The sequence below is a fragment of the Acanthopagrus latus genome, chromosome 12 (genome assembly GCF_904848185.1).
Source record: "Acanthopagrus latus isolate v.2019 chromosome 12, fAcaLat1.1, whole genome shotgun sequence".
NCBI lineage: Eukaryota > Metazoa > Chordata > Actinopteri > Spariformes > Sparidae > Acanthopagrus > Acanthopagrus latus.
Genome location: NC_051050.1, coordinates 24,481,849 through 24,714,179, shown reverse-complemented (window position 1 = coordinate 24,714,179; position 232,331 = coordinate 24,481,849). Strand labels below are relative to the sequence as shown.

The 232,331-nt window shown below is 43.2% G+C and overlaps 19 protein-coding genes and 1 long non-coding RNA gene across 36 annotated transcripts; 13 read left to right on the top strand and 7 right to left on the bottom strand.

Annotated features, from left to right (window-relative positions):
• Positions 1-1,378: 1,378 nt before the first annotated feature.
• Positions 1,379-7,630, bottom strand: LOC119029397. The gene is made up of 7 exons (XM_037116178.1): positions 7,353-7,630; positions 5,966-6,379; positions 2,513-2,790; positions 2,331-2,392; positions 2,141-2,238; positions 1,921-2,039; positions 1,379-1,795 (listed from the first exon to the last, which is right to left on the bottom strand). The coding sequence occupies exons 1-7, from the start codon at positions 7,522-7,524 to the stop codon at positions 1,487-1,489; spliced, it is 1,452 nt and encodes a 483-aa protein (XP_036972073.1). The 5' UTR covers positions 7,525-7,630; the 3' UTR covers positions 1,379-1,486.
• Positions 7,631-8,120: 490 nt separating this feature from the next.
• Positions 8,121-11,579, bottom strand: LOC119029392 (gastrula zinc finger protein XlCGF57.1-like). Its single transcript, XM_037116167.1, has 2 exons — positions 11,309-11,579; positions 8,121-10,058 (listed from the first exon to the last, which is right to left on the bottom strand). The coding sequence occupies exons 1-2, from the start codon at positions 11,478-11,480 to the stop codon at positions 8,437-8,439; spliced, it is 1,794 nt and encodes a 597-aa protein (XP_036972062.1). The 5' UTR covers positions 11,481-11,579; the 3' UTR covers positions 8,121-8,436.
• A 1,007-nt stretch (positions 11,580-12,586) lies between these two features.
• LOC119029396 (gastrula zinc finger protein XlCGF57.1-like) lies at positions 12,587-16,701 on the top strand. The gene is made up of 3 exons (XM_037116177.1): positions 12,587-12,890; positions 13,157-13,387; positions 15,186-16,701. Exons 1-3 carry the CDS (start codon positions 12,719-12,721, stop codon positions 16,358-16,360), a joined length of 1,578 nt encoding a protein of 525 aa, XP_036972072.1. The 5' UTR covers positions 12,587-12,718; the 3' UTR covers positions 16,361-16,701.
• A 1,130-nt stretch (positions 16,702-17,831) lies between these two features.
• LOC119029398 (oocyte zinc finger protein XlCOF6.1-like) lies at positions 17,832-20,528 on the top strand. The gene is made up of 2 exons (XM_037116179.1): positions 17,832-18,132; positions 19,127-20,528. The coding sequence occupies exons 1-2, from the start codon at positions 17,961-17,963 to the stop codon at positions 20,224-20,226; spliced, it is 1,272 nt and encodes a 423-aa protein (XP_036972074.1). The 5' UTR covers positions 17,832-17,960; the 3' UTR covers positions 20,227-20,528.
• A 1,931-nt stretch (positions 20,529-22,459) lies between these two features.
• trim23 (tripartite motif containing 23) lies at positions 22,460-28,811 on the top strand. Of its 3 annotated transcripts, none has more exons than XM_037116170.1 (11): positions 22,460-22,608; positions 23,297-23,459; positions 24,467-24,588; positions 24,675-24,956; positions 25,030-25,212; positions 25,354-25,569; positions 25,658-25,792; positions 25,877-26,006; positions 26,103-26,213; positions 26,432-26,556; positions 26,643-28,811. In XM_037116170.1, exons 1-11 carry the CDS (start codon positions 22,516-22,518, stop codon positions 26,820-26,822), a joined length of 1,740 nt encoding a protein of 579 aa, XP_036972065.1. In that variant the 5' UTR covers positions 22,460-22,515; the 3' UTR covers positions 26,823-28,811. The 3 variants fall into 3 exon arrangements, with proteins under 3 accessions (XP_036972065.1, XP_036972063.1, XP_036972064.1); XM_037116168.1 differs by having other exon boundaries at positions 22,461-22,614; XM_037116169.1 differs by having other exon boundaries at positions 22,471-22,614; positions 24,675-24,953.
• A 345-nt stretch (positions 28,812-29,156) lies between these two features.
• Positions 29,157-33,109, bottom strand: ppwd1 (peptidylprolyl isomerase domain and WD repeat containing 1). Its single transcript, XM_037117482.1, has 11 exons — positions 32,581-33,109; positions 32,339-32,441; positions 31,816-31,919; positions 31,577-31,697; positions 31,033-31,480; positions 30,759-30,949; positions 30,305-30,494; positions 30,028-30,209; positions 29,858-29,939; positions 29,592-29,774; positions 29,157-29,374 (listed from the first exon to the last, which is right to left on the bottom strand). Exons 1-11 carry the CDS (start codon positions 32,711-32,713, stop codon positions 29,231-29,233), a joined length of 1,881 nt encoding a protein of 626 aa, XP_036973377.1. The 5' UTR covers positions 32,714-33,109; the 3' UTR covers positions 29,157-29,230.
• Positions 33,110-33,343: 234 nt separating this feature from the next.
• Positions 33,344-59,737, top strand: cwc27 (CWC27 spliceosome associated cyclophilin). 2 transcript variants are annotated; one of them, XR_005078170.1, is made up of 15 exons: positions 33,344-33,554; positions 33,825-33,921; positions 35,173-35,285; positions 35,398-35,541; positions 35,888-35,986; positions 36,060-36,163; positions 36,669-36,738; positions 36,848-36,927; positions 37,029-37,065; positions 37,154-37,332; positions 47,858-47,961; positions 55,037-55,146; positions 55,243-55,346; positions 56,267-57,249; positions 59,236-59,371. XR_005078170.1 is itself a non-coding variant. In XM_037117483.1 (14 exons), exons 1-14 carry the CDS (start codon positions 33,513-33,515, stop codon positions 59,396-59,398), a joined length of 1,446 nt encoding a protein of 481 aa, XP_036973378.1. In that variant the 5' UTR covers positions 33,345-33,512; the 3' UTR covers positions 59,399-59,737. The 2 variants fall into 2 exon arrangements, 1 of the variants encoding a protein (XP_036973378.1); XM_037117483.1 differs by lacking the exon at positions 56,267-57,249 and having other exon boundaries at positions 33,345-33,554; positions 59,236-59,737.
• Positions 59,738-70,003: 10,266 nt separating this feature from the next.
• adamts6 (ADAM metallopeptidase with thrombospondin type 1 motif, 6) lies at positions 70,004-125,079 on the bottom strand. The gene is made up of 25 exons (XM_037118322.1): positions 124,587-125,079; positions 122,589-123,006; positions 121,738-122,120; positions 119,427-119,601; positions 118,562-118,785; positions 118,336-118,419; positions 115,845-115,990; positions 112,640-112,683; positions 110,403-110,508; positions 108,195-108,341; positions 103,267-103,408; positions 98,329-98,436; positions 95,999-96,144; positions 94,365-94,428; positions 90,639-90,741; positions 89,558-89,691; positions 85,594-85,717; positions 84,836-84,916; positions 82,868-83,031; positions 81,644-81,782; positions 79,204-79,333; positions 77,182-77,386; positions 76,923-77,099; positions 73,920-74,076; positions 70,004-72,931 (listed from the first exon to the last, which is right to left on the bottom strand). Exons 2-25 carry the CDS (start codon positions 122,686-122,688, stop codon positions 72,822-72,824), a joined length of 3,393 nt encoding a protein of 1,130 aa, XP_036974217.1. The 5' UTR covers positions 122,689-123,006; positions 124,587-125,079; the 3' UTR covers positions 70,004-72,821.
• On the top strand, positions 89,235-109,210 carry LOC119030594. Its single transcript, XR_005078340.1, has 3 exons — positions 89,235-89,332; positions 89,418-89,538; positions 108,866-109,210. It is a non-coding gene; the product is annotated as an uncharacterized LOC119030594 (long non-coding RNA).
• A 4,108-nt stretch (positions 125,080-129,187) lies between the features above and the next one.
• On the top strand, positions 129,188-130,865 carry LOC119029404 (placenta-specific gene 8 protein-like). Its single transcript, XM_037116187.1, has 4 exons — positions 129,188-129,335; positions 129,522-129,619; positions 129,712-129,836; positions 130,241-130,865. Exons 2-4 carry the CDS (start codon positions 129,535-129,537, stop codon positions 130,343-130,345), a joined length of 315 nt encoding a protein of 104 aa, XP_036972082.1. The 5' UTR covers positions 129,188-129,335; positions 129,522-129,534; the 3' UTR covers positions 130,346-130,865.
• Positions 130,866-133,709: 2,844 nt separating this feature from the next.
• Positions 133,710-137,965, bottom strand: cops4 (COP9 constitutive photomorphogenic homolog subunit 4 (Arabidopsis)). Its single transcript, XM_037118207.1, has 10 exons — positions 137,811-137,965; positions 137,130-137,209; positions 136,886-137,037; positions 136,676-136,779; positions 136,432-136,585; positions 135,841-135,991; positions 135,566-135,736; positions 135,292-135,407; positions 135,029-135,113; positions 133,710-134,347 (listed from the first exon to the last, which is right to left on the bottom strand). Exons 1-10 carry the CDS (start codon positions 137,882-137,884, stop codon positions 134,214-134,216), a joined length of 1,221 nt encoding a protein of 406 aa, XP_036974102.1. The 5' UTR covers positions 137,885-137,965; the 3' UTR covers positions 133,710-134,213.
• Positions 137,966-139,597: 1,632 nt separating this feature from the next.
• On the top strand, positions 139,598-149,328 carry lin54 (lin-54 DREAM MuvB core complex component). 3 transcript variants are annotated; one of them, XM_037117843.1, is made up of 14 exons: positions 139,598-139,742; positions 142,551-143,350; positions 144,456-144,561; positions 144,662-144,792; positions 145,401-145,556; positions 145,694-145,895; positions 146,032-146,105; positions 146,180-146,374; positions 146,467-146,558; positions 147,013-147,084; positions 147,226-147,328; positions 147,414-147,551; positions 147,642-147,844; positions 148,273-149,328. In XM_037117843.1, the coding sequence occupies exons 2-14, from the start codon at positions 142,601-142,603 to the stop codon at positions 148,472-148,474; spliced, it is 2,424 nt and encodes an 807-aa protein (XP_036973738.1). In that variant the 5' UTR covers positions 139,598-139,742; positions 142,551-142,600; the 3' UTR covers positions 148,475-149,328. The 3 variants fall into 3 exon arrangements, with proteins under 3 accessions (XP_036973738.1, XP_036973736.1, XP_036973737.1); XM_037117841.1 differs by having other exon boundaries at positions 145,658-145,895; XM_037117842.1 differs by lacking the exon at positions 139,598-139,742 and adding an exon at positions 139,843-140,448 and having other exon boundaries at positions 145,658-145,895.
• Positions 149,329-152,255: 2,927 nt separating this feature from the next.
• sec31a (SEC31 homolog A, COPII coat complex component) lies at positions 152,256-169,567 on the top strand. Of its 6 annotated transcripts, XM_037117398.1 has the most exons (29): positions 152,256-152,467; positions 154,497-154,576; positions 154,800-154,923; positions 155,002-155,200; positions 155,433-155,528; positions 155,666-155,806; positions 155,925-156,067; positions 156,163-156,262; positions 156,357-156,518; positions 156,601-156,753; positions 156,840-157,061; positions 157,157-157,231; positions 157,372-157,413; positions 157,527-157,604; positions 157,677-157,931; positions 158,087-158,285; positions 158,378-158,556; positions 158,643-158,769; positions 159,379-159,524; positions 160,031-160,204; positions 160,377-160,619; positions 162,024-162,110; positions 162,479-162,581; positions 163,182-163,586; positions 165,374-165,429; positions 165,520-165,780; positions 166,308-166,427; positions 166,521-166,592; positions 166,990-169,567. In XM_037117398.1, exons 2-29 carry the CDS (start codon positions 154,498-154,500, stop codon positions 167,167-167,169), a joined length of 4,221 nt encoding a protein of 1,406 aa, XP_036973293.1. In that variant the 5' UTR covers positions 152,256-152,467; position 154,497; the 3' UTR covers positions 167,170-169,567. The 6 variants fall into 6 exon arrangements, with proteins under 6 accessions (XP_036973293.1, XP_036973292.1, XP_036973291.1 ...); XM_037117397.1 differs by having other exon boundaries at positions 157,527-157,931; positions 163,182-163,535; XM_037117396.1 differs by having other exon boundaries at positions 157,527-157,931.
• Positions 169,568-170,772: 1,205 nt separating this feature from the next.
• Positions 170,773-174,969, top strand: tmem150c (transmembrane protein 150C). Of its 2 annotated transcripts, none has more exons than XM_037116340.1 (8): positions 170,773-170,907; positions 171,105-171,186; positions 172,710-172,760; positions 172,835-172,870; positions 172,964-173,031; positions 173,125-173,252; positions 173,330-173,507; positions 174,489-174,969. In XM_037116340.1, the coding sequence occupies exons 2-8, from the start codon at positions 171,113-171,115 to the stop codon at positions 174,689-174,691; spliced, it is 738 nt and encodes a 245-aa protein (XP_036972235.1). In that variant the 5' UTR covers positions 170,773-170,907; positions 171,105-171,112; the 3' UTR covers positions 174,692-174,969. The 2 variants fall into 2 exon arrangements, with proteins under 2 accessions (XP_036972235.1, XP_036972234.1); XM_037116339.1 differs by having other exon boundaries at positions 170,789-171,019.
• Positions 174,970-175,377: 408 nt separating this feature from the next.
• enoph1 (enolase-phosphatase 1) lies at positions 175,378-179,150 on the bottom strand. The gene is made up of 6 exons (XM_037116338.1): positions 179,010-179,150; positions 178,037-178,138; positions 177,576-177,778; positions 176,889-177,021; positions 176,636-176,759; positions 175,378-176,382 (listed from the first exon to the last, which is right to left on the bottom strand). Exons 1-6 carry the CDS (start codon positions 179,091-179,093, stop codon positions 176,243-176,245), a joined length of 786 nt encoding a protein of 261 aa, XP_036972233.1. The 5' UTR covers positions 179,094-179,150; the 3' UTR covers positions 175,378-176,242.
• Positions 179,151-179,696: 546 nt separating this feature from the next.
• LOC119029503 (heterogeneous nuclear ribonucleoprotein D0-like) lies at positions 179,697-185,141 on the top strand. Of its 3 annotated transcripts, XR_005078008.1 has the most exons (9): positions 179,735-179,901; positions 180,042-180,210; positions 181,023-181,184; positions 181,280-181,411; positions 181,484-181,583; positions 182,439-182,594; positions 183,222-183,315; positions 183,676-183,777; positions 184,603-185,141. XR_005078008.1 is itself a non-coding variant. In XM_037116337.1 (8 exons), the coding sequence occupies exons 1-7, from the start codon at positions 179,735-179,737 to the stop codon at positions 183,287-183,289; spliced, it is 954 nt and encodes a 317-aa protein (XP_036972232.1). In that variant the 5' UTR covers positions 179,697-179,734; the 3' UTR covers positions 183,290-183,315; positions 184,603-185,141. The 3 variants fall into 3 exon arrangements, 2 of the variants coding, with proteins under 2 accessions (XP_036972232.1, XP_036972231.1); XM_037116337.1 differs by lacking the exon at positions 183,676-183,777 and having other exon boundaries at positions 179,697-179,901; XM_037116336.1 differs by having other exon boundaries at positions 183,676-185,141.
• On the bottom strand, positions 184,961-188,222 carry si:ch73-234b20.5 (uncharacterized protein LOC449923 homolog). Of its 2 annotated transcripts, none has more exons than XM_037116342.1 (3): positions 188,068-188,222; positions 186,779-186,949; positions 184,961-185,577 (listed from the first exon to the last, which is right to left on the bottom strand). In XM_037116342.1, the coding sequence occupies exons 1-3, from the start codon at positions 188,068-188,070 to the stop codon at positions 185,440-185,442; spliced, it is 312 nt and encodes a 103-aa protein (XP_036972237.1). In that variant the 5' UTR covers positions 188,071-188,222; the 3' UTR covers positions 184,961-185,439. The 2 variants fall into 2 exon arrangements, with proteins under 2 accessions (XP_036972237.1, XP_036972236.1); XM_037116341.1 differs by lacking the exon at positions 188,068-188,222 and adding an exon at positions 187,691-187,848.
• A 1,081-nt stretch (positions 188,223-189,303) lies between these two features.
• mat2al (methionine adenosyltransferase II, alpha-like) lies at positions 189,304-194,120 on the top strand. Of its 2 annotated transcripts, none has more exons than XM_037116334.1 (9): positions 189,304-189,512; positions 191,154-191,231; positions 191,788-191,910; positions 191,991-192,103; positions 192,345-192,488; positions 192,614-192,832; positions 192,910-193,092; positions 193,404-193,537; positions 193,631-194,120. In XM_037116334.1, exons 2-9 carry the CDS (start codon positions 191,159-191,161, stop codon positions 193,731-193,733), a joined length of 1,092 nt encoding a protein of 363 aa, XP_036972229.1. In that variant the 5' UTR covers positions 189,304-189,512; positions 191,154-191,158; the 3' UTR covers positions 193,734-194,120. The 2 variants fall into 2 exon arrangements, with proteins under 2 accessions (XP_036972229.1, XP_036972228.1); XM_037116333.1 differs by having other exon boundaries at positions 189,304-189,867.
• Positions 194,121-194,920: 800 nt separating this feature from the next.
• LOC119030015 (aryl hydrocarbon receptor-like) lies at positions 194,921-211,206 on the top strand. Of its 2 annotated transcripts, none has more exons than XM_037117310.1 (11): positions 194,921-195,336; positions 197,988-198,166; positions 203,717-203,823; positions 203,905-203,994; positions 204,085-204,199; positions 204,301-204,440; positions 205,777-205,979; positions 206,093-206,202; positions 206,288-206,429; positions 206,687-208,104; positions 208,869-208,964. In XM_037117310.1, exons 1-10 carry the CDS (start codon positions 195,278-195,280, stop codon positions 208,095-208,097), a joined length of 2,556 nt encoding a protein of 851 aa, XP_036973205.1. In that variant the 5' UTR covers positions 194,921-195,277; the 3' UTR covers positions 208,098-208,104; positions 208,869-208,964. The 2 variants fall into 2 exon arrangements, with proteins under 2 accessions (XP_036973205.1, XP_036973204.1); XM_037117309.1 differs by having other exon boundaries at positions 194,924-195,336; positions 206,687-208,076; positions 208,869-211,206.
• A 2,915-nt stretch (positions 211,207-214,121) lies between these two features.
• LOC119030260 lies at positions 214,122-223,393 on the top strand. Its single transcript, XM_037117694.1, has 7 exons — positions 214,122-215,910; positions 218,469-218,673; positions 218,856-219,055; positions 219,176-219,422; positions 219,984-220,207; positions 220,286-220,523; positions 221,546-223,393. The coding sequence occupies exons 1-7, from the start codon at positions 214,235-214,237 to the stop codon at positions 223,391-223,393; spliced, it is 4,638 nt and encodes a 1,545-aa protein (XP_036973589.1). The 5' UTR covers positions 214,122-214,234.
• Positions 223,394-232,331: the final 8,938 nt, after the last annotated feature.

Here is a 232,331-nt window from a genome sequence, read left to right as displayed (position 1 = left end):
CCTCCTGACTGGTGCAGAGTTCCTCCTGTTCCTCTTTAATCTCTGGAGGCTCTGGGTCCTCTTGGTCCAGACTGGAGTTCCTCTCCTGGTTACAGAGCTGCTGGTCAGCCAGAACCTCCTCCTCCTTACAGACATGTTGCTGTGGGAGCTCTGGAGGGACAAACAACAAGAGACAGAGAATGAATAAAATCTATGGTTTCCTCCACCATCAAAATCATGTACATTAGGTTGATTCTCCAGTCCGTGTCTTTGACCAAGGCACTGGTTAACATCTGGACCTGGGCACATCACCGTTAAAGAAGAGGTCGGCAGTAAGGACATCAAACTTTTAGCGGTCAGCATGAGGCTGTACTACCTCCTGAGGGAGTTCACACAGGTGATTGTGTTTGCTGTTTATATCACCACTTTGCTAATGCTGATGCATCTTGTGATGTCCTCCACTCAGTCACAAGCTCACTGCAGGCCTTCTTCCTCATCTCTGGGGACTTCAATCATGCCTCTCTGTCCTCCACCCTGCCCACATTCACACAATACATCACCTGCCAAACCAGAGACAATAAAACACTGGACCTATTGTATGCCAACAGCAAGGAGGCATACAACTCATCCCTCCTCCCTTCCCTGGGAAGACCTGACCCCAAACAGGTCCAACCAGTGGAAACCTGCACAGTTACAACATGGACTGAGGAGTCTGAGGAGGCTCTGAGGAACTGCTTTGACTCAACTGTGTGGGAAGAACTGTGTGTTTCTCATGGGGAGGACATCAACAGCTCAACAGGCTGCATAAGATGACACTGTACCCACCCGGACTGTACAGTGTTTTTCTAACAGCAAACCCTGGATTAATGCTGACATAAAGGCCCTACTTAGGGAGAAAAAGAGGGCCATTAGGTCAGGCGAGAGGGATGAGCTGCAGAACACTGCATGAAATGTGGGATTTTCATCCCCTAAGTGCCCGGAAAGCTCCCTAATTTTCAGCAGTTAACGTCAATTTACAGCCTATGAACTTCGTGTTTGTTAGTGCCACATATTGACGGAAACGAATCATGACCTATGTGGAGCTTGCTGAGGTGCAAATGGCTCTAATTAACATATGAATAGCAGCGAAACTTTGCCTGGCCACAGAATGTCTGGCCTGGCTTGAATTTTCTCACTCAGTATACATTTAAACAAGAAAAATTACTTGTGATTGGTTGGCAGATCTGTCACTATTGGTCACCCTGGGTCATTATAAATGTAAACTCCAATAATAAATATAAATATAAATATGCAATTATGTTATATATTCATGTCATTGTTATCCTATGGACTAAACAATTATTACCATCAAGGACATGAATGAATTTATTGAGCAAAGGAAAAATTGACAGGAATGTGCTGTTTATTCAAAGAAGGAGCTTTATTAGCACAAATGCAAACACACAATTATTTTCAAAGCATAATCTGCCCACACAACAAATGGGAAGCTCACGAGAAGCCCAAAATCCTACAGCACCGTGGCGTGTCTGTTTTCCGCCTCGTAGCCGTGGGTAACTGGTGGCGTTCTGTCTGAATTCGGTCCATTTTGCAGACGTCTGTGGTGCGTTGCCCTGTACTTTGGAATCGCCTCTAATCTCGACTGCAGCGTGGCACAGAGCTTGGTGAGCTCCCGGCTGCGAAAGGACGGAGGTCTCACAATCCATCCAGACACCCCGTCAACGACTCCGTCTTCCTCATCAGACATCAGGTCTATGGTGGCGGACTTCCAAAGCTCCACCTCATCCTCAGCTAGCACACTCTGTCTCGCTTCCAGCAGCTGTAAAAACAACCAAAGACAATCAGTACTGCACGATGAACTGCGTATGGACACAACACATCTATTAATGCACCTGAAAAATTGTCACATCAACCAGAAATTGATCTAATCTAATAAAATTTTACCCTCTTTCTTCTCGATCGACTCCGAGCTGAACTCTTCACAGCTTCCGCCTGCGATGCAAGATCTGGTTGTTTGTACCTGAAGCTCCTGCGTACTGTCTCATAATATGTCTTACAGGCAGCTGGAAAACAATTACATGAGAGTGGTATGAATAAAAAAAAAAAAAAACATAAGTCACAGTGAAATTAAACAAGGAAGGAGAAAACAGTAAAAGTTACTTACACACAATGGCGTCATTACCAACATCACGTAAATCTGGACTTGCAGACAAAGCTCTGAGTAAATAGGAGGTCACGGCCTCATTATGAGGCGAAGTTAGTCTGTAAAAACAAAATGTACAGTTAAGGTCGGTATCTATTAATGTATCCATTTCCTTATACAGCAGAATGAGGGCATATTCTTTAAATCTTACCCTTGATCCGGTTCGTAGCGCCTACAATTTGTCTCCGAGTTGTGATGACGTCGTACTGCTTCCTGTAAATTACAAGACCAAAAAAATACATTTTTATAAAAGCACCTTACACTGATTCTGTTCACTTGTTCTTTTACAAGGCTACTTTTAGCTTAGCTAGCAGTCACAGAACACATTCTTACCGCAATCTTGGGATTGTGCACGCGTCTTCTCTTCTTAGAGTTAGTCTCTTTCACACAGTTTTTCGACTCCAAAGCAGCCAGCCTATCCTCGATGGACAGCAACCTGGAGTTTACTACGGTGACCTGCTCATTCACATCGGCAGCAAACAGAGTAAGCTGATGAGACAACCCACTGATAGCATTCAGCAGTTTCTTCTCGCCTGTCTGCGGACTGGCTGAAAGGGGTTGATCGCGTCCATGCAGAGGAGTTGAAGGGGAGTTGAATGTGAGATGCCGTCCTGCCATTGTAGATCACGAAACAGCAAAAACACAGGAAATGGGGAAAAAGGTCTGAGTACAGGAATAAAAACATGTCTGTTTATATGCTCATCTTACACGTACTACTGTATGAGTCATGATCATGACCTCGCGGGCTAGAGAGCTCATCGGGCACATGAAGCTCTGTGATATAAACACGGCGTGATGTCATTTGAAAGATGGAAGTCCCAAGACTGAAGAAAAGACCTCGGCGCTTCTGTGAACATTGCAACACTGAACTATTGTGACCACAGAAAGTGCCATTTCAAAAATGGAGTTTGGGAGAAAAAATCCACAAGGGCTCGGCAAGATAACGTACAGAGCCTGCTGCTATCCAGTCATGAACCAACAGGCAGGAGTTATGTACCGTCGATGCATAAAGACCTCGAAGATAACTTGGAGAGATTGTGAAATGCACTCAGACGACCCAGAAAAAGAAGTGATGGAAGAATCTAAAAATGCACCCAGCGACTGACAGTTCAGCCAGCAGTGAGCACCACAACTTAACTGATACAGCTGTGAGCTACAGATATTGTAACTGTACTCAGTCTCCCCTTTAAGTTGTCTAGTTAAAATGTGGTTGCTTTTCACCGGTGTGGTTATTGTAGTAACAATAAATAATTAAATACGAACATTGCATTATAATCCATAACTGTATCTTCTGCACAGGTGTTTTCCAGACGAAACAGCAGATGACCAAAGCATTCATCTTTTCCGGGCCTCCAGTGATTCAGAGCCAGTGCAAGATGATCATGTCATCTCCTGTTATGTGGTAAGCATGAAATTACCTCGAATATACTTGTATAAAGTTTCATACATGCTAATCCAGAGCTCAAACAGGAAAACCCAAAATGTTTCACCCACGTTATTGTTTTCCACTCTCAGCACTACTACCGTTACTCTCAGTGTACTGTTTAGATTTCTGTTAGGGAACTACGAAGTTCCCACAGAGTACTTTTAACAGGTTCATTGTACTAAAACTAGCTGCTTGAGATGCACATGATCTTTTCAAACTACGATTTTAAAATCTTTTCATACTCAAATGGACATGTTAATGATGGTCTTTTCACTCTCAAATGGACATATTCATGTGCTGAGTATGGTCGTTTGAGGTGCCGAGTACGGGCACTGCATGCGTTTTAAATGTGTACTTTACATTTGCATAGGATGAGTATGTGACCTTTTGAGGTTGGAAGAATTCCCTTACGGATTTCATCTGGCTTGACAGGATTTACAGCAGATCAGTGGAAAAACTGGGCAACCATTTACTCACCGTTTTGTATAAAGGGGCTTATCAAGAACAGACACTATGACAAGTGGCTTGACTTTGTGCAGGTTTGTATCATACTCTGCTCCAGAGTCATATCCATCAATAGACTGGAAGTGGCAGGTGAATACCTGCAGACATTTCTCTCAAAATTTGTCAAACTGTTTGGCCCATTGCACTGCACCCCCAACATGCATCTACATCTTCAGCTGAAAGAGTGCATGTTGGATTGTGGACCGGTTTATTCTTATTGGTGTTTTTCATTTGAGCGTTTTACAGGACAATTGAAGTCCAGATTGTGAGGCAATTTTAGCAGAGCCAACAGCTTCATATGCCATGGACGTGTGAATATGGTGCTGAATCTGACAGTATTTTAGGAAGACGAATGGTTGGGACTATGTCATGCAATGCAACAGCTGATATGCTGCAAGTGAAGCACAGTGTTCTGGTATCAGCAGAAAGACTTCTCTTTAGAAACTGTGCAGTGGTGCCACTGTCTCCATTCCAGTGCTGACAATGTATCATCAGATGAACCCTTGTGTCACTAACATTGACTGTTTTGCGATGAGATGCAAACGGGTAACATATCTGATGTAACTTACTCAGTTGATGGATATAGAGCAGAAAGGTCAGCTTGCTAAGTGGTGTGGAAACATTAACAGTTTTGAGGAACCCATCCATGACCCTCCAGCAGAACTACGACCAGCCATTATAAAAGCAGTTTATAGACGTTAATGTTGTGTCAAAAGGTACTGCATTCAAACATGTTACTGCGCAAGTTTCCTGGCTTCATCCCCATCCTGACAGACATTTTTATGGAAAGTCAATAGAAGCTTGGAGCTTGCAGGGAACAGACGCGTCATACCCAGAATCAGTTCTGCCTGTTGAGCGCATTGCTGGGAGACGTGTGGTTAACACATCCACTGTCACACAAAGAAAAGGATGCACATTTTACCTTTGTGGCAAAGCCTGATTAAAACTAACTGTTGAAATAAATTGTTTTGTGTTTCTTTGTTACATAACATTGGGCATTCCTATCCCCTTTCTACCCTGATTTGCATTTGTATAGCTCACAGCATTTTCATTTACATGTTAAAGCCCCCACTTGAATTTAGGGGACGGGGGTCATGGGGGGACAACTGCCAAGCAAGGCCCACGTCAAGTTCCAACAATTCAGGGCAGTTTTCGTTGTTGCCTGCAAATTGCCGTGTGCAGTCGTAAACCTGAACTTCCATGACAATCTACAATGCCTCTTACTAACTAAAATCCCACTTTTCGTGCAATGAAGGTGGAGAACCAGCTGCAGCAGAGAAACAGCAGTGGAGTCTGTAAAAGCCTTGAAACCACCTCAAGGCAGAGAAAACCAGACTCCCAGGCTGAGGGCGGAGCAGACGTGGGTGAACAGCATGAACCTATTCTTCAATAGGTTTGTCCAGTCACCCACCCCTGACTCTGATTCTGATCAGACGGACTTTGCCCAGGCAAAATGATGGTTTCTCACCTGTGGGGTCTCATGTGAACTGGCTTGGTTAAAAGTCTTCCCACATGGTTTGCAAGAATACGGCCTCTCACGTGTGTGGGTTGCTATGTGTGCATGTTGGCTGAATATTTTTCATATTGTGTTGCAAATAAAAGGCTTCTCACCCGTTTGGGTTCTCACGTGAACTTTTCAAGTACTGTTTAGTGTGAAAGTCTTCACACATGCTTTGCAAGAATACGGTTTCTCGCCTGTGTGGACTTTCATGTGGACTGTCAACTGACTACGAGAAATCATTCCCACATGTTTCAAGAATATAGTTTCTCACCTGTGTGGGTTCTCAGGTGTGAATTCAATAGGGACTTGAACTTACGAGCCTCTCTACATGTGTCACATTTGAAAGAATTCTCACCTGGGTGAGTGTTATGTTGAATGTCTGATGAGGTAGAGTCTTTATTTTTTCCATGACGTCTTTTCTTTTTCTTCGGCTCTCCATCTCCAGCTGATCCTGAGTCTCCATGTTTTCCTCCTTTCTGGTCTCGGCTCTCAGCTACATGAGAGTTGTTAGAGAGGAGCTGGTGGTCACTTGTTGGTTCTGCTTCACTGTGGTCACTTTCCTCATGAGCTGGAGTCAACATGACGGTATCCGTCTCCACCTTCACTACAAGCTGCTCTCCCTCCTGACTGGTGCAGAGTTCCTCCTGTTCCTCTTTAATCTCTGGAGGCTCTGGGTCCTCTTGGTCCAGACTGGAGTTCCTCTCCTGGTTACAGAGCTGCTGGTCAGCCAGAACCTCCTCCTCCTTACAGACATGTTGCTGTGGGAGCTCTGGAGGGACAAACAACAAGAGACAGAGAATTAATAAGAACACTGGTTTCCTCCAGGTTCTCCCCGACCACCACCACAAACATGTACATTAGGTTAATTCTCCAGTCCGTGTCCTTGACCGAGGCACTGGCTAACATCTGGAGTTGGTTCTCTGGCCTGACTGCTGCCTCAGGATGGGTTGAATGCAAAGTACCAACTTCACCTTGTGGTGATCAAATAAATACTGAGAAAGTAAAAGGAGTCTTACAATGGCCTGGTAACAAAAAAACATGACATTAAAACTAGTTGGGTAATTTGATTTAAAAAATAAATAAATAAAAGTTGAAGTTAAAGTTAAATAACTTTTAGTTTCATATAACAAAACCAATAACACTGAACACACTGAAGCCAGTTGATTTCATGAATAAAATTAAAACCTCGACACAAAAATGAAATACACCACGTGTTGGCAGTAAAAGGAAACACAAGAGTTTCACTTAGGAACCATCAATAAATTACTGAGTCAAACAAAAACAATTATGATTTAACCCACAGACTCCAAACCGATACCAAGTTGTGTTAATACACTGGGTGATTAGGACACACCTTGTTAAATGGACTTTGGTGCTCCTCCATTGTGTTATTAAGGTTTTCAAATACTCTAAATCAATGCCGAAATATCTTCCTAACATGTTGAATGAGACACACCTCTTTCTGTTGAGTTTTAGTGCTCCTCACATCTTTCGGAACGTTTTGTGTGTAAAATGATCATTTTCTGAGCGGAGTTTCGCCGCGGTCTTCTATAGAACGGAGCCCAGCCGTGCAGCGGACACTCACAACCTCCGGAGTCCCGGAGTGGAATGAACCAAAACGAGGGAAACACTCGTATGTTCGCTCCAGGTAGTGAAACGTGGCTGCGATGCATATGTCCCCCTCTGTGGCCGCTCCAGGGCTCTGAACATTAGTCTTATTAAAATAAGAAACTTTTACTCACCTATCCTGTGTAACTTTACTTGGGGTTTCCAGCAGATATCCAGCATGACGCGCTGCCGATCGATCTCTTCCTCGTACTGGACGATAGTTGTTTTAAAAACTCTGAATATTTCTTCAGCAGCAGCAGTTAGTCGCTCGTTGACAAACTCTCTCAAACTCTCAACTGAACTCATTCTTCTTTAATTACTCGTTCAATAATGAGCTGCGCTGTGACTCAGTACCGTCTTCACTTCATTCATTACACACAGCCAGCTAATGCTGCTAGCTACTACTGTTTACTTCCGCTGGGTGTCACGCTATAAAGCTCCGACAGCGGAAGTGCAGAGGCTTTAAGTTCCGCTTGAGACTGAAGACATTCTTCTTCTTCTTGTACGATTCCAGCAGTTTAGACGCTGTTTGACTGAAGACATTTTATTCAGAACTTTTGAACTAAAAGAAAGTAATTGGTCTAAAAAGTACTTTTTTCCATTTCTTAAATGTTATTTAAATTCATTTAATTAACTATATTACTATACTATAAAACCATTTTCATACTCTTTTCACACAGTGTGTTTACACTATATTTGCGTACTCCTTGTATTAAGTTGTAGATCTACTCTGTTTAATTCCTCAAAGAAATGCGGGACTCTTTTCTAAACTGTGACTTTGAACTAACAGCTAACTTTTTGGTTTCATACATGGAAGCTACTGTAAAAACTACAAGTATTTAACATATAACTGTTTATATAAAAGCAGGACACGAGGAGCGATAATAAGTGGGACACATGAGAGCGATTAACTCGACTTTTTAATCATCACATTAACAAATATGGACAAATCAGCATGAAGATGCACAAACATAATTTTGACATCTTCTCAAGGGGAAATTGTTCACATTGAGCATCAGCTCATCATTTCTTCTGTGCATATTGATCCTCTGAGGATTCTTCAAGTTTGTCATTTAAAGTTCTTCGATTATGCATGAAACACTAGAACTGAACCACCTTCAACATATTTTGCAAATACAAGGCTACACGCCTGTACGTGTCATCAAATGTCTCGTTACAGCAGACTGATCAGACCATCTTTCCCCAGGTCATACAAGCTTATGACTTCTCACCTGTGTGACTTCTCATGTGAACTGTTAAGTTTGAATGTTGGCTGAAAGCTTTCCCACATTTTTTGCAAGTAAACGGCTTGTCACCTGTGTGGACTCTCATGTGAACTGTTAAGTTTGTACGTTGGCTGAACGCTTTCCCACATGTTTTGCAAGTAAATGGCTTCTCACCTCTGTGAATTCCCATGTGACGTCTTAAGGAAGTATAATATCTGAAAGCTTTCCCACATGTTTTGCAGGTAAACGGTTTCTCATCTGTGTGGGTTCTCATGTGGACTGCTATGCTTGCACGTTGGCTGAAAGCTTTCCCACATGTTTTGCAGGTAAACGGTTTCTCACCTGTGTGGGTTCTCATGTGTTGATTCAATTGACCATGAGACTTGAAATCTTTCCCACATGTTTGGCAAGAATATGGCCTCTCACCTGTGTGGGTTCTCTTGTGAGCTTTTAAGGTGCTTATTAGCGTGAAAGATTTTCCACATGTTTTGCAAGTAAACGGTTTCTCACCTGTGTGGACTCTCTTGTGATCAGTTAATTGAGGACGACTCCTGAAACACTTCCCACAAATTTCACAGGTAAACGGTTTCTCATCTGTGTGGGTTGTCATGTGAACTTTTAAGGTATTGTTTAGGGTGAAAGTTTTTCCACATGTTTTGCAAGTAAATGGTTTCTCACCTGTGTGAATTCTCATGTGGACTGCGATGCGTGAACGTTGGCTGAAAGCTTTCCCACATGTTTTGCAAGTAAACGGTTTCTCACCTGTGTGGGTTCTCATGTGGTGAATCAACTGACCCTGAGACCTGAAATCTTTCCCACATGTTTGGCAAGAATATGGCTTGTCACCTGTGTGGGTTCTCATGTGAACTGTTAAGTTACTGTTTGTCGTGAAAGCTTTCCCACATGTTTTGCAAGTAAACGGTTTCTCACCTGTGTGGACGCTCATGTGAACAGTTACGCTTGAATGATGGCTGAAAGCTTTCCCACAAATTTCACAGTTAAAAGGCTTCTCACCTGTGTGAGTTCTCATGTGAACTGTTAAGGTTGAAACTTGGCTGAAAGCTTTCCCACATTTTTTGCAAGTAAACGGTTTCTCACCTCTGTGGGTTCTTAGGTGTGTATTCAATTGGGACTTGAACTTAAAAGTTTTTCCACATGTGTCACAGTTGAAGGACTTTTCACCTGGGTGAGTGTTGTGTTGAATGTCTGATGAGGTAGAGCTTTTTGCATTATCGCTGTGACTTTTGCTTCCATGATGTCTTTTCTTTTTCTTCAGCTCTCCATCTCCAGCTGATCCAGAGTCTCCATGTTTTCCTCCTTTCTGGTCTCGGCTCTCAGCTCCATGAGAGTTGTTAGAGAGGAGCTGGTGGTCACTTGTTGGTTCTGCTTCACTGTGGTCACTTTCCTCATGAGCTGGAGTCAACATGACGGTATCCGTCTCCACCTTCAGTACAAGCTGCTCTCCCTCCTGACTGGTGCAGAGTTCCTCCTGTTCCTCTTTAATCTCTGGAGGCTCTGGGTCCTCTTGGTCCAGACTGGAGTTCCTCTCCTGGTTACAGAGCTGCTGGTCAGCCAGAACCTCCTCCTCCTTACAGACATGTTGCTGTGGGAGCTCTGGAGGGACAAACAACAAGAGACAGAGAATGAATAATATCTCTGGTTTCCAGGTTCTCTGGTTTCCCCCAACCATCAATAACACAGTAGCGCCAAGATTGAAAAGTGGCTGAATATATTCTAGTAAAATCCTGTAAATCACCTTAGATGTTAGCATCTGAGGATAACCTGAAAGCGATTCAAGACGCTAAGAGGGACGTGCAGGACTTCTCTGAGCACATCAGCAGTGTAGAGGACACCGTTAACTCAGAGAAAGGCAATACTGATGTGCGAGCTAAACAAGTGACTCTCCACACAAACAAACTCGATGAGCTCGAAAACCACTCTCATCGGTCCAAAGAGTGACTAGTTAATGTGCCTGAGAAGATGGAAGGAAATGATGCGGTGGCTATTTTAGAGATGTGGCTCACTGTTGTGGTTAAAGACTGGCCTCCCGGTTTTATAACATGTTGGTTGAAAACCATGAGGAAAACTCTGATAGTAAGAGGCAGAAGTGGATACGAGACTTACAAGAAGATATTTCACGCATTGAATAGAGTACAATATGTTTAAAGACACACACTCAAACCATCAACACCCGACTAAGAATGATACAATTTAACTGGATAATGGGAACATATATCTCTCCTGTACAACTAAATAAATGCGATCCCAATATACTTGATTTATGTTATAAGTGTAACAATTACCAGGGTACATTCAAGGGTACACCATCAATAAATTACTGTCTGACTCAAACAAAAACAATTATGGTTTAACCCATTGACTCCAAGTCGATGTCGACTTGTATTAATACACTGGGTGATTAAGACACACCTGGTTATATGGACTTGAGCGCTTCTCACACTTGTTATTAATGTTTTTAATGTAAAACGTACTTTTTTCCAATAGTTTCCATCTCATCAGATCCACTGACTCAAACTCAATGCCGAAATATCTTCCTAACATGTTGAATGAGACACACCTCTTTCTGTTGAGTTTTAGTGCTCCTCACATCTCTCGGAACGTTTTGTGTGTAAAATGATCATTTTCTGAGCGGAGTTTCGCCGCGGTCTTCTATAGAACGGAGCCCAGCCGTGCAGCGGACACTCACAACCTCCGGAGTCCCGGAGTGGAATGAACCAAAACGAGGGAAACACTCGTATGTTCGCTCCATGTAGTGAAACGTGGCTGCGATGCATATGTCCCCCTCTGTGGCCGCTCCAGGGCTCTGAACATTAGTCTTATTAAAATAAGAAACTTTTACTCACCTATCCTGTGTAACTTTACTTGGGGTTTCCAGCAGATATCCAGCATGACGCGCTGCCGATCGATCTCTTCCTCGTACTGGACGATAGTTGTTTTAAAAACTCTGAATATTTCTTCAGCAGCAGCAGTTAGTCGCTCGTTGACAAACTCTCTCAAACTCTCAACTGAACTCATTCTTCTTTAATTACTCGTTCAATAATGAGCTGCGCTGTGACTCAGTACCGTCTTCACTTCATTCATTACATCACAGCCAGCTAATGCTGCTAGCTGCTACTGTTTACTTCCGCTGGGTGTCACGCTATAAAGCTCCGACAGCGGAGGCTTTAAGTTCCGCTTTTTGATGTGCCGAATTCAAATATTCAGAAACAGTCAACTGCTTCATGTTGTTTTGTTATTCTTTTTTAGCTCACTCTGAAGTGTCTTTAGAATTGTCTGTTTTGATTACAGTCTTATGAAGTTTATATCATGATGGGCAGTGTTTCATTAATCAGTACTGTAATATATGTATGAAGGACTGAGGGTTAAAAGCTCTGAATTTAGGAAGTTCCCTGTTCAGCAGTGTGACTGGACTCATACAAAGGACAATAAAAGATGGGAATTTTACTTTTGACACTGATTGTTTGATTCTTGTGTGCTTTTTTTCCCCTTTTTTCCCCCCCCTTTTTTTTTTTTTTTTTTTTTACAATTTCTTATTGTACTATATGTGTCATTAAAGGTTTAAAGTTACACTTTGGATTTAATAATTTCATTTTATAGTTGTCTAAGTTACACATAACTGCATACTGCAGGGAAAAGTGACATCTGTAACCAATGTATAATCAACACACATTATTTGGATTGTAAACCCATAGAGGGAATCTGACCTGTACTGACCTTTGAATATGAATGTAATGTGGATATCCTGGTTACTAGGACAAACAGAACATAAGGAAATAGTAATGAGATCATATCAAACAAGCACACACACACTTCAATATGTATGCTCAGAGGATCAATATACACAGGAGAAATGATGAGCTGACACTGAATGTGAACAATTTCCCCTTGAGAAGATTTCAAAATATGTTTATGTCTTTCTTCATGCTGATTTGTCCATATTTGTTAACGTGATGATTAAAAATTTTAGTGAATCGGTCTCATGTGTCCCACTTATTCCCACTCCTCATGTCATAATCAGTTCTATATTGAATACAGCGTCTAAACTGCCGGAATCGTACAAGAAGAAGAAGAATGTCTTCAGTCTCAAGCGGAACTTAAAGCCTCCGCACTTCCCTGTCGGAGCTTTAGAGCGTGACACCCAGCGGAAGTAAACAGTAGCAGCTAGCAGCATTAGCTGGCTGTGTGTAATGAATGAAGTGAAGACGGTACTGAGTCACAGCGCAGCTCATTATTGAACGAGTAATTAAAGAAGAATGAGTTCAGTTGAGAGTTTGAGAGAGTTTGTCAACGAGCGACTAACTGCTGCTGCTGAAGAAATATTCAGAGTTTTTAAAACAACTATCGTCCAGTACGAGGAAGAGATCGATCGGCAGCGCGTCATGCTGGATATCTGCTGGAAACCCCAAGTAAAGTTACACAGGATAGGTGAGTAAAAGTTTCTTATTTTAATAAGACTAATGTTCAGAGCCCTGGAGTGGGGTGTGGTGTGTCTCATTCAACCTCTTAGGAAGACGTTTGATTTTAAGTATATATATATATATATATATATATATATATATATATATATATACATATATACACACACACACATATATATGAATCACAGCAGAGGGTGGCTATTTTGAAGAATATGTATGTTGCGTGTGTGGGTTTTTATTATTAATTCTGTGTTTTGTCCTCTGTCCCTCCAGAGCTCCCACAGCAACATGTCTGTAAGGAGGAGGAGGTTCTGGCTGACCAGCAGCTCTGTAACCAGGAGAGGAACTCCAGTCTGGACCAAGAGGACCCAGAGCCTCCAGAGATTAAAGAGGAACAGGAGGAACTCTGCACCAGTCAGGAGGGAGAGCAGCTTGTAGTGAAGGTGGAGACGGATACCGTCATGTTGACTTCCAGTGAAGCAGAACCAACAAGTGACCACACAGGTGAGAGGCAGTAGTCTTGCAAAACATGTGGGAAGACTTTTAATCAAACCAGTGCGTTAACAGTTCGTGTGAGAAACCAAAAGTTTGTCAGGTCAGAATCAGACTCAGAAATCCTTTTGTGGCCCGCAGGAGGTGAAATTTGTTTGTCCCAGCAGCAAAACGACAGAATATTTTAAAAGACAAAACCAATAGCAAAAATAAACAATATAATTAAAGAGATAAGAAATACAATAGAGGTATGTACATATAAACATGATGTAGTACAAAATTAACAGCACATCTCCCACCACCTGCACTGGGTCAAGAGGGCATCCCAGGTTGGAGCTGGCCTTCAGTTTTTCAAGTCTCCTCCTGTCTGCTGCTGAGATGCTGCTGCTCCAGCAGACTACTCCATAGAAAATGGCTGATGCCACCACAGGGTCATAGAAAGAGGTCAGGCGTGTCCTCTGAGCTTCCTCAGCACGTACAGTCTTCATCACTTTCTAGGATGTTTGGTAGGTCAGGGTCTCAATCACAACACATAATAACAGCATCCATATGATTATAAACTGTCCGCGCGTTTAGATTGACAGGAGGATGCTGGGGAAACACCAATGTCATCAACGTGACGTGTACCGTCATGACTCTTTAGGAGCCGCAGCGCCATCTTTCTGTGTGAACTACACGGCGGTAAGGCGGAGATGCTTTGCTCTGTGTGAATCACCATTGGTGGAGAACTGGCGAACCAATGCTCCGGAGATAACGTGGAGAGGCTGTGTAAAAAGGGCTAATGATTCATTGGGAACAGTTGTTTTATTCAACTCAACAGGTGAAAAACAGCAGCTCTCTTCAGTTAGTCTGTGGACAGTCATGGCTAAGACAAAGGAGCTCACTAAGGACCTGCGGCTGCGCACTGTGGCTGCCCACAAGTCAGGAAATGGCTATAAAGCCATATCCAAATGTTTTCAAGTTACAGTGGCTACAGTGCAAAGCATTATTAAAAAATACAAGATGTTCCGCACTGTGGAAAATCTCAGAGGACGTGGATGGAAGCCAAAAGTGACACCTGTGCTGGCCAGGAGGATGGTGAAAGAGGTGAAAAAGAATCCAAGGATCACCACCAAGGCCATCCTGGTGAATCTGGGCTCTTCTGGTGGCAACGTCTCAAGGCAGACAGTCCAAGGTACACTGCACACTGCTGGGTTCCACGGACACAGACCAAGAAGGATGCCACTTCTCCAGATCAGGCACACAAAAGCCTGCATGGTCTTTGCAAATGCTCACCTGGACATAGAAGTAGACTTCTGGTCTTCTGGTGTATGGTCAGATGAAACAAAAATTGAATTGTTTGGCCACAATGATGTATCCTTCATTTGGCGTAAAAAAGGCGATGCCTTCAACCCTAAGAACACCATCCCCACTGTCAAACATGGTGGTGGGAACCTAAGGCTTTGGGGATGTTTTTCATCCAATGGACCAGGGAATCTGTTCACAGTAAACGGGCACCATGAATAAAGAGCAATACATCAAGATTCTCAGCAACTTCAGGCAGTCTTCAGAGAAACTTTGCCTTAGGCACCAGTGGACATTTCAGCATGACGATGACCCAAAACACACAGCAGAGGCAGTGAAGAAATGGTTAGTGGACAAAAACATTAAACGTTTTGCAGTGGCTCAGCCAGACTTCTGACTTGAACCCAACTGAGAATCTATGGAGGGAGCGAAATTTGCCAGTGTGTGAATAATTTTGGCTTGACTGTATATCGCGTCTGTGGGTTTATATTATTAATTCTCTGTCTCTTGTTGTGTGTCCCTCCAGAGCTCCCACAGCAACATGTCTGTAAGGAGGAGGAGGTTCTGGCTGACCAGCAGCTCTGTAACCAGGAGAGGAACTCCAGTCTGGACCAAGAGGACCCAGAGCCTCCAGAGATTAAAGAGGAACAGGAGGAACTCTGCACCAGTCAGGAGGGAGAGCAGCTTGTACTGAAGGTGGAGACGGATACCGTCATGTTGACTCCAGCTTATGAGGAAAGTGACCACAGTGAAGCAGAACCAACAAGTGACCACCAGCTCCTCTCTAACAACTCTCATGTAGCTGAGAGCCGAGACCAGAAAGGAGGAAAACATGGAGACTCTGGATCAACTGGAGATGGAGAGCTGAAGAAAAAGAAAAGACATCACAGAAACAATAAAAACTCTACTTCATCAGACATTCAACACAACACTCACCCAGGTGAAAAGTCCTTCATATGTGACACATGTGGAAAAACTTTTAAGTTTAAGTACCTATTGAATTCACACCTAAGAAACCACACAGGTGAGAAACCGTATTCTTGCAAAACATGTGGGAAGACTTTCAAGCTAAACAGTAACTTAACAGCTCACATGAGAGTCCACACAGGTGAGAAACCGTATTCTTGCAAAATGTGTGGGAAGACTTTCAGGCTAAACAGTACCTTATATGTTCACATGAGAATCCACACAGGTGAGAAACCGTTTACTTGCAACACATGTGGGAAAACATTCAGCCAACATGCAAGCATAGCAGCCCACATGATGACCCACACAGGTGAGAAACCTTTTACCTGTGAAATCTGTGGGATGGCTTTCAGGAGTCGCGCTCTATTAACTTATCACATGAGAATCCACACAGGTGAGAAACTGTTTACTTGCATAACATGTGGGAAAACATTACGTGATTCATATAGTATGAAAAGGCACATGAGAACTCACACAGGTGAGAAGCCGTTTACTTGCAACACATGTGGGAAAACATTCAGCCAACGTGCACACATAGCAATCCACATGAGAACCCACACAGGTGAGAAACCTTTTACCTGTGAAATCTGTGGGAAGGCTTTCAGGCGTTGTACTCGATTAACTTATCACATGAGAGTCCACACAGGTGAGAAACCATTTACCTGTGAAATTTGTGGGAAGGGTTTTGGGCGTCGTCCTCGATTAACTGATCACATGAGAGTCCACACAGGTTAGAGGCCGTATTCTTGCAAAACATGTAGGAAGACTTTTAATCAAACCAGTGCCTTAACAGTTCATATGAGAACCCACAGGTGAGAAACCATAATTTTTCCAGGGCAAAGTTTGTCTGATCAGAATCAGAAATCTTTTTATATCTGGCGGGGAAATTTGTTTGTCCCAGCTGCCAAACAACAGAATATTTCAAAAGACAAAACCAATAGCTAAAATTAACAATATAATTAAAAAGGTAAGAAACAATTTCTCCTTCAGAAGATGTCAAAATATGTTTGTGTCTATCTTCATGCTGATTTGTCCATATTTGTTAACGTGATGATTAAAAAGTCGAGTGAATCGCTCTCATGTGTCCCACTTATTATCGCTCCTCGTGTCCTGCTTTTATATAAACAGTTTTATGTTAAATACTTGTAGTTTTTACAGTGGCTTCCAAGTATGGAACCAAAAAGTTAACTGTTAGTTCAAAGTAGCAGTTTAGAAAAGAGTCCCGCATTTCTGTGTGGAATTAAGCAGAGTAGATCTACACCTTAATACAAGGAGTACACAAATATAGTGTAAACACACTGTGTGAAAAGAGTATGAAAATGGTGTTAAATATAGTTAATTAAATGATTTTAAATAGAATGTAAGAAATGGAAAAAAATAACCCAGCACCCAGAGGAAGTAAACAGTAGAGGTGAGACCTCTGAGAGTTGTAATACCCTCTGACTCCAGTTCTACATTTATCAGCTTGAAGAATAACAAGTCAGATGACAGACCAGATGTTTTTCATAGAGATGCAGCAAACATTATATAGAATTCAAATGATGGGACTAAATCTAATACTTGTATGGATACCAGCACATATTGGAATCAAAGGAAATGAATTTTCTGACAAATGTGCAAAAGAAGCTACAAAAATGAATCATACTGATGGAAATGAAAACGACAATCAAGTATAAATTTGAAGAAAGGTGGCAAAAGCAGTGGGAAGAAGAGAGAACAGGAAGGTGGTTATACAGAATTGAAAGAAAAGTAGGCATGATGAGAAGCACGGGGAGAACCCGGAGAGAGGAAACAGTAATATCCAGGTTACACTTTGGTCATACAAGATTAAGCCAAAGAAAAGGAAATAAGAAATTCAGGAAGAAGTGAATTTTATAAGCAAGAAGAAACTTCAGAGCATGTTATGATTTACTGTCAAAAATACAATGCTGAGAGAAAGGAACTGATACTGAATCTCAAAGAAATTAAGTTGAATTATGATTTACGGGATCTTTTACAAAGAAGTTCTGAAGAGAAGTGTCATCCATTTTTGTTTCAGTATCTAAGGCGAACAAATCTGATAGAAAGAATATAATTGTGTTTATTTTTATTTTGTTTTTGGTCTCTTTTATTTATTTCATTCATTAATATAATGTTTGAAGTCCCGATCCACACTCCAGACCAGTAGGTGGCGGTAATGCACCAAAAAGTTGTTTGTCAACTGTCATAAAACATCAAGAAGAAGAAGAAGTAAACAGTAGCAGCTAGCAGCATTAGCTGGCTGTGTGTAATGAATGAAGTGAAGACGGTACTGAGTCACAGCGCAGCTCATTATTGAACGAGTAATTAAAGAAGAATGAGTTCAGTTGAGAGTTTGAGAGAGTTTGTCAACGAGCGACTAACTGCTGCTGCTGAAGAAATATTCAGAGTTTTTAAAACAACTATCGTCCAGTACGAGGAAGAGATCGATCGGCAGCGCGTCATGCTGGATATCTGCTGGAAACCCCAAGTAAAGTTACACAGGATAGGTGAGTAAAAGTTTCTTATTTTAATAAGACTAATGTTCAGAGCCCTGGAGCGGCCACAGAGGGGGACATATGCATCGCAGCCACGTTTCACTACATGGAGCGAACATACGAGTGTTTCCCTCGTTTTGGTTCATTCCACTCCGGGACTCCGGAGGTTGTGAGTGTCCGCTGCACGGCTGGGCTCCGTTCTATAGAAGACCGCGGCGAAACTCCGCTCAGAAAATGATGATTTTACACACAAAACGTTCCGAGAGATGTGAGGAGCACTAAAACAAAACAGAAAGAGGTGTGTCTCATTCAACATGTTAGGCAGATATTTCGGCATTGATTTAGAGTATTTGAAAACCTTAATAACACAATGGAGGAGCACCAAAGTCCATATAACAAGGTGTGTCCTAATCACCCAGTGTATTAACACAACTTGGTATCGGTTTGGAGTCTGTGGGTTAAATCATAATTGTTTTTGTTTGACTCAGTAATTTATTGATGGTTCCTAAGTGAAACTCTTGTGTTTCCTTTTACTGCCAACACGTGGTGTATTTCATTTTTGTGTCGAGGTTTTAATTTTATTCATGAAATCAACTGGCTTCAGTGTGTTCAGTGTTATTGGTTTTGTTATATGAAACTGAATGTTATTTAACTTTAACTTTTATTTATTTATTTTTTAAATCAAATTACCCAACTAGTTTTAATGTCATGTTTTTTTGTTACCAGGCCATTGTAAGACTCCTTTTACTTTCTCAGTATTTATTTGATCACCACAAGGTGAAGTTGGTACTCTGTATTCAACCCATCCTGAGGCAGCAGTGGGCAGCGTGTGTCAGGCCTGAGAACCAACTCCAGATGTTAGCCAGTGCCTCGGTCAAGGACACGGACTGGAGTATCAACCTAATGTACATGTTTTTGGTGGTGGTGGTCGGGGGGGGGAACCAGAGAACCTGGAGGAAACCAGTGTTCTTATTAATTCTCTGTCTTTTGTTGTGTGTCCCTCCAGAGCTCCCACAGCAACATGTCTGTAAGGAGGAGGAGGTTCTGGCTGACCAGCAGCTCTGTAACCAGGAGAGGAACTCCAGTCTGGACCAAGAGGACCCAGAGCCTCCAGAGATTAAAGAGGAACAGGAGGAACTCTGCACCAGTCAGGAGGGAGAGCAGCTTGTAGTGAAGGTGGAGACGGATACCGTCATGTTGACTCCAGCTTATGAGGAAAGTGACCACAGTGAAGCAGAACCAACAAGTGACCACCAGCTCCTCTCTAACAACTCTCATGTAGCTGAGAGCCGAGACCAGAAAGGAGGAAAACATGGAGACTCTGGATCAACTGGAGATGGAGAGCTGAGGGAAAAGAAAAGACCTCACGGAAAAAGTAAAAACTCTACGTCATCAGACATTCAACATAACACTCACCCAGGTGAGAATTCTTTTAAATGTGACACATGTGGAAAGACTTTAAAGTATAAGTCCCAACTGAATATACACCTTAGAACCCACACAGGCGAGAAACCTTTTACCTGTGACATTTGTGGGAAAGGTTTCAGCCAAAGCTCACACATAGCAGTTCACATGAGAACCCACACAGGTGAGAAACCATATTCTTGCAGAACATGTGGGAAGACTTTCAAGTCTCATGCTGACTTGAAACAACACATGAGAATCCACACAGGTGAGAAACCATATTCTTGCAAGACATGTGGGAAAGCTTTCAGCCACCGCTCAACTCTAACACCTCACATGAGAACCCACACAGGTGAGAAACCGTATTCTTGCCAAACATGTGGGAAGGATTTCAAGTGTCGTAGTCAGTTGTATCGACACATGAGAATCCACACAGGTGAGAAGCCATTTTCTTGTGAAACATGTGGGAAAGCTTTCAGCCATCGTATAAGCTTAACATTTCACATGAGAACCCACACAGGTGAGAAGCTGTTTACTTGCAAAGAATGTGGGAAGACGTTCACACAAAACAGTACCTTAACAGCTCACATGAGAACCCACACAGGTGAGAAGCCTTTTACTTGCAAAACATGTGGGATAGATTTCAGATTTCGTACTTCCTTAACACAACACATGAGAACTCACACAGGTGAGAAGTCGTAATCTTGCAAGACCTGGGGAAAGATGTTCTGATCATTCTGCTCTGACGAGACATTTGATGAAACGTACAGGCGAATGTTGGAGGTGGTTCAGTTCTAATGTTTAATGCACAATTGCAGAATGTTATCTTTAAATGACATACTTGAAGAATGCTCAGAGAATCAGTACACACAGGAGAAATGATGAGCTGATGCTGAATGTGAACAATTCTCCCTTGAGAAGATGTCAAAATATGTTTGTGTCTATCTTCATGCTGATTTGCCCATATTTGTTAACGTGATGATTAAAACGTCAAGTGAATCAGTCTCATGTGTCCCACTTATTATCGCTCCTCGTGTCCTGCTTTTATATGAACAGTTATATAACAGTTGATACCAGACCCCGCGCTGCAGCTGGTAGGCTTCCAACTCTTCAGAGCGGATTGCAACACAGAGCTCTCAGGCAAAATTAAAGGTGGAAGTATCTGTTTTTACACTAACATTGACTGGTGTAATCGATGTGACTGTGATCCTGCAGCGCTGTTCACATCATCTGGAAACATTCCTCATGAACTGCAACCCCTTCTACTCCCCCCTGAGTTTGTTTGTTTCATTCAGTCTGTTTGGTGTTTACATCCCACGTGGGATGGGCCTCTTCGACCACGTCATGGTCCACCTGATTCCGTCATACAGGCAGAAACTAAAGCTCTGCAAACCTGTTGTGAGGACATCAAAGCAGTAGACTAGTGAAGCTGTGGGGAATGTGCAGGCGTGGTTTGACCAAACTGGGATGCTTTCAGGACTGCCACCAACAGTCTGGCTGTGATGTCATACATCGGTGTCTGTGAAGACTGCTGTATCCCATCATGCAGCAGGGTGAGTTATAACAATGACAAACCCGGGTTCACAGCCAAACTCGGACAGCTAAGGTTGCAAAAGGAGGTTGCGTTCAGTAGTGGGGACAGGGACAGGTTTAAGAAGTTGAAGTACAACTTTAGCAAGGCAGTGAGAGAAGAAACAACAGTACTCTGAGAAACTCCAACTGCTGTTCTCAGCTAGCGAGTGTGGTTCTGTCTGGAAGTGGCTCAGACAGATTACAAATTATAAACCTGAACCCCCCGCCCCCCCTACTCCATCAACGACCTGCGACTTGCAAATGAAATGAATGAGTTCTGCTGTTGCTTTTAGAGACAACAGGACAGTCCTGACACTGTCCCCCGCGACACTCTCTCCCATCTTACCAACGCCCCCACCCCCAGCTCAGCAGGACCCTGGGCCTCTCCACTTCACACCTCTGGTTCTCCCCTCCCATCCACTACCACAGAGACGACTCTCTGCCTGCAGGAGAGGGACGTCCATGAGCTCATCACGAGACAGAACCCCCACAAAGCAGCCTGACCAGACTCTGTCTCTCCATCCACCCTGAAGCATTGCGTTGACCAGCTGTCTCAGTGTTCACGGACATCTTCAACACCTCACTGGAGACATGTCATGTGCCAGCCTGCTTCAAAGTCTCCACCATCATCCCCATCCCCAAACAGCCAACGACCAGAGGACTGAATGACAACAGGCCCGTCGCCCTGACCTGTTTGGACGCAAATATTCTTGAAACGATGCCAAGGAAGATGGGGGGACCTGTGGACATGGTCTGAGGAGAACCTGGACATCAGTGACCCCAGTTTACATCCTGGGGCACAATGTGGACATCGGTGAACACTACATATATCTGGGGGTGTTCATCGAGAATAAACTGGATTGGACTAAGAACACTTAAGTCCTTTACAAGAAGGGACAGTTTTGACATGTAAATGTAACATCTGTAGGAATAAAAAGTGCCAATTTCGTTTTTTTTTATAAATACAGTGATTTTTGATCATCTAAGTACTAATAATAACAATCATGGAGACATAAAATTAACAAAGTATGCAGATCGAGATAAGCTGCAGCAGCAGTGAGCTCCATTCTTTTCTTTTAGCAGTGAATTGATATACTGTTTCTCTCTTAAGGCATTCTAGTTCAAACTTGCTTGGTGGCGCTGCGCACGCACTTCGAAGCAGGAAGTTGACATCACAGTGTTTCTGGCTCTCTGCGGGAGGCAGAGGATGTATGTCACTCTGTCATTATCCTATCAATAAACAACAGTTGACAACAGTGACACGGCGATGTCACCCGCTCATCGTATTCTTGGCGAATAAACAACCACAGAAGGCGACAGAACGGTACTGTATGCTAACAGGCCGTAAAGAGCGAAACCGGAAGTACGTGTGGGATTGTCCTCTCGCACCTGCGCAGTCCTCTGCGCTGACGTCCAAGAATGGCCGCTGCCGCAGCAGGAATAAACAAGCAGGGCGCCGTAGCGACGATGGAGCCCTGTATCCGACACGGGAGAGGAGCTCATGGAAACACGGTGAAGGTTGTTAGATTGTCACTTAAATCCACAGCTCAGATTCATCATGCTCGCAGTGGCCATGTTGTCTGGCTCGTGTGCACGGACTGTCGGCAGCAGCTAGCCTGCGTGGCTTCTGGTTTTGGGGCGAATGCTGCTGCTGCGTTGGCGTTGGTGACACTGGATGCCAGACGATCGTCTCCATTCTGAGGAGCTGCGTGTGAAAGTTGTGTCGGAGGAGGGTTGTTGCGCACTTACATATTTCATAATGAACGTAGCTACGTTTATGAAAAGACACACGGCAGATATCTGTGTCTGCAGCGTGCTAACAGCTCAGCTGGAGGGTTGTCGTCGCTGCGCTAGCTGTGAGGCTGCAGCTCCCGTTCTGCTGCTCAGCTCAGGTTTTAAAAGTAGCTGCGCTCAAGTTAAAACCTGCTTCGATTAACCTAACATAGATGTGATAATACATTTGTTTAAGGATCAAGAGATCACCTGAATACTGTGAGTCAAGGTGACTGCACCTCCCTCTGAGATATTCATGGACTCTTAATGTGATTGTCTGTCTGTGATCTCTGTGGCTCCCAGTGGAGCATCCATCTGCATGAAATCACACAAACTGTCAATCAGCTCCAGTTCTGTAAAAAAACCTCATCAGTGGCTGTGACAGACTGTGTGTCTCTGAGGTTCATCAGGTTGTGTGTGTCCCCAGGTGTTGGAGTGTGGTGTGTGTGAGGACGTCTTCTCCCTCCAAGGAGACAAGGTCCCTCGTCTCCTGCTCTGTGGTCACACAGTGTGCCATGACTGCCTGACCCGGCTGCCCCTCCACGGGCGAGCAGTCCGCTGCCCCTTCGACAGACAGGTCACCGAGCTGGGTGAGTCAGAGCACCACAGCAGGAACATCTCCTCATTCTCCTGTCTGCTTGTTCTGCATTTCTACGCTGCTGTACTTTAAAATGGGGTCAATCTTGGTGGATTGTATAAAAACTGTTGTTAATGTAATATAAGATAAGAGGGGGATTGTTGTGCAGCAGTTACAGTATGACACAGAAGAGAGAGCAAATTAATTTTTAAAGGTAAAGTCTGATTGTTCCAGTCTGACACGTGTGAGGTGACATGTGTCTCTGCCTCGAGACCGTGTGGAAGATCTGTGGTGCATCTTGCCTCGACTTGTCATCCTGTCAGGTTAAACCAGCAGAGAATCTGACAACGTCATCCAGGGACACTGAAAAATGAAATTGATGATAATTATGAAAATATAGTGTTGATAATAATCCAGCAAAGATATTCGACCTTGTGCATCTTTTGATTTTGAGTTCATCTAATTGATCTTTTTTATTTTATAAATCTTTTCTGGCTACAGACTCTATCACACAGTAAATAATGATGATCTAGGAGCAAATTAATTATGAAATTTAAATAATCCTGTCAGTGGTGAGGTCAATGGTTTGATTGTGTCAGAGATTGAGCTGCAGTTTACAATTGTATAATCAATTAGTTTTCAATTATAAAATCAATCATCAACTATTTTGATGATCTGTTTATTATTCCAATTTATCCTCTGATTGCAGCTTTATAAATGTGAATATTTCCTGTTTTTCTTTCGTCTTTTGGAAATACTGATCAATGTTTTTCACCTTTTTTGGACATATTATAGACAAAACAACTAATCGATTAATCCAGAAAATATTTGACATATTTTTCAACAGTTGCAGGCCTAATCAGAGGGTGATTCATTCAACCTGTGTGTATTTTGAAGCTGTAGTTTTTTGGTGACGTTGTGTTTGATTCCATTATCTACAGAAGTTAAATTATTTAGTCCTTCAGGATGTCGTGAACTCTGTATTGAATCTCACCTTCATTTTTCAACTCGTGTGTTCAGGGGACTCTGGAGTTTGGGGTCTAAAGAAGAACTTTGCTCTGTTGGAACTGTTGGAGCGACTCCAGAATGGAGCAACCAACCAGTCGGGGATGGCGGAGGACGCCCTGAAAGGCATGGGAGAAGTAAGACGCTCGTGATTTCACTCTTTTGTAAAGTCCCGCTCACTCCTGCTTCACCCTTTTAATTCACGTCTCTCCTCTTCAACCAGTGTATCATTCGCTGTGACGAGGACGAGAGCCACACGGCCTCCATGTACTGCACCGTGTGTGCCACCCACCTGTGTGCCGAGTGCTCCCAGCTCACCCACTCCACCCGCACGCTGGCCAAACACCGCCGGGTGCCGCTGGCTGACAAGCCTCACGAGAAGACCCTGTGCCCGCAGCATCAGGTCCACGCCATCGAGTTCGTCTGCCTGGAGGAGCCGTGTCAGTCCGGCCCGCTCATGTGCTGTGTGTGCAAGGAGTATGGCAAGCACCAGGGACATAAGGTAGTGACATTAGTTACAGTTAGCAGTATCCTTGTCCAAAGAGATTCACTCATGAATCCCCCAACTCTCTCTCCAGCACGCTGTTCTTGAGACTGAAGCCAATCAGATCCGTGCATCCATCCTGGACATGGCTCACTGCATCCGCAGCTTCACAGACGAAGTGTCCGAGTACTCGAGGAAGCTGGTGGGCATCGTGCAGCAGATCGAAGGAGGAGAGCAGATCGTAGAGGACGGAGTTGGCATGGCACACACTGAACATGTGAGTCAGTTCAGCTGAAACATGATCGACGGTGCTTTTGTTCTGGCATTACAGGAACAGTTGGCCCAGTGATGATCTCAGGGAGGAGATAATGCCTGAAGTTGAATCTCCTTTAACAATAATTCTCTGTGTCTTCATCAGGTTCCTGGCACAGCAGAGAGTGCACGATCCTGTGTCCGGGCTTACTTCGCAGACCTTCACGAGACTCTGTGCCGGCAGGAGGAGATGGCGCTGAGCGTGGTGGACGCCCACGTCAGGGAGAGGCTGATCTGGCTGAGGCAGCAGCAGGAGGACATGACAATCCTGCTGTCTCAGGTCTCCACTGCCTGCCTGCACTGTGAGAAAACCCTCCAACAGGTAGGAGACAGATACAGTCACAGAGAGGAAAGGTCCTCTAGCATCTACGCACACGCAGAAACTACATGTTGTTTCTTTCCTGCTGCAGGACGACTGCAGAGTCGTGCTGGCAAAGCAGGAGATCAACTGTTTGCTGGAGACGCTTCAGAAGCAGCAGCACCAGTTCACAGAGCTGGCAGATCACATTCAGCTGGACGCCGGCATCCCCGTCACCTTCACTAAGGTACACTCTGTCCTCACATTCAGCTGTGACTGCACCTGTCACTGATGGAGCAATCAGGTTTGCTGAATTGTGTTTTCATTTCAGGACAACCGGGTCCACATCGGTCCTAAGATGGAGATCCGCGTGGTCACTCTGGGGCTGGATGGAGCTGGAAAAACCACCATCCTCTTCAAACTGAAGCAGGATGAGTTCATGCAGCCCATCCCAACCATCGGTACAACATTTACAGAGTGATCCGCTCACACACAGAAACACATCTTAGCTTCTGTGTTCCGTTCAATTATGTTCAATCTTTTTTTTTTTCTTAAAGGTTTCAACGTGGAGACAGTCGAATATAAGAACTTGAAATTCACCATCTGGGATGTGGGAGGAAAACATAAACTCAGACCGCTCTGGAAACACTATTATCTCAACACTCAAGGTATCGACCAGCTCTGTGTACCTGGAATGTCTGTTTATACTGTCCAGATGTTACAGCATCAAATATTTAGCGTGAGATGAGTTTAGATGAACGTTGTGTCAATCATTTTTTTTTGTAATTTGACGATGTTGCAGCGTCGTGTTTGAGTTATACCGTCACATCTCTCCTCTAACTCTTTGTGTGTGTGTGTGTGTGTGTGTGTGTGTGTGTGTATACAGCGGTGGTGTTTGTGATTGACAGCTGCCACAGGGACAGACTGATGGAGGCTCACAGTGAACTGGCCAAACTACTGACGGAGAAGGAGTTGAGAGACGCCCTGCTGCTCATCTTTGCAAACAAACAGGTACAAGAAGAATAATAACGGCACACCTGAAAACCACCTGGAGCGACCTCATCTTAGCTCACACAGAGGTGATAATCTGTTTGCAGGATGTTCCCGGTGCCGTGTCTGTGGAGGAGATGACGGAGCTGCTGAGTCTACACAAGCTGTGCTGTGGGAGGAGCTGGCACATTCAGGGCTGCGACGCCCGCAGCGGGATGGGTCTCCACGAGGGGCTGGACTGGCTCTCCAGACAGCTGGTGGCTGCTGGCGTCCTGGATGTCGCTTAGATGTCACCTCCCTCTACATCCCTGTCCTGGTCTGACTTTCCCTCCATCACCACTTCCAAACACTAACTTTTACGATGAGACTGCGGCTTTAAGCCCGCCCCCTCCTCATCTTTCCTTCTTTGCACACCATTGTGAGCAAAGAAAACAAAGATGTAAATACTTCCTCTAAACCTTAAAGTCTGCCCTCGCTCACAGCCTCCCTCTGAAAGTCTGCAACCACAAAACCTGAGTTAGGACTACTACAGCTCCCATCCTGCTTTAATTCTGAGGTGCTGTTCAGACCTGGTATTAACATCCATCCTGAGAGATGTGATCACAGGTGAGATCATCGAGGGTGCGTTTGAGATCCGATCATTCAGACCACATCCAGAGGTGGTCTGGGCCACATGTGAAGGACTGACGTCCTCTGTGAAGCAAGAAGCCGACAACAGGCAGAATGGATTACGCTAAAGTTTTGATAGAAGACAACATTTACTTGATAGTAAATGTGTCAAATTTAGAAAAACTTCTCTGTCTCCTGCAGAGAAAATTCCCAGACTGCCCTTAAAAAATTGGGCAATTTTGTGAGTTGTAGAGTTCAGAGAAACGTTCTAAATGTTGTGAATCACTGTCTCTTGTAAATTTGGCAAATGTCATACATGAAGTTCTTTCTTTGAGTCAAAGAACGTTCTAACTATTTGACCCAGTAATCCAAACACAGGTTAATGTTAGCGACCTCACAGCAGTCCACTTGTGATCGGATCTCTCAGGAGGGACGATGATATCGGGTCTGATCAGCCTCTGAGGCAGCTCATCACGGTCTAACACATCACTTTCTCATGTTTTTCTTTTCAAGAGACGAGCTGTTTATCCAGCATCCACAGCTAGTTCACTTCAGTCTGATCCATTTTTTAAATGCTCCTTCTCCCTGCCAGAGTGGACCGAGTCTTCTATCTCACGTTATCCATCATAACCACCACTATATGTGACAGTAACCTTAACTGAATGCAGAGTAGTCTGTATTGTAACGGTAGAATCATTTACGTATCTTTTGTTGATTACACACGAGTTGATCCTGAGAAATGACTTCAGGAACCTTTCAGCTGAGCGGCAGGTGAGTGAGGTGAGACACGTCCACTCTGGTTGAACTTCCAGTGGCTTCAGACTGACGGTCAAACGTTCAGATTGTGGCCGTTTCCTCACTTGGCCTTCACATCTAATGTAAGCAATAGCAGTCGATGTTTCATGGGGTCTTTAAATTATGTGTTACGTTTTTTTTAAGTGTGCTACGAGCCTATTTAATGCCACAGCTGGTCTTGAAATGGTGCACCGGTTGGGTTTTGGTTTGAATGTAGTGTTTTCTGTTACAGAACAAACTGTTTACTGAACTTATTTATGAGCGGGAACACGGACGTTACTTTGATACGAGGCGTTCGGGGGGATTCAGAGTCTTCACGCGCCGATTCTGCCTCCGTTTTGTGGAGCGTCTTTGCATCGCAAAATGTGTGAAATGCACTTGTTTGCTGCCTCACGACCAGTTTTACTTTGGAAGCGAAATGAACTATCTGCTGTATTCTTAATAGACTCTGAATATTAATCTCAGTGCAAAACAACACGTCTGGTGAAAATCTTGGTATTTAAGCATCTCACAAGTCCAGTTTGTCTGTCGGAGTGCAGGTCCACTGTTAATCAGCAGCCTTCAGTCATAATGTGATGTGAAACTTAGTGAAGCATTAAACCTAACACTGACACTTGTCTTGTTATTCATTTGATTTGATCTTAATTCATTGCTATGTAATGTTTACTACTCGTATCTAATGTATAAAAGAATAAAACTAAATAAAAAATGCACGTTAACAGCCTTTCTACATCATTTGTGAGAACATTTCCATTTTGTTTTTGAAACGTAGAAGCACAACGCGCGTCAGAACCTTTGTTACCAGTGGACTTGATGATGGCTTTTGTAAATTATTCATAATGTGATGCTGTAAAATAAACATATTGACCTTACTTGTCTGACTGGGAGCTTTTTCTTTGAACTGTGCTGATCAACTCCTGGTGCTGCACGAGCAGAAGTCTCGTGCCTTTTTCTCTCATTCTCTTTCTCTCAACTTGAATTTTTTTCTCTGAACTTTAAACTATAAATACTCAATTCTGTGCTGTACTGTGGCCCATATCAAAGGGAAAAGTTGTAACAGCGAGACACACTTTGATCGTTCAATAGCGTCTGTTCTGCTGAAAACAACCCCAGACTAACCTGCCTCTGTAACTCAACATGTCAGAGGAGACAGGAGTACAGATAAAATTCAGTCCATCTCTCCTGTTTAACATCAACAGATCACCCGCTCACTCCAGTCATACTCAAAGCATTCTTTAATTAGTCATCTGGTTAAAAAAAAAACTGTACAGGACACGGTGAAGACAGAGGATCACTTTATGGTGATGTTGATGATGCTGATGTCTTCGTACGGTTTGTCGGTCTTGGGGTTGACTTTGACGTTGGAGATCCTCTGGACGACCTCCATGCCTTTCGTGCACCTTCCGAACACTGTGTGCTTGTTGTCGAGCCAAGGCTGCGCAGAGAAAAGGCAAAACATAAAACAGTTAATATCACAAATAACAAGTCTGTTTTCAGGCTTTGAATCAGTCACACACAGTGGGATTCATCTATGAAAGCTTCTCTTGTGTCAGTCACAGCTGTTCTCAGACGTCACAGGACCTGTGTAGAAATATTCTCATCTGGTGGAGCAGCTGGAGAATCCTAAAAAGTCAAAGTTTGAAGCCACTTACAGTCGGTACAACAGTGACGAAGAACTGTGAGCCGTTGGTGCCGGGGCCTCCGTTGGCCATGCTGAGCGTGTACGGGCGGTCGTGTCTCAGCGTGGCGTGGAACTCGTCCTCAAACTCTCCGCCCCAGATACTCTCTCCTCCCATGCCGGTGCCTGTGGGGTCTCCTGTCTGAATCATGAAGCCCTGCACACAGAACGATGTAGACTCAGAGCCAGACGGGTGATTACTGGCTGAACCTGTCTTACAAACCAGAACAGAAAACTCACCTTGATCACTCGGTGGAATATATGATTGTTGTAGTAGCCGTTCCTGCTGTGGACACAGAAGTTCTCCACAGTTTTGGGGCATCTGAGGACGACGGAGAAAAGAACTGGTCATATGTTGTTCAGTGTGAATGAGACTTTGGAACAAACACTTGATGTTCTGTAAAACTCACTCTACTGGGAACAGCTTGATGTGGATGTCTCCCATGGTGGTGTGGATGATGGCGCTGTCGGAAACTCTCTTGGGGCCCTCGGCCTGCGTGGCGGCCATCACTTCCTCCTTTGAGGGCTTCTCGTTAAAGATGTCTCTGTCTGAGTCAGCACTCTTTGTGTCCTCTGGTTCTCTCTTTGAGAACTGAAGTTAAATAGAATAACAATGTGTTAAAACAGAGAGCAGGAGGACAGAATCTTCAGCTGTAGCGTTTTGATATGGCTGTTGTGTTATCTCACCATGTAGAAGCGGTTCTTCTTGAACGCGGTGCAGAAGATGGTGGGGTCCGGCTCCATGTTGTCTAAAGCAGGGTTGTCAGAGGCCTTCATCTCTACAGTGGGCGCCACCTGCATGGCCTTTGCGATGCCCTGGAACAGACTCAGCTGCACCACACGGATGTTCTCCAGCTTTCCAAAGATCCGCACACATCTGGGAAATAAGACAGACACATTTAATTAGTGGTAAGGTCGAGAAAAACATTTTAATTAACCAAAAAATGTGGCTGATTTCCAACCAGCTTCGTATAACTACAGTTCTGTTAATAGATGAAAATGAACAATTTTACACTTCAATCCATTTTGCCTGCACCCAGAGCTCTTAACATGCATCTGGGAAACAGTGATAAGCATTGTTGGTGGTACCACAGGGAAACAGCTGAAGTGTTGTGTACCGTCTCCCTCCACGTGAACGTACCTGTTGGTCTCCACGTTGATGACCTTGATGCCCAGCATGGTGCCGTAGAGCACGAAGTGGCCGGTCTCATCAAAGATGATATTTGTCAGTCGGATCCCGTCCACCTTCTCCAGTTCTCTCTCCACAGCCATCCGCCTCCCGAACTCCATGTCGGGCAGCTGCTGCCTCATCTGCTGCAGCTCTGTGAACATCTGACATATAAAACAGCTGTCATGAGGATGTGAATCAGCCCCATGATTAACACGACTCCAGGCTGAAGGATGTGAGAACTTACCGTTAATGACTCATCAAACACTCTCATCAGTTTTCCTGTCAGGAAGCGGAAGATTCTGACTTTCCTGTCAGAAGCAATGGTGGCCATTTTCCTCCCGTCAGAAGAAAAGGTGAGACTCGTGGGATAGGTTTTGTGTTTTGCAAATTCATACAAGTCTGTGTCCGTTTTGTATTCCCAGTGCACATTCTTGGGGAACCTGAATTCACTTGGGAGACCAGTCCAGTATTCCAGCATTCCCGCTTTGTCGGCAGAGACAATGACTCTAAATGTTGGATTCAGGCTGATATGGGTCAGCGGTGAGGAGTGCATCTTGTCAAAGACGTGAAGAGGCTGGTTGCTTCCCCGTCCGTCATAGACGAAGATCTTCCCAGTGGATTTTTCCGAGCAGGCCACAGTGGAAATGGCGTCCCTCGGATTGTAGATCCACTCACACTGACCGGGATGAAAGCTGCACAGAGGAGAGAAAAAACATCAAGTTACATTTTCTGCTCCCCATGTGCATGAATCTCACAAGAATAATGATTACTTTGTCATTTTGACTCACCCTAACTTGAGCATATTGATCATGTCAAAGTTGACAACATCGAACACTTTCATGGCCTGATCGTCACCAACAGAACAGAAGAGAGCCCCTTCACAGCTCACTGCAATGCTCTCAATCACACCTGCAGGAAACGCAGGAGCAACGTCAGGACTCATCGCAGCAGCACTTGTTATAAATGAGTAAATGACACACTGCACATAGATAGATGACAAATGTCAGGCAATAAATTCAACGCATACCTAGATGACTTCGGAAGTGTTTGACAAACTCTATTCCCTGATCTTCCTTCTTCTTCCAAAACTTCACATGGCCGTCTTGGCTGGCTGTGATGATGAAGTCGGTCCTGAAATAAAATAAGCATTAACTTTCAGAAGAACAATATTAGTCACATCAAGTTGCTGAAGTACAACGTGATGTTGTCATCAATGTCATGGTCATCACAGATAACACTACTGATGATTTCTACTCATCACAGGTACATAAAAGCAATCACACCATCTAATAACATCCAGATTAAAGGTCTTGTCACCAGCACAGCCTGCCGACATGTGACCAGTTTATAGAGATCTTTTAACACATCGATTTGACAAAAGTAAGATGCTGACACTAGATCAGCAAAGAGGGAATGCAGGTCGACACTTTATGTGAGTGACTGAACGAGGCGGAATCTTTAAAAACAAAGGTGGTGGATAACTGTAAAACCTGTTGGTGTGTGCAAGCAGAGAGGCTGTTTGACGGACTGGATGTTGAAAAATCACTTACTTGGAACAAACTATGTGTGTGATGACGTCTCTGTGCATGTAGCTCCGCTCATACATCGCAGCTGAGGGGAGGTTGTCCAGGTACACTCGCTCAAATTCGAGTACTGAGAAAAAAACAAAACAAAACAAAACAGGATCATCCACAGCAGTTAGCGGGAGTTTGGTTAGCATGGTTAGCATTGATTAGCAGGAGTTGTAGAAGAACGCTAGCGTGGCTCAGTTTCTCTCTGCTGGGTTACGAACCTTTCCTCTTCTTGACCGTTGAGGCTTCGCTTGGCATGGGTCCGACCCATTCATCCTCCTCTCCATCCCCACCTTCACCCTGATCATCGTCGGCTTTTCGCTTGAGTTCCACATTGTTTTCAGATTCCGCCATTGCTGCAGATCTTCCGTGCGGTCCTTTCTGGATTACGGTACTTCCGTTCAACGCATGCACTTCTGAATTTTCTCCTCCTGGTTTAAACTCTAACTCCTTAATATCCAGCCAGATTTTCGTGAAATCAATAAATTACTTGCAACGTCAGTTTCTCTGAGGAGTTTGTTTCCGGCTGGTTATACATTAAGCGGTAAAAACGGGCTGTTTAGCCGTTATGAACACAAATAATGGAGCAACAACGTCAAACGCTTTAAATATTTGTCTACTGACCCAAACATGAATTAACTTCGATACAAAAGGAAAAAATGTGTTTAATCAAGATGTCTATATTCGATTTTTACCATTCAAATTTCACTATTTAAACCGGGTTAGCTGCAGTGGAACAGAATTACTGTGTTGTTTCCGAGGGCGTGTTGACACGGAGCACCTGGGTCAAACCAAAACTCAACAGTAGGGGGGTGTACAGTAACACTTGGTATTGTTCTGTCATCAGCACGTTTACAGGTTAATAATCATGAAATTAAATGACTTACTAATCAAACAAATGAGTTCAGTCAAATGTTACTAATGAGTTAAATACATAAATAAACAACGTTTTTATTGAGGGCTCCACCCCCCCGACCTGCTCGGAAGTAAACACGCTCACATGTATTGCCAAGATGGCTGCAGATACCGAAGTACGATTTTGTCAGTTGTAAAGCAAAAACAATTAAACACACGTTATCTACTGATTAATGTTTTTAATTCCCAGACGGTTTAAAACACAAATTTTTGTTTCTGCAACGAACGAAACGGCAGAATGAGTAACATTTACATTCAGGAGCCGCCAACAAATGGAAAGGTGAGCGAGACTTTCTGCATTTTTAACTTCCACTTCATCCTTCTTAAAATAAGTCTCCTCTGCTTTCAGAGTTTATAACCTTAATGAGTTAAAATGATGAAATTATGATAAAATCACTGATGACAGTCATTTTACGTCCTGTAGCTAACGCTGACTGCGTCAAACCAAATGTTTGGGTTGGAGAACACTGTGGTCTCCTTTCTGGATAGATGTGAAAATATGTTTCTAATTTATAGTTTAATGTTGTGCTTTCTGACCTTTTCTTCTCAGGTGCTGTTGAAGACCTCAGCAGGTGACATTGACATTGAGTTGTGGTCCAAGGAGGCTCCAAAAGCATGCAGGAACTTTGTGCAGCTGTGCATGGAAGGTAAAGACCTGATGAACACAAACCTCAGGTGTTGTACCAGAGCTGCAACAAAATCCACCAACTGTCAGCTGTTAAATTATTCTCTTACTGTTTTTGATAATCAAGAAATGGGTTTTGGTTAATTTTTTAAGAAAAGCAGAAAAAAATATTGTTTCCAGCTTGTTAACTGTGAATATTTTCTGGTTTCTTTCTCCTCTGTGCACATTTTTCATCATATTCTGACATTTTATAGACCAAACAAATTGATTGATTATTTGAGAAAATAATCAACAGTGAAAAAAGATCCTAGTTGAAGAACTATTTTGTACATCCATGTTGAGATTTATGTGGAAGTCTGCCTCTACTCACCACTTTGAAACACGACATGCTTAAAATAATCATAACAGATGTTGATTTAAATCAACCATAAGTTTTCTGGTTTTGCCCTTTAATTTTAATTATCAGATATTATTATTAGCAGTTTGAATTAATGCATTACCAAATTATCCTCTATATTATATTCTATCATTTACACTAAAATATGTATTTGTCACATAGATGTGAGGGTGCAACAGTTGGGACATCGTTAATTTTATTTAAACAACGCTTTGTTGTAAAATATGGATCAGTACTTAATGCTAAAATATTCTATTTCATTACACCACAGTTTTGGTTACACACTTGAGATGGCAAGCTAGCACATTTGTATTTTATTTCCTAATAATTCTCTGAACAAGCCCAAGATTGTAGCTGATCACATCCCTGGTTTGATTGTCCATCCATTAATCTCATTACATAAAAATGTAATATGGAAGAAATTAATGGATTCTCTTCTTTTTCCCAAACCAGCATTGGCTACTTCACTTTTGGCATTTATTGTCAGTAATTCTTTATTTTACGGATCCATGAATTTCCTGGAATTAACTGATAATTTTAGTAATATAATAACATGTAATTTGGTATTAATTATGGGGAAAATAATGTTGTTAAAAGAAATCCTACATTTGAAATTCAGTATTAATTAATCAATGAATTATTAGATGCTTTAATATCCTCTAATGTTGACTTTAATGCTCGCCTGCAGACAAATGAGCAGCTGCGCACCAACTGAAATACCAACAATGAATTGCAGTTAAATTGTTGGATGTCTACCAACTTAATACCGTCTCTGTTTTCTTTGTAATTACTCCCAATTTGCAGTTATTTCCAGGAAACTCCTTGGAAGTTGTTCAGCAGTCAATGAACTTATTGTCCAACATTTCTCTCCGCTAGGTTACTATGACGGCACCATATTTCACCGAGTGGTGCGTGAGTTCATTGTTCAGGGAGGAGATCCCACCGGGACGGGAACAGGTGGAGAATCCGTCTACGGCCGGCCATTCAAGGTCAGACTCCTTCTATGCTTCTTATTTAATCATTCTGCATATTAAATGTTAACACTAACAACATTTTTAAGCAGGAAGAATAAAGAGATCATCGTCTTTCTGTGTCTTTCAGGATGAGTTTCACTCCAGACTGCGCTTCAATCGGAGAGGTTTGGTTGCCATGGCAAACGCCGGGCCGCACGATAACGGCAGTCAGTTCTTCTTCACTTTGGGACGAGCAGATGAACTCAACAATAAACACACCATATTCGGGAAGGTGAATATTTCTTCTGTGTGTTCAGGTCTGTCCAGACCAGGAGATGCTGTCTGACATGAGACTTTACTATCTGGGAGATTCTTTTGATTCAGGGTGGAGGATGTCAGTATACTGGGATGAACTCACATTCACAGACAGAAACAGGAGTATTGACATATGATGCACATATATATATGTATTTTTAATATTTCTATTTGTCTTTCCCTCTGTGTATAAATCAACACACATATACCATGTCTGAGTCATCGCTGCACCTGAGAGCAGTGTGGAGTTGTCAGCCTGCATCAATGAACCCAAAGTGTTTCTGACTGTGTTTGTTTTGTTCTTTTCAACAATCTCATCGCAGGTGACAGGTGACACAGTTTACAACATGCTCAGATTGGCAGAAGTTGAATGTGACGATGATGAAAGACCTTTGAATGCCCACAAGATCAGAACAACTGAGGTACTTTCTCCTTCTACTTTCATTACTTGCTTTACAACTTGTGATGCGAAAGGAACATTTTTCGCTCCTTCAGGTGCTTCATTCTCCTTTCGATGACATCATACCGCGTGAACTCAAGAAAGCCAAAAAGGAAAAAGATAAAGAGGAGGGAAAGAAGTCCCAGTCGAAGGCCACGAAGTGAGTCCTCACACGTCTCCTTCATCTTTCTGACTGTAACTCTGGAAGGTTTTTGCAGGTCTTTTATTGCTCCATGTAAACTTTATAACATCATGTTCTATAACAAGCATTCTGACCCCAAAACTGAGGGGAAACTTTGTTGCAAATATCCATCAACATATTTCATGTGATTCTTTAAATCAGCTTCGCTAATCATCCAAGATTCTTCATATGATTCCCATTAAAAAGGTTTTAATTCAAGAAGCAGAGCAGAGGTTTCTGGCACAACTTCAATTTCTTCCAAGTGCATGGAAAGGGAAAAAAAGTCAACAGTTGCAGAATATAAAATGAGTTTCAACTCATGGCTTCATCAGGGTCGGTCATCCTGACTTTCGCTAAGAGTCATCTGCAGCCTCATTGGGTTGCTGAGATAAACTCATTTTTAATTGCTCCACAGCTTAATGTGTTTTCAGTGTGAGTGTCATTGTTTGATGATTTAATAACAACACTGTGCTGATTGTTGTAGGAACTTCAGTCTGTTGTCGTTTGGAGAGGAAGCTGAGGAGGAAGAGGAGATGATGAATCAAGTCAGCCAGGTACTGATGTCTCCGTCTATTCACTGTCAGACAAGACAACAAATAGGGAAATGGAAAATGTTGCAAAATGTGAATAAAACAAAAACAGTTTCATATTTCTGTTCTTTAGACATTTAAGGGAAAAAGCAAAAGCAGCCACGACCTTCTGAAAGATGATCCCAGACTGAGCTCCGTCCCCGCAGTTGATAAGTACGTAGAGTTTAATAAAAACAACACAATAATTCAACAATTCTCCACTGAACACGATCCTTCTCCCTGTCCAACATTAACCAGTATCCTACTTTTAAAAGGAAAAAGAAGAAGGGGGCATCAGGAGAAACAGCTGAGGTGAGTCAGACGTGCTGTGAAAATGAAAAACAGACGTCTGAATCAAAGCCGCTTTTCTCTGATTGTACGTTTTATTTGGTTCTTCCAGTCGGACGATGAGGTTGAGGGTGATGTCGACAACGACGACGCGGATACAGACGAAGAGCCCGACCCAGAGAAGAGAGAGAAGATGAGAGAGCTCATCAGTAAGAAGTTGCAGAAAGACAAAGGAGCAGAGAAAACGACGGATCTCGACGAAGACGAGCGAGGAAAGAAGTCGAGCCGCAGGTATGACTGAATGATTCCAACACAACCGTCAGTCTGAGACGCTCTCTAAATATGAGACATCTCCAACAGACGGCAGCTTTGTTTGATGAGTAGTCGGCTGGATTCTTGCCACATGCAGCTTCAGCAGGATCATGAAGTCGGTGTTTCTCTTGTAATATGAAGTAGCGACCTGGTGGGGGAGCTGTTGAACTGAGGAATACAAAGAAGTGACGAACCACTAAAGTCCGATGAGACTCGACCTCAACTTTTATTTTTCTGACAGAGCAGAGTGTATTAAAATCCCCAGAGAGAGGAGCAGTTTTAATTTAATGAGCATTACCAGCATGAAGAGTATATTAACATTAGTTACAGTAATAATCACATCAATAAATAATGGTAAGTTTAGCTTCCTGAACAAATACAAAGTTTATAAAAAGCGCGTTAGATTCAAATATGACAGAAATGATCAAACAAACCGACAGCAACAGTTGATTAAAGCACAGTTATTTAATTATTTATTCATATCACATCATCTTCTCAAATGTATTTTGTTTCACTAACAATCCAGAAATATCCCAAAATGTTCCGGACTCTGTCGTAATGACGCAGCTTGAATCTGGAAACGTTTGGTTTTCTCGCTTGAAAAATGACTTGAAGGATTAATCAATCATCAAAATCGTTACCAGTCGATCCGTTAATTGTTTCAGCTCCACACGGAGTCAATCTGGAAATATTACAACCACAAAAACAGATTTAGGAGAAATTAGTTTGATTCATGTCATATTCAGACCCTGTTAGGACTCAGACACACTAAGAACAATCATTGACGCGCTTTAATTACCGCCTCTCGGCAGTAAGTGAGTCTCTCCACAGCAGTTTTGTCTCTGATGAGCTCGCGGTTCGACCTCAGAAGCAGTTTGATGCGAAGATGTACAGACTGACGGTCATTTCAGCCTGTAATTCAAAACATGTGCATCACTCAAATATAGCACATTTTTCTGTTTACTAGCAGACAAGCATAAAAGTCAAAGGATGAAGAAACGTTCAGAAACAGCCGCCATTGCAGTGACATAGCTGGACACAAAAGTGATGCGTGAAAACAGCTGAATAATAATAATGTGTCCAGGTCTTTAGACGAGAGCATGACCTGCGTGTGTGTCTGGTACAACTGATGTAATTTAGCATTATCTCATTAATGGTGAAGTTGATAGTTTAACTGTAAAATATCCAGCGTCTGTTACATATCGTTTGAGTATATCAGCCGATATATCAATATTGGAATATTTACTCCTTAATATTGTATCTGTCTGGCTGAAGAAAGGCTTAAAGGTCTTTTAAAACAGTTCCTGGGAGTAAAACAACCTAACAATGAACAGCACTTTAGAAATCTTGACAGCATGATTTCATGCTCTTCACATCTTCGTCATCAACATCTCCTCCGGCTCTGTTTCTACACACAAAACACACACACGTCTCAGTTTGTAGCTCACTGGACCAACATCAGTGGACCTGCTATTTGAAAACAGGAATGTTGGCTCTCAAACCAAATTACTTACCGCGCCGCCGTCGAAGCAAACAGTGCGTCTGTCCGAGCCAACGTGAAGGTGAGAGTGGAAGGTGATGGTGCGTGAGACAACGTTATTGTGAAAACGAGCCGAGGAGAGCGGAGAGAGTGGTTTATCTTTCATCTCTCTCTCACGTCAGACAGTTATCTCTCCTCCATATCCTCCTAACAGGTAGCCCTCAACACACATAATCAACATACCCTTCTCTCATTAGTGCTAATGGGATAAGGAGTGTGGGCCCCAGTCAGTGTGTGTGTGTGTGTGTGTGTGTGTGTGTGTGTGTGTGTGTGTGTGTGTGTGTGTGTGTGTGTGTGTGTGTGTGTGTGTGCCCTGACTGACAGCCAGCCCAATGCAGGCAGACTGTAGTATATTAAACACAAGCGCAGATTGTTTTGCTACAAGAACTGTAACCCAACACAGTGGTTTGTCTTGGCAGGGAATCAAAGAGCAGGCTGGTAGGTACAGTGTTAGTCCGGGACAAAGGGGGCATTGTTGCAGGGTGAGCTCTGCTCTCCCACTGTTGCTTTGCTTTGAGCTTTGAGCTGCTCTGAGCGCGAGGACGAACACCAACTGGTATCTAGTCACCTGGGAAAAAAGGAGAGAGGATGTCAAAGCAGCCACTTTTCTCAGTTCTGTCTCATTGACTTTAACTAATGCAGGACTTTAGTTTGTTCTTTCAGATCAACACAGGGTTAGTACGAAGTCTTGAGAGTTTGAATGTACTTCTTGAAAAATGCTGGTGTTTCATCCACACGGCCATTTAAAGGAGACACATTATGCTTTTTTGTTCCTTCCTTTCTGTCATTGTGTTATGAATGTTCTCGTGCATATAAAAGGTCCTGAAAGTTAAAAAGATTAAAGTCCAAACCAACAGAAGCTCGTCTCTCCCACAGAAAACACTGCTCCTGAAACGCCTCGTCAGTAGTCCCGCCTTTAATTCCTTCACTTTGTGACATCACACTACATCACAGTGTCACACATTTGCATGATTTATGCCCAGCAGCTAGTTTGGCTCATAAGAATTAATTTAGCACAGTTGCTCTGTTGTTGCCGTGTGCGAGCTGACCAATGAGAGCAGACGAGATAATTGTCATGAAAACAAAAAGTTGTTTCATGATAAAACGATAATGAATTTGAAAATGAGAATAGTAGGCTAATTAGTAAGAATTATATATTATCATCAAAGTTAACAGCTGAAATAAACCTGATGTCTCATCTTGATAATTGTCTTGATGTAATTAACAAGTATTCCTCTGTAGTGTCTCCCACTGAAGGGTGTTCGAATAATTGTTCTATATTAAAAGTTATTTTGTTTTTAGTTCTCTTAAATGACATTTTATTGGCAATATTGCTCATTGCTTGTTGTCAGTTAAACTTAAGTTGATTTCTCTGGTTCAAACATTGTTGGAAACATTTGGGATAATGTAAGAACACAACTCCTTCTCATTCTTAGACATTTTAATGCAGAAATGTTTTCGTATTATATCTTTAAAAACCTGTAATCACCCTGTACAGTGTGTGATATGTGTGGAGGACAGTCCTCCGGTCTCTGCAGTGCACTCGGGCCTCGGTTGGGGGAGGATTTACAAAGCTGATTGTATCTTTTTTTTTCTTTTTTTTTCCTCAAAGTCAAGGCTGCTGAGACAACCTTGAAATTCGGAGTCTCCCTGAAACCAAAATAGTTTTTACATCAGGTCAGAAGTATCTTACGCTGCTCTCCAGCTGCCAGATGATATTCCACTGCAATATTCCATGATTGCAAAATGCTTGGACTTGTTCACATTCATGAGCAAGTTGCCAAATAATGGCGCACTGTACCTGAACCGAGAGAAGAGTCACGATCGATCAAAACAGATCCTGTTTATCCTGCGTTTGTCTCGACTTGCTGTGATGTTTTGATGGTAATGCTGGTTTGTGCTCACAGTTTGACACTTCTTTTATGTTGCTATTGATCAAGTCTGGTTTTTGCCGTGTCTGAAGTAGGCCTCTTTAAGGAGGGGTGCTGCTTTATAAAAAGACACCACTGAATGAAGTCCCAAAAGCAGTGTATGTGGTAGTCGCCACTTTTGTTAAACCCGACGGGGCATGACTGGGGAAGCAAAACGCTTCCATATGGCTGTGGGACACAGTGTGAGCTGCTTCTGCCAGCAGGGCCTGGCTCCCTCTGCTGTCTCTGCTAATCGCTTTTCAGTTAGTGCAGGCTCGAGATAATGACACCGCTGCACTTCCTGTTATTTATATCACTTGTTATCTCAGACTTATATACGCTGTGTTACACTATGAACCCAGAGAGGCTTTAAAAATCAAGGTGCTGTCAAGATGATCACATTCAGAGTATGTCAGTAAATTACTGGATTATTTTTCATTATTAGTTAATCTGCAGTTTCATCATCCGGTGTGGAAAAAAATCTGAAAAACGAACTTTAAAGCGAGGAATCTGTCTGTCTGTTACTTGTGTATCTTGAGAACCGTTTCTCTGATCTACTTCACACTCGGCAGGTTTGTTGTTGAGGACCTGAGGAAGTGCAGGGTTGAATTTGGTGCAGTTTGGAAACATAAACACATTTTTAGTAGATGGCAAACAGCTATGTGCAGCTGCAGGGGGCGTGTCCTCAACGCTCTGGCTTCGTGGTTCACCTGATCTCATGGGGAAGCAGACGTAAACAACTTGCTGGAGTAAAAGCAGAAGGTTAAACAAGTCTGGACCTAGTGAGGTGTTTAGTGAAAGCTGGAGGTGAGATTTTAAGTTTCTGTCAACATTAGTGTGCTAGCTAACGTTATAATGTTGCAGTGTTTGCCGTTGTTTAGCAGCACCGTCAGCTGCTCCAGGATTCCTCTCGCATTGGTTGTTGGGATCCTTCTCGGAAAGTATGGATGCAATCAACAGATTTTAAATCGGAAATACAAAAATATGTTTTATTTTTTTAGGGCGACCACGTTGGTTTCAAAGACCTGTAACACTCTCTGATCGTGCTCTGTGTCCTGATTATATTCATTATATATTTGAGCCTGCTGATTGTTTTCTCGTTTAATCATTTAAACTATATAATGAAACTGATGGGAAAGTGATTAAAACGGTGTATGAATCTTTTGTCAATCGATTTAAGTGAGTGATCGTTACAGTTCTTCATGCTATTTATTGTTTCTGAATTTTGTCTTTCTGCCGCGTTGCTGTTTAAGAAATAATCCTTCTCGCCTTGAGGACAGTGGAACCTAAATGGGACATCAGACACTAATTATCCTGCCCGAGTGGCCGTTCCCCCGGACGGTGCGTCACTCTCGATTAATTGGCTGCACCTGTCTCTTGTCATCGGTCATAACCCAACGCGTTCGCAGGGAAAGGTTGCAGAGATCAAGAAAGCATTCAGCGCTGCTTTTGTGCAGAAAACTGCTTGAGATAATCCAGTTCTTGGCAGCGGGATTGTGTATGTTTTGGAACTGCCAGGTTTACACATCTCTGGCCCACTGTAGCATGTCTACCCCATATGGGGCATTCGCTCGCTGGAAACAGTTCCAGACAGCGATGCATGTCTCGGACGAGGGGGTTAAGACTTTTTTTTTGAAAATGAATAAAAAAGCAGCAGAACACAACTTGGACTGTGATCAACGTCAACATTTGGAAATGTGCACGTTTGCTGTGTGTTTTTCTCCCAAACCCTTCTAGAGGAATCCAAAAATTCTTAACCAAAAGCGAGCGGTATAAATGATAACAGAAAACACTCTCTTCCATCACGGCTCACTAACAGAAGGACGGAGGATCGGGTCGATAATTGCGAGGCAGATAAGCCGCTCTAAAAGAGGAACCTTGGTCCACTGCGTGGGTAATGTGTTGGTCCAGATCGCTCTGCAAAGTCATGCAAATTCCTGTGTTGAGGTTGGATTCCTCCACTCCAGCTCACAGTTCTCCTTGGCTTTTGACCAAGCCATGGAGTGCCCCCTGAGGGGAGTTCACCCAGCCATCTTGTTATTCTAGCACATTCATCCACATCACTTGCTCAGTCGTTAGACTGGTTTGAGTCCACCGTAGCAGGGAGAAGCTGCTGCTGCCATCCCTGTGGTGTACTTACTCGAAATAAGACTTGGGTGTTAAATTTTTCTTTTAAATATACACTTGTGATCACGCTGCGGCTGTTTTCTAACTTTAAACAGTTTGACTTTATCAGTTATTACATTTCTTGACGGCTGGAAAAATGAGAATCCAGAGAAATCCAAAAAAGGCAAAGCACGCCTGCTTGTACATTTTGGAAAACGATTGAATTTTTGATGAACCATACAGTCATCGCCGTACTATTTTTAAGGTTGTCGAATTCCTGTGTCAGCCTCAGACTCCTGCCAGACACTGGAGTATTAAATGCAAGGTTCTGAATCATGAGAGAGCTTCTTGGTCTCCTGCCAATCACTTCATATGCTTTCTTTATGAAAAGTTAATCATCCACAGCTCTCTGGGTTTCACTGTTTCTGACTTTTCTGAAAGAGTGACAGTAGCTGGCAGACGCAGGCCACTAAGACGAGACGAGATTCACAGAAAGGATTCATTATGTGTCAGCGTTTCCCCTTTACGGCCTGTTTATCTGGCAGCTAATGACTAATGTGTTTGCTTGGACTGATGTTTGTTTTAAATGACCAGCCGAGTCTCCTTCTGGATGATAAACTTAAAGCTCTGGTTGCTGAGTGATTTAAGAAGCTTTTTTTTTGTTGTTGTTGTTTGTAGAAAATTCCTCAACATCCCAACAGCAACGAATAAAACAAACGCTATCACAACTAAAAGATAAAGATCCAGTATCTGTGGCTGATGCAGGCTCTAATTAGCTCATCTAACTTTTTCTTTCAGCCTGTTTGAAATTATTACACAGGCTGCCTCTCTGTCTACCTGTGTACCTGCAAAATTCAAATAGTTTATGCAATATGGTAACTCAGTACCAGCAAGTATCGTGTTATTACACACCTCGGTAAAATCAAGGTATTATCATCGTAGCATCAGTTAGCCTTTTCAGTCTGAGGAACATTCGTAATGGATATTATACTTGTGTTTATGTGATTGTAGCATTTAGTAGAGTAATTATTTGACAAAAAACGAACAAACTTGTGTTATTTGTCTGAGAACAGCAGTAAATAATGTGCAGTCTTGCTTTAAAAGTACGCAACAATCGATTAATTATCAATACGATGAACATACTTGAATTAGAGCCATAACTTAGTTTATCACACATATCAGTAAATGTATACATTTTGCCCCATACTTAAAAGTACAGTTCATTACAGTCCTGCTAAGTGTGTTCCTTATTATTAAAATGATTACTGGCCAATTTGTCGTTATAAGATTTCTTAAAATCTAAGATATTGATCATTTATCAGCCTCAAACAAAAGCTTAAAAAATTCTCTGAATATAATCCGACAGATTGTGATTTATGTTTTCTGGTAAGAGAAAGTTGGTTCTCACATTGTTCCTGAGTGTGCAGAAACAAAATAATTTGTAGTGCTGTGATGTCAGGGTCTCGGGAGGAATTTGCTGAGCCCCAAGGTGTGTCTTAACAGGTGTTGTCAGGGCTTTTCCTGTCCTCTCTGGCCTCTTTCTCTTTTATTGGCACCGCGGCTGTGGAGCCGATTGTTTGGCTGTTGCCTTGGATACGTCTCTTGTTTTCCGAATGGCGGCGTGTCAAGGCAGGCAGAAAAAATGATCACTGAGCGTTTGTCACTGTAGGATGTATGCATGAAGCTTCACCTCTCGGGAGAAGAGGCTGGACGCTGTGGAAGAAGAAGTCTTGCATCATGTTTGATCAGTGTGTTTTTCTCCAGGTTTGTGAAAGACTCAGGGGTCTAACTCCCAACATCATGTTTGATTTTTCCCAATGAATGAGGAGGAAATTTTGCAAAAGCTCAAGGAGATAAACCATAAAGATTCATTTTTAAAACTGAAAAACTCTGTTCTGGACTGACGACAAGCTATGGATCAGGAAATGGTCATAATGATTTAAGGGAAAACCCTGTTGACTCGATTAACTTTACTGAAACCCACCAAAGTCAACTGGACAAAATGATGCATCGAACAACAAAAACACGAGGTGATCCCTGATGACAGATGGAACTGTCATCAGCTATCAGGATAAACAGTTGTGGTAGTTTGTGCACAGTAATCCAGTTCGATATCTACTTCTGTCCAAAGTTCGTCTTTGTCTTTGCTCGCATGAATTTTGTCTCATTACATAATTTTGCAGCATTTTCCACGGACGCGACAGTAATTCAGACAGCAGGTTTCTGGCCCCGCTGCAGAGAGCTGACGTAGAGGGGCAGTTTTACACATACAGATCAGTTTACTAGTCATGAGGTGCGCTATAAAGCCTGTGAAAACAGTTGTATATTATCGCCTGTGGTTTATTCAGGTCTGAGAAAACAACCCTGGAGACTATGAGCTTTGGAAACTACAAATCTTTACCAAAAAGTTGCATGATGGGAAGTGTAGGATCCAGTGTTTTAGACACACACACTGTGGACTGGTGTTGTCAGAAAGGATGTGATGGAGCCACGTACGGATCCAGATTCACTGATTGACTCCTGATTCATTGATTGTGACCTCACACTTACACTTAATACCAGCAATATTCAAGAAGAAAGAGTTTTGGTATCAGGATCGATATGACATTTACAGTTTAGGACATTTATCAGACTCTTTTGTTCAAAGCAGCTTCCAGTAATTCGTACATACATTCATACACTGATGGTGCCGATCAGCGAATCAGGAGCAGTTTTGAGTTTGGTATCTTGCCCAAGGACACTTCAACATGCAGACCAGAGGAATCGAACCAGCGACCTTCCGATAACAAGGCGCTGGCTGTTATACACTTTAAAGACTAAAAAGTAACTCTTCCTACGTAGACAATCACTGACTTTACATACTTTATTTTAATAACTGTGGTAATTAAACATGTTAAGCCTCAGTTAAACCTCATATATTTACCTTTGATGTGTGTCAGTATGCCGTCTTACATCAAGGTGTTTTAGCCCAAAAAATTATGTGAATTCTACCAAATTTCGAAGGCGTTCACCTGTTATGTGACATTGTGAATGGCAGCTACAGTCCCTGAAGTGATACATTATGTTGCTCACCTCTGGTCTGACACATCTGAGGATCATTACCATACTGTTTATAAATGGTGTGTCTGAGAAAAGAGGTTTGTTGTCATTGCTCCGAGACAGAGCTGAGCAGGCGACTTCCTCACGCAGGCCAAGTCTGACTCTGCCAACCAGCTCTGGTCTTGGCAGCCCGGTCTGGATTCAGCTGCAACATTTTTTCTTCAGGAAAAAAAAAAACCGACTAACAACTGTATGTCTGACTGATTCCTCATGTGTATCCTCAGGAGCAGGAGCAGCGGGGAAGCTAACGAGGAAGAGGCATCACATCAAGTCAGCCGCAGTCATTAATATCTGCCAGGGCACTTAAAGTTAAAATATCACTCAGTTTGATGCCTCGATGCTTTGCCGCAGACGATGTCAGAGAATTAAACAAAGGTAGCACGAGTGTTGGAAAGTTAAAACAGGGGAATGCAAGTTCCAGATAAAAGGGAAGAAAAGGATATAAATGAATGTCAGTCGGGAGAAGCAGATGTAAGAAACAAAGGCAGCCATTGTTTGGTCTGGAGATGCCTCACATGTTTCTAGGCCAGGGGCCCAGACTGTGCAGCTTACCTGTGCTTTGTGGCTCCGCAAGAGAATGGGACAAAAACAGAGCTGTCAGGCAGTACTAAAATATTATCATTTCCTAACATAACATATCTGCTCCGCAACTGGCAGCAGTCTCAATCATGTGAAAGGGAACAATAATCAGCATTGGACTTCAAGCATGAGCTCGGCTTCGGGCCGCTTGCCAGAAAGGACGCTACCTCGAGTGGAGGAAGAAAAGATGTGTCTTGGCCTGCTGCTGTCGTCCAGTTAAAGGTTTTATAAGGGCTGTTGGACATGAGTTGTGCCTGTAACACTTAATATTGTGCCACTTGAGGAAGGAAATATAAAAGTTTTTCATTACTTGGGCAACAAGCAGCATTCGACGGTTGTGTATTTCATCTGTTGCAGGACGTTTTATGTGGTTTACCGAACACAACATGGAATAATGTCACCTGGCTGTCGCCCAGGATGTTGTGCTCTGATTTAAAATTCACATTCACTGTGTACACAAGCTTCATCATATAACTCAACTCAACTCAGACTGAAATAATGAATCTGATGGCTTCAGACCTGACGAGATGAGAAAGACCTGCGACTTTTGACTCCAACATCAGAGGCACTGAATTTTGTGAAGGACTTGCTGGTCTTGATTTAAGACTTGCTGGTCTTGACGTATGATTTGACTTGGAACTTGCTGGTCTCTACGAAGGACTTGATTCAGGTCTTGACTTAGGGATTGGTTTGAACTTGCTGGTCTTGATTTAGGACTTGACTTTGAACATACTGGTCTTGACTTGAAATGAAAACTAAACCGATTAAATGAAAGTCACTTCACAAGGACCACACTCACATGTTTCTCACCCGGGTCTGCTCAGACTCGACCCTCCTCCTGCTGCCGTCCAGGGGAGAACAATTACTTTATGAAGTCTCCATCAAATTTACTGGAGCAACAAAAGCTTTTAATGTACATTCTTCATCCTGACCTTTTCGGAGTGTTTAATGTTTGTCTTATATACCCACACCATTAGCCACGAGCTTTACATTCTGAGCGGATTAACGTCTCAGAACAATTGATGTTTGTTGGTGGAGAACATTCAGCGTATGATTTAATTTTTTTGTCGATGATGTATATGTTTATTCTGCAGCAGGAGCCAGCGGAGCCGAGCGTCTGCTTAAACTTTTCTCCACACATTCGTCATGACTGGCTTTTTGTCTGTGAACCTGTTGCTCTGCCATCGTTCTCGTCTGTTACAGGTGTAATCCTTTGTAACGGTTATATATGTTGAGTTTAAATTCTTCTACCTCGTTTCTCCCCTCGCAGTGATGAATTGCGGAAAGAGGCGCGGCAGCTGAAGAAGGAACTACAGGCCATAAAGCAAAGGAAAGAAGAGAGTTTAAAACCTGCTGTGGATGAAGTCAAGGAGGGTATGTGAGCATATTTCATTCCCCTGATGAATGTGTATTACTGTTATTATACTGTGAATTTATTGGTGGTACATAATCTATTGTCCATGGACCACAACGAGGTGCATTTTAAGGATGTTTGACGCAGGACTCTCTCACCACACAGCCCTAAGTGTGAACAAAGTCTCTTGGAGGGTGGTCCGTGCTACATTCTCTGCTAATGGACGCTAAGACAAGGCAACCCTCTGATTTTGTCAATTAGTTGCAGACGTCTATTTTTTTTTTTTTTTCTCCTCCCCAAGGGTCTGCATTTTTGTGTTAAAGCTCACAGAAAATTGCGTGGGTGCAAATTGTTGAGTGGCCGCCACAGTTGCACATCAAACCCTTTGTGTGTTTGTTAGTTTGCAGCTCTGGCCGAGGCGAGTCTGCCCCCCCAAGATCTCCTCGGGTCCTCACCGCACTGCAGTCTGTCATAATGCCGTCAATCTTTGGATTTTTTTTTTTTTTTTTTTTTTTTTTTGCTGAATGCTGAAACACATTTTGTGGAAATTACCAAAAACCGCTCCGGCGCAGAGGTTAGCCCGAGGTTGTGTTTATATTCTTGTGCAACCAAACAAAACAGTTCGCGGGGGGTTCTGCAGGGACCGGCCTAACCGTGGGATTATCACCAGCCAAAATTTACTAAAGAAAAAACCACGATGGGCTTTTGTTGCTCAAACATTGTTTTTGTCTCCACAAACACTGATGGTTTTGCTGTTTTAAACACTCAGCCCACTCCTGACTTGCAGCTGATTGGTTCAAGATTTTGGGTGAAAGAGCAAAAAATACAATCCTGACATTGTACTTTAATACGAGGATTAACTAAGATTCTGTTGGGTCTGATTTAATGTGTTGCTCTTAGAGATATCTGCATAGAGCTAAGCTGTTTCTATAAACATAAAAGGCAGAAAGGGGCCTTCTCTTAATAGATCCAGTTATAAACTCAAGTGTTGAGTCAGTAACAGCCTTGCATTGTTACACCGAGTGGCAGCTAGCCTAAGCTCCTCCATTATCTTACAAGGTATTTAAACTCTGCCAGGCAGGGACCTTTTGTTTTGTGCGTCTCGGGCAGCTTAGCCAGAGGCAGGAGTTTCTTTTAAGAGTTCCTCATTACATCTCTGTGTTGGAAGCAAAAGTTAATTCCATTAGATGGAATTCTTAGATGTCATGGGCCAACGGCCACTGCAGGGGAGACGGATGTCTGCTCAGATGCTGTAAATCTTGAGGCTCAGCTCGGCCACAGAGGAACACTGTGGTGAGGGCTCGTTTTATCTCATCCCACTGGAGAGGCAGCACACACACACACACACACACACACACACACACACACACACACACACACACACACTGACACTCACGTCCTTTAAAGCTTAAATCATTCCCCTGGTTCTGCTCTGACCTCTTTGTGGAGGTCGACCTCTGGTCTCATTCCACTCATAATCTTCTCAAACTGGTCAGTGGGGCTGCACGCAACGTAGGCTTGAGCTTAATGCAGATAACATTGATTCATCTCCAAACTGTGTGACCAACCGTCCAAAACCCCAAAAGATCCTGTGTTGACTATCACATAAAACAAAGCAAATCAGCAAATCTTAACAATGCAGAGGCTGGAGATGGGGAATAAACTTCTGTTTTTACCTTTTTTTGAAGTATCATCACTTCAGTTTTCATCACATAAATTATTCCTGTAGTCTGGTTTTCTCTTTCTTGGCATGACCGTCGCGCACCAGAGCCAAAAATAAGAGAGCCATTCTGAAACCACTGTCCATTCAACACCCGCCCAAAATGATGTGGCAGCGGTCTTTATCCCACGTAGATATTATACAGGTTATGTCTGTGTGCTCTCGGTGTTTCGTTACACTGGTGCCTGATGCAAACTGTTGACTTTGAAGAAACGTTGCAGCAGAGTGATATTTGAAACGCCAATTACCTGCGATCAAGATTAGCATGTTGTTTCGTCTGGTCAATAGTTTTGTTTTTTTTTCGACCGAGTTGATTAACTTCATCTTTGTTCTCTGCGTTGAAGATTGATGGTTGGCGTTGCCTCAGTTGGCCCACCATGAGGTTCAAACTAGGCCACTTGTTTTCTAGAAAAGAAGAATCTGATCACAGTGGGCATGAAACTAGAACTATTTCACATTTCACAGTACCAAACAGTAGGTGCTTTACCTCTGGCCCGTGGACTAACTTTTAGTTTAAGTTTTGACCCGACTGCTGATGAAGTTTGGGCATCCGTGCTGTAAAGGAACATTAACCTGCTCACCCAGAAGTAGCTGCAGACTGAAAAGATCCCAATTTGAAGTATTTGAATTTGAAATAATGTTATTTACACCAATTATTAATCGCAAATCTTCACTGTAGCTGCTGAGTTTAAAGCGTGAGAGGGTGCAAATAACGTCTTTCCCAATCAGTTTGTCTCGGACCTCAGGAGCCTTTGATTACATGGGAGAAACTGCAGGGAGCCGTATTATGTTTTTGTTTTCTCAGGTTTTAAAATCTCCGGATACTTCAGTTGTTCAGCAGAACTCTGTTTTACTGTGGCGACCAAAATATCACCACGTACGGAGATTGTGGTGGAGCGAAGGTGAGCGCGATGTGTTCGATGAAGTTTGAAGTTTGGAGGAGGAGGAGAGGTGGTGGAGTTTTATACAACTGAATCCTTTCAATTCATACGATAATCACAACAACTTAAATGTCTAACAGGATAGAATGATGACACGTTATATCCAAAAGGTCAAAGGTCGACCTCACCGTGACATCATCATCACGCTCTGCAAAAACACTTTTCTTGCCTTTATTCGAACGAGCAGAGCGATTGTGGTCGTATTTCATACTTTTGGTCGGTTCCTGACTCGGTGACTGTGCTGATTATAAAGATGTTCTGTGTGAAACTTCCAGGTTGTAGATTTTGCAGCTTCTTTGCAGCAGCGTCCATATGTGAGGCCTTGTAGTCGACCACCAGCTGATCAGTTCTGCTGTTTTTGAGCTTCATGTGATTAAAAAAAATAATAAAAATCTCTAAGTGAAGACGGCGTGTTTGTAACTGGAGATTATTCACTGGATTTATACACGCGAGTGCTTTCAATCCCTCCAAGTCTCCACTACATGAATGACTGTATATGAGTCTGGACGGACGAGGATGTAAACTGCGTCTTGGTGGAGGAAGACGACCACGAGGCGGTGATTCCAGGTGATTGATGATCAGCAGTAATGTTGCCTCACAGCTCGGCGCCGTGCTGCTTCGACTTCTTCTTCTTCTTTGATTGTTTAACAGAGGAGAGGAACCTTTTATCCTATAGAAGAAGGCGTTTGTCGTCCACAACAGCCTTCTCGGTTGCTACAACATCAGCGGCTTGATTTGTAGCCCTCCCGAGCCCAGGTGACAGGGAAGAGGGGAGGAATGTAGTTAGAAAGGCCATCAAACTCAAAGATAGTAGTTAGTGACAACAGCTGGAGAAGGTGATGTGTGTTCCTCATGTGGGAGGACCTCGGGGGCATCATCAGTCAGCATCCAGCATGTCACAGGCTGCAGCAGGGAGGCAGAGCAGGAGAGGTGACCGGGGGGAGCGATGGAAGGAGATCACTTGTTGGTCTCATAAATCAAGACAAAGAGGTTTCTGGCCCTGCAGCAGCGGAGCAGAGCTCCATGTGGGGAGACTGTGGCACTCGGATTTCCAGGGCTGTGTTTGTTTAGTATTCACAGCTGAAATAATTGCACCGCTCTCTTAAACGATAGACGTCCTGCGGGAGCAGCGTTACGTTCCTCCTGACGTGAACTATTTCATAAACGCAACACACAGAAAAAAAGTGACGTCCGCCTGTTACATAAGTGAAATATCTTCCAGTATGTGGAAGAGATAGAACTAACACTTGCATTTTATATTTCAACTTGACGAACAATCCTTGTCTTTATTATTCGAGCGGAAATCTACAACCCCTCTTTTTGTTTCTCACAACGTCCGGCTGCTCCTTTAATATCTGAGCTTTTGTACGTTTAAGGATATTTTTCAGCGAGAGCAGCTGAGTTTAAAAAGACTCGTCTTCATTTTGGAGACACTCGGGCTGAACTCTGACGGTAATTTCTTCACGGCAGCACTAAACTGTTTTATTAAGACGTACACAAGTGGACTTTGTATTTATAATAAAACCTGTGTTTGTTAGTGCTTCGAATCTTTATACGTATGCAAGCAGAATAACAGACGGCGTGTTTAAAATCTGGCCTGTCAAAGTTGTTTTTATGTGTTAATTATCTAAATTCATATATTTTGCCCTCGAGATGTTTTTTTTTGTGCCAGAATCTGTGCAGACGGATGAAACTCTGGCTCGTTCAGGTCTGCCGTGTCTTTCTTAAAGACTCTCTGGTGTCTTGAGTTTTATTATTCTCCCCGTCTATAAATTAGTGGATATTAGTAGATCTTTGTAAGCAGTTTATCTTTTCACAGTCAGGTCCTCAGAGACGTCACTCGCTCGTGATAAACAGCTGCACGAATAAAAAAAACGTATAAACAGAAACGCAGCTCTCTCCGAGACGAGACGAGCGCTGGACTTCAGTGTTTTCTCTGTTGCATCATTTATTTGCTGCAGCTGAATTTGTCACAGTTTGTCCGGCGAGGTGATGCTGTCTCGCCATGTGTGTGTGTGTGTGTGTGTGTGTGTGTGTGTGTGTGTGTGTGTGTGTGTGACATCACATTTTGTTGTGGAAAGACAGCGCAGCAGCAGCCAGCAGACTGCGCTCACTGTCTGCCACTCTGTGAGCTCAGTCTGCGCTCGGAGATTTACAGAAGCACGTTAACTGTGTGAGACGACGATGTCAGCACGCCGATTGTCTCTCCTCTCGTTCACGTCACACACACACACACACACACACACACACACACACACACACACCGCAGAGGTGGAAATTCTTCACCGCGTCGCCGTCAGCGCTGTGACTTCACTCTCTCTGTTTCATGACTCACACAGATCACACAGAGAGTCGAGTTTACAGTTTAGACGTTTGTGTTTTCCTCTCAGAGCTGCACCCGATCGTTATCTTTACTTTCATTGAATTGTTCAAGAGATAATATGAGAATTTATTTATTTACTGGAGAAATTCACTTGTTAGAGCAGTTCAGGAGATGAATGAACTGATAAAGATGAGAGCAAGAAAAAAAAGTGGCAAGTGAAATGAAACCCAGTTCAGGCTGAGATGTGCAGCCTAGAAATAATATCCTGACATCACGATATTACGACATATGACTCGATATTCTGTTCTCGAGCCGAGTGCTGCGTTAAGAAGAACTCAGAAATCCAGTTTTATAAACTTCCATGCGAGTTGTTCCCGACAAAAATCTGTGTCCAGTGTGAAAACTTTAAAAACTAAAACTCATCGATATCATCATGAAACTTTCCCAGTTAATTACTCACGTTTTACAAAAATATTATGTTATGCTTGGTTCTACAAATGAAGCTATTTAATTAAAAGAGGAACTGTGTAGTTTTGAAGAAGTGATTCAAACTCAGAATTTTTATATTTAAAATATGAATCAGGTCATAATACAAACCCAGAAATATGTATTTTTAATATAAACAAGCTGCTTTCAGAGGAAAAAAAGGTTCCCTGCTGGTTTAGCACCCAGCTAACTTAAAGATCTCAGGATTAAAAGATTTAATCTCGAGATCTTTAATCTTCTAGACTTTCCACATGTTACTGGGCTGAATGACTCAAATTCTGACATTGAAACGACGCTCGAAAGAGTTTCTCCACTGTTTCACAGACGCTTTTTTCACCATGTTGGCTTACGGAGGAAGCATCATGTGACGATGTAATCACACGTTTGACCGCTGCGAGAACAGGCCTAACCCTAAAGGTGGCAGGGTCCGCCACTTATAAACAAAGTAAAAAAACAGTTTAAACTGTGTTGTCAGATTGTTTACTTAGTTTAATGAGTCATGAAACCAAAGAGAGTTTGATTATTTGGTTTCTCTTCTCATTAACATTTGTTCACCAGAACTACAGACTGTTCTATTAAATATTGTCTAATGTGGGTAAAATGTCCAGAACAGACATCTGAACTACGATAAACAGCAAGACTTGGGTGTTTTTCCTGCTCTGCTCTGAAAGAAGAAGGGCCCGGTGATCAATCTCTGACACAAGAATTCGTCAAGTTCTGTCTTCTGTCATCTAAGAATCGCCCAAAATATTTTCTTTCACCTGTCGTGAAGATTTTTGTGTGAAAGTCCAGGTATGTTCGCGTGTCCCTGTCGAGGATTCTGAGGGTCTTTTCTTGCCCGGGATTGATCCATTATGTAAGGTTTGGGTCTAAGGTTGCTGCCGGAAGGGAAGGCCATCTGTAAGAAAGATGAAGCGAGGGGTTAGTAGGCCGGGGCTCGGCTTCACTATATCTCTGTATGGATTCATGCAGAGCTTGTCACTGTGAGATGAGAGGCGCTGCCCTGCGTTGCCTCATCTCTTCACCTCTCTTATTATCATGTTCTCAGATCGTGTACGGCAGAAACTGTCACAGCTTGACGAGCTTCACCGTCTTTTATCTTTTCTCTCTGATCGTGTTCTGCCCGATTTTTTAGCTCCTCATCCGTCAAAATCGCCGGGAAGCATGTGAAGCGCTCGTATTTCTTCCTCCCCCACCTGAATGTTGTCAACTCAGAACATCAGGGAACTTCTCAATGTCCCGATTCAGTTGTTTTTCAAGAGGAAGATTTAATTTCCTTGTGCTCGGGATGTTGATAACAAGAGGTAACTTTTACCTCCATTTTAATCCACAATCCTGAATGTATTAGTTATTATTTATCTTTGTTTAGGTTTTCTGTTTTTTATTTTTGTTTATTTTAACAAAGTCTGTCGTGTTATTTGGGACGCAGGATGTTGAAATAAAATGTTGTGAAATGTCAAAACAGCTGATAAATTTGTCGTCATCTGTTCTGCGACGACAGAATCTTTCAGTGGAGTGTGTTCAGTCTCAGACTCGGTTAAAATGTTGCCTGAGGAGCTAAAGAAGTATTTACTGACTTCAGGAGTAACTTCTGATCAGTAGCGACGTCTTTCTTGTCTCTGCAGAGGATAAAAAGCCGTCCAACGAGGCCGTGGCTGAATATCTGGAGGGACGGAAGAAGTACGAAGAGCTCCGGAAACAAAAACTGAAGAAGGGCTCGACCAGAGAAGCTCAGGTGAAACAGCTGCATGTGTGGTTCAAATCAATCCGGAGACCGACTGGAGAAAGTTTGTACTGGATACTATCTGAACTGTGTCTGTTCTCCTGGTAGACTCTGGCCCTCCTCAGTCAATTCAAGTCCAAGTTGTCTTCAGCCATCACCGAGGCCCCGGAGGAGGACGTGGAGGAGCTGGAGGAGGACGACGACAAAGGATGGTCAGTGAGCCTCAAACCATCAAAGACGTATACGCAGATTTTTTGTGTTTCCTCAGTTGTGTGCTCATCGATCATCATCATGCAATCAAAACATTATTTAAATCTTTCTGCCATGACTCCCTTCAGTCCATCCTGACTGTGCAGATTCATGGCTAGGGTTAGGTTGAGGTTGTTTTTGCAGCTCAGTAACTATTCTGTTGGGTTTTGATTATGCAAATGATGCGTTATCTAATTAGAAATGCACTGTTTCAGTTTTTTGACATATGAGTAAAAGGTTTCAGAAAAAAACAGTCAACAGCCTTAAAAAAAAAGACTTTTTTTCCGTGTTTTTAGGAATAAAATATTCTACAAATCAGCTGTGAATGAAACAAACTCTTCTATGAAAAGCTTCAGAACACTGAGAGAAACTGCAATGAGTTTCTATTACTTTACATTTACAGACACCAAAATGTATGTAAGTGCTGCTGATTTTTGCTTGTGTGTCTGTTGAAAAAAGGATTTTGAGGAAACAGCTTTAAAAAGCTTTAAAGATGGATTGTAAAAACATATAGATACATACATACATACATACATATATTTAACATATAGATATCACCATGAAACCTCCCCAGCTGAATACTTAAGTTATCACAATTATTTTTTGTATTGCAAGTTTTCAGAATTTTTTTATCTGTCAGTGCACAAATGATGTGATCTAATTAAATATGCGCGAATTTGTATGATGCACCGGAACAGAAATAGAAAGAGACGTAACATTAACTGCTCAAATGTTTCTCTTAATTTTTCTTTACCAGCTCAGATTCATTGCCACGTTTCTGTTAACGCTTTTTGTTCCACTCCACCATTTGTTCATTTTTCTGCATTATTTTAACGTCAAGAGAATATTTTTGTCAGGATCTTCTGACACACTTGTATTACAGAGAGGGAACACTGAGACAGATTGAAGTTCGGTGCCGTTGAAGCGCTCGCTCACTGACACCGTTCACGGTAGCGAACATCAGCAGCAGCAGTGAGCAGCATGTGAGCGCACCAGAGTCCAGAGTGTTCCTGGAGAGTTCAAGAAGCAGTTTGGCAAACGCTGTGTTTTGTGGACGGTGAAGTTGAAGCATGACAAGTTGGCACGAAAAGGCTTTTTTCATTAGCCTCCGCTGTGTTGTTCCTATTGATACCCTGGTGGTGAACACTGGACGGTAAGAGAAACCATTTATTGTAAAAGTAGGAGGCAGAAAATCATTCTTTGTTCCCCGAATGATTAAACTGACCGTTGTCAGATCCAAAGCTCGCTTCAGGTTCTGATGAATGTGTGTCAAAGTTCAAGTCGCATGCATGCATGTGTGTGTGTGTGTGTGTGTGTGTGTGTGTGTGTGTGTCTCTGTGTGTGTTTGTGTGTCAAGTTTTCGGATTTCAACCCGCAGCCACCAGATTGGCCATCAGGAAATCAGCCCTGACGCTGTGTTTTCCTCTCATATTCTGTTTTTCACCAAAGATCTCAAAGCCTAACTACACAGAGGAGGTTTGAAATGAATACCATGTGTTTGAATGTGAGCAGAAAGTGTCTGTGTGTGAGAGATTTAGAATAACAAAATCTGTAGTTGCTATTAGTCTCGAGAAGCCCCCTTGAAGTGCAGTCCGTGTGTGTGTTGTGTGTCGGTCTGTGTGTGTTTGTGTGTGTGTTCTCAGTGACTCTGAGAGAGGCCTTGGCGGGCTGTTGGAGCCTCTCCCGGCCTGTAGACACCTCACTGTGCCGCCCCCGCCAGGTATGGCGAGGAGGGAGGGACAGCGGCGGTAGCATAGCAGTCCTAGAAAAACACCAGTGGGAAGTCTGTGCCACTCTGGGAGCGCTGCGAACAGAATGTGGGTTACAACAGGTCAGACATTGGAAGTCAAGTCTGGGCCAGAGGAGGTAAACTATTCCATCTGTGTCTGTGTCTACAAATTCTGACTCTCCCTCCTCCTCCTCCTCCAACACACACACTCTCAATGCAAAGCTGCTCTCTCCTCCTGTGCTCCTCAGCTCCCACCCCCGACTTCTGCAACAACAAAAAAAAAAAGAAAGCAAGAAAAATAAATTGAGGAAAGGCTTCTGTAGCCTCGCATCACGGCAGCACAGAGTGGTTTTGATAAGTCCTGAACGCCGGGTTTCCACATCGCGTCCCGGAGCTGCAGGACTCTGAGGCCGTACGGCCGGCGGGCTGTCATCACCGAGACTGCTAGACAAATTATCAGAGGCGGCCCGCTCGCACTGCAGGAGTCCTCAGGGTCTGCCAGAGTCTAGCCATGACATTCTAGATGAGCTGTCACAACTCCTGCCGATTTCAAGTGAACACTGGAGAGAGTGCAGAGTGCACACACACACGTGCACACACACACGTGCACACACACACACACACACCGAGACACACGAACACATCGCGCCAGAGACACATACCACAAGCTACACACAGCAGACACGGCATCAAACACTGAATGTTTTAAAATATACAGCAGAGAATATGCAGTTTCTTTATTGAGTAGCTTGAAACACACACCGGTTGCACGTGAGCTCGATGTACACACACACACACACACACACACACACACACACACACACACCCAGACATAAACAGCACGAGGTCATGTAAATATTTCTTCACCAGCAGATAATAAAGACCTGCTGATCATCAGGGAGGCTTCAGAGAACCTGACGGGAGGCCGTTTGAGAGAACGAGGCGACCGAAGTTTAGATTCAGACCAGACATTTTAATTTGATCTCCTACGAAGTTTCACAATCCACAAAACACGGAGCGCGACTGTGACGCTCTGCCTCCACATCTCAACATCCAACATTTTCAGATATTCGATTCTCCTCTCAGACATCGTCAGCTGAAAACACAGCAGCCGCTAGCGTGGCTAAAAATGGACACCCGCGATGGATTACTCGCTCCTGCTCTGTTGTTTAGATTCTACCGATAGCGTTCACACAGCGTAGATAGATCCTGTCCTGTGAAGACGCTGATATCTCCTGTGAGGAATGTCCTCATTCTTCACTCTGTCTTTGCGGGAAGAGAAACTGACGCGGGAAATGAAAGACACATGAGCGTCTGATCTCGGGGGACCAGGAGTGTTGAAGAATGTGAAGCTTAAAACTGAACATGTACCACTTCTGTTTACTGAAACAGGTGAACACCAGTGTCACACCAGTGTGTATTGGAAATATTTTGAGGTTTATTCCAAATCGAAGCGTCTTTCAGCTCATTGATTTGGTTTCACTGCTAACAGCTTTTGGTCGAATCACAAACGCTCAGCAGCATCATTTCAGCCGTCACAGTCTGTCCTCCAGGAGAAGTTCAGATACTGGCGTGAAAACAGACTCTGGTGACAGTAGAAGTTCTGATCCAGCTTGTTTCCTCCAGCACAGTAACAGAGTTCAGGCTCTGACATGGACTCAGAGTATCAGAGTAAAAAGTCTCCCTCTGAAGGACATTTGTGCTCAAAGCTAACTGAAGCTCACGTCATATTAATAGAATTCAAAGACTATTAAAGTTAAAGGTAGAATCAGTAGGATTTGTTCCCAGCTGTTCCTGAACGCACCACAAAGACATTTGATTGTTGAGTCTTCTACAGTGTTTTATTTTTTATCTCTTTGTGTTTTTGTGAACTCGTTTCCGTTTGTTCATCTTCATCTGCCGGTTTTGTTTTCATCTGTTTTTGAAACTATAGATGAAGTTCAGCTGAAACAATCAGAATGAAAGAAATGTTCACGTAGATTTTTTTTGATAGTCGTATTGAAATCAAACTGCTCGCAGCAGAAGCAGACGACCCTCTGAGTAAAAGTCCTGCAGGGCTGTGATTTAGTGGATCCTGAGCTGCTGTTCTTTGAACTCTCCGCGCCTCTCTCCTTCTGATTTAGGATGGCCCACGTTCTGCAGTTTGATGAGCAAAGCAGAAAAGTCAAGGATGCCAACATGCACGACGAGGACACCTTCGAGATCTACGACCCGCGCAACCCCGTCAACAAGCGGAGGAGAGAAGAGAGCAAGAAGCTCTTGAAGGAGAAGAAGGCCAAGAGGTGAGGTCGCGAGGTCGGAGGTCAGGTCCTGAAGAACTGGTCAAACCGCATCCTGCCTGTCCACTTCAAAACCCACCTCAGACTTTGAACCGGCTCCTGGCTCCAAAACATCTGGAGCGAGGATGCTGACCCGAGCGCTCAGATCCCTGTAATCTGTGATGGACAGGCTTCTCCGTTTGAAACAGCTGCACCTGGACTCTCATCAGGTTCAGCGTGGTCGTGTTAATGAGTGAGGTCATGATTTAATTATGTGTAGTGTTGCTAGCTTTTCTACGCCTTTCTGTCAGTTTCTGTTCAGCTTAACTGTGAGCGGTAGAGAAATAAAGAACATTTGTTAACAGTCTGTATCGATTGGACTGATTTTACTTGAGATTCAACAACGCTGCAGTAACTTAAGAAACTCAGAACGCTCTGTTTTTTTTTTTTTGGTACCTTGAGTGGATTTAAACTATTATATGTTTATTTCTGAGGTCATAATCAAAAGTTGAGTTGAGACTAAAAGAAATTTGCAGAAAGTGGAGTGAAGTCGACGGTCTGTAAACGGACGGTGAGCTCAGACACAGCTGTGCTTTCATGGCCGAGACATCTGCTGCGTTGAGTTTTCCTGCACGTCCTTCATAAAACCCTAAATACTCTTAATACTGCGGCCAATCATCGGCTCAGATAGACGTGGTATTAAACTAATTACAGACAACAGGAGGTTCACAAATAACCAGATTCATCCTCTCGTCTCTGAAATGTTTTTTCTTATTCTCTGGTAGACGAGAAGATTAATATCTCAAGTCTGAATGTGAAGAAACAGTCTGGAGATGAAGAACTATTCATGTGGGTGACTGTCACTTTAACAGAAGTTATAATTTATAACATGAACTATTACTTAAGTTGTAACGCTAATATAGACGTAATATTCTGTTTGTTTAATCTGTAAAAGAAAAGGAACTATTTTGTATTTATCAGTGAGCTTTTGATTTGCCTTCGCGCTCGCTGTGTCCAGTCTTCCATGACTTTTTGCCAGAAGATTTGAAGGTTGTAAATAACATTTTTTCAAATCAGTTTGGGACGTCGGAGCTTCTGGTGACGTTGTTCACTGCAGACGAGCTGTTTGGAGACATTTTACGGTTTGTTTTGTTTGTTTTTTTTTAATTTACATTTTTAAATCACGTCTCAGCTGCTTCAGCTGTTTATCAGAACGCTGCAACTCTGTTTTACTGTGAAGCTCCAGAACTGTTCTGTGTCCCACGACATTTCACTTTACTTTATATCATCAGGAGGGAGGAGAGGATGGCTGAGGTTTAATTTGTTGGTGAACTGTTCCTTTACCTCTGAGGCAGACGCCGGTGATGGCCTCACCACCCTGCTGCATTTCTGTCAGTAATATCTGGCGCTGCGTCGCGCTCAGGTCACGGCTGGAGCAGTCAGAGCTTGTAAAAAGGAGCTGTTTAAACCAAAGACTTTACCTCACCGTGGTGGTTTCGTGGTAAATGATCTGCTGCTGCCATGTGTGTGACCAGGAGCTGCGTTTGGCCGGCACACTCTTTTTTTTTTTTTTCTTTTTTTTTTTACTGCACTTCTGGGATTATGCTTAAATTTTCATATGGAACAGGAAGGAGAGTTAATGTTACATTATGAGCCCGGCTCGGCCCGAAGCTGCCGCAAATCTAAAACAGGTGATCCGGTGATCTAAGTGGCTGTATGTGCTGCTGGGTGCAGGTCAGGTTGAGAGAAACACTGAAAAGAATCGTCGGATATTTCTTTTCTTGAAGATGCACTGAAACGCTCAGATGAAAAAGCTTTTTTTTTTTTTTTTATGAGGACACTGCTTGTCACATAAATCAGTAGTTTCTGTTTAAAGGGGTGGAGCAGAGAGGCGGACAGGACGGTGTAATTCCTCTCCAGCACCACCAGGAGAAAACACCACGCTGCCCGGTGTCACCGTGCCCGGCTCGGAGCAGGAAATACCACTCTTTGCTGCCGGTCATGTGACTGCCAGGGATGAGATGGAATGGTAATAGCATTATCAAGCGATTCTACAACCACTGTCTCCCTGTGCCCTTGTGGGTGAGAGCTAAATATAGCCAGATAATCCTCCTCATCGCTTAGAAATTCAGCCAACGCTCCTTTTGTGACGGGGATTGTTTTCTCCTCTCATCTTCTTGTTAAAGAACAGCGTAAAATATGGACATTTCATTTGACCTCTGCAGGTTTAAGTGGGTCTGTAGCTGGTACGTTCTGACCTCCTGAACCCGAGTCCTGCCTCCCCGGGGTGTGATGGACAGGAGGACGGAGCTCTGTGAGTTAGCGAGCGCTCACACGAGGGATATTGATGATTCGGTGGGATCAAAGAGAAGACGGTTTGGACGGGCTCAGCGGGTTCTCCTGGTTAATGGTTTGGCGACTCGCAGACGTCCAAGGACAGAGCAGAGAGATCGTTTGTCTCTGCTGCAGGTGTCCAGTCTGGAAGGATCGGTCCAGATTTCACATCACGTGTCCACATGAACACTGAAAGAGTCCCAGGTTGCAAACAGCTCAAAGACCCAACAGTCACAAATTTCATAGAAAAGCAACAAATCTGTACATTTAATGTGTCGACACCAGCAAAACTCTGATGTTTCTGCTTGAAAAATTACTCGAACAATCAATCGATTATCACAATAGTCGACAACTTATTTCTTTCAATCGATTAATCAACAAATCCATCACTTACTTTGGAAAGTGATTGATTGGTAGAAGAGAAAACCCAAATGAAAACGCAAAAAAAAACATATAAACCCACCGTGACATCACCATGAAGGTCCTAAAACCCAGACTTCAACTTCCCTCGTCTCATCAATAAGAAATACATCATGAAGTTCCCTACATTTAAACATAAAGCTCAGTCATGTGACCGTGATGTCGTCTGTTTGTAGCCTAACATTAGCTTCTTACTGCTACATAGTTAATTTAAACTGAGAAATTTACCAGAAGGGATGTTTAGACGAGGTTCTTAGAGTTGAACTCACAGAGACTTTTAAAACTAATTGGATAAAAGTCTTAATATCAGAGATCAGATCTGACCATGTTTCCTCTATGAACAATGTTCTCAAATATGCTTATTGTATAATTATGTTCTTTTGTTTGAGAGTCATTGTTGAGACGACTCAAACACACCCTGACTGATGAATGTGGGTGCAGAGGTGTGTGTGTGTGTCGGGACATTAACAATAACACATTCATTCCTCCACATCCTGCCAAACATGAGGTCCGAGCAACAAGGCCCGTCCATGACATTTCCAATACCACAGCTATTGGACAGGACCGATCAGGAATGAGTGCTATTTCTCAGAAACTGAACACACCAAAGGAAACTGGAGTAAACAATACGTTTAGCCCAGGACTACGACTAAGACCAAGGTTCAGCTCAGGAAGGCAAACCTCAGAAATACTTCACCTCAAACTCAAAGGATGTTTAGCATCGAGTTACATGGAAGGCAGTCGTTATCTGACCTCCTGGTTGGACTTTATGAAGTATTTCCATGTAAGTTCTGAGTGAATTTGTTCCTTATTGTGACAGATTTTCAGGGTAAGAGGAGAGAGAAGGAGCCACAATGGGATACGTAAATGCAAACCAGTCATAGCATTAATAAAACAATGTTTTAATTAGTATTTATGAACTGGATCCATCCAACCATCCAACCAATCAACCAACCGAACAGCCATCCAACTGTCAATCCATCCAATCATCAGTCCAAACAACCAATCAACCACCCATCCAACGATCCACCCGTTCATCCATCCATGCATTCAACCCTCCATCCATCCAACCACCTTCCAACCAATCAACCAACCAAAGAACCAACAATACAACCATCCATCCAAACAACCAACCAACCAACCAACCAGCCAAAGAACCAACAATACAACCATCCACCATCCAAACAACCAACCAACCAACCAACCAACCACCATCCAATCATCCAGCCATCCACCTGTTTGTCCATCCATCCATCCATCCAACCAACCATCCACCCTCAGTATGCTAATTATTAACCCTCCAGTTTTGATCTCGTTGTGTTCACAGTTATGTTGGAATGTGATAAACTTCTGGCTCCAATGGGAGTCGACTGAGACTTTAACCCTTGTGGTTCTGTGTGTGTTGTGGGTCTGCAGGTAGCTGGGTCACCTTTAAGGGACGTGGCTTTGCTCCTATACTGTCCTCTGTCAGCAGGAACGACGGCAGGTAAATGGATTAAGCGTATAAAGAATCAATAGCCAATCACTTAGGCCAATGGAGTAAAGCCAAGGGCTTCTGCCTGAATAATAATATTGTGTGTATGTGGGCGTCATCATTTGTATTCGTACTCTATGTACAGCTTACTTAAGGACATCCTCTCTCTCAAGAACATTATGAAATCCATCAGGAATGAATTATGTTGTGATTCAGCCTCTTCTGCTCCGGCTAATAAATGACAGGAAGCTAATGAGGACAAATGATAATGGGGCCGCCGGCACAGAACGGAAAGCTACGCGGCTCACGGTCATTACTCTGTTCGGTTTCATTGTGATGCTGCGTCCGTCTCCGTTTCATAGCCCACACGTCCTTCACTCCGGACGGAGAGAAGGTGAATCTCTGTTTAATACCGGGACGCACCGAGGACATCCGGCGGCGGCGCGTTGAAGGTTTGACAGCAGTCGCGATGGTCCGCTGTCATGTGACCCCTCTTTAAGATCTGCTCTTTTTAGTAGCTTGTAACTGTGGTAACAATATGTTTAATGGAGGAAGAAGTCATCCTGTTTCATAGTGTGTGTCAGTCGTCCTTAACGTGATCTCCCTGCGCTCTCATTACAGTGAAGAAGTGGCTGTAAAAACAAAATGATCTGCTTGCAAGTAATTTTATTAATTGACTGGAGTTTCATCAGGCGGTTGTACTCAACAGAGAGTCGTTCTTCAAGTGTAGGTCAGCTGAAAGAGCTCTCCGCGAAGTCTCCAGCTACTTCAGCTGTTTGGGAGAATGACATCCAACCAACCATCCAACCAACCAACCAACCACTCCTCCATCCATCCATTCATCCAACCAACCACGTCACTTTGTACTGTCACTTGATCAAAAAATATGGGATAGGATAAAGAAATATGTAATTTAGGGGGGAAATGTCAACTGAAAACAGCCAAATGTGAAGATGAAGTCTCACTTCAGCGAACATGATTAGGAAACAAACCCTGCAACCAAACAAACGTGACCTTAGTCTGTTTGTTTTCGGGACCCAATGGCGGCTTGCTGGCCACTTGTTTGCTGGCTGTGAGCCTCTTTCATCTTCTTCACCTGCGGCTGTGGACCGGACAGCAGCAGGAATAATGACTCCAGATTCACGACCTCTGCACTCAAAAAACACATTTGCATTTTGGGAGGAAGGTGTTGATCCACCAACACTGTGGAGGGTCACGGAGTGTATCAGCACACGTGGCTGCTGAGGATTTGTCTCTTTGTGTTGATGCTTAGACAACATGGCGACTTGAAGATGTGAGTTTTATCTTTCAGGAGAAGAGGATGGAACGATCTTGTGTCCGGTCCGAACAGCAGTTTGATCCGGTAATCTAGGATTTTGTGTTGTAGGTCAGAACCTGCATCCATCACTTACTGAACTCCGACACAGCTGAAGGTCGCTGTGTGCCTTTAGGTGGTGTCTTTGAAGGCCAATGTCAGGAGTTTGGATCCTGTCTGAACTGGTTAAAATGCCTCTGACTTTGCCCGAGGATCAGTTCAGAGCTTCGGTCACGACCTTGAGTGTCGTCCATTTCTAGAAAGCAGAATCTGTGGTCACTTGTTCAGGAACTCGCTGACATACTGAACTTAAACTGAAGAACAATCTTTACCTGTCTTTCGTCCGTTGTGGGACACAATCAATATCAATCAATATCACCTGTCACAAGAAAAACAAGCTGACCAGCCACTCAGAACCAGTCTCTCAATACATGTCTTTAAAGTTCCCATGAAACTAATTTGTGCTGTTTGCTTTTTGCATGTTTCCTATAAAAACCATCAGCTGGGGGGTCGGAACACTCAGCTCCTGTGGAGACTTTCTTTTACATTCACATGTTTAAATTAGCGTTTTGTAGACACAAAACTAGTCCACGCCTCAGAGTGAAGGAAATACAAACTCTAAAACACCTTGATATGATGTGCAGTTATTTGGGATTTACTGTAAATGTCACTCTGGATTTCACGTCATTGTTGTGTTGTCAGTGACGCAAAAGACACTGAAATCTTCTTGAAATCACCTTTCATCTGTTTCATCCTGTAGATGGTTTGTGTATCACTTCAGACACGCGTCGCTGTGAGCAGGGTTTGAACCTGCGTGGGGAAACCTCATTGGATTTAAAGTCCAACGCCTTAACCACTCGGCCATCACAGCTCAGGATCTACGGAGATCCGCTTCAGTACGTTATAATCTGAGTTCTCTCTTTGCTGTTGAGACTTCATAACTCAATCTAGATTTGCCAGGAAGCCAATCTGGGCCAGCAGGAGTCTGAACGAGGCCTGAGAGACATTATCCTGTTAAAATGCAGCAGATAATTTGCATCTGTGTGTGCAGTGGTGTGTTCGGCTCACAGCTGATAACGACAGCGCAGCTCCGGACACTGAAAGAAAACAGCTGAAGCGTTTCTCTTCACGTCTTTTGAAGGTGTGAAGGGAAAACACACATCCTCGCGGTGCATGTGAGGAGCTGCCTGTTGCCCTCTCCTCTGCAGCCGCTGCCCTTCGCGGGCTTTGATCTCGTCCATGACGGTTCAATCTGGGCCTCAGCTGTGGGAAAGAGTAGCAGGGCTTAACAGCACAGAGCCCAAACAGAGCCCAGTAGATAGCAGGTGCTGGAGGCGTGACCTTCACATCCCAGGCCAGCATTCCTGCCTGTCAGCCCCCCCCCAGGTCTGTGCATGCACCGTCTCCAGCCACACCATCTGGAGCTGTTTGTCCCGCTGCACTGTGTTCGAACGGGAGAGTGTCGGAAACGCTTCAAGCACTCGTCGACGACACCGCGCGACCACAGCAGCTTTGATTAGGAACGAGGAACCCTCAGAGAGCTATGTCGTTTGTGGCTACGCTAATCCTCACACCTCTCAGCTGCAGGATAAACACACCGGCAGCCTCCACCGTTAGGTCCAGAGCTGCGATACAGCCTCAGGACCCAGAACAGGGTAAAGCCTCGGGTCTGCTGGCAGATGATCAACCAACCAGGAGGCTCCGAGTCAAACGTGCTGAAGCGAAACCAGAGTGTGTTGTGTTGTGCATGTTTCTGTGCATCCTCTACGCTCGCTGCTGTACCGTGCACACATCCGTTCAGTCGTGCAGCTCGTGAGAGTTATTTAAACGCTGATAAGCAGCAGTGATGGCTTCCCTCACTGTCAGGAGTTTCCATTTGAAGTGCAGAATCCCAGAGAAGAGGAGGAATCTGCTCCCCGTCCTCTCCACACCTCTTATTATAAGCAGCCTGATGGACGAGGAATCATCTTGTCACTTTGTTCGGACACATGTGGGACGCATCAGGGAGACGAACATCGTCCCCTCGACAAGTAAAGTCAACATAGTGGAGCACGAGAGTTAAACACTCCTCTGACGTGCTGACAGTGCGTTAATGTGCAGCGGAGGCCACATTTACACCTGGAATCAAAGAATCATCCAAGTCTCACAGAAGTCCAGAGGGGAAGAACAGTCCATTCATTAAGTCTGATCTATAGTTTCTCTCCTGTGTTTATGACTGAAGAACTGGTGGAAAAAAGGGCTCCTCATTTTTTTTCCATCTGTGAAATTCCCAGGAGGAAAAAAAAAATAATGTAATGTGTGAAACTGAGTGAAAGAAAGCTTTAAAAAAAATGTAGAAAGATGATCCTGAAGTCATAAACATAGGAGAGAAAGAAATTTAAGAAAACAGATCACAAGTCGAGTCGAGCCAAAACCTTTTTCTGACTGGAGCAAAAAATATTTTCTGAAAATACAATTTTTTTTTGTCCCTCAATTTCACACACACAGAAAAGGATTTTTTCCCCCACAAATTAAAAAAAAAAAAAAATTTTAATTTGATTTTTTAAATTATTTTTTTCAAATGTGAGGAACCAAGTAAAAACATTTTCCCAGGAGAGAAAATGCTAAGTTTTATGAAACAAACTGAATAAATATTTTTTTCAGGAGAATTTTTGGTTTTCCATGTTAAAATCTGAGCAAAATAAATAAATAAAAAATTTGGACCAAAAAAAATTTAAATTGTGTGATATTTTTTTTTTAACTGAGTTTATTTTCCTTTATCCTTTTGTTTTACACATGGATATAAAAACCTCCAGAAAAAAAATATATATATTTAATTTGGTTTCACACAGAAAAACCTGACAAAAGAAGTTTAGAAAGATGATCCTCAGAAACATTTTCTCTATCTGCACATTCAACACAATCATGTCCGGATGGTTCAGGTGAAGTCGCCGCCTCGGTTCTGTCGGGTCGTCTGCAGGGACCGGTCCTCCGGGCCTGAACTCCATCACCCTCCTCTTTTTCCTCTCCTGGTCGCCCTCAGCGCTGCAGGTTAGGACTAATGTAATCACAGACCCCTGCAGACGGGCCAGCGCCGCAGACAGAAGCCCGGCCAGACGTACAGGTATTCTAAACTGGTTACATTAGACCAAACAGGCCATCTGTCTCCCTCTGTAATTGGACACTGAGGATTAGAAGGAGACGGCAGCGTTTCCCAGCCAAGTGGGCTAGTTACTGTTTATTTGGAATTAATTACCAAGGAGAGTGGAAACCTCACAGCTCCCACAGAGTGAATCCAGACACTCGAGGCCGGGATGAGAGGAAGGAAGGAGAGTGCCATACCAGAGCTATGGCAACAGAGATGGGTCAGCTCGGAATGGTGGAACGGCTGACGTTTATAATGTCAGAGCCTGCGAGACGACGACGACGATGACGATGCTGCAGCCGGCGTGTCAGAGTTAGGTTCGATAAGGACAAAAGCTTTTTAAAAAATTTTTTTTTTACAAACCCTCCTTCTCCGATTCGGTCACCCTAAACTGAGGCCGTGGATGAATGGATGTCTTCAGCGCTGGTAACGAGTATCCTGGTGTGATGCCATTAGCTTTTCTCATGCCGTGGGTGCTTTCCAAGAGTTGAGTGAAAGGACAAGAGTATATATCTCTGAGAGCCTGTGAGAACGGGGCATCCAGCCTGGCAGCGACACATTCGATCCTCGGTGTGCACGTCAGGTTTTTTCCCTCTCACAGGGATCATCGTGTCGACAGTTTACCCACAATCACACAGTCTCTATAAAAACTGCTCTTGTTGTTGTATCTTCTATCGTCTTGACTCGTTTAATCTCGTTAGTTTAATCCATACGAAGTGGAATGTTTTTTGCTCCAGGAACAAACCAACAAAGCTGCAGCAAAGTGAACCATCCCTGGACATCGATAACATTACGATCGATTTATTGAATCTCATTCATGTGTTGAGCCAACAGGAAGTCGGCCAGCTTGGAGACGGACTCGCGCTTTCAGAGGCTAAAATCCTTTTTGGCGCCTTTCAAGAAACTTCCATGGGGATGAATGTGGCGCCATCCAAGCGTGGGATCAACCCGAACCTGCAGTTCCTCTAACGGCCGCTTGAGACTCCAAAAAGCGAGTCAGTCAAAATGTTAAAGAGCCAAAATATGCAGCAGAAATAAACATGATAACAGCCTGGTACAAAAAGTGGTTTTGGTCTCTGTAGCTAATTCTTCCCTTCACTGTAACTGGACAGGGCGGAGATGACATGACTCTTTATTTTAGAGCTCTGGGTGGAGTCGGGTTCTGCCCAGCTGCTGACGTCTGGTACCAACAACTCCAGCCGGTGACGCCACACTGGTTCTGTCCACCATCTTTACAGTCAACAGAGAAGTGTTGAGATGACGTACTTCTGTAGGTTGTTGAGTTCATGATACTTCCAGGCTTAAGTTAACTGTGTAGCAGTAAGAAGCTAATGTTAGGCTACAAACAGACGACATCACGGTCACATGACTGAAACGTCTCTCCGTCTATCCAGGTTTTCTATAAACTGATCAATGTACAAGTTGTAAAGTCAGAGTTAGAACAGTGTGGAACTGAAGTGGCCTGTAGAGACGGACTAGTGAGTAGATGAGTCTCCGTGTTGCTGTGAGGACGTTTAATGTCCCCGACAACCTCTGTAGTCTCATTGTTAGCAACCGCTAACGGGAGAGCTTTATAATTAAACTGTGGGATATTTAATGATGTATTTCATGTTGCAGACCAAGATGTCTTCAGCATGTGGGAAACACAAACCTTACTTCACATATTTGACTGAAACACAATTTAAAAAAACCTCCCAGACTTTGAGACGAGGAAGCTGGATGTGCTAACATGCTAACTGACACGACACCAGCTCTGCTCTCCGTTGTCACTTCCTGGATGTCTTCATCTTCCGATTGCTCAATAAAGATTCCGTCTTAACATCATCGAGGTTTAAATGAATGAATCTTGAACACAGAATCATCAGAGGAGAAAAGGAGTCGACCAACACAGAGTCTCTTTAAAAGCTGCTCTTTTTATTTTATCTACTTCTTAAAAAAAAAAAAAAAAAAAAAAAAAAAAGAGGGCTGGTGAAGGGCCGCATCACTGCATTTTTTTCACTATGCTAAATTTCAGTTCTTGCATGCAGTGAAAATAAAAATGTACAAGTGAGACAACGCAATAAATTAGCATATAATTTACATTTGAAAAAAAAATTAGTAACAGTGTACCAACATTAATACTGAATATAAAATATAAGCAAAATAATCACGATGCTTTTTTTTTTTTTTTCATTTCTCTTGCACTTTAGGTACAGGTATAAGCAATGTGACATTCAAACATCCGAGTTCACAGCAATGAGTACCAGTTTGATTGATTTCACTTCTCGTTTTATTTCTGGAGGCTCCCGTTCTCTCGCTCTCTCTCTCTCTCTCCCAGCAGACGAGTCAGTCCTGGTTTCAGTCCACCGTCCTTCTCCAACTGCCTCATTCAAGGTTTTGGTAACCGATAAAAAACAAAAACAAAAAAAATCTGCTCGACATGTCATACTGAAGGTGGCTACAGAAAAAGTAGCAGCAGCAAAATTAAAAAAAAAACAAATTAGTTGTTAACAGCTTCGATGAGATTGTTGCACACTCCTGCGTCGTCGTCGTCTCTCGGGTTTCTCCTCGGCGTTCCCTTTCACGACCCCGACGCCGGCACGAGGGATCGGTTACAACTGGGGCGAGCGTCCATTTTTTTTTTTTTTTGTTGGTAGCACAAACAACAATACAAAACGGATAACAATGAACATTTTCCCAGTGTGAGGTATAAAACAGATACATACTAAAAAACAAAAACAAAAAAAAAACAAACAAAAAAAACCCAATAACATGACCAGCATTTACCAGCAGAGAAATCTGACAAGGACATTATTTCATATTGTTTGGATCCAGCCTGACGTGGAAGCACACTGGAGGAGAGGGTCTGAATGGAAGCACCCACTCGATAGCACCAGAAGCCTGGGAAGGCTGTAACCCCTCGGGGAGCAGAGCGGGAGGGAAAGAGGAGGTAAACACTGAACTCCATGGAAATAAAAAAAAAAAAAAAAAGGAGAAGCACCATCGAGTTGGCTGAGAGGGAAGAGGGGAGGTAACGTTATCTGGAGTGTGTGTGAAGCCTGGATACGTCTGGCAACGATGTGTGTGCGCTCAGAGGAATAGTTTAGGGAAATGCGTCTATTTACCGAAGATGGATACCACTCTCACGCCGCGTGACGTTAGCTTAGCTTAGCACAAAGACTTGGCAGCAACACTGAGTAGCGCTTCTTAACACTTCATGTTGGTTGTGTGGGATTTAGAAATTAAATGGGGGGAAAAATATCAAGCAAATTCAAAATTTGCAAAAACAAGAAAATGTGAAAAATGAGGCTCGTCTCCGTCAACTGCTGCGGAGCGACAAAACGAGGTCACGCAAAAAAGTATTTACGTCAGAAAAATAGTAGAAGAAGCAGTGGCACTTTGAATGGGAAACAAACTTTTTTATTTTCGTACCGCTAATAAACCTCAAGAAGACGAAGAAGAGATGTAATAAGGAGGGAAACCACCTCGAGGGATTTTGCTTCCGTTCTCTGACGACATGAAAGTGGTATCGAACTTTTTACCTAATTCTCGGCATCACGGCAGATAAACGCATCTCCCAAAAAATGATCAAACTAGTCCTTTAACTCCTGATCAGCGCTGAAACACAGACACATGACCGACGTCTGATTAGATAATCATCCGGCTTAAAGAAACAGTGACTGCAGTGTGATTCCGATGAACAAGCTGCTTCGTAGAAAATGCTCCTTCAAAACGAATCCTTCAAAAGCTGAACTGAGAGCTCCTCCCCGGATGTTTCCTGAAAGGCTCGTTTGGTGACAGTGTGTGTTTTTTTTTGTTTTAAAGTGGCCCAGGCATCTGACGATATCTTCATACTACGTTTGGACTGATCACTGACGCCGGGTCGTCTTTGATTTGTTAGGAACTAAGGCACCCGTCTGGGGGGGAGAAAAGGAAAAAGCGATTCAAAGATCCTCCTCTAACCACGCGGTAACTTTCTGGTCCTGGATTAACATCATATATAATATACAAATCCTTACAGTATATAAGGGTTTAACGTATGTTACAGTATGTAATATTCTCATTCCAGCACAGAGACGTTGAATATGAATTCAATCACATTACATTCCCTTCCATGACAGTAGGCTACTATCTGACACAAACGTGATCAGAGGACAAAATCTCAGCTCTGTTTGGAATCGTACAATAAATATACAGTACACTGATCGGGTTTCTCTGTCGTATTTGAGCGGTAACTTGGCAAAAGTATTTACACGGAAAAGTGCACCGAAGCCAAAAAAAAATGTCTGCCTGCCAATAGCACCATCACAGTCGTCCCAACGACGGGAGGAGTCCCGACGCCGTCCCCGAGCGAGGATCCTCCCCTCCGTCCGTCCGTCTCCGGGTCCATCCTCTGCCAGCGATGTGTGTCCAGCACTTTGGATTCATACAACAACAAACAACAAAGGAAGACTAACAATGATATTAATTATTATTATTATAATAAAAATAACATCACCAACAAATAATCTTCCGAGTTCCACTTCACAGAAGTGAAAAATTAAAGAAAAAAAAATAATAATAATACAGTTTGTGTCAGCGTTACGGGCTGAGCAGTGGTTTGGGTTCCACCACGATGGAGGGTCGGAGGATCGACTGGTGGGGAAATCTTCTCCTCACCAGCGCCGATCCGGAGGTTTGTTTGTCAGTCCGCCCTGTTTTTCTTCTTCTTCTCTCCCTTTTCAGTGCCGTGTCAGCCTCCCTCCATCTTTTTCTCTCTGGCCTCGTCTCTCTCTGTCGCTGCGTCTCGCTCTTCCTCTCCCGGGTCAGTGGCCCTGGCAGGTTTTGCAGCACATCTGTCTGAAGTACGCACGGCTGCAGAACTTGAACTTCAGCACCAGCGGGCAGTAGGCCACTTTGTTTACATCTTTGCATTCTGGCGAGAGAGAGAAGAGCGAAGAAGAATTCAGTTAAAGCAGCTGCGAGGAACTTTCACTTTGTTGTGTTGATTCTGGCGGCCGCTGTGGACAGAAGCAGTACGAGCAGCGTGTGACGCAAAAGTTACTGGTTGCAAGAGGCAGGAAATTATAATTTATTGGTATTGCTTGATATCGTGCATCCCTAGTTTTAATCATCTGAGGGATGGCTTTGTCTCGTGTGCACAAGACAAGAATGAAAACTTGTGCGGTACGTTTCAGCTGCGCTGTGGTGCGACACGAGAGGCGCCGACTGGGCCGAACCTGCTGCAGGAGGGCTGGTGCATCTCCCTCAACAGAATCCAACTCTGCAACTATACTTGGATGCAGAGACAGATTCTGGCCTCGTTCACTAACTGGGCTATCTGCCATCCCTACACACACACACACACACACACACACACACACACACACACACACACTCTGCTTGCTGGATGCCGGACAGGCAGCGCTCTAAATGCCTTATCACGATCAGAGTGTCTTCCCTTATTAGGCTTTGGCCCTCGGCCTCCGCAGAGCCAAATGAAACGAGACGTTGCCTCACTGCTGTCCGTAAAGGAACAATTAGCCTACAGCTAATCCCATTAGCCGGCCTGTAAACGCTGCTCACGTTTTCCATTCAGGCTAATCGAAAGGGGCCCTTCTCGATGCATCTGAATAGCCATCCATCATGTGTAAGTGTATATGGAGGGCTGAGCTGTTTCGCTCTGACCAGGAGCCAACCTCGCTGGAAAGATTAATGTAGCTGGCAAAGTGTGGAGGAGTGTGTCATCCAAGTGTGTTTAGGTCAAAGTAGAACAGCGAGGATGAAGATGGAGACAGTTTATAACCTTTTTCAACTGGAGCTCGGTGTGAAAGCGGCTCACGTACGGCACAAACCATCTGTCTCTGCATCGGGAGGAAGCTGCGCTCTCTGAACGCGATGGCGGACTCATTGTGTCATCTTACCGTCGCCGTTGGAGATGGGGGTGGCGTCGCACTTGCTCTCGCACTGCTGCATGGTGGTGGGTCGGAGGGACTCTGCGCACTCGTTCGACGGCTGCCCGGTGTAGGACAGACACTGCACCGTCCTCATCTGCTGGCCCAGACCGCACTGGGCCGAACACTGCAACACAGAACACCAGAGTTAAACTGTGCACGAGTTCAGACAGCTGGACTTTAACAAGGAACTGAGGACCGTGTTTCCCTGTGTGACCCTGACAGACACACACACTCAGAGTAATCCCCGCACACACACACACACACACACACACACGCACACACACACACGCACACGCCACACGACTTGATCCAATCAACCAATCATCAGGGCCCGGAGGCAGCGGGCAGACAGTCACCTTCTCCTCAGTCTGATTCAGCCGGCTGCCTCTCAGTGACTCTGTTTCCTAACTCGGAGGAACCGGGTCAACTGTCGCTCACGAGGTTTTTCTCGTGCAGCAGAGAGACGGAAACAGAAAAGTGTCTCTCGCTTTCTTCCTCTCTGATTCTCGTCAGACTCTTCTGAGCTGAGCAACAAGCTGAGAGATGCAGGAGAATCATTTCAGATGCAGTTATGAGTCTTTTATATTTCACCTGTACGTCAAAAGTCACTGAAAATAAACTCATTTGATTTCTTAAACCTGTTTATCCACTTATTTATTGATAACTATGAATGTTTGCAGTGTTCATATCATTATTCTCAGCACTGCCGTCTTATTTAGGATTTATTTACTTCCAATCATTTGAGTATTTAACAGTGTTGGCTCTTAAATAAAGCAACACAGAGATGCTTGTAGCGCGTCGTGTGAGATGCGACTGTTCGATGGACTCGTCGTTGATCATGGAACAAAAAGGAGGAAACACTTGTTAATGTTCACCTGCGTTTCTTCTTCTATCGACACGCCAGCTGTTATAAAAACTCAAGTTCTGAAAAAAGTTCTGTGGGCGATCATAAAAACTTCTTCGCAGAATTTAAAACACTAAAAAAAACAAAGTAAGAAAGAAAGAGTCCAAAAACAATCACTGCCAACACACTTTTGGCAAAACACACTGTGCGGTGAGACAGCACACACCTGTCAGCCACCATGAGTGTGTGATGTGAACCCAGCCTGCAGCGAACGCCGCCCCGCCCCGCTGACGACGGAGCTACCAGGCTTTCTGTCACCTTCACTGATCCTCCGCGGCCGCCTCAGATCAGCGCGCCCGCATGTCATCCCTTCCCAATTAGAGCGCCTTTATTAGGACCCGCTGCTGGCCATGACAGATGGCGTACGTCAATGGTGCGACTTAAGTGGGATTTGAACCGGTGACCTTTTGGCCTGGGAGAGCAGCAGCTCGGTAGCTGGCAACAATCTCGCCTTTCTGACGCATCGAGGGCGGCGAGGGACCGGAGCAGCGAGGGCGAAGCTTGTAATTACAGCCAAAAAAAAAAAAAACACAGAGAGGGAGAGAGCTGCACACACACACACACACACACACACACACACACACACACACACTCACTCACTCACTCAGACATCTGCAGCGCATGAGAAAGTGCTGTGTATGACTCCAGCTGTTGCTCTTCGAGGTATTAACCTCGGCTCGGCGTGACGAGGAGTCGCTCTTTGATGGCCGCGCTCAGGTTATCAGTCAGCTCGGCTTTGTTTACGCCTGTTATTGGCACCGATTGAATTGTAAATGTGTGTTACTGATGTTTGTGCGCGTGTGAACACACATGTGGCCGTTACGAGGAGAAGCCGAGGGAGAGCTGCGACCTAGACTGCCTGACTCTTGACCTTTGACCTCTGACCTCAGAGCTACAGCCATGACATCACCTCCACCGGAGCGACGACACCGTCCTCTAAACACCAGAGCGCTCTGTTTAAACTTCCACTTTACGCTGAATTATTAACAAATCCGACAAAATAACAAGCCGTACTTTTTGTAGATACAGCTCCGCTCTGACGCACGTTTTCTGGCGCCCGCGCAGCAACATGAGTCAGCTGTGTTGTAAAGTGTTCAACAGCTCTGCTGAGCGCACTAAGTCATGTCAGGGTGAGCCCAAGAATGCTACTCCTCGCTCTTCGTCTGAATCGTGTTCCTGGAAGTGATCGAGGGGCCTGGACGAGGCAGAGATAAACTTCAAACATTCAGGGGGATGTTACTGCCACTGATCACACACACACACACACACGCACACACACACACACACACACACACACACACACACACACACACACGCACGTCACAGTCCGGCATGTGTGTCATCCAGGTGTAAATTATATTAACCATTCACCAACACATGGAATCTATCTGTGCACCGTTTGTTTCCTTTTAAAGGATTAACCAGCAGACTGTCGTTCAGGAGGGTTAAAGGAAGAGTTCGCCAAATATACTGAAGCTTCAGTCTTCATCATCTCCTCCATCGTCCAAGTCTCTGGAAGCCCCGTGATCCCAAATATGATTATTTTTAGTGGTTTAGTATTAAGATCTGCGTTGTATCTTTAGCGAACACTGTCTTAAGTGGGAACACAAGCTAGAGATTTGAACGGAGATGGTTTTTTTCTAAAGATAATAATAATCCAGTCATGATCTCCTCACCTCTCTGCTGATGGAAGGTCGGATCATTTTTTTTCGACCACAAAATACCAAACTGATGTGAGAACATGTTATTTACATCTTTCTTTAAGCTGACATCTTCACTGTAGCGGCTAAAAGTGTTAACGGGAACGGTTGAAAACGTATTTGCAGATCACTTCGGTGTCTCAGGGATTCCAGAGACTTGGACGAGCTGCATGGAGCCACTTCCTGTTGTTTTTATTTAAATTTTAAATCTCCAGCTACTTCAGCTGTTTAGCAGAACGCTGCAACTCTGTTTTAACATGAAGCTCCAGAAATGTTTTGTGGACTTCGACACTTACTGGCTGAACTGTTCCTTTACGTTTAAAGAAAAAGCTTCTCAGGTGTGATGTGCAGGAGGTGCGGTCCTACCTGTCCCCATTCACCGGGGATCCAGCGTGGAGGAGGACAGCGTCCTAAACTGCAGCGGATTCGGACCGGAGGTTTGTTGTGGCTCGGGCAGTGGGCGGGCGGGAAGGTCTTGGTCAGGTCGCTGCTCTTACACAGGGCGATGCGGTGCTTGAAGCCGGGGCCACATTTAGGTGTGCACTAAACAGACAGGAAGAGGTGTTCAGGGGAACTTCTCCACCGCGGCACAATGAGCCGAGGCACGTTCAGGATCTCGCCTCACCTCTGACCAATCCAGGGTGACCCACTTGGGCGGGCAGGACTGGTTGTTGCAGGACTCTTGTTCGATTGGGCGGTGAGTCAGACAGTGGGTGTCCTCCAGCGTCTCCTCCTCAGCAGGTCCGATCTTCCTGATGCACAGAACCGTCCTCGTCCTCATCCCGCCGTCACACGTCTTCCCGCACTCGGACCAGTCGCCAATGAACCACCTGGAGGAGGGAAAACATAAAAAAACTGTGAGTGACGTCCTGCAACTCTCCTGTTCTCTCTGTGAGTGCTCGACTCCCTGCGGTTTCTTCATTACCAAACAGGCTTTGGAAATGAGCTGGAGTGTAAAATCACATTATGGCTCTGTACATCTGAGTGACTTCATCAAGGTTGGATTAACTAAAAAGGGCAGAGCGGGAAAAAAAAAAAAAGCCTCCGGACATCAAACGTCTCTGATACCAGCCCAAACATGAAACGTGTCCGTAGAAGCCAAAGTTTGTACCGAATCATTTAATTCTTTCATCAAACTGGAGCTTCAACAATTAGTCATTGTACAGACGAGTATCTTCTATCTTGAATGTGAGGATTAGCTGAGTCTTTTTTTTGTTTTTTGTGACGTTTCCTTCTGTGTGGTGATGCAGAAATAAAACAGTTCGAACAGGTAAAACTGCTCACAACAAGGTCTGTGGATTAACCAGGTCATGATTTCTGGACGGGGACATCGTCGATGTCAAACAAGAAGGATAAATAAAACTGGAGGTGAGAGGAAAACTGTATTTTTGATTTTGAGGTGATCTGCCGTGCCGCTGAGCTTCTGACCTCCATAAAATTGGATCGACCTTATTCAACTCTTTGTCTACAGACTCGAATATCATAAAAACTGTCGAGACAACAGCCCTCCAAACACGTCCAGCCTGTGAGATATTACATCATCTGCAGGAATGTATACAGAATTAACAACGTGTTCAAACATCTGTGTTAGCTTTCATTACCCGGGCTCATAAAACCCGGCCGATTCTAAAACAATCGTGTTTACACGGTCGGCGTTACTCGGCCTTTTTCCTGAGGCTGCAGAGGGTGTTTGCCTTCGTAACAGACACAAATGTCACGTGTGCACGGTAACTCAACACACACACACACACACACACACTGCAACAGCCTTCAACTGCTAATCAAAACAAATGAGACACCACAAGTCTGCGTCCACTGGATACAGATGTGAAAATAAATAACTGCGGACTGAAGTCTGACAGTATGAAAACAAATGACCCCTCATGCAGCACATTTATGATACTGTCATTGTTTTTGGCTGAGAGACGCCGACACTCATCGTCAGATCGTCTGAATCTAATTAATGCATTTAATCCCACTTTTTCCAGACGTGATTGAAGCGAGGTCTGGCCGACGCTTCCAGCCACGGTGTGTGTGTGTGTGTGTGTGTGTGTGTGTGTGGCTCGCAGACATTTGGCCACCGAACACAAGTTCATATTGCACCTGTGTACGTGTGCGTTACCCCCTCGAGGATCGGCGGCGAAGCCAAAACAATCAAAACACAGGTGGTCATTTTCAAGGGGCTCTAATTTTTGGCACGAGGCAAAACACTGAAAATAGTTAACATATGAAGTTATAAATCACCGCCTGTTTTATTTTATTATTTTCTTCCAAACACAGCTCACAAACCAGAGTGCGTCGGAGGCGGATTAATAATATCGTGAGTCAGGCTCTTTTTTAACTTAAAGCTGCTTTGCTTAATATTTATATGCGATCAGATGTCGGTGTGTGGTGTGAACGGTGACACGGTCGTTCCTCAGCTCCACCATGAACGTGTTATTTAGACCTGGACGCTGCGGAGACACTCGACCTTGTCTCAATTGTTTTTTTTCCCAGCAGCCACCTGCGAGAAATTCCACAACAGCCCAGAAAGTATTTTCCCCAAAGAAAACTTTTGCCAGGACGCGTCGAACTACAAACGAGGTCGATTATGCCTCTGAGACAAAATATCAATAGTGAAAGATGCTGAAATCTCAGCGCGACGCACTCTGGAGGACAGGGCTCGGTGTTGCAGTCTCTCTGGTTCTCTGGATGTTTGCTGTCCGGGTCGCAGTAGCTGTTCTGGACCACCGAGTTGTCATCCAGCCTCTTACACACCACTTCCTGCTTCTGGGAACCTGCAGAGAGGGGAAGAGAGAGAGAGAGAGCGATCAATAACGAGATCTCTCTCGCCCAGCGGATTAAACCCCACCACCTCCACCTCCAACCCGCCCCAGAAACATGGAGGCCGGCGGCCGTCGTGTCGGGCGCTCGCTGTGTTTGAGCGGCGACGGTATCGCTTTCAGCCTGTAGTAAATCCAGACATGTAAATTCCTGATTCTTTGCAGGATATCTTGGCAAATCACTTTTACAGAGCAGAGAGTTCTTTACTTTGGCTTCTGACGGAGAGAGCGAGGGCTACCGTATCAGTGTCACACCTCCCACTGGGTGTGTGTGTGTGTGTGTGTGTGTGTGTGTGTGTGTGTGTGCCATACCAACTCAGAAAGGGGTTGTTTGGGCCCTCGTGGGACGTATCCCACAGCAGACTTGTCTGGCAGCTGTAATGAGATATGTGTGTGTGTGTGTGTGTGTGTGTGTGTGTGTGTGTGTGTGTGTGTGAAATATAGAAAATCTGCCCATCTGTGCTCGAAATGTGAAATACAGTTTGGAGGAGCGGAGCGAGGCATGGGGTAAAAGTAGTTTTGGGTTGTCAGGCTGTCAGAAGGTGTTTTTTTCACGGGTTTTATTGCCGCAGTGAAAACAAAATTCAACAACGCTCGATGATTAGCGGAGCTCGCAGCGTCTGATGGGACGGTGATTAAATAACATCTCGCTGATTTAAAGCTCCGCGCAGGCACAGGCGCAAATTAGATCATCTGGGTCAATAATGCAAAGGCATGTTTACAACGGTGGAAGGCCGTGTGTGTGTGTGTGTGTGTGTGTGTGTGTGTGTGTGTGTGTGTGTGCTTCCTCATCTAAGGAATGGATTCAAACTGCTGCTCAGGACTTGGAAATCCTTCCTTTACAGAAACCCACATGCTTATTCAGTCATGCTTTTACAAAATATTACAAACCCGTCCAGGCCACACTTGACAACTGGGAAGAAACACTATTTATTGTTACATGAAACCCATTGCTTTTGGGCTAAAAGGTTTGGTTTAGTCATTCTTGAGGCCTTGGTCAACATTTCAATGCGGTTTCAGATTCTGAATGTTTGACTCTGCAGGACGAGAAGAGGAGCGACTCTGCGCGCCGCTCTGGTAAACCAGAAGCTATGCAGAGCAGCTCATTCACAGAAATTACACCATATTCATTACGCCGGGCTAAAATATGGAAAATATACATATTGAATTTATTAGAGGGCTCAATCTCCAGCTGTAAAGTAATGATTTTGAATCGCCAATTATGATACTGGGTTTCCACACGCTGCTCCTCAGCGCTCGTGTAATTACTGGTTGGGGAAGATTTACAGAATGACACACAGAAGATATGAAGCATTACATATTTGAGACTGTCAGAAATATTCAAGGGGAATTTAAAACACCCGCAGTGTGTTTTGGTACTCAACACCAAAATGCTTGGGGGTGCTTTTTTTTTTTTCTTCTTCTAAAAAGGCGACTTGAGCTCAGCAGAAGGTCGACACGGAGAAGACGGATCGTCTTAGTTTAATAAGTTGTGCAGCCGCTTTATAAAGTCAACGTCATGAGGCGAAACAGAGAAGAAGATGAAGGCTGAACCTTCTGACAGGAGGAGATTCAACGCAGAGTAAATGAATGCATGGACGTTTTGTTCTGACACCAACATCAGAAATAACTCCAGCGCCTCCTGAAATGCTCCAATAATTAATTTACGGTGCTGCTTCTCCTGCTTGCATCTTGTTTCTGCTGTGTACATGCGCTTATTAATTCTCCTGCATTAAGATGTTTTATTATGTCTGTCAGAACCTTATAATGAGTAAAATTACAAGAAAGCATTCATCAAACCCCAAAAAAACCTTTGCACAAAACCATGAAATGTGTTATTTCATGACACATTTATGAAAATCTTATCCATCCAGACCCTTGATGCAACTTGTGTGAGTATTGTTCAGTTGTTAAGAAATAATAAGTATAGATGTAAATATTCTTAAAAGCACTGATATGGGCTCGGTGCTCGTTACTGGGATGGAAGAACTCTTATTAGTCTCCTTCCACCTTCACTGGAAACAGGTTTAGCATATAATAACAACAAACATGAAGCACTTTGTGAAACTTCTGCTCAACTTTCAGCTAAATTTAGTTCCCAGCTGGAGAAAGCACGACTGAGTAAACAGTGAAAATGAAAGTGGACACCCTCAGGTTCCTGTCAGCACCTTCCACACTGGCGAGGCTGCTGCTGTGTTTCTGTGACCGTTATAAAGAGTCCAGAGGAAACACGCTGCAGAGAGAAAGGTTCCGGCGCTGACTCACCTCCAGAGCAGGTAGCCGAGCACTCGGACCAGGGCAGGTGGTGCCAGGAGAAGCCCACCTCGTTGTCACCACTGCCGGTGCGCTGGATGGGCACGTTGAACTTGTAGCGTATTCCCATGTTCTGTTCCTGAAGGAGAACCTGCAGACGGGGCGGCACACAGAGAGAAACAGGAAGAGGAAGAAGAGCAAGAAGAAGAAGAAGAAAAGGAAGGACACGAAGAAGAATAAGAAGGTATATTCACTAATATATTTGTGTTCTGTATGAAAACAAATGAAGGAAAATTATAATAACAACTACATCTGAGTCAAATTAGCATTTATAAGGAGTTGTGTTGTGTTTCATGCTCGTTACGGCTCCGTTTTGGTCTCCTCCAACTCTTCTTCATCCACTTTATACTTACGTACGCTCAGATAGTGTGCAGCTTTGAGAGCTTTAGCTGCAGGTTTGAAAACCAAAACAAGGAGCTGAAAGGTGCTAAAAAGCGTGGACGAGTCATCCCTCTCACATTAAATACAGTCATCTGAGTCGTTGTTAAAGGAAACGTTCACCTAAAAATGAGTCAACATCCAGTTTCATGGTCCAAAAAACATGTTTGAACAAAAAGTTTCCAGCGTCTTCAGTCGTTTAGCAGAACGCTGCAACTCTGTTTTACTGTGAAGCTCCAGAACTGTTCTGTGGACGACGACACTTCACCTGACTTTATATCATCAGGAGGAGGAGACAGATTTAATTTTTGTTCATGGCAGCTTCAAACGCTGTCTGACTGGATCCGTGAGGGATCTGGTGGGTTTTTATATCAGCCTGCTCGACGCAGAGGGAGATCGAGGCAGTCAGACTTTGCAAGCCGCAGAGAAATGGCCAGCGGTGGAGTGGCCGCTTGCTCGTCTGTGTGGTCTGGTATTTTCAGCGTTCATTTTCAGGCAGAAACCACCGAGTGTTACGACAAGAAAACGCTCTGTTGCCTCACATGGACACACAAACATGCAGCAGAGGAAAAGGGGCATTCACTGTTTTACACGAACAAGATAATAACAGCGCGGACGCTGACATTGTTGGCGCGGATTTAAAAACAGCTTTCTTCTGGCTTTCAACCCCCAAACCGCCGGCTGAGGGTCACCTGAGGTCAGCGCCCAGATGCTGAGTTCAAGACCGACACGGCATTTAAAGCACACAAACAGACGATTCAAACGGGATCAAACATTATAATATCTTTACGTTATTACCATGACAATCAGGTTTTCAGTGGTGGCTCCCAGCGCCTCTAAAGACTCGGGCTCGTCGGAGGGTCTCTTGTAGTGGAAGGCCGTCCCTGCGATGTCAAACTTCCGGGGCCAGTCGATGGTCCACGCGCCGTTGATGTAATAATCGTCCCCTTCAGATTTCAAAGCTGAGAAATCACAGAAGATAAGAAACACTTTTTAGAAACCAGAAGCAGACGAGACCGGCAGCAGGTGGAGGCAGTCACTGGGTGTGACGTCACTGTCGCTGTTCATCGTCATCGCCGCCATTTTTCTGCTGCCGCTGACGACTTCCTGTCTGACTACAGGCCGAGCAGACACGCCGCGCACACGCTGACTGTAAGCGAAGACATTCACGTGCAGCGACATGTACATACGTCTAATTTGGGAAGAGAAAGAAAACACGCTTCAGGTGAAAGCCTGGACGAGGCTCATGAATACCGCTCTGTCTGGTCGTCAAAGCAGAAGTCGGTCTCCAAGCACAACAGATCTGAAAATATCCACTTTCTGAGCGCTGAAATGAGGCCAAATTGAGGAGAAACGATCCAACCGCTCGCTATTCTGTCTGTTTGGCTCGTGGCTCTGCAGATTCCCCCTCCGCAGCATTCACGCAGATTAGATGAACAATAGTTTACTCCTCTTTAACATATCACAATCCCCCCCCTCGCGATAAATTCAATTTCAGCACATCTGGCACTCATTGTGAGCATTGTGATCTTGTTATTCTGAGCGGGGCAGTTTACACAAATCCCTCACCAACATGCCAGACTCCATTTTTATGTTGTCTCGCTTAGTTTTTAACTTTAATATAACATCTTTGCTGACCTAAATAGCAAAAAAAAAAAAAACCCATTAAAAAAAACACTCAAGACAATTGCAGCAGAAGAGAAAATATTATCTTTATCACAGAGGTCGCAGATGAAACTCATAACAATGTTACAAATTGCTTGGAAGGGAAAATCTCGTCCTGCACAAAAGCCAAAATTGCACTCTTTAAACTTTGATATATAGACATCATATCCCTCTAATCCTGGTGGACCAGGCAGCTGTCACCACGGCCCTATAAATCTGATGCGGCTCTCCGGTTCAAAGTGTAACTTAAGCCCTCCATCAACACCATCCGCTATAAATTCAACACGCCGTCACACGTCTCTCTCCTGTTAATGAAAAGACACAGGACGGGCTTAATTGAATCCGGTTGTTTGATTGTTTTGGGTCGGGCGCTGCCAGTGGTGCAAATAGTTTTTTGTTTAGTCTGGAACGGAGCAGATGAGTCTGGTGCCAAGATGGCCATCACATGTGTTAGGATTCAGGGTTGTGTGTGTTTTGATTTTTTACAGACTCGGTTTTACGGCTTGGCGTTTAGAGGCATCGGGAGATTAAAACGATGGCATCTTCTGTAATTTGCTTTCGACAGAGACGCGAGGAAATCCCAGGAAATGTGGTCGACACAGAACCGAACAGATAATGTGAAACAGCTTGAGGTCGCAAAAAAATCGCCAATTTTATCGCGCTGCAGCGAGCGACGGGGTCTGACAGTGAACACGACTGAACGAGAAGTGCACTAGTGAGCGAAATGCTACAAACAAAATGCTAAAATGCTGACATGACAGCGGTCCATAGCACGGTCGGGCTGCGTCCCACAAGACAGTAGTTAAAAAAACTAGTATGTCCCCTCAGAGTTGCCGTAGGGCCGCAGTGAGAACAGCAAGTGTTTGTTGAGACTCAGTTTCTGTTTCTTTTCTGTGAGCTGCTTTGTTTTTCCTCCCAATCGTTGCTATTTTATCCAGAAACTAAAACGTCGACCTCGTGGTGGCGCCGGAGGGAAAATCAGGGGATCATAAACGTCAGCGAGCTTCATCTTCTGGGGACCACGAGCATGAACGAGCTCGCTAAGTGCACGTTAGTCTGGTGATTCATGTGACCTGCGATCGTTTCGAGGTCGTCACTTACCGATGTAATTTTTCGACATGGCGAGCTCTTTGATCTCGATGTGGACCGAACCTTTCGGGATCTGAACCACCTCCATGTATCCTGCGAAGAAGACGAGAACAGGAGATCGTTAAAAATCAGACTCCCCTTTTCTTTCTCCCTCCTGATCTCATTTCTAGGAGGGTTTTTTTTTCTTCTTTTTTTTACAAGACAGTCCAGACAGAAAGTTACATATCATGTTCAGCAGGAGGACGTATAGAATAAATTCCAATTCGCCCAAAAAGGACAAAGCAGGAGGACAAAACAATCCCCTCCTTTTAAACAGTCACACACACATCGACACACACAGTATTTTTAGATGGTTTAGTCGCCATACCATAGAAGGAGAAATATGTTTTCTCTCCCCCCGCCGGCTCTCTATAGACGACCTCAGGCGAAAGCCGACACCGTGTCCCTATCTCTGCTCCTCGTCTCTTCTCTCCATGATGTAATTAATGGGAGAAATATTATGTTTTGATCTAAACTCTGACAACATCGTTCTAAATAGCCCCAAAACATATGTTCTGTCGGCGGGTGACAAAGGCAACACAGGCACGCTTCCATGAAAGATTATGTTTCCTGGCTTCAGGACAAAATGGACGATTTCTTCACTTTGAGTTTGTCACATGTGGTCATCAAATCTCTCCTCCTCCTCCTCACACTGAGCTGCTTTGTTACAGAAACCTGAGGCTGAACAGAACATCTCCAGTCCCTCGTCCTTGGAGAGTGAAGTGTTTTACCTCCTCTGGGCAGAGACTCGTTGAAGAGTCCCTCCGTGGCCTCGCAGGTGCTGCCGTCCCCTCCGCACACACGGCACCGATCTTCTTTAGCGTCGGAGCTCAGGATGTTGTCGCAGCCCACGTGCTGTGAAGCCGACAGACAGAGCCAGGGAACCAGAGTTAGCACTGATCGTATTCAGGAGATTTAACATGGATGTTAAGGGAACAGGCTTCATGAGCTTTGAAAAAGTGCAATAAGTAAGAATATGAGTTGAAAACATTTTAAGTGAAAGAGGCACTTTTTAAGATTCACCGTATTTTCGTTTTTGGGTCAAACTCATTTTCAGTGGTGTCTAGAGTGTCGACATAACATGAAACTCTGCTGGTAGCATCACCAGGGTCTCTACACACAGCTCAGCTGAACCACATGCACTCGACAGACAGACGTGTTGATCCCTGAGTACGTCTGGGCTGCCATGACGGCGGCGAGTGGAACAAGCTACTGCTAACATGAGCTGTTCAAAAACTTTCTTTTTAGTAACTCTGTGTACACAAACAATGTTGTCAGTGCTGGTGTTGATGTGTAGAGACCCTGGTGATTCTACCAGCAAAGTTTCATGTTGTGTCGAGACTTCTTACTGTTTTAAAAATAGAGATTTGGATGCTATAGTAAAAGTGCCCGTAGCACTCCCATTGAAAATGAGTTTGACCCAAAAACAAAAACACGGTAAATCTTAAAAGTGCCTCTTTCAAACGTAGAGAAATGTGAGGTCTCGTGTATTATGTTGCAGAGGAATCTACTGAAGCTAACATGCTAACCAGTTAGCCTGTTGCGATCCACAGCTCCTGCAGTGAAATAAACCTGTGAATGTTTATTATCATGTCTTGCTGATTAGCTAGCACCTTCAAAAGCTGACTGATTAATAAATTATATATCTCTGTCTGTACACCATCCTGCTGTCAGAGATACTCGACAGAACCAAATGTGTTTCAGTCCACCGCTGGCATATAATACATAATATATCAAATGTATTCAATAAAACAGCAGACTGATCCTTTAACACTTCCAACAGCTACACTGTGATCCAGCACATTACAGCTGTAGCTGCTAAAAAACTTGGCAGGTTTGTTTCATATCAAACACATGAGAAATCATAAAACACGATGTTTATACTAACCACTGGAACATGTAATAATGTGCTGGCTCCAAATTAACTTTATTAAGCCTGAAGCCCATTAAATCTTTATCTGAGCTCGATCTGCAGCGATTGCATCATCGTCGCTTAATTGGTAAAAAACCTCAGAGCGGCCGTGTTCAGCAGAATTTGACTGAAGCCAAAGATCCGAGTCGTTCCCTCTGCCAGGTGTTCACCTGTGTCAGTCTGCTGGTTTGTGTGATTACACAGAAGATACTGAACCACGAAACTTTAAAAAGGAGGATGAGTCCTGGCCCAGAATTGACCCTGTTAACTTTTGGTGCTGATCCAGATGGAGGGACGGATCCAGGAATCTTTTTTAAAAAATTTTTTATTCTCACTTTCTTTATCGCTGTGAGGTTTTTCACCGTATATTGTTGATTCTGCAGGAAATATTAGACGGATCTTGATGAATAAAATTGCAAAAAACAAATCGAGATCTAGCTGATTTAAATATGTTTGCCGGAGGTATGCACTCTCCTCAAACAATGCCAGCACTAATTTGTCCAAGTTAAAGTTTTTTGGGTCTCAGGGAAAAGAAACAGTTTAAAGCCTTTTGTGTCTCCAGAGGAAGCTGCGTGAAATCAGATAAAAGAGTTGCATTGTGGGTAATGCAAGCATCAGGTTTTTAAAGAGGAAGAAGAACGTGTGGAATAAAAAAGGCAAAACGAGTCAGTTCAACACCTGCTGCCTACATTACCCACAATGCAGCGTGAGGAGCTGCTGCTGCTTTGCTCTGTTTTTTTTTTTTACGTCCCTGCAGACTGAAAATCTTCAGGTTTCACCGTTCAGATTGAGAAGACAGAAACTGTCGTGTGTCGGATATTAACTCAGCAGAAACTTTATCAGCTCTGCGTTAATGAAGTCTGACAACACATCTGGGAGGATGACTGTTATCACCGACACTTCCTCTCCTCTGGATCTCCTCGTTCTTTCTACTCTCCCTCCTCTCTCTCTCTCTTTCTGTCTCTCTGTCTCTCCACCACCTGCAGACAGCAAAGCACTTTTGAGTGTTTCTGAACGGCGTCCAAGCAGACGGCGTTCTCGAGATTTATCACAATGTGGCAGTGAACCCGGCGAGCCAGCCTTCTGAAATAAAAACGACACGCTGGATTCAGACTGGAAATAAACCTGCAATGCTCCTCTGGTCGGGAATATTCCACCTCTTAGGATTCTCTTCCCATTAAAACACACGCCGTGTTGTGTTTTTATATTAGAATCAGAGTAATGTCGTTGGCACGGACGCGGCGCGCTGCACGCCAAACAGGAATCAAATTGTACGGTCAGGTGGAAGTCAAAGCAAATACTTAAAGCGAGCAACCAAGAAGTTATTTCAGCTGCATCTCGGAAAATACACACACACACACACACACACACACACACACACACACTGGACAAAAAATGATTTATGCTCATGAAAACAAAGACGGCAGCAGCTGCCAAGTCCTTTCAATAAAATGTTATTTTCCCTTGTTATTAAATCAGCCTTTTCAAATATATATAAAATCATTATTCAATCAAAACAATGATTTTTGTGTTTTATTTATCACAAAACAATCCCGGTCGAGGCTGCGGACGACTGATAAGAGTCAGAGGAGAGCGAATGCCCGATTGTTTCTCCTCTGGAGGATTGTGCAGTCGTGTTTACACAATCAGTATCTAACAAACTGTGCAGAGGAAGATAAAGTCGGAGCACGAGAGGCTGCTGGAACTCTTTCGCCAGTCTCTCTTTTGCTCGGTCAAAAGGAGGGAATTAGTTTTTGAGTTGACAAAAATATGAGTCACAGCTCGCTGAGGTGACGTCAGAGTGAGGCGGGTCGTTAAATCGTCCCAGTTCAGGAGATGAAGAGTTTTTATCGCGTTTTACAAGATAATCGTTCATAAAACTGCATCGGCAGCACGATCTGACGTCGCCATGCTGGTGTTGTTGTCATGGTTCAGTGTTTTCTGTTTTATTTTCGATATTGCGCCCTTTCGTGTCACTTCTTGCTCTTCAGTTTCTCTCTTCGTTAGCTCACCTGTTCCTCGTCCCCTCGTTAGTGAGTCATCATGTGATGTTCTCGGCCCGTCATCCTCCTGCGTCTCCTCCACTGGTACGTTTGGATTTTGATTTCTTGTTTCATGTTTGATTTGAACTGAATTAACGCTCGTCTTTTGTTTCCCCTCTCGTGTGTGTGCGTCTGTGTTTGACTCCTCATCAAGTTTCTCCCTTTAAGTGTAACAGTTGTTCCTACATAATGATAATTAAAGGAGACAAATCATGTTAATTTTCAGGTTTCTAATCTTATTTTTACTATGACTACTAGAAAACTTTTACATGCTTTAGTGTTGCTTGGAAATGACGACTTTTGTATCTCGATTTTGAAACTTCTTGGCTCTCACTTTGGATTTTGAACATGTTCATATGACTTTCATCTTGTAATTATGACATCTGAGGTTAGTTTTCGTCTCATCCTTTCCTTTAACGAGCTGTAATGGGCTTCCTTGTTTATGACCGTGAACCAAACCCTGCTGGCGCGGGACACTTCTGGACTGGGTGCCAACAGACGCTGCGCCTGCAGCAGGTAGACTGACTGTTTATTCAAAGCTGCTGCTGCTGCTGCTGCTGTAACTTCTGTCATTGTTTCTTTTTTTTTTTCCTCACTGCAGATATTTCTGCCTCTGAGCAGAAAGTCCTGATTGACTCTGATTGTGTGCAAAGTCTGGAAACGTCACGCTATGAATGAAAAGTCCGGCTCGGGTCCTGCTGCTGTAACAGAGGTTTGATCGGGTGGGTTTTGCCTCCTTACCTTACACTCTCCATTGATGCAGATGTCCAGAGAGTCGGCCTGACATCGGGTGCCGTCTATGACGGCGGGCGAGCGCTCGGTGTAGAAGTTGTAGCCCTCAGCCAGGCAGTTCAGCGCACACGGCTTAACGCCACCTGGTTCACACAAAGACGGAGCACATCGTTATCTGGAGTTCAGCCTGCACGCAGAAAAACAGACAACATGACCTGAACTCTACCTCAGGAGATTAATGATAAACAACACATGGAGACCAGCAGAGCCCGGTGCTGTCCCCCGGACCCGGGGCCGGCTCTGGGATCTCCGCTACGCTTGTTGACAATAACAACCATGTGGAGTGAAAGTCAGCGGCGCTCAGATCTGAGACCCAGAGCCTGACGTCACTGTAACACTGACACCAGCAGAGACGTCTCGCCCTGCCAACAACAATTACACTGACGCAGGTTATCTGCTGTACACGGCGGCCTCCGGCCCGCGGAGCGCCGCGAGTCAGGAGGTGATGGATTGGACCAAACAGACCCCTGTGATAAAAGACATCCAACCCCAGCTCTTCCATCTCTCAAAGAAAATAAAAGTCGTGTTTACATGCTTCGAACTTTTATCACTTTCTCTTGTGTTTTCAGTTAAGTGGATATTTTCCATGATCTGTAGACATCAAGGGGAGAAGTGAGGGGAGGGAGAATGACAGCAGGCCTGCACTCCTAAACTCCTGCCAATAACTGTGATTGAATACAATAGCACTTGCAGCAGATCTGGCTCCCCCGGGGGAGGTTTCTGACATGAAATGTGTCAAGAGGCCCGTCCAAAAATGTAAAAATCTCAAAGCCAGGTCGGACGAGCAGCAGATCCAGCCGGAGTGACTGAGCGCAGCAGAGAGTTCTGGGCGCACGTCGAACAACTCGGCCATTTTGACGTCTTTTCAACAAACTGGCAACTTGCAGGATTCCTGACTCCTGATGTGTGAAATCAACTGTCACATACATGTAAAAAACTGCTTCGGAACACTTTCCTCTTAACAATATATAGAGACGTTTCTTTCCAAATGGATTTACAGTAAGTCGGTGCGACCCGGTCCTGAACTCACCACCAGTGTACGGCTTCCAGTTGTAGTATTTCCCACGGAAAGGCATGCTGTCGAAATCTGCGCACTGCTTCTCCCGGAAGTCACGAGACCCGGCGGGGCAGGCCTGCAAACAGAGGAGACGCTTTGTGATGATCGAGTGTTTCAAAAAATACAAACATCTCAGAGTCCTGAAACTTCAGATCGGATTGCTTGAGATGATGGATAATAATCTTTTTTATGCTGAGCTGTGTTAAGACTTAATATTGATAATTGTTTAATGTTTGCGAGGTCGATGTCGTGCTGCCTGCAAACAAAAGTTGAGTCAACGATGCAGTTTAGCTCCGAACTATTCAATACTGATACTTTTATTCATCACTGGTATTATTCGATGTTTGAATCCAGCAGTTCAGCTCAGCATCTCGTTGTTGTTGTTGTCATAACTTTATTCAGACAAACCTTGGAGTTGTGTGTCACAGTGAATTTGAAGGCTGCATGACTGTTGCAGCTCTAGCGATACAGACTTTTCTGATGAAATGCATTGGCGTTAGATTCTTATACAACTTATACAACTTCAAAACATTTTGTCTGTCAACTGATTTTCATGCTACGTGGAAATAAATGGAAACAAACTGCATAACTGGAAAAAAAAACATCCATAAATACACAAATCTGTGGCCTGCATTCAAAAAAAACACCATGATTTAAGAAGAAATGGTCTCCTAAGATCTTGATAGCATGTTGTTACACTTTGACTTATTATTCATCATTTATTATAATAACTTTCTTCTCAGAAGTCCTGATGAGAGAACAGTTTGTTTTGTGTTTGGAGGCTTTGCTTTGTGTTCATGTGTGGATGCTGCTCCAGTTAAAAAAAAGGAGGTAAAAAGTGGAAAGAAAGACTTTACTGGTGTGAAAAGGTCCTTTAGAAACCCCACAACACTTTCCCCCGGGGCGGATAAAAGCTCTCGGGTCAGAGCTGTATTTCACAGGCTGAAAGTGTTCCACACTGGAGCGGCCGAGCCACTTTCATTACCACTCCAGTGTTTGGCCAATATGGCAGCTTTTAAACTCGCACATCAAACAGGCAGATCGAGTCAGAAGAGACAGAATAATATTATTACAAGAGTGTGTTGACGCAACGACACAACCGAGTGAGATTTACACGAGTCAGAAGGAAAAAAAACCTTTAAAGATCAGATTAGAAGGGATTATTTTCTTTATTAATTAACCGGTTGATGTGAGTAATTGATTGATTAATTATTTTTAAAGAAGATCCGTAATATTCACCTCCAGAGTGACGTCGTCTAAACACCAAAACTCCCAAAAAGAGAAGCAGTGAGTGTTTGTTGTCGTTTCCAGCTGATTGACTGATTAATTAATTGACCGAGCGGCATCACACGACTGTGAGCGCTCGTGTGACGACACCAGGCTGCTCCAGGCTCCACAATTAAAGGGGAACTCCACTGATTTTACACGTCAAAGTCAATTTGCTCTTAATGAGGCGCACAACTGCACAACTTGTGTAACGGCTGGAGCTTCGTCAAGTCTGAGAAACTCTCCTAACGTCACTTCAGCTCAGGCTTTGAGACGACTTATTTTGAAGCATGCATCTAAACCGTGTGGATTTGCTCACTAACATTTTCAAAACAGCCTCGTTACTTTAGTCTGACGCATTTGAAGACGCAAGAAGCCGTAAACAGACAGAGAGGGAGGCTGGAATGTGGAGAAAAGGCGTGTTAGTGTCTCGTATCTGCAGAGAGTTTCTGATTTTCTCTCTTTGTTGCTGCTCGGGACGCTTTACCAACCCAACATGTGTCTATTTGACGTCCTGGGAATGAGACTCAACAATCAACTGTCTTTGTGGTGCGTTCAGGAACAGCTGGGACAAATCCTACTGATTCTACCTTTAACTTTAATAGTCTTTGAATTCTATTAATATGACGTGAGCTTCAGTTAGCTTTGAGCACAAATGTCCTTCAGAGGGAGACTTTTTACTCTGATACTCTGAGTCCATGTCAGAGCCTGAACTCTGTTACTGTGCTGGAGGAAACAAGCTGAGTCAGCACTTCTACTGGAGTTACGTCACTTTTGAAATCTGGCCAAAAAACCCCATCACAATCTATTTATTTTGTTTTTCTCAATTATGAAATGTCTTGCCCACGACGGGATCCAGACTCGAAATAGCTGCTGAGTTTCTCGAGTGTGAGTCAGTGAGGCTGTGTGAAGTTTGGAAACAGAAGTGAGATGTGAGAATGTTCAAAATCACAATCTCAGCACTTGACTGCCTAAAAAGCAGACGGTGGACATCGTCGTGAAGCTGTCGGATCCTCAACACCGACTATGTCGAGGCGCTCTGACATTGGATCAGCTCGCTCCAGGTTTCCTCCTCCAGAACATGTCATCCTCGGAGAAGCTTTAAAAGGAGCATGTTAGCTCGCAGCCTCACGCTGCCTTTAAGCTTTCTGACAGACCGTGATAAAAATGCACAGGCAGTGACTCGATATTCCCTCAGTAACTTCAGGTTCATTCGTCTCTTTGTCACCCTAATAGTTCATATATTGTTTGTGACAGAGTGTATTCCACGAAAAACACTTCATTTCATTTTTTTTTTCTTCTTTCTTGAGGTCTGGAGTGAAGCTTTAAACAAATATTTAACATGGCTGCGAGGTGGAAATCTCCGTTCAACTATTTCTAGGTGGGCTTTTTTTTCACAAGGTGAAAATTGAAATAGTTGGGGCCCTGCTGGACGTTCAACCGCAGAGTCTTAAAAATAACAGCCGAGCGCAGCACCGCGTGTTTTCTTTGGAAAACAAACAACATCCCTGACCGCTATTTCATCACACTGACCACACCTCGTCCAAGTGTGTGTGAGCTGCAGATGTCGATACAATGACAAATACTCACACACTCATAAATTAATGTTTATATTCTAACATTGATCAGCGGTCAGATAGTTTCTGTTAATGCCGACTCTCTTTCCTTCCTGTTGCTACCACGTCTGTCCTGCGGGAGATGACTGTTCATGGGAGCGTGATAATAGAGATAACTTGAATTTTAACGGCTGTTCTGCATTTTAAAAAAAAAGATATTTTGTCCCAGCTGTTCCTGAATGCACCACAAAGACAGTTGATTGTTGAGTCTCATTCCCAGGACGTCAAACAGACACATGTTGGGTTGGTAAAGCGTCCCGAGCAGCAACAAAGAGAGAAAATCAGAAACTCTCTGCAGATACGAGACACTAACACGCCTTTTCTCCACATTCCAGCCTCCCTCTCTGTCTGTTTACGGCTTCTTACGTCTTTGTCTCGTCTCGCTGCATCTGATTGGTCCACATCAGTCTGCTGATGTTGGGAAACAACAAGAATCCAGAATTCACCTCAGATGCATCAAACTAAAGTAACGAGGCTGTTCTGAAGCTGTGAGGAGGAGAAAGTTCAGGTGTAGAGAAGTCAAAGTCCAGAAACCTGAAACATCTACTGAAGTACAACAACAAAATACTTTGCCCATCTTTACATCAACTGACCGATTATCTCCGTCTGTTAACGAAGCAACAGAGCGTTCAACCAGAGGACAGTTCAGGCTCTTTAGCTCTGCATCGTGCTAAAAAATAAACATCATATTGTGACTATATTTTGACTGATATTGCGATGATTGCTGCTGGAGAACCAGACTTGTTGGTCAGGACATCTTAAAACCGAGCAGGCAGTTAAACAAGAGGGCAAAGAAATAGAAATAAAGAAAACTCACGTCGGTGTTACAGGATCTGTAACGCTTCCTCTCCCCCAGACAGTACTTCCCTCCTCCAGACGGGCTGAGAGACACAGGAGAGTTGAATGAGCGGCAGGGATTGAAAAGTGATCTTCAAAACATCACAACACCAAGAAATTACTACCACAAAAAAAAGCTTCAAAGAAATGATTGCAGGAAGGGTTCGGTGGATGCAGATCATGAAACAGGCCTCGTAAGGTGTGTGTGTGTGTGTGTGTGTGTGTGTGTGTGTGTGTGTGTGTTTCAGCGTTTCATTCACGAAATCCAAGCTGCTCTTAAGTGTTGACGTGCCATTTAGATCCGGGAGAGAGACCGAAGTCACGTAACCTCAGCACCGTCCGGCTCTCTCCTCCACACCTCACGGAGCTTTTTGTTTTTCTTCTTCTCGTATCTGTTTCCATCCTCTCACCTTCGTTCACCTCCCGTTCTCCTCCACGACTATTTCCACTTCATTTGGAAAAAAAAAAAAAAGACTAATGAATATGTTCGAGGCTTGTCTGCCTGTGTTTTCTCTGCCTCCCTCCTCTTTGCACTGATGCCTGAGCAGCAGCGATCACCTTACACAGGTGTTACACATTATGCTGATGCCTTCTCCTCTCTCCCCTCTTTCTTCCCCCCCACATTATTTTCCCTTCCCTCTGGTTCACCCTGGCTCTTTCTCATGTCTTCCCATGACGTGTTTGACGTCATATCTAGCTTCCAAAACAAAGGAATGCAGCGCTGGAAGAGAGATTAAGATCCCAAACGTCTACTTGCCAGACGGAGATGCTCTGGACAATGATTTGTCTGGTGAGGACACATGAGAGGCCTTAAAACAGAACGACACGGCGCTGTAATGCACCGCAGAGAGTGAGCTCCACGCTAACTGATCGCACATGCTACATCAGTCCATCTCAAACAGCATGAGGCGTCCTGCTGTCAACCTGAAAGATCCTCCTTCTGTTGAGAGAAGAAACAACACATCCTCTGCTCGGTGGGGGAATATTAGACAGGCGTCTGAAATCTTTAGGATCAAAAGCTTGACGGACAATTTGTGCCTTTTTTTCTGCATCAGTTCATGGTGAAAGTGTCTTTATTATCATAAAGAAAAACAGCTAATGGAATGCGAGATGCTTCGGCAGAGTCGTATGATTCGCTGGTTGTAAAGTTGTGTTTGTGTTCAGTTATCCACGAGGTCTGTTCCTCTCTTCATACATCCACGGCAGCGTCACACAAATAAGAAAAGCATTTTGCTGGATGAAATAAATGGAACGTACGCCCCCCCAGTGCAGGATGAGTCATCGACAAGTTTAACAATTTTCCAGGAAGTTACAAACTCTAAAATATGATTTACAAATATGCTACTACAGGTCGAGATACTGGTGTGAAAAGGTGAGATTTTTGAGTGGACTGCTCCTTTAAGCGACCACATAGAGCTTTAAAGAGCATCTTTATCTCCCCAAGAAACATTTTCACCACCACTCTGCTTCAGAGTCTGATTATCTCGACTCCGTCTGCATCCACACACACACACACACACACACACACACACTGCACATGCACACAAACACACACCTGTAGGCAGGACCTGGATGTGTGTGTTCAGCTTGCTGTGGCTTACTTTGCCTACTTACGCTGGGCTGTCACAGTGCCTCATGGAGGAGGACACACCGCCCCCACAGGTCCTGCTGCACTCCCCCCACATGGACCAGGGCCCCCAGCCTCCGTCCACACTCTGAGGCCAGGTACCGAACGCCACGCACTCCCCCTGGTAGCACCACTGGGCCGAGGGAGGAGCAGAGACACAGACAGAAGGACACGTTGGTTATGATGCAGCAGAACCGAGACGAAGATGCAACGCATGGAGCTAAGAAAAAAAAACAAAAAACAAAAACGCTCGACTTCCAGCGCCAGGAATAGTAAAAATATTTTCAAGCATTTCTGACGTTTATTTCTGTGAATCAAGCCAAAACGCAGTCGTATGGAAACAATCTGTGAAATCATGTTTCCCCCGTCACAATCACAAAAAGAGCATCTGTTGTTTACGTCTGGCGTTTCCTGCTCGCCGTGCACGCAGACGTAAGAGTGTAAACGTCAGTGTGATTACGATACGTGTGGATTTGCAGGTGGATAACGTCTCGCGTGACGTCTGTCCGCCTCCGTAAGCAAAGTTTAAGGTCAAAATGTCAAATGACATCAGTGTATTAGCAGACGAGCTAAACCCTGAAATACGTCACATTAACGAAACGAGTCATTAACGATTGTTTTAATAACAATAAGATGAAACACAGAAGACCTGAGCGTCACTTTCCAACAGTCATTACTCCACATGAATGTGTGTGAGTCTGTGTGTAGTGAAATGTAGACGACACACAACCTGAGTGATGAGGCTTTAAACGCTCTCTGCCGTTTCCCAGCAGTTGTGTTCCTGCTGTCCTGGTTTCCTCCACGCTGAGCTCGACTGACTCAAGTTTAAAGGAATAGTTCAACATTTGGGAGGTGACGCGCTTGTTCGTTTTGCTTTCCGAGCGTGAAATGAGGTGATTTTTACGTCTGCTTGTGACCGCAGGAGTGAGAAAAAAAAACACGATCTTCCTCTGACAAATGAAACATAACACGTCTGTTCCTTAAATATGTCGTCATTTCATCAACGCTTTGTTAGCAGAACAACATCTTAAACTGATTTAGCCTGATTTCTGTATCTGTGCTGGAGGTTTCCAGTGCACTGTGAGGTGTTTTCTGGAGACAGGTGAGAGATAAACAGTGCTGTGCGTGCGTGAGAGTTTCAGGAGTGTTTTAAGCCTCCTGCTAAGCTCTTCCACAGGGACGAAGGGATCAGAGACGGCCCTTTGTCTCTCCAACTGTGTCAGTAGGTTAAGAGCCCAGAGAGGCTGGGCCGGTCAAGGTAAGGTGAGGGCTACGTGGGGCCACTGGCCTCTTTCCCTGACTTACTCATTCACGTCCTGAGACGCTGTCCAAACAAGATTAGCGGGGTGGAGAGGAGGGAGGCAGAAGGGAAAGTGACGGGCAGAGACTCAGAGGAGGGAGGTCAGCTTTCCTTGGAGCTTTTCTCTGAGTTCAGAATGAAACCGGTCAGTTTCTGTCTCTCCCACCTCCCTCTGCCCTCTCCCCCAGACTCTCTCCCCCTCTCTCCCTTCTCCTGTTGGGAGGGCCTCTCTCCATTACACGCTGGGTGAGAAATGGCTGACATTCATATTCCTTTGAAGCTGTCCCCGGCAGGGGCAGACGGGGTATGCCACTGGCTCTCCTAAAGCTGCTCCGAAAGCTGTTCCAAAGCCCCCCAGGCTCAACCTGGGGCCCCCTGTGTTGTCCAGGACCCTGTCCGTGGGCCCCGGTCCTCAAAGGCTCCACTGAGCTAATGGTAATCACGGGTGACAGCTCGTGACACTCTCCTATTCTTCCCTTTTAGACCTCGGACCATCCGGTGACAATGGCTGCCGTAATCCGTGTTAAAACTGTCTCCCCTAACCTGGCTGGCATCAACAGCGGGCTGATGACCTAAAGCCTGGCCTGCTTACATGTGAGTGTGTGTGTGTGTGTGTGTGTGAGTGTGTGTGTGGCAGCACCCACTGCATGAGTGAACACTCGGAGGACGGTTCCCCTTCCCAGAGCGGGATCGATGCAGCGAGGTACCACCAGCTGAGGCGTCGCAGTGCTCATCTTACATCATCAGCTGCTGAGCTAACACGTCGATCTGTCTCAGCTACTGCTAGTAACGTCAGGACTGATCAATATATATATAATACAACATTATCATGATATGAGGCGTCACATAGGCTTAGTTTTTGTTAATATTGTGTCAAAGTTCCAACAGTCGGTCCTACAATACTGTCACATATCGTGGAGTTTGTTGAATTTATAGGATGATTTTTTTTTTTCATTTTTTCTTGGTGTGTGATCTGGTTAAAACCTCCACATGTGTGAGAACCGTCCAGTGACTTACCCCTTTCTCGATGCTGCCGGTCTGGCACAGGGTCCCCTCTGCAGCAGGGATACTGTTGGTTACACAGCGGTTGCTTTTGCTAAGGCACCAGAGCTCTCTACACACTTCCTAGGAAAGAAGGCAAAAGCAAGTTGGTCAGAATAAATCAATGCAGCAGACTGGAGGGGGGGCGGAGTGCTAAATAAGGGTGAGGATGATTTATCAGAAGCCTTTGGTGGTTTTCCTCTAAGTGTTTTTCTTCTGCTCTCTGACAGCTGTGAGAGAGACACAAACAGCACGGAAATTCATGTATAAATCAACAGGATTCCAGATCGAATCAGCGGATGAGAGGAGCTGATGAGACCGCAGCAGGCATCTCGCCTCGAGAGCCCATATGCTTTGGATCACAGAGCATCTTGAGCAATACGCCGAAGGGTCATCGGGTGCTGTTAATGTTCTCTTATGAGAAATGAAGAGTCAGCTGGATCAACACCGTGACTAACGTTTGCTCACGTTCACCTCGAGACCACACGGGACCGTGACATCAGTTCAAGAAATCCAATTTCTGCTTCTTAGGGGAAATCAAGAGTGAGCAACAGGCCTCCCAAGTCTCAGATAAAGACGACTTGTAGGCCCAACAAATATCTTCAGTATTACTGAGCGGTCTGAATAAACATCGTGTCTTCTTCTCCTCGGAGTCGAACGTGATCAGAATCCATTTAGATTTCTAAACAAAGGAGCGTGTGTGAGATGGTGAGTAGACGGCACAGAACAAACATCCCGAACGAGCATTTAAACTTTTAAGGGGCAAAATTGAGGATGTTTTTTTTTTTCCATGTCCATTTATGGTAATTATGTTGGACTTCTCGTACGTATTCCTCTCTGTTTTTGTTATACCTGTGTTTTGTTGACTCGTCTGAAAGCAGAGGGAGGGCGTGTGACGAAATGTTTCCAATCAAATGTGATTTCGGACAACTACTTACATAAACCCAAACATTCGTGAGAGAGATTCAACCATAAAATGGTGTGTTATTTTTTTAGGTTATGTCCCAGTACCTTAGTAACTCATTCCATAATCAAATATCACAACTTCCTGTGTTCCCGTTCAAATGGAAAGTCGGAATTTCTGAGCTTCCAGTCGCCAGTTTCACCTGAAACGCTCTGAAAGTCAGACACACCCTATAAATCCAAGATGGCGGCCTCGTGGATCAATAGCTGGTAACACTGTAGAATAAACAGTTTGTCTAATTAAATCAGTTCTGTACAACTTCCATGTGTGGATGTGTTGCCTCAGTGTTTGGGTATGAAGTTATTCCCAGCTCCCTCTCAAATTCGGAGGCGAGTTACAGAAACGTATCCATCCAAAAAAGATTCAGGGCGACAAACTAACAAATTGTTAATGAGGGTCGGGGGATTTAGACTTAAAAGATGGTAAAATATGATATTTTTATGCTACATCACAACACGAGATGTATCTTCACGAATGTGTCTAGATATTTTGAAATCTCCTCAAACGCATTTCGTAACTGAGCCGAAAAGTCGAGTTCCTCCACTTTACCCCTCAGTCCAGAACATAAGGAGAATCCATTTAGGTGTGTGTGTGTGTGTGTGTGTGTGTGTGTGTGTGTGTGTGTGTGTGTGTGTTGTGAGATGGAGATAGTGGGGTGGACGGCACTAAGATGCCCCCCGAATAAATAAAACCGTAAAGTGAACACATGTTACAAAGACAGCTCTGCACAACCTCGCATTAGATTTCCCATTAAGCTGAACTGGGTCATCTCGCGTCTCCACTTCAAAGGCCTTTTACAGGACAATTGTGTGCGGCGGAGGAGCAGGCCAATGAAAAAGAGTTATGATCCCGCGCGTAGATTCTGACCCCCGAGGTCAGTAAATATGCCACGGTGCCGCAGCTCTCTGAGCCTATCCAGGTTAAATAAAGCGGCAAACTGCCACTCTCTGGTTGCAGCGACTCCCCTCAGCCAGCTGGTTTCAATAAGCCGCCCCGCTGCTCCATTCACTATCTCGGCCCCGCTAAAAGGTCAGCAGCCGGGGCCTTAACGAACTTGGATGTGGGCCTGATGGATTTACGCTAACAGAGAACAAGCTGGCGATAAAAAAAGGGCAGAGGCACGCAGAGAGGGCCTCGCTAATACAGCCATCAAAGGCTGTTTGTTTTCCATACCTCCAGCTCCCTCCGACTCATAAACACTCACATGGCTCGCCTTCAGAAGTGGGAAGTCGTCACCGAAACCAAATTATTGCCATAAATTACCCCCGACTTTCTCTCTCAACATCCGAGTAACTTTTCCCACCTCCGACACCGTCTCACGCTGCGTTTTTTAAAGTCTGCGATACCCCGCGGGTTTAAAAGTGTCGTCGGCCGTATTCGGTGAAATACTGCGTGGCTCGCAACCTCTTTATGTAATGAACCCTAAATACAAAGCAGGACATACTTTGGTTTGATTTGTGAGCAGTTTAATTGAAGGGTGATGCATCATTTCCAGATTTGACTGACTTCAAGTGGCCTAATCAAAACCCACTAATGTTCCCAGAGTCTGTAGTTTTTAACCCTTTCTCCTGCTGAGTGCTAATATTTCCCCACTGATCTCCAGATTTTATATTGATTCAAGATACAGTTTTTCTGTGTGTGACATGTGCAGTCAGGCAACCCAACCCACAGACTCCAGAATATCTCCTTCTGTCTCACAGGCTAACATTAGCAGATGCTAATCATAGCCTCTTTAGTTACGGCTAACGTGCTTCCACTGAAAATGACAACACATTTAACAAGTACAATGTTTACCATGTTTACCATTTTTGTTTAGCTTGTTAGCATGCTTGCAAATGCTAATTAGCACTACAGATGAGGCTGTTTATGTCGGTGCTAGCAGGACGCTCGGGGAATCAGTGAAGACACAACGAATGCCTGCAGAAAAAAATCTTGTGTGAATCCAACGAGTCGATGTTTCACAGGAAGTAAAAAACCTTTGGCTTTAGGATTAATCATCTGTGTACGACCCCAACTCCAAAACACTGGGACGCTGTGTAATATGAAGAGAAGACCAGAATAATACAACTGTGTTTACAGTTGAACCCAGTTGAACAGGAGGCTCACTGAAAATGTTGTAGACTTTAGGTCGAAAAACATATAATTTCTGTATCTTACAGTCTGTTTTACAGGCGACATATTAAAAGTACAATCTGAGCGTTTGACATTGTTTGCGATACAAGAGAATAAAAATGAAAACCTCCGGGCTGAACTTCCTCTCCAATCACACTTCGTCTGTATTCTTCAGCAGCAGCAGCAGCAGAAAAAAAACCAGGATTCGTCCAAATGTTGGAAAAGTTCAATAAGTTATGGCTTCAGAAAACCAGACTCTTCATTCATTCGACCTTTTATCCATTTCTGTGGTCGCGTCTGTCCTGTAAAGCAGTCGCACGGGGCATCTCTTTCACAGATGGCTGCATGAAATAGATCTGATTGTCAGATGAGAAACTCCAATCGAGCTCTGTTGGATCGGCGCCGGAATCCACTCCGCTCATAAATGTGCGTCTTTCATGCTGATCTAAAACCACAATTATGAGCTTAGGAGCCAAAATAACAGGGCTTGATTTTGGAGGCCTGTTATAATCTGCTGTCAGATATTTCTTTCAATGAAATGAAATAACTCTGTGATCTCAGCTAATCTCCGTCCTTCTCTTTTTACCAAATATTTACGTAACGCTCAACAATATCACGTTATTGTTCGTTAAATCTTTTGAGGATTCTTTCAACTGCTCGTTTTTACCGCACGGTCGTTCCCTCGTCTTTCACTGACTGTGTCACTTTATGTGCTGAGGTTTTCTCATTACTCAGGCGGTGGTGGGGGGGATCATTATCATTACAGACATTCAAAAAAAAAAGAAGAAAAACAGATGAGGGGAGTGTTGACTTCAATCCTTCATCTCTTTGTCTGGGAAGTTTTAGAGATTAAAAAGAAGAACAAGGCGACGTGAGGACAGACACCTCGGAGGAGCTCTAGCTGTCAGACGATAATAAAACAATTATCTTCCCCTCGCATGTTTACTGCGCTTTAATCTCAACAAGGAAACATAAACTTCAAGAAAACCGTTATTATCCCAACAGGGAGCGAAGACGCTGTAACTGTACGTCAACACCCGTCGTTAAAAACATGTAGGAAACAGAACTTTAACAGAAAAGAAAATGCTGCTTTGGGTTTATGGTTTTTTTTTTGCATTTGCACTGCATTGATACACTTTCAGATAATAATAATAAAATACAGGTATAATGTTCTTCTCATTTAAAAGAGCACCGTGTAGTTTGAGGAGAAATTCAAACTCAGAATTACAATATTTGCAATATTAATGAGGTAATAATACAAACTCAGATATATATACTTTTTCCATGAGTGAATAAACCAGCTGCTCTCAGAGGAAAATAAGGTCCCAGAACAAGCTAGGAAAAGGTGGCAGGGTCCGCCACATGTAAACAAAGTAACACAGTTTAAGTTTTGTCATCGTTTTAAGTTCGGTTTGTTTATTCTGCCATGAAAACAGTTTAGGCAGCGACGTTCTTTTTTTTCTTGTTTGTAGGTTGCTAACTTTCCACCTGACCAGGGTCTAAAGATCAAAAACTATGTTCTTCAGATCTGCAGTAGGGTTGATTAGTACGCACTGTCCCAAAGAGAGGAACTGGATATGTAAAATAAATGAAAATGAGACATTTTGCAGACATGAGAGATCGAGCTGTGTGTGAGCGCTGCCTGTTCATATCATAATGTATTAATTCATGTGATACCACGGATGTCCTAAGTTTCTACTTTTCCTTTATAAGTCCAGTCGTGTGTTTCAGTGAATACATCATCCCCATGTTTCCATCTGAAAATGTGATTAAAAGTAAAAACACATAACAGGAGTCAGTTTGAGGACGAGTGAGGGGAAGAGATGCTGGTTTCTTACCCCGTACTTGCACTGGCGTGAGGAGGCTCCGTACTGGAAGCGACACTGCTCGTCTGCATCGTACACCTGCCCCGGGGCCACTGTTGGGTACAGGAAGTCTCGTTTCAGAGGTTCATTGTCCAGACACGTCCCCCGACCTGAGCTGTCAAAAAAACAAACCTACAATAGGATTGTTTCTTACACAAAGAAACCTTTCTACACTCGGCTGATGGCAGAGTCAGAAAATGCCAAGATTGGATGATTAAAGCACCCTCCTTCCTCCTCCTCCTCCTCCTCCTCCTCTTCTCCTTGTTTCACACGTTTAATTTAACCACCAAACGACGGCTGTAGGAAGCTTGTCAGAGATCTCAGATGACATGTAGTTAATGTTGATATCACACATCAACGCCTCCTCATCAAAGGGAGGGTTGAAGCACAAGAGGAGACATTTTCACCGGAGGCAAAGAGGGCCGATCTGCCCGTCTTAAGAGAAGCAGCCCTCTCTGATTATATGGCTGATCTGTATGTCACCCCTCACACTGAGTCCACTGAGGAGCCAATAAAATAACAGAGCAGGGAAGGAAGAGAGAAGTCTGGAGTGAGCTGTGGGTCATACGTCCAGGGCTAGGATTATGTTTAGTCTGTTTTGTCAGATAGAAATATGTGCGCTCACAATGAACTCACAGGAAAAACACACACACACACACACACACGCAGCTTTGTTGTATTCTAGTAGCTTAAAAAATAAAAATACTCCAGCCGAGAAGCTCACAGTTTCCTTTTGTTAGTGCGGAATAAAATTTAGTATTATTCTTTTGACCTTTTGCCAACGAGTGAGATACTGTAATCATACCCAAGACAAGTGCCAGTAAACAAACAGAGATGTATTTCATCTTAATCTCTACCTCCCCTGTTTCTCCCTGAGTCACAGGTTTGTCTCAAAGCAAAATATTACTACAACTATTTACTATAAAACTGATTTCTTTCCAGCTGCTGCAGCTGCAACATGCCTTCCATCCCCCGAAGAGAGAAAAGAGGGCCTGGTGACGACAATACTGTAGAGGTAGACTGTCTAGGAGACAGAAGAGAATAAAGACCGAATCTAAGAGAACATTACTACACATATTTTGGTGTCCAGGTTTTGGGATATTTGTCTCTGAGACTATCTGCTCATACCTCAACACAATGAAGGTGTGTGGACATTCGTTTGTGGCACTCCCAGGGTTAAATATTCAGAGATGCTCTCTAGATAATGTCCTTGAAACTCTACTTGAACGTTCAGCTAGGGAATCACTGTGACATCAGACAAATTGCGGTTGATTTCCACTGCACGCCAGATCAGCAAACTTAAACTCGATGGTCCAACCTGTCTGATGTTCCTGCTGAGTTTATTTTATTTACTGTGTACCCTTGCTAATGCCGTTGAAATCTAAAAGCCCGCTGGAATACTGTTACTTTTGAAGAAAAACGCTCCAGCGGCCATGTTGCGTAGATAGCAAATGTACTTGGAAGTGTTTGCGGCAGACACCAACAAAAAGCTGGTCTAAAGTGAAAGGCGCAGTATTTTTGCTGGTATTTAACAGCTGCATTGTTCAGATAGTAAGATGTGCCTACACAGGCGGGTTCACAACATGTTACACTCTGATTTTATGCTCATAGAGGTTAAACACCTCAATGCACACATTAAAGGCAGCACACTTAAGCAGCAGAACTGACAAAAGCTGTAGTTATAAACTTTACAGGACAGAGGAAACTCTCCAGAGGAAAGAGAATTAAACGTTTATCTACTGAAATAAATATTTTTGGACAGCTCTGATGGAGCTCGGGATTTACCAGGAGGACAGCTGCTTTACTCCCAACAATTTTACTGTGTGAATCTCAACTGTGTGCGACCTTTATGACGTTTAGATGAACACAGAACATTTATCAACATTAGATCTGCCTGATCATGAGATATAAATAATCAGTGGAGTCACCTCACCTTTTAAAAACAACATTCTGGATATCGTTTTTTTAAAAATAACGGCTTAAAAATGTTACTGAGCTGGGATTTTAATTATCAACAGTGGTGTTGCAAGCAGAAACTTTGGAGGGGCAACAATTAGCACAGAATGCCAATTTCTACAGACAGTTGCTTTAATTGAAGAAACACAATTGTCTTGTCTGTTTTTTTGTTGTCTGATTTATTAATTCATAAATACTTCAGTTGGTTCCACATTCTCCCACTGATTTAGTGTTAAAAAACTTGTTTTTCCGGAAAAACTTAACAACATAAATTTTAATTGTTACATGATGGAGAGCCGCACAGTCCAAACAAAACAGCACAATTTAACAAAACAAGACATGAAATACATGCTGTTTGTTTTCATCTCGGGGTAGCAAATTAAAAATTAAAAAAAAAAGATTTTTAAGGGGAATTTAAATGTTCTGTTCTTGTCTTCCTCTTCCACCCGCATTTCACTCTTTCTCTTGTCTTTCTTCCCCTCTTCATACCCTGTTCTCAGTTACTGAATGGAATAATCCTGCTTCTTGGCTCTTGCTCCTCCGAGGACCCTCTCATCATGAAGAGCGAGAGACAAGCTAGTCTCTGAGGCCCCCGGACTCCCTGTGCACTAAGGGCAAGCCTCACTATTTATTAGTTTGGAGGGAGACAAAATAGTCAAATTTAAACATAGAGGCTATTATTTGACATGTTCGCAAAAGCTTCCTGTCTGGTGGATTCAGCCAAATTCATTATGCTGAGCGGAAATATCCTCTAATAAGCGAGAACGTCGGCGATCCCTGAACTCTGACACCAGAAATTCATGTAGATATCAACCGATGCTGATTGGATCCAAACAGTGTTGAGACAGCAGCACGATTATCATAAGTCACACAAGTCTAGCATCACATTTAATAGCTCGTCTCAGAGTTCAACAAACCCCAACTGGCTGCCATAAAACATTATAACATGCAGACTTGGGAGAATAAACTATGACTGAACTGTGAGTGCATTCATAAACCATTCCTAAAAAAAAAAAAACCCAAACAAAGCACCACATATTGCTTTAGCACGAGGGTGAATCTAGGCCAACACCACAGCCAAAGTTGTTTACTTGGCTTGGGGAAGCATGTGTGATCTCCAAAACTCTGATTGAGGGAGAGAACGGGAGGATAATTGGAGTTTACAGACTGAACCCTTTTGTAAGAAAACATAAAAGCTGAAGGCAATAAAACCCAAAATGAAAAGAGAAAAACTCATGCAACAGACTGATGCCAGTATAGTCTGAGCAATATATTTGATTCTGCGTAAGAAAACAAGCGCACAAACGTTGTCTCTTCTTTGTGGGCTTTGGTCGCTCTTAGACACTCGAGCCAGAAATAGGAAGGAACCCGGCGGAGGCAGCAGAGAAGCAGCTCTTTGTGCCCCAGTTGGAAGTTTGGCATATAATACTGTCATCTCTGTCACAAGTGCTGTTCAGCAACGCTTTTCTAACAGCTTTCAGCCGGAAACATCATCTGACAACCACGGCCGCTATTATCGGCTTTCTTGGAGGGGCCTCGCGAACCAAACATGAATACACAAACAGACACACACACAGAGACACACATCGCACACTTGCAACCGATACTCTGACGCGAGGGTGGATATTCGGATTTAAGCAGCACTCAGGTCTTTAACGACGGGCGACGAAGCTGAACTGTAGAGAGAGAAAGCCTCCGCAGGGATGGTGGATTAAGGAAAACTGCCTTTGGGTCTCAAATTGAGATGTTTGCGATCCCCTCTAACCTTAAAGGGACAGTTCACCCCAAAATCACAAATACAGATTATTCCTCCCACCTTATCTGTCTGCATTGTTTTGGTGTGAGTTGAGTGTCGGAGGTATCGGCTGATGTCTGCCTTCTAGATGGCACTCATACTTGTGGCGCTGACCCGGTTACTCAAGATATTCCACAGATCTCTTTGTGAGCAGTTTCATGTGGGAACTATTTTTCTTTTCTACTGAACTAGACTCAACAGTTTCAGTGCGCAGACAAAACTCTGACCCTCACTTTACTTGTCGCTGGCTAGCTAGCCTGCTGTAATGGAAAAGGAAAGACAGACATTCAGTTTGCAGGGAAGTTTAAAGCTAACAGGCTAGTGTTGGTGTTAGCTTCTCCAGCAGGCTAACATTAGTATTAGCTTCCCATCGATTTTAGCCTCCCTATACTGAAACAACAAATAGCGCTCCATCTGTTAGCCCCATCGACTCGATATATTTGGATGTCCTCATTATTGTAACTCCAAGAATTTAACTATTTTCACTTGAGGTGAGCTGCACAGTTCAAAGTAAAGCTGCTCAATTAGAGCAGATTGTACTCAGTGTGCCCACGACGTGCAGGGATCAGGGTAGTTCTTAGTTCGTACAGTCCTGTCGCGATCACTCTCAGAAATCAGAGTTCACAGCGTCAGGTTCTCCAGTTTCGTTCCATGCCAGGCTGGCAGGACTGAGCAAGCCATCCCTCATTCTGCCTCACGTCACCGCTTTACTCTGCAGTTTATTTGTGCTCCTCAAGTTTTTGTCTTCTCTGACTGATCCACATAACAGCGGAGCAGTGGTTGAAGGCAGCTGGCCGACACATCACCGCCGAGCACCACATGAGCTCCAACATCACCCGCCTTGTGGTGCAGGGATGCAAGGGTGGAAGGCACCCAGTTATCATACACGGCCACAAGGAGGTCTGGCATGAGGCTCGGTGATGAAATGGATGTGAATAAGTGGGGAAGGAGTTGAATATAAGACAGGCTAGCGGGTCACCACAACGGCCAGCCGGTGGCAGCGGGTTGTAAAGCGAGGCGGCTGCAAGCGAGCAGGAAAACAGGCATGCACCTTTTTCTCTACTGCACACACACACACACACACACACACACAGCCAAATCCAAACACACTCAGACCGCTCCACAGCGAACACAACCATCATCCACTTACTCGAGAAAGCTGGTGATGTAGTCTTTGCTGCAGGCGGACCAGGAGAAAGGGTTGGTGTTGGCTGTTATGTGGGCCGCCATCAGTTTGGCTGTCTCGTGGCCTTTGGTACCGCAGGAATTCCCGATCCCATCGTGGTTCATCCCAAAACTGAAACACACACACAAGACAAAAAAAAAAGAAAATATAATTAAAGCAGCTGAGTATGAAGATCATGAGTAACCACTGGTCTCAGAGTGACCTTTTCTTCTGTTAACGCTCTTAACTTCTGCGGGAGAAGCAAACTCTGGACTTTGTGTTTATAACACTGATGCTTGGTGCCGACACACGGTCAAAGTGTTTCCCTGACGTCAACGTCTTGACGTGAAGATGCCGACTGGTTACAGTTTCCAATGAACAGTACGTTCATTTAAAATATGTTTGTTTTGTCACTGTATATAGGTTCTATAATGTGTGTATGTGTAATTAATTACATACCCTACATGGCATATTTAAACATAAAATATCATAAAACCTGTAGTACCATAAAATAATTCAACAGGCTAATATCAGTATTAGCCTTCATTGTGCTAACAACAGCTTTTGCATCAAACATGCAAATCAGTGCATTTCTTATTATGTAATGTCTCATTTGCATAGTCGAACAAACAAAAATTAATTTTCTTGATGTGCAGAACCAGCTGATGAAGTTTGATGGCGATATCTACTGGTGTCTCAACACACGGTTCAGACAGGACGATGGTGGACAGTCCAGGTTGCTGGCTGGAGGACGTCTCCCTGCGTGGCTGTAAAAGACTGAGCTCTGTGGCTCTGAAACAGCTGTGTGGAGGAGAGCCAGGGGTCGAGGGTCAAACCCTGTCTGGAGCTCGGCAGGAATGAAAAAAGTTCTAATCACCACTCTGATGCCTGCCTGTCAATCACCGCCTGCAGGTCTGAGCAGGCCGCGAGGCAGAGTCACGAGGACGAGGGAGACCCACACCGCTCCCGACCTCAAGAATTTATTTCAGGCTGCAAATAAATCATTTTTAACAATTTATATCTTTAAAAAAAAAAAAGCCTTATCTGTCTGGATATCATTTGAGAGAGAAGCTCGTGTTACGGCAGGATGTCAAAGCTCGACTTCTCCTCACAGTCCAGGAGCACAAATCAGCTCTAATGTATATAACAAACCCGACCACATCGCGCAGCCTGAACCTGTTTTTCTAAGGCTGGCGTTTATGACATTTTACCATACTCTGGAAATAAATCAGGCCGGCTGAAACCTCGCTGCAGTGTGTTTTTTTTATACATCCTCTAGAAGCAGAGACTATTTTTACAACTGCCCCACAACAGAAGCAGACACGAGACATAATAAAGGAAATCGCCATCTTGCTGAACTCTCTGGAGAGGGATACGTAGACTAATACATCATCATTATTTTGCTTTATATTCAGGAGGAAAGAGCCAGAGGTATGTGGACACTGACATTTGCATGAGGAAATATGTGGAGATACAGTTCGAGACGTCTGCGAGGGGGAAAAGGGGGCTGCATGCAGGTCTGGAGGACTCGAGCAGTGAAGAAATGTTTGTTCAAGAGCGATTATTAGAGCGCGTGGTCGGGAAAATGATAAAAGGGTTTAAGAAGGAAAAGGAGGAACTTCACTTGTTTGAAGGAGTTACACTCAGTCGGGTCATGATGTTGATGACTTTAGACAAAACCACGAAAAATCTCAACTTTAACTTGAAGTCTTTTATGGTTTTATGCCCCTGCAAGCTAGAAAAGCAGTTTTTGTTTTTAAATACATGGTTAAATAAGAGCTGTGGCAAATAAGTAAGTAAATAAGTCCAATGTGTCAAATCAACAAAGAAAAGAGCACTAAATTCAAAATGCATGACTTCCTGTTGGGTCTGGGTGTGACACACGAGTACCAAATTTCATACATATAGGTGAAGTTAGTCACGGGGTCGGATGCGTTTTAGGGGGCGCTGGCGAGTCCTTTAGCCACGCCCCTGATCGAAACACACGCACAAACTTTAATTGAATTCCTTGTACATGCATTTTAAGTTCCTCTCTGCCTTTTATTCTCAATTTTCTGGTAGGAAAATTATCGTCGGCACTGGTATATCCCGACACCTCTAATTCAAAACACAGTATTTTTGTCCTAAAACATGTCGGTGAGGGATCTTTAAGAATTAATCTGATGTTCTTGTTTCAGGATCTTAAAAACTCACTTGTGTCCGATCTCGTGCGCGATGGTGAAAGCAGAACCGAGGCCGATGTCTTCGTTAATGCTGCAGCTCCTCTCAGGCTCGCACATTCCCGCCACCGAGGCCAAGCCTGGACACACACACACACACACACACACACACACACACACACACACACACACACAGTCAGGATGCAGCCTTCTTAGGACTCTTGGTCATAAACACATCTGATCTCTAGCATCACCAGCTCGACGTCTTCATTCCTCACAAACGTCAGACTGCTGGAAAACGTCTAGACGAGAGTTCAGATTTATACGTTTCAATTCATGTAACAAGGGAGCGCCTAAAAACACGAGCCAAGAGCGGGAATATAAGAACCCCCCCCTCCACCCTTCCTCCCTCGCCAGCAGCGTACCCCGCCAGAAACTGTAGAAGAAGAAGATGTAGATGTTTTACTCGTTTCAGAACAAGAGAACACGAGTGAGAGAGACGGAGAGGAGAAGGTGTAAAAAGAAAAAAAAAAACCTCTCCACGATCCAGGTGTCGCAGCCTGACAGGTCAGATCGGGAGACAGGAGGCAATTCTTCACAGATTACATCTACAGGTGACTGCAGAGAGGATCGTATGACAGAGCAAAGCAGGTGTGTGTGTGAGTGTGTGTGTTGGGGGATGTGCATTAATGTGTTTTTTTTCATTGCATATTACCATGAAGGAGCAGTTCACCCAAAAATGAAAACCCAGTCATCATCTCCTCCCTTCATGCTGATGGAGAGTCAGAACTGAAAACCAGAGCTTGAATTTCTTCTACAAAACTTCATATTGCCCCTTTAAGTTGAGGTAATAAAACGACGTGGTTAGGTTTAGGAAAGGAAAACACTTGGTTAGGTTCTAGAAAATCGTCGTTGTCTGGGTTAAATTAAAAAATAAATCAGCGTTCACTTCTGGATTCAAACCGTTCGGGAGCAGAACTGATCACCAAATATTAAAAATCATCTCCACATTGAACTCCCGACTGGACTGGAAGAAAATCTATCGCTCAATCTCAAAGAAAGCTTGGGATGACGCTTTGATTCGGACACAGCGGAGGAACTGTGTCGTTCACGCTGAGGTGGTCGGTGGAGTTTCTGGTGTCGTCTGCGTGAACTCTCTCTGCTAAAAGGCGGCGTGGCTTTTGTATCCTCTTTACTAAGAGGCTAAACAAGAATAGACTCGCAAATCAGGGAGGCCAGTGAAGCCATTACTGTGGGGAAGAGAGAGGGAAGCCTGGAGGTGAAGAAAGAAGGAGGAGAAGGGAGGGAAAGGAAGGAGGGTGGCTACTCTGCGATTAGTTTAAGAATGTGTGTGAGAGAGTGAGTGAAGTGAGAGCAAACACACACACAAGTTGTTTTCTTAGCACCGGGGTGGACTGTGAATTATCTCCAGCCCCGTGATTACTCGGTGACCCTAAAGGCCAGCGATCTGACCCGGGAGCGTGATCCCCCCCCTCCACCACCCCACCACCCCGACGAGGAGAGGGAGGAGGGAGGAGGAGAGGGAGGAGGACGAGGAGGAGAGGAGGGTGGGGGTTGAGACAACGAGGAAGCCGAGCAGATGCCGGGGCAATTAAAGCGACCGGGGAATGTGACGAATGCGGTCAATCTGTCAAACCACCCCTGAAGTCACAATATTACCTCCAAGATATACTGAGGTGCCTGCGGGGCCTCGACAAAGATAAGATGGGGAGAGGAGGAGAGAGGAGGAGGAGGAGGAGGAGGAAGAAGCTTGCTGTCCTTTTCCACCCCAAATACCACCACAACCAGCATATCACCCTCTCTATCTCCCTCCTAACGCTCCCTGTAATTGTCCTTTCCCCCCCTCTACCTCCTCCTCCTCTCCTCCACACACACCTTCTCCTTTCTCCCCCTCGACCTCGGTGGAAGTGTAAACACCTTCGACAAACTGAGGGTTGGAGGGCGGAGGAGAGAGAGAGAGCGCTTTATATAAACCCGGAGCCGACCGCGGCGAGTCCAGGTTGGAGGAGGAGGAGGAGGAGGAGGAGGTGGAGGTGGAGGTGGGGGGAGTCGCTGCGGAGCTATAATAACACAAGTGAAAACATCCTTCTCATTATGTCTCACAGGAGGAGGCCGAGGCGAGCGCCGCCGCTAAATAAGGTTTGTCTGAGGACACGTCGAAGGTCGGGGCGAAAATGAAAACCTCTCCAGAGGGAAGAAGAGGCTGAAGAATGAAATCCTGGAGCAGAGGATCGAATCGTCAGCACTCACCTAACGTCCCGCAGGGTTTGTTCTTGTAGGTGCAGATGTCGTACCTGCAGGACAGGAAGAGGGACAAGAAGCACAATTCAGTTCACTCTAACTGTTTTTCTTTTTCTTCGCCTTCAGTTCCAGCAGAACAATCAATGAAGGACAGTAACTAAGTTCATTTACTCAGGTGCTGTTTAGACGCGCTTGTTCTTTTCTTGACTGTTTCCACTTTCTGCTGCTTTACACAACAATTCTTCTACATTTTTAACACAACAATCACACAAGAAAACACTTTTATTTGTACTTTTGATACTTAACTACATTTAATATCGGATATTTCAGACTTTTAATCAAGTAGTGTTACTTTAGGTGACTTTAGTTTTTCCCAAAGATACAGTTTCACCCCGTCTGAAGCTCAGATGTGTGACTTGACTTTATATCATCAGGAGGAGGAGAGGAGGAGTGAGTTTACATTTATATCAGACACTTTAAGCCTTCATCCTGAGGTGGTGGCAGGTGTGGTTGTAGGAATCACCTGGTCCACTCCTCCATCTCCGAGCGGGAGGTTTGTGCAGAAAGCTCACACGCAGGTAATCCAATAGAGCTTTGCCTTTAAGAAGACATCATACATTTCAAACGAATGATCCAATCATTCCTCAAGCTTTTAATCTATTAAAACCAAGGGCACAGCAAATTTAATTTCCCTCTCCTCCCCGTCTCTCCCTCTCCCCATAAACTCCTCGTCCTCCCTCCCAGTGGAGAAGCTCCAAACCTGTGAGGTGCGAGCGTGACCTCGCTGAGGACGTTTGTTTGTATTGATTGATTTCCCCTCAGTGTCAAACAAGCCAGCAGCCTCAAAATGCTGTCCGACGCCGAGACTGACAGAGAAGCAACAGTGCTGCTGCTGCTGAGGCGACGACAACGATGATGATGATGATGATGATGATGATGATGATGATGATGATGATGATGACGGGGCTGCAACTGACCGTTATTTTCATTATCGATTAATTCATTTGTTGTTTGGTTTTATAAAAATGTGAAAAATGCAGATCGAAGCCCAATGTCAAATGTCAAAGAAGAGGGAAATTTTCACATTTAACGAGCTGGAATCAGAGAATTTTCACTCAGAAGAATCAGCTGATCTGACAGATGATTATCGATTAATCCTCGCATCCATTCAGTTTTTTATGACATCAAACGTGGAAAAGAAGCGAGAAGTTATTCAAACATTTAATTAACGGAGAAGTCTTCCTGCCATCGCTGATCTAAAAGTTGAACACAATCGTCCGACAGCTGCACGAATCAGCCGACCAGCGTTTCTAGGTGGATTCTTCTTCCAGCATCAGGAGGAATGTCTGACTGCTCCTCCAGACACGGTGGTGGTTAATGAGGGCTTCCTGTCTATTTATACTATCTCCAATGTTAGCATCTCTGAGCTCAGCGGGCGCCGCCTCCCCACAGCTTATTATCTCATTATCTCTCGCCTTATTTTTTACTCAGTATTCCCCCAATTCTATATTTACTCCACATTAACCAATACTTCATCATCATATGCCCAGCAGCGGTGTGGACGTGCGCCATCTACGGGCTATAATAGCTTCTATACAGCTGACACGTGTGCTGCAGGGAATGAACAAAACCTGCAGTTATTTTCTCAATCGAAAGTCTTGTAGTCCACAAGGTTAAAAGAAACTACCAAAGAAACCTTCATGGCTTCATCTCCTGAGATCACAGCTCAACTTGGGGTCTCTTTGTGAATGTACCCGAGTCAAATGTTCATTTAAAAGCATAATTACCTTAACTGTCCTCCAGGTTACGTCACGTTCTGAGATCGACTCTTCTCCACTGGCAGGACGGTGGCGAGTGGAACAAGCTACTGCTAACATGAGCTGTTCAAAAACTTTCTTTTTAGTAACTCTGTGTACACAAACAATGTTGTCAGTGCTGGTGTTCATGTGTAGAGACCCTGGTGATGCTACCAGCAAAGTTTCATGTTGTGTCGAGACTTCTTACTGTTTTAAAAATAGAGATTTTGATGCTATCATTAAAGTGCCTGTAGCACTCCCATTGACAATGAGTTTGACCCGAAAACGAAAATACGGTAAATCTTAAAAGTGCCTCTTTCATCGTAATTGTGCTTTTACACAAAAGTTTGACTCGTATACATTCACAAAAAAAGCCTGGGTTGCATTTTGGTGAGAGTTTCACTTTAAAGAAGGGTGTAAATTTATTGTACACTTTCCTTCAGGGTTACTAATCTTATCTGATGTTTCTTGAAAAAACACTCACAAAAGAGTCTGGGTTCCTCTTTCCAGTCACACCCTGAGGATCCAGTGTGGGTTTATTCTCCTTTGTGATTTTTTACTCTGAGATGCAAAGACTCATAAATCCTGTTTGTTAGTCAGTTTAACTTCCAAGCGCCTCACATTCACCTGGAGTTAACTAATCCGCGGCTGAGAGCACCTGATATCGTCTCCTCCTGCTTATGAACTGTCTGCTCCTGGTGGAGATAAACCCCATGACCACTGCACCTAGACTTTACGCAGCAGCCTTCGGGTTGCTGCCGGCGCTTGAAGTCGAAACCAACAATAAAAACAGGAGCCAAAGGAGCTGGAGAACATCAGCTGACAGACAACAAGCAAGAGCACACTAATGATAGAAAGGCTGTTCTCAACAGAGCCCAGAGAGTCAGGAAGCTTGGCCTCAGCCCACGTCAATCACCGAACACCATCCTCTCTCCTGACAAAACCAGAGGGGGGAATATAGACCTGAGTTGCTAGGTTATGTGGCCAAAACAGTCCTGGCAACAATGAAGCCTGTTCCAGGTAATGACAGAGGTTTTGCTGTTTTATGGTAACACCCACGACATAAATTGCAGTGTGACAGGTACAGCACACATTTAATTTAGGAACTGAGGTCTTTATTCCCATCAGCTTCAACGGTTACAGGTAAAGTTTGTGCACAAGAGCTGGACATGTGGCGGTCTGAGTACTGAAGGCTGCCGGCCGCCGCTATTAGCAAACACACACACACACACACACACACACACACACACACACACACACACACTGGAGCAGTGAATGAGCAGCTTGTATGTGCCAACAGCACTGAAAATAACCTGCAACCTATTTGCTCAAAATGAGAAAATTAGCAGCACTTACAATGAAAGTAACAACCGAATGAAACAACTCACACAGGCACTCAGACGTGAGGTCACACTTACCGGGTGATTAGGACGGCGTTGTCATGGTGAGCCATCCCATTCTCAGGAATGCTGTTGCCGTCGCCGTGATGGGACAGGATGGACTTCTGCCACTTGCAGAAACTGTCCAGAGATTTGTCAGCGTGATGGTTGATCTCCAGGTTCGGCTGCCAGAAGACAAAATACAAAGTGAACGTACGGTGAAACGTGCATACAGAGCAAAACCATACGATGCAGCACAAAACATGTTGCTCACATGTTGTCTGGTATTTGTGCAGTATCGTCTCACATCACATCAATCATCAATGCATTTGTGTAGCAACCTTTTATATCACATCGTATCGTATCATATCGTAATGTATCGTATTGTATCACATCGTAACATATCATATCGTAAAGTAATGTAACATATCGTATCGTGTGTTGTAGCAAACCATTTCTTACTGCATTGTATCATAACGTATCGTAACGTATTGTATCGTATCGTGTGTTGCATCAAACCGTTTCGTACCGCACTGTATCGCAACGTAACACGTTGGATTGAGTGATTGATTGTTTCCTATCCTTTCATATCATATCAATACGATACAGTATCACGTTGTATCATAACATGTTCAACTATATGTGTGTTTTATATTGTAACCTGTTATTATGTCTTGTTGCTTATTTGTATCATATCCTATCGAATCACATCGCGTCATACTGTATATATATCGTTTTGTACCTTCTGGCACATGATACAGGAAAGAGACTCACCGTGCCTTTCAGTGGCTGCTAAGTTTGCAGAAGAGGCTCTCTAGAGTTGTGTTTGGTGACGTCAGCTGACACACCCTGATGGTTTGATGACAGCCACGTACGTTTTCTATCTAGATTTATCCCTCTCAACAACCGATGGTCTCCACTGTCTCCAGTCTGAATGGAGGCAGAACTCCAAACAACTGTGACGCTGAACATAACGCCACGTGTTGACAGCGCTAAACCAAAGAGCCACCAAGCAGGGCGATTATCTGGATGAATTACTAGCAGGAGTGCTGAACTGGGATCAGAGAGGGTTTAGACGACAAGTTGTTGGAACGGCAGAAAGTTTCTGTACTTGATTTAAGTCGCCGCAACGGTAAAATCATTTACAGCAGGAAGAATTAGAGGAATCAAAAAAAAATGGAGAAGAAGGACCCACATTATTTGAGAAAAGCAGGAGATGTGGAAAGAAAACGAGCGGGAGGAGACGGGAGGAAAACCAAGTCTGCAAAATGCATCTACGTCCATGAATGTAATGGGCTCAACGACCGTAAACCAAATGATTGATCACTCTGATTAATTACCAAACAACTCAACAGGCCATCAGTGACTCACTTCCAACCATAAAATGTTGTTTGTGCTGTAACTCAATTTTCTGTTCATTTTATCCAAATCGAGAGCTGAGAAGCTTCCTTCCTACTGGATCAAAGCGCGGCACGGCTTTACATGAAAACTTGTTTTTTGGACCTGACGCTACATAAAGAGCCGCTATGAAAAAAAAAAAAAAAAACAGATGTTAGACGGCGATCTGTTTCTGCCATCACACATACATGCACATGTAGATGGAGGCTCCCTGAGGGAAGATACCCGAGAGCATCTTTTCTAATCTGAGGCGATGTTTAATTTCTCCTCTGCCTCCACTTCCACCACGGAAATCATCTAAAATAGATGCTGACTGCAGGTGATGTGGGTGATGATACTACAGTTCAAATAACATCTTTCCAAATCAATTCAGGATCTCGGACTTCAAGACACTCAGATTACACCTGATGAGCTTTTTTAAATCAAGTCTCCAGCAGCTTCAGTTGTTCAGCAGAACGCTGCAACTCTGTTTTACTGTGAAGCTCCAGAGCTGTTCAGTGGACTACGACACTTCACCTGACTTTATATCATCAGGAGGAGGAGGTTAATTATTCATTTTGGATGAACTGTTCCTTTAAGCAGCTGGAATCGAAGCATAGTAACGTTTTTTTCCCCAAAAAAACACTCCATTAACTGATTTCCTGCAGAATTATTTAGGAGCCAGAACTGATTTGAAGACATTATTTACACCCTCGACAGGCGGTCGAGCTACAGTGAAGATTTCAGCTTTGAAAAGGTTGCAAGTAACGTCTTTTCAAATAAGTCTGGGATCATCTGGCTTCCGGTGACTTTCAAACAAGTTTCCAGCTGCTTCAGATGTTTAGGTGAATGATCCAACGCTGTTTTGCTGTGAAGCTCGAGAAATGTTTGTGGACGACAACAGGGTGAGGAGGTAATTACTGAGATTGAATGGTTTGGGCGAACTGTTCCTTTAAATGTGAAAATGTTGTGGCTTCAGTAAACTGAATATCATTTGTGGTCCATCATGTTGAGCTTTGGGAAACACTGACCAACATTTTCACCATTTTCTGCCATTTTACAGACCAAACAACTGATTAATCAAGAAGATAATTCACAACAAAAATAATCTTGCAGTTCTAAATCAGTGATAAAAAAAAATGTAACTTCTTACCTGATCTTCAGTCAGAACAATCAGCCGGGTCACAATAATGTTCACAACATTTCCTAGACTGGCATCACGGTAAAGTTTGGCAACCTGACCTCCAGAAAAGAAGAAAAGACACAAAGTCAGACAAATTGTGTCCGAGAGCCACAAAACAACAATCGATCTTCAACCGTGAAGTGAAGAAAACAACAACAACAACAACAACGTGACCAAAAAGTAGGATCAAACTTACAATATTCATTACAGACAAGATGTAGTGCTCAATGTCTTTGCGTCCGTGGTAACCGACCATCATTTTATCAGCGACCACGAGCGTCTCGACGAAGCGCTCGCTGCTGACGGAGCGCCGCTGTCGGTGGGTGCTGTTGGACTGCTCGCTGTCGTTCTGGGGCGCGGGAGACGAGTGGACAGGTGGAGGTGTGCTGAACTGGCAAGGTGCACTGCTTTTATTGAGGTCTGTGGACGCCAAAGAGGAAAGCTGGAGTTAATAATTCGATGCAAGTGTGTTTTGAGAGTAAGATGCTGGTGTGAGTGTCGTAGGTGCACGCGGGGGGAATCTGCCCCTTTGAACCTTTGCAGCTGAAGCCGGCTCTTTATGACCCAGATGCTCTGGGAAAAAGCTATAAGATGGTACATGTTGGGGCACGCCGGCTTCCTGACGATGACAGCCCTTTGCTGTTTCTTATAAGACCTTGGCCCAAATACCTAAATATCCACCTGGTTCCTTTTTCCAGCCCGTCATATCTCAGCAGACACAGTATCTGGTGGAGCTGTTTGAAATTCTGAAAAATCTGAACATGATTGTTGCTTCTATAAATAGGATTTCTGTGCTTCTATAAAAGTCGGAGCCAAGTCGCTCTTTATGCACTGAGGAGCCTTTTATGAAAGCTGGAGTGAGACTTTTTTTTTTTTTTTTCTTACAGGTTGAAAGGTGTCCAGGCCCAGGAGCAACTATAGCACACAAGAGGCCCGGTCATGTCTTACCAGAACCTGGGCCTAGAACCAAACCAGCACTTCCTCTAACCTGCTATGTATAGTTATTCCTTTACGTCAGTTCCACCCACACAGAGTCCAAACCCAGATGGAGGTTCACCAACCTGAAATGCCACAGCTGAACTCCTGGCTATGCTCTTGTGGTGAGGGAATGGCAGACATTTTATAAATAACATGTTGCTGTGCTTCGTCCAGGTTCCATTCGCTGGAGGTGGTGGAGGAAATGTTCTTTAATGGCTCGATCAAATACTGGTCTTCCTCCGTTGTTATGACGCCGTGCTGATCGGGGGGGAGAGACAAAAGTTACAAACACAGGTAAACACAAATGTTTAATTAAAGGTGCACGCCGCCTGTTTCACACCAGGTAGTTTATTGTGGAGGGGTGCGCGACCATTATTGTGACATTAGTGTTGTTTTTTTTCCTGCTTCCTGGTCGTTTTCTGAACTGTTTTACTCATTTTGATGCTCGTCTTTGTCCAACAAGTCATTATATCCACATCATCCACCAATGATTATCGATCAGACGCCTCACTGCGTTCGCTCCTCCCCACAAAAATCGAGGGATTCAGTCAGTAAAATACTGTGATTTTTGATTTTGCATTTAACATTTAAGATGTCCTATAGAGGAAATATATATCATGTAACGCAATCACAATTTTCCTGAAGCTAACCCGAAGAGACAAAAAAAGAAGAAGAAACAACTGGAGTATGGGAAATGTAGAATACAGCATTTTTGGACAGGAAGGACCGAGAAGTGTTTTTTTTCTTTATTGTGTCTCTAACAAGCCTCTCAACTTGTAAAAGTTTCACTTAATAGGCGGAGCTCTCCTTTAAATAACTAACATATTCCCTGGTGTGACCTCTCACGCCGTGTTTCAGCACATATCCTGATCCGGCTCCATCAGGACCGACACCACAGAGGCGGTTCTCGACGGTCCTTCAGCAGCCTCTGTGGGTCGTCCACAGGGAGAGAAACCCTTCAGTCAGTTCTGTAGAAAACACTGGCTCAATGAAACGATTAACCCCACATCACGCCAGCGCACAGAAACATGTTCGATTTGGGGGTTTTAATAGTGTGTGATGTCAGCATCTCAAAACTGTCCAGACAGCTGATTACATTAAAAGCACAGACACAGTTTTGTCCATTTTTGGTGCTGTTAGAAAAAAAAAAAAAAAAAAAAAAAAAAGGGCAAACACTAATTCAATTTATGATTCTCCGTGTAGGTCCTGCCAACACATTTGGCTACAGGTTTCTCTCCACATGATTTCATTTGCCAATACGAAGCGAGGCCTTTTTTTTCCCCCTTCTTCAGAGTTGTTCCGAACCGAGGAGGGATATTAAAACGTCTTCCAATTTCTTGATTAGCGAAGAGAAGCTGGACAGTCGCACAGTCTGTGGATAAGAGCCCGAGGACTAAAAGCTTAGACAGGATAATTAGATGCCTTGTTAGCGCTGCTTTTCTTTTTTTTTTTGAGTAATATCTCTGACTTTACACGCATTATTTTACAGATCAGATAAGAAAAGAAATGTGATCTCAGCGATGGAAGCTTTTAAAGTCTGAGGATAAAGTGTGATATTTAACACACAAGCGGAAAAGGGAAAAAAAAAGCCTCTGATGCTTCGCGCAAACAGATCCCCGAGATGATTTCTCTACATGAGCATCACCTCCAGCTCCAAAGCTGCAGGGACGACTCGCCGTGCCAAGTGGACGCAAGCCAAGATTCTGTTAAGCAAACTACAATTGGTCTAATCCTCTGGAAAGACTGGCTGACATCAGGGCAGCACCAGTTAGGTGTGTATTGGTTATCTGATGGGGTTTGTTAGAGGTTATCGGTGTGAACCCTTCGCTCTGCACGCTCACGTCTGAAGATGCGGTGTCCTGGTTCTTGTTGGGGCTCCAGGATCAATCCCATTTCCTATTCTCACCCCTGCTCCTCATTTTCAAGGAGTCACAAGCGATCGTGGTCGTCCGTCTATGAAACGGGACCCTCGATTTAATTCACTGAGCGCTCTAACACAAAACTACATGAGCTTTTACTTTAATTACATCAAACTGAGACTTTATCGACTTGGAAAACATCATATGTGTGATTCATGACACAATTCAAACAGGATCAAAAGTGCGCTGGACCCGTGAGGTCCGACAGGAGGGGCGTGACTTCAGCTCGCTAAGGTGTGGTGCAGCAACGACGTACTTTTGTAGCTGACCCGGACGTTTGCATCGCCCCGGTTTACCTGCAGCGCTCCATCAAACACCACTGACGACTGCTGGTGATGTATGAGGGTCTTTCTCATGTTTCATAGGGGGAGATTTCAACCACTGGCCCTTATAACTCTGCTCTGAGGAGCAAGTCAGCACTGGAGGAAAAAACAAAGAGCGGCGTGCCAATAAAAGTCTTCCCCCGCGTACTCACCAGGCCTTTGCAGTTGCTGAGTGCCACTCGGGTCGTGCTGTGCTGATTTTGCAAGAATCCCACATAGTGACAGTTATCTACCATGTTATGACGCCACTCCAGCCCGTCTTTGCCCCAGTACTCCACTGTGAAATGTTTTGACACCAGGTGGGGGTTGAGCGTCAGGTTTAAGTGAAAGTGCTTTCCGTAGGCTGACAGTCTGTAGAACAGCCGGGACTCTGGGGGGTCCGAGGCGGGCAGCTGTCCCATGATGGGATCCACGGCTCCGCGTCTCCGCCGGCCCGGCCGGTGGTGCTTCACAGTGTAGCTCAGGAACTCTCCGTTCTCATCCACCCGCACCGGGACAGTCAGCTGGTAGTGCTGCAGGTAGGACAGGAACTCCTCTTTAACGGGAGAAAGGAGAGAAGAGACAATCAACATACAGCTGGTGTCAGTGCTGAAGTGTTAAAGGAACAGTTCACCGAAATCCAAATCCAGGCATCATTTCTGGAGCTTCACACTGAAACAGTGCTGCAGCAAAACAACATAAATTGTCTCCATGCAGCTTGGACGAGCTGCCGAACGCTGCAACTCTGTCCTGCTGTGAGGCTCCAGAAATGTTTTGTACCTGACTTTCTATCAGAGATCACAAACTGATTTGAAGAGATGTCATTCACGCCCTTTTTAAAGCCGAAATTTACACAACAGCTGCTGACGTAAAAGAGTCAGCGTGAACGAGTCTCCAGCTACATGAGTTGGAGAATGCTGCAAAATTATCTGCGAAGCTCCGCAAATGTTTTGCAGATGACAACATGGAAATTCATTTCTAGGCGAACTGTTCCTTTAAGATCCTCCTGCCCCACCTGTCATACCTTGAGAGTTGTGTGAAAGTTTGTTGATGCTTTGAAACTCAGAGGCAGCCATCACCACCAGGCTCAGGGTCCAAGTCAGCGTCTTCCACAAAATTTCCATAATTCAGGGGCAGCTGTGACATGGGGTGAGGGGCAGAGGGTGCTACAAGCGGGTTAAAAGCATGCGATGGGTCCGAGGCCCGACCATAACAAGTCCATGGTTTGTCTCCTTCGCTCAAATGTTCTCGTCGTGCTCGAGGGCTCATCCAGGTCTCAGATTTCTCCTGAAGGCGAACACTTCCACGTCTCACTGGCCTCTGAATTCATGTCAGCAGCTCGTAGCAAACACCGTAATCCATCAGACGCAGTCGCTCTCAGGTGTAACTCCAAACAGGAAGCTTTATATTGGAAACTTGTCTTGACCGATCCATCTGCATTCCTGCGAAGGGAATCAATCAGAAGTTAAATGACCCGGAGTCGGCGCTCAATCAGAACCATTAGTCAATTAATCGCTCAAGAAAAGGTCTTTAAAGTCGCAAACTTTAGGCTCTAATTTGCATTTTTCCACGACGATCTAAAGAGTTTTATGAACCAATCGATCAGAGTTCACTGATCGTCACAAATTAATACTTTCTGATTGATCATGTTACGTCTTTAACAGGCAGAAACACGAAACATTCGTTTATTCCAGACTGACAAATGTTGTTGGTTTCTATCATTTCATCACTTTCAGGCTCTGATTGTGTCATTAACAATTAATTGATTAATTGATTAATCATGTGAAAACATACCAAGTTATCTTTTTAGCCTGGATTTCCATTCGGCTCTGATTGTCATTTTCTTCCTATGTTCTGCTGTTCTATTGGTTTCTGCATGAACCAAACGATTAATTGATTACTTGATGATACACATGTAACAACAAGTTGATGAGCTGATCGTTTTAGTCTCATTTAAGCAAAAGTATGAAACTTTCTGACAAAAAGTAAACTGATGTTTTATGTTTTACGTTGCAACCTGATTGCCATTTTGCACTTTACTCAGCAGTTTTCAAAACCAAACGATTAACTGATTAATCAAAACGATTAAAATTAACTGATATGATCAACTTAAAACGACATGAACCAAAAATCAAACCAAATCTTCACATTTACGAAGCAGACATGTGAAAAAGTTTCGGACCTGATGAATGATTGATCAGAAATTCACCAACACATCGACCCTCCCGGGACCAACACTGACTTATCGATCCAGTGATCACCTCCTGCAGTGACTGACAGTCTGCACGGTGCCACCGACGCGTCACAGCCGCGTTAATACGCATGTGTAAATGTTCCAACAGCTGCTGACGAGCCGACAGGATTTCATCCGCGCTGCATGTGAGAACCAGAGCGCTGTAAACAAACGGATCCAGGTGACGTCCGCTGAGTGACCGGGTGACAGAGTGTGTGTGTGTGTGTGTGTGTGTGTGTGTGTGTGTGTGTGTGTGTGTGTGTGTGTGTGTGTGTGTGTGTGTGTGTTTCCTCAGCTCCGACACTCCAGACAGACAGCGCTACTTACTTGGCCACTCTGACCCAGACAGTTGGCAGCCGGCCCGGGTGCATTACACCGGTACGTCGACCACGAACCCCCCCTGAAGCGGCAGACTCTCTGCAGACTCGAAGAATAAACCACCTGACATCTCTTTGCAAAGACGCTTTCGTGAGTTTAGTTTGAGCTCTGCAGATCTGCACCGCTGCGAAAACTTTTAAAGTAGATCCAGTGCGTAAAAGTTTCCAAAAAAACAAACAAACAAAACAAACTACGCATTTTGCGCGCAAAACGCCCCCAAACCAAACCAACTCCCCCCCCTCCAAGGAAACTCTGTGAACCCGCTGCGCATGAATGAAGAGGCTACACGACACAGTCTGCGTCCCCTCACAGGACTCAACCCAGCAAACTACACCTGAAACACACACACACACACACACACACACACACACACACACACACGTATTCCCAGCAGCGTTAGCGCATAGTTACCATGCTCATCTTCATCGCCAGCTCCGGTCCAACCGCGCAGAGAGAGCTCGGGACAAAAGACGTGAAGTGCAGCTGTGGAGTTGCTCCGCTGCGCTCCTCCGCTCATCTCCTCCTGGACTCTGCCATCCTCTGGAACTGCAGGCGCTGAGTCTCCGCTTCAGACCCGGACCCTGTCACCTAAAAACTGAAGCGGTTATTCAGCTCGTCTTTTCTGTCTTCTTCTTCCTCTTCTTCTTCCTCTCGGAGGCGCAGAGAGGCTTCAGAAAGTGAGTCGAGGACGCGGAGCCGCCACAGTCAGACTGCGAGCACCAGCAGGAGTTGGCTCGGAGCTGCTCCTCCTCACTACATCGCAGAGACCGGGTCTGTCCCAGTCCAGGACAGCTCCACGCACTGCCAGCTTTTTTTCAGAGGGGGGGGGAGGTGACGTCAGTGCAGATGTTGCCTCTCCACTCCATCAGCTGTGCGCATGTCCATCACAGCTGCCCTGAAATAACACCGCAGACTTCAGCTGCTTCACCCCGAGTGCAGGAGGCGACCCGCAGTAAAAGTACTCCGTTACACGTCAAAGTGAAGTCTGCGTCTGTCAGAGAGCACGTTTAAAAAAAACAAAAACAAAAAAACACCACAAAGTGAAAGTAACTAGCGGTGGAAGGTAACTGAGTACATCTACTCACTTCCTGCTCCACCTCATGTATCTGTTACCTGGAGTAAAGAAGTCACCAGTGATGGCAGGTGACTTGACACATTTACTCAACTTTTTTAGATACTTTTACTTTGAGTATTTCCTTTTTCAATAACTTAAGCGACTTGTTACTTCATGTGGGTGAGTTTCACACCATGATCTGAAATAGAAGCGCTACTTTAAAGAACTCGATTACAAGTTACCGTCTGACAGAGGAGGTGTAGCACATTATAAAACTACTCTATTACAAGTAAAGTGAACTCGCATGTTTAAATAGAGTGCAAAGTAACCAGCAGTGGAGAGTAACTAGGTACGTTTACTTGAGTACAATGAGGAGGCAAATATCAAACTTTTACTCTTCTACATGTATTTGATTACTTTAGTTACTAGTTACCGGTGAAGGAATTTACACTGTAGTACATTTATATTCACTGATGTTTTGGCTGCCGTGCAAGAAGCCAATCAGCGCATCAGGAGCAGTCTGGGGTTCAGTATCTTGCCCAAGGGCACTTCGACCTGCAGACCAGGGGAATCAAACCAGCAACCTTCAGATAACAAGACACTGGCTCCACTCTTGAGCCACATAAGGACATTTGCTTCCATTTTCTTCCTCTTCATACTTCGTTTATACACTTCAACACATTTTGGAGGCAAATATTTTACTTTGTTTTAATACTTTCAGTTACAAGTTACCTCACAGATTCAGATCAATAACACAAAATATAATCAGCACCTCAAACATTCTTCTTGTATTTTTTCAGTGCTTCACACTTCATGTTACTCCTCCATATTTATGTGATTACTTCAGTTACTTTGCTGATTACATCACAGCTGAAGACGTGCGTTTATATATATATATATATATACTGTATATATATATATATATATATATATATATATATATATATATATATATATATATATATATATATATTTCTTTTATCAGCCAACAGGAAACGTGTACTTTTCATACATATTTAATATCAGATTATTTTACGTCCTGTAGTTGAAAGTAAGTAATACTTTAACACGACATCTCTACTTTTCTCATGTGGGACTTTTTGGTCTAATTAACTTATACGCAGGTGGAGCTTTAATGTTGCATGTGGTCAAAGAAGAGCTTAATTTAACTACTTTTGTGTATTTTATCTTTAATAATAATGCAGACAGCTCATGTTTTTATGTAATATATGAATCACAGCAGTCAGATACATGCAGGGAAGTAAAAAGTACAATATTTCCCTCTGAACTGCAACAGAGTAGAAGAATAAAATGGAAGTCATGCGGAACAAAAACCTAAAAACTACACTTGAGAAAATGCACGTTGGCTTATATGGATATAATGATGTTCCACTGACATCCACAGAGAACAATATGAGACAAAAACACACAGAATCTGACATTCGTTTGACTCAAACTTTGAATTTAACTAATAAAAACTCCTGTCAGGATAAAAGACGGGTACACGTTTGTCTGATTTTATCATTAACCCTGAAGTATCCTGATGTAAATCAAACACAGACTGTTAGAATAAACTTTATTTCTTTATTGCTATTAAGTAACACTGTTTAAAGCTCTGACGCTTGTGTCTGCTCAGTCTGGTGAAAGTCTTTCAGGGGTCTGCTGTCGACTGTCGGTTAATGACAGCCTCGTGTATTTTGCTGTAATTTGGCCCACGTCTATCTTTAGTCTGTAGGAAATTGAAAATCATGCCTATTCCCCGAGCTTCAGTCACAGCCGCTCATTATGTAGGAGCCCATATCATTACAGTCATTACATGCTCTCCTACACAGCCTGAGGAGGTGTCGCTGAGGTCGTGGGAAGCGGCGCCACCGTGTGTCTGAAAGCAGCATCGCAAAGGATTGGAACATTTTATATTATCTTTACAGGAAACTTTGCTCACATATTCCACCGAGCATTGCATTGAGCTTTGTAACCACTTTCCGTTCAGACTTTGATAATTCTCTGTTACTATAATCTGGAACGAGGCGTGTCCGCTGTCAGACCTGGACGTTTATGACTCAGGATTATACAAACACAATAAAACTGGGTGTACTTCTTTGTTGGTTGAGGTGGAGCTGATTCTGTTCCTGAAAACAATAAAAGAGCTTAATAGATAAAATGCAAAGATGGAAAACACTGAGGACACACAGCACAAATATGTACATATGAAATCAAACTGTGTGAGTGTATTATTATTATCATTATTAATATTATCATGTCGTCTTCACTTCAATCGTCAAATGATTGAATAATTCTTTTAGAAGGTGTGTTTTTTTCCAGCTCTGAGGTTACTTTGTGAGATCGGTGCCACTAAATAACTTGTAGATTTGATAAAACTTCACAGAATCAATATCTGGCAGCAGGAAAGTGAAAACTAGAGGAGATATAAATGTTTTAAAATGACAGATTCTTCATTTACATTCACCGTTACAAGCTGCAACTTGCGATGTATTTATTTTAAAAGATCATTAAATGATGGATGAATTTGTGTTGCAAACTATCTTCAGGTTTGTATTTTTATGTTTTTTTTTTGTGGCTGTTCAGGACAAATTTCAACCCAATCCAGAGAAAAATAAACAAGTTAGTGAGGTGAAATTTAAAATGTCAAAGCTGAAAAAGTATTTGGAGTTCAGCTTTAGGATTTTATAGTTTTTATATGAATTCTTTCAAGAGAATCCAGGACATGAACTGTAGGTCAACGTGAGCACATCCACATCAAAAATGTCGGTATAGGTCACTGGTTACTGGACAGTCATAAATAAGAGCAATAAATAACTGGACTTTGGAGCCCTGCAGTGTGAGAACAGGTCAACTGTAAGTGAACAACTAAACGTATAACAATGCATCACATTCTCTGTGCTCATAATAACTTTTCTCTAATAATTACAACAGTTAATTAAATTGCAGAACAACATTTACCTCTGAAATGTATTCAAATAATCAAATAAACTACAAGTACAAGAGAATCCTCACCTACCAGCTCGATAGACAAATATATATGATACAACATTTTTTACACAAAGAAAAACTTATATTCATGTATAACATTTGCCGAATCAACAAGAAGGTAGAAATAGTTAAAAATGTTGTCAACAGTGTTTCGATATCATCTCAGTGTTCCTCCAGACGCAACAAGTCTCAAAATTGAGCGTTTTTTTAAGGAAGTCTTGTGGCTTTCTCCTCGGGATACAAAGAAGTTGTAAAAAAAAAAGAAAAAAAGAACATTGAACGGAAAAGTATATAAATACGACTGTAAATAAGTAAAGAGGCAAATTAAATCAAATATCAATTTATGTTCTGTTTCATTAATTAATATATGCTTTTATCATAAACATTACTTTAAGTGTATTTAATGGCATATTAATTTATTTTCTATGTATTTATTTATTTAGGCAGATTTGGTTCTCCATAGGTTTGTATGTCACCACAGTTCTTTATATCATTATATATTATTTTAGGTTTTACATGACATAATTCTTATTATTCGCCAAACATGTTCTAAAACATGCTTCATCACACTCTTCTCTATCTTTTCCTACATTATCATTATTATTATTATTATGAACATATTATATATCATAACCATTATTATTTATTTGTTTTACTCTGTACTCGGGTTGCAAATGAGATTCTGATTTCAGAGAGACCTCCTTACTAAATAACGTACGTCTACTGTTACATATAAAAAGCCTGATTGTGTTTTTAACATGACTTTGATTGACATGTCACCAGAGTTGAACTTTCATGTACAGTTCACATTTGCATCAAAGGGTTTTTTCCTACATTTGAATAAAACATGAAACTTCCTCAGGTGTGTGTGTGTGTGTGTGTGTTTCCTGAAATGACGTGCACAGAGGAGAGTCACACATTTAAGTTTTATGGCAGTGTTATGTCCTCGATGTAGGTGAAGGTGTGTTCACTGATGTTGACCTTAACTGGAACTTCCTGCACAATAAAAGCTATGTAGTCATCAACAGCTACTTTAAATCCACTCACTCCGTCTCTGGTCTCAGTCAGTCGTCTCCTCCGTCAGCTTCACCGACCCTCCACTCTTCAGCCATCTGGTAAGATTTACCTCCTCCTCCTCCTGAACGACTGCTCGATATCCTGAACTCATGTCTCATTTTGTTTGATGTTCAAAAGAGGGTTTATACTTATCTCTGCTGAAGGAAAACACACATGTAATGATCTCAAAATGGGGCCCAGAGAACAGAGATAAGAACAAAACATCATTTTTTTCGCCCTCACAGAATCACCTCCATCATGCCTGTGACCATGCAACCAGGACGAGTTCAGCAAACTGAGTTCCAGACCGGCACGTTTGACTGCTGCGACGACTGTGGAACTTGTGAGCGCTCCTTCCTTTTTTCTTTGAAAGCACGTTCACAGTTACACCTGCAGGCAAGATGTAGATTTTGTGTTTTCTTCCCTCCGAGTCAGGCTGCTACGGTTTCTTCTGCTACTACTGCCTCGGCTGCTCCATCGCCAGCGACATGAACGAGTGCTGCCTGTGTGGCTTGGGGATGCCGATCCGCAGCGTCTACAGGACCAAATACAACATCAAGGTAAGTTCACAGTGGACGTGAGGAGCTGGATGACAGTGATGATACTACCTTTAATGAGGTTATCGCATGTGTACAACTAAACAAACTCATGTTGACCTTAAAAGACGCAAGACATGGATTTACAAGAAGAAATAAAATCCTTAAAGGAACAGTCCCCCCCCCAAATTAAATTCAAATGTTGACATACTTACATTTTTAAAACAGGCTTGTTACTTTAGTTTGAACACATTTCAAGGGGAATTATTATATTTTGAGTCACTGCGAAGTGATTTTAACAACGTGGCTGTTTGGTCTATGAACCTCATACAGACTTTCAGACGTTGTCAGACTGAACCTCAGATCATCCAACAGAAGTTCATCCTGATACACCTTCTAAGTGTGTGTGTGTGTGTTTGTGTTTGCAGGGGTCAATGTGTAAAGACTTCATGGTCACCCTGTGCTGTCCATACTGTGCCACCTGCCAGCTGAAGAGGGACATCGACCGCAGAAAGGAACAAGGCATTTTCTAAACACATGTTCATTTACAAAAAGCCTCACATGTTCCACTTAATGATCCGTGGGGTTATCGTAACGCAGCTGTCCAAATGGAAAGTCACATGTCTGTTTTATACCTTAGAATTAGATTATTGTACTTGATTACATGCTGTCACAACATGTGGTAAATCTGCTGTGCTGGCTGAAGCGCCTGTGTATGCAGCCAATTGCGTAAGATTTTTATGAAGGTCTATAAAGCATAATATAACATTTGAATGGACTATCACATGATAGACTGTTCAAATGACCCACATTCTTCCTGACAGTAAAATATTAGTCGGCTGGGACAAAAACACGACTGTGGATCTGAGCTGCAGTCGTATTTTTGTGAGGAAGATTGATTTAAATTACAAAAGACATGTACGGTTTTCTATAAAAAGCTTCAAAATGCCTGTAAGTCTATTAAATGGATGCTGATGAACTTGTGACCTGGATACTAAATATCTGTTAAACTGTTATTGTAAAACAAGTCATTAAATTTGAATTAGAAGTCTCTTTCTTTCCATTTTGTTTGGTAATTTTTTTCACTTTTGTCGAGTGTCGGTTATTATGCAAATGTCGGGAAAAGAGAAGTGCACAAAGTCATGTGAAGAAAATCAGGAAACAAACAGAAATCAAATTTGCTTCTGTGTTTACCTCCATTTGCATCATTTCCACATACAGCCATGTTGGGTATTTTACTGAAGTACCTATTCTGCATCATGTCTCCTGCACCAGCCTGGTGTGAACCTGTGTGTGGTGATGATCAGGGAGTATGATGATATCATCCACTACATCAGAAATGGCTCAGGTGAACAGGTTAACGGTGAATTCAGGTACGCTGTGATTATGGAACTAGATTTTACTTTCCACAGTAACTGAATTATCTATGTTGCATCGTATCTGCTGAACCAAACAAGATGAGACAGAAAAGTTGTTTCCTGTCTCATGTTTTGATGCATGTTGTGAAGATTTAACACAGAAGCTATAAAGATTAGATTATATCTCCCTATAAAAGCAAGGAATCTCTGTGTGTGTGTGTGTGTGTTCCTCAAATATCTCTGCAGATCAGGATCAGACTGACCTGAGAGTTTCAACATGGCTGCTGTTTGGTTCAAGGGTGTGCAACATCAGATTCGTTTGAACTACAATGATACCGTTAATAAATTATTTCATAAATGCTTTACCAATTCCGCCAGCATTGTCCACCACAGCCACCATAGTCACGTGCGCACCAGAGCCAATCACTTCTACTACACACCTTAAGAAACAAGCCGATTCATACCTGCAGCGTGCGAGCTGGACTGGGATTTTGCCGGTTCGGTCCATTATGTGCATCTAAACTGACTGTTGTGGATTAATGAGGCTAAACGTGTCCAGACCGAGTCTGTTCCGGTCTGAGGAGATCCGGAGACGCGCGGACAACAAAGTGGAATCTGGATCTGGATGTTGGTGTGTAGCTAGCTGCTAGCCGCTAGCCGCTAACACGGCCCACCTCCCGAGTCGAGGGACGCACCGGCAGGTCCAAAACCGGACTTAGGGTAAATAATGTCCGTCACGCTTTTTCGCGAACATTGCAACACGTTTGCTTTGTGTCTGGTGCAGGAAGAAACGGTAAAAACGGACTTTTGTCACGAAAGTAGCAGCAAGTTTGGTTGTTGAGGAACGGGAAGTTGTGGGAGGGACGGAGGCGGATGAGTGACAGGCAACGACGGTCGGTATAGAGACAGACAACGATATTGAGAGTTGAGAGATTTGTGACATTTAGCGTGTTTGGAGTGTGTAGTTAGTGTGTTATGTAGTGTTTGGTGTGGTGTGTTTAGTGTGTAGTGGAGTTGGTTTTTGTTTAATGAGTCAAAAAAAATGAGGAGACTAAATGTGGAGCAGACAGTGCAGCTCTTCATTCAGCTGAAGGAGCTCAGGCAGACCTGAGCACTGACTGCATTTAAATGTAAATAGTTACATATAACTTTGTAAATTTTTAAAATGTATGCACATATTTAGCAAACAACAATTTATATTCGCATTATAAGTAATAAAAAAATGGTTTGTTAAACATATTTGTGGTTTTCACAGAAAAAAAAGAGTATTTTTTTCTTTTTTTGTGATTTTTTGGCCATTGTGCTAATACAGTATGTCAAAAATAAAAATAACTGTACAGTCACACAGGTGAGGTTGTGCTGAAAATAATGACACCAAGTAAATAGTTTTTAAGGTGAAATATAATGGCAAAATCAAAAATAGTCAAAAACGGCCAATTATACCCTGGAATGTCAGATTTCACAACAAACCTAAATATCCCTGACATCCCACCTTCAAACACAGCCTCATTTGGCCATCCATGAAAAAGCTACTTAACCTCCCACTTTTCTATAGGAATACATATTTCCTACGGGCACTGCACTGGTTAGATTAAAGAGTAGAATAATATTCAATATATATTTTGGGCGGAAGGAAAAATGGCTGCCTCTGAATGTTTTTGCTTCGGCTCCATGTCTGAGAAATTTCAGGGCTCCAAACTCTAAAAGTTTTATGCTTTTATGATAAAGTGACATTTTAACACATCATCTGGACTTTATCCTCTAAATTCTGATGTCTGTCATTTATAGGATGCTTAATATGATTTTTGGTCTCTGGGATGGATTTTGACACATGATTACTCAAAAAGTACACAGTGAAAGTACTTCATATTATTCATGCAAGTAATTTAGGAAGTACTAAGTTCAGCAGTATATGAATCTTGGACTACGTATGGCAATAATGTTTTGTTTCCACAGGTAGGATACCTTCATGATACCTTGAGTTTATTACTGGGAATAATTACTGTGATTTCCACCTGTGATAGGAGAGAGATAAAATACATGACCTGTTTTGTCCCCGATGGTCCATCAGCTCATCTGGCGGTGACAGTTTACGGTCAACAGTGTTGTCAGTGTGAATATTTAAAAAAGTATCGTGAAGGTCTTTACGAAAAGAAACTCTTCTTTTCCAAATAATGACTATGTCAGAACGACATAGAAATTCATTACGTGGAGATACTGAATAAATCCTCAACAGGACACTGCTGAGACATCTGCAGGAGGGCATGACTTCTGATTTAAAGGGGCTCTGCAGGATGTTGTGATGTGACCTTCCCCGTCTCTCTAGGTTACCTACGGCCCATATTGTCTTAGTTGCCTGTTTCAGCTGTTGCACTGTGGATTTCTTTGTGAAGGACTCGGATTAGGTCTTCCACGTCAGTCCAAAGGATGTGACTTAAACTAACACACGACCTGCAACACAACAGAGAAGCTCCACACAGCCCGTTTAAATCATTTCACTTAATTATTACAGAAGCAGAAAATAACAACAAAAAAACAATTTCTCTTAGCTTTGAATTTAATTCTCTTTGCTGATATTCTTTAAATGTGGACTGAGAGGGTTTTACATGGATAAATCCGGAGTCACGTGACAGATGTTTGTGCATCAGTATGTTAAATTAAAACACAGGAATGTGTTGAACATGAAAACTTAAACACACCAGGCGTTCAGATCTTTTACTTCCTTTTCACCCTGTTACATGTCAGCTATCGGAATAATCGTGTCCACATTTTTTTAACATGCTGAGAGAATCGCACCTTAAAGTTACATTACACCTCGTGTGATCACATCCCTGCCAGACACTGAACTTTTTTCCCAGTCAGCAAAGATGTAAATCAGTGTTCTTTGAAAATATAAACAAGTGATGGTGATGACAGAGACGCTCTCCTCGGCTGTTTTTCATCACCAGGACTGAAGTGCAGACGTTTTGACCAGAAAGATGAAAGGTGGAGAGGCTGAGGGAGCAGTTTGGGTTTTTTTTAATTCTGAGAGTGGTGCCGATGTTTACTGGGTCATCTGGGTTTCCATCGCCTGTGCAGCCCATTCTGGAGCAGCCGTACGGATCTTTTCTAACAGGTTGTTGACCTGGAAACACAGAGACTGGATCTGCTTGTCCCACGTAGGAAGAGGTTCCCGTGCTGCAAGAGATAAAAGATTAGAATGATATCAAACAACTGTGTGTGACTTTTAATGGCTGCTGTAGACCTGAGCATGAGCAGGGAAGCTGCTTTCTACTGTTTGTTGTCACTCCTGTTTGAAAAGGCTGCCCCCTGCTGGTCGCTGACGGTTAGTTTAATGAGCCAAATCATAATGTAAACACTGTAAGACAAAGTTTGGGTCACTTTATTTTTTCCCCTTGAGAGGAATCTGTCTTGGATAAAGGGAAGTGCTGCATCAAACTAGATGTTCCAATAAAAAACAAATTAATAAGAGCGTGGGAAGATAAACAATCAGGCAAGTTGATCAGAGTCAAGCTTCTAAAATTAATTATTAAATGCATCTGTCAAGTAGGGGTGTCACAATTCTCCAAGTCTGCAATTCAAATTGACGTTGAATTTCAGGGTCATAATTTCAGTCCAGTCGATTCTTTCAGCTGTGCTATGTTTAACACTTTTATGTTCTGTAAACTGTCACTTGTCACATACATAGTATGAATATCACTACAGTGGATCCCACAATATGTATGACACTAAACACTCTTGTAAGTGTGAACTAAACAAAGAAATCTACAAAAAATTAAGCAGTTTTTGGACTTTGGTTCACAAATCAAAGTTCTGTTTGATATCAAATATAAGATCAGACCAGCTGTCGTTACTCACTCTCAAAGTGTACTATGCCATCTATCTGGTCGATGAAGCCATTCATGCGTCCTTCTGTGATCATCTGTGAAGCAATTTTCTCAGCCTGAATACAAACAGAAGAAGCTGATGTTTCAATGCATGTTATGGAAAATAAACAGCAGCAAAGGTGACTTTCATGAAGTAAAAAGATGAATCGCTTGTAGTCGTCTTTTAACTGTGGGTTCAAAAATAAATACACTTTTTTAAGAGTTGTGGCTACACTGATCTAATCAATGTCTGACCTTTGCTGGGGGGATTTCCAACAGTGCTCCTAGTTCTTCAAACGTGATGTTGTTGTACAGTTTACTGGCAGACAGCAGGTTGTGTTCGATCACAGCTCTGTCGAGGATGCTGGAACCTGCGAGGGGGAGAACACACAACATTAGCTGCAGTCATCATGTAGTAAAATGTTATCTTGCATCAAAAGGAGCAATCTGGACTTTTTTTAAGAAACAACAGACTCCATTCATACATCAAATATTAAAAAAACATATAAAGCTAATTGTCTCGACTCACCGTCTGCTGTGGTGGCTTTCTGGTGGGGCATCAGCATGGCAGCAAACTCCTGCAGCTGGTTCCCTCTGATAATTCGATCAAGGTACATCTTCTCCAGAATGCCGTAGGTGGCCAGCTGCTGACAGCGCTCATCCTTAAACAGAGTGGCCAGCATACGGGATCGCTGCTGGCCTACAACACATACAAGTAGTTTAGTTTTAGTAGTATTCCACTTTGTTTTGTCCTTTTATCTTGTCGTTGAAAATATTGTCGTAAACACACAAGTCCTAGTGTACCTGCTGAAGCCAGTATGGTGCAGTTCAGGGCATGTTTCAGTGCCTCCAGACGTTCAGTCTCATGGACGATTGACTTATAAGACAGCTCATTGTATCGTTGTGCAGCTTCAATGAACTTCCTCCTGAAGTCGAGGACTCTGGCATAGCACACCTGACAAGGAGAGCTGCATGAGACACCGATCCAAACAACTACAGGTACACAGGTATACAGCAATATCCCCATAATTATTCATTTAGGTAGGGCTGCAACTAATGACTTTATTATTGATTATATCACTTATTCCATCTCTTTTCTATGATGAAAAAAAAGTTCCCTCTTAATTTACTGTCATGAAATGACAAAGAACAGCGACATTCTTGAATTTAAGAAGCTGGAACCACAATTTTTGTTTGAAATATAAACAAAACAATGTATCAATCATCTAAACAGTTGCTGGCTCTTTTTTTTTTTTTTTTTTACAATCAACTAATCGTATAATCGACTAATTATTGCAGCTCTAAATTTAAGCACCTTGTTTACATTCAACTGAAAAAAAATAGCAGTAATGCAGATACAACCAAAGGCAGTGAGGTCACAGAGGGATCTTGTACCTTATAGTGAATCTGCAGCTGCTCATTAGACGACTCATTCTGAAGCAATGACGCTCTGTTGATGTACGCCTCTGCCTGCACTGGATCATCGTCCTCCAGGTAGAGACGGGCAATTTTCAGATATGTATCCAACTTATAGTCCACATTGTATTGCCTACGAGGGGAAATAAAGAGGTTTTTGAAGAGCTGGAAATGTCACAAAACATTGAACATAAGGAAATGAATCTGCCATTAGCTGACTTACTTCTGTCCTGTTTCGAGGGGAATTCCAACTAAAACCTGGGCAGCGTTCCTCCAGTCGCCCTCTTTTTCATAAATGGTTGCTAAGTGCTGTCTGATGGAGGCTACCTGAGAATCCGCAAGGACACCGTTTGATTACACATGTCAGTAGGAATACTGAGGTTTATATTTACTGACCTTATGAAGGCTTGTGAGAGTGTGTGAGGGCACTTACCTGTTCCTCAAAGGAGATGACCCGCGGCTGAATCTTTTCCAGGGTGAAGTGATACACGGCTTTCGCTGTGGCATCAGGCAGGTTGGGCAGATGTGTGCAGAAGTCTGTGAGTAGCTGTCTCGAGATGACGAGACTGACATTTTCATTGACCACTGACCGCGAGACAAACAACATGGTTAGATATCCTGTTTACAGCCAAATGTACAAAGCGTGTTGTGTAGAAAGAACTGGGGGGGCAGCATACTTGCTTCAACAAAGGCCTTCAAGGATTCCAGTTGATCTGCATCTGTAAACTGAATGGCCTTGTCCAAAATCTGTCGATACCTACAAAAGATTTCACAGGTCAGAGAGCACACCAGTTTAAACTGATGAATGGACATTAAACAGGCTGAGACAGTAACATGGTGTGTTACGTATAAACACAAATTGACTATAAAGCTCAGAGGTAAACACAAAGTCATACTTTGTTTTGATATGTCATAACATTATAATAAAATATTAGTTACAACAAAAACACGTCTGTGTTCATTTCTTTATGAATTAATAATTATAACGCAATATTGGATGAATATCGCGCAAGTAATCGCAGCAACTCTCACGTTAACTGATTAGCACAAGTTCCGACTCTGTTAGCTAATGCTATGCTGTTCCCAGCTAGCAAACAGCAGCCGTTAGTTTCATGCTATTAAGATGAAAATTTAACAGCACTGTCAATGTTGGTGTTACAGCCTAAAGAAGAATTTGTTCAAATAAGTGCTCCGGTAAACAGTTAACGTTTACCTAGCTCAGCGTGGCTAATGTGGCTAGGTAGCGAACATTAGCTTAGCTTGATCCATCACAGCTATCCCGTTCCAAGCTAACAGTTACTTTCTGCATGTGGCTGCTGTTTGCATGTAAACTGTTTTCTGGAACTAGCGTGACATACTTGGCGGCAAGATCTTTGTGAGATCCTGTTGAATTCATCAGCTGTGCCAGCTCCTGCCTCACTTCGGTCGCCATTGTTGCCCGTCGAAGTGTCAACAAGACCGGCTTCCTCCGCCAAGAAGGGAGCGGGACTTCCGGTGTGCGTGCCCGCCGTGAACGCGTGCACCTCGCGGGAGCGCGCACGCACAGCGAAAAGAAGTTGTGATTTTTATACAACGCGCAGTTTAAAGACTAAATATTAGTTTTCATGGGATCATTTTATCGTTCTAGCCTCTCAAGTGTCACATTCATCATTTTTATCATCTTAATGTATTGTCAATAACATGTTCTCAGTGTTTTTTAAAAATGTTTTCAAACCAAAAAAATCAATTGATTAAAATACTCGGCAGATTAATCACTAATAAAGTCATCATTGTTTCTATAGTTGTCCTTTTGTCTGCTATGATGACCTTATTTCCCTTTGAGGATTAATAAATAATCTATCTATCTATCTATCTATCTATCTATCTATCTATCTATCTATCTATCTATCTATCTATCTATCTATCTATCTATCTATCTATCTATCTATCTATCTATCTATCTATCTATCTATCCACCTCAGCCAACCACAACAGTAAAGTAATGCTTTTACATTAATGCATGACAGGTGATATAATGTAATGATATATCATAGTTATGGTATTCTTCTGGCTTGAGCACTTTTACACCATGTACTGTAAAAAAAAAATTGCATGCATGTCATGGTTTCAGATATAGTTCAAGTAAATATCATTAAAAAATGTGTTAGAAACTATATTTAATACCTAAGTGCACAAAATTAGCTCTGTCAAATCCTTGTAGCTACATTTGTGTTGGTTATAAAGCTTTGCATTCAGAATCAAATGAGCAAAATGATCTCTGTTAAAAAAAAGTAAAATGACCTGAAGGCATGTCTTAATCAATCAGTATTTTATATCATAGGATTTACTTTTTCATCCAAAGGCAATAATGAAATAAGATGGACATGTGGCAGCACCAGGAGCAGCCCTGACCCTGCCGCTGACTCAACATCTTCAGCCTTTTACCTGCAGAAACACACTCAGGACAGAAAGCTACCAACTGTGATGTTGATACCACAAAGTCAAAGCTTACATCCAAAGCTATAGTGGTGTATTTTACATTTAACTGTCTTTTAGGACATTGAGAGGAGACCGATGCTGTCATTACTCTGCTCTGAGGTTTCCCACACAGTAATGTTAGTCAGGGTTAATTCATTATTCAGAATATCTGTAAAAAATAATGAATGATATTCATTCTACAGGGTTTATTTAGATTTATCACGGACAATATGTAAGAACTGGTCACATATAGTTTGAATTTCCTTCTTCTAAACTACACAGCGCTCTGATAATGTTTGATTGCATTGGTATCATTTTGGACAGTAAAGATTAAAGTTTACTGTTAACTGTAAAATATCCTGCCAGTGTTACATATCACTGCCACAGGCATGTTTTATAAAATGTCCGATAAATAAATAAAATATAAAATGCTAAATAAACAAACGCTCTTTGTTTTCATGAACGAAAATACAAAATTTCATACAGTTTGTTTATATGTGGCGGACCCTGCCAACTTTGCCAACACTATTCTGGGACCTTATTTTTTCCTTCGAGAACAGCTTGTTTATTCACTGATGGAAACAGTTTGTATTATTACTTCATCAGTATTGTAAATATTACATTTGTGAGACTCCTTTAAATCAATGGCGGAGTTGTGTCGGTGAAGTTTTGTGCTGTACCTTTAAGAAAAACGTAGCCGTGACGTAGGGCGCGGAGGGCGTGGTCGACTTGTGAAATGTCAGGGAGGAATGGCGCTCGGCGCGGTATTTTGAACAATCGCCTTTTGCTTTCCTCGCTTTATCTGGAAACGTTGCCCAGCGTAAATACCTCGGGTAAGCAGCACGACGTGTCGGGCCGTCCTGGGCTTCGCTACACCGCATTCAGCAGGAAGCCGCACACTTAAAAAAAGTGTTCAGTGTTGAGAATGTTGTGCTAGCTAGCTTGGGTTAGCAGCCTCAGCAAGTTTGCTAGTACAGTTGTCCTGCCCGCTGGGCTGGCTTGATGAAGCTGATCATGATGATGATGATGATGATGATAAAGATGGTTAAGGGTTTGACACCAGCGGAGAGCACCGAGGGGGACAGGATACCCCCTGGAACTGAGCAATTACATCACTCTTTGTTCTGAGATAAAGTTTGGTGTGTGCTAACAGAAATTATTACGCCAAGTGAAGTTAACTGCGTCCGCAAATGTAAAGTAAAAGCTAGGTTAACTTAGCTGAACACTGAGACGTAACGTCATGGAGTTGTTTTGGTGGGACGGTAAAGCGACTTCTGCATTAACTGTTCACACTCAGTAACGTTTCACTGTTATATATGATAAAAGCACAAGTTAGCACTGTTAGCTGCTTCTACACTACTGAACCGGGATCCTCCTGCTGTATCTGACGTGCTTCTGGTGTGGAAACGGATCCTGGATGTGTGTGTGTGTCTTGAATGGCTTAAAATACAATTTCAGCTGAAATGTATAATTTATAACTGGTAGGGCCCGGCTAACTTCACTTACAGACACAAACCACAGGCTTACCCACGCTCTCAGGTAAATGTAATGGGTCCTTTAGTTGTTGAGTGCATTGTCTGGCTGAAATGTTCTAATCCAGATGGATGTCTCAAGTGACAGGAGGGATTGTTGAGAGCTAGCATTGTTTACGTTGAGTGTGCTAAGTTTGTGACAGCAGCACGCAGAGACCAGCGAGTTTATCCTCAGCTCTCATGTAGCTGCTCTGTTTCTTTCTGTTGGCTAAGTGTTTTTTAAGCTCAGTGTAAATAAGAGTAAACGAATTCCCCTCATTCTCTGTAGCTCAGCGTTAGCCGGGCAAGCTAACAGAGTTGATGACGAGGTAAAAATGGCGGATCTTTCGAAATCCAACCCCGGCCTGAAATAGTAACGCAGCCAGCAAACAGCTTGTCGCTTTTCTCTCTCACTCTTTGCTCCAACAGGGGACACTTCTGGGATGTTCTGGGGTTTTTTTTTTAATTATTATTTTTTGGTTACAGATATTAGCACGGTTTAATGTGTGGACGTGAACACAGTCAGAGCAGTTAGCCGCCGTGTGTGTGTGTGTGTTTGGGGTGGGAAGGGTTCATATGTGTGGATTAATGTTGAGCAGAGAGCTGCAGGACAAAGATCCGCCTGAGATGATCGCTGCGGCCTAGCTAACCTCACCATCAGCTGTCAGGCTGTGTCAGAGCTCAGCCGTGACTCACTCACAGGACACCCCTCCATTGATAAAATCTCACGTCGATACTCAAAACTAATTCACCGGCAGAAAGTTATCAAACCGGGCATTTTAGCAGTAAACACGGCTAAACTCGTTAGCTTCAACTGCCTCGATGGTTTGTTTATATTTCCTGTGAAGCCTTTTGCAAGCAGACTGCAGAGCTGTCCAACTGTTTATTAACTATGTGAAGCATTACAGCATATATATATATATATATATATATATATATATATATATATATATATATATATATATATATATATATATATATATATATATAATATAATATAATATAATATAATATAATATAATATAATAATTGTATTTGCAATTAGGATGCAACAGCTATCTGTATTCAACATACCTGAGATAAGTTGCATGCATGCATTAGGCACCATGATGCATTTTGTGCAGTTGATATAATCATAATAATAATAGTGATAAATGTTATTTCTTTAATTGATTAAATAAAAATCCATGTTGTACCCAGAGAGCCCAGCCCTCACGGGTTTACAGGATGACAGAAATACAGTTGCAGCGGTTAAACATTTGATTGTGAAATTACAAACTTTTTTGCAGCTCGGTCTCACACAGTTTTTTCTACCTCCTGCTTGTCAGAAACAAATCTGCTTTTAAAAAAAAAAGGTTCACTTCCTGAAGCACAGCTCATGGACCGTTTTTCTTGTTGCTGATCTCCTGGAGATCACAAAGTATTTTGTTATGAAAAATCAAGTCACTCAAATTGACCAAGGATTCTAACTATTTTTGCACAAAGATTACCATGTGAGACGCCTCAGTTAAAGCTTAATTAAAGGAGCTAAGATGAGGAATAAAATAATTAAACAGGCAAAATTAGAGGAAAGAAATAGGGGGTAATAGTAATGCAAAAGCGAGATACACAAAATAATCATCTAAGGAGAAGAAGAGGAATGTTAAATATTTTAATCATCTATCTTTTCACACTACATCTCAGTTTTGCATAAACCACAGGATACATTTCCGTTATCTGGCTTCACTGACGCTAACAAATCACACTTAGTGGTCACATGAAAGAGATTAACGACTCGATAAGTCAGGTTCTCTACATCAAACCATGAGTACGTTCATATAAAAGAGAGAATCAACTAGAAGCAGAGTGGAATATTTTATAAAGAACATTAAACTGTCATCCGGATAATGAAAGAAGTTAAACTCATAATTCAGGCGTACCCCATTACGTTTCCTAGCTCCTGGTTTTCTTTTCAACAGTGACACAAACAGTAAAACAGCTTAGAAACACTAGAGGGAGAAATATTGTCTATTTTCACTTTAAATAATTACAAATACAAAAGGAAATGTTTCTGAAGAGCTTGAAGTGTATTGAACTACAATGTATGTGTTGAGTTGAAAAATATAACCATTTTTTTTGTGTTGCTGACAGATGATTGCATTGTTCTTCGGGGATTAACAGACAGCTGAGACGTTGCCAGCATGGATGTGGTGTCGCCAGAGCTCAACAGCCTTCTTCCTGATGAGATCATGGACACTGAGGCCATAGAGGACATCCCTCACTCCCAACCCGATGGCACCGCGGTCCAGTCCGAGCCCAGCGATGACACATCGGTCCCGATGGAGACGGATACACCCATGTCCTCAGAGAACTTGAGCCTGTGTTCGGATGCCACTTCTACAGAACACACACAGACTGTGACCTCCTCCATCGCCATGGACTCCACGTTCCCCATCAGCTCCATGAGTCAGCTTCCTTTGTCCATATCCACATCGTCCCCTCTTCTTACCATCAAACCATCCATGGCTACTTCCATAGCCACCACCAAAACTACAGACAGTGTGACTGGGACTGTTTCTACGAGTGGTTTGCAGAAGCTCACGGCTCCGTTCACCATCTCTCCCGCAAACCACCAGATCATTCTCAACAAGGTGGCTTCATCTCAAGCCACAGAGGCAGCAAAGTCTGCAGGTTCTCAGCCGCAGGTCATCAAGCAGGAAGGACAGAAACTTTTGGTCACAGCCATAGGAAAGTCAGGGCAGCCTATAGTGCTGCAGCTGCCCCACACAGGCAGCAAGCCTGGTGTTTCACAGACTTCAGGAGACATCAAATCTCCTGCGCCACAGTTTAAAGTGGTGACAATCGGTGGGAGGTCGGAGCTGAAGCCTGTGGTGGGAACCGCAGGGAACCAGGTGACCACATTACAGGCCCAGCAGCTGAAGACTGTACAGGTAACAGAGATCGTTTTGTGTCATTGCAAGATTTAAACAAGTTGAGCTTAAGCCACTGGGGATGAAGAATTAACTGAAATATTACGACTGTCTGAAGTGGGTGCAAGAGTTCGACCGCATGTCGAGGGTGTGAATAACGTCATGACTTTAGGATGGAATCTAGATCAGACATAACTAATTTTCCAGTGTCATGGCACCTGTTTCAGTTGTATTTTTAAAGACAGCCAGCCAGTGTGGCTGGTTAAACTGTGTGTTTTTGGATTTTGAAGGTGAAACAACAGGCAGTCAGGGAAAAGATTGCAACTGAAGTGAAGTTGTTTGCTCTGATGCTGTTGACCCTTTATCTTCTCCTGCACACCTGTCAATTTCCCAGGTGTGCTAAAATTTGCCCTGTGAATTGTGGCGTTGTAACACGAACTGTAGAGTTAAATCGCTTTACAGAAGATGATGAGCGTGTTTGGAGAAATGCAAAAATATGCTGTTTTGATAAACACATACAAGACTGTGCAGCTCATATAGAGATGGACAGTTGAGGTCAGACTTCATCTTCATTGCTTAGTAATCAGTTTATTACTTTCTCTATTAATTTATTAGTTTGGTCTAGACGTTCTCAAATGTCTTTTGTTGTCCACAACCCAAATATATTCACTTTACTGTCATGGAGGAAGAAAAAAATCATATTTAAGAATCTTGAATCAGAGAATTTTGACCTGTTTTGTCCTAACAGGTCACTCAGACCTATTAGCTGATTATCAAAATAGTTGGCGAGTAATTTAATAGTTGATAACTGATCGATTAATCAGTGTTGCTCTACTTTCTATTCCAATTAAAGTACTTTTAGAGCAGATGAACTAGTGATGCACAGATCCACACAGGTGATGCTGCAGATCACCTCTTCACTTGTGGTAAACTAAATACATTTTCTTAGTCACTGACATCATATCATTAAAATCAGAACAAGCTGTAAAAACAAACATGTTAAATCAATAAGATGAGATGAAGACACAACAAAAGAAACTAAAAATCTACCAGTTAAACTAGACCCTTTATGAATTCAAAATGTTATGATTGTGTGAGTTGAATGCACGTTCTTCTCCCTGAACAGATTTCTAAGAAAACACCAACGTCCTCGGCAGCACCGATCAAGTTTATCATTACAAAAACTGTTAACAGCAAAGGTCCCCAGACGTCAGTGTCTCCTGTTATTGCAGGTAAGTTTATTCTTTATTCAAGCGTTCAGATGTTTCCTCTGTTCTGTTTATCTGTTGTAACAAAGCCACATTTTCTAAATCTTGTGTTGTGTGTTCGTAGGACGGGTCCTGACACAGAGTTCTCCAGTGATGCCCCAAAGGACCATCACGCTCTCGGAGCCTCACAACACCAGTATACAAAGTATCCCCGGCAAAAAGATCGCCATTTCACCCCTTAAGACTCCCAGCAAGGTAACATCTACACCTGATTCCTCATTGACAAAATAAAGGTGTTGTGTTGTGTTTCTCCACTTTATTTCAGTTTTGACAGACTGCAGGTTTTTGACAGGTTCGCAAGGTTTTACAGATATCAGCTGTAGAGATGTCTGCCTTCTCACCAGTTTAATGGAACTAGATGACACTCGGCTTGCGGTTCTCAGAGCACCCAAAAAATCTATTTGATAAACTCAACAGCAATGTCTCCTTCAAGAAGTCATGATTAGGTTTCTCAAGATAACTATAAAAGCTTATGGAGTAAAACTGTGAGGAAAACTTCCCAGGTGAGAGAGTTCATCTACTCCTGGACGGGAGGCTCGTGCTCTTGAAAGCGTGGGATGTAAATATTAATGGCATCCTTCTCGGCTGAGTTTTAATATTAGCAAACTTAGTTAGCAAGACTCTCGTCCACAAGTAGATAAACAAAATGAAACATTTCCTACATGAAACTGCTCACAACAAGGTGCGCAACTAACAGCACAAATATCTAGATGGATGAATGTTATTAAATGAATATCTGTGAGAATATATATGAGACATCTTTCAGGTCAGCAGTCAGCTCTCTCCATGTTCGTCTCTGTCAGGTGACTGTGGTTTCTGTGGCCTCCCCGACCTCCAACGCCTCTCAGAAGTCAGTGACGCTGCCTGTTAATGTAGCACTCGGCCAGCAGATCCTCGCAGTCCAGCAGTCCACATCTGCGTCTCCAGTCAAGGTGGCCACCAGCCAGAGCACAGCGCAGGTGAGATTAAAATGGAGACTGTGTTTGAAAACGTGCCTGGTCTCATGAAGTACTGTGGTAGTCGCAGGTCTCCAGTTTATATTTCTGTCATTTGGACTCAGAGCTCCATCTCCTGCTCTGAATCTGAACATTTTCAGAATCTAAAACCAGTCCAGTCTGTGGCTGTTGGAGGAGTCGGTGCCTCCCAGTTCAAGACCATCATCCCACTGGCCACCCAGCCCAACGTGCAGCAGATTCAGGTTCCAGGCAGCAGGTTCCACTACGTCCGCCTCGTCACGGCAACCACAGCCAGCAGCACGGGACAGCCCAGCGGTCCCAGCACCAGCTCCATACAGACAGGTGACTCACACACACACACACACACACACACACACACACACACACACACTGTTTGATGGTTTCTGATAACACACTTTACTTAAAGACACAGTGGAAGCTCTTCATGTGGAAGCTCATTATACTTGATGTCCCACAGCTAAACCCATGGTGGTGAGTACAGGAGCAGTGAGGATGTCTGTCCCCATCGTCCCAGCACAGACCATCAAGCAGGTAACTCCTCATTCAAACAGAGATTTATTCAAAATATCCCCAGAGCTGGAAATCATGGATCTTGTTCCCTGCAGGTTGCACCGAAGCCTTTGACGTCAGCGACAGTCGTCACCACCACTCAGACTCAGCAACGCCTCATCATGCCTGCCACTCCACTACCCCAGATCCAGCCCAACTTCACCAACCTCCCCCCCGGCACCGTCCTGGCTCCGGCTCCAGGAGGAGGGAACGTGGGCTACGCAGTTGTGCCAGCACAATACGTCACACAGGTGAGTGGTGTTGGGGAGCTTTTTTCATTCACCGCTCGTTGATATTCATGTGTTTTTATTTATTTCCTGTCATGTTTTCTGCGCCTCTGCAGCTCCAGCAGCCTCCGTTTGTGACCCTCTCCAGCAGCCCCAGTTTCCCAGCATCCACTGGTGTCCAGACTCAGGCCAGATTACCACTGAATGGGTGAGGAGGGACATGAAGACTGCTCTAATGACTCTCTATCATTTATCTGCAATTTGCTAGTGGAGAGGAAAATTTGTGTTGATATTAACTTTCTTAACTCAAATAGAAAATGGTAAAACTATCTTGTCTTCTCGGGACAGAGATTTGGCCTCGAGTCCCTGTTTTGTTGGACTTTGAAGTCGTGAATTTATTTGACTTGAGACTTGATGACTCACCTGACGTTTATGATTTCAGTTAAGTTTTTTTTTTTATCACTGTGGCTGCTCAGCCTCCATCGGTCACATGATGGCGGATAAAGATCTTTAATACAGGAGGCAGTGGCACCACGTTTAAGTAAAACATTATATTTTTAAAATAACCTCTGTTTTCTAAATTGTACTAACTGATACTGGATGGATCGGTTGATTGTGCTTCACTTTCATTTTAATCAAAGTTGTTGTTTGTTGTCTCACAGCGTGTCGGCGGCAGAGACGACTTCAAGACCGAGGAAACCTTGCAACTGCACCAAGTCACAGTGTCTCAAACTGTAAGTACGACTGAGGTTTAGTTTTGCGTTTGACGTGTGTGTGAATTGTCTGCTGGACAAATGATGTCGGCCCACTGATCCACGCTAACTCATTCTGATTCTGTCAGTTTTATTGAATAGAGCTCTGTTGTTCCTCCCCAGATACTGTGACTGTTTTGCAAATGGAGAGTTCTGCAATAATTGTAACTGCAATAACTGCTTCAATAACCTGGAGCATGAAACTGAACGTCTCAAAGCTATCAAGGTAAGCTGGAGATGTTTGTGTTGTTGGACTGAATCTCTTTCTCTCTGAGACGGATGAGTTAAGGTGAAACTGTGTTTCTCCTCAGACGTGTCTGGACCGGAACCCAGAGGCCTTCAAACCTAAAATCGGTAAAGGCAAAGAGGGCGAGTCAGACCGCCGGCACAGCAAAGGCTGCAACTGCAAACGATCAGGCTGCCTGAAGAACTACTGCGAGTGCTACGAGGTGGGCTGTATTATAACTTTATCTCTTCCCTTCATAATGACCTGTTGGGCTGTCGTTTACCATTGTTGTTTCCTTTGTTCCACCTCGAAGGCGAAGATCATGTGCTCGTCCATTTGTAAGTGCATCGGCTGTAAGAACTTCGAGGAGAGCCCGGAGAGGAAGACGCTGATGCACCTGGCCGACGCAGCAGAAGTCAGAGTGCAGCAGCAGACCGCAGCGAAGACCAAGCTGTCGTCACAGATCTCAGACCTGCTCATGCGGACGACGCCTGTTATCTCGAGTGGAGGCGGGAGGTACAGAAACACTTTTGTGCTGCAACAACAAGAAGTTACGAGTGCCACACATCTTATTATATATCTTGTTATTTTAACTGTAGAATTTCCCGAGAAGGATCATTTAAATTTTCCTTTTCACATTCAGTAGATTTATTTCATCTGTAGATCTTTGTCCTGATGACTTCAAGGTTTCCTGTTAGTCTGATACATATTAAGCCTGTTTTTTTTGTTTTTTTTCATTGCGTTCAGAACATTTTCAATTTACAGCTCGTAATGTCATCTCATTCTGTGTGTCTGGACAGATTTTTGATCTTAATTCTTTACCTCAGTACACACATTTCACAGTTTCTACTCTGAATTAATTTCGGATAATGTAACAGTAGCTGCTGACATGGAGGAGGTTGTTGTTTTCTCCCACTGAGCTCTTGTTTTTCGTCTCCCCACAGGCTGCCATACACGTTCGTAACGAAGGAGGTGCTTGAAGCGACATGCGAGTGCCTGCTGGAACAGGCCAAGAAGGCAGAACAGACTCATCAGCCTCAGGTGGAGGCAGAGAGGTTGATCCTGGAGGAGTTCGGACACTGCCTCATGAGGATAATCAACTCCGCGGGGAAAGCCAAAGCAGACTGTGCCTCCATCAACTGCTAGGCTGCAGCACTGTGGCTCTCCTCGCACTCTAACCCGCCCCGGCTGTGGGGCTGAGATGTATGGATTACTGTGCTCTCTGTCTTGGACCCCCGGGGTTTCCCTCCTGCAGGGAAAACGGGTTGTCTCCCTCATCAAATGGCCTGAAAGTAGATCCCCCTGCCCCGGGTACGCTACGGCTAGCTGGAATAATAAACATGGAACAGGTTTGCACTGTTCCCTGACTTAAACTGAAGGACAAATGGACGGAGCAGACCGCCTCGGATGGACCTTCATAAACTGCTTCACACGTGTTCGGCCGGCTGTGATGGACAGAAATGACTCTGAGCGAGTCGGTGCTGAACAGGAATTACGTTGTTTCTTCACTTTATTTTCCCTACGAGGTCCGATCACATCTGTTTTTCCTCCTCAAACCTTTGTTCTTCCATTTTATTCTGTTTCCTTTCATGCTTTCCCTTTTTTGAAGGTTTTTTTTTTTTTTTTTTTCGAAAAAGAAATGCCTGTAATTTTTACGTAATCATTTGTGCTGACAGTAGACAAACAGAACATGTATCTTTTGATATTTATTTTGACAAGTATTTGTAATCGTTGTGAGCGCTAATATGGTGTGGCTTATAGTGCTGCAAAATGTTAATTATTAACCTTGGCTAGGCTAAATTGTTTCTATGAAAATGAATTATCCTAAAGGTAAGATGAACACACACATAATGCATTATACACACATACACATGCACACACAGCACTGGTCAGAATAGTTGGAACATGGCGAGATTGGCGGAGGTACACAATTCTTCTGGTGCTGTTCTGTTTTATTAGTCACATGCTTACTGTACATTAAAAAAACATTGAGACAGAGATGACTTGTTAAATGTTGTTTCCTAACAAGAGGCGAGCAGCTGAAAGAAAGTATAACGTGCATTTTTCTATTTGTATTGTCAAAACTTTAAGCTTCGTGAACATGTTAGAGTGAAGAAGAGAGAACCAGAGTCTCTGAGTTCAGTGACACACATCTTGGCTAACATTAGCTTATGACTAATATATAATAATCTGGCTGTTTGGCATTGATAAACACTGCGTGAGTAATCCAAATAATTCCATATGCAGTCAAATGTGTTGCACTGGTGGTGAACACACCGTGAAAACAACCACCGCTGTGGATGAAAATCTACCTGACATGACTCGGATGTTTAAATGTGTTGCACTGGTAGTCGGCCATCATTAATAAACTAACATTAGCTACTGTTGCCCTCCGTTAGCTGAGCAGAGAAAAGCTCTCGAGGACCTGCATTAAGTCACATCCTTCCCGACTGTGGTGGAAAATCTGACCAAAGTCCTTCACAAAGAAACCAACAGTCCAACAGCTCTAAACTACTGACGGAGAGGGTCTCATTTCTCCTGTCATGTTATAATCTGCTCACATACGGCCAAAATGAAAGTGATAAATACATGTCATGTGTTTTAAATTACAACATATAGCCCCTTTAAGTTTAGTCTCATTTGCCGACTTCCCTATTCTGAAAGTAGCGACAGGCAACCAAATAAAGCGCACCCTTTACTTTGAGTGAACTCTCTTGGTTTGAACATTGTTGGAGATAATTTAAGTACAAGTCGTCAACAAATGTCTAGTTGTTTTGACTCATTTAAAATACATAATATGTAGGAATTCTACATTTAAATAAGTATTTGGATAACATGACACTTAATGTTCACAAATGATATATACTTTAATAAGAAAAAAAAAGTAAAAACTTTCACAGATCCATGCCTGTTATGGCTATTTACAAATAATAATAATAATTTTCACTTGGTATCTGGGAGAAGACAAATCTGTGCGCATGCTCAGTCTACAAGTCAGACAGTACTTCCCGGCAGCAGGTGGCGGCAACACGCTTCAAGACAAACGTGTCAATAAACCAGAAGAACAAGACGCCAAGCCGCCATGAAAAACTTAAGACTAGCGAAAGTGTGGGTCACTTGTAGCACGATGTCTTCAGGAGAAGTTAATATGTAAGACAGGAACAGTTGAATTTCACCTACAAGTGAAAAAACTCCAAGTTGTGAGCATACAATATAACAGCTGGCGGCACAGGTAGCTAGCTAGCTCGCGTTTCTTTTTTTAGCATGACTTTCAAACGGGGTTTGGTTTAGCAACGTTAGCTGATACTGTATCTGCACGTCGATGCTCCGTGTTGGGTAATTAGGTAAGTAAACTGCAGAGTATATTCATCATTACTGTGTTTTTAGTGTGAATGTGTTGCAGACCGAACAGTTGGCCCGCTTCACGCAGTAAACCCACCACCGCCAGAACACGTGGTCCAGAAAAGACAGCGTGTTCCTGTGCGCTACGCCGAACTCCAATTTAAAATAGGATTAATTCACTTTTCGACCAAGATTAACTCGTTTATAGAACACAACTCAATCATTTCCTGAAGTGTATACAGCCACTACTTAATTCGGCATACATCCTGGAAGCATAACTTTTTTCTTTCTTTTTTTTAAAAAAATATAGTAAAATGTGTTTAAATATAATCATGGTGCTTCGGATGGTTAACGTCTTAATTCTTGTTTGGCAGATCAACATAAGAAGAAGGCTGCAGTGAAGAGTGGGCCTGACATGCATGTATGTATTGTACTTATGTCATTCATGTAATGTAGTGAAAAGCCTTCCCAATGATTATACCAATCACTACCCATCTGACCCATTCAGTTGTCTGGGGGAGATTATTTACAGTTTCTAAATGAGGGTTCTGGCACTCAAATTTAAGAGCTTGTTGCTGTTTGTCAATCTTACTTTTCAATTTACTGGAATATCTGCTTTGTCCTTTCAGGATCGACCTGCAGAGGTGACGAAACTACATCTACTATAAGCACTTGACTGGTTTGTCTTTGTTCTCATTTCACGGTGTTTGAATAAATACAAGTTGTGAAGAAAAGTTGGTGTTTGTGTGTCTTGTTTTGGGGGTATGTTTAGAGAAAGTGTTTCACAATTTGGTTTTCTTTCCTACTTTTTAAATAAAAACATTTTAATGTCTTTATCTACTGCAATAGCCCCACATTAAATGCTTAAATGTAAATGTTCCACTTTTTCCAGATTCTGTTAATTGCACTTGTGAAGAAAATGTAAAGGTGCATAGCTAAATGTTTTGCCCCCTTGTTCAAATAAAACATTAATATATATGAATACAGTAAACATGCACTCCATTTTAGGATCCTGAGACAAATGGGAGTTTACAGTACTCAGAATTAGTGATATGAGTGCATGTGCAATGAAAATAACACGAGCTGCATCAGTTCTGTGAACCAAAAATATTTGCAAAATAAAAATTGATGTCTCAGAATAAGTAATCAGGAGAAACACAAATTTTGAGTGGTTAAATTGAATCTTACTGGGACAAAAAGGGTATAAGAAAATAAAAAAATATTGTGAACATGAGGGAAATGATAAAATGTGCTTTTTTCTTTTAAAAAAAAGAAAAAGAAATGTGATTCCAGGGCTGAATGCTAACACTAGCATAAAGCTGCTCAAGATTTGAGATATTAAATTGTAAATAAAAAATGTAATTTAACTTCTTTGTCTTATACAATAACTCCACATGAAATTCCGAAATGTAAATGTACCACATGCACTACTCATTCTATCTATCTGTCTCCTAACTGGTTAAAGTTTTGGGGAGATTTATAATCAAAATGTAGCGCTAGCATTGTTAGCACAGCTAGCATGCTAGCAGGAGTAGCGGTGTTGACGTCCCCCGGAAGCTGTTGTTCTTCTTCGTGGGAGGAGGAGGTTGTTGCTTAGTGCCACGTTGATGGAGACCAGTGGGGACGTGGAAATCTGTCTTGAGTCGGCAGCCGGGACCCGGTAGCCTCTTCTTCTGTTTTTACAACCGTTAATCCTCCAGAGCAGAACCGAAACGGGGAACTTGAGCGCGCGGAGGCGGTTTGTGTTTGTCGTCAGTTTTATGTGTGTTCACGTGAGAAGGAGAAAAGAAAAGGAAGGTAAGTGAAGTGATAAGATATCTGCGTGTGGGTTTGTATGAGAGTAACTGTCTCCACTCTGTTACACACTCTCCCTGCACAGGCAGCTAGCAGGCTACTTAACCCCTGTAGCTCCAGGACATGCTGTACTATGTCCCGGTGAGCGTGTACAAGAAGTGACAACAAACTGCAGCTCGTTTTCTGCCTCTTCTGCTTTATTTCCTCCTCCTGCTGAGGCTCCTCACTGTCACCACAGTGTTGGGGTTTGACTGGGCAGTCAGCTGTTAGCTCGCTGCTAGCTTGCAGTTGTACTTTTTGTTTGGTTGTATGTCCACCTCTGAATGTGAGAAGCTAGCCGAATGGTGGGTCAGTTCCTTGAAAGCCATTTGTAATGTCATTACTGCAAATCGGCTCAATAACACAGCGCCGATGTGATAATTAGTGTCAGTGTAAGTAGGCCTTTGTCTGTAACTGTGTAACTAGTGTATTTATTTCAGTCATGAGGGTGAATGGTGAGAAGACACAATGTAGAAGTGAGAGTACAACTTGAACTAGTTGTCTGTAAACCAGTTACTCCACAATATCACCTCAGGTCATAACTAATGTGCCTCTTCTTAGCCTGAGTCTATTTAAAAATAAAACATTTACTCTCAGTTAACAGTTTATTAGGTGCACCTATATTAAACTGATGCAGTCTAACACATCTTTCCTTTGATTAAACTTTAAAGACGCATTATGTAGTTTTTGCAGAAGAAATCTTAGCAGGTATTTCTGTGGGGTTTTTTTTTTTCACATCTAAACAAACTAAATAATCAAACTTGTTTTGTTTTCATGACTGAATAAACAAACTCACCTTAAAGGACGATGCAATTTACATTGTTTTACTTTGTTTACATGTGGCGGACCCTGCCACCTGTCTAGCTTCAGTCTGTCTTGTTCTGAGAACAGCTTGTTTATTCACTTATGGAAAAAAATGGACATATCAGAGTTTGCATCATTACCTTATTATTACTGTAAATCTTAAAATACTTATTTTCTAAAAATAGGCAGTGTCCATTTTGAGAGGTGAACAGTCATTTTTAAGGATGCAGTGTGTGGTGCTGGTGAACTGTATACGTGTTTCTGCTGTTTAAACACTGACAAGGTGGAAATATGACCGAGCCGGTGGATGTTACTGCAGGTTAACAGGCTTACTGGCCTCACGCACGCAGTATTTTAACATTCAGACATGGACGACTCTCTAAGAAGAAACGCCAGCTCAACAGTTTGTCAGTGTTTCTGGTTTAAAGCAGGAGAAAATAACGGGTCAAGGGTTCGGAACAAACTAAGACTGCACTTTTTAAAAATCTTTCTTCACGTCAGATTTTGTGAAACTGACACCACAATGCAGCAAATAAATACACTATTCCTGCATATTGCAATTTATCATTTCCACTGACTGTCTTGCAGTTTATCAGTTATCGTTGTATTGTGATTCTGTTGTTATTGTTGGAAACATTTGTCACATAAATATGGTTAGAAAAACATCATATTGCAATTATGTTGACAGATAGTGACGGGGATATGGTTTATATTAGTGGTAATGCTAATGATAATATGTTGATTAATTGTGCAGCCTGAATGCAAATATAGGATTTGTTGACCAAACTGGCTGTGAAAAAAAAATCCCAATCAGTGATGGAAATCCTCGTCTGCACTAACAATCAGTTCATATCTCTTTTGTTTACCGTCTTTCTTTTGCAAAACTCTTTTTCATGTCACTTCTCTGCCGCCGTGGTTAATCAGGGAATGCAAAGATAAAGTCATACTAATTACTCGCATTCTGTACAAATCACATTAGGAAGTGATCTTTTCACAGATGAATGACTGAGAGATGAACAAAATGTGCCAGCTCAGCAACACAACCTGTTTTTAATCTGTATGTATGCTATGTTGTTATCTGTGGTTGATTCCTGCAGAAGCCACAAGGAGGGAAACAAAAGCAAAATTATAATGTTCTGTCACCACCTCTCTGTAGTCATTTCTGCATGTTCCTCCGTTGCTTTTCCAGGATGAAACTCAAAGAGATCAACCGCACAGCCATCCAGAGCTGGAGTCCTGCGCAGCACCACCCCATCTACCTTGCGACAGGTACGAGCATGCAGCGAGCAGCCGGCACAGGCCTGCAGCTGCTGCGATGTCTGCAGCTCTGACAGGACGTTATATCATTTATATCGTGCCTACCAAGTCATACAGTCACTTAGACTAATGAGAGTCCGAGAGCATGCACCTCCCTCGTCTGCTGTTTGAACAACTGGAGAAACTGCTTTCATATATAAAGTAGCACAACATGTCCGGCTCTCTCTTTCTGCAGGAACATCAGCCCAGCAGCTGGATGCCTCCTTCAGCACCAGTGCCTCCCTGGAGTTTTTCCAGCTGGACTTGACTGATCCGTCTCTGGACATGAAGTCATGTGGCAGCTTCTCCTCCTCTCACAGGTACTGAAAGCTGCACTCATGTTGTTGTCGATTGTTTTTCCCTTTGAGTGCAGCTGCTCACCACAAACCTGTCCACAGATACCACAAACTGGTCTGGGGTCCGTACGGAATGGACGGCGGAGCTCACCCGTCCGGCGTTCTCATCGCAGGAGGCGAGAACGGCAACGTCATCTTGTACGACCCCGCAAAGATCATGGCCGGACAGAGCGATGTGATCATTGCTGAGAGCGAGAAGCACACGGGTCCGGTGAGAGCTCTCGACGTCAACCCGTTCCAGGTATGATCCAGTTAAAGGAACAGTTCACCCGAAAATGATAATACAGTCATCATCTCCTTCCTCCATGCTGATGGACAGTCAGGTGAAGTTTAATAGTCCACAGAACATTTCTGGAGCTTCTGTTACGTTTCTGTTATGTTTTGTGGACTACGAGACTTCACCTGTTCAACTGTTGAATTTGACTTTATCAACAAATGCAGTGACTGATTCTGTATTTTGTCCTCTGCTGCAGACAAACCTGGTTGCATCAGGTGGGAATGAGTCTGAAATCTATATCTGGGATATGAATAACTTCGGCTCTCCAATGGCACCAGGACCCAAAACACAGGTACATTTGTTTTACTCTATTCTTCACTATATTGTATGTTAATTAATGAGTTTACTGTCATCGAGTAGGAAAGAAAACAGAAAATATTCACAACGAAGAAGCTGGAAAAATAAAAGAGCTGTTGTTTTGTCTGAAAGCCTCTGGAGGACATCAGCTGCGTGTCGTGGAACCGACAGGTCCAACACATCCTGGCCTCTGCCAGCCCGAGTGGCCGGGCCTCAGTGTGGGACCTCCGCAAGAACGACCTCATCATTAAAGTCAGCGACCACAGCAACAGAGTACGTCCTTCCTCCTGCACTCACACAAAGTCTTACTCATTCTCTGCTGTTGAATCTGGTGCCGTCTGCTCGCCTGAATCTGTCTATGATTGTGTATTGTTTTTTTTGTTTTTTTCAGATGCATTGCTCGGGGCTGGCCTGGAACCCAGAAGTTGCCACTCAGCTGGTCGTGGCCTCGGAGGACGACCGGCTGCCGGTCATCCAGATGTGGGACTTACGTTTTGCTACCTCTCCTCTGAAGATTTTAGAGAATCACACACGGTAAACAAACCTGTTCAGAAGCAGCGATAAGCTTCCTCTGCAGGCTTGAAGGATAAGAGTGCTGATAGTTTAACTGTATTGTTTTTCATGCACAGGGGTGTCCTGGCCATCGCCTGGAGCTTGGCTGATCCTGAGCTGCTGCTGAGCTGCGGGAAGGACAGCAGGATCCTGTGCTGGAATCCAAACACAGGAGAGGTAAAAATAAATGACAGTTAATGTCGGTTATACGCATAAATCAGTATTTCTTCTGTCCCTCTGATGTCAATAAATCCTCTGCTTGTGTCTCCAGGTGTTGTACGAGTTGCCCACCAGCAGTCAGTGGTGCTTTGACATCCAGTGGTGCCCCAGGAACCCCGCGGTGCTGTCGGCTGCAGGCTTCGACGGACACATTGATATCTACTCCATCATGGGAGGCAGCAACCAGGCGCAGAGCCAGAGACACGCCGACCAGGTGAGCTCAGATATCCTGAGAGAGGAGAAAGGAGACCAGACTGACTTATCATCTTCTTTGTCTAACTTGACTGTCTTTACAGATCAGTACCTCGTTTGGGAACATGGATCCTTTTGGGACGGGGCAGACTTTGCCCCCGCTGCAGCTTCCCCAGACAACCGCCCCTCGAGCCACAGTCACCCCGCTGAAGAAGCCTCCGAAGTGGATCCGCCGACCCGTCGGAGCCTCGTTCGCTGTGAGTGCCGTTCATTTAGTTTTCATGACTTTGAGGATCGAGCGTCTCTGTTTTATCATCTGAAACCTTCCTCTTGCTTTGTTCAGTTTGGTGGGAAGCTGGTATCTTTGGAGAACATGAAGCCGAACCCTCAGCAGCCCACTGCTCACGTCGTTCACGTCAGCCAGGTCGTTACAGAAACAGCCTTCCTGCAGCGCTCGGAGCAGCTGCAGGCGACTCTGAGCGCCGGAGGCTTCGTGGATTTCTGCCAGGAAAAGATCGACGCGGCTGCAAATGAGTTTGAAAAGACTCTGTGGTCCTTCCTGAAGGTTGGAAAGAATCGCTTTCTAGAAACATTTGAATAAAACTGGAAACATTTGATTGTATTTTTAAAGTTGTTTGTGTGACTTTTTTGTATTTTCAGGCTAATTTTGAAAGTGACGTTCGCAGCAAATACCTGGAACTTCTGGGGTACAACAAAGAGGAGCTAGCCTTAAAGGTGAGATGTCTTTCTAGGCTCCTGTAAGCCTCGTAAGACACTACAGAAACATTGACTATTTTCTGTTTAATACTTTCGTCAATTGTCTTTTAGTACATGTTGTCATAAACAAGTGTTTTTATTGTTATTGTTATTATCAGATTTCTGCAGCACTAGAGGAAAAACCTGCCGACCCTCCGCAGGTACGTTTGTGCAGAGCAGTCAGTGTTAGATTCTTTGCTGGACTATTTCTTGGCAGTGACTTCCTGTAATGATCCTCCCTGACTTTGACCTCATATCCTCCCTCAACGTTCAGGTGGAGGCGCCTGCTCCTCCAGCCGTCCTGCAGCCTTTACCGGAGCTCAGCTTTGTGCCTCCTGCTGACACTCCTGAGGCAGCGTTCGACCTGATCGCTGCTGCCAACCCTCACCAAGAAGCCACACTGGACCTGGACTCCACTCCCGAGGCAGCGTTCGACCTGATCGCTGCTGCAAACCCTCAACCAGAAGCCACACTGGACCTGGACTCCACTCCCGAGGCAGCGTTCGACATGATCGCTGCTGCAAACCTTCAGCCAGACGCTGCACCAGAGCTCGACTCCACTCTTGACCCAGAGACCGAAGAGCCAGCAGCAGCAGATCCTGAGGACGCAGCGACCAACGAACTGGAAGAAAATGTGGACTTAGTTCTCCCTGAGGAAGAGGAGATCCCCTTGGAGGAGGTACACCTTCAGTGCTGCACATGTTCATAGATTCTGTTTTACAGCTCAGTTGATCACGTGCTCTGTCACAAGGTGCCTGCACAGCTAAGATAATAGAAATCGCAGAATGTTGTGACGCGTGAAGACATGACGGGATGTTACTGTGGTGTTTTCAGGAGACAGTGGCGCCAGTGGAGGAGGAGGCCAGTCCTGCTGAGACTTTGGCTCCAGTTGAGCAGCCCACCGAGGCTCCAGAACCAGAACTTGCTCCATCTCCGGCTCCAGCTCTGGTTCCGTCTCCTTCCCCTGCTCTTGTTCCGTCTCCGTCTCCAGCTCCAGCTAACGCAGGAGGAGTCAGTCTCAGCATCAGTCAAGGTAACGATGCCCTGAACCTCCTGTCACAGAGGGAGAACTGACTGTGGTTGTCGTGTTTGGTTCTGGTTAAATACTGTGTGTGTTCTGGTCAGATGTGGACGGGCTGATCACTCAGGCTCTGCTGACCGGAGACTTTGAGGGGGCCGTGGAGCTCTGTCTCCATGACAACCGGATGGCAGACAGCATCATCCTGGCCATCGCCGGAGGAGCCGAGCTCTTAGAGAAAACCCAGAAGAAGTATTTCACCAAAACACACAGCAAGATAACCAAGGTGACGGCGACAAGGAGAAGTTCACGAGGAGAGTTAATGAATTAAAAGTGTATTGTTGATGATGTAACTGTGTGTTTGTCGTGCAGCTGATCAGCGCCGTGGTGATGAAGGACTGGCACGACGTCCTGAACACGTGCGAGCTGCAGAACTGGAAGGAGGCGCTGGCTGCCGTCATGACCTACGCTCAGCCCGAGGAGTTCTCCTCCCTCTGTGGTCAGTTTAACGGAAAGTTCTCCCAAAAATAAGAATCCAGTCATCGTCTCCTCCCTCCTCCCATGCTGCTGGACAAACACGTTCCTGGAGCTTCACAGCAAAGTGAAAAACTAAAATGGTGTGATCCAAGTCTCTCAGAGATCTGAAACTGATTTGGAAAGACATCATTTACACCCTCAGTGTGCGTGCTAATATATTTAGCTCGCAGCTCAGTGAAGATTTCAGCTTACAGATGGGTATAAATGGATCTCAGGGCTTCTGGAGACTTGGATTACACCAGACCAGCTGCACAGAGTCACTTTATATTTTGTTTTTGTGTTTCTTACATTCTAAGTCAAGTCTCCAGCTACTTCAGTTGTTTAGGAGAATGCTTCATTTCAGTTTTGCTGTGAAGCTCCAGAAATGTTTTGCAGACCACAACTAACTCAGCCGACTCTCCATCAGCGTGGAGGGAGGAGACGATGTTACACTGCTGCTGTCTTTTCTTTCCTTTTTCCATCGTTCCAGCTGACATGCTGGTGTCCTCAGTGTCTCCTGTCTCTTCTTTTATTACATTTTGTAGTCTCAGTCATGAATTTGTGGTCTATAATTGAACTTGTCTGCCCGTAGATGTCCTCGGGGACCGACTGGAGGCAGCAGAGGACGCCCAGCTGCAGGCTCAGGCCTGTCTGTGTTACATCTGTGCCGGAAATGTGGAGAAACTGGTGTCTTGCTGGACCAGAGCGCAGGACGGACGGTGTCCACTGTCTCTCCAGGTACTTCAGAGCTGCAACGATTAATGGATTGGATGTTATCTATTGAAATGATTGCCAAGAAAAAAGTAAAATGTATTAGCATATGTCCAGAAACTGTATATCTTAAGAGATTTGTGGACGTCATTTTGGACTTTCTTTAGCATTTTCTGATGTTTTATAGACCAAACAGCAAATCGAGGAGATAATCAACAATGAAATGACAATAAATAATTACCTTCAGTTGATGTTTACACAGTGACTCCAGCTTTGTATCTGAAAACTGCAACTAACTTTGGACACATGTGGGCAGCATCTCTGTTTTAACTCTGTATCAACACAGTTAGTTAGCACTGCGGTTGCTCCAAGTCTGCATCTGTTTGCTCAATTCATTATAGTAAACTGAACAATCTCAAATGGAAGGAAACACAGTAACAGAAGGCCGAAGAACTGGTCCGACTTTGTGTTTTCAGCCTGTTCTGTCGCTTCTGTAGAAGTCCTTATGTTTGCTTTGTGTCTCCATCTTGCAGGACCTGGTGGAGAAGGTGGTGGTGCTGCGTCGGGCCGTGGAGCAGACTCAGCGCTCGGGTCCGGCTGCTATCGGCGTCCTGCTGGCTGAGAAGATGAGCCAGTACGCCAACCTGCTGGCCTCCCAGGGCAGCCTGTCCACCGCCATCACCTACCTGCCTGACAACACCAACCAGGTGCGTCACTCAGTCTGTGTGTTTGCTAATTAAGCCTCGAGTGAAGAGAAAACAAAGACGCTGATACACATCCGTTCACATCTGTCACTGTATCACAGTGCAGACGGCCTGAATGTGACGCAGCAGATCTTCACCCTGACCACAGTTCCTCTCTCTCGTTTGGACCTTGCAGGTTGCCGTGCAGCAGCTCCGGGAGCGTCTCCGTCGGGCTCTGGGGCAGCAGCCGGAGGCTCCGGCAGCTCCGGCACAAACCCAGAGAGCTCGGCCTCATCAGCCCGGCCCGACTCAGGCTGCTCCCCGCCATCCGTTCACCCCGATCCAGCCCGTCATGGTGCCTCAGCCCCCCGCGGCAGCTCCAGCACCCGTTCCTGCACCGGCTGCCTCGGCGCCAGCTCAGCCGCAGTATTACCAGCCAGTAAGTTCCAGCATCACATCACATGTGTTACGTTTCTGTTCTTCACTTTGACATGATGTCAGTCATGAACCTGAGTCTGTGTGAAACCTGTTTATCATCAGGATGCACACAGGTTATATTAGACTGCTCTTCTTCCTGCTCTTCCTCCAACACCTGACAACATCTCCAGGTCACACACGAACAAGAGCGTCTAATAGAAATACTCTAATCTTTTATCAAAGCTGTTTATCTCTCACTAAAAAGGTTCGATAAGAGGTTGTTTGTCATGTTTCTGAAGGCGATCAGACACTTTTGAGTTTGTGTTTCTTTTAAAATGTTGAAACCTGATAAGATTTGATAAGTGGATTCCAAAGTGGATGATAATTTGATAAAACGCTCTCAGACTCCATCACCGTCTCACACGACCGACCAGCTGATGAGGCTCTCAGTGCTGCTGTGTCGTCGACGTTTCATCGATCTGGATTTCCATCTCACCACCGGGGTTCAAATCACACGAAGCCATGAAACATTAATAAGACACGTAGAAGAGACTGGAGAGCTACAGAGGACTGAAACTGACAAAATTTTAGAAATAAAGACAAAAATAAATGTCTCAATAAATAGATTAAAGGATATTTAAACTTAGGCACTAATTAATATTTAGAATGTGACGTTGAAATCTGCCTTTCAGTTCATCTTCTGTGTTTATCTGACGTTGTTTTAATTCCCGTGTTTATTAAATTCCCCATTTAATTCTAAATGTTATGAATTCATGTATTCATTTGTTTTTAGTGCAGTAATATCTGTATTCTTTTCACTTCCCACTTTGCAAAGTAGTATGTACATATAAACATAGAATGACTCTAAAAATGAAACAATGATAAATTAAGAAGTTAAATTAAGTTTTTCAACTTGCTTTTGTTTTTATGTCATTAATTATTTTGAAATGTATTTATTCATGTTATTTCTTTTTCATTTTGACTTTTGCTAACTAATATGTAAATAAATACACAGATGGACATTTGAAAATCAATAAATGAATAAAGACATTAGTAAAGCTAACAGAAGCACTTTGAAACACAAATATGATTTTATGTCCCATTTTATAAATTAATCAATCAACATTTGTTTTTCTTTTATTAATTCTGATGCACTAAACGACATATTTGTTTATTTATTGAAATATTATTTCAGTTTCAGTCCTCCACACTTCACCAGCGTGTAGCAACAAGTTTTCTCTGTGTACAAACCTCATTTTTCGGGGTGTGTTTCTGTCATTTGAACCCTGGTTCTGGTTCTGGTTCTGGTCCAAAGTGTTGTTGTGTTGTTTGGTGTGTCCCTCTCCTCCTCCTCCTCCTCCTCCTCCTCCTCTTCCCTCCATGCTGCGGCCATCATTAGTATGTTCCGTGTGTCTCTGTGCTTCAGGTGAGGGCTGCCTCCACTGTCACCTCCTGGAGTAACCAAACTCCCACAGCCCTCCCCACTGTCCCTCCTCCTCTTCAGGACCAGCAGGTACACCGCCCGCCCACCTGGCCTCCACACACACCTGTGCTGATGTTTACAGATGTTCTCGCACGCAGACTTCCACCTCAGTGATTTCAAATAATTAAATACGATTCTCTAAAAATCCTGTCTGGCTGCTTTGGTGCGTCTGTGGTAACCTGCGTTCACCCACAGCGACTTCCTGCGTCTCCCGCGATGCGTTCGCTGTCACTCAGTCCGTCATTAGTTTCTCCTGCTCCTCCCGTGATTGGATTGATTAGACGTCGTCCTCACGTCTGCCTGCTTGTCACGACGTACATGTTGCTCCTCGTCTATCAGTGGACATTTCTCTGTCTTTTAGTTTGAAAATATGGCTTCCTGTGTGTGTCTTTTTACAGGTGGAGCAGTCAAACCCGATGTACGGGATGCCTCCCGCCGGCTCAGCTGCTGCACCTCAACCCTCCTCCACTCCTGCTTACATGTTCTCCCATCAGTACCAGCGTAAGTGTCGCACACCTGAGGAGTTAGCTGCGCGTTACGAGGGTCTTTATCGTTAAGAAATCTTTGATATGGAGAGAAAAGGTACAGATGAAACTGTGAAGGACATTAAGCAACCTCGTCTCCTAACCCAATGGAAAAAGTTGATATTTATGGCCTTTTATTGTGAAGAAGTTGTAGGAAAAACATTTTCTTAATACACTTTTTAGTCTCCGGTTTGTCTTTGGTGAGACAAAACACACAGACACACACCCTCTGCTCGCTAACGTTAGCTCACAGCTCATGTACAGTGGAGTAATCTGGCTGGTTTTTTTTGGGGCGGACACAGATGAAAATCTACCTGACAGAAATGTTTGGAAACTGTATTTGTAGGAGACGAGCTGACGCATGAACACACAGTCCTTCTTCTCTCTTCTTTAATCAAACATTTCCTGTTAGAAATGTTTGCCTCTCTCACACTAACAGAGGATGAGAACGTCTTACAGCTCGTTCTGACTGTTTATCTCTTTCTTTGAGTCTGTGAACATGAAGCTCGTTGCATGATACAGTCGTCAGTATAACCTGCACCAGTTGTCCACTAACAGCGTCTCGTTTGACTCCCAGCCTACCCCCAGGTCAGCCAGTACCCACCTGGAGCTGGTGGGGTGTCAGTCTATCAGCCTCTTCAGTACTCCTCCTCTGCTGCTGCTCCTCCTCCTGCGGAGCCTCCTGGCTTCCTCTCTCAGTACACTCAGCCCGTCCCCTCTCAGCCGCCACCTCCGGTCTATCCCGGACAGCCTCCTATCAACCAGTGCCTGTCCTCCTCTGCTCCTCCTTACTTTCCAACCTCCTCCTCCTCCTCCTCCTCTTCCTCCTTCTCCGCTCCGCCGTCCTCCGGAGCATCTTTCCAGCATGGCGGTCCAGGATCTCCTGTGTCGTACATGCCTCCTCCTCCTCCTCCAGCAGGCGGAGTCTCAGGTACACAGCTTGAGTCCGACCCCGGGCTGATCCCCGCCTCCCAGAGAACAGGTCTGCATGGCTCTGATCACTCTCCTCTCAAACTCACTCAGCGTCTCCAACTTCATCTTTTTAGCTTCAACCATATTTACAGTGTCAGTCTGCCTCTCAGCGAGTCTTCGTTGTGTTAACTCATGTGTCACGACAGCAGCAGAAAGCAGCTGATCATAAACCTCCTCAGACGTCATCCAGGAAGATGTTAAGATGCGTTTATAAAAAGTCTTAATCGATAAAATCCAGAAGTAGACGCGTCGTTTCTGAGGTCTGAGACGTCTCGCTTCCTTCTCATGAGCGTCTTCACCTGATGTTGTGTTTTCAAAATTAATGTTAAATTGATTAGAATTATTTACAATGCAGACAAAAGTCAGAAGTCAGCCGTGTTTAAAGGGATATACTGGACAGTTTACTGAAATAACAAGTTTAAGTCTCTTAAACAACCGTTTGCTGGTTTTTAACTTCTTAAAAAAAAAAGACAATCAAATCTCACCAACAGAGGAAGTTTGATCATCTAATTAATCATTATAGACTTTAATTACAATCAATTCTTAATAACTGTTTTATAGGCCTGAAGAAACATGTTCTTCTCTGAGAAATGTAAAAGAAAATGCCACATATTTAACTAATTCTTCATGTTTCACCAGATTTGTGCTCTTTTCTTTAAATCAACTTATTTTAATATTTAGTTTTTATACGACCAGAAAACAACGAGTAAAATAAGACTTCTGCAGGACCTGTAAAACTGAAAGTAGTTTGATAAGATGTAGTCAAGAATCAAACTTGTTAATCAAATATTTCAGTAATTAAATCACTTAAATTAACATTGAAATGATACAAAAAATTAGACTTATGATTTTTATTCTGTATTTAGTTATATAAGAATATTTTTAAATGAAAAGTTTTACATGAATGTAAGAAAGAAAATATTTATATATATATATTTAAGTTATTTATCATTTAACAGCAGCCTGAGAAGATAAAAGTAACATCACATCGAACTATCTTTTTACTTTTTTAAATGTTTAAACTTTTACTAGAATCCTCTGAAATACTCTGAGCTAAATTTGCACTGCTTTTATTCTAGTTTTGATCTTTTAATTGATTATAAATCACATGAGGCTGATTACAGTAAAATGAGTTTTCTCAGCTGAATATTTGCAGATTAATCAAATCAACACTGTGAATCTGAAGAGGAGCTTTAAAGGAAAAGTTCAACATTTTGGGAAAAAACACCTATTGTGAATCCTGCAGAGATTTAGATGAGAAGATTGAAACAAATCTCATGTCTGTACATTTAATATGAGGCTGCGGCCAGTTAGCTTAGCTTAGCACAAAGAAATAGAGTTTATTTACTGATTTACTGATTGATTTAACAAACATGATGTTACAAAATTGATTTGGGAGCTTCAGAAGTGTTGAGAGGCAGATTCAAGCTAGCTTTTCGTTTATTTATGCTAAGCTAACATCCGTAGTTTCATATTAATCTAAAGACATGAGAGGATCAATCGTCTTGATCAGTGAGAGTAATTTGGTTTCTCGTCTCGTCTTTTTTCTGACATTTCATGAGAAAATAATCAGCTGATGAATCGACAGTGAAAACAATCGTTAATCGCAGCCTGAATCTTTTCCTTCCTAATGTTCACATCAAGTCTCTGCACGCAAGTTAAAAACTGTATTTCCCAAAGTGTTGAATGTTTTTCTTGTGATCAAAGCTCCGGCCAACAGATTGAATATATTCTGATACACTTTAAATCCTGAAGCCGTCTGCCGGAGGTGTAATCAGGCTCGTGTTTCTCCTGCAGGACCTCAGAACGGCTGGAACGACCCTCCGGCTCTGAGCAGAGCGCTGAAGAAGAAGGTGAGTCTGCTGACGTTATTATAAATCTGTAACTCCTCCTCGTGACGGAGAGGAAGACGTGTGAAATTAATTGTATTTATCGTCGTTCAGCCGGTGCAACAGACCTACACCCCTCCTGCCCCCATCACCTCTCCCATCATGGCTCCACTGGGCGCCGACCCTCAGGCCCAGCCGGTGCCCTCGGGGGCCCCTCAGGCCATGATCCAGGGCCCACATGGTGCCCAGGTCCCTTACTCAGGCATGCAGCAGCAGCAGCAGCAGCAGCAGTTCTCCCCTCCACCCATGAACCCTGCGATGCCCAAGACCAGCATGGAGGGAGCACCAGGAGCTCCGACAGGAGACGTTATACAGGTACGGACTGTAGATTTCTCTCACATCCATACAAAAAGAAGTGTTTTAATGTGAACATATTCTTATTTTTGTTGAAGGAGGTTTTATTCATTTGAGTTTCACTGTTTCAAATCTATTTATTGTGTTAAAATATCAAAGTGCGACACTCAGAAAAGATTATTGGCTGTAAGAGTTCATTAAATCACATCCGTAGATTAAAAATGATCCTTCTCAACTGTTCAAAAAGTGTTTTAAAACAGTTCTGTTGCCCCATAAATACGATGAAGAACACCAAGAAAGAGTACAAAAATAAAAACACGACCATCTTTTAATATCCTAACTGTACCCTGATGATATTCCAGTAACAACTGAACCCTTCATTGTCTAAAATCTGTGGCATAAATCTCTTTTTTGGGGGCGTATCCTCCAGTTTGCTTGTCAAACAGTGATAATTTGGCCACAGTTTTCATCGCATCCAACATCCAGCAAAAACTTCTCCAAGTCATTTCCCATGTTAGACTTCTGACCCTGTTTTAAAACCCTTCCAGCCTCTGCAGTCGATCCCCGCTGAGAAGATCATGAAGAAGCCCATCCCCGACGAGCACCAGGTCCTGAAGACCACCTTCGAGGGGCTGATTCAGAAGTGCTTGGCTGTAGCTACCGACCCCGTGAGTCTCTCTGACGGAGACAACAGCTCCGTTCATCTTAACACCTCAAAGTGACGCTCAAGTGTAATCGGACTCTGTTTCATGTTTTCACAGCAAACTAAGAGGAAGCTCGACGACGCCAACAAACGTCTGGAGGCGCTCTACGACAAACTCAGAGAGCAGACGGTGAGTGTTGGTTCATAATGATGAGGATAAAAAGAAGAGGAAGAAAACGATGATGTCCTTGATGTTTATGAAAAGAGAGAAAGGAGTGCAGTTTTACTTTAAACTGAATGTTACAGAGAAAAGAAATACAAATACTGTAATTTAATTTAAAAAGCCGCGACTTCCTCGTCCTTGTAGCCACAAAACTCAGTGTGCCGAGACGGATTTTTGATTTAGTTCCTCTTAAATTGTCTTAAATTCAGATTTGTGAAGTCTTAAATACCACAAACATCTTATCTGACATAATCTAACCATCTTTTGATGTTGCAAATCAAGGAGAAATGTAAGATAAGAGTATTAAAATGTCGGCACATGAGGTCAAACGTCTTCCTGTTACCTAAACTGTTCTTGTCTCCAGCTCTCTCCCGCCATTGTCGGAGGTCTTCACAACATAGCCCGGAGTATAGAGTCCAGATCCTACACGGAGGGCCTCAACATCCACACCCACATAGTCAGCAGCAGCAACTTCAGCGAGACGTCAGCCTTCATGCCCGTTCTCAAGGTGGTGCTGACACAAGCCAACAAACTGGGAGTCTGACCGGGCAGAAAAATCCCGAACTCCTCCGAGCCGTCGATCGGTGGACGGGCGGAGAGGGACCGGTCGGGGGGGGGGGTCCAGCTCATTTCACAGGAAGCCGCATTTGACGAAGAACTCCGAGATGTACGAAAATCCTGTTAAATTCTTCTACGTGCCATTCATCTTCTCTGACGCAACTCAAACACAAGCCATGCTATGAGTTGCACGCAGTGGTGAAAGTAAATCCTGAGTGCAACAAAGAAAGGGCTCCAGACTCCACCGTAACATACCGACAAGTTGAACCAAACATGTGTTTTTAATGTAAACTGGAAGTGGATTCATGTTTGAGAATTTAATGAATATGCAAGAATTGCTTTGAAAATCTCCAAACTGGTGATCAGAAGTTTCATCGTGTTGAAAGAACCTAATTTATAGAGCGGTGTTGATCAGCAGTGACGACAAAGAACCAGGAGATTCAGGAATATTAAGGGCATTTGTCCGTACTCGTGTTGAGATTATCAAAATAAATGTAGTCAGTAATGAGGCTGATCTGACCCTGATGTAAACATCCATCCTGAGTGATCCGATCCGAAAGAACGTAAGGCAGAACATTTGCTGAATTTTCAAGAAGGTCCAAATAATGAAGAATTTGTCAGAGACCGCTTTTCACAAGGTTTATAAAGTGTCTCCAAACTCTACAACTCACTAAATTCTGCACTTTTTCAAGGGAGTCTGGGGACTTTGACCTTGGGTGACAACCAAGTGCCTATACTGGTTACTGTTCATTGTATTCATAACATTTTACATGTTTAGCATCAATATAATGTCTTCTTTCATAAATTGAGTGTAAATGGTGAAATCAGTGTAAACACATGTTGGCAGGTATGATTCACTTTAGACATAGAAGCAGAATCACCTTCTTGTTTGATAATTTGACTAACTGACAATTTTTAGAAGCAAACAAACAAATTCATGTTTTGCATTTATGCCAAATTAACAAGAAGGTATGAATGACTGTGAATTAGTTGAAGTCACTGAGGAAAGTTTGTTAAATTTCTCCTTATTCCTAATAATTCTTACAATTACTCAAATTGTAAAGGGAGGCTGGTATATGAAGTGTCTTACATTGTTGTTGTAAGACACAAAATTTAGCATTTACACTTAATATTTGAGAGGTGGCAACATTTAACATCAAACATAATTAATTATAGGCTACTTCTCTGTCACCTGTGGAAAACGTCCCCAGACTCCCTTAAAAAATTGCACAATTTAGTGAGTTGTTGAGTTATGAGGAACTTTATGAATGCTCTGAAACTCTGCTCTGACAAATCCTGAACTATCTGGGCCTTCTTGTAAATTCGGCAAACATGATACATGCAGTTTGTGTCTGTTAGTCCCAGTGATGTACGGGGTTATTTGGTCTACCAGGTGTGAACTTACAGACTCAGATCTGTCCCCTTGTGATCGAATCCCTCAGGACGGATGTTGAGAGCAGCTCTGATGAGCCTCTAATAGAATCAAGCCAGTCTTAATGAATTAGGTTTTAATAGCAGCATGCGTTTTTTTGCTCCCGACTGCTTTATCATGCAAACAGCAATCATTTAAGAAATATAAGCTTGTTCATCTTTATAGTCTTTTAATGTTTGTGCACTACAGCAACGCTCAGATACGTTATAATCCACGAATGTGTAGAATTTTACAGAATCTGGCTTTATTTTGACTTATAAATGCATCATCGCCTGCATGCATTTCGCAGTAGACCTGCGAATGAGGCTACAGAGAAACACAGTAACAAAAAGTTAGATGAGAATATGAATTAATTCAAACACAGGCTTCCTCATTTAAAGAAGCTTTAATGTTCGGAGCTCAGTTTTACTTCAGCGTGCCTGTTGTGACGTCTGATAGTTCTTTTTACTTTCACCACTGGTGTCACTACATACAACACGTTGGACCAAGATGATACCAGTGTGTGGGATACGTCCCATCTGTGGAGGACGTTTGATGTTGTTTTATTTCTTTTTCTTTACTGTTTTTTTTTTGTTTGTATTTTTCTCTTGTCTGTGTAATCACGAGGCTCCAGCAGAGTGCAATGGACTTTTGGAAAAAAAAGAGAGACTGTGCTTTTATGAATTTTAAAGTATGCATGCTTAAACAAACGCTAACAGTCTTCTTTAATGGCATTTGGGGTTAATTATGCGCTAATTAATCAGACCTCAGAGGGAGAGTGGAAGAAGACTTGTACTTGATTTTCATTCCAGCAGCGATGATGATGATGAAGATGATGATGATGATGATGATGATGATGATGGCTGTAGTCAGAGTGGTCAACCTCGCTTTATGTTGTTAATAAAGGAAAACAAGTCTTTGTTTTGGATTGACTACATGCAATATTTTCAATAAATAGTATTTATTTACAATATGATGTTGTCGTTTTGATTTGAGTGGGACGATAACTTGGACACTGAATCAACTGTCACTCCAAATATTATCTGTATTTTATTTTTTTTTTTTCTGGAAGAAAATGTTGTATATATTCTCTGCACGTTGCGTCAGAGCTGAAGTTACCAAATAAATGTAGAAATCTGCAAAGAAAATAAAGGGTACACTTTAGAATGAATTGATTTTATTGACAATAGAATACGAAAAGAAAGTTTATTAAGGAAAACTTTTGTCTGAATTCAACAACAAAGAAAGAACTTCATGTGTGACATTTGCTGAATCTACAAGAAAGATGAAATAATTAAGAATTTGTCGGAGACGGCATTTCAGAAAGTTATAAAGTTCCTCCTCAGTCAACTACTCGCTAAATTGAGCGATTTTATAAGGGAGTCTGGGAAAGTAGCTCTTACTGATCACTGTTTAATGTGTTCAAGGAGCGAGAATGAATAACAGATGCACATTGAAGCAATATTTTAATTATATATCATTTGTAGTTTTTTCCCACTTGTATTATAATTTTTACTTTATTTGATAACTTTAGTTACTTATAGCCAAAGTGGCACATTTATAATGTAATTTATTTTATTGGCAATCAGATTGAAAAAGAGAAAAGTTTATGTAAGAAAATGTTTCTCCACTTATTGTCAATAAAATAGCAAAAGAAGGTTTATTAAGTTTGTCTTAACATCACAGAAAGAACTCAGTGTATACAATTTGCCAAATTTACAAAAAGGCCCAAATAATTAAGAATTTCTCAGAGACAGTATTTCAAAATGTTTATAATCTTCTTCCTGGAATCATTGTTACCTCAGTGATAGATAGTGATGACTTAGCTCGTATACAGTTACATGAAGATCTTCTAGATTATTCCTTTAATATGGAAAATTGGAGAAATTACCCTTTAAGTAAAAATATTGCCAAGTAGTAGTGGTGTAGTTAATAACAGATACTGTGTGACTTTCACTTTTTTACCTTTTTTCTCCAATTATGACTTTTAGATACTTTCCAGTAATTAATATAATCCACTGATATAATATTAACCTGAGTACTTTCACACTGAAGTAATTTTACTTACATTTGGATGTTAATATTTGTCGCTGTAGCAGAAATGATCTGACTTCTTCCTCCATCACATCATGTATCACTATAATTGAGCTGCTGTATTCCGTGCTCTTATTTTGAAGGACACAGACTGAAATCGGAAGTGAAAGTGATCCCACTTACATGCCGTGGAGGAGCCACGACGACGACGACCAGGAGACACGTTCAGATGAAGGAGCTGCTCGGTGTTTGTGACAGTGGCCGACATTTGTAATCAGTGTGAGTGTTGATTAAAGCCTCTGCTGCTGCTGCTGCTGCTGCTGCTGCCTCACAGGCCTGGACTCATCACTTCCTGTATCCAGTTTTTATTCAAAATTACAAATCATACAAGGTGAAGTAAAAGTCTGAGTTGTTTGACATGTAGCTCTGTTTTTAAGTGTTGTCCACCTCCTCTTCATCACATGTTTGTGCTCCAGGTGAAGACATGTTGAGGTGCAGTCCCTGGGCTCTCCTGCCTCCCATCTACTCTGCATGTACTGCTGCTGGACTGTGGGTGGTGTAAGTCGACTGTTAATGACAGGACTGGAGTCAGCCTGACAGCACAGTAATGTTTTCATATCTCAAGTTTCCTCTGAGAGCTTCCTGTATTATTATGGGCAGTAGTGTTTAGTGTCAGCATGGATCTGCTGTGGCAGGAATCGTTCTCTTCATCTCCTGTTTAAACACAATACTGAGGTTGAAGTGTATTTTTAAAGCTGCAAAATGTTACTGATAAAGAGACAAAGACTACAAAGAGCAACAAAATGATGCTGAGTGACTACAAAGAGAGAGAACGATCATAGAAAGGTACAAAGTTATTAGACAGTGACAACTATTAAAAAAGTCACAAAACAAGAGGTCAGAAGACTGCAAAGAGACACTAAATGACCGCAAAGAGACACTAAACAACAGCAAAGAGACACTAATCAAGGACAAAGAGACACTAAACAACAGCAAAGAGACACTAATCAAGGACAAAGAGATACTAGACAACCACAAAGAGACACTAAATAACCACAAAGAAATACTAAACAACCACAGAGAGACACTAAACGACAGCAAAGAGACACTAATCAAGGACAAAGAGACACTAATCAAGGACAAAGAGACACTGGACAACCACAAAGAGACACTAAATAACCATAAAGCGACACTAAACAACCACAAAGAGACACTAAACAACCACAGAGAGACACTAAACGACAGAAAAGAGATACTAAACAGCAGCAAAGAGACACTAATCAAGGACAAAGAGACACTAGACAACCGCAAAGAGACACTAGACAACCACAAAGAGACACTAAACAACTGCAAAGAGACACTAAATAACCATAAAGAGACACTAAATGACAACAAAGAGACACTAGACAACCGCAAAGAGACACTAAACGACTGCAAAGAGACACTAAATAACCATAAAGAGACACTAAATGACAACAAAGAGACACTAGACGACAACAAAGAGACACTAGACAACCGCAAAGAGACACTAAATGACAACAAAGAGACACTAGACAACCACAAAGAGACACTAAACGACTGCAAAGAGACACTAAATAACCATAAAGAGACACTAAATGACAACAAAGAGACACTAGACGACAACAAAGAGACACTAGACAACCGCAAAGAGACACTAAATGACAACAAAGAGACACTAGACAACCGCAAAGAGACACTAAACGACTGCAAAGAGACACTAAATAACCATAAAGAGACACTAAATGACAACAAAGAGACACTAGACGACAACAAAGAGACACTAGACAACCGCAAAGAGACACTAAATGACAACAAAGAGACACTAGACAACCACAAAGAGACACTAAATGACAACAAAGAGACACTGAACGACCACAAAGAGACACTAAACAACCGCAAAGAGACCTAAAAATGACTACAGAGACACAAAATTACAACAAAGAAACATAAAACGACTACAGAGTGTCCGTCACAGATACACCACACCTTACAAAAACAATGTGACATTACAATGATAATAACATTAATCTTGGATATTCTGTTTGGATGCATTTTAATAGATACATTGTTGCTGTCAGCGATGAGAAGATTGCACCGCTGGGTTCAAAATGGTAAGAATTTAAAAAATATGAACCGCAAATAATGACCGAACAATGTGTTGACATTAAACTTTATGTGTTTTTAGGAGAAGAAATGGATCCTTCTATCCTCCATACATCAGGTACATATCCATCTTTTTGTCCAAAGTTATTGTTGTTAATAATCTTTATTTCAGAGCAGCAAACACAACTGTTTCCTCTTTTTCCACATTCAGTATTGCAGGAAACTTCCCTCCAGCCAGCTGCATCTTCAGTGAGGTCATGAACTTGTCTGCGTTCGTCGGTGAGAGCAGCTCGTTAGAGATCATTACATACAGTCAAAGTTGAAGACGCTGTTAGACTGAAGTGACGTTTTGTTGGTTCTTCTCCCCCACAGGGTTCATTATTGTGGTCCTCAGATACCTTCAGCTCAGACCCAGACTAGACAGAGCTTGGCTGAACGTCGGGAGTCTGGTGGCTTTCTCTGCCGGCTGCTTCGGAATGACACTCATCGGAAACTTCCAGGTAAACACCGACGATCGTTTACAGACGGACGGACGTGACAGGTAAAGAGTGATGTCACTGATCAGTTCTGGTTTTAGGTGTTCACCGACGAGATGATACACAACTGCGGCACCTTCATGACGTTCGGGCTGGGGACGCTGTTCTGCTGGGTGCAGTCCTACATCACCCTGAGGGTCAACATCAGGAACGAGGGGAGGACGGCTGGTATCGTCCGTTTCCTGCTGTCTGGATCCATCACGGTCTGCATGATCCTCTGTATCCTTTCACTCAGACGGCTACGCTCAATTACCCACAGTAAAGTTGGTGACACAGAAACAAAACTACAGACACAAAGTGACAAAAAATAAAGTTATGACTCACAAAACTACAGAGACAAAAAAACAACAATTGAAATAACTTCCAAAGTTCACAGAGCTACAAAGAAAACAATGACGAAGACACACAGAACAATTACAAAGACACAATGAAAAATGACTACTTAGATTCACAGAACAACTACAGGGACACAAATGATTAAGATGCACAACATGACTTCAAAGAGACAAAACATAACCACTAAGATTCACAAAACTACAGAGACAGAAATAAAATTACAAGGAGACAAAAAATAGTTACTTAGATGAAGGAACGACTACAAAGAGATTCACAAAACTACAGAGACACAACATGACTACTAAGATTCACAGAGCTACAAAGACAACAATGACTAAGACACACAAAACAACTACAAAGACACAGAAAATGAACTAAACCGAGCCGCCAAATGAGTTCACGGGTTCACAAAATGACCTGATTTATTGTGGAGACCACAGAAACAGAAACATGTCGCCCGGCTCTGTCAGATTAAACACATGAAACTTAACATGTTCAATATTCAGTTTTACAGGTGCAGCAGGTGGAGTTTGTTGCCATTCAACTGAACCAGACCAGCAGTCTCTCACAGATGTAGTCTTTATGCTAAGCTAATCTTAGCGTCGCCCCACTATGACTTCAGATTTACTCTACAGACAGATTTGTGTCTGTCGTCATTCGACATGACAACCAGTCAGAATCAGGAACTGATTACTGGTCCTCATGAAGAATTATTTGATGGAACTCCAGAGCTACTTGTCCTGAACAAATTAATTACTACTAAATATCTGAATGCCTCATTAAACTAGAAGCAGAATATCAGCGCACATGTTCACGTCCTGCCGTCCTTCATCTGCTCGTCTCACCTTAACTCACCTGACGCAGACTTCTCCCTGATGGCTCAGGGCCTCCACACTCAGGCGGCTCAGTGTCAGTGGGCGCTGGTCATGTTCTTCCTCCTCTTCATCGGCACTTTTGCCATCGAGTTTCGGCACAGCCGCTTCAGCGCAGTGTGCACAGACGACCCCGGGACTCCAGTGAACCTGAAAAACTCCGAGGTGTCCCGGCACCAGCCGGACGACATGTAGAGCTTATTTTTTTTTATCTGAAATGTAAAAGTTACTTAAAGCTACAACCAAAAATCTGCTGTTTACATACTTTGTTGTCCTTGTCTGGAAAGAAGGGTTTTTGTGTTACCAACTAATCTTTACATGTAAACTGGTATATTACTTTTTTCTGGGTCTTTTCAAATGTACATGCTTTCAGATTGTACAAGTTTATACATGTTACAACTATAAAGATTTTCCTAAAAATGCAGCTTTGCACAGTACACAATCAGTATCAATTAAAATACAGCAACATTCAACATCTGTGTGAAGTGTTAATGTTATTTATGCTCTTTTTAAAGATGAAACCTTCACAGGAGTGTTCAAGATAAAACTTCAGCCCATGTGTCGTTGGTGCACGAGCTCAGCTGTGTGTCGAGGGTGTAAATATTTTCTTCTCAGGGTTCAAAGACACTTGGATTATACTGGACAAGCTGTAAGAAGCCATCATATGTGTTTGTTGTTTATTAAAGCATGAGTCCAGATACTTCAATGCTGTTTTACTGCGAAGCTCCAGAAATTTTTTGTGGAAACGTCGCCTGTCTTTCCATCAGCACAGAGGGAGGAGGTGATGAATTATTTCATTTTCGAGTGAACTTTTCCTTTAGCGGTTTCAGATTTACAGCCTGAAAGTGTACAAAAACATTTGGACCGACAGAGACACGCTGTTCTGTGTGAGATGAGGCATTTATTGGAAGTTTTCAGATTATCATTCCTGAATAATACCAATTATGTTTCACACACAAATCCTCAATTTGGCAATTTTTTTTTCTTTAGGTAACTTTCCGACACCAATATTACAGATTATCAATGAGGATGGCACATTTAAATAGACACCATTCACCTGCGAGGAGGGACTAATTAAGACATTTGAACAAAGTTTGAAATGAGAACTTTCTGTCAGCGTCGCCGCTGCTGAGTGCATCTATTACTGTAACTCTACTTCCTAAAACATTACAGTGTTAAACAGTTCGACCACTGGATTAAACATACATCTGCAGCACGTGTGGAGGGAGGAAACGGCACGTGAATGGAAAATGTTTACAAAAGGTGACAGATACAGCACACACACACACATACAGCTGGAAAAGTTTTGAGTAACACCGAAGAGGTTCAGAACTGGTGAGCAGCTCATCTAAAAGGTAGAAAGGTAAAGTATAACGTCACAGGTGTGCAGTTTTTCCTTCTGGGCTTTTTTCCTGCTTCTTTCAGCTTCTCCGCTCTCTTCCCAGTCGATCAAATGGTCCAAGGAAAGCCGCGTTGTGTTCGAGTTCCTATTGTGCTCCGGAGATCTGTTCCCTTTTACACATGAAGGGGATCCTGAAAGATCTGAACAGAGGAGCACCTCACAGGCCCGACGGGCGGCTGACTGTAGCATCTCCGACTCTTCTTCAACTGCCAACGTGGAACAAACAAAAACAGTTGTAAAAAGGAGGGGGGAGGGTGGAGGGTGAGGGGCGGAGGAGGGGAGGAACGGGGTCGTTATGGTGATGAAGCCAGAGACGTTCTCCCCGTCTTCCTCCACGCTCCGTGTTAAACGCGTCCCGTCAGTTCAAGTTGGCTAAAGGATGTGATGAGGTTATAGTGGGACCTCTCGTCATCTGTCAGCTCCATGTTTCCAGGCCGGACCACCACCACCACGTTTGCCCCGGCTTCTTCAGCTGCCTTAGCCTCTGCAACGATAAATCCACGAGTGAGTGTGTGGAGACAACATGTAATCACACATTAACTGGTGTCACCAGAAAACAAAAGTTAGCTCCAAAGTTAAAAGGAGCAACGCAAATATTTTCCCCAAAACTCGAACCATCTTCCCAGTCAAATCAAAGCATCTTTGGCAATGTTATCGGTTCCCTTCAGCTTTTCCTCCACAAGTGAACCCTCTTCTCACAGAGCTGAATAAAGGATCTCTGAAAACAACAAACACACCTCGAGTGACGTCTGTCAAGAAGGTGATTTCCTCAGGCGGGCAGCCGATCCTCTCCGCAATCCTCTCGTAGCTTTTTCCTTCTACTTTAGCTCCTATAGTCGTGTCAAAGTGACCATCAAATAACTGGAACAATACAAAAAAAAAAAACAACTTTACATCAGCAGCAGATTACAATTGAACAAAGACGACTGTGTGAAACTAACTCTCTATCTTACTGATGTCAGACAGACGCTGACAGGCGGCTGTACTCACATCTAAAACGTCTCCTTCCACAGAGTATCCAAACAGAAGTTTTTGTGCCTCCACGCTTCCAGACGAGTAAATAAACACTTTGAGTCCTTGTCCTTTCCATCTCTTGATGGATGGAATAACATCCTGGTAGATCCTGTTGGCAACACGACCACCATCACAAGATTAATCTTATTTAATTACATTTATAAATCTTATGATATAAAACAAACATGCATGACCTCAGAAATCAGACATTTGTAATCAACTTGAGCACTTTTAACAGCATTTTAAGATATTTTATAGACATCTGTTTGTTTTTCTGGACATCAGGACAGATGCTCAGAAATAAATGCCAAGTCCTTCTGACGTCGCCTTCACATCTGTTACCAATGAGGTCATGAGAAACTTTTTAGGAAAAAGAGATAGGATGTAATTATTTTGACAATCTGCCTGCAGCTCTGAACTTAAACATCTCTGTTCAGGACACAAACACACTTTTTAATTCAAACCATCTGAGATTTTTTGTTTCAACTTCCCAGTTTTAAATGCGGTGATGACGATGACCGACGTTGTGAAACAGTCCTGTATGCTGAACTGTTCGGGTGCAGACAGTATTCACATCGATTATGTTGCTCAGTCTGAACAGAGCATTAACACATATATAATAAATACATTCTGGATTGAGGAAAGCGATCACTGTGTACTTACTCGCCTTTGATTCTCCCAGAAGAATACGCCGACCTCCACATGTGACCCTGGAGCTGTTTGAGTGCGGTTGACTTCCTGTCTGCTGCCATCTGCCACAGCACGTTATCCACCACTTCCCTAATGGCCTTCTCCTCATCTGTGTGAACCGTCTGGTCCACGGCGTGGACGGGACATGAGCGGTTCTGTTTCATGTCCTCTTCAATCTGCCACAGGGAGCATAAACGAATGATGTATCAGGTGAAGTGAAGAAGGTGAACATCATCAGGTATCAGGAGATTTCAGGAGTTTACACTAGGTTTTGTCTCTTATTTATTCAGTAAACGAAGTGTAAAGTTTAACACATTTTTAAGCACTGTAACAGCAGACATTTTAGGACTTTAATCAATTACAATTCTGCAAAAAACCTGTAAGAAAAAGCTCAACGTTGCTCTTAGATGAGCGTGAGGCCGTTGCTCCTTTACCTGTTTCTTTAAGAGATGAACATCTTGCTTGCACTCGTCTTCCTCCCAGTGAGTGGACAAGTAATCCTCGAGATGCTCCCTGATGTACGGAAATAAAATATCCTGGGAAAGACAAAGACGAGTCATCGGGTGTGTTTCAGAGGCTCGTTACAGAGTGAAAAATAAAATAAATCTCACGCAAAACAGACTGAATGGTTTGTGATTTATTTACAAAATCAAGGTTGTGATTTCACCGGGCCTCGCCTTACAACCAAGAACCGTCCCAACGCTCACTGCCCTGGTGTTTTCAAAAAGAAATTAAAAACTCCTCTTTGTAATTTGGCTTTTAATGTTGAGTCACTGCATAAATCTTATTCTTTCAGCTCATTATGTCAAGACTGTTACATCATCATTCTCATCTTTTCTTTACTCATTTGTCTGTTTGGTTGCTTTTCTCCAATTCAATGAAGTTGCTGCTTGTTTTAACCTGATATTATTATTATTGTTATTGTTGTTGTTGTGTATTCTTTTAAGTTGTCTTTGTTGAGTACTTTGTGTTACATATTTGACTGAATGGTGCTATAAATACAGTTATCATTGTCATGACTGTTATTATTGTTATTATGTATAGGTGGGAGAACCCGTAATTACTGCAACTCCGACATGACGTGAACGCAGCATGATAAGCTTTAATTAGCTAGTTTGTGACTCTGAACATCTTAACAATCACATTTTAGAGATTATAAAGACAATAATAACAGAAAGAGAATAATTTGTGAGAAGAACTACTGTTGTATTAAGCTATGACTCTGTTATTAGAGCAAACTGGTCAGACACCGTCAGGCTACACTGGTTTAGCTGGCTGCTACTGGTGACAGCCGTCTGTTAGCATGGCCGCAGTGAGTCGGTGTTGGGCTACATAATTAGCTAACGCTGCTATTAAATTATTATGCACGTCATCCTGAAAAAGATAGCTCAGCTTAATAAAACTCACCTTTACAAATGTGATCGGCGTGGTTGTACCTTCGATATCCAGCAAGAGTGCACTGGTACAGGCAGGAATTGAAACAGTGGCCATTTTTTTTAAGGAGAGTCTCTGCAGCTGGTTAGCTGACGTTAGCTAGCTTAATTAGCACGTTAACGGCGTTAAAAGCTAGGAAACGCTGCCGCACCTCGCTGGCTGTCTTAACTAACCCGGGTCAGGAGGAGCAGAGCAGAGATTTATCCCAGCGCTAGAGAAAAAAAGTCCCACCCGGTTCAGCTGTTTGACTGTTAACTAGCTATCGTTGCCATCACCCCGCAGCTAACACAGACCCTCAGCCCAGCGAGCACACACATGTTCGGGGGTGTCAGTTGGACATGGCGCCCGGCGGGGGGCGCTGCGGAGCGGAGTTCCGTCAGTGAGCGACACGAGAAGAAGAAAACGCGATGAAAACAAAACGACGCTCACAAATTAAAACTGTAGCAACTGAAACTGAGTTCTGCCTCACTGACACACACACCTGCCTGAATTCAGACTAACATCACAACTTGGCAACGTTCAGACCGACCAGATAAGTCGCTCTTATTTAAGCTAACGGTCTATGATAACACAATACTAGCCAGCATTAGCCGACTAGCTTAGCTTCTCTAACAAGGGGGGGAAATTCTGACGTAGCCGTTTAGCGACAACTTTAGTTAGCTTTCTAAAAAAAACAACAACAAAAAAGCCAAAAGAAAATGTCGGACGATTATGAATTCAGCGATGACACCACCATGATGAGAATGGAGGAGGATGGGGAGGCGAACAGCGATGACCCGATGTCTGCGGCCGGGGACTGTGGCCTGATGGGGGGCGAGGCCGAGGGATCCAGAATCGACGCCAGTAAAAACGAAGAGGATGAGGGGTACGACAGCACCAACACCGATCCTACAGTTTAAAACCAGCTAAACATGTTAAATCAACCAGTGTGGTGATGATCTAAGACGTCACAGCTGTGTTGTTAAACGTCCAACAGTGTCGTGTTTTCTCTGCCTGTGTCCACAGGAAGATGTTTGTAGGAGGTCTCAGCTGGGACACGACCAAGAAGGACCTGAAGGATTACTTCTCCAAGTACGGAGAGGTCGTAGACTGCACGCTGAAGCTGGACCCCATGACAGGCCGCTCCAGGGGCTTCGGCTTTGTGCTCTTCAAAGACCCAGAGAGTGTTGACAAGGTACAGATCTGCCCCCACAGGTGATGTTCTGCCCCCACAGGTGATGTTCTGCCCCCACAGGTGGTGTTCACACACCTGCAGACACATGTCAGTGAGGTGTAACTGTGGTCCTGGTGACTGCAGGTGAACCGTCATCATCTCAGGTCCATAATTGAACCTGATCGATATATTAAAAGGCAACATCAATTCATGCTGATATGTGTTGATATGAAAACCTCTTATTTTATTTTTCCCTCAAAGTTAAACGTAAAGTTGGAAATAGTAGATTGAATAAATAAAAAATACAATTAAATATAAGAGATTTTTAAATAAAAATTCAACAAAACAACAATAATTGAAGGGGTGACTCATCTTGCATGTTTAGAGAAAAATTGAATTTTACAAAAAAGTTTGCAATATGTGTTTTTCTTAAAGATAAAGAAAGAATGATGTCTATTTACATGAGGGACTCAGAGATCAAAAGGTGGCTGTAGGTATGTGGATTGCTGCCCAGCTGCTGCTGCAGTGTTACGCTGCTGTTAATCTGCTGGTATCCCACCAACACATGCGCCGCTTGAGACTGTTGGATGATTCCGTTGACCAGTTGATCGCAGAAACGTTGAGTCAACCAAACAGAAAATATCCCAGTCAGCGTGATGTATGATATGCTGCCATGGTTAATGTCCCACAACATTTATATGAAGAACTGCATTATTTTGTTTCAATCCAGTGAGCAACCTTCGGCCGTGTTTCGATCTCAGTGCTGCTGATGTACACTGTTATTTTTTTCCCTTTTCTAACCCTTTTTGTTGACTTATGATTATCTCGTGCAGGTTGCCTCACAGAAGGAACACAAGCTCAATGGAAAGGTCATCGACCCCAAAAAAGCCAAGGCCATGAAGAGTAAGGAGCCTGTGAAGAAGATCTTCGTCGGCGGTCTCTCTCCTGACACTCCCGAGGAGAAAGTCAGAGAGTACTTCGGTGCCTTCGGAGAGGTACGACTCTGTTCGCCCTGCATGTCGGTACCTGCTCACTGATTCGTCATACACATCATTTGATTGATTTAAACATTCATTGATGATGTGATCAGGTGGAGTCTATTGAACTTCCCATGGAGAACAAAACAAACAAGAGGAGAGGATTCTGCTTCATCACATTCAAAGAGGAGGATCCTGTGAAGAGCATCATGGAGAAGAAGTACCACAATATTGGACTCAGCAAGGTACCGACGGCTTTAGCACCTGTGAGTCTTGATCACTGTGGATATGAATCAACTTGATTGCTGTTTGTCTAGTGTGAAATAAAAGTGGCGATGTCCAAGGAGCAGTACCAGCAGCAGCAGTACTGGGGAGGCAGAGGTGGATACTCATCCAGGTCTCGAGGAAGAGGTGGCGGTGAGTGGAGACAACTCTTAATGTGAATAATGTGACATATTCACCTTCTCAATCCCTAATGACCAGTTAAATAGGACATGAATAATATAATGTTGAAGGTACTTGACTAAATTGTAGAAATACTTCAACATTCTGTTAAACACACGTCATTTCTTTCTTTGTGAGAGTTAAAGGAGGTGTTAAACATCAATCTCATGTCTGAATGGTAAATATAAGTTAGCATTATGAAGTGGGTAGCTTAGCTTCAAGACTAGAAACTGAGAAATAACCTCTAATGCTCATTAATTAACATGTATTAGCCAGTATATGCAGTTATTTGTTTTCTGAGGAGAAAGTCACCAGACTCCCTTTAAAAATCACTCAATTTTGTAAATTGCTGATTCTGGAGAACCTTCTTAAACTAAATATTTACAAAATCTTGTATTAGAAGAAGTATTTGTGCCTTCTTGTAAATTCGGCAGATGTTATAAATTAAAGTTGGTCTCTGTGTCCATTTGTTTGCTGATGGATGCGTTTATCTGCATACAGAGAGGGGAAGTGAGGTCACAGGTGGTCAACTCCAGGTACAGCTGTCTACCTGTGATCACTCAGCACAGATGTTAGTATCAGTCTGATCAGGACCTTTTAATGACTTCCTGGAGTCACGTTATAACCATGAGCAGGAAACACACACAAACACACACACACACACACACACATCAGTAACCCTCCATAAAACCACACCTCGTCATCCTGACTCTGACTAAACGCCGTCCAGACAAACATGGATGAACCCAGTGAGCCTGATGAGGTCGTGTCATTAAAAAAAAAAAAAACGATGAATGGTATTTATTTTTACATCCTGTTTAATTGCAGGTCCTAATCAAAATTGGAACCAGGGTTATGGCAACTACTGGAACCAAGGCTACGGAAATTATGGCAATTATGGGTACAATAATCAAGGATATGGAGGATATGGAGGCTATGATTACCCTGGTTACAACAACTATTATGGATATGGTGACTACAACGGTAAGTACGACACAGAGTGAGTATTTTTTTTAGTTTATTCTTACTTACTTTACTTTTATAAGATAAGATGTTGTGAGTTTTTATCTTAATCCATTTCTGAACGTTAGCGACTAACCTGCATTTAGTCTCAATCTTTGGGCCGTCACACATCAACAGGCTGATGATTTGAGAAAGTCAAGTCTAGAAGAGCCGCACGATTAAATCATTTTATCCCCGTTCAAGTAAGCTGGGATCTGGGAGGAACCGGGTGTCTTCATACCGGGGAGATCGAGATTTTTTTGTTTCAAAGCGCCACAGAGCAGCTTTTGTAGGAATGCACAAGGCTACATCTCCAACACGGTGTTCAGGTTTTGTGTTACATGTCCTTCACAGTGCGAAGAGATGTAGAGTTATTCTGCCGACGCTGGACTCTAAAAACTACATTCACAGAATTTGTAGAAACTTGTCGATAGATTTGTTTTTGATTGTTTTTGAATTTAAAGGCCCAAAATTGTGGCACCCTTATTTAACTTGTTGTAAATAATTAGTTTCTGTTTCACTATGTTATTCTTGTTTTGTTTTTGAATTCTTTTTTCTTAAATAAAAAAATAAGTCATATCAATCACAGATGTTGTACCACACCTGTAGATCAGTCCGGTGGATACGGAAAGTCGCCACGGCGTGGTGTTCACACCAACAGTTACAAGCCGTATTAAAGGGGGAAACCCTCACCGTCAAGTAGGTATGTAAAAACAAAAATACACTCCTTACTCTTAATTTAAAGTAGTCATATTTACTTTGCTGTTTGGTAACATTAATGTGTAATTTCTTCTTGTAAATTTCTTTTTCTCAGCACCCTCAAGTGCTTTACAGTAGTGGTAACATAGAGGCTACAGTCTTGTGGTGATTATTTTAACAACCGGCCTTCTGCTGCCTCTTTTGCACCTTCATTTTTTTTTTTTTTTTTTTAATCTGTAAAGTTAACAGGTAAAGTACTGCTACTACTACAGTAAATGGATGCCAAAGTTAAGGATGTGCAAGGAAAACAGAAAAGGAAGTATGTTGTCTCCTAACTCTGACATACCTTGTTTGTACCTGCCAGCGGAGCTTCCTTGCAGGCCATGAGCTGACTCCCAGATACTCTCAGGGCCCGCTCAATGCGGACCGGGTACGAGAAGCATACGCTCTCGAATGCTGCCATTTGGTATGGTCTTACAACATCCTGTATCAGCATTTCTAAACTAAAACAATATGGGACACGTCCAGCTTTGTCATCTTTCTTTCCATTTTTAATTTGTTTGCAACTGTTTTGTAATGTAAAACGTAAATTTACATACATGTAATTGTCATTTTTTACAGGCCCTTACTCCCCCACAAGTAATGATTTATAAATATGAGAAAATAACTATTTGCTTTTCAAAGGATACGTACAGCTTTCTCTGGACTTCCCAGTTCCTATTGTTAATATATGCATTCCTAATCTTATCTAAAATGCTTGTTTCTTTATTTAGCTCTTGTAGCCAGTAGTCCATGAGCTAAAACCTGGTTCGTATTTGGACTCTACTGTGTTGGGGGATAAAGTGCTTTACTTTGTGTACATGTATTGCTCTGTTTTGTCTTACTGACAGCGATGGAAAAGACTTCTCTTTTGTAACGAATTTTCCCTCTTATAACCTTTTGTAAAACAACAAGTGTCGCCACATTTCCAGAAATTTGCATGTAATGCTTCCTTTAACGTGTATTTTTTGACCAGTCGAAGGTTTTTCTTCCATTTAGTATTTTGGCTTTGACCTCTTCAATTTATCACACTTCAGGATTTCTAGCTTATGGACTAACTTTTTTTTTTTTTTTTTTTTTTTAAACTGTAAAATGTTAAAATAATTGTTCTCAGTTTCTTTTTCTTTTTTTAACATTGGACATTATAAACACGGGGGATTCCTATTTTATTTTTCTTTCTTTCTTTCTTTCTAATTTAACTCGTTCTTCGTTCATCTGGAGCTGATTTTGTGTCTGTTTTGTTTTTTCGTAGGTTTCAGAGTGATGAAAGAAAAGACAGCTGTGGGCTGGCGGAGCGTTGAGCCAGAGAGAGATGATGGTCTCCAGCAAAGATCACTAGCTGATTGTAAAATAATAACTGAGGAGCACTTTGACCTACAGCACATTTCCTCTCCAGTATTTGTTGTATCTTAAAACTTTTGGATTTTTTGGATGTTTTGCATTAATTTAGATTCCTGCAAAGTTTGAGCGGTCTGCGTTCTCCTTCCCTTCTTGTTTTTTGTATTTATTGTCATCATATGCTAATTGTGAAATCGCTTCCTTCATTATTACATTACCGAGATGTTAGATTGGTTGCAGCAGGTCACACATATATAACAGTTCTGTGTAGCAAAGATTTAAAAACAAAACAAACAAAAAAAAACGTTATTACAATTTATCCTCTTTATCATAGTCATCAGTCATATATTACAATATGTTATTACAGAGTTTGACATTCATGAACATACAGAATATATATACACAGGTAATTATACATCAAGAAATGTGACAAATAAAGATATTAAACTCTTATTTGGACGTTTTGATCCTTTTGTGAAATATTAAGAGCCGCGTTCGTCACATGTTGGAGTGTTGAAGGAAGTTTTTCAGCCAAGTTTCACCGTCGACTTCATCGCAGAGTAACCTCATCAGAATTACACATAAATATATTTGATCTTGAAACTACAAACGCATCTTTTTCTTCTTTTGAGCTGAAATCATCAGAAACTCTTCATGAGGGCAATTTAAAAAAAAAAAAAAAAAGGCGAGCTGCATCCCACCAGCGTGATCGTGTTCAGTCCCTGAGATTCTGAAGGAGCGTCGGTGGGATTTAAATAGTATTTGTGGCAAAGAGGATGATGAGGATGATGACGATCAGCACTATCACACCGATTATGATCATCATTTTAATGTTTTTCCACCAGTATTTCCTGGCAACCCGCGTGGATGTTCTCTGGAACGAGTCAGCCTGAAAAGAGACATAATTAAAATCTAATTAAACACAAGTGATGGAGGAAATAACCAGATTTATTGTACTTAAAGTGGAACTTGATTTTAATTTTCTGGTTGCGTATGTGGAAAAAAGTTTAAATGTATAAGTATTTTGTGGCTTGATGTTACTGAAGCTTATTCCAGCCACACTGGGAAAAGAAAACTAGTTCATTATCAGGTTACAGCGTGTAAAGTTTGTTTTTTAAACAAAATTTTATGACTTTATTTCGAAATACAAACTTAGCAAAATATAACATGAAACTTTACTTACTACAAAAATAAATTGGTCTTGTTATGATGTGATAATTTGTTGTTATAACAATATATTTTCACACCATATCGCATCATAACGTGACACATTTTATGTAATAAGGATGAAAGTAATCAGCTGATCACATGATGACAACATGAATTGTATCAAATAAAGTTTGTTATAGTTATTGTATAAGTTTTGATGTTATAATGATAAGTTATCACACTATAATGTAAAATGATTTACAATATAATATTATATAGTTATAACGGGTAAGATTTGTGTAATAACATAAGTTCTCATGTTAAAGTAGGAAAATTTATAACAATGTTATTAAGTGAAATGTTTCAACTTATAATGAGATTAACTGTTTACTGCTAAACCAAGTAAAGCTGCCTTTTGTAACTGTTAGTTTTCATGTTACAGTGTGAAACTTTTGGTATTAAATCAATATGTTATAACTATAATTTGAGCTATTTGACATTATAACAAGATGAATTATATATTGCAATAATAAGAAACTTTTCATGTTACAACATGATACTCGTCAGTTTCTGTTTTTGTGTCGTGGCATCAAGATGCTGCCGTACGACTGCACATGGTTGAGGTGATTAACGGAAGGAAGAAATGTTTTGTTGCATAAAATTAGTTTAATTCCTCCAGCGCTTCTCTAATCTGTAAATTAAACCAGTTGGACGTTTAAAAACACTCCTGCAGGAATCTGAAACATGACGAGGGTCCGTCAGGGGCCTTCAGGACGTCTCCAGCAAGAGGTGGAATCATTTATTTTTCTTTTTAAATCTTCCCCTCAAAAGTAACCACTCACTACAGCTGTGAGATAAGTATAAGTATCTCATAATTGTTCTTAGACACCGCTGTGAGTCACATCCGATCTCACTCTGCGTCATCATGATTAAACACTCACGGAGGCCTGCAGGTCATCGGTCTTCCCGATCAGCTCGTCCAGTCGGTCTCCTCTCTCCAGCACTTTGCTGATGTTGTCTGACAGAATGACTTTCACCTCGTTGACTTGACCCTGCACCTGGTCAAGTTTGGCCGACGACCCGGGAGCCGGGGATTGAGGGTTTACGGCAGCCTGCGAAGAAACGGGGACAAACCGGTGTTCGTTAATCTGTGGATTACTCTCTTGATTAATCGATTAATTTTTTGGTCAATAAAGTGTCAGAGAATGGTGTAAAATGTTTATATTCAGTGTACTGTCGCAGAGAAAATATTCACAATTAAAGGTCCACTTTTAAAGAGGGTTGATCTTTGAGTCTCATTCTCAAAATACTAATGCTTTGTGAATGTAAATCGAGCCAGTCGCCATTGAAAAGGTTCAGTATTTGATGAGTTGGGAACGTACGGAAGAGGATTAAAGTCACTGTGAAGAAATGATTTCTGACTTTAAACTCTGTATTTAAAGGCTCAGAATCCTCTGAAAAACTTTTGACTGTTCTGTTATTATCTTAACTTTTTAATTGAATATCAAAAGAGGCGACCATTCATTTAGTAGCTAACATGACTGTCTAATCCATGTCGCTCTTCTGGTCCAACCACTCTGAAAGTTAAATATAGTCAACAACGACCTCTGTGGTCACAATTCTAAGTGACCAGATTCACTTCCTGCTTCTGAGCGAACAGGAAAAGGACTTTATCAGTGAACCGCGGCCTGTGTGACTGTCAGAAAAACCTCCAGCACAAAGTAAACCTGGTTAGCAAACATGAACCGACCCTGTAGGAAATCATCTGAGATCATATCAAGATGAAAATCAAGCTGTGGTATCTGAACAGGAACAGCAGCTAAACACAGCAGTATGAGAAGCACATCACTCACCATAACAGCTCCTGTTTCTCCGTCAAAGCCAACAAAACAACTTTAAACCAACACACAAAAAGACCTCCACACAGTTCAGTAATCCGGTCCTGGAAGCACAACAAACAGATCTGTGCTTCTTGTGAGTCATACAGTTAGTTGAACAAACGTCAGCTGAAGGTTGCACCTTTTCTGTGTTACTCATTAACTAAACTGGTGCCTCAATCAAAGTCTCATTGGCCCAACAGGAGCCACAAAAAAAACCAAAAAAACTAGATCACGACCCTGCAGACCTTCATTTCCTGCTTTCATGAACTGTGCCACCACACAATGCTGTCAAAAAAAGAGAACATGTCAGTTTAAACAACTTAAAACCTCTACGTTTGTGTTCTACGTACCATCAGCTGATCGAGCAGGCCAGCACTGAACTGATATGTCCGGGCAAAGGGCTCAGCCTTCAGCACAGCAGGGATATTTGCAAGGCAATAAAGGAGTGAAGTCACTCTGTTGCTTCACTTCATTTCCTCATCCTGTGTTTGGCAGTTTGTTGTTTCAGCAGTGACAGTTTAGCTTATGTATGCAAATATGCTTCACTTTTTTTGAGTTGTCGAGGGAAGAGTTCAGTTCAGCTCAGCTTCACCTTAACTGATGTACAAGAACCACATCTCAGAATACGAACTGTCACTCCACCCAGCAGCAGCCTGTAGTCTGAAGTGTTAATGATAAAACTGAAGAAGTATTCAGACCATTCACTGAAGCTGAGGTACCATAAATACTTACAAGTAAAACTTTAACTGGGTTTAAAATGTTTCTCAAGTAAAAAAAAAAGGTTTATATTGAACTCATTGAGTTTTATATTGAATGCAGGGGTTTTAATTGCAACAGAGCATATTTTTAAACTGAGGTGTCCTGCTTAAACTGAAGTGACAGATCTTAACAAAAACATTTCTGGAGCTTTGCAGAAAAACAGCGTTGCAGCATTCTGCTAAACTACCAAAGTAGCTGGAGACTTGATTTAAAATGTGACAAATAACAAAACAATCATAAAATGGCGTCTGGTGTCTCCAGAAGCCAACGTTTTTATCAGATAAGGTCCCATGGCCGAAACTATAAGGGGTGTGACTTTGGCTGTCCATCTTTTCCCAGATGGCCTATGTTGCATTGTGGGTAATGTAGGCTAAAACAAAGCTTTATCTTTGCATTTTGGCCTACACATGTAAATGACTTTTCAGGTCACTGAAAACTGAGTTCAAGGCAAACTCTTGCAAGGATGAAAATATTCAGAAACAGTATTTTCAGTGTTCATGTGTAGACAGGAACACTGTTGTTTGTTATGGCGTTGTCACATTTGTTTGGCAGGCTTCTGATTGGTCAGTGTGGCCACCTGTTGGTTTGGCATGAAACCAAATGCATTTTTAAATAAGGTCTAAAAAAGGTGATATTTCTGCTTTTGCTGAGTTCATTTTCCTCATTTCTTTGTCCAAACTGTCAAAAAAACCACCCAAAACTGTGCCTACATTACCCATAATGCATCACAGCCACTGAATGACATCACTGGAGGCAGTTTCAGATTACCTGCAGCTTCCTATGGATCTACAAACAGCTGTGCTCGCCTTCCTCCACACATGCAGTCCTACTGTAAAGGCCTGTAAACACACTATAATATGTGAAGTAGGTGGAGTCACCCTTTAATCTTACGTCCTCTCACGTCCCGTGCCGCGTCATAACAGCGACATCTTGAGGCTGTCCCGGCTGCTGCCTGAAGGACTCCCCGCATGGAAACATCCCGCTGGATGTCCCACACCGCCTTTTACACGGTGAAGTCCTCCGAGAAGGACATTTGGTGTGTGAACTTGTAGTTTTATAATAAATCGTCCTGATTAAATCACCGCAGTAAAGTCGCTTCAGCCGCCGCCAACGGCTTTCCGTTAAAACCGTTGGTCCTGAGTGTCGCCTCCTCGCGGGCTCTCCCCTCAGCTCAGCCCACCCAGTTAATCATTGTCTTTTCACGGTCGGACTCGGCGGACGTCGAGAGTCCGGCTCCACTTCGCAGCTCCTTGTCGAGCCGACACGTTGAGCTTGTGTGCTTCAGTTCAGCTTGTGTGTCCCGAGCGACGAGCCGAAGATGAACCCGAGCGGAGCCCGCAGCGGGAAGACTTTCCTGTTCACGTCCGAGTCTGTGGGAGAGGGACACTCCGGTACTGTGGCCACGGCGCTAATGTGCTGTTCACATCTCAATTACTGCTCATGTCTTTAATATGTTAACATGTAGATGTGGAACACTTTATAATATCTGTCACATCGTTAGAATAAACTATATGACAAATGTGTTGTTCATCAAACTTTATTTAACCGTTATTTCACTGTTAAGAAGCAATGAAATGCTTTATAAACCACTTATTAGCTAATGTTTATTGGAAAGTTGCAGTTGTTGTTCATGATAATGTGTAAATGGTTAAAACATACTGTGTAGTTCATTTATCAGTATTATCTAAACAAATTATTGTTTCTTAAGTGAAATTAATTATGAACATATGATTAACTTTACATTTTGTCTTTATTGATGATGGTTATTATAAAGTGTTACCCATGTCAATGAGTTATTTTTTAACAGACAGATAAGTTTAATGCATTTAAGTTTGGCCATATTTGTTACTTATCTGCTGCGATTCATGTCATGTCATTATCCATAACCGCTTATCCCTTTCCATGGGGTCACGGGGTGTTGCTGCTGGAGCCAATCCCAGCCTTGTCTCAGGGCGAGGGCAGGGTACTCCCTGGACAAGTCGCCAGCTCATCGCAGGGCCCTCACTGATGAGCAATGGGGGGTTCAGTATCTTGCTCAAAGACACTTCGACATGCAGCTCAGCCTTGCACTGAGCCGACCTTTCGATCACTAGTCGACCTGCTCTACCCGCTGAGCTACAGCCGCCCCGGCGCTGCGATTCATAATAAAGTCAAATTCATATTTTTGTCTGTGTGTATGGATGGAGGCAGGAGCTCAGCATGTATTAAATCCTGGCTACAGCCCAGAATACAACTATGAATCATGTTTAATTGTGTAACTGTGCACAAAGTGAACTGCACGGACATGTGTGGACATGTCGAGGTATGCTGAGACTGTCATAATCAATAGTGGAAGAAGTGCACAGATATTTTACTTAAAGGAGCTCTATGTACTTTTAGAAAAGAAATTCAAACTCCGAATTTTAATATTTACATTTTAATTAGATAATACACAAACTCAGAAATGTGTATTCTTCCCATCAGGGATTAAAACAAGCTAGAGAGGTGGCAGGGTCCGCCACATGTAAGCAAAGTAAAACAGTATAATTTACGCTGTGCTTTAAGGTCAGTGTGTGTAGGAGGAAAATAATCAGTCAGTGAATGAAGATCTTTACGTGCTCTTTAACTTATCTTCCTCTAATCTTCAGGAGTTGTGGCCCCGTTCTTTCCTCTGACGTCTCCTTCTTTGTATTCACAGATAAAATGTGTGATCAGATCAGTGATGCTGTGCTGGACGCATACCTGAGTCAAGACCCTGACTCTAAAGTGGCCTGTGGTAAGTGCTCTTGTGATGTTGAGTGAATTGCTCCTTTAATGTTATAATAAAACCCCCAGTAGACAGGTTTCCCTCCAGGTGAACTCTGAACTTTAATAACATCAAACATGAAAGCAGTGTAGCCGACATACCTGTGTGATTCTAGTTTCAAAGGTGTAACGATGGCTGATGGTTATACAATCAATTATCTTATACTGGATCAGCTTTTGTCCTTTAAAACAAAGTTCAACACTTTGTTGTTACTCACTGGAATTCTTCTCCCTCTGAAGGATCTTACGGCTTCCTCTCTTTACCTCTTCCTGTGCAGTAACACAGAGAACACACTTTTAAAAAAGAAAGTAATATTAAAGAATACTTTAGATCTTTAATGCAAATGATTACTTAAGAAATGAGACAAGAGCCCAAAATATTTAAGGTGCAGCTCGCATATCCCTTCCCTCTGAACTCTAAACTCTAAAAACTCTCTAAAAATATATATCTGATATCGGCCAGAGCCTTATTGATACGTCCATTTTTTCACTCTGTAATCAAAGATTCCTGGTTTGTGTCGTTGCAGAATGTGTGACGAAGACCGGCATGATTTTACTGGTTGGAGAGGTGACGTCTAAGGCCACAGTGGATCTCCAGACAGTGGTCCGAGAGACCGTGAAGTCCATCGGCTACGATAGTTCTGCAAAAGGTGCAGTATGGTGGGATTCATTATTATCGGTTAATAACTTTGAGCGAGTGAAGTGAATTAGTCCCGACTGTTATCTGCAGGTTTCGACTACAAGACCTGCAACGTGCTGTTAGCGCTGGAGCCGCAGTGCGTGGAGATATCGGACTGTGTGTTTGAGGGCAGGGATCAGGAGGACATCGGTGCCGGGGACCAGGTTCAGTGTTTCACCTATAAATCCTCAACTGTTTTATTTCTTATTATTCCTGGATTTATAATTGTTATATGTCGTGAAGATGGTTGTAAAAAGTCACTTTGGGAGAGGATGGGGCTGCAAATCGTTAAGTCTGTAAAATACAAATTTAAAAAACGGTGAAAAATGTCCAGTTGAGTCCAAAGTAATGTCTTTAAATCGCTTCTTTTGTCCAACATCATGTGTTCCATCTTCGTCTCCTCAGGGTTTGATGTTTGGATACGCCACAGATGAGACCGAGGAGTGTATGCCCTTAACCATCCTTCTGGCTCACAAACTCAACTACAGGTTGAAGGAGCTGTCACGTAACGGAGAGTGTCCTTGGATACTACCAGACTCCAAATCACAAGTGAGCCTCCTCAGAAGAACTCTCCTTTGGTTCCTGTCTAATAAAGAAGCACCAAGAATTCTGCTGCATCCTCATTTAACTGTTCGTTGTGAGTTTGATTTTAGCTTCTCGGCTCTTTGCTGCAGGTCACAGTGGAGTACCAAGACAACATGGGAGCCATGGAGCCGCTGCGTGTTCACACTGTGGTCATCTCAGTCCAGCACATCCCAGAAATCAGCCTGGAGGAGATCAGACACCATCTGATAGAGAAGGTGGTGAAGGTCATCATTCCTGCCAAATACTTGGATGACAAGACCATCTACCATCTGCTGCCAAGTGGGAAATTCCTTCTCGGTGGCCCACAGGTGAGTGAGGACGAATCCTCAGAGGGAAATGTAATGAAAAAAAAAGCAGGTGATGACTGATGTACTTGTATCACCAGAGCGACGCAGGACTCACGGGGCGTAAAATCATCGTGGACACATATGGAGGCTGGGGTGGCCACGGAGGAGGAGCTTTCTCTGGGAAAGATTACTCCAAAGTGGATCGGTCCGGAGCTTACGCCGCTCGCTGGGTCGCCAAGTCCTTGGTCAAAGCCGGACTGTGCAGGAGAGCCCTCGTTCAGGTGTGGAAGATAAGAAGGCATGACGTGTTTGCTTACAGATCTCTTCGAATGGAACAGAACGATTTCACTTTATCTTAAAGTAGAAGTTAGCAAACTTGAACAAGTAGCTTATATATGATATGAATCTGTAAGATAAAGACTCGGCACCCTCTGCTGACGAGGCACAGAAATTAGAAACAAGATTTAACAGCACGCTTTTGATAATAACAGTTTTGTACTAGTGATTCTCTGTTTATTAAAAGTGAACAGAGGGGTTCCATGTTTGCTCACATTGAGCAATAATTATTATTATTGTCTGTTGTTCCCTTCAGATCTCCTACGCCATCGGTGTGAGCCATCCACTCTCCATCTCAGTGTTTCACTACGGCACGTCGACCAGGGATGAAGACGAGCTGCTGCAGATCGTACAGAAGAACTTTGACCTGAGACCTGGGGTCATTGTGAAGTATGTGTAGTTTTCTTTCTTAGCTCCAAACACTGTATTCTTATCTTGTTCTGTGAATATAACTGTATAATACCGACTGTGTTTCTTTTACAGAGAGCTGGGTTTGAAGCGGCCAATTTACCAGGCCACTGCCTGCTACGGTCACTTCGGCAGAGAGGAGTTCCCCTGGGAGAAGCCGAAGCCTCTGGTGTTTTGAGTTCAGGAGCTGATCACATTCCAGTTCTCAAACAGTCGAGAGTCCAATCTGAGTCACAGAATCCATGTTTTCCAAACACAGCTGTGTAACTGAAAGCAAAAATATCTGTTTGTCTGTCCTCTGTTAATCTCTGACCCTGAACTGTGAAGGCAGTGATCTCAGTGCCTTTGTTGAAGATTGAATTTTGATTCTTTCATTTTTATATTATTAACAAAACCCTGATCGAGGTACACTCCTGTATGACAAACTGTAGGTATTGTTAAAGAATAATCATGCTGTGAATGTGACACTTTTTTTTAGAATCTTGCAGTGAACCATGTCAGATTTACTGCAATCATTTTTGGTAAAATGTCATAAATATTTTGTGATTCAAAAGCTGCATATGAATTCCTCTGGCCTTTGTCTTCATTTAAATTTACTTTTATTTTTCTTGATCGTTTCATTTTCATGCAACTTTATACCTCAACTCCACGACAGTTATTTTGCCAGGCTACAGTGCTGGCTGTGTATTTTTACATTTGATACCTTATTTTGCTATAAATAACGCAGTATAGTCGCAGTGGTCGGTGTGATAGCTCTCATCACCACTGGATGGAGTTACAGGTTCAGTCAACACTTAGCAGGATCCAGGAGAACATGACAGACTCAGAACATGATGGAAAGAAACATGTTAAATTTAAGTTGCTGCCACTTTATGTTAAACTTTACAGCTATACAGAAGGTGAACAACATATAGAATTTACATTTACATACAGGTCATTTATCACTTTGACACTTTTGTCCAAAGCAACTTACAGTAATTCATACATCCATTCATACACTCATGGTGGTGACTGCCACACAAGTGCAGTTTGGGGTTCAGCATCTTGCCCAAGGACACGTCAACATGCAGACCAGGAGAACAGAACCAGCAACCTTCAAATCACAATAACTTGCTCTACCCCTGAGCCACAGCAGCAAATAAACATGTATACTATTTCATTTTAGTCCTCATTGCTTAATGTCTCATTTCAGAATCATTTATATCTATATTATATTGCTGTATATTAAGTATTGATGCTTTCATGTACAGTATTTTTATTTTTTCAGCTCAGTGACTAGAAACAAACGGAGAAGGTTTAGACCAATCACGGACAGCGACACAGAGCTGAGGGGGTCTTACAGCGCACCTGATTGGCTGAGGCAGCAGCAGCTCTCAGACGGAGGTCGAGGACTGTGCTGCTCTTGAGAAGTTCACGACTCTCTGATTTGACTCTGACCGACAGGCAGCAGAACCCCGCGACTCCTCACACAATGTGGACTTATTCTGTCCCGGTTCGGACCGAGCGGAGTTAAAGCGTCAGAACATTTGGAGTTTTTATTTTATTTTATTTTTGTTCAAGGTTTTACAGGAGGAGAAACATTCTGGGTGTGTCTGGAGAAAAAAAAAAAGAAAAAAGAAAGAAAAGAAATCTCTAACTTTTTCTGCGAGCTCGATCAGTTTGTTTTCTTGCTCCGGTTGAAGTGAAAGGAAACGGGCAGTTGGCTGAAACGTCACCGCCGCCATGACGGGCAATGGTGGAGTGTACGCGGTGAAGAGGAGGAAGAGGCCCGTCCAGAAAATGTAATTTGTTGTCTTGTATTTTCAGCGTGTGTGTTTCTGTTTGTGTCACCGCAGGGTATGAAACAGACACCGCACTGTAGTGACCCAGCAGGCCCGGGCTCAGCGCGCCGGGGGCGGGGTCAGAGCTGCTCACCACCACCTGAGAAACACCCGTGTAATGATTATCATTTAATACGATCAGTAGTTTTAACATTCAGTCACTCAGTACGGGCTGTGTGATGGTGTATGAAAGGTGTCCGGAGAGCAGGGCGGGGGAGTTTACCTGCAGCAAGTAGAGAGCTGAAGCCACGCCCCCCTCCTCAGGTGGACCCCCATGAGACTGAACAAAAGACAAATGATTAATCGATCCTGTCTGATTGGTGCCATGAAACACACATGGAAGAAGAAGAATGTATGGTATGAAAAAATGTGTCCATAATGGTAGACCGGAGGGGCCTACATTACCCATAATGCAACATCGCTTTAGACAGTTTATCAGTTTACCTGCAGCTTCCTCTGGAGCCACAGAACAGCTTGATGGAGGACTCAGACCTGCAAACACACCTTAATGTGAGTGATGTGTGGTGAAGTTTCCCTTTAAGTGAAGCCAAACAAAGATTTGTTGTACCTGAGTGTGATGCCCCTAAAATATATACATGTAAATATATCTGCATAATATATGTTTAACTGTAATTTTGATGCGCAAGTGCATTAAGTATCTTAAACTTAAAGACATATACTAAAGTATTATTCATACTCTAATGTCTCGACACAATATCTTGGTGCATTGTTAAATATATTTTATTTGGAATTGGACACAAAAAAACACTATATACTAGATAGATACTCATACTCATAACAGCATATTACAGCAAGCACACCCTTACAGCGAGCGGCACACTTTTAACACTTTTTAAATATCAGAATGTCTAAAATAAATAAATTATACAACAAATGAAACTGCGCAACCAGAACAATGAATTAAATGGACTCGCTCACTAAATTGCATGTAAACACTGCAGGCGGTGTAATCGAGGTCGTGTACATATATTGATAAGTCACTCAGATAAGATATGTGTGTTAAATCAATAATGTGATTATGATGACAGACCAGCTTCTGTTGCTCTCCACCTGTTGAATCCTGCAGGATGAGCTGGAGAATCTGTTAACCTGCTTTTTGACGGGCTGAGTGGAAATCCTGTGATTTGTTTCGGATCCACTGCCTTCATTTATTTACTCCCTCAGGCGACGTGCTGCCATTGTTTCCCAAATATCGTCCTCGGCTGTGTTTGTCACAACCGCAGGTGACTGTTACCAGATGACACATCAGCGGCTGACAGGAGGCTGATTCTTGAGTGCACATTTCTCGTTGCTTCATCGCCTCTCTGTTAGTTTTCCTCCCAGTTGAAAGTTTTTTTTCTCTCTCTCTCTCTCTCTCTGTTTAACAGTTTCATCTCTTCGTTCGTGCCAGCTTTGTTCTCTGTCCTCTTCCCTCCGTCTCTTGTCTCAGATCTCTGTGTTTGTTCACGGAGGGGTGACACACAGAGCTGCTGCATGTCCCGACCTGCAGAGACGACTTATGTTGTGGTAATTTGTAGTAATCACAGCGCGGGCCGTCTCACAACTACGATGTAACTCTGTATTCGAGGTAATTTAGCTGTTTCACTGCTTTGTTTGGTAGTTTTTCATAATTTAACAATAAGTATTTTGCATATAAACCACAAAAACAACACACGTTTTTATTTTTAGATGCACGTCTTTAATTTAATTCTCATGAATTCTCTGTACATGAACAGCCTGTGTTACGACTTAATTCTGAAATTTGAATGTAATGTTATTTACATTCAAAATGATCAAAAAGTCCAGAATAATGTTTTTAAAGAGCTGCCAGATTAACTTTTCTGCAGCAGCTTTAGCTTCATCGTTATAAATATAGTTGCGTTCACAGAGCTGCTAGCATACCTGTAAAGTTCTTCTGCCTAAACAAACTAAATAAACAAACTCTTTATGTGTGGCGGACCCTGCCACCATTGTTGCCTCAAACAGTGTGCTTGGAACCTTCTTTTCTTTTCCTTGACTTTTGGTAGTCTTTCTATTTTAAATCAAGTCTCCAGCTGCTGCAACTCTGTTTTGCTGTGAAGCTCCAGAAATGTTCTGTGGACTTCCAGACTTCACCTGACTTTCCACCAGACGATGACTGAGTTTACATTTTCGTAACGGTGTATTTTCCACCATCTCTCTGTGGGTTTACTTTGAAACAGGACCGGAGTTCTTCTTCTTCTCTCGGTGCTGATCTAATCTAAAAAACGTTTCTCTCTGTGTGTTTTTCAGCCTCGTAATAATAAAAGTATGAATCGCTCTCTCAGCCTCTGCTTTCTCTCAAAACCAGGAAGTGGAATCTTTGTTTGATGTGGTTCAGAGTTTATTTGGTCAGAAACTGACGTCTCTTAGAAAGTCACTGGAATTTACAACAGACGTGTTGCTGTCATGAACAGGAAGATTCAGTGTGTCAGTAAGACACACGAGTCTCCCACGTCCACACCCCTCTGACTGGATATGAAAAATCTACCTCCCTCTTTAAATCAAAATGGAAATTCCACTTTCATGTGTTGTAGGTCGTCAAGCAGAGCCGACGCTGAACTCATCCTTTTGTCTCGTGTGTTGTTTTAAAGCTTGAAGCCTCCACCTGTGAAGACCAATCCGTCCAAACGCCACCGGGACCGCCTGAACGTGGAACTGGACCGTCTGACCGGCCTGCTACCGTTCTCCGAGGAGGTCCGAGGTCGTCTGGACAAACTGTCCGTCCTCCGGCTCAGCGTGGGATACCTCAAGGTCAAGAGTCACTTCCACGGTCAGTGGCCTCATGGCTCTGTGGTACTGAGAGTAACACTTACATGGAAAAGGTGTGAAATATTTAAAGTGACGAGGGCGAATGTGTGGGGAAGAGTGTAATATTCTGCTCCAGACGGGCCGAGCTCTGAGTGTTGGAGGTGTCAGAGTCGGAACATGATACTGGGAATAATGAATGGGAGCCGTGCTGGGAGGGAAACAGGAGAGTGTGCTGAGAGGAGGCGGAGTCGATGCCGAGGGAACATGAGACGGGTCGACTGGAACAGTACGTCTTTATTCTGACGCTGATGACACACACACACACACACACACACACACACAGGTAAAGGTGGCAGTTGGTCGGCTCCACCATCAGAACATTGTCCAGGTGTCAAAATGTGCCACTGAAATGTCGGAGTCGTCGTCCTATTTGCTGAAGGTGTTGAACTGTGGCTTAAAGGAACAGTTCGCTAAAGTCGAGCCTCTTTAAACTTCCTTAATCAGCGGCAGAATTCAAGCAATGATCAGATTAATGCGTAGTTATAATCCAGCAGTTTGTCATTCTAACATACAGCATTCTGTATAATAAGCACTTGTATTTTTGATGCTAAAACATTTTTATTGTTGGTTTAATTTGACAAACACAGCTGAGAAGAAAGTCAAGCGCTTCAGTTTAAGTGCATAATTGTGCCATTTATTGTTAGAAATTTTAGATTCTTGTTATTTATATTAATGGTTTCAAGATAAAACAGCATCAGCGAGGTACAATCCACAAAAAAGCAAGCTAACGAACTAGCATGTAGTCCATCACACTGCAACAAAATCTGTCTTCTCTTGTTCCCAAATGTCCACTAGCTCAATTTTAGCAGCATATTTAGTCCAAAACACAGCCGTTCATGATTAAATGGTGACAAAATGGCAAAAACAAACAGCTGATCGTGGACGTTTTTCACGCCATCAGCTGATATGATCTTATACGCCCGTCCTAAAGCCCACAATAGCCAATGAGTGACTGTGTAGACGACTGACCCGCTCTCTTCTTCTTCCTCTCTCCTGAACCACTTACACACCAGCCTCCAGGTAACTGATGCATCATGTAGCCAGTGAGATCTCAAAACCAGTAATATATAGTTTATATCAGTGTTTAAAGCCATGAACTGTGAAGTTGTGAGGTTGTAGGAGGCCTCTCGCCCCTCACTTTGTGCCCCTCTGGCTCTGCTATCAGCCGGCTGATCACTGCTGTTGATGAAGCACGGTGGCACGACATGAGGGCTCTCCACAGAGTGTTTGTGAAAGAACCACCGAGTCTCACTGCAGCTTCACAGCAATTTTTTAGAAACAAGTTCAGAGACTCGAGAGATGTTTAAGTGTTAAACCTGCTGCAAGTTGCTCCATCTGATGAAGTCTGTATCTACATCAGCACGCTCAGCTCCGTGACGTCGTACATCATGTTGTGATCGCGTTATCTCCGCACGACTTTCATGTCCGTCCAGCGAACTGTCATCGAGCACCTCTCTGCCTTGTTTAGTGTCACCAAGGCAACAAGAGGTTACGTAACAACAGTAAATCACCCGTTCATATCAAAAGCTCGTGACGCAAGACAAATCTGAGCAGCCTGCTTCTTTTATCCAACCAAGAGTCCAAAAAACACAAAGAAAAGCAGCAGATCCTCACATGGAAGAGGCTGGAATCAGATGGTGTTTGACATTTTTGCTTGAAAAATTGATAAATTGACTAAAAGTTGCAGCTGTAGTGGCTCTGGAAGTAAAGTCAGTGGATCCCTGAAGTCAGTAGGATTCATCCTCTGGGAAACATGAATGTATTTAGAAGATTCAACAGCCGTGTGTTTGATAGTTAACGAGACATTTCACCACCAAGTTAAACGGCTTCGTCCTCTGGGGATCATGAATGTCTGTACCGCAGCTTCAGGCTGGTAGACCACTGCTGGACTCCAGTTGATCACCATTTTTCCAGGATGAAAATGTTCATTGTTGTCGGAGCGAAGACCTCTCGGTGGCCTCCCTAATTTCTTCTAATTCTCCATCTAATCTTCCGCAGCAGTTTCCTCCGATTGTGGAGGGATGTTTGTTCAGGGCAACAAAGCCTCAGAAATAACAAAACTTTCACACAGTCCTCACGCGATCTTTGATGGCTTTTGTTAACGGATAGTCAGAACTATGTCTGGATGTGTTTAATCTACTGTTACATGAGGAACAACACCGAGGCTGAGCTGCAGTTTGATGTGCGAGATGAAAAAACTTCTGTTGTCTTCGTCGTCCTGTGAGCACGAGGACCTGCACAGATCAATAAACAAAGACATTAGACTTCCTCCATCACTGATTTAAATTTCTTTCTTTCTAAACAAAACAAAACAAAACTGGTGGAAATGTAATGCAATTATGGGTTTTTTGGGTAGCAGCTCCTAAAATGTAGGTGGATTTCACTTGCATATATGATGTTTTGTACGCGTATCTATCACATGCAGACCAACAGAACAGTCTCTAAACCGAATAAGAAGACGGCCATTTTGAATCTAGCAGTCATTTTTGGCAACTTGAACGTATTTAATATCAGACAAAGATTATCAGACTTTCCTCCATCTTCTGTTTTTTTAATCACAGGTGAAAATGTAACTAAGAAGTGTAAATATCATATTTTAATAAATAATATCTCTATATTAAAAAAACTACTTCCTCTTCCTTCCTTTACCACATTTCTTGAAGCCTGAACATCAAAAACTCATGAAACTTTACACAAAAAACAAAAATTAAGTTATTTTATGAGTGAATGTTGATTTAATATCTGAGTGTTAACTAGATGCAACAATGAGAAATTTGACAGACAAACTTTTTATTAGGCGTCACAAACTGCAGCAAAGCGTTCTATGCAACAGAAGAATGAAACACGCCGTTTTGTTTTCCGTCCTCCTGCAGAGCGACGGCTTCTGTTGCCTGTAAACACACAGAGACACACAGTCCAGTTTGAAACTGAAGCACAAACTCGTCACAGGTGAGCTGAGAACGAGTCCCAGGTGATGCTGCTGCAGCCGTCGTTAGGGGTGAAGGTAACCATGGTGACCCCGTGTCAACACAGGTCAGGAAGCGTGACGCCGTTGTGGAGGTGGTGATGAGGGTGTTTCTGGGCCGTGGTTGGCTGCAGAGCTGGTTGTTCATGTCTGCTTGCTGTGTTTGTGGATGTCGAGGGGTGAACGAGGTTGAACGGAGGTCAGCGTGTCAGTAACTCGGCCTCCAGCTGCATTTTCCTGCCAGACGAATCTGCTCTGCTGAATCTTAAACAGGTCCGAGATCCTGAGGCCTCATTGTGACAGACTCTGCTTCATTTAGTCTCATGACAACTTCAAGACGCTGAAAATGAACATTAAGTGTCCAGTGGTGGAAATAATTTTATATACTTTTACTCCACTAAACTTCCACCCTGATAACTTTCACTGATAGTAACATTTGTATTCCTACACACAAGTGGAGTGTTGTAGCAAAATGAAAAGGCTGTTTTACGGCAACATAGTGTTAAAACTGTAGCATTCACTTAAACAAATATATGTATTTTAGTACCTCAAACAACCACTTCATGAGACCTGAACTGTGACTTGAACTACTCAGATTTAAACATCCCGTCCAAATATGAAAACTAAGAAACAAAGTGGGGAAAAACTTAAGTAGTTGAATAAGCCGACTGTTTTCTTGCTCTTTGTTTGTGGTGAAGATTATTTGAACTTGTTGAACTCTATCCTGCTGAAAGCCACCAGGATGAAATCCAGCTGTTGATTTAACGACTTTTCTGGATTCATTCACACCGTCTGACTAAATCTCTGATGGAGCCTTCGGGCAGCTTCAGTCTGAAGTGTTACAGCTCCTCTCCTGGCCCACGTCTTTCAGGAGGTGCGCTGACTCTGCGTGTGAACCCTCTTCCTTGAAAACATCACGGCGCTGATCAGAGGAGGAAGGCGTGGAGGGAGAGGAGAGGAAGAGGAAGGTGGGGCAGGACAGGATGGAGGTGAAGTGAAGGAGGGGAGGCCAGGTTTCAGATTCAGTAAAACTGTCCGGTGTGTTTAGTCTTTGGTCGGCGCTGCACATTTTTCTGTCCCACTGAGTTCAACACTCGTAGACATGTTGATGCGTTATGCCAATTTGAGTCGGCTACAGTTCGCATTGTAATAACAAACTCGAGATTCTTGCAGCCGTCTGCAGAGTTTGTGGAAAGCTGCTCTTGACCGAGATGACAGGGCAAATTCCTGGGTTTGTGGGGGGGAGACGAGAGGCAGATCCAGTGGGTTTGTTTTAAAAAGGAGGGAGGGAGGTGGGAGTACGAGGGGGGAGGGTAGCGTGCCATAGAGTCATTACTGTAAGGAAAGAAAAGGAGGTTTTGCTTAGCTGAATGAGTGCCAGCGATTACAGATTAGATTACACAAGAGCTTAAAAATCTCCTCTTTTTAACACCAAAACACAAAAATCATGAGCCGCGTTTTCCTCACGATCCCCGTTTTCAGCACCTATCCGCACATACGTTATATCTCGCCTTTAATCGTGAGCGTTTGCAGATAATTCTGGGTGAAATCTTCATGTTTTCACGTTACACAAATCCATGAATACTGTGCAGCTGTGTACACAGAACAGCACATGCTCTCACTTGCTCCTCCTGCTCATGGAGGTTCACGCTGCCTGCAGGAAGTCACTGATACTTTTATCTGTTCCACAAATAAACCAGTGAAACATTAGCAGGGATGCAGCAGAGACACATGCAGCGAGTTGGAGAAACTCGCTGGATACTCCAGTTTACTTTGGATCCAGTGTTTCGAGCTTCTCTTCTCTCTGATCCGGGGACGATGGGGGCAAAAATGTTAAAAATATATGTTTGATTTGAGATATCTTGCCTCTGTAACATGTGTTCTTTCCGAATAATGGAAAGAAAATGTGCAAAATGCACATTTAAGTGTTCATTTTTGTTTGTTTTTTTTACATTTAGAATTATGTAACACATTTAAATATAATTGTCTTCATGTGAGAAGTTAACGGAAGACGTTTCACTGTGATGTCTGTAAGAAAATGTTACTTTATTCACAGTTTTTGGTCTAAAATGTCTGGAACTGTATAAAACATATTTTTGAAATTAATTTTGAGCCAAAAATCTGCACTAAACTTTCCAGTTTTATTCCTCTGAATATTCTGAAGGTTTTCACAGATGGTTTTATTCATGTTTGATTTACAGACTGATTTAAAGAACATTTTATTCATAAAAACATGGAGAAAATAATTATTTTATCCCTGTTGGTTTATGGAGTGATAAAAAGAGATCTGTGTTAATTTTCATCATTTGCATATTTAAACATAACACAGATATTCAGGAACTTGTAATGGAAAATAATTGTCTTCATGTCAGTAATCAACCGAAGAAGTTTCATTGTGATATCTGTCTGAAAATGTTACCTTGCTCACCGTTTTTTGGTTTAAAATGTCTGAATTCAGCAACACAGATTTTCTCCACTTCAGCAGCAAACACACACTGTTTTTTTTGTCTGTTGAATGAGTTTTTTTTTTGCTTTTTAATTCTGCAGTGGCGCTCCAGAACAGGTCGGTTCAGCCCGGCTCCACCAACGGCAGAAATGGACAGTCGGCCTCGCTGGATGGAGTCAGTTTCTCAGAGGGAGAACTCCTTCTCCAGGTACAGCAACTCAACACTGGATGTGTCACAGTATTCGTCAGTGTGCATGTGTGTTACTGTGTATTTTCATCACTTCTTTAGGCTTTAAATGGATTCGTGTTGGTCGTGAGGACTGATGGGACGGTCTTCTACACATCACCGACCATCCACGACTTTCTGGGCTTCCATCAGGTAAAACTGTGACTCCAAACTCTAAAAATAAGTATTCAGATACTTGAATTGTTACTCAGGTAAATGTGAACTCCTCCTGTCCATCATCAGTCTGACGTGGTCCACCAGAGTGTGTTTGAGCTGGTTCACACTGACGACAGAGAGATGTTCAGGTGTCAGCTGCACTTCGCTCTCAACCACGGAGAGAACGACCGCCGAGCAGAGAGTAAGAATCCAACCGGCCTTCAGACACACAGAGGTTTATCACTTTTACTCCTACGTGGATGTGCATGAAACAGTAACACCGTCTTTCTCTTCTGTCTGCAGGCGGACAGTCCTGCAGTAACACTTCCAGCAGCTCTGTGAGCTTGTTGCCGCAGTACATCCCTCCAGAGAACTCCTCCTTCCTGGAAAGAAGCTTCTGCTGTCGCCTTCGCTGCCTCCTGGACAACACATCCGGATTCCTGGTACAGTAAAGAAAGCATTTCTTAAGAATCAGAAGCTAACAAACAGAAAAAAGAAAACTGAACTGAAATTGAAAAGTTATTATACATATAACATTTGAAACTGAAAGTTAAAGTCGAGAAACAACAACAAAGTATTCAAACTAAAACTGATTGATTGAAAAGTTTTGTCCTGTTGAAGAGGACGCGTCGCAGTTCTGTTGATACTGCGCTGCGTTCACAGTGTTGTCTAAAAATGGGAAACGGCATTTCTTATCACGTGGCCGTTAAACTTCTCAATGTGGCGTATTTTTACTCTGGCCTAAAACCAACTTCCTTATCGGCACTTTGTCACGAGCATCAGTTTGTCACTGCCCATCACGTGAATACAGCGTGGAGAAAGTGTCGAGCCATAACCCTCAAAGTAACCACATTCCCTGAAGGCAACACAGTTGAGGAAGGACCTGAGCCTTCTTTGATAGGCTCTCGATCCAGATACCACGCCCCCTTCAGCAAATGCCACGCCCACAGCAGATGGTGCCACGCCCCCCCACACCACATCTGGGCCAAAAATCTGAAAGTGAAAAAACTGAATCTGACATCAAATCTGAAAATATATATAAAACTGATAAAATGAAAATAACAGATTTATTCTGAGGACCTTCATGCAACTGTTTTTTGTCTCTCATTTTGTCTGTATTAATGTATATTTCATAAATATTAGCAGGTGTTTGTTATATTCTTTCTTTAATATTCAGTTTCAGCTTATATAATATGTTTATAACACACTGTGTATATTACAGACCGCTGTTGAAGCTGTTGTACATATTATGAACCATTAAAACTACATGTTTTTAAATCATTTTAATCACGCTTCACACATTATCAGACTTTTGTTCTTTGGTTCCGGGTGACTTTTTGTAATTTTCTTACTTCTTTTCATTAGATTGGCCAAATGTGTGTTATTTCCCTCATGCAAAAAAAAAGTTCCATGTCAAAAACCACCATGAAAATAACATATACTAAGTATTTGTTTTGTAGTGTTTTTTTGTGAGTGATATCATGTAAACAAACAGGTATTTAAAGGGTTAAAATCCTGATAATGAATTAATATTTTGTTATTATCTGGGCTGATTGAGGAGTTTTCCTTCACGTACCTCGAGGTTGGATATGTGTTTGTTTTCTGTTTCAAATGAGATTTTTTACAGTCACTGACAAACATTTTTGTTCTTATTTGGCTGCGTAATTGTTCACATTCACGGTGAAGACAAAAGCCAGATGTGAGTGGAAGAAGAAACGGTTATAAAGAGGTCTTTGTGTGTCCACATGTTTAAATGCATCTGTGTCTCTTCAACCTCAGGCTCTAAACTTCAACGGCCGTCTGAAGTACCTCCACCTGCAGGGAAACGCCGGGGCTGATGGGACGGCGGCTGCTCCTCAGCTGGCTCTGTTTGCCATCGCCACACCTGTGCAGCCTCCGTCAGTCATGGAGATCCGGACGAAGACGCTCATCTTCCAGACCAAACACAGGATGGACTTCGCTCCTTTGGGCATCGACACCAGGTTGGCAGTTTTGGGGAACTTCTAAAAATATAATTTTGAGCGCAGATCGGTGTCGATGTGTCGATGCACGAGATGACAGCAGCTTCTGTAAGCGCCTGTTTGTTTCTCTTCAGAGGGAAGCTGGTTTTAGGATACACAGAGATCGAGTTGGTCACAACAGGCTCTGGGTATCAGTTCATCCACGCCGCTGACATGATGTACTGCGCCGACAACCACCTCAAGAGTGAGATATCACACACTTTCCACTGTTACACTTGTTTTTAACCTGTCATGGGTGTCGTTGTTACATCAGTCTGTTCTGTCCTCAGTGATAAAGACCGGAGACAGCGGCTTCACGTTCTTCAGGCTGCTCACAAAAACCGGACACTGGTTGTGGGTTCAGGCGAGCGCCAGGCTCGTCTATAAAGAAGGGAGACCGGACTTCATCATCGCTCGTCAGAAAGCCCTCACGTAAGCAGACTCTGTTAAAATACATGTGATTTTGTGAACTGTTGAATTGGGAGAAACTTTGTGAAACGCTGTGTGCAACAACTTCTAAACCATTGGTGCCTTCTTCAAATATAAAACGTTAAGATCTAAATATCTTTTGTCAGTTTGATTTGTGTACCATCCTGTCTGAACAGTGTTCAGATCACTGAGGATGTTAAAACCTGGTCCGTCCGTCCTCTGATGAACCGGCGATGTTTCCTTTTCTTATTTCGCTGTAGAAACGAAGAAGGAGAGGAACACTTGCACCAGAGGAGACGGCAGCTGCCCTTCAACCTCGCCACCGGTGAAGGTGTTCTGTACGAGACCTGGATGGATGCCTTCTCCATGCCTGGTCCTCCAGGCTCTGCTGCACCGGGCACCACGGAGCCCTCGACAGAGAAAGTTCTGGACCCCGCCTCCCTTCTGGGTTCCCTCTGCAGGCAGGACCACTCCATTTACACCCAGCCGCAGACACCCAGTCCTCAGCTCCAGATCCTCAACCAGATAGAGGACATGGATCTGGAACAGCCCCAGTCGTCCTTGGAGCAGGCCTTCCTGGACAGCCACGCTCTGCTCAGCGTGCCGGGCCAGACCCAGACCTCACAGAACAGGTCCTTCACAGAGGACCAGGTCCTGATCGACTCGCTGGAGCAGATTTTGGGAGATATCGGCGATGGAGGGATAGAGGGTCTTGAAGTTGAGGAGAGCGAGCTGAGGAACTGGGAGAACACCCTCGTTAGGATGAATAACGAGAGGGAAGACGCGTCGAAGGATGTAAACCACATCCTGGCCGATGACGTGTTCGCGTACGTGGAGGAGGCTCTGAGGAGGGAGGCTGGTGAGTGTGTGCAGACGTCAGATCAAACTCACGTGTCCCGGAACAGTTTATCCATTCAAGCACAGCGTCCTGCGACTGTGTTTCCAAATAACAAGCAGCCGATGACGGACGCGAGGTCTGGATTCAGAGGCCAGATGCAGCTGGGAGATGCTCTCAGCGGTGTTGGACAAAACAGTGGTCCACACACACATTCATCCACACAGTGTCACAACACACACCAGGGACACACCTCGCGACTGTGGACGCCAAACAGCAGCAATCCTGACGCCAGGCAACAGTCCTGGCATCCGTCTGTCCAAAACACCAACAACTTCCACAGCAGCTGTCAGTCTGTCCAGGACGTGACGGACCAGAGAGTTCGATATACTCCAAACCAAACTGTCTCACAGCAACACAACTCCTCACTGTGGCAACAACAGCAGCTGCCAGCGAGTTTTCACCACCACACACTGACACATTCCTCACACACACCAGGCAGCGTGGACTCTTTCCACCCGCAAACACAGCGATTATCTGGCAGCTGCATGTATGAAAAAAGAGAAGGTCACATACCGAACGCTGCCACTGTTCCTGTGAGACCCAACGGGCCCACACACGTCGCAAACGCTCCCTTCACAACGTCCTGTCCGAACGTGGCGGTCGTCCACCAGCGGGCGCTGCAGCCGTCCGGTCACGGCGCTCACGTGGCTGACGGCTCGGTTTGTCTGAGAGGAGACAACGATCAGTCAGGATATCCTCCTGAAAATGGATCATTACAGTCGTCCTTCTTCTGCTGGAACGGAGACGCTCAGGTAAAACAAGGCCGTCGTTAAAAACACAGTAAGTTAATAAACTAAAGCTCAGATTTCAGGATACGTCCCGACTGTTTGTCCAGGTGGTTTCAGTTTGTCTCGGAAAACACGTTTCATGAGCTGCAGGCTGTTCTTGCCTTGTTCTGATGAACCGTCTCGATGAAGAGCTGTATAGTTTCTGCACACTGTTAAAGGAACAGTTCACCCAAAATATGAGACTCCAGTCCTCATCTTTTCCTCCATGATGATATAAAGTCAGGTGACGTCTCGTCGTCCACAAAACATTTCTGGAGCTTCACAGTAAAACAGAGTTGCAGCTTTCTGCTAAACAACTGAAGTAGCTGCAGATTTCATTTAAAGAAACAACTGAAAAAATATGAAATGGGAACTTGCAGCTCAAACTTCACAGTTTAATCTGTAAACACAAAAAATTTCAGGTGTTTGGTGCTCTTAAATTTCAGAAAATGGGGGGAATGTTGATCGAGACGACGTCTTCAGATGTCTTGTAATGTCCACAACCTAAAGATATTCAGTTTATTGTCATAGAGGAAGAAAGAAACCAGAAAATATTCTCATAATTCTTTTTAAAATTGATTAAATCTATGAAGCTCAAACTGAAACAGACACAAACTTCATGGGGATCACAGTTTAATCTGTAAACCTAAATATTCTCCTGGAATCGTCAGGAGGGACGACTGGACCGAAACACGTCGATCTGATCTCCTACAATCTGATCCAGATGTAGCTTTTAATCATAATCCATCAACGTATCTCTACACTTCTCTCCCACAGATCCCCAAAGTTCCCCTGAACGGCGTCGCCGACCCGATTGTCTTCCCCGCCCACCTCTCCCAGAACGCCGGCCCGGAGAGACTCTGACATGCCTGATGAAAAACGTTTCATCCTCTGAGATTATTCCTCCAGAGAAACGAAGAAATGACGACCAGTTTCCCTTCACGGATATTTTTATAGATGTTGTGTTCTCTCATTTCAAATGTCAAAGTCGTCGCTGCTTCACCGGATTTTACTGATGACTTCAGTATCTCTTTGAATATTCATCAAACAACTTCATTGAGCCATTTTGCGTCTTTTTCTTCACATATTTTGCTCTGCGAGGAACCAACAATGGAATCTGGACTCAAACAGGATTTATTGCAGAGGAAATCTCAGCTGCAGCTTTTAAAGAACGAGGAAAAAAAGGACAGACTATTTGAAATCAGCTCATCTCTTCTCATCACAACGTGAATCTGCCTTTGTGAATATGTAGTTTATGTCGGTGTGCATCTCTGAGAGGACACGTGATGTTTCACATCGAGTAAATCAACTGAAAGTTGTACTTAAGAACAGAACATGAGTAAATTGTAATTTTGACATTAATGTTTTCATTTTTACTGCAAATGAATATCAGTTTTCCGTCTCCTTGGTTTATAATAACCCGTTTCGCCCCTGACAAAAGCCATATTGGTCGACCCTGAATAGAAATGTTTATAAATGTCGCTGCTTATTCTCAATGAGCTCAACCTAAAAAGTTTATTTCTTGTTTCTGTCTGAAAGAACACAGTTTGTTTTCTCCAGCGTCTCCTCCTGTTCATGCTAAACGTGCTTCCAGTCTAAGTGAAGTGGACAGAAACCACCGTCTTCATTCTGTGCTGATGTTTGCTCAGGAGGTTAAACTACATTGAGGATATTTTTTAACGAGACGTTGTGACGATTTGTGTTTCAACCAAAAACATATTTTCTGAACCGTCCAAGTGTGGAAACATAATTAAGCCACTAGGTGTCGCCACTACAGAGAAAAATCTAAATTTAAAGGTGCAAAAGGTCCTATTGAACAAAAATGATCAACAGAATATGAATAAATAAGAGTTAAGAGATCTTTGTCTCTTTTTCAGCAGGTAAATAATCAAAATACGAGTGAAGGGAGGTGAAGTCGGTCTGTAGCACAGAAAAAAAAAAAATGATTACACTAAATTACTTAGTTAGTTAGATGGAATCCAGATGAACTTGTTCCTGTGGTCACCTGTCGCTGTATCGTCCAGTAAGATGATGCGTCACAGGTCGAGGCAGGAAGTCGGCAGACGAGACGAAACATCGTAAACACTCCGTCGTCTGTGAGTCACGTCAGATTTTCGTTGTTAATGTTTGTTTAACGATGACAACAGTAACTCTTCACACTGTGTCACCACGCTATGTGTTTTGACTTGCATACTGTGCATTTAATCAGTTGTTTTGGCAGGACTGTGGATTTTGTCCCCCTTCACTTACATTACAAGTGATTTCTTAGCAGCCGGCACAAACAGGAGGAGGAAAATCTTAAAGACTGAACATTTCCTTTTTTAAACAGGTTGGTTTTGTTTGTGCCTTCAAGGAAGTCACTGGGATTTTATTCAGCTGTGAAACTAAAGATGAAAATGTAGAAACATCTAGAATTTTAATTTCTCTCATGACACAACGCAGTATTAAAACACTTTTAAATTATATTTAACTTCAGTACTTTCCCATCTTCAAAACACTGAAATCCCAGCTGGGGAAAATAAAAAAAGATTCAGTAAAACTGAACTCGTCACCCTCACATGTGACATTTATTAGACAGCAGCATTATTAACTGAATGTTTTAACAGCGGTGTTATATTTACATTCAAGACCAAAACCATTTCGTGCACCAGGCTGTCAACACGTTCACTTCTTCTGTACAGTTGGATGTTTTTAAACAGTGTATTCTTGGTTCTGTTTTGCTTCTGGAGCCTCGACTCCACTGCAGGACATGATTTAATTATGAATTAGCAGATAAATCTTCAGGCTCCAGACTGATGATGTGCTGGATGCTGCAGCTAGTAATCAAGTCGTGATTTCTGATATCACATGACGGGTGAGAGACTGAGGGAGTGTGATTCATCTCAGTCTAAACAAACTGTGTTCGTGTGTCCATCTCCACTTCATCGAAGAAGAACTTTGTTATGATATTCATGAATGAGCACTTTCTGCCTGTGAGAGATGTAACTGCCATATTATAGTGCTTCTGTTATTATAGCTAACATTAGACCCTGTAGCTGCTCTGTATTCCTTACGTAGAAGACATAACCATGGAGGAGTCTAATTTATTTTGCCATTAAAGAACTGTAACCCCTCAGGTAGCCTCGTGTTATTCCCCATGACACACATGAAGCAGGAGTTCGTGTGAGGACACGGTGTGATTGTATTCAAACTGGGTCGTTTGCTGACGTCACAGCTCCGGACGTGAGCAGGTATCAGGTTGAACCCTTTGTGATCGTGTGCGCTGCTAGTTTGTGTTGTTATCTGTGGAGGACATGTGGGCGCGATGGCACATTGTTTTTTTGTTCCAGCCTCCCTGATCCCACATCATCACCCCGCTGAGATACACGTGTTCCCACAAGCCATTATGTAACCGCCAGCAGCCTCCCTGACACAGCACATATTCCCCTCGGTCTCCTCGGTGTTTCCTCTGGGCAGGACTGTGTTTTCAGACAGAAGATCATTCTTTATTCTGTCGACAGACGCTGAAGAGTCGTCAGCTTTAGAACAGGGGTCTCAAACTGCTGTGTAGGCAAATTGATGCACAAACTTGTACCAAACTTGTAAGATTTAGTTTTGAATCACTCAGCTGAATTTGCTGCAGCTCAGACTTTATTGTGCCGGCTGGTTTCCTCACCACTGCAACTTCTTCTGATGCCTACATCACCATGCTAACATGCTGGGTCTCAGTTCAGGGTCTGCATCCTTCGAAGGTCGCGGCCTTTGTGGTCCTTCGGAGAGACCTTGTGAACTGCGTCATCTGTCCTGGTTACGTCACCTGATGTTTCACCCTTACGTCACGATTTCTGCTGCCCAGGTCTGAGAAACTGATGATCTACACCACGTGACGTCGCCATTTTCTCTCTTTCTTTCCTCTTTTTTGGGTGTGCAAAGAATCTTGGGATATGTGAGGCCATGAAGGATTGTAGCGGTGCATCCTCCAGAAACAGGAAGAAGGAGGAGCCTCTGGAGGAGCTTCAGACTGGGACAGACTTCGCGCAGCATTGTGACGTAATTGGCCCTTGAATTGAGACACAGCAACCGTGATAATGCTAACATGCCGTATTAGCAGGTATAATGTTAACCATGTTCACTCTTTCATTACAGCCTGTTAGCATGCTGACAAGAGCTAATAGGCCAAAATACAGTTCATAGTAAGTACAACACAAAACAAAGTGTCTCATAGATAGTAAGTTAGTTTTTTGAGAACGTTTCCAATAACAATGACAGTTTTTGTTTTTCTCCCGTCACAGTGGTGGAAACAGAAGAGTGATGCTACTGTGGAAAACTGTTTTAGCTCCATCCAGAACCACAGTCTCGCTTTCATGGCACATAAACTGCTTGAAAACTTGCAATAAATTAGTGAAGTTCCCCTTTAACATGAGACACTTCTGTACTAATACAGCTTTAGAGATGATTTGTGGATGTTTTGCTTATATCACAGAATTTGTTTTGTGATTTATTGTTCTCGCGATTCACTGTGTTAATATAGTTCACATACTGTAGATTGATATCGATCACTTTACAAGTTGAAGATAATCAACAACCGATGGAATTTCCTTCCTGCAGTGAGTCGTAGTTGTTGAATGGACCCTTCGTCCTGGAGACAAAGAGGTTGTCCTGTCCAGGTGAGCAGTCAGCTCGTGCAATGCGGAACCATTATTTAACTTTTGGAAAATATGCAGAGGACCTTTATCTTTCTCTGTGTTTTTTTTAACACAAGTCCAGCTCTGAAATCCAAGCTGTCCCTGAAGAAAAGGCTGACGCGTTTGTCTGAATGAGGGATTAAACACAAGGAAAAATAAAGTGACCCGATATCTCAATCAACCGGACTCGATACGGTGTTCTCACGCGAGGAATCTGATGCTCTACTGAGAGCAAAAGGAAAGAGAAGAGCTTGTGAGAAAAGAGGAGAAGGAGGGAAGAAGTGGCTCTGGGAGTTAGTTCATAAAGGCTGAAAGCTCAGTGGGTCAGACTTAGTTCACAGAAAACGTCTCTAATGACGGAGCTGAGGGAAGAAATGCCTCAGACAGGAGATAAACTATGAACTTCCTGCCATTTTGATAAGCAATTATGTGAATATTGTGTGAATAATTAGTCTGAATGAGAAATAAATGGACTAAAATTAGATGTAATACATTTTGCAGGTTTGTTTCAGGTGTTAGTATTTTGATGTTTTATGAACTACTTTACAGACTTGGAACATTTCTGATTAATGTGAGATAATGTCTTTTTTTTTTTACAAGACACACAAGATATTAAGTCATTATTTTGAGACACTAAGTTAATATTTCTATATTTAGTGCCTCCATTACATTGATTCAACACATTTCAGAGAGAAATATTGCATTTTGTAGTCGGCTGTAGACGGTTTTATTTGGCATCTTTAGTTACCTGTTGTTACATATACTGTATATCTGTAGCTCCCTCTGTCGCCTTTAAGATGTTTTCACAATCAGACAGTAAATTTTAGTCCTTTATGGAGGAAACACAGCTTCAGTTTTCAGCAGTTCCACTTTTACTTCTGTCGTCATTTTGAAAGGTTTTTACATTTTTGTATTTGTACTTAAGCAAAGTATCTGAATACTTCATTGACCGATATATTAGAAGAAACTGGTCTGCAGCTAAACAGCAGAACGGTACTTTGGCTCCATCATGTGCTCATAAAGAGTCTGACAAGTGCCGTCAGCTGTTTTTAACTAGGAAAATGAAAAAGTGAGCAGAATCAGAGGAAGAGTTAGAGAAACATCAGCAAAGCCTGATGAGCCAAGACATTTTTTCAACTAAAAACTTTGATGTTTTCAAATGTGGAGCAGGTTTTAACTGAGTTGGTTTTAACTGGTTGTAAAAGAGGAAACAAAGTTCAGATTGACAGAGCTGCTCCTCGTCCTGGAATGAACCAAAGGTCAATCAGCCCTCCCTCTTCTTCCTCCTCTCACACAGCAGCTCCACTCTGTCACTACATTTCCTTGTTCCCTCCCCTTCAGATCTACAGTTTGTGGTTGGCTGTAACTGAGCTGACAGGTTTCTTCACAGCACAAACACACACTGTTCAGATCAGAGCTCAGACTAGTTTCAGTTATCAGGAAGTGAAGCTCAGACAGTCGTTGTCACTAAGAGGTGAAATGGCGCAGAAAGCAGTTCAGCTGGACCGAGAGACTTTCTCTTGTCCGATCTGTTTGGATCTACTGAAGGATCCGGTGACGACTCCCTGTGGACACAGCTACTGCAAGAACTGTATTAAAGACCACTGGGACACAGAGCATGAGAAGAGGATCTACAGCTGCCCTCAGTGCAGGAAGAGCTTCACACCGAGGCCTGAGCTGCTGAAAAACACCATGTTAGCAGCTTTAGTGGAGCAGCTGAAGAAGACTGGACTCCAAGCTGCTCCTGCTGATCACTGCTATGCTGGACCTGAAGATGTGGCCTGTGATTTCTGCACTGGGAGGAAACTGAGAGCAGTTAAGTCCTGTCTGGTCTGTCTGGCCTCTTACTGTGAGAAACACCTCCAGCCTCATTATGAATCATCTACATTTAAGAAACACAAGCTGGTGGAGCCGTCAGAGAAGCTCCAGGAGAACATCTGCTCTCGTCACGATGAGGTGATGAAGATGTTCTGCCGTACTGATCAGCAGTGTATCTGTTATCTCTGCTCTGTGGACGAACATAGAGGCCACGACACAGTGTCAGCTGCAGCAGAGAGGACTGAGAGGCAGAGAGAGCTGGAGGGGAGTCGACACAACATCCAGCAGAGAATCCAGGACAGAGAGGAAGATGTGAAGCTGCTTCAACAGGAGGTGGAGGCCATCAATGGCTCTGCTGATAAAGCAGTGGAGCACAGTGAGAAGATCTTCACCCAGCTGATCCGTCTCATGGAGAAAAGACGCTCTGATGTGAAGCAGCAGGTCAGATCCCAGCAGGAAACTGAAGTGAGTCGAGTCAAAGAGCTTCAGGAGAAGCTGGAGCAGGAGATCACTGAGCTGAAGAGGAAAGACGCTGAGCTGAAGAAGCTCTCACACACAGAGGATCACAACCAGTTTCTACACAACTACCCCTCACTGTCAGCACTCAGTGAGTCTACACACTCATCCAGCATCAACATCCGTCCTCTCAACTACTTTGAGGATGTGACAGCAGCTGTGTCAGAGCTCAGAGACAAACTACAGGACGTCCTGAGAGACACATGGACCAACATCTCACTGACAGTGACTCAAGTGGATGTTTTACTGTCACTACCAAAAAACATGACCAGAGCTGACTTCTTAAGATATTCATGTGAAATCACACTGGATCCAAACACAGCAAACACACAGCTGTTATTATCTGAGGGGAACAGAAAAGCAACAAGAATGAGACAAAAACAATCTTATTCTGATCATCCAGACAGATTCACTGTGTGGCAGCAGGTCCTGAGTAGAGAGAGTCTGACTGGACGTTGTTACTGGGAGGTGGAGAGGAGAGGAGATGGAGTTGGTGTAGCAGTCGCATACAAGAATATCAGCAGAGCAGGGAGGTCAGATGACAGTTTATTTGGATCCAACAACAAATCTTGGAGGTTATTTTGTTCCACAGATAGTTATTACTTTTGGTACAACAGTGTCCAAACTCCCGTCTCAGGTCCTCGGTCCTCCAGAGTTGGAGTGTACCTGGATCACAGTGCAGGTATTCTGTCCTTCTACAGCGTCTCTGACACCATGACTCTCCTCCACAGAGTCCAGACCACATTCACTCAGCCGCTCTATGCTGGACTTCAGATCAACTGGTCTTCTGGAGACTCTGCTGAGTTTTGTGAACTCAAATAGTCTGAAGTCATTTCAGGGTCAGTGGGTTAAATTGTGTGTTTCATTCCTTCAGACTTGTTGTGTTTCCATCATCACACAGATCACCTGTCAATCAAACACTGTGGGCGGTACTTTGACGTCTTCTTGTTGTTCTGTAAATGTTGGACTTTCTTCAGGCGGCGCTCCTTCCTGTGTCTGTTCAGCCACGGAGGCTCTCGCTGCTCATGATGACTTCACTTCACATGATCATAATCAATAAGGAGATGCTTCATTATTTGCTTGTACATAGCTGAGATTCTGCTCCAACACACTGATTGTGTGGATGAAGTGAATCTGTTCAAGAAATCATTGATTAAGAGTCGTTTAACAGACTTTACTGATGGGACGTGTGAGCAAACTGTAAAGTGTGTCCATGTTTTGCTGTTTTGAACAAAGGATGGTTCAGATTTTGATTCTCTTCATATTTTGTTCTGTTCACTGATTCTTCCATATTTTGAGGTGCGAGGCAACTCGTCTGTGAATCGTACTAAACTTTTGTATGTGTCAGAGAAAAGAGCAATAAGACTAATTAACAAGGAGGATGAAAGAAAACACAGCAACAGACTGTTTATCAGGTCACACGTGATGAAATATAAAGAGTTCATTGATTTGAAAGCGTTATCAGTGCCTGCCTCACACAGGGCACCATATGTGGTACTTCATACAACATTAATAGGGAGCTTAGGGTTAAATTTGACTATAAATAATAATTGATGATTATCAGGGATAATTATTCATTATGATAACTAATAAGATTCAATCATTATTATATCACTTCGGGGGACCACCCTTGACAAAGGGAAAAGATAGTCAGTTCAGCAAAGTAGAGTCAGAAAAAGGTCCTAAACTGTCAGTTTGTGACTCTGATTAATATTTAACTTAATAACTACAACTAATATTACCATAACAGCTAGTAATGGTTGAAGGATTTTGGAGTCCTTGACAGAGTAGACGTTGGTAACTTTCACTCTTGTTCAATATTGAATAGACAGCATGAAGGTTAAAAAGTATTTTACTTAACACAAATATGAAATCACACAATCTAACTAACATGTACTCTATAGAGGTGTGCGCGTGTGTCTGGAAGAGCAAAGGAACAATGGTGGTTGTCAAATCATGTTCTCACTGATATTTTTTAAGTTTCATATGTTTACTGTTAATTAAATGTTGTCTTCTTTGGTATATTGAATGTAAATGATTAAATCATTCACATTTTTATTTAGTTGTTTTCGTACCTATGTAAAGTATCTGAATATTTACTCACTGGTCTGCAACTCAACACCAGGACGGAACTTTGGCTCCATCAAGTGCTCATAAATAGTCTGACAAGTACTGTCAGTTGTTTTTAAAACCAGGATAAGAAAAGGAGACAGAATCAGAGGAAGAGTTAGAGAAACCTCAGTAAAGCCTGAGGAGCAAAAAAATATTTTAACAAAAAACGTTGATGTTTTCAAATGTGGAACACTGATAATATCCAAGTTTTCTTTTTCTTCCTGCTCCTGTTTGTGTATTTAGTTTGTTTAGGCAGATAATACAAATCAATCATTGAAGATCTTTCTCCTCTCGTGAACATTTCCTCATCAAAACTACAGAGTCATCCTTTAACTGTGCATTGAAACCATGGTAATGGAATGAAGTCTTATTTAATTAAGCCAGACTTATCAAAATAAGTGAATAACACAACCTGGAGGAGATCCCAATATGATAATATAAGTTTTAGTTCTTCATGGAGTAAACAGAAAGTCGGTTTGAATACAGTTTCAGTTTTCACCAGTTCCACTAAAGAGAAACTTCCTCCCTAAACCTGTCAGATGGTTTTATTTTAATTGTTGAGCCGTAGACAGATCAACAGTGATGTTTGATAAGAAAGAAAGACGACAAAAAAGCCAAAAAACAAACACATTGTCATGGCTCCTGTTGGTGTTTGTTCTTGTATCTGGTTTTTGGTTTCTTGTATTTGATTCATGTCTTTATACCATGTCTTGTTGTGTCCTATGTTTTGTTTTTCCATGTCTTGTGTCTTATGTTTTGTTTTTCCATGTCTTGTGTCCTATGTTTTGTTTTTCCATGTCTTGTGTCTTATGTTTTGATTTTCCATGCCCTCATGTGTCCTTTAAGTTTCTCCTATGTTCTCCCCTCTGGCTCCCTCTGTCTGTTGTTTTGTTCCCCTCCTGTTTTCTCATGTGCTCCTCCCCCTCGTTACCTCACCTGGCTTCCTCCCTCCTCTCTCCTCACCTGTTCCTCGTCATGTCATTAGTGTCTGTGTATTTAGCCTCTGTGTTCCCTTCACTCCCTGTCCGGTCATTGTTTGTATTCTGTCCTTGGTTGTTCATGCTCCTGTTCATGCTCCTGCTCCTGTTTCAGATTTTTTTTTTTGCATTTTTTTCCCATGTTTGATTTGTACTTTGACATTGATTTGAACTTTGTATTTTTGCTTTGCTACTTTGTTTTGTTTTGCTTTGTACTTTGAACCTGGCTGGCCTACAAAGTGCCCCCACCGAGAAAGCGACGAGCTCGTCCACGTCCTGGCTCCCTGAAGTCGGGCTCAGTGGCCTCAGCCCATGCCTCAGCTCCAGCCACAGCTGAGCTACCAGCCCAAACCCACACTGCAGCCACAGCCTGGCTACCAACCCAGGCCTCAGTCTCAACCCCAGTACATGCCAGTGACCCTCAGTCGGCGGCCCGGCCGACACCTGCCAGTGGCCCCAGTCGGCGGCCCAGCCGACACCTGCCAGTGGCCCTCAGTCGGTGGCCCGGTCGACACCTGCCAGTGGCCCTCGGTCGGAGGCCCGGCAAAGGCCTGTTCCTGCACCTCAGTCGGAGACCCGGTCAAGTCCCACGCCAGGTCCAGTGCCTGCTCCTCGGTCGGGGGCCCGGCCAAGGTCGTTTGTTGTCAGAGATCCTTCATCGGCTCCCAGGCCACCAGCTCCTGGCAAAACTCCTATGGTCCAGCCAGCGGTCTGGTCGCAAGTGGGTCCCAGCCCATGCCTTCACCGCCGGCCTCCAGTGGGTCCAAGCCGACGCCTTTGCTGCCGGCCTCCAGTGGGTCTCAGCCCACGCCTTCGCCGCCGGCCTCCAGGGGGTTCCAGCCTGCACCTACGCCTTCGCCTTCATCGCCGGCCTCCAGTGAGTTCGAGGCCGTGCCTACGCCTTCGTCGCTGGCCTCCAGTGAGTTCCAGCCTGCGCCTATGCCTTCATCGCCAGCCTCCAGCAGGTTCCAGCCTGCGCCTATGCCTTCGTCGCCAGCCTCCAGCGAGTTCCAGACTGCGCCTACACCTACGACTTCGTCGCCAGCCTCCAGTGCGTCTCAGCCCATGCCACTCCTGCCGGTTTCCAGAGCCCCTTCACCGTTGTCCTTACCACAGACCTCCGGATCACCTTTGTCCTTGCCACAGACCTACAGATCACCTTTGTCCTCGCCACAGACCTCCAGAGTGCCTTCGTCTTTGTCGCCGGCCCCCAAAATGCCCACGTCTTCGTTTTCGTCATCCTGGCTCCCTGAAGTCAGGCTCAGTGGCCTCAGCCCATGCCTCAGCTCCAGCCACGGCCGAGCTCCCAGCCCAGGCCTCAGCCACAGCCAAGCTCCCAGCCCAGGCCGCAGCCACAGCCGAGTTCCCAGCCCAGGCCTCGGCCACAGCTGAGCTACCAGCCCAAACCCACACTGCAGCCACAGCCTGGCTACCAACCCAGGCCTCAGTCTCAACCCCAGTACCTGCCAGTGACCCTCAGTCGGCGGCCCGGCCGACACCTGCCAGTGACCTTCAGTCGGCGGCCCGGCCGACACCTGCCAGTGGCCCTCAGTCGGTGGCCCGGTCGACACCTGCCAGTGGCCCTCGGTCGGCGGTCCAGATGGTGCCAGTCCCTGCACCTTGGTCGGAGGCCCGGCTGAGGCCTGTTCCTGCACCTCGGTCGGAGGCCCGGCAGAGGCCTGTTCCTGCACCTCAGTCGGAGACCCGGTCGAGTCCCACGCCAGGTCCAGTGCCTGCTCCTCGGTCGGGGGCCCGGCCGAGGTCGTTTGTTGCCAGAGACCCTTCATCGGCTCCCGGGCCACCAGCTCCTGGCAAAACTCCTATGGTCCGGCCAAGACCCTGGAGGGTTTCCCAGCCAGCAGTCTGGTCGCAAGTGGGTCCCAGCCCATGCCTTCGCCGCTGGCCTCCAGTGGGTCCAAGCCAACGCCTTCGCTGCCGACCTCCAGTGGGTCTCAGCCCACGCCTTCGCTGCCGGCCTCCAGGGGGTTCCAGCCTGCACCTACGCCTTCGCCTTCATCGCTGGCCTCCAGTGAGTTCCAGCCTGCGCCTATGCCTTCATCGCCAGCCTCCAGAAGGTTCCAGCCTGCGCCTATGCCTTCGTCGCCAGCCTCCAGCGAGTTCCAGACTGCGCCTACACCTACGACTTCGTCGCCAGCCTCCAGTGCGTCTCAGCCCATGCCACTCCTGCCGGTTTCCAGAGCCCCTTCACTGTTGTCCTCACCACAGACCTCCGGATCACCTTTGTCCTTGCCACAGACCTACGGATCACCTTTGTCCTCGCCACAGACCTCCAGAGTGCCTTCGTCTTTGTCGCCGGCCCCCAAAATGCCCACGTCTTCGTTTTCGTCGTCCTGGCTCCCTGAAGTCAGGCTCAGTGGCCTCAGCCCATGCCTCAGCTCCAGCCACAGCCGAGTTCCCAGCCCAGGCCTCGGCCACAGCCGAGCTACCAGCCCAAACCCATGCTGCAGCCACAGCTGAGCTACCAGCCAAAACCCACGCTGCAGCCACAGCCACAGCCTGGCTACCAACCCAGGCCTCAGTCTCAACCCCAGTACCTGCCAGTGGCCCTCAGTCGGCGGCCCAGCCGACACCTGCCAGTGGCCCTCAGTCGGCGGCCCGGCCGACACCTGCCAGTGGTCCTCAGTCGGCGGCCCGGCCGACACCTGCCAGTGGCCCTCAGTCGGCGGTCCAGATGTCGCCAGTCCTTGCACCTTGGTCGGAGGCCCGGCCGAGGCCTGTTCCTGCACCTCGGTCGGAGGCCCGGCCGAGTCCCACGTCAAGTCCAGTGCCTGCTCCTCGGTATAAAGCTTGCCTGTTATTTTGCTCCCTTAATGTTTTCTCATGTGCTCCTCCCCCTTGTTACCTCACCTGGCATCCTCCCTCCTCTCTCCTCACCTGTTCCTCGTCATGTCATTAGTGTCTCTGTATTTAGTCTCTGTGTTCCCTTCACTCCCTGTCTGGTCATTGTTTGCATTCTGTCCTTGCTTGTTCATGCTCCTGTTTATGATCCTTGATCACGCTACCATACAGTTAAGCAATGAATTACAGGAAGTCTTTAACTCTGTAGAGTTAAACGGGTCAGAGAGCCGTGTGTTGCGCTTGTGTGTACTGCTTGCAGCAAGCGATAACACAGAGTAATATGCATTGTGTGTGTGTGTGTGTGTGTGTGGCCTGCAACCAGTGACACCACGGAGAAATATGCCATGTCTGTGTGCGTAAGCAATGCCCACAGTTAGTGACGGAGCTGTATCAGTATTAACAATCTACTCCTACTTTAGATACATTCAAGTACAGTTTGCTGATGATATCTCTGTACTTTTACCTATTTCTTTAACAGATTCTTTAACAAAATCAGAAGAGGAGTTAGAGAAATGTCAGCAAAGACTGTGTAGTCAAGAAACAATTTACAACTGAAAGCTTTATTGTTTTCAAATGTGGAGCAAGTTACCACATCCTCTTCTGTCTGCTTATCTTGCTCCATCATTCTAACTTCAGTTATCAGGAAGTGAAGCTCAGACAGTCGTTGTCACTGAGAGAAGAAATGGCCCAGAAAGCAGTTCAGCTGCACCAAGAAATAATTTCTTGTCCGATCTGTTTGGATCTACTGAAGGATCCGGTGACTACTCCCTGTGGACACAGCTACTGCAAGAACTGTATTAAAGACCACTGGGACACAGAGCATGAGAAGAGGATCTACAGCTGCCCTCAGTGCAGGAAGAACTTCATACCGAGGCCTGAGCTGCTGAAAAACACCACGTTAGCAGCTTTAGTGGAGGAGCTGAAAAAGACTGGACTCCAAGCTGCTCCTGCTGATCACTGCTATGCTGGACCTGAAGATGTGGCCTGTGATTTCTGCACTGGGAGGAAACTGAGAGCAGTTAAGTCCTGTCTGGTCTGTCTGGCCTCTTACTGTGAGAAACACCTCCAGCCTCATTATGAATCATCTACATTTAAGAAACACAAGCTGGTGGAGCCGTCAGAGAAGCTCCAGGAGAACATCTGCTCTCGTCACGATGAGGTGATGAAGATTTTCTGCCGCACTGATCAGCAGTGTATCTGTATTTTGTGCTCCATGGACGAACATAAAGGCCACGACACAGTGTCAGCTGCAGCAGAGAGGACTGAGAGGCAGAGAGAGCTGGAGGGGAGTCGACACAACATCCAGCAGAGAATCCAGGACAGAGAGGAAGATGTGAAGCTGCTTCAACAGGAGGTGGAGGCCATCAATGGCTCTGCTGATAAAGCAGTGGAGCACAGTGAGAAGATCTTCACCCAGCTGATCCGTCTCATGGAGAAAAGACGCTCTGATGTGAAGCAGCAGGTCAGATCCCAGCAGGAAACCGAAGTGAGTCGAGTCAAAGAGCTTCAGGAGAAGCTGGAGCAGGAGATCACTGAGCTGAAGAGGAAAGACGCTGAGCTGAAGAAGCTCTCACGCACAGAGGATCACAACCAGTTTCTACACAACTACCCCTCACTGTCAGCACTCAGTGAGTCTACACACTCATCCAGCATCAACATCCGTCCTCTCAAGTACTTTGAGGATGTGACAGCAGCTGTGTCAGAGCTCAGAGACAAACTACAGGACGTCCTGAGAGACACATGGACCAACATCTCACTGACAGTGACTCAAGTGGATGTTTTACTGTCACAACCAGAGAAGAAGACCAGAGCTGACTTCTTAAGATATTCATGTGAAATCACACTGGATCAAAACACAGCAGATGCATATCTGTTATTATCAGAGGGGAACAAAAAAGCAACATATATGAAAGACGAACAGTCTTATTCTGATCACCCAGAGAGATTCACTGGGTGTCCTCAGGTCCTGAGTAGAGAGAGTCTGACTGGACGTTGTTACTGGGAGGTGGCGAGGAGAGGAGCAGGAGTTGGTGTAGCAGTTGCATACAAGAATATCAGCAGAGCAGGGAGCTCATCTGAATGTAGATTTGGATACAATGACAAATCTTGGATGTTAATTTGTTACACATACAGTTTTAACTTTTATCACAAGAAAGTCAAAACTCCTGTCTCAGGTCCTCGGTCCTCCAGAGTTGGAGTGTACCTGGATCACAGTGCAGGTATTCTGTCCTTCTACAGCGTCTCTGACACCATGACTCTCCTCCACAGAGTCCAGACCACATTCACTCAGCCGCTCTATGCTGGACTTTGGTTCAACTGGCCTGGAGACTCTGCTGAGTTTTGTAAACTCAAATAGTCTGAAGTCATTTCAGGATCAGTGGGTTAAATTGTGTGTTTCAGTTCTTCACACTTGTTGTGTTTCCATCATTGTTGCTGAGAGCTGATTGTTGTGGCATTTCTTCACTGCACACAGATCACCTGTCAATCAAACATTGTGGGCGGTACTTTGACGTCTTCTTGTTGTTCTGTAAATGTTGGACTTTCTTCAGGCGGCGCTCCTTCCTGTGTCTGTTCAGCCACGGAGGCTCTCGCTGCTCATGATGACTTCACTTCACATGATCATAATCAATAAGGAGATGCTTCATTATTTGCTTGTACATAGCTGAGATTCTGCTCCAACACACTGATTGTGTGGATGAAGTGAATCTGTTCATGAAATCATTGAATAAGAGTCGTGTAACAGACTTTACTGATGGGACGTGTGAGCAAACTGTAAAGTGTGTCCATGTTTTGCTGTTTTGAACAAAGGACGGTTCAGATTTTGATTCTCTTCATATTTTGTTCTGTTCACTTATTCTTCCACATTTTGAGGTGCGAGGCAACTCGTCTGTGAATCGTACTAAACTTTTGTCTGTGTCAGAGAAAAGAGCAATAAGACTAATTAACAAGGTGGATGTAAGAAAACACAGTAACAGACTGTTTATCAGGTCACACGTGATGAAATTTAAAGATTTCGTTGATTTGAAAGCGTTATTAGTGCCTGCTTCACACGGGGCACCATATGTGGTACTTCATAAAACATTAATAGGGAGTTTTGGGTGAAATTTGACTATAAATAATAATTGATGATTACCAGAGACAATTATTCATTATGATAACTAATAAGATTCAATCAATATTATATCACCTGTTTATCAGGTCACACATGATGAAATTTAAAGATTTAGTTGATTTGAAAACATTATCAGTCGTGTGTAAAGACAGAAATCAGCAGAAGGTTGTTTATATTAAAATCAAATTCAATTTTAAATGTCTGTATGATGTCGTACAGTAATTTAGAGAAACTGTGATGTAACATCTCATCTCATCTCATTATCTTGCGCTTTATCTGTGAGGGTTGCAGGGATGTAACCACTTTATCCCTCTTTTTCGGGGGATTTTGCGGGGTTACTGGAGCCAATCCCAGTTGTCTCTCGGGGTCAAAGTCGCCAACTCATTGTATCTTATATGTGATGTAACATGTTACTCAAATATTAATTTGAAGGGGATTTAAAGGGGAAATAATGAGACTTTATTAGCTTATTGATTTACATTCATATTAAGATGACTGTTACTGATTGTACCTGAGTTGAATTGTGAAAATAGAAGTGAACAATAAAGTCATGTACATCAGTATCTACAGTATCTGGTGTTATTATTAAGCAGAGATTTAATACTTGGAACTTTAGTCAGGTAATAGTACAAACTCAGCAATACACTGTTTTATACTGCCTCACTCGGGGCACCATGTATGGTACTTCATGTATCAATAATAATCAATGATTATCAGGGACAATTATCAATTATGGCACTAATAAGATCCAATTCATATTATATCATCTTGGTACACCACCTTTGAAGTAAATTAGTCCCAGAAAAATGTACTAAACCAAACCAACAACCTCACATGCTGTTGCAGACTTTGGTCACCAGGTGGCGGTACAGAGCAGTGTTATTGAGTCGTTCAGTGCTTCTGGTCTTTTCTTCCTGTTTGAGAAACCTGGAGATTTGACCTGTGCTGTGCTGAGAGGAAACACATATCAACAGGGGAGCAGTATTTGACACAACACCAGAGCTCTACCTGCTGCTCACCTCGGTTTCTACAGCTCCAACCGTCAGGATGAATATTAGCTGAGTACATTTCTGCAAAACCACAGATGAATTACAACTTCATGTTCAGTTTAAATTTCTATCTTTCTTCTATTTCTCTCACTGAGCTGATGCTCTGGATATGTTTCTGCACCAGATGAGGAGCAGAAAACATCTTGGTTTGGTTGCTACAAACAAAAATGGAAATGTGTTGAGTCCTTCTTAAAAAACAGAGTGGTGTCACACTTACTAATGATGAAAAGCAGACGTTCCACTTCACTCCAACTCCTGATGTAGAGGTCAGCTAATAAACCTGTGATATTAACGTGATATGACACATTTTGGACAAATGTCAGTATGATACATAGAAGAGGAGGAAGAAGAAAATGAACAAGTCGACAATGAAGCAGAAGAAGAAAGAAGAAGAACCATTTCACAACCTGCTGTTTAATAAATTCCACCTCATGCTGCACAGTGAGGAGCTGATATATGTGTCGGTCAGAGTTACAGGTATGTAATGAAACATCCACCTGAACAATGAGCTTTGTGAAATCCTCCTTTTGTTCTTCACGTTTTTTTTTTTTTTTTTTACCTCTCAGTGCTTCTCCGTCTGTCACAGAAATTATTCATAATTTTCAATCAGCCATTCGTCTCTGTTTAACAGTAATTGAATTTTGATACGGGGGCAATTATTCACCATTTAAGGTTATTTGCATTAATTTGAAATATTAATGGGTTCTTTTGGGTGAGAGAAGAGATGAGTATTTGGTCACAGAGGAGCTCCACCACTCCAGGCAAATATCCACTGACATTACCCAGCATCCTCTGCTCCGGCAGGTCGAAAGATGTAAGTCTATGGATGTTTCTTTTCTTACCTAAATCGAACCACGATTTCCTCGTTTGATCTCCTGTTTCCTCACACTCGCCTCCTCTCTGTTTGCTGAGAGATATTATAACTTAAAAAACATCTTCAGCTCAAATTCATGTTTCAATGTTCAACCCAAACAGAATAAATAAGTTTGGTTGAGGCACTTAAAAATGTCCAGTTTATGGCTGCAAATTGTGCCAGTACATCATCAAAAATGTCCAATATCTGGTTTTGTCACCACAAACACAACTAGAAAATGTCTCGACATCTTAATAAAAACATCCAGTAATCCAACTGAAACATTGTCTGATATCTTGTCAGAAATTTCCCATCTTGTTGCCAGCTAACACAGCTCTAAATTGTCCCTGTGTCCCACTAAATATATCCAGGTTTTGACTTCAAACGTTTAACAAAAAATATCTGGTTTTGTTGCCACAAACAGCTGGAAAATGTCCTGACGTCTGTCGCCACCAACACGAGTGAAAATTGTGCCGCCTCATTAAATAATTCGCGTCTTCATCCGCATATTCAATCCGGTTTTGTCACCACAAACACGACTGAAATTTCTTGTTAAAAATATCCAGTTTTGTTGCCACGAACGCGGCTGGAAAAGCTCCCGACATCTTATTAAAAACATTCACTGGTTTCAAGCTTATATTGTCAGCATTTATTCTGCCGATTGGGTGGAACCACTTCCTGATACAACATGTCTTCCTTGTAGGATCCACGTTGTTTCCACATCACGACTTAAAGGCTCCTGAACACACCGTGGTTGGAAGAATGACTTCCCAACGCAGGAAACGGGGGGAAGATCTGCGGAGCATGTGAGTGCAGTATACTGTAAGTACAGTTTCACAGAGCTGCTGGCACGGCTGCAGACTCTCTCCTCTTTTTTTTTTTTTCAATTTCCCTCCAGGTACCAGATGATAATAGGCAATCCTGTGGTGTTACATTTTCCCCTCAAATTTCAAGTATAATGAGATTTTGGGGGCTGGACACGGGGAGGTCAGAGCGGCTGTGAGATAAGAACAGATTCGTCGTAGGCAGAAGTCGGTTTCGGTCTTGAATAAAGGCTCAGAGTGTCAGACGTTACAGCCCAGATTGATTTGACACCCCGATAAGATATTCAGGAGGAGGACGGCCAGCTCATGAAATTTGCAGATCCTGATTGAATTTAGGATATTTTCATAAAGGCCATGTGCTGTGTGTGCGTGTGCAGGCTGTTGTCGGCTCAGATCGGGGGTCGGTGGTGGGGGTCGGATGTCTTTCTCAGCTGTTCACCTCCTCTCTTGGTTTGAGGGAGGAGGGAGCGACTCCTCCACCCATCAGTGTAGGTGCTCTCTTACATCAAGCAGACAGATATTGGATCTTTCTCTCTGTCCGGTCACGCTCGAGTTTCCTCGGCCTTTGTACATTTTGACAGACCTCCAAGGCTTCGAGGAGTCCAGGTTCCCCCCCAACCACCCAAAACACCACCCACCTGCCCAGCACCACCTCCATCACTGACAGCTCTCAATGGAAAATAGTGAATCCCTTATTGGCTGGCAGCACTTCACAGTAAGATGCACAAAAATGTGAGTAGTTACTGAGGAATGAAACAGGAACGACTTGATAGTTAATGGATCATTAATGAATAATTCCCTAATAAGTGTGATTTCAGGACTGTATGCTAGAAATGAGTTACTGCAGAACAGACTGAGAGATTCAACACTAACGACTCATTACGTAATGGTTCAACATACTGACCAGTGATGACTCATTTTACACAAACTGAAGATAACTAACATGATGACTTGACGAGTTTCTTTCTCTTCTGGCGTGGCAGAAATACGCTGAAAAAAAAAGGAAAAACACACTCCAGCCCCGATGCTGCATTTCTTTCTGAGATCCTACCATCAAGTATTTAGAACGGGACTTTGTGAAGTCAGAACGATTCATTTTCATGTTCTGAATCTGCCAGAATCCACCTCGAGAAAATGAAGAAATCCCGCTGACTTCACAGACTGAAAGACGGCGGCTGATATGCAGATGAGGGCCGAAGCGGATACTTTCCCCTCCTTTAACTTCTCCGTTTTAATGTATCACCTTGAGCTCCACAGGGCATCCTCCCAGGAGTCCCTTTGTCTATGAATGCTAATGGGATCTCTCTATGTTAATAATAAATAGCTGCTGATAAAATAATAAATTTCTAATGTCCCTCTCAGACCTTTTTCCCTCCTCCCTCCGTCTCAGATTAGTTTATCAGGGCTTCGCCGCCCCAAACACTCTGGGCTTAATTATTTAAAATGCCTGAAAAATTCATACTCTTCTTTTTTTGGGTGCAAAAGCCATCGTTCAGCCTGTGAAAATTTTGGGAAAAAAAAGAGGCATAGAGGGGATGAAATATTCAGCAGCGCGCAGGCCCTTCAATTATTTTTCAGATGCATGAATGTTAAAAAACACATGCAGAGTGAAATGAGCATTTTAAGGCGGAATTATTCCAACAGCAGTCTAATCCAGCACTTTCAATTATTTAGAGCTAAATCTCCCCACCGACACTTTACACATTTATGTTTAATAACATTCAGGGAATTTGGATACAATCACTTGGCTATCATTTGTTTTTTGTTTTGTTTTTTTTTTTGTTCACCCTGAAGCATTGCAATTAAGTATGAGAAATAAAAGTTGGACGATATTTTATGCTGAAAAAAATAAAAAATTAAAATTAAATTCAAAAGATTAACTCCAGCTGGGAGTCGAGTCCAGAGCTCCAGTTTGTTACTGCACTGTTAGCAAACACCAGCTAAATTTGCAAAATAAACTACTGTGGTTACGCTTTTGCAATGCATGATGGGTAGTTATTTAGATTCAGATGTGTATTCGGAGACGACCATAAAAAAGAAAAACTGGTAGAGGGAAATACTGTAATTATGCTACAGCACCATACAGTAAGTTAGCAATAGAATATTGTAGTTTTACAGCATGGTGCACATGCTAAAAGGCTAACAGAATGCTAACAGGCTTACATGCTAATAGGCTAACAACAGGATTAGAAGTGATCCAACAAGGTACACAGGCTAACAGGCTTACAGACCCACAAGTGGGTTAACAAGATACACATGCTAACAAAAGGCTAATATGATAACAGGCTAACAACAGGCTCACATGTGGAGGTCTACAAGGCACATATGCCAGTCGGCTAACATGCCTACAGATTAACATGCTAACAACAGGCTAACAACAGACAATCAGGCCTAGAAGTGGTCCAACAGGGTCCTCATCCTAATCGGCTAACAGCTAATAAGAGACAAAGTGGTCCAATAAGGTGCACGTGCTAACAAAGCTAACAGGCTCACAGGCTAACAACAGACCATCAGTCCTAAATGCTAATTGGCTGACATGCTTACAAGCAATATGGTTGGTTTAAGTGAAAACGCGGTACGTTGCTGTAATATTACTGTCATTTTATTGTTAAAATGTATTTACAGTAACTCAATATGCTGATAACAGAATGATGATGTAAACGTACATCAAAATACTGTATTTTCACAGTAAAACTGTGCTTGGCTTACTTTAGAAAACACAATATATCACTGTGATTTTCATCCAAACTGCTGTAAAGTAATTACAGTACGCGTATACTTCACTGTAAAACGACAGTAATCATCTTCACTGACTCCGTTCGCTGCTGGTTTGTCTCCCATCAATGTTTAACAGACAACGAAACATCAAAGAAAAGACGTTTCCATTCTCATCTGTAATTTAAGCGTTCCTCTGTGTTACATCCTATCCCCGCTATCGCTCTGCGCTACACAACTGCTTTTGTTTGCTGGCTGTCATTGTGCTGTATTATTTAGAGGCAGAACAAACAGAAAGCGCTCGCTGTCTTCTTCTCTTCTTCCTAATTCGTTTGAACGCTGGCTCCTCGGGCCTGTCAGTGTAGCTACCACAGGGATCAATTTCACCACAGCAAACCCACTGGATCAGATCAGGTGGGACGCACACACTCTTAAAAACGCCCACGCTGTCTCCGGCGGTACTCTGAGGAGCCGGGTGACGACATCTTCGGGGGGATTTCTTCACACCGAGACGAGATGATTCAGAAAAATAAAAACTTTTCTCTACTCAAAACTTTCTTATTAACTTTCAGGAGGAGCTGCTTTAATAACAGTCTGAAAATCTGTCATGTAATTGAAAAGAACATCGATGGCGATGAGCGCTGAATGATGGGCTTGGAGACGTATTTGAGTCTCAAATTAATTTAAATTGCTGCGTGACATGCCTGCAGGTTCTGGGTCAGTTTTTTTTTTTATTTCCCTCATTTGATCTCATCGTCTGTCCTTGTTTTTAACCTGATACTTAAATAAAGAATACAGAAATAAGACAGAGAAGATCTAAAGAAAATGAATCTTTGACATGAATATTTAAGAAATACATCTCAGTTCTTGCAATTTATCGATTCGTCAATTAGCCAAACATTTGATGGTCCAGCTTTTCAAATGTCATGTTTTTTGTTTTGTTTTTTTTGCTCTCTGGGTTTCACCTTCAACTTCTGACCAATCAGTCAATCGATCAATCTATCAACAACTAAATCAGCTGGTTAATTGCTAGTGACAATAATCAGATGTTGCAGCACTAAACTGGAGACTAACTGCTCAGATTTGACTGCAGAGTGCTGCAGGAATGAGTCTGAAAACCTGGAGGTGAATTAGCATTTTTGTGCTCTAATTCGCTCGTCTGGAAAGCCTGTGGTTCACTTAAACTTAAAGGAACAGTTCACCCAAAAATGAAAATCCGGTCATCAACTCCTCCAAACATCAGGTGAAGTCTCGTTGTCCACAGAACAGTTCTGGACGTTCACAGTAAAACAGAATAGCAGCATTTTGCTAAACAAGACATTTCTGGAGACTTGAATCTCCAGCGGACGAGCTGCTTGGAGCTACTGTTTGCTTTTCTCGGTTGTGTCGTCACAAGCGACAACGTTCACATTTAACAGTCAAAAGATTTAGATTTTTCGTCTCAGATATTGTCTAGTGTTCGGACAAAAATGTGCATAAAAAAATTCAAAACATCTGGACTTGTTATCGAAAAATACCCATGATTCACAGTTCACGTTACCAAAATGTCGACGTCGTTCTCTCCAGTGTTGAATACAGCACTGTGTAGTTGTCAGGTAGGAATCTTAAATAAAAGGGGTACGTATATATTTCATATAATACATAAATACTTTATACTTATTCTGCAGAACTTCACTGTTGTTTTTCCCCCCAAAACCAGATTTGTTTCCTGTTCTGGACTCTGTAGGCGCCCAGTAAAATGTGATAAACGTAAATTATTCACCTTACCATTGAGGTGGTGTGACGACTCAGTCGAGCTTTAAGATGCTGAAAACCAGAGGACGAGTTGAACATTACTCTTTTTTTTTAAATGTGCACAAATATGAGTAAAATGAAACTCAAGCCGTCCTGTGACGTGGATGAAAAAACACTCATTGTGTTGAAAGCAGACAGATTATTAAAACATTTATTAACCAGCTTCATGCAGTAAATTATTCATCTGGACGGCTCATTTTAAAAATCATGTCTGGTACATAACTGATATTATTACTATATTTATAGTTTCATATTAGCGTTACAGCATGAATTATTGAGGAGGTCATAAAGAGCTTGTGTTGATCGACTGTGATGCTCAGATCTTTTTTAATCTTGTACTGAAAGTTATCGATTGAGTGTTGATGTTTATTAAGACATTTGTGTTTAAGATGTTAGCTGGTAATTATATGTCGACGTGAATCCTTTTTGCAGTTTGCACTGTAGCGCCATCATCAGGTCCACATTTAATTTCACGTTTGTTTTGGTACCTTTGACACCGAGTATTTAAAGAGCCAGTCTGGAACCTCTGCTGGCTGTTTTGTACCTCAAATTAAGGAGACAAAAACCTTCTACAGGATACATTTAGAAAGCTCGTGCACCCGTTCCAGACGGGGTGCATGCTAACGCTTTTAGCTTCCCAGCTGCACTAAAGATGTCAGATTATTTTAAGGGTGTTGATAACGTCTGGTCAGATCTCTTTGGGATCTCGGGGCTTCTGGACGCCTGACGAGCTGCATGGAGCCATTTTATATTTTCTTCCAGCTGTTCTTTACATTTTGAAACAAGTCTCCAGCTACTTCAGTTGTTCAGCAGAACGCTGCGACGCTGTTTTACTGTGAAGCTCCAGAAACGACGAGACTTCACCTGATTTTACATCAAACATGGAGGCAGGAGATGGTGACGGGATTTTACTTTTTTGGGGGGGAACTGTTCCTTTAAATCTTAAG

What these genes read in the sequence shown, in the direction of transcription:
- trim23 (XM_037116168.1), top strand. Translation starts at nt 22,516, where the DNA reads ATGGCCGCTGCCGCAGCAGGAATAAACAAGCAGGGCGCCGTAGCGACG. An exon ending in CTATTATCTCAACACTCAAG is followed by an intron (nt 26,214 to 26,431) that starts GTATCGACCAGC and finishes GTGTGTATACAG; the next exon opens with CGGTGGTGTTTGTGATTGAC. An exon ending in TCATCTTTGCAAACAAACAG is followed by an intron (nt 26,557 to 26,642) that starts GTACAAGAAGAA and finishes ATCTGTTTGCAG; the next exon opens with GATGTTCCCGGTGCCGTGTC.
- LOC119029503 (XM_037116337.1), top strand. Translation starts at nt 179,735, where the DNA reads ATGTCGGACGATTATGAATTCAGCGATGACACCACCATGATGAGAATG. An exon ending in ACAATATTGGACTCAGCAAG is followed by an intron (nt 181,412 to 181,483) that starts GTACCGACGGCT and finishes CTGTTTGTCTAG; the next exon opens with TGTGAAATAAAAGTGGCGAT. An exon ending in GTCTCGAGGAAGAGGTGGCG is followed by an intron (nt 181,584 to 182,438) that starts GTGAGTGGAGAC and finishes GTTTAATTGCAG; the next exon opens with GTCCTAATCAAAATTGGAAC.
- lin54 (XM_037117841.1), top strand. Translation starts at nt 142,601, where the DNA reads ATGGATGTGGTGTCGCCAGAGCTCAACAGCCTTCTTCCTGATGAGATC. An exon ending in CACCAGCTCCATACAGACAG is followed by an intron (nt 145,896 to 146,031) that starts GTGACTCACACA and finishes GATGTCCCACAG; the next exon opens with CTAAACCCATGGTGGTGAGT. An exon ending in CAGCACAATACGTCACACAG is followed by an intron (nt 146,375 to 146,466) that starts GTGAGTGGTGTT and finishes GCGCCTCTGCAG; the next exon opens with CTCCAGCAGCCTCCGTTTGT.
- LOC119029392 (XM_037116167.1), bottom strand. Translation starts at nt 11,480, where the DNA reads ATGAGTTCAGTTGAGAGTTTGAGAGAGTTTGTCAACGAGCGACTAACT. An exon ending in AGTAAAGTTACACAGGATAG is followed by an intron (nt 10,059 to 11,308) that starts GTGAGTAAAAGT and finishes TTGTCCCTCCAG; the next exon opens with AGCTCCCACAGCAACATGTC.
- LOC119030260 (XM_037117694.1), top strand. Translation starts at nt 214,235, where the DNA reads ATGGCGCAGAAAGCAGTTCAGCTGGACCGAGAGACTTTCTCTTGTCCG. An exon ending in GCCTTCATCGCTGGCCTCCA is followed by an intron (nt 220,208 to 220,285) that starts GTGAGTTCCAGC and finishes CTTCGTCGCCAG; the next exon opens with CCTCCAGCGAGTTCCAGACT. An exon ending in ATGCCCACGTCTTCGTTTTC is followed by an intron (nt 220,524 to 221,545) that starts GTCGTCCTGGCT and finishes AAGAGGAGTTAG; the next exon opens with AGAAATGTCAGCAAAGACTG.
- mat2al (XM_037116333.1), top strand. Translation starts at nt 189,795, where the DNA reads ATGAACCCGAGCGGAGCCCGCAGCGGGAAGACTTTCCTGTTCACGTCC. An exon ending in TGTGGGAGAGGGACACTCCG is followed by an intron (nt 189,868 to 191,153) that starts GTACTGTGGCCA and finishes TTGTATTCACAG; the next exon opens with ATAAAATGTGTGATCAGATC. An exon ending in CTACGATAGTTCTGCAAAAG is followed by an intron (nt 191,911 to 191,990) that starts GTGCAGTATGGT and finishes TGTTATCTGCAG; the next exon opens with GTTTCGACTACAAGACCTGC.
- ppwd1 (XM_037117482.1), bottom strand. Translation starts at nt 32,713, where the DNA reads ATGGCGGAATCTGAAAACAATGTGGAACTCAAGCGAAAAGCCGACGAT. An exon ending in TATTCCACCGAGTGATCAAG is followed by an intron (nt 29,775 to 29,857) that starts GTGAGTTTTCTG and finishes TTCTGTGTGCAG; the next exon opens with GGCTTCATGATTCAGACAGG. An exon ending in TCGTCACTGTTGTACCGACT is followed by an intron (nt 29,375 to 29,591) that starts GTAAGTGGCTTC and finishes TTCTCTGCGCAG; the next exon opens with CCTTGGCTCGACAACAAGCA.
- enoph1 (XM_037116338.1), bottom strand. Translation starts at nt 179,093, where the DNA reads ATGGCCACTGTTTCAATTCCTGCCTGTACCAGTGCACTCTTGCTGGAT. An exon ending in TCTGGGAGAATCAAAGGCGA is followed by an intron (nt 177,022 to 177,575) that starts GTAAGTACACAG and finishes TGTTGCCAACAG; the next exon opens with GATCTACCAGGATGTTATTC. An exon ending in TGGAAGGAGACGTTTTAGAT is followed by an intron (nt 176,760 to 176,888) that starts GTGAGTACAGCC and finishes GTATTGTTCCAG; the next exon opens with TTATTTGATGGTCACTTTGA.
- LOC119029397 (XM_037116178.1), bottom strand. Translation starts at nt 7,524, where the DNA reads ATGAGTTCAGTTGAGAGTTTGAGAGAGTTTGTCAACGAGCGACTAACT. An exon ending in AGTAAAGTTACACAGGATAG is followed by an intron (nt 6,380 to 7,352) that starts GTGAGTAAAAGT and finishes TTGTCCCTCCAG; the next exon opens with AGCTCCCACAGCAACATGTC. An exon ending in CGCTACGAACCGGATCAAGG is followed by an intron (nt 2,239 to 2,330) that starts GTAAGATTTAAA and finishes TTGTTTTTACAG; the next exon opens with ACTAACTTCGCCTCATAATG.
- LOC119029404 (XM_037116187.1), top strand. Translation starts at nt 129,535, where the DNA reads ATGCCTGTGACCATGCAACCAGGACGAGTTCAGCAAACTGAGTTCCAG. An exon ending in CTGCGACGACTGTGGAACTT is followed by an intron (nt 129,620 to 129,711) that starts GTGAGCGCTCCT and finishes CCTCCGAGTCAG; the next exon opens with GCTGCTACGGTTTCTTCTGC. An exon ending in GGACCAAATACAACATCAAG is followed by an intron (nt 129,837 to 130,240) that starts GTAAGTTCACAG and finishes TTGTGTTTGCAG; the next exon opens with GGGTCAATGTGTAAAGACTT.
- tmem150c (XM_037116340.1), top strand. Translation starts at nt 171,113, where the DNA reads ATGTTGAGGTGCAGTCCCTGGGCTCTCCTGCCTCCCATCTACTCTGCA. An exon ending in GCTGCTGGACTGTGGGTGGT is followed by an intron (nt 171,187 to 172,709) that starts GTAAGTCGACTG and finishes GCATTTTAATAG; the next exon opens with ATACATTGTTGCTGTCAGCG. An exon ending in TTCTATCCTCCATACATCAG is followed by an intron (nt 172,871 to 172,963) that starts GTACATATCCAT and finishes TTCCACATTCAG; the next exon opens with TATTGCAGGAAACTTCCCTC.
- cwc27 (XM_037117483.1), top strand. Translation starts at nt 33,513, where the DNA reads ATGAGTAACATTTACATTCAGGAGCCGCCAACAAATGGAAAG. An exon ending in GGAAAGAAGTCGAGCCGCAG is followed by an intron (nt 37,333 to 47,857) that starts GTATGACTGAAT and finishes CTCCCCTCGCAG; the next exon opens with TGATGAATTGCGGAAAGAGG. An exon ending in TGTGGATGAAGTCAAGGAGG is followed by an intron (nt 47,962 to 55,036) that starts GTATGTGAGCAT and finishes TTGTCTCTGCAG; the next exon opens with AGGATAAAAAGCCGTCCAAC.
- LOC119029398 (XM_037116179.1), top strand. Translation starts at nt 17,961, where the DNA reads ATGAGTTCAGTTGAGAGTTTGAGAGAGTTTGTCAACGAGCGACTAACT. An exon ending in AGTAAAGTTACACAGGATAG is followed by an intron (nt 18,133 to 19,126) that starts GTGAGTAAAAGT and finishes GTGTCCCTCCAG; the next exon opens with AGCTCCCACAGCAACATGTC.
- cops4 (XM_037118207.1), bottom strand. Translation starts at nt 137,884, where the DNA reads ATGGCGACCGAAGTGAGGCAGGAGCTGGCACAGCTGATGAATTCAACA. An exon ending in TCATCTCCTTTGAGGAACAG is followed by an intron (nt 136,780 to 136,885) that starts GTAAGTGCCCTC and finishes GCGGATTCTCAG; the next exon opens with GTAGCCTCCATCAGACAGCA. An exon ending in TGGAAATCCCCCCAGCAAAG is followed by an intron (nt 135,114 to 135,291) that starts GTCAGACATTGA and finishes GTTTGTATTCAG; the next exon opens with GCTGAGAAAATTGCTTCACA.
- LOC119030015 (XM_037117309.1), top strand. Translation starts at nt 195,278, where the DNA reads ATGACGGGCAATGGTGGAGTGTACGCGGTGAAGAGGAGGAAGAGGCCC. An exon ending in AGGGAGAACTCCTTCTCCAG is followed by an intron (nt 203,824 to 203,904) that starts GTACAGCAACTC and finishes TCACTTCTTTAG; the next exon opens with GCTTTAAATGGATTCGTGTT. An exon ending in ACAACACATCCGGATTCCTG is followed by an intron (nt 204,441 to 205,776) that starts GTACAGTAAAGA and finishes CTTCAACCTCAG; the next exon opens with GCTCTAAACTTCAACGGCCG.
- adamts6 (XM_037118322.1), bottom strand. Translation starts at nt 122,688, where the DNA reads ATGGAAATTTTGTGGAAGACGCTGACTTGGACCCTGAGCCTGGTGGTG. An exon ending in GTTCAGCTGTGGCATTTCAG is followed by an intron (nt 118,786 to 119,426) that starts GTTGGTGAACCT and finishes TGGCGTCCACAG; the next exon opens with ACCTCAATAAAAGCAGTGCA. An exon ending in TTGTTCTGACTGAAGATCAG is followed by an intron (nt 115,991 to 118,335) that starts GTAAGAAGTTAC and finishes GTCTTCTGGCAG; the next exon opens with CCGAACCTGGAGATCAACCA.
- LOC119029396 (XM_037116177.1), top strand. Translation starts at nt 12,719, where the DNA reads ATGAGTTCAGTTGAGAGTTTGAGAGAGTTTGTCAACGAGCGACTAACT. An exon ending in AGTAAAGTTACACAGGATAG is followed by an intron (nt 12,891 to 13,156) that starts GTGAGTAAAAGT and finishes CTGTCCCTCCAG; the next exon opens with AGCTCCCACAGCAACATGTC. An exon ending in ACCAACAAGTGACCACACAG is followed by an intron (nt 13,388 to 15,185) that starts GTGAGAGGCAGT and finishes GTGTCCCTCCAG; the next exon opens with AGCTCCCACAGCAACATGTC.
- sec31a (XM_037117396.1), top strand. Translation starts at nt 154,498, where the DNA reads ATGAAACTCAAAGAGATCAACCGCACAGCCATCCAGAGCTGGAGTCCT. An exon ending in CTCTGTGGTCCTTCCTGAAG is followed by an intron (nt 157,062 to 157,156) that starts GTTGGAAAGAAT and finishes TTGTATTTTCAG; the next exon opens with GCTAATTTTGAAAGTGACGT. An exon ending in GGAGTTCTCCTCCCTCTGTG is followed by an intron (nt 158,770 to 159,378) that starts GTCAGTTTAACG and finishes GTCTGCCCGTAG; the next exon opens with ATGTCCTCGGGGACCGACTG.
- si:ch73-234b20.5 (XM_037116342.1), bottom strand. An exon ending in CCGATGACCTGCAGGCCTCC is followed by an intron (nt 185,578 to 186,778) that starts GTGAGTGTTTAA and finishes GTCTCTTTTCAG; the next exon opens with GCTGACTCGTTCCAGAGAAC.